General features: G+C 43.3%; 8 protein-coding genes across 17 annotated transcripts in view; 5 read left to right on the forward strand and 3 right to left on the reverse strand.

The window, feature by feature from the left end:
• dnajc13 (dnaJ homolog subfamily C member 13) overlaps positions 1-21,756 on the reverse strand; it is a 33,722-nt gene extending 11,966 nt beyond the window's left edge. For 2 of the 7 annotated variants that reach the window (XM_085763929.1, XM_085763933.1), the window contains exons 1-28: positions 21,546-21,731; positions 18,554-18,634; positions 12,328-12,403; positions 10,326-10,475; positions 9,858-9,899; positions 9,564-9,764; positions 9,219-9,425; positions 8,736-8,831; positions 8,440-8,531; positions 8,039-8,205; positions 7,254-7,333; positions 6,976-7,145; positions 6,840-6,872; positions 5,953-6,052; positions 5,741-5,848; positions 4,958-5,113; positions 4,784-4,840; positions 4,565-4,686; positions 4,286-4,361; positions 3,982-4,077; positions 3,387-3,527; positions 2,293-2,310; positions 1,260-1,342; positions 1,019-1,172; positions 751-854; positions 504-663; positions 330-392; positions 136-237 (exon numbers count right to left, since the gene is read on the reverse strand). In XM_085763929.1, coding sequence (XP_085620055.1) covers positions 136-237; positions 330-392; positions 504-663; positions 751-854; positions 1,019-1,172; positions 1,260-1,342; positions 2,293-2,310; positions 3,387-3,527; positions 3,982-4,077; positions 4,286-4,361; positions 4,565-4,686; positions 4,784-4,840; positions 4,958-5,113; positions 5,741-5,848; positions 5,953-6,052; positions 6,840-6,872; positions 6,976-7,145; positions 7,254-7,333; positions 8,039-8,205; positions 8,440-8,531; positions 8,736-8,831; positions 9,219-9,425; positions 9,564-9,764; positions 9,858-9,899; positions 10,326-10,475; positions 12,328-12,403; positions 18,554-18,621 — 2,922 coding nt within the window. In that variant the 5' untranslated portion in view covers positions 18,622-18,634; positions 21,546-21,731. Of the gene's footprint in view, positions 1-135; positions 238-329; positions 393-503; positions 664-750; positions 855-1,018; positions 1,173-1,259; positions 1,343-2,292; positions 2,311-3,386; positions 3,528-3,981; positions 4,078-4,285; positions 4,362-4,564; positions 4,687-4,783; positions 4,841-4,957; positions 5,114-5,740; positions 5,849-5,952; positions 6,053-6,839; positions 6,873-6,975; positions 7,146-7,253; positions 7,334-8,038; positions 8,206-8,439; positions 8,532-8,735; positions 8,832-9,218; positions 9,426-9,563; positions 9,765-9,857; positions 9,900-10,325; positions 10,476-12,327; positions 12,404-18,553; positions 18,635-21,545 lie in introns of all 7 variants that reach the window. The other 5 variants (XM_085763932.1, XM_085763935.1, XM_085763934.1 and 2 more) reach the window with 3 other exon arrangements.
• Positions 21,757-25,333: 3,577 nt separating this feature from the next.
• On the forward strand, positions 25,334-32,088 carry lztfl1 (leucine zipper transcription factor-like 1). Of its 4 annotated transcripts, none has more exons than XM_085763283.1 (10): positions 25,334-25,647; positions 25,996-26,120; positions 26,234-26,428; positions 29,059-29,116; positions 29,575-29,646; positions 29,754-29,819; positions 29,903-29,980; positions 30,295-30,471; positions 30,811-30,914; positions 31,060-32,088. In XM_085763283.1, the coding sequence occupies exons 1-10, from the start codon at positions 25,645-25,647 to the stop codon at positions 31,076-31,078; spliced, it is 897 nt and encodes a 298-aa protein (XP_085619409.1). In that variant the 5' UTR covers positions 25,334-25,644; the 3' UTR covers positions 31,079-32,088. The 4 variants fall into 4 exon arrangements, with proteins under 4 accessions (XP_085619409.1, XP_085619408.1, XP_085619411.1 ...); XM_085763282.1 differs by having other exon boundaries at positions 25,361-25,647; positions 29,572-29,646; XM_085763285.1 differs by having other exon boundaries at positions 25,361-25,647; positions 30,313-30,471.
• Positions 32,089-39,168: 7,080 nt separating this feature from the next.
• LOC146966871 (C-C chemokine receptor type 9-like) lies at positions 39,169-41,696 on the forward strand. Its single transcript, XM_085763443.1, has 3 exons — positions 39,169-39,261; positions 39,455-39,514; positions 40,341-41,696. The coding sequence occupies exons 2-3, from the start codon at positions 39,461-39,463 to the stop codon at positions 41,391-41,393; spliced, it is 1,107 nt and encodes a 368-aa protein (XP_085619569.1). The 5' UTR covers positions 39,169-39,261; positions 39,455-39,460; the 3' UTR covers positions 41,394-41,696.
• An 11,770-nt stretch (positions 41,697-53,466) lies between these two features.
• Positions 53,467-149,563, forward strand: gli3 (GLI family zinc finger 3). The gene is made up of 15 exons (XM_085763886.1): positions 53,467-53,910; positions 71,086-71,259; positions 88,599-88,844; positions 104,245-104,350; positions 123,012-123,217; positions 126,455-126,616; positions 130,192-130,393; positions 133,692-133,911; positions 134,930-135,043; positions 136,012-136,152; positions 142,051-142,200; positions 142,300-142,464; positions 142,557-142,844; positions 143,937-144,327; positions 145,278-149,563. Exons 2-15 carry the CDS (start codon positions 71,127-71,129, stop codon positions 147,677-147,679), a joined length of 4,926 nt encoding a protein of 1,641 aa, XP_085620012.1. The 5' UTR covers positions 53,467-53,910; positions 71,086-71,126; the 3' UTR covers positions 147,680-149,563.
• A 1,129-nt stretch (positions 149,564-150,692) lies between these two features.
• prpf4bb (pre-mRNA processing factor 4Bb) lies at positions 150,693-160,462 on the reverse strand. The gene is made up of 16 exons (XM_085763846.1): positions 160,397-160,462; positions 158,609-158,687; positions 157,056-158,197; positions 156,398-156,565; positions 155,877-156,035; positions 155,548-155,629; positions 155,218-155,419; positions 153,870-153,943; positions 153,652-153,742; positions 153,312-153,459; positions 153,034-153,171; positions 152,797-152,950; positions 152,597-152,711; positions 152,360-152,511; positions 152,154-152,240; positions 150,693-151,980 (listed from the first exon to the last, which is right to left on the reverse strand). Exons 1-16 carry the CDS (start codon positions 160,453-160,455, stop codon positions 151,777-151,779), a joined length of 3,054 nt encoding a protein of 1,017 aa, XP_085619972.1. The 5' UTR covers positions 160,456-160,462; the 3' UTR covers positions 150,693-151,776.
• A 9,796-nt stretch (positions 160,463-170,258) lies between these two features.
• Positions 170,259-183,915, forward strand: pxdc1b (PX domain containing 1b). Its single transcript, XM_085763085.1, has 5 exons — positions 170,259-170,708; positions 179,141-179,232; positions 179,354-179,471; positions 179,583-179,694; positions 181,104-183,915. Exons 1-5 carry the CDS (start codon positions 170,453-170,455, stop codon positions 181,225-181,227), a joined length of 702 nt encoding a protein of 233 aa, XP_085619211.1. The 5' UTR covers positions 170,259-170,452; the 3' UTR covers positions 181,228-183,915.
• Positions 183,916-184,864: 949 nt separating this feature from the next.
• tmx3b (thioredoxin related transmembrane protein 3b) lies at positions 184,865-227,185 on the forward strand. The gene is made up of 16 exons (XM_085762624.1): positions 184,865-184,971; positions 185,252-185,309; positions 186,855-186,894; positions 188,626-188,749; positions 190,021-190,066; positions 192,609-192,689; positions 193,152-193,251; positions 193,752-193,829; positions 194,206-194,272; positions 201,508-201,606; positions 205,583-205,640; positions 205,880-205,933; positions 215,162-215,218; positions 219,069-219,198; positions 221,470-221,538; positions 226,584-227,185. The coding sequence occupies exons 1-16, from the start codon at positions 184,938-184,940 to the stop codon at positions 226,854-226,856; spliced, it is 1,368 nt and encodes a 455-aa protein (XP_085618750.1). The 5' UTR covers positions 184,865-184,937; the 3' UTR covers positions 226,857-227,185.
• Positions 212,301-213,176, reverse strand: LOC146966876 (uncharacterized). Its single transcript, XM_085762625.1, has one exon. The coding sequence runs from the start codon at positions 213,042-213,044 to the stop codon at positions 212,337-212,339; it is 708 nt and encodes a 235-aa protein (XP_085618751.1). The 5' UTR covers positions 213,045-213,176; the 3' UTR covers positions 212,301-212,336.
• Positions 227,186-288,358: the final 61,173 nt, after the last annotated feature.

The following is a 288,358-nucleotide window of genomic DNA, read 5'->3' on the forward strand; positions in this document are numbered from 1 at the left end:
AGTCGAGGTTGAATTAAATCTCATCTATGCTTCACTGAGAATTACAATACCTAGTGTCTTATATGATTAATCTAATCTAATAGAGACAATGTTTTCATAGAATATAACTCAGAGACTACAGCAGCCATGTTTTACCTGTAGAGGCACAGTAGCTCTGCTGGTGTGCAGATGAGCCAAGGTCAGCAGGTCCACTAAGATACGCACTCCGTTCGAGTCCATCACCTCCTTTACATTTTTCTGTCACACAAAACAAAAATTTATTACACAACACAAACTAAGACGTTGGTCATATGGACATGAAAAGCCAGAAGGAACATTCCCTAGCTCACCTTGTTGAGAATGAGTTTGTTGAGGAAGAGGATGAGTCGATCTCTTTCCAGTTTGTCTGTACACTGTAACCATAGAGACATTTTTTAGATTACAGGATTAATTAAAAAAATAAAAAATAAATCCCACTGCTGTAACTATGAAAACGCCTGCAGTGACAGTTTTCCTGTACTCACTCGGTCCAGCATTCCCACTATGTATTTTGTGTCAGTGAAGGGGCCAATCTCCTCGTAGCATTTGCCGTAGACTATAGCGAGCGCCTGCAGGCACAGGCACTTCATCGTAACTTTGGGTGTTAGCAGAAAGCGATGGTAGAGCTCGTTGAAGAACTCATATCTATGAAAAATGAGAGGGAGACAGAATTTCATTATCAGATCATAATGACATTGTCTGTGCAGCTGATTTGCTTTTTGGTATTCTTACGATCTCTTGATGGCACTGGATTCTTCGTTTTCATCCTCTTCAAGAAGCAGACGCAGATAATAATCCCCGATCTTTATCTCATCTGAAAGGCACTCGTATTTCACCTGCAGATAGCAACACAGGCGAACAAGTTTTTAGTTAGTTTTAGAAATAACCCAGTTCCTCTTTGTGGAATTCACGGAAGTATCGTGATACAGTGGTTAAGTATGACACTCCAGTCTGACAGGACTTCATCAGTGAGTGTAACATACTCTATCTGAGCACAAACCTCAAACTCCTGGTGGTTCCAGGAGATGACGGTGGCACTTCCAAGCTCGCGGTCCACGCTGAAGGCGCGCATTTCCCCCTCCAGAGCGTCCCGCAGCTCTTCCCTTGTCCTCAGGTTCCAGATGAGGTTGGACCGTGCGTGGTCGAGCTGGAATCTTTAGAAGAGAGAAAAAGTATTAACAAACATTATCTAGCATCATGTGGGGCAAGTATAGTTCTCCCTCTACTGGTGAATCTTGTACCTGTAGTAGAAAAGCTCCCAGTTGGATTCGATCTTTATTCTCTGCCGTCTTTTCCTCAGGATGACAGGCTTTTGGTTTGGGTTCTGAAAACAAACAAAAAGACAAAACAGTGAGGATCCAGGTCGGTTTAAAACTGTTCAATATTTGTCCTTTTTCAGCTTATGGCATGAAGAGAGTGGAGGAGTTAAAATGGCAACAACGTGAGCGACATTTCACACGGACAAAAACACCAGAGATAAATGTCACCAGAGTGAAGAAAAATGGAGACGAAAAACTGAACAGAAAACATTTGAGAATGGAGAAAGTCAGATATTAGAACAATGAGACAACAAACCAAAACAACCTTTAAAAAACAATGTTAACATCATACCGACATAAATAAATAAATAAGCTCATGAAACGCAAGAACCAAGATGGGATCCCACAATTGGGTGCATTCTGTAATTCTTCCAGGACGAGACAGGTCTTTAGTTGTGCATTTAAAATTGATTTGATTGATTTCCAATTCAAACCCTCATAAGTTGTTGCTTTTTTATGTAAAGAGCCCATTAGTTAGTAATTATGCCCAAAGTTGCATATGACTTCTTATTACGTGCAGGTTTAAATGTCCTGCCTCATCAAAAATGATGCGCCCAATTTATAATACTGCACCAGACACCAGTACAGGCTGCTTGGCAACGATCCTACTGTTTATGGTAATTATACACGTCTCAAACTAAGTGTGATCATTATTTATTGATACAAAACACAACAGGCACTGAACATGTCCTCCACTGACAACAGGACAAGAGGATGTGTCTTCTTATCTTTGCTCTCATTATCTATTGATAATATATTGCCTTGTTTTGTTTCCCTGCATCTATTTCAAGACATGCATGGAAATTCCTTGCCGATGATAGCTAGTCGTCGCCTGGCTGAATTAAAAAAAACACTCTCAATATGCCACATGAAGATGAAAAAAAAAAAAAAGTTTGGTCAAGACAAAGAGTATGGAAAGAGAACAGCATGGATCCCATTGGTCAGTCCTACTTACCAGGTTATTTCTGTCCTGCTGCATTGTTTGACAGCAGAGAAACCACACAAGACAAGGGGAGGGTAGGGCAGAGACAACACAGAGATTATTGTTCCTCGGATCAAACAGAGATGAATCGCAACAAAAGGGGTCACAGGTCACTAGACTATTGATACAAAGAGACTGATACAAACCTGTTACAAAATCCTGCTGCCTTATTAGCTAACAGGCCGCTAAATTTTAAACATTGTTCCATCCAGACTATCTAATGGATTGCTGACAACATCAAATAAACAGGGAGCGTGTGGTGCAAACACAGATCGATGAATGTGATTCGGTGGAAGCAAGCCAATCAAAAGGCACAGATGATCGGCTTCAGACATTTGGAGAAATTCAACACAAAGGGGTAGAAAAGGAAAAAGGGAGCCTGGTGGCATTCAGATGAAAAATGATTTGAGTTACAGCTCAGTTTGAAAGTCGATGCAGTTTTTGTTGAAAAGCCAGCCAGCAGAGGCCCCTCATTTAATTCAATGGGTTAGCTGACACCATCAACCTCCAGCCGCCCACACACTTTCTATATAAATGACGCACAGGGGTTCAGTCTGAAGTTTCTGTCACTGCCTCACGTCTCTGAAGTGCATGTCATCACATTAGCATCCTAAAGGAGGAATTCTTGAAAAGGGAAGAGGTGACCTTTGAATTTAAATAACATTTGGTCACATTCACCACAACAGACTGGTGCATGAATGAAATAACCTGCAATGGGAAAGTGTTTTCATAGCTGAAAAGAACAAGCCTGTTAAATCTACTGGATGTGAAACGCTGCACATGCAGTTTCAACAGTAACGCAAGACATAGAAAAAAAACTGATGTGATTGTATCTTGACTGGCTCCACAAGGTCAGGCAGCAACCGAGCTGGGAACGCTTTGCATGCAAAAATAACAGCAGCGACCCAAAAGTGTGTTATTGAGTTGGTCTCTCTGGACTCTGCAGTACTGCTCAGCGCCAGCAGGAGGAGCAGCTGTTAGAGACACCAGAGCAGAAGCAGCAACAGCAGCAGCAGCAGCGGTATCAGAGGCTTGTCAGCTCTTTGTAAACGAAAATGAATCCTCACCTCCTTCTGTGCGATGCCCATCTTATCCCTCCAATGCATCAGCACTACATCTGCCTTCTCCTTGGCAAACTTTTCCACCTCTTTGGCTGCTTTGCCCGCTATCCTCTGCCACTCAGGCACTTTGTTTCGGTTTAGCTGGTCCTGTCGGAAACAGATGTAAAACAACGATTATTTTTTTTCAAATGTTCCTTTCTTTTTTTTATTAAGGGATGCCAATACAAGACAAGTGTAAAACAACAGAAACATACTAAAACAAGAAAAACAAAAAACAAGACAAGACAAAAAAACAAAGACAAATGTTATACTGGTGTAGGCAGTGCTGTAGATGTATACCATAGATATGAATTGATGTTGTGGTGGAAGGTGGTCTGTGTGTATGTAAGCATGTGCGTGTCTGTGAGCATGTGTATGTGTGAACTGAACTAAACTGGAATGAGAAAGAGTATAAGCAAAGAAAAATATATGTGAAATGGGAGAAAAAGAAAGAAAAGAAAAACAAACTAACAACAACAACGATCAAATATTAAATCTTTATGAATTGTGCTTTTGCTCCCATCTGCAATAATATCCAATTATGATGCATTTCTCTGCTCACCGAGGCAATTTTCAAGTTGTCACGGATGTGCATCCTGTCCACATCTTTCTCTGGGACTGGGTCGGGGCTGTCCAGGTAAGCCAGCAGGCCTGTTGGCTGAAAACACAGGAGGAGAGGAAGAGAAAGTGAATGTGTAAGGACTTAAACAGGGTGTTTAGGCTGCCAAAAAAAACAACAACCTTTGGCTACATCCTGGAGTACTTTGCCTGCATCACTATCATTCCACTAATAGCCCTGCCGTGAGTACTGAAGAGGCAACAAACATTTGTTTCAAAGTGTCAACTGGGCTGATTTGGAGCCGTACCAGTATCCTCTTCAGGAGGTTCATGGCGACAGGGTTCTCTGCCGTCCAAAGTCCCACCAGGTGACGACTCAGTTGCCTGGTAAAGAGACATCTGATGTAAGCAGCTGATTCATCATGTTATTTATCAGAAAACACTTCTTTCTGTTTATCTACTGTCACAACTGAAGCGCTTCCTATTGTTAAATGCAATGAGTCTTTCTAAGGACAGGAAGAATAGCATTATTGTTTAAGCGGCTGGAAAAGGCAGTGTGGGTGTGTGTGCATGTATTGAGCTCGGACCTGTTGGTGAGCATCCTCTGATCACTGCTGATGGTGAACAACGACGTGTGCAGATGTCTCGGCAGAGCTCCTTCACTCAAGGCCAGATCCTGCATCTTAGTGGCTATTTCCTTGTCTCCCTCCTATAACAAACAGGTTTATCATAATCATGACACATGAAGACCAGAGAGAGAGAGTGTGACTCACAGTGATGAGCACCTCACCCACAGAAAGACTCACCTCAATAATGGCCTTCATCACCAGCCCAGCTCCCTTCACTATGGCCATAGAGGGATGCTTGAGACAAGAACATCACATTTCAGTATACAATTAATTTACAGTACATCAGTGATTTTACTATCAGAATTAGAGCAGGTACAGTAGGTTTATTCAACAGTATGTCCAGTCAGCTACCTGGAAGAGTTTGAATAAGGTGCGTCCATTGGATGCAGCCATCTCCAGCAGCATGTCAAACTGCTGCCCCTCAGTGGTTTCACTGTAGGGGGCGCAGAGGGCAAATGTTAAGAAGTCCAGTAAGGAGCTGATGACCAAAGCTCCTGTTCCATGGTCCTGGAAAAAAAACACAAAGTGAGAAATTAGATTGTGGAGATGGAGAAAAAAAATCTTTAAAGGGATAGTTCAACATTTTGACAAATTGGCCTATTGCCATAATCCCTATAGTCATAGCAGTAGGTTCGTTACCTTTAATTGTCGGTGCAAGCTATTTTTAGTACGGTGGAGCAGAGCCGTGAGCTGCTCAGAGCTACGCTACGGATGTTCATGGGATTTCTTGGTTTCCCTCATCAAACCCATCAAATAGACAATCCAACAACTCCAAAACGCTCTTGTGGATGTGTAAGGTTCCGTTATTATCTCATAGTGTGGTGAATGTGCAGGTCACAACTTGTCCACCAGAGCGTTTTGGAGTTGTTGGATTGTGTATTTGATGAGTTTGATGAGGGAAACCAAGAAATCCCATGAGCCTCCGTAGCGTAGCTCTGAGCAGTTCGCGACTCTGGTCAGCCATTCTAAAAACAGCTTGCACCGACAATTAAAGGTAACAAACCTATTCCTAAAACTATAGGGATTATGGCCATTGGCCAATTTGCCAAAATGTTGAACTATCCCTTTAAAACACATTTTCTAAATTAGCCAGAGCTCAAACCAACTTGCTGTGACAATGAATAGAAAATGTACCACATTCGTGATGAATTTTTCAAGGAGGTTTTCCAGGAACTTCTTGGATGACAGCAGCGACGCCTTGTTCAGCTGCTCCTGCCGCAGGTCGTAGTCATCGTGCATCGGCTGCAGGCGGAGATAAAAGAAGAACAGCAACAGAGACACCGATCAGTAGATCTATATCTCTACACATGTGTGAATGTGACTGATGTCTAGATAGAGATACTTACACACATAAGGGCACAGAGCATGTCTATAGCAGCATGTGTCACACTGTTGTTGTTCCTTTTTAAAGCTTTTACCGTCTTTACTCCCAACTTTTCCCTAAACCTACAACACACAAACATTTACAGACTTAGTAACACAAGCACATTACCGACATTGAAAAAGGTGAAGAAAAAAAAACTAAACCATATAAAAATAAAAATATAAACCATACAAATACTGCATTATTGAAAGAGGTCTGGGGTTGGATACACAAAGAATTCATTGCTTAAGAAGTGGCGGCTTGTTTTGTTTTTTTCTTTTTCACACTTGCCTTCACTTTTTTTTTCTGGACTACTCAGGGTAGCATCATTAAAGAGATTTTCCTTAAAGCAAAAACAAACCATTGATGTATTTATAGTGATCAGAGTCCTGTGGCGGTGTGAGGGAGACACCAAACTACTGCAGCAATGAATTTTTCAGGAAAACCAATTCTGGCTCATTTGCTTCACAGGAATGAGGAATAAACAGTAAATACAGTTCCTCTCATACATCTCAGTGACCCATAAAGATTAGAGGATGTATATGTGCAATATAAAGGAATGTAAAGGATTGAATGACCAGAGCAGATACTGGGAGAGAGATGGAAGCACAGGAAAAAAAAAAGAGGAAGAGATAGCGAGAGTGGGAGGTCAAGACAAATCGAGGCGGACAGCTCAACTGAACAGAGTGAAGTGACATAACCTCCCCTCTGAAGTGCATCTCTAAAAGGCCTGAGATGAAAGCAGAGCAAAGATAAAAGGGGAGAAGGCCGACCAATAGACAGCTCAGACAGACTCTGGAAAAGAACAAGAAGGATAAGAAGTAACAGACAGACAAAAGGGCAGACTGAGATGTATGGATTCATATTTACGTTGCATCTGTGAGTCCAGACCCTTGACCAGACCTTGGAATGACAGAGCATGCCTGTTATCAGCAGCTCAACATAGGTGGATTTTGAAAGAAATAAAAAGCAAGAAGGAGAATCAGGAGTTCTGCTGCTTTCTTACTTAGGGAGCTGGGTGAAAGCCTGGAAGCCGGCCTTGGAGGCCACCAAGCGGCGGATGGCCTGGAAATGGCTCTCCAGCTCGGTATTGAGAGCCGGCAGCTCGGCCTCCTGAGATAACAGAGCCAGGATGGCGTTGTTGATGAGCTTCTCTTTGTTCTCAGAGAAAAGACCCTGAGGAGAAAAGATAGAAAGAGAGAGATGACGATGGGGGGAAATCAGTGTGAGTCCTCCCTGGGCAGATGGGCAGTCATAAGTCACACAGGAGGTGAGCACACTCACGTCTTGGGTTACTGCGTGAAGCACTCCACTGTAGGATATGTTGGCATTGAATCTGAACACTGCATCTGCAAAGTTTCCATCTGAGGAAAGGAAGGTGGGACAGGGAAGAATTTCACAAGTGAATACCTCACCTTAAATTTTAACAACATAAAGAGTCTACGGCGTAACGACACTTTGAGCTGCTGATGTGTTACCATTTTATTCCAGACACAAAAACAGGCGGACATATAACATAACGTATTGCCATATGGAAGGAACACCCAAATCCCCTCACTGTTCTGACCATCTGGATGAAACACATTCAGACCGGTGGTGCTGTTATACAACTGTGTGATACCAGAGTAACAGGCACAAACACAGTGGAGCTTTGTAGTAAATCCTAATATTAGCCTACTAACATGGTCACAATGAGCATGCTAACATGCTGATGTTTGGCAGGGATTATAGTGACTCTATTATTTTAGTGTGTTTGTGTTAACATGCTGTTGTTGCTACTTAGCAGTTCACACAGTGCAGCTGAAGTTGGTAGTGTTTGGTCATAAACCGATTTATTAGACAAACTGATATTGTTCTGGGTGAAACATTGTATTAATCACAAAAGAAACTGAATATTAATTCTCTGGGATTCAAACCGGATGAATCCAATCAATTATTCACAAAGTTGTTGAAATGTTTTGTGACACTGTTTTCAAAACCATTTCAAATTCAAGTAAAAATCTACATGTAAACCAATGTGATGACATCATATCAATCTAACTTCATGCAGATTCAGGCCTTTGACTCACTGGGAGGTGCCGCCAGGAATTTGAGATGCAAACTCTCCACCTCCTCGTCCACGGGCATGCTCAGTAGGCCCCACCTTTGCCCTCGCTGCGTGGGGGCCATCTTGACGCACACGTCCCTGTTGCCTGACGCGCGGACTCCATCCAGTAGGCTGGCTAACAGGGAGTCCCTACAGACACACACAAACAGATTCAGGCAAATGCGTTGCAGCGGTGTGCAGTGGTGATGATGTGTGCTCAATAACAGCAATAGAGTTGAGGCTAAGCAGCAGATACAGGCACAAAGCAAATCACTCATCATGTAAACAAGGCAGACAAAGGGCAGACGAGGTCAGAATGCATCAAAGGAACCCAGAGGGCCTGCAGTGTGACTACGAAGGTGTGTGTGTGCTGTGTTTGTTTACCTTTCTGTGGAGGAGTACTTCCTGATCTGGCCTCTGATGAATTCAACTGTAAAGACCTGAGGGTTATCTACATCACAGATGAGAGCAAATACCTGAGGAGGGAGAGAGACAGAAGACAAGCAATACAAAGAGAGAGGGAGAGCGAGAGAGAATGAGGTCATGATACAGTTCATGTATTATGAAACAAAGACTGGCAGTTCAGTTAATGTCTTCACAGGACGACAACGAGACAGGAGAGAGGTTCTGAATAAATGTTTCAAGCTCAAGTTTTTATGACCTGACGTCTGAGTGCTCACCTCTCCAAAGGGTTTGATGGTGACTATGTTATATGAAGCCGGGTCTCTCTCAACTAGACACGTCTCTGTCAGGGCCAGGATGCGCTTAACAGGTTCCTGGAATAGATGAGCAGAAAGCACAAAGACCTGTGATAAAAATATATAATACAGTATAGAGTGCCTCAAAGTTGTATACAACTGTATGTTTTTTTGAGTATTGAAACTGTGAAAAGATATCAACATCCAACTCATCAAAATATGGGACATCAAAAACCTGTCGTGGCTCAATAACTTTAAATATAACAGTAGATAACGTCCTACCCTCAAAGTCAGACTAACCAGGAAAAATATCTTAAATCTTTTAAAAGACAAATTTCAAGAAATGACTTTCAGACATTGTAAATTAATTTAATATAATGTAATAAAATGACAGGAAGATTAATAAATCTGTGGAAGGAGCAACTTGTAAGGGTAGAGTATAAAGAAGATGAAGAGTGTTCTGACCGGGTGTCGGGATGTGATCTTCTGCACCACGAACTCGGCCAGTGAAGTGATGCTCTCATCTGAGCTGTACTTCCCCAACCTATCTGTCATGAAATCCTCGAAGGTCAGAGCCTCCTTCCTCAGCCGTAGCGTGATGCCAATGAAGTTCCCAGCATGCTCTATGGCGCTGCGGATGATATCATCCCGGTGCTCCGAGGCAAACAGATGCTGAGGGAAACAGGCAAGAGAGGGACGGGGGAATAGGGAGGAAAAGGAAATTTTTTATTTTCTTAAGAAAGCTCATACCCGACACAGACAAAAGCATCAGCACAAAGACACATACACTCGGTGTCTATAAAAGCATACCAGCCTGCTGAAGCCGCCGTAGAGGATGCAGAACCCTCCCTGGTAATCAGAGACCTCGACGAAGCCCTCTACATTCCGATAGTCGTACGAACACACCACCCGGTTGGTGTGAGGGTCGATCTGGTCGATGCCGCCCGGCGTCACCTCTAAACACACGGGCTTTCGCGTGTCACTCCAGTGATGCTTGTAGCAATTGTAACGCTGTTGAGAGACAACAGTTATATGTATATACTCCAGTTGATAGGATGCATTTTCTTTTTCTTTTTTTTTTGTTAAATAGATTTCAGTACTTACCCTGCCAGTTATCTTTCCCTCTGAAAACTCTGTTCTGAACCTCTGTGAATAAGGAAAAAAGAAACAATATTATATGATACTGCCAATTTACGCAGCTTTACTGCAGAATGTACAACTCCATTTAATTGGTTCTGTGGGGAAATACCTATCCTCGTTGACAGTTTGAAAAAACCTGGGTATCATCAGCTTATTTCTTTACATCAGCAACTCTGCTGATTCACATCTGTGATGAACACAGACAGTGAGTCAAAGGGTCTGTGATTTGCAAGCACTGCCTTCCTTAAACAATCTGGTGGACGTTAAGTAATTTTTTTTTTGCATTTCTTTTTAAACAACACAGCAAAAAACTGTGCAGCCGTGACGTGGCGTGAAAGTATGTGAATATGCCACGTCAAACACCACTTCTTCTTGTGAAATACGTGCACTAAGCCTTTTCGGTCACTGATGCAGCCGAGTGCCGTTCCTCACCAGCGCCTCTGTGAGCAGCTCTGTCCGGTGCTCTGTGGAGAACTTGAGTGTCTCCGACTTCTTGCCACTGCCTTTGCGGAATGTGAGGTTGAACTCTGTTCCCTGACCTTTTCCCACTGGGCCGATACCACAGATGTCCCCATAAGGCCACTGTCAAACACAGACAGCAACACAATGGATAAACATTGTTAAAGTCACACAAAGTTCAGACATAAAAAACTTATGGTTCTCCTACTTAGCATTACTTTTACAGTATATACCGTTTTAAGGTAACACTTTATAAATACACACTATTAAAGGACAATTCCAGGCGAATTCAACTCTGGGGTGTATTTTCATATCATTTTAGGTCTAAAAGAATGAATCTGAAGATTTTCAGTTTAATCGCTCCTGTTTTGCGGTAGTTGCGTCTGTCCCCGCATCGTCACGGCAGCAATGAATGGGAGTGGATGTAAGTTCCGCTGTTTAGGCTGTTTCCAGCCCTCAAAACCGCAATTTTTTTCCACAGACAGCATCAGATGGCGACTCAAACATGCACCGAGAAGTTTATTTACTTCAAGCAAGCCGACATGTTTGTAAAACTAGATCTAATTCAAAGTCTCCCGGAGTCTCGCGCGAGACCCAGTTGCTGTGCTCGGTGTGTTCAGGAGCAGTGGGAAAAGCTACCGTTTGTGTCATAAACACAGGAATATCAACTCTTGACTTGCTTCAAGTAAAAAAAACTTCTCGGCGCATCTTTGAGTAGCCATCTGACGCTGTCTGTGGAAAAAAATGTACACTTCAAGCAAGTAAAGAGTTGATATTCCTGTGTTTATGACACAAGCGGTAGCTCCGACTGCGCCTGAATACACCAGCACTGCAACTTCGGGCTCGCGCGAGACTCCGGGAGACTTTGAATTAGATCTAGTTTTACAAACATGTCGGCTTGCTTGAAGTAAATAAACTTGTCGGTGCATGTTTGAGTAGCCATCTGATGCTGTCTGTGGAAAAAAATTGCGGCTTTGAGGGCTGGAAACAGCCTAAACAGCGGAACTTACATCCACTCCCATTCATTGCTGCCGTGACGATGCGGGGACAGACGCAACTACCGCAAAACAGGAGCGATTAAACTGAAAATCTTCAGATTCATTCTTTTAGACCTAAAATGATATGAAAATACACCCCTGAGTTGAATTCGCCTGGAATTGTCCTTTAAGAATTAGTTATGCAATACTGAATTCTTCATTTATAACGCATGAATACTCATTAATAAGTAGTTTATACAGTTAGTGCTCATCAATGATGAGTAAAACATTTTTAACTGTGTTTATAAACTACATACTAATGAGTATTCATGTGTTATAAATGATGAATTCAGTATTTAATAAATGCGTAATAGTGTGTACTTATTATAAAGTGTTACCAGTTTAGTTTTAATACATGTTTTCGAAGTACATATCAAGCAGTTTGAGAGTTGTACACAGATGGAAGTGTTTACTAATCCACTGTAACTCCTCCTGTGGACACCCATAATTAGAGGCTGGTGTATAAACAGACAATGAAAAACCCCATATTATTATATAATCACTTACAATGCTGTAATGAATATGTACAACTACATTATAAAGAGTTGTAAACCATGAGGGGGGCTTACAGTAAAATGTCAACAATGCTATTTTTCTATAGTATTTTGTGTCGTCTTCTTTCTCATCATGCTACTGTGTGTTTAGCCACATTCATGAACAATAAGGTTGATGAATGAGGTTTCATGATTCATGGGTATTTTTTTAATTCTAACATATTCCATGTCCTGAATCAGTGTAGAGACATGCTGATGCACATTCACTGCAGCTCAGCACATTTAAAGGCCAAGCAAAAAAAGGAGCTTTTAGCAAAAGGGCTATTCACCTCAAATGGATTTTCAATAGTCACACGGAGCCAAGAACGGCACATCTCATTGTGAACCTGCCGGGCACGGCAGCTACCGCAAAGTTCTTCTTCGACTGGCTGCGCGCATACTGACCTGATTTGTTACTTCAAGCGTGGTAGGGTTGTACGTGGTGATGCCATGTGTCCCCACTGAGAAGACTCGCTTGTACCTGGAAGACACAAGAGGATGATTCAGGGATGAGTCAGACACAAAAGACGACCGATCGCCACAGAGCGACGCCTACAACGGCACAGCAGGTCGCACCGCATCAGCAGCTAACGTGTGAAACAATACAAGGTGAATGTGTGGCATGTATGATACAGATCCGGTTCGCTCTGATAGCTCTTAACATTGATAGGCTTGTGATCAAGATTTCCACTGTGTGTCATGAATATAAAGCTTTGTTGTGATCTGGCTGCAGTGGGCAGGATGGTGTAAGAGCAGCGCACTGATTTGCAACCGCACTTGTAGCCCTCCCTGAAGGGTGATGATGAGTCAAGGATAGGTGACATCACTGGAGCCCGCTTATCTCATGATGTCATCCCACAATGTTTATCATGCTTGTTTCTAGATATTTAAAGGGATAGTTCAACATTTTGGCAAATTGGTTCATTGTCATAATCCCTATATCTTTAGGATAAGGTTTGTTACCTTTATTTGTCGGTGCAAGCTATTTTTAGAGCAGCGGAGCAGAGCCGCAAGCTGCTCAGAGCTATGCGACAGAGGCTAATGGCCTTACAGAAACCAAGAAATCCCATTAGCCTCCGTAGCGTAGCTCTGAGCAGCTCGCAGCTCTGCTCCGCTGTTCGAAAAATAGCTTGCACCGACAATTAAAGGCATAGTTCACCCAAAATTCAAATTTCACTCATTATCTACTCACCCTCATGTCGACTAAGGGCTGGGATAATTTTTTTCGGAACAATTTCTCATGTCGGGGCTTCAATACAAGAGGGACAGTACAGACGAGCAGTATGGAGGTATTTGGATGTTTTTTGGTGTGTCATTTTGGATGAAGAAAAGTGAGCACCATTCACAACCATTATATGGACAAATACTGCTGCGCGGAACCCCCCCCCGTAACTCCGAGAAGGCACGGAGGACTCTGAAAATTCTCCCAGCCCTTAGTCGACATGAGGGTGAGTAGATAATGAGTGAAATTTGAATTTTGAGTGAACTATCCCTTTAAAGGTAACAAACCTACTGCTATGACTATAGGGATTATGGCAATTGGCCAATTTGCTAAAATGTTGAACTATCCCTTTAATGAGTCAATGGTTGAGATGATGCACAATGTGAACAGATGACTGAAGAAAGGTTTACCAGCTGCAGCAGGTGTCTGGTGAACATGTAGCTTCAAATCTTGCCCTAACTACTCAATGCAATGTACTTCAAGAGTGAAGTGACACAGACACTGAGTACTTCCTCATTAAATACAGTCATTACTACCAGGGAACTTGCCTGTTCTATTGTGTACTTAACACATTAGTTCTCTTGGTTGGGTTAGCAGTTACATAATGAGTCACTCTCTGACACTGAAACGGCCAACACTCATTTGAACTGTCGTGCTTTCTCACATATTAGGAAGGAAGTGTGAAATTCTACTTTGCCAATCTTTCTGCCATGTTGCACTTGCAAAGTGTGCATGTGTGTGTGAGCACATGGGCCGTGGTATGTTTATATCGCTCTGCAATATGGCAACGGCTTTAGTTGACTTTTGTTTTTACACAATTCATACTAATCCGCCCGTTGTTTGATTTGAAAACGGGTCATCGGAAGGTTTTGTTTATGTTATAAATAAAGCTTAGGGAGGTTTGTAGATTTAGGAAAAGTTAAATGTTGAGCGTGGAGTGTTTAAAGTGTTTAGGGCACATGCTAAAGGTTTATTTACATGCCTGTTCACCCTCGTACACCATGTTCTCTTAGCACCTCCACTGCACACACTTAACATGCTGACTCGGCTGCTTTGTGTCTTGCACATCCTCATTAGGGCCTGGACAACATTAAGAGGTCTGGTGATGTTAACATGTAAGCCAGTCCTATCAAAAAAGCCAAGTGAAAGAAGGGCCGAACTGAGATCTTACTTCCACATAATGCATTTCAACTTGTGTATAGCGTGCGTGATTAACACGACCAGACAGGACAGACAGACGCCTGAGGCGAGGCCGGAGTGGAATATTACGTCCAGACACATCCCACAGTCGGTCTCCTTCCCTTTGCCACACAATGTCATGTCTTTTTCAGACACCTTCCCTGTTAGAAACCCTCGTTCTTTTTCCTCTCCGCCGCTCGCTGTGTCGTCTTGGGACACGAGGTGTGAGACCAAAACTCTGTCCCGATCTCTGTACACATTCTGACCTTGGTGCTAAGTGGCTAGCTTGACTTGGGTGTCAGCACAAACCTGGTTAATTATTCATTCTCTGTGGGCCGGCCCAGCTCCCCTCCTACCACCCCCCCCCCCTCCCTTTAATTCTACAGTGGCACACAGGCGATAGCCACAACCCTCCCTGTTGTGTTTGGCTAACAATGCATGATGTGTCATCTTCACTGTACGTCTCTTCCTTTGCGGCAGCGTCAAATACTTGGGGGCAGAGCCAGTCACTGTAGTTTGTTATCATTATGAACAAGTGTGCAGAGTGTATATGAAGGACACTGGGCCAACAACTTCACTGTTGCTTTTGCACACATACTGTATTCCTTTGAAAGACAAGCAGTACAGAGAGAGAGAGGATTAAGAAATTGATTTCCTAACTGAATCATGCTAATTTTAATATATGATATATACTAATATTACATGCCTGTCTAGACAAGTTCATTGTGATAGATAGTAATGCAGTTATAAGCACAGAGGAGCAGAGCAGCAGGATCTTTGTCTAGAAGGCTGAGATACTGCATAAATGAATGAGTTGTGGTTTGAGTGAGACAGTAAATTAGATTATTTATCACGATAGGTAGAGAGGAATTCAAACAACCACTCTGGTGTGTTTGCATACCTTTACCTGTCTACAACAAATCACAAACACTTGACATTTCTGCTGACCGTTTTATAGCTCGTGCCACTGTGGTTCGCGCTTTCATTCGTGCAGCGATATGAAAATCAAATGTGCAGAGAGGGAGCCAACCTTGCGTTGGGCAATCCATCAAAATGAATGCAATTTCTGCTCATATCGCCGAGTCTGACAAGAGCAGACATGTTGGAGTGAATGGAAACCAATAGCTGTCATGATGGCAGACAAATATTCACAACAAAAGAAATGTAAATGACAGTGGTACGTACTCAGCAGTAATAGGATTTGATGCCAGTGGTTAAAGCACCCATGTGCTCATTTTATTGATCAATAAAGAAATATACACACCCAAGGAGAGAGCAGGCTATAAACTGGTTTATAGGTACAGCTGAGATCTTACATATAATTTGTGCTGGGTTTCACATTCATTCAGTCTTATACTGTACAGCAGCACGTCTCCAAAGCTTTTCCTTCCATATCCAACATTTCATAATGAAGCACGTTGTGCAACTTCCTGTATCCGACTGAACCTCAGCACAACTGCATCTGCTGTTTCGACAAAGTAAGCACGATTCCCCACAAAGGAGGCAGATGCGAATGACTAGATACAAACATCCAGGACAATGCCACATAATCCTCTAAACAAGACCCAACAAACACTGGATATACGCCGATCCAGCGAGGGGTCGACGCAGAGCTGGGCGTGAGCAGCATACACACAGGACAATGAAGGGAGAACAAGCGGGAAAAAAAAAACATAGGATACAAAGACGGTGAAAGCACAACCCTATACACAGGTACACAAATCAGATTAGGAATATATAGCCTGTGCATTTGTAGCAGTAAAGTGTCCTCATTGTTCGGGGAGAATCACAGAAGGCATTCAAAGGAGATTCAAAGGAGATCATGATTTGCATGGTCATGCTCTGAAAAAAAAAAAGAGTAAAGGAACGCTGTACTTGGCAAAGCAAAACAAAACAAAAGTAAAGCCCATGAAATGACACGGAAAACAGAGATATCATGTTTAAATATCATGGAAATGTCTTCTATTAGGAGGACACACACTCACACACAGAAAAATCTAATATACTCCCACAAGCTGGAGTCACAAGACTTGAATTAAACATGATCATGAGCGGGGAGAGAGGGGAAAAATGCTGCTGTAACGCTCGGGCTGGACACACATTACGGCCGTTTAGGTCTACTGCAAATTGAACAGCTGCAGAAATGCTTCCTGTGAAAGATCTGAGTGTAAGACAACATCCAGTGATTTTTTTTTACAAATTAGATTAGTCACCATATAATCGGAAAACATGAGGAAACACTGGTTTCAGACGTGTAAAAAGGAAACCAGACAGAATGTATGGGAAATTCAGATTCAACGCAACATTGTCCAGAATTTTTTTTAAAGAAGTTCCCAACAACCCGGTGCAGAGCAGATCACCAGTAATCTCCATGTCTGCTGCAGACAGCTTTTGCAATTTATTTCCATTCCTGCTTTTTAAGGTGTATATTCATTTTTTAATATATATGTACTGTATATGCAAGTGACCCTGTACAGAAGGTAACACATCAAGTGATTTGAGTTTCATGCTACACAGCTGTATTTCACAGGGCAAAAAGCAGCATGCTAATCACAGCTAAGATTCTAATTAAAGTTTGCATTTGGGGACATGTGCTGTATTCACAGCGAGCAGCTGGGCTTTTTATCTGTGGCACAGTAACTGTTTTAGTATGAAACAGGCTTCTCCATCTTCTTCTCGATTAAACTATCAGGCAAAAGATGAATAAACACAGTCTCAAGGGTTTTTCTTCTTTACTGAAGACTGAATTGTCAAGTAGGTTCTTTTTTCTTCTTTTTTTTCATGATCTACCTCCTACTGAAGACAAAACAATAGCACGCTATGTGAGGTGTGTGTGACACAAGCTGAAAGAGGATATCCTGACACAACACCTTCTATTTCTCTTCTTCTTCCTGTACGCTTGAAGCTCGGTGTAACCCAGCAGGTGAGACACAGACACAGCTACTAAACTGCATCCGACCCACTCATGTGAAACTTTAAAGTTTGCTTCTCCTATAAACCACTCAATTATATTACACAAGCTCCAAATAAAGTTTCTTTTTCATTTCTCTATGCATACTCAAGGCCTTTCTCATGGTTGACCACTTACTCATCCTGTTCTGCTCTCTCTCTGTCTGTCTGTCTCTCTCTCTCTTTTGAGAGCCAATTAAATTAAATACTAATAATATCAATAAATTAGGTTTTCAGACCCTTGTTCCATCCCAGGTCAGGAGGATGGCCGTGGAACCGAGTCAGCTGACACATGCTGACTAATTCAGATAAACCGGCACCAATGTGGGTTTACTGTGTCAGTCTGAATGGGGCATCGGTCAGTGTCCACTGTCCAGCGCACATGCTTCAACACTCGTCTCCGCAGGACACATCAGGGAGCATTAGCAGGATGGAGCTCTGATGATGGCTAATGCCCTGCAGCCCTACTTAAGTTACCCAAGTCAATGGAGGGCCGTAATGGCTCAGAGACATGTAGAAAGCAGGTAGTGGTAATGTGATCCCTCAGGCTCACTGCTCAAACTAGAGCTACAACATCATATTAGCCTGAGGGCCATAAGTAACAAACAACATCCCATCATTTCAGTCCATATTAACTCAAGTGAGTAATTCACCAATAATCTATGAAGTGATAGTAAACAGTTATGCTACGCACTGTAAAAGCGCAGATATTGATCAGTAGATGATCACTGATACTTGGGCATTCAGGCTGAAACTGTATTATGGCTTCATTCTACTGTAATATAATGTACCAGTTCACATCTATTTTTACGTTAATATCATGTGTCCTTTTGAAATTATACAAGAACAGCTCCCCTTGACGGAGACGTTATAAATACACACTGAAGCAGAAGTACTTCCTTCCCGTTTTGGGCACATTGAGAAAACTGGTTCACTGATATATGGATGTCATCTTGCTTAAGACTAGTTTTGTGCTGTGTTCACTGTCAATATCTGTTTCTGTGGGTTAGCTCTGGTCTGGATAACTGCTGATGAGTTGTTCAGCAGACCTCCTATCCTTAGCCGAGATAAGGAAGTCAACACAATGGAAGCACTGAGTCAGGACTTCGAGATTTTCCCGAACCTAAACTTAACAAGGAGATGAAGGGAGGAGCTGGGGTTAACGCTGCCTCGTACACAAAGACACAAAGAGGATTTTAAATCGACAATACCATCAGCTCTGAAATCCTATCGGTGAAGCTAAGAGGACAAAAAAAAAGAAAAGCAACTTGTGGGCCTTACTTTCCCCTCCAGGAGTGTTTGGTGGTGTAGAAACAGGCCAGGTCTTTGTTTTCTTTGACGACATTCATCTTTTCAAAGGACCTGCAACACAGAGATCGAAAAATTAAAGCCTTATTGGATATTCAACACAGATCAGCACTTACATCATGAGAACATGGAAGACCTTTATTTCATCACTTGAGGGGAATTGTTTTATTTTTAGTTATATGGCAGACAGGAGGTTGCCATATAAACCTGCAGCCAGACCTTTACAAATAATTACCGCAACAGGTTTATGTAACAGTAACACACACATTCCGCCGCACTGCCACACACTTAACACAGCCATTCAACATTTTGCAGCTCGGAGGGAGAGACGCCCAGCAGACAGACGCTCTCCCTACAGCTACGCCATTAATAGAGTAAACAGCAATTATCCATCATAACCAAGACCGGCTGATTCTTCAGTGCCATTACCTCAGCTGTAAGAAACGGCATCAATTCAGACTCGACTCTCGATTTATCACAACCCCTCTCTCTTTGATATCCCTACTCCCTCCATCACAGTTTTTTTGCAGAGTCAGTTTGTGAGGAAACGACTGGGATGGAGAATAAACACAGAGGAAGTAAAGGTCTCTGATCGCATGTTGCCATCGCAGGCACAAAAACAACACAGTGGATAGCCAGCTGAGCATGTGTCAATAAAGTCTGGTGCAAAGCCTGTGTGGCCTATTGATCCTCTTTAGATACACACAGGCTTGTCTTAGTGTCTCGCCCTAGGGTCTAATTCAGATGAAAAATCTTTGTAATTTTACTTTAAAGCCTCTAAATGCTCTCAAACCTGAGCAACAGATTGATTTTGTTGCCCCTAAATCGAAATTGTGATACTTTGTGACAAACAGACTGTTTCAAATAGGCAACGCAGACATAGCAGTCACCAGACCATAATAGAGAAAAAAAAGAAGGGGTATTACTGCCTCCCTTATCCTTAGTGCAGTAATTTGCCAGCAGCAGCACTGTAACAAGGGGAACCTGTGTCAGCACTCTGCCAGGATCCAGGAAAAATCTGACTCCAGTTTTCCTTCCTCTCCATTTCAGTGTGCACATGAAACAGGCGGCAGAAAAATATGTTCACATGATGGAATCCACTGTTTCAGCCAGGAGACAAGTGTCTGGTGTTCAAAAAGAGCAGGCCATTAATATGCTGGCCTCAAGTGGACAAGAAAGAGCCTGTAAAAACAATAATGTCCAGCATCTTCATAATTCTTCTGTGATGGAGAAACAAAGGTGCAAGGAACGGTCTGGGGCCAAGTTTTGTTTCAACATTTTTTTTTCTTTTCAAACATGCATTCATGGAGCTGCATAATGAATCGATTGCAGAGCGGGAGGGCTGATGGGAGGCACAAAGGGGAGTGTTAGCAGCAAGCAGTGAACAGCATGATCTTTGCTACTATGAAAGAGGGCAGTTCAGTTTTTATTATATTACTGAGATGAGTGTAAAAAAAAAAAGAGAGAGAGAGATGAAGGCAGCTTCCAGGACTGGGTCATGTGATCACACCCCTCCCAGCTCCCTTCCTGCCTTGTATGCAGATCAATAGCAAATTATTCACAGGCTATCCTTGGGGGGGAAACAAAAAAAAGAGAAAAAGTAAATATAACTGGATGGCAGCCCAAAGCAAAACACACAAAATTTACATGCTAACTTGTTCCAGACTGGTCTGTCTACTCCTTAAAGTTGTGATGAGATACAAAGTGATGTGGATGGTTGTGTCCTCTGCTTGTTGCTCTTCGCTAATAGGGAACATCTAAATAGGACCTACCCTGATAACTGCAAACCAAACAGTAATAGACTGCATATTACTGCCTAGGCACCAACCAACAGCCAAATCTGAGGGTAATAGCCTACATCATGGGAGTCAACTGTTGTGTTGATACTGTGCAAACACATGTTTTGCTCTGGCTGTTTGTTTAGATTAAGTTAAATTGTACCCTGTTTCTCAGAGCTGTTGAATAAAACGTTGAATCACCTGTTTTCTTTTACAAAGTATAAAGAAACTGCAGGTACAAGGGTCAAACTATCATGTGACATTACATCATTATATGGTCCTAAGCATTTTTTTTTTTTTTTTACATGTCCAGTTAAGATTTTGTTGGACATAAAACTATTACCATAACTGGACTGCCAGGGCAATAAAAGTTAGATTGAATTAGTAGAGCTGACAGTACAATCAAACATGAATCTGATCAAAGACAAAAGCACAATGAGAGTATTATGCTGGTACTAAGTAGTCTCTGCCTTATAGATTTCCCTTTCTTTTTCTGCACTGAAGACATGTTGCAAAATGCTCTCTCTTCATTTGCCAATTAGATGAAGCAATCGCTCCAGCAAGACAGGAACTCTTCACCCCGCAACTTCACACTACATCTCCTGTGGCTGACATTGAAATGCATGAACGACCTGCTTTCAAAACACAATACACTTGCCCATTTTTTCTCTCTCTCACGTGACTGTAAATATAAACGTTTAAAATGAAAGCGTCAAAATGGCGAAAGGTGATTTGTTAAACCCAGCCGAGGATGTGCGCTGCCTCCCGATCTGTCAACTAAATCCATGACAAGCAGCATTAACGTTACCTGGCTCTCCAGCAGCTTTAGCCAGACTCTGCTCCAGTGCAGCAGGCCTACGCGGTTTACTGTCTGGCTAAAAAGACAAGCACGACAGCACCGTTTGAGTGATGCAGACACTGCTGCTCCACCGTATTACAGCTGCAGACGCCCTCGGACACGTCTGTTGTCAGCGTGTGTGTGCCAAATGCAGGAAAAAGGGGGGCCGCGGCAGGCTAATGTTGGGTTAGCCCAAACGCTAGCCGCTAACTAGCACATCAATCAGGTTTTGTAGGGGGGAGCTAAGCTAAGCTAAGCTAGCCGCATTAGCATTAGCAGCGGGGTTCAATCAAGCAAACATGGAGAAGATGGCTTGGAGAGAGTGGCAGCCGCTGTGGCCTGCGTTTACCTGTAATATCGCAAACGGGTGTTGTTCGTAGCCGTCCCTCAGCCCCCCACCCTCCTCTGAGTGCGGCTGCTGCTGCTCAGTTGTCCCACTCCGATGCTGAAGGTGCTCAGTTACGCCGTTTCCCCCCCAACAGGGCTCAGGACGCTGCCATATTCCTGATACCAGAGGTGTGCTCCTGCGCATGCGCGGGGCCTGCCTGTCATGCGGCTGTCAGCTGATTGGTTTTGTCCAGACGCGGAATTAGCCGGAGAGCTGACCCGAGATCGGTTTTTCCAATCACGTTCTTTGGTGTTTGAATCGATGAAAGGAAGGAAACCGATCTCAGGACAGTTTATTCTGTCTGGGGACGTGTGTAACGGCACGAGCATATTACGTTTCTATTCGGCAAATATGAAAGTTTGAGTGAAAAAATTAGGATCTATAAGGATTAAACATCAGCGGTGGAGTTTATCACAGTACTTAGAAGGACAGTAAATGCTGTAGACTACCTATGTACAAAACTGAGGTAGGCCTACTTCAGTTTTCTCTTTTCATACTACGTTTCAGAGAAAATAACAAGGTTAGTTTTCATGCCACTCCTTTTATTAGTTAATGTACAAATATATTTTATAGGTTTTTTATCTATAAAATACGAAGTGCATATGTCATATTAAACTACACAGTGCTAAACGTAATTGACTATTGATTTAATAATAAAAAAAAAAAGAAAGGTTCCAGCCTCTCAAGGGGGAGTTTGCTGCTATTTCAGCATTTTGATCAGCAGTCAATCGAGTATCATTCAACTCTTCTCAGGAAACAAGAATAATACATTAAGTGAAAATTTTTACTGTAAAGGTGTTCCTTTTTTTTGTAGGACAGTTTAGCATTAGTAGCCTAACTATCTGAATTACACAGATAATGGGGAATAATTATTTTAGTAATTCAAAATATAGAAAGTTATTGATAGTAATCTAATTTAGTCAAAATGATTTGATGCACTAAACCTAATGAGCTAGAGATTAGGTTGCATGTCCAGTTCTTATCTTTTATTTAACCCTCTTCTCTGGTTGTATATTTTTGTTATATCATATGAATCCTCAAAAGGTAATCCAATCTGTTTGTACCTGTGTTAATTTGGACCATTGTGCCCTCTAGGGACAATGCTCCATCAATGCAGCAGTGCCTTAATACCATTATTAATATGTATAAATTGAGACCAGTCAAGACAAAAAAAAACACTGACCACATGCACCTTACCCTACTGTTAGTGTAACTCCTAACTACTCTCACACACAAAGGTTTACCGTCATCCTGTGTCAGGAAATTGCACTGTCTTCCATTCATTGTGCAACCTAACCACAACCCCAAGACCTCAGAACCTCAGAAATTGATTTCATTAGGGCCAGCCTTTGATCCTAAAAGTTCATCTGGTCATGACAGGGTCAGTGTTTATACCGGAAAAAGTTACAAAGAGGTAACAAAGTGTGTGTAAAACAAACAGATTAAAGTGACAAAGCAACAATCAAAGTCATTCACTGTACACGAGCCTTATGCCAGAAGATAATCTGACGTATACACCACATATAGATAGTATACTGTATGAAGAGTGAGTTAAACAGCAGCTGAGACCTTTATTCTCTTTAAATCTGAAACCTAGCAGTAGCAGTTAATATTAATCACTTTAAAGTCTCCTTGTTTTAAACTCTGTCTTATTACCAGAGTTAACATCAAATTACTTTATCGGCTGAATTTGTTTGTATGACTCATAATAGTTGTATTGTGTCTACTGGCTTTATTGTTTAATTGTTTGTTATATGGTATGTTTTTCTCTTCTTATTCCATTCTCTTTGCATTCCTCCACAAACCAATGACCCACATGTTTATATAATTTGATTTCTTTGACAGTTTACTGAAGTAGTTCACAGACCGCCGCAGCTGCTGCTGAACATCAACATCCACAAATTTTGATTTGTCACAAGAACTAAAACACGTGAATAATATAAAGTAACCACTGTGGTCTAGTCACGGTAGAACAGATACGCTTACATGTTGGACTCTCACAAAACTGAACATGGTTTTAAATAAAGTTGTTTCTATAGTCCCTGTTTCAAATTGCAAGTGACTCACCGCGATTGAAGGTAAAGGGGAAACATCTTGGCCTCTGTGACTGACTGATGTTGCACAGTGAACATGAGCGGGACAGCATAGAGTGGTCACGTTATGAGGCATCTGATTAGGTGACCAACCATGCGCTGCCCGTTAGTCTAACTCAATTACAGCTAGAGAGACATGAGGGGGGGGAAAGTTTCCTTCTTTTCTCTTAGGATCCTCCTTAACAAAATGGATAGTGATGTCCTTAAGACTTCAGTGACCGAGGATAAGGAGACGACACAATTTTAGGAAGTTTCTATTTGGCACACATGGAGTCAAATGAGTTAAACTGAAGCAGCCATGTTGAGTTACATATAGTATCAAAAGGATAGCCTACTAATAGAAATAAATGCAGATATGGGGGCCATGTTATCAAAACTGCTTAAGTTAAAGGACAAAAACAGTCACAGAGAACATGATGTTAATATGTCCATATGTCTGAGTCACATGATTTACAGAGCAGCAAAACAAGATGGCAAGATGTGTATGGTAGGCCTACATCAGTGTATTTACAGTAAGAAGGGAGAACACACTGTTTACTGTTCTGCATGGAGTAATAATGCCATACAATAAAGGTAGTTTAGTGCAAGTTAGATTACATATAGAACAGTCTTAATGACTCATGTCAGTAGCCTACCTTGTAAAATGTAAGTCTGAAAGTGTAATGTATGTAATGTAATGTATGTATTCAGCAGCAAAATCTGCAGCAAGCAAAAGTTTTGTTGTTGTTGTTGTTTGTTTGTTTTTGTGTGTGTGTTTTTGTTTTGTTGCTATTTCAGCTTCAATTATTTTCGTAACATAATTTCTATTGTTTCAGAAGCAATGTATTCACAATCACTTCCACTTAACCCTACCCTTATAGGCTACCTACAGAGAGATTGTCAAACAAAGTCAGCATAAAAAAGATGTCATAGTCTAGGCCTGTTCAAGGGTTATCTGTGGTCAGCCCATAGACTGTCAAAAACAGGGTCAGCCCTGTTCAGTCCCACTTGCCAGAAACAAAATGCATGTGATTTTTGCAAGAAAAGGAGGGAATAGGCTACCTTCAGTGTAAGGTGCTGATAAGTGCACAAGTCTGTAACAAAAGCTGAACACGTTTCTCACCTCTAGCTCAATACTGCCATCTAATGTCGAATTACCTTATCTCTCTACCATCTATAAACTGCAACTCAAAAATGTCTCTGTTGTGAAGGAAACAAAAGTCTCATTTTTTGTCATCATATAGGCTACTTTGACTAAAAACAAAAAATAGGCCCCCGTAGAATTAAAAAAAAAAAAAAACCCGGATGTTGTTGATGTTGTTGCCTCATAAAATATTTTGCATTCAACAAGTTATTTTCTTAACAGCTTTTGCTTTAGAAATGTAGCCTAACCTAGGCCTAGGCTACTTTTCTTCTTTCTTTTTTTTCTTTTTTTTTGAATCTACACTTTTTCATCGTGGGGAGTAAAGATTGGCATAATAAGAATCAGAAATACCTCATTAATCCTCCGAGGGATATTTTTAAGTATTGAATATTAAGTTTTTGTCTTGTTTATTGTAGCTATAACCATATTATTAGACCATAATAGCTGTACGATAATTCGACCATTTACCGTTTTGTTTATGTAATGTCTGTTTTGTACGTAGTGCCATTGAACGCACCTCTCGTAACCAAGGTAATGACGCTATTCTCCGTTACCAAGGCATTCTCAAGGCAAACACTAGCTGTGTAGCTAGGCTAGTCGAGCTGCTAGATAATCTTACAGCCATGATATAACCTCCGTTTAACGTCAACCTCTCCAACAAGTTAAACTTTGAAGTTTGCTATAGTTTATTGAACCCTTGACGTCCGTTTATCACCTTTTAGCTTGTAGTCTGCTGCTACGTGGCCTAAATTAGAGGCTGAAACATCCATTTTTCCCCCTGTTCAGCACAGTCTACCAGCTAGCTAACTTCTTCTGTTGCGTTAACGTTAGCTTCACAGCCACCATGGTAAGTAGCTGCTGTCATTTACTGTTGTTTATTGGGAGCCAGGCCACCTGTTTGCTTGTAGTAGTTAGCATGCTAAATATCTAGCGTTAACTCTGCTTTGTGGACCGAGCGCACATCCAGTATTCACTGGCGACTGAAGTGACAGAGATAGCATTTATCCCACGTTATGTGTGCAAGCTCGTGTGGATAACGTTAGGCCTTGTCAGATATTAGCAGGGGGAAATCCCCTTCAAGTTAGCTGATCAGCTAGTTGTGGGTGCTGTGATAATCTCTGCCCGTCTCTGCATACATCTGTTATTATTGATGCTAATTGTTGTCACTATTTCCTTGCTTTTTCTTTATGTTTAGGCTGAATTTGGGTTTAATGAACACCATCAGAATGAAATCATCAATTATATGCGATTTGCACGTTCAAAAAGGGTCCTGAGGCTGAAGACTATTGACTCATGCTTTGAGGAACTCAAAGATAGCAGGTGACTAGTATCATTGTTTGTGTGTGACTGTGATTCATTCAACTTCATATTATTTTTAAGCACAAGTGCTGGTTCTGTAATGTGTGTGTTTGTGTGTGTGTTCATCCCTGAAGGCTAGTGGAGGACACCTTCACAGTGGACGAGGTGAAGGAGATGCTGGATGGGCTGCAGGTGGTGGTGCGTGGGGAGGTGGAGATGGAGCTCATCAACACAGCCCACACCAATGTGCTGCTGCTCAGGCAGCTCTTCGCCCAGGCTGAGAAGTTTTACCTCCGACTGCAGAGTGATATCTCAGAACTGGAAAACAGGTGAGCAACAGGGCCAGAAGCTGACTGACATTTCCTGTTCATTTTTGAGTTCTCAGTCCATCGCCTGTACCGTTCATCTGTGCAGGGTCATGGGAGGGACTGAAGCCAATACCAGCTGACATAGGGGGAGGGCTGGGTTCACCCCAGGCAGGTCGCCAAGGCTGACATATAGAGACAAACAACACTAATGCTCACATTCACACTGATGGGCAATTTAGAGTGACTAATTGACCTCGTGTTTATGTGTTAGGACTGTGGAAGGAAGCCAGGGAACCTTGAGAGAACCTACGCAGGCCCAGGGAGAGCATGCATACTCCACACAGTAAGGCCTCTGGCCTGCCAGTCAAACCCAGAACCTTCTTTCTGTGACAGTGCTAACCACTGTACCACTGTGACACTTTGAGATAATACCCCCAAAATTTCCAGTAAGCATTAGACAGGAGATGACGTGAGCAAGTTAGCTCCAACAATAGCACTAAATATTTTTCTTCTAACTATATATTTTATTTCGGGGTTTTCCTAAAGTCTTTATTTTTGACGGCTCTGGTGCAATAAACAACAACAATTCAGTTTTGTGTAAGAATATATTCAAATTAGAAAGATTTCAATGGATGTTACAGGCGAAACTGTTATACCAATGTAACAACTGCGCTTGGCGTGTGAAGACATACACTTTCATGTTCATGGGAAAAGTTGTGCTTTGTTTCATAGACAACTTCCTCCTCAGTACAGTTTAGATTTTGATCTGTTGCATGTTATGTGCCAAGGCTGAAAGGTCATCATCAAGCCACACATTCACATACACTGTGAATTTAACCCCTTTTTTCCATGACAGTGGTTTCCTTTCCTCGGTGGAGTTAAGTTACTCTGAAAAGCACAACTTCTGCAAACATCTCTTTCACCACTAAAATTACACAATAGCAACCCTTTTCTCATTTATTTAAAGTAGATGATACTAGTTTCTATCCAACCTATTGGTGCTGAACCATGCAGAGATTCACCCCCCAAAAATATCCCTTTATTTAAGGATGATTTACAGACCTTACAACAGATGATAGTTGATAGTGAGTCTTTGTGCTATCTTAAAAAAACATGACATTATTACAGACATCACAGAGCAGAACAGTCAGAGTGTAGTCTAAAAGTAAAACTGTCTTTGTGGCTGGGTACCACTAGGGGTAAATAGAAAAACAAGTGTTATTCATAATTTGGGTCAACTGTATCTCTAAATCTTACTCTTGGCAAAATTAAATTTACAAAAACAAAACAAAATGTATAAGCTGTGATACATTTAAATTGTATTGCTGTTTCATTTTCTTGAAAAAAGTAATAAAGTTGACATTTATTTTATATACAGTACATGCTTATTTTCCATCAGTAATTACAAACAGCTCATGTTGGTGAAGTGACTCTAAATCATGTGACCATATAAAGTGTCATACGTCTGAAGAAATGGCTCAATGTCACTGGTACGTAGCCATCTGCGGTAAAAATTAAGTCTACATCAGCAAAATGTACAAGGCCGATCTTGCTGTAATTTCAGATGCCAGAGAATTTTAGAGGATTCAAGCCTGAACGTAGAGCGATGTGGGCATGTGCACCTGACACCACTGACAATGATAAATCACATTTGAGCTGTTGTCAGATTAAACTTTGCACCCTTGACATTTTGGCCAAGGAAGTACTGTGGCTTGACTGTCAGCGTATAGAGCATAGGGGTGGTTTTATAGACGCACAATAATTCACTGGTGAACGGTGAAGAGGAATCTGATCTCATTTCCCCAAGGGGAAAATAAACTTTCTATCCATCTATCTAAAATTAACATTGACCTGAGCTGTTCAAATGTCAGCTTTGAAAAACAAATTTGCAAGTCAAACTAAACGTGCCATCCTGTTCCCCTTTCAGATCAAACAGATCATTTTTAGCACAAAAGTAAAAATGTATAAACCTCTACGCAGCTGAGTTGTCATAGTGAGGCCAGTTTGAAGCTGCACAGTTCATCTGCACAGGTTTAAATGTAGTTTTTTCTTTTGTCTTCTACGACAGTGAGGTTGACCTCAATGTAACGTTTGACCTGCAGAACCTTTCACCTCATTAGAAAACTCTGTGTTTTGGAAAAGTTGTTTTGTTTGTAATTCACACATGGTGGGTGGATAAAGAAGCCCTAAAGCCCTTTTTAGATGGTGCGTGGCTCAGCCCTACGTGACTGATACGGTGTCTAAAGCCAGGAATACGCCCCATTTCACGGTCTACGTGTGTTCAGCTGCTTTTTAAAAACCACATGTGAGCCTCACAGAGAGAACATCTGTTCACCACAGGCATGTATCTTGTAGTTTAAGTGTTAAACTGCCATCTACAACAAGGGTGTTTATTTCCCTTGCCAAACATTTACAACCGTCAAATAGTAGATAATTCTAATGTCAACAAAAACAATCAACATTGCGGTGACACGCTTACAGTTATAGAAAGTGATGCTAGATATCAGATCAGTTACACTCGTCACAGTCCTATTATTAACTATACAAACTATTTATTTTATAGGCTAACATTTAATTCAAAAACAAAAAGATTAATGTTCTTTCCTTCGTTATTGTGTCATTCAATTCTTTGCTCCTCTCTACCCGTATAGGGAGCTGTTAGAGCAAGTGGCTGAATTTGAGAAGACTGACTTTAAAACCACTGATAAGGTGAGTATAATGCAGCTCTGTTATATGTAGGCCTTAAAACATCACCATCAATCTAGTGGTCATTTATCATTTGTTCAAAGCACATTTGCCCCCACATAGATCAGTGCAACACCAGTGTATTTTCTCTACTATATGTTTGGCCACCCGCCTTTGACATGTAGCCATGTGGTTTGTTAGTTACACATGACTGCGCCTGATGTGTGGGTTCTTGACACATAATAGAGAGAAAAACAAGTCATGGTTGTTAAGCTGTACTTCGCTCTTTAGTGGGTTTGGCTATTCACACCTTTCTCGGAAAGACATCAGACGTCTTTTCATTTCTAAGAGAAGCGGGAAAAAATTTATATCGACATATTGTGTTTTATTTTTAGTGCACAGCAAACATCCGAGTGGTTTGAAAGTACAAACGTAGACACTGTTCTGCCATTGTGTCGGTAAAATCTTTATTTTGTTAGCAGATAAATCAGGAGACAAGCAAACCCAAGTTAGCACCGCTGAATGAGGGTGGAGTGTCTGAACTTCTCAACAAGGTAAAGAAACAAATTGCATGTACAGATAGATTTACTGCAGAAAGTTCAGCTGTCATTATCACATACACTCAAACACTCATTCTGATCTATGTCATATATTTCATAAGGAGATAGCGAGACTACAGGAGGAAAACAATAAACTCAAAGGCAGGCTGCGGACTATAGAATCCCAGGTAAAAACAACTCATTTATATATTTTATATATATTTCAGTCTATTTATTGACATGATTAACCTCACGCTGTGATTTGTTTTAGGCCATGAGTGCACTAGATGAGAAAACCAAGGCAGAGAGAGCTCTGAAAGACCTTCAGAAGGTTCAGGGTGAACAGCAGGTACTGCTCCACGTTTGACGACACAGTCATTCATCATCATTTACATCTTTGTTTGTGACACATTGAGTTTGCTTTCCATTTTCTGCTTCTATTTCCTAAGTTATCATTACGTTGCTTCTGAACTTTGCTGTCGCTGTGTTTTTGTCTGCTAACTTGGATCTGATATGGTATGTATCACGCGGATCAAAGTGTGACTTTTGTTTGTCGCCGTGAATAGGAATAGGTGTCCACTTTCTCATAAAAAACGTGTTATATCAACACATGCCATCCATCCCAACCTGAACTTATATGTTGTCTTGTGTTCTTCCTTGAAGCTCGCTACTCATTCCCAGGAGATCAGCAGTCTGGAGGACACAGTGGCAGCTCTGAAGGAGGACTACGAGAGGTCAGTCTGCACCAATGCTGCCTCCCAGAAGGACCTGCAGGAGAACCTGATCTCTGCCAAACATGAGCTGCTTCGAGTGCAGGAGCAGCTGGCCTTGGCAGAGAAGGTACATTACAGTGGTCTTCACCCACAACTGACATTTTAATGACCCGAAAACCTATTTTCTCAAGTTTTGTTTATAACCGTGGTGGTTTGAAGTGAGCAGGACTCAGTTGTTTGAGGAACTGCAGTTGTGGAGTTGTTAACTTATTTTGCTTGGCCACTGTGTCAGTCCAATTTGATAGTACAACACCAACACCAACAAGACTTCAACTATATAGCCAAAAACCAACCAAAAACCAAATCATTAAATTTGCTATTGGCAAATTAGTTCAGTCTGGGCATGCTTGGCCTCTGTCACATTATTTTTATGTATTTATATGTTTTGTGTGTGTATGATGTGCAGGAGCTGGACAAGAAGTTCCAACAAACTGCAGCCTACCGCAACATGAAGGAGATCCTGACCAAGAAAAATGAGCAGATCAAAGAAATTAGAAAACGACTGCAGAGGTGAGCATTCAGCAATAAAGGATTAAACAATGGTGTTTTTTCTGTTCTGTTCTGTTTCTCGTTTTGTTTTTTCTTTACTCCTAAAATTGACTGAGTTGTAAAGATCTGTATCTGACATCAGATTTGTACTGCGTGTTTGTTCCAGATACGAGCCCAGTGAATGAGTTCCATCCAAGACAGCTGGTTATACAGATGTCCAGAGGGTGAGACAGGACCAATGTTTATGACTGTGGTTTGGACAAAAAAACCACCAGTTCCACTGCTGCAAGACAAGAGAGACAGAAAACAGCACTTCCACAAGGAATTGTTTATTCATGCTTTATCTGGAATCTTCAGTAGTTATTGGCTTCACTAAAGAGCGAGAGCGAGGACAGTCGACAGTGCAGACAAGTGAATGCACAAGTAAAATAGTAACAAATGATAGCCTTCTCCAGCTGTGCTTTTTTTTTCTACGTCTCAATTTGGAGCTCACTTACAGTAGCTAGCAGACTTCCCTCAGTGCTCTATGCAAGTACTATCATGTCCCTGTTTGAAGAGGCCTTGTCCATTTTCTGAACTGGACAGATACATACTGTCTAAAGCTTTGCAGTCTTATCTGTTACATGGGTAGGGGTAATGTTTAGCTTATTAGAACTGGGTTATTGTCAATTGATATTTTGCTAATCAGTCTTAATTTTAGTTGGGTTTTTTTTAAATGTAAAAATCTATTATCAGGAGTTTCACGCAAACCCATCGCTTCAGCCTAATGCTTCCTGACCCTTCTAGGAAACTCTTGCTTTCATTTTTTTTTCACTTTACATTTGATAGCGTTTCCTAAAATCATTTCCGATGATCCGACATTCTGTGAAAGTCTGATCATTCACACCATGCTTAATTTCTTACAATATTGCTATTTTATTTCTGCTTTTGCTAATGGATGTTATGGATAGTGAGCTATAGATTGATTTCCCTACTTCCCTAAACGAAGGGCATAGAATATTTTTGTCTGGAAACTTAAGCTGTGTACTTTTCGTATTGCTGTGGGTGATGGAGTGTAAGAGAAAAAAATGAATATTTACATGATGTTCATGAAGTAATGCTCTTGTAGAGTATGATACATCTACCCTATATTAAAATAGATGTGCATTTGTTTGTATTGTGCAAAGTATGGGGTAATAAAAGCTGGTACCAAATACATGTGTGACCATTGTTGATGAGCATTGTCATATATATCTTTTAATATTTAATATTTTAATATCACTTCATGTATAGGGGATATTTAATCATATCAACATCATAGCATCTTATAATATCAGACAGTGAATGTGACTGAAATTTACCAAGGTGTTGCTTCTGGCCCATTGCATTCTGGGAAAGAAAAAAGGCAATGTAATGAAAGTAAATGAATTACATAAATGTACAGATTCAAGCAATGTTTCTGGACCTCAGTGATTCAACAAGGGGGCGCCACTCCGCAATAATACAATTAAATGATTAGTTCATTAATTGTCTTCTAATCAACTTGAAAAACTCTACACTTAGCCTGTCCTCTTTGAGTGGCTTTTCAAAACAGATTTTTTTTTTTCTAATATGAAACATCCCATATAAGTGTATGTGGGTCCAGTAGAAGACTAAGATGTGTTGCCTAGATGATCATATTATGAGAGTATTTCTTCATCTATTTTTGAAAGACCAGTACATCTGTGAACGTCCTGTCTCATTTTGTCATCTCTGTCTGATTGGCTGGCATAGAGTTAAGAAATAAGTAGCACAAGATGACATCCTGCATACCCTCAATAGGACCGAGGAAGATAATGCAATTAATCATACTAAGTCAGTTGGACACAGCCTGCAGAGAGGTGCAGACCATGAACAGTGAATTCAGAAACATTGGGAGAAATTTGTTGAAAACTAAAGGTAAGATATTTTCCATGCCAGGTTTAAATCTTTATTTTAAGAGGAAATGTAAAAGTTTAATACGTTTGCAAATGTTCTTAATTAGACTGGAGATAGTGCTAGCTCAACAGGACAACTAAGATGATGTTCAATTTAAATTTTCATGTTAAAAAAGGCCTTAGCTATCATGTAAGGCCACATAACATTTTTCCTCCAGTAAGTACAGCTATTATTGTGCAATGTTATATGCTTATTTTAGTTTATTTAGTTGTATTACAATATATAGTTTAACCTATGAGTTTAACCCATCATTGTGTAAAAAAATAAAATAAAAAATATAATTTCAGGAACCCAGAATGGATCAACTGAGAATAAGGTGCATCTTTTGGCTATTTGTTAACTTCAACTGAAAGGGGCATCTTATCATAGATAGTGGCAGATTAACAAAGTGGTCACCAGCCACCAGAGTAAACAACCCCCCTGTTGTTTTGAGTGAAACTCCTCAAACCACAGTCTGTCCTGACTTAAACTTGTTTTGTGGTTCGTGCCATGTGCACAGGTTGTGTGCACGACAAACCTCTCCCCCTATATAGGCGCAGAGGGGAAAAAAAGGGGGCAGGGGGAGAATGACAGTAAGTTTGATGTGCTCTTGAAATGAAAAAGGTGACATGAAAAGCTGCATCAATACTTATGTAATGTTTATACGTTTATTTCTATTTCAAATAAAGGTTAGGACAGTTTGTGTGTTTATGTTTGTGACTTTATACTGTGTGTGTCGGCATCTGTTTCCTAAAAGTTGCAGCTGAAGACATGATAATTTCATATAGGATGCAAATTCTAAGCAGCAAATAAATCACAGCAGGTAGGCTACAGGAAGTGGTGACGATCGAGTCTCAGTTCCAAGCTCATGTAGTGTGACAGTGTACTTTCCCACATGGGGCAAAATCTTAATACTTGTTAGAGTGATGTACCCGTTCACAGCAACTTCCTGTTCCTTTTGACGGAGGCATCAAAGGGGTTTTCTTAGTTTCAATAGCGAGACAAAAGCTTCTGTTGTTCTTGTTCTTCAGAATCATCAAGCAAATGTTTGCATGTGAGAAATTACGCACATTTCCAGAGTACAATATGAGGTTTAAAAAACGATAACGCTGTGATTTTTTACTGGAATATCAGATGATTTATAAAAAAAGAAAATTGAAACCTGACTATAGTCTCACTAGCATCCCTGTGATTTAGGCTGCACAGTGCTAAAGGCACAAATTAAGTTACGTAATGCTGCTCACAATGACAATGCTATCAGTCATATAGGTTTAATCTTTATGTTTATCCCATAGTGGTTAAGATATTTCAATAAAAATCCCAAACGTGTCTATCTAATTAAGTGCAAGAGGAAAGGTCAAAGGTCAAGAAGCTAAAAAAGCTTCATATTGGTAAATGGACTTGCACTTAATAGTTGTCCAAGCAAATTTCCGTCGATAAATATTAATAAATATTAATGTTGTGACAGTTTGTATGAATTAAATTCAACCTTTATTCCCCCACTGTGCAGCCTACCCATGACACGATACACAAGTTTAGTAATTGGGCCATTCAAAAATATTTTTATTCAAGGTTAAATATATCATGAAATTCAACCAACGGAAATTTGCTTTGACGCACTTTAACACTTTTATAGTCTCTATTTCTGTGAAGGGCTTTACATTGTTGCATTCACCCTTTCACACACATTCATACAGCCAATGCACAGATCGGAGGGAAAGTGTGGGTTCCGTGTCTTGCCCTAGCACACTTCAACATGCAGACTAGAGGCACCGGAAATTAAACTACTACCGACCCTCCGGTTAGTGAACGACCTGCTCTACCTCCTGAGCCACAGCTGCTGCATAGCCAAGCAGTAACATCTATTTATACGTGTAAATAGAATAAATGTTTCCAGTTAAGCATCAAATTTCATTCCTTTACTTGTTGCAAAAACCTGTTCAGGGGTGGGAATCAACCTTTTCACTTTTATTTCTATCACTTCTGTAAAAGTTAGCATGGTAATTGGCTAGCCCCATACCAGTTGGCCCAGCTTGTCACTTTCCAGCACCAAGTCTCTGTAGTGTTCAGTCTGTCCTGAAGAAATACGCATTATAACTTATTTAAAACAAGAGGCTAGAATATGGAGAATATACAGATACAGATACCTTTGGAGGCCTTCCTATAATTTTTCCACAGAGACAAGACAAATGAAGACTATGTGATACAGTCAAAAGCTATGGAACAATTAAGAAAGTATATATTTTTTGTTTCAAGTGGTGCTTCCAAGTGAAAAGATGAATCATCTCTCTCTCTTTTTTTTAATTTTTTTTACATGGATCACTTGTTTCTGCATCACATTGTTGGTCCTTCTATAGCTCATATAGGTTCCTCAGCTGTATCTCCTGATCAGTTGCTTTGTGTAGGTCACGTACGTGTGGGTTGCATTGAGTAACAACTGTGCTGCTTGTCAGGGGGAACCTGACTGTGAATTAGCACATCCAGATATCAACTGCACAACATCACTTTATAATCTTGTCACCTAAAACAAAGTGGCACAGAGATCAACAAGTCTTTTCTGAGAATGACAGCTCAGTGTGTGTCAATTTGGTGATATCATTTCCTTGTAATCCAGAATCCTCAGCATATAATCAGATGAGTAATGAAGGTGCTATCTGCATCCGATCAACATAGCTACAATGTAATACACACAAATGTACGCTTGACTAATTGGGCTGCAAGGTTTCCCCTTTTTGACATCATTGTACAGCACCCTATAGTCATCCTGTCTGTATCTTCATACTGATGACTTATTTATTGCTTCTCAAGTGATCATCACCCAAACAGTTAGAGAGCTTCAAAGGTGTACTGAGATATTTAGATTTGTATCTATTATGCATTAGCATCATGGAGGCCTCTGCTAACAACCCAAAACATACAGCCAGAGTCATAAGGAGCAATCTTAGCAGCTATAGCCTTTTAAAGGCACCAATTAACCTAATGTGTGTTTGGACTGTGGGAAGAAGCTGGAGAGCCCAGGGAGACCCACACGGAACATGTAAACTCCACATAAAAAGGCCCCGGGGCCCGCCCTTAATCAGTTCCAGTATACGTATTAGAACTGAGGTTATTTTAGTGGTTTTGAGAGCCATTAAAAAACTGACTTACAGAGCAGCTGTGATGTTGTTGTAAAGTGTGTGTACATGCCCACATTGTTTCCCTGTTTACCCAGATCATAGTGTACCAGTGAGTCAAAGGGCAGACTACTAGTTCCTCTATATGCAACAAACATAACATGTAAAGCATCATGACAAAGCATGAGTATCACTCAAGCAGTATCATTGTCTCAACTTGGGACCTGAATTATTTTCAATATTGTCAACAAATGAAAGAAGTTTCATTATGACTTGTAAACGCAATGCGTCACTTGGTTTTATGCACACACTACGTTTCATATGCTCACAGCTCAGACCAAATCAGTCAGTGAGTTGTATTTTGACAGTTAAGTGTGTGAGTGAAACGTCTGAGTTCACCACTTTCTTCAACAACCTGTTCCCACAGGAAATAATGAAACTCATCATGACACGGCCGTTTCCCCCGTGCCACACTATGATCAAAACTGAGAAACGCAACCAGCCATTGGTAAAAATCTTAAAACCCGGTGGGCCCCATGTTCATCCTTCCTGCGTCAGACGCTCCTAATGAGTGAAGACTGAAAATGTCGCATCAAGCAAGGAAGTGAAACTTTTAGAACGAGGCAACAGGCTGACCTACAGAGACCGAGACCGAGCGCCCACTCGTGAGACTCCCACTCACAAGGAAGAATAATCAGGAATTGATTTGATTTAAACACCCACTCACTAATACACTTTTCAAACTGCGTCATGTTTGGCTTTGTAAGCTCAGACTTATTGACTAGATTAGTGTCACTTCATCAGTGGTTGAATATCGTGATGATTAAATAAAAATAAAAAATCATGTAGTTTTATCACTTAATCTGCTAATATCCTGTTATTAAGATGTATTAACTCCTGTTTCACTATCAGTTTTGTTTGGGCTTGAAGTGACATAGTTGGTATGACAGGGACTTTCTACCTTGCCATGTTTTGACCCTGTGGTCAGCTGAGATGCAAGTGATTTTTCTTCCCTTTGGCAATACCAGTGAACTCTCCACTTCCCCTGCGGTGTTGTTCTTTTTCCAGCACCCGTCACATGAATGTCTTTTTCCTTGACGGCAACTGACAGAGTATTCACTCACCGAGCACTTGATGAGGAGCACCATGTGAATTCTGGGTATACGGCCGGCCGCTCAAGACTGAGTGACCCATATTCTCTTTGTGACACATTATCATACAGGATGTAGACATTAGGGCTATTCGATTTCAAATTCATTTGGGCCAGATTTCCAAACTATGAAATTGTGGTTATGTGGGCCAGACATTTTTAGTGACTGTTAAGCAGGTAATGACAGATTGTATTCATTGTTTACCATTAAAAGTTGGTCACATTTGATACAGGCACATAAAAAAGTGCATAGAAACAATGAAAAAAAGACTTTAACTGGGGGAGTAGCAATACTTGACTCCACTTTTGAAATAAAGAATAAACATTTTGGTCATATCTAAACCCTGGTGCACCTCAAAGTGCATGAAAAACAAAAAAAGTATTCATGGTCTGCCCCAAAGCGTGTTTTTCTCGGGTTTCTCTGTGTTTCTTGCCACACCAAGGGCTGGGCCATTCAAAGGTTGCTTCGGCCTGCATTAGAAGATAGTAAACTGTTGCCAAAAAGTGATGCATATGGTTTGGACTGTTGACATGAGGCAGGTTGGGTCCTGGATTCATGCCCCTATTTGTTTCCTCAGCTGAAAGCCAGATTCATCACACATGCAATGTTTTTCAACTTCAGCTGTCCGGTGTTGGTGAACCTGTGTCCTCTGCAGCCTCTGGTTTCTATTATTGGCTGACAGGACTGAAACCTGACATGCTCCTCTCTGCTGCAACAGCCCGATCCGCCTCAATAATCATTCTGAGATGCTCATTTGCTTACCGCAGTTATACAGAGTGGTTTTTGCATTACCATAGACTCTTACTGTAGCTCCAATTACTCTATAGCACTTCTGCTGTAATCTCTCTCATCTTGAACGTTATTCTTTCTGCAGAACTGCTGCTAAGTGGACGCCTTTTACTTTTCAAACAATTCTGAGTAAACTCCAAAGACGCAAATCCCAGACATGAGAAGTTTCAAAAGAACGCCAGCGCCAAAAATCTTGCCAGTGAAAGTCACTGAGATAACGTCTTTACCCACTCTGATGTTTGATGTTAGCCTGCTGATCCTCCTACTCTGGCTCTGCATGGCACGAATCTGTAGGTGTGGGTTGTTAATACTGTGAACTGCTCAGTGCATAAATGTGTTAATAGTGTAAGAATAAAAATATCAACTGTCTGGTAAACTTACAAAAGCTGAATTTGCAGTCAAGCTGTTTACTTTATGTTTATAAGATAACCACCTGGCCTGCTATTAACCACACACATTGTAGTCATATCAGTCTTTTCATCAGACTCTCTGCAAGAAAGAAAATAAGTGCAATTGACAACATGTGCACTTTTCACTTACATGCGGAACTTTGAAACCAAGATCAACTAGCTGTATGTTTCTGTATTAGCAATTAAGGTTCCTACAAAGTATTAGTTGTTACAGTTTGGTTTGGTATGCTGGCAACATATCTTGGAGACTGTTTTCCTTAGAAATCAGACCCCAAGTCCCTTGAAAAAAAAAACAATACCTCATGTAAAAATGTTCTTTATCATTACCATTGTATGCATTACAGTACAAGCACTTTCATCAGGCCACACAGCCTGGGGTGCTGACAGTGATTAAACAGTCAGAAAGAGCAGCGCTTACAACATCTCAACATCAACCACGTCCCCCCGTTCTGGGCTTCGCTCACACCTCATCGTTCTCAGTTTCATGCATCACTCATCTGCGGTGTTAAGTGCTCCACCTGTGTACACAAAACGTGTGTCAGAGATGGTACTTCGCCTTGAAACTCAATCGGCTGTGGAGGAAAAGGTGGGTGTATTGTTTTGGCTCGAACCTGATGACCATGGTTCAGTGGGTAGCTACAGTCTAAAAAGTCACAGCTCCTGTTCTTGTGTAACAAAAACACACTGTTGTCACCGCTCTCAAAAGATCAAACTTTGAAGCACAGAGCTGGCTCTGAGATTTGATGCTCATTTGGCTGCAGTGTTAGATGGGAATACTGTATAGTGAAATCTGCTGCACAGAGAAGTGTAAAGTTCTTCCCTCACACTGCAGCACGTGATCCTATGTGGTTAAAGGGAAACCATAAAAGCAAGTGAAGATGGGGTTGGTAGTTGGAGTAGGCTGCACTGCCTAGACATAAAAACTGCACTGTGACCAAGAGACTGCTGTCTGCATTCAATCACTGAGAGGGTAGGTGGTCTGTTGCATTTTTTTTTATAGTGTATTTTTCCTGTTTCTCCATAAAGCTTTAATTCTTTATCACATTATGTTTATTTCTAAATGACTGTTACATTTTCAGTGTCCTACAAAGTTTTGTTCATTGCCTTGTTTTGTTAATCTATGTTATATTAATGTCATGTTAATATCCTCTTGTTCTTTATAGATCACAATGGATGACCCTTTAACAACCTTTATGACCACGGTTGCTGATTTTTCTGAAACTGTAAGTAATATTTGACATAATTGTCTGGCATAACACATGAAAAGCAACAATTTAGATTTAGAAATTTAGAATTTAGATGCTGATATATTTATTCCTGTGGATTTGGGAGGTGATGTTATCACAGTTTATGTATGGTGCAGATTTTAAAGAATACAGTTTTAACATGCCAAATCATCATGGTGCTCATGACTTGAATTTCTTATTCCATATATTTTATGTCCTTAATTTGTTAAATGTTCCTGATGAATGTGTAAAGCTGTGCATTTAGTGGTCCAGGTACAGTAAGTTATCTGTGGCTGACATCTATATGATATGCAAATGCCATAGTCAGAGTCAGAAGCCGTGTCAGCATCAAATTTTCCACTGTTTATGAAAACACAAAGCCTCTGCTTTACCTCGCTTTCTATCTCTGCCCTACATCTAAACCTGATGCATCTGGGGTACTGAGTTCTGCTTGCGGGGGCCCCTTTCTGGAGCCCCTCAGGATCGTTTACCCCCCTCAGGCTTGGATAAGAGCAGGAAGTTGTGCAGTAGTGCGGTTTCTCGTGTACAGACATAACACCTGCACCTGACAGGTTTTTTTTCTTTCTTCCACACACTTTGGTTAGGTTGTACGTCACAGACTTGCGTTTGATTTCATGTCACGCTATCCCTACTAGAAGCATGTCACGTGACGAAACCGTGAAAGCAGCTAGGTTAAGTAAAGGCAGAGACAGACAAGATGATACCTAAAGGGAAATGAAAAATGAGGTGTGTATAGGCTATCTGTTGCATGCAACCCTCTTTAATACAGCATGACATATTGTTTTCTATTTTTTAAATGCAGGACACTCCTGACTATGCAGACTATGACTTAGATGCGACCGAAAGCACAGGCCTGTGTGACCGAAAGTGGGTGCGTAGTTTTCGTGGTCAGTATGAGCCACCTCTGTTCTGGATCATCTTCATCCTGGGGGCTTTGGGTAACCTGATGGTGGTTTGGATGTACACCACCATACGCAACCGTCTGAAAACAATGACCGACGTCTACCTTCTGAACCTGGCTGTGGCTGACCTCCTCTTCCTGTGCATGCTGCCGTTCTGGGCCGTCGACGCCGTCAAAGGCTGGAACTTTGGCGTGGTTTTGTGCAAACTGGTGTCCGCCGTCTACAAGATCAACTTCTTCAGTAGCATGTTCCTGCTCACCTGCATTAGCGTGGACCGCTACATCGCTATCGTGCAAGTCACCAAGGCCCACAACCTAAAGGGAAAGAGATTCTTTTACAGCAAATTTGCCTGCCTGGGGGTCTGGATACTCTCCGCTCTCCTGGCCCTCCCTGAGTTTATCTTCGCCCAGGTGAAGCCGAACCAGAGCGGGCAGCACTTCTGCTCTCTGGTCTACTGGGACAACATCAACAACCGGACAAAGATCCTGGTGCTGTCCCTGCAGATCTGCATGGGCTTCTGTCTTCCCCTCCTGATCATGTTCTTCTGTTACTCCGTCATCATTCGCACCCTCCTGCAGGCCAAGAACTTTGAAAAGCACAAGGCCCTACGCGTCATCCTCGTGGTGGTGTTTGTTTTTGTCTTCTCTCAGCTGCCGTACAATAGCCTGCTGGTAATGGAGGCCGCGCAGGCAGCTAATACCACCATCACAGATTGTAACACGGTACTTGGGTTTGATGTAGCTGGACAGGTAGCTAAGAGCCTAGCGTACACCCATGCCTGCCTGAACCCATTCGTCTACGTCTTCATCGGGGTTCGGTTCAGAAAAGACCTCGTGACGATTGTGAGGATGTGTGCAGGTCTGGGCAAAGGAGGGTACAGTAAAACTAATGTGGTTCCCAAACGTCCCTCTGTGTTGTCAGACACCGACACCACCCCTGCCCTTTCCTTATAAACGCACATTTCCCAAAAAACTTAAACCTGATAGCTGAGCCTAGTTCTGACATGTTTTGTTTGTTTTTTTTTCATTTTGTCATCAATGCATTACTTTCTAACACAACAATGATACAATATTCAAATGAGAAAGCCAAATGCCTTTGGAGTTTACATTTATTATTCTGACAGTCAAAAAAAGCACAATATTTCTAGAATCACTGTATAAACTGTATATTAGTGTAAATACTTTTTTTATAAAGTGTTTGTATTTGTACATTTGTTTCATCAGTTTGTCGTGTGCTGTTATAACTGAATTAAAAATGATAAGAAAAACATATGTGTATTTTTGATTTTCTTGATCAAAACAACTAAGAATAAAAATATATTTTTTTAAATGAATAAAAAAAAATAAGAACTCAAGCATGCTGCAACTTTCTCCATTGCTGCTCTGTGCACACAGCACAGAATAGAGGCATAATGCCTGGTTTCAAGCTGTTACCATATATGAAGTAGCAGAAGTCATGATGACATCAGCAATTTAGCTGCTTGTTTACTAGGGGAGATTAATACAGTTTGGTGCTCTCACTACTAGTGCCCTGTGCGGTTGCAAGCATCACTGTGGCTGGTCCGACACTTTCACTGTGACTAGACGACCTCCTGTTGACAGTCTGTGCCAGCACCTCTAAACTGTTTAACCTGGTCTGTTTGCATATGACTTGGCAGTTTCACAGTGGATGTTGTTAACGGGTGCCCGTTCAGAATGGCGCAAAAAGCGCTTTCCCACGCTGTAATCTCACAACGGCTGCAGCTCAGACAGGTGTCAGACAGACAGACAGACAGACAGAGAAGTGGCATTGCCGCAACTTGGCCTCCTCATTGCAGGCATAACGTTTATTTTAACGCGCTACTCTCGGAAAAGCCTGAGCAGCGCAATCGGCATTGGAAATCAAAGCTGAATCAAACAGAGGAGTTCTGTTCACTTCTGTGGTCTGTGTCACCAAAAAAAGACAGTATCAAAGCCATGCCAGCCCAAATGGTGGGCTGCCAGCCTGCTTTCCATTCCTTTGTAATGGGTGAGATGTGGGCGATGAGTTTTGTGTTGCATAGTCACAGTTGCATTACAACACCCCCACGACGTGCTGCCAACCAGACACTAACCTGATATCAAATCCTGTTATGAATCTCAAATCAGGAAATGAGGACAGGTTGTTTTGTTGGGGTTGGTGAAACCAGACAAACACATTATCCCACGTTTACATCTAAAAAGGTCGAGGAGATAATATTTAACCCCTGAACACCCACTGGCCGGTGGGTCATGTTGCTTCTGATGCATACTGGGCCTGCCAGCGAGCCAGTGTTATGAGCTAGTATATTTTTTGGCTTTTTTTACTTTATTTAGTAGCACAGTGAGATAGACAGGAAAGGGGGAATGACATGCAGAAAGGTCTGTCCGACGCAGGACTCGAACCGGGGACGCCTGCGTTGAGGACTGTAGCCTCTACATGGGGCGGCCGCTTTAACCACTGCGCCACGCACCGCCCCGAGCCAGTGGATTTTAAAGGGTTAAAGCAGAAGTAAGCGATCCGGGCATTTTGGCTAACTTCTTGTCAGCCGATGGAGTTAGCAGTCCCCGCCCTCGTCCCTACGTCACCACATTCTCGCGCATCCCTTGGCTGCACACACAGAGAGGACCGCCCCTTTATGCCGTTCTCTCTCCTCATTGGATAAAGGTTGTAGGATACAAGGAAAGTTTTCTCCTGGGCTTACAGCAGAGCAGAGTGACTGACAGACCCGTGTTTCAGACCAAACACTCTATAGAAGTGATTGCTGTCGGAAGATAGAACTATTTAAGACTTATATTACAGTAACACAAACATTTTGCTCACTTCTGCTTTAAGAAAACGTGCTCATTAGATCTGGAGGTTTGTTTTGCAAAATTGACTCTGAGCTGGAATTGAAATCAAAACATGTTGAACACCGCCTCCGTCGTATGTTACTGTACCCACAGTTACAGTTGATTGAGGATGGCAGAGAGCGACATCAGACAGAATTTGTTCGCTTCAGTCTGGCACATCGACAGTAACAAACAAATCCTGAGCTGTTATTGTGGCCTCTGAGGTTTCAGACATCTGCAGATGAGCTACCTGCTGAGTTCAGGTGAGACCACATTTAATCTTTCATTCTCCACCTTTCAACATCTTCCTCTCACGACAGGAAACCATCACTCAAGTCAATAACATGTTCCTGCTTAACAGCAGAACACGGTGCCTCGCTATGGATGTTCCCAAGGACCGGGGCACATGTCTTCAATTTGCCTCAAAGCACTAATGCTAATATCATAATATCACCACTCCTGCACAGCTTCAGTGTATTTAATGTAATGAGCGTGTGTATTGTGGTTTCATACAGATCTTACTTTGATGCTTATTGTCAGTTTTTATCTACAGGCCATCAGGTCGTCTCTTGTGAGAACTTTTTCTCACGTTCTACAAAAAAGGGGAACAGACAAAATTTACTATTGCAAAATCCTGTCTGTGTTCTTGTTTTTATATTAAGACTGTATAAAAAAGATTAGACTTACTGTAAATGTTACAGCTATGTTTGAAACGGTGCATTTTGTTTGATTCTTAAGTACTGAAACATAACAACAGAGCAGTTGCACTTGTGCTATAGGGAGAGAGTTTAGCAATGTTTCCACTCTTACTTCAATGGTTTCTAACCTTGTTTAGATCTGACGTGCCCTCACAGCTTCTGCCAAGAAATCATAGTGTTGGATTATTGCTTCCAACATTTGAAAGTGTTGAGTTTAGATTCTGTGTCTTCGTTTCTTCAGTGGTTGGTCAAGATTGCAAACATGTTTCTATCACTTTAGGTGGCAAGAAAAAGCTGCATCTACTCTCAGGGCTCAACAATCATTACAGTAAAATAAAATTTGCATTCCTCCTTTCCTTTCGTCTTAGTTCCAACCATTGCTTTGTGTCTCAAATAGTTTAGAGAACCACCAGCTGCCTCAAGACAGAGAAGCCCGAGGTAAACATGTCTCTTTCTTTTTTTGATTAAGAAGTTCACTCTTGTTGCATGCAAGCATGAACTTAAAATAGAAAAGAAGAAATGTACCAGTTCCTCAAATTGCATCAAAATAAACTTTTAACCATCACACCTTCTTGTGAACTGATTTGTGCATTCTTTTTTCTTTTTTACTTCACACGAATACATAGGTTGGTAAGTATAATCACATCATCACTTCTGTTTTCCTTTGCACAACATACAGTAGAGAGGGGGTTATCTGGGACTTTATTACAAGCTGCAGGGGATTTCGACCACAAGGTGGTGTAGCTTGCTCAGCAGATTGAGCCCATGCTGTGTGTTTTAGTGAACTAGCTCCATCTAGTGTTGGCCGGTGTGGAAGGACATGTCTTTTTTTGGGTGGGGGGGTTGCACATTATAAGTTTGAAGCTCATGAGGGTTGACTTGTTCTTGCAAAGAGCTGCTAATAGACAGGCAGACTGATTCTATACTTCATCACTGAAATTCGTAGTTATTCATTATCCCACAGCTCTGTAGTAGCATAGAAATCACCACTGGGAAAAACAGTAAAATGTAAAAAAAAAAAAAAAAAAAAGACTGTACAGGTCTGAACTGTGTTGTGAAGAATGTGAAAGACTCACAAGTAGAGCAGCACCTGTGGTTTGGAAACATCCCATCCATCTTTCTGCACAGGGGGAATTGTATGTGTGCGTGTGAGTGTGTGTGTGTGCATGAAGGAGATGTGTGAGAGAGAAGAAGAGGGATAGAGGGAGGATATAGTGGAGTCGGTGAGTAATAGGAGAGACGGAGTAAGCATATGTGACCCATTGACACTGAACGGGCTGCAGTCTGGTTTCAGCTGGCCTATGGTCTGGTTCTGGGGACCACAGAAAGCCTCAGGGACAGTGGCTTATATATCAAGAGTGACCCACTGGCTTTGAGCACCATTTTCTACCATAACAAGTCACAAATAGCTCCTCATGGAAGTTATGGCTCCGGCTCATCTGTAAATATGAGACATACTGTGAAGGGAACGGTAAAACAGTGCATGTAAGAAAGGAAATGGAAAAGCAGAGCTATCCTTTATCCAGACAAACAGGATCTTCATACCACTCCGAGGCGTAAAAAAGAAATGTAATCGAACTTGGACCTCCACAATTCCAGCCCAAACAGGGAGCCTCTTATCACCCGCCATCTCTCCCACAGCTAATATTTCACTTCAGCTCCCGAGCCCACAGAATGAGAGACGTTTCCATTTCATGTCAGTCATTTCCAGGCCTGTGTGTTACCTGTGCGGTGATAAGTGTTTGACTGACTGGGAGCGTCGTTAGTCACTGTCCGGCTCCGAGTGACAGCCACAGATTGACGCCGATGATGAGAGGAGGAGAGGTGTGTTCAGGGACAACAGAAAACCGTGGTTGGTGCGGGGGGAGGAGGGGGGAGAAAACACATTTACACACGTACGATGACAAATACAAAGCCATGCACAAACATACCAAGCACATCAGGGTGGGTTAAAGGAGATTTTATTATGTCTTTTGTAAAGAGACATGTGGGATCATATGCCTTCCTATAAATGAATATGTCTGTATCAGTTACAGCATAGTAAATTGTAGGAAATGTGAGATGCAGAAAATATAATTTTATCACATTTTTCTGGGTGATCCCTATAAAAACCACAAACATACAATTTTCCATGAAAATACGCATTTTGAGCACTATTTCCTTACAAAAGGTAGCTTTTTTGCAGGATTAATTAACATGAATTGATATTTGAGTGACTTGAATGAACATAACAGGCTCTAAAACCTGAGGTATTTGCTTTATGTCAAAACTTTTACATGATTTTTCTCGTAGTGCAACATTTTATGGCCACACATTTGGCCACATCAGCACTTTAACATGTGTTGTAACACGTTGGTTCACCGCTGAACTTTCACTTTGACCTTTTCGCTCATATAGGTTTGCCCTGAGATGCACTGTTTAACCACAGGTAAAGCCAAACTAGCTTCTGTCACTGCTGTAACTCTGTTAGCCTGCACTTACTAATAGGGGGGTGAAAGACTCTCTGTTAAACAGCAAACTCAAACAAGCAGTTCAACACATTTTCATTGTTATCTCAACGCATTTTATTAGATCTGTGAACAAGGAGATATTGGCTGACATCTTATATTGCTCCTTCTGATGCCCTTATTTGGACATCAGAGTTACATTTCTATTTGATCACCTTTTAACTAATGTTACCAGTCATGTCAGCTGTCTGCAGCTGATTTCTAAGTTTCCCTTTTCGCTGCACTAACTAGACTCATCGCTTTCTTGCTTTCAGTAAATTCTTAAAGGTAATCCTCTGTGTTCAACCTTTACTGGAAGTGTGTTTAGCCTGCAGCATAACTGTGTATCTAGATACATGAGGGCAGAGCTCCTAAGGTAATCTGAAAGAACAAACATGTATGCAGCTGCTTGACTCTGTAAGGCTGAATAAACCTATAGGCCATGGTTGAACCTTATTTCCTGACAGGATCCTTAGATGAGCCGAGCAGGAGGCAGCACATATTGGAAAATAGTGCTAAAGTTGATGGTGATGATGCAGATATGAATACAGACTGACACTATTTGAGTCTCTCAAAGACAAATGACAACACCTTCTGCTTGTTTTCACCATTAGGCTCACTATGGGTCGACCTGGGGAAAGAAAAGGGGAAACATAACATAACACTACAAGGCCAAGAAGTTCAATCTCTGGACATCTCTGGAACATGTTTTCACCCTCGCAGTCTCTACTCTTCCTTTTACTTCCTCCTCCGAAAGCGAGGCAGTGAGGCGTGAGATGGATGGGCTGAGCGTTGCAAGGTTTCCAAAAGCGAACAGAGTCTGACTGCTGTTCTACCTGAGGAGCAAAAACAAAAGAGTCCTCTCTACCTATAGGACTGTGGGAGTCGAGGCTTTGATCTGGACCAGAAAGAGAGAGTAGTTTGATGAAATATTGATGCTTTTTTTTTAACTGTGTCCTGTGGGAGCTCAGTCTGCTCTCAGGATGTGTGTGCTGATCCACAATAGTGCGGCGCGCCTCGCTTGGATGAGAATGGACTCGACTACGGAAGGCTCAGGGAGTCTTATTGGTCCTAATGGGTCTGACGATGACCCCCCATTCTGGAGCTCAATCAGTCTGGGATTCTTTTTTTTTTCTTTTTCTTTTCTTGCTGATCAAAAGAAAACGTGCGTTTAATCAGTCAACATCGGTGGGAAAGTACAAACATAACAGCTGTCTGTTTCTGACAACAGCAAAAACCTGGACATGACTGAAATCTTTATTTGGTGTTAGATGGATAATTGTTTTCCCCTTGAAATAAGAGGTGCAGCGGCTACAAATGTAGATGTTGTACACTTAGTAATGCATTTGTAACTGGAGAATACCACCTGGGAAATTAATTGGTGGTTAATTTAGCCCAGAAACTGTAAGAATAATAAAAAAAATTATATGAGTGCAAAATTTCTTGAAAAACAACCATTTGGAAAATGTGCTGCATGTGATTACTGTAAAAAGACAGCAGATTCCTCACGGTGATACGTCTTTTTTTTTTTTGACCCAATATTCAATGCTAAGGCCTTGCTGACTTCAGTATCAGACCATATAATATGATTTCAAGTCGGGTGCTCAGAAAGTTTGATTTGAGTTTGTATGAAAGTGACCCACATTCTTCAAGCAACAATGATCTCTGTGCAAGGAAAAAAAATCTGAATATTGATAACTGCCTAGAGTGCTTTTGTCTGAAAGTTAAGAGGCCAACACTCTCCAATCAGACCCGGAAAGGAGTGTGGAAAATGAAGGCGGCGGCGGCGGTGGGGGGCGAGTTATCACTCTCCCATGCTCACGTTCATACACAGAGATAGACGGCGGGCATAATGACTTCTGTGGAAAAAGCAGAATGATTATTTAAACTTAAAGGAAGAGGAGAAGGAGGCAGAGAAACTGGTCGGGCAAGGGGGGGTTGGGAGGAGGGAGGGAGGGGGTCTTAGGAGGAGCCAGGGGCAGGAGATAGTCTGGGAAAGGTCTCGCGTTAAAGTGGAATTAACATGCCTTTCCATTGGAGTCCATTAGATAATCATATTCATACCACACAAGGCTCCAAACCCTCTCTGTTTCATTATTCCCTTTTAATCCAGCCTGATAAGGGGGTGCAGGCATCGTGGTTTTATTATGTCGTCATTTGGAAGCCACATGAAATCCCCACGGGATGTTATCACAGGGAAATTGCTTAAATAGCCCAAGTGGATATAGTTTGGGGTTTATTATTTCTGACGGATTCAAAATAACTGCAAATACCCTCTCTCTTTTTCTTCTTCCAGATTATTGGGGGCTGAGGGTCTTATCAGTCAGTCACACTAATGGCCTACTCAAGCCACTCGATACCTCCGGCGGGGCGGGTGTGGGGCGTGGGGAGTGCGGGGAGTGCTGGGAAGAAGAAGGGTGGGAGTGCTGTGTTTAGTGTCCTGCATGTACAAGTGAGTACAGGTAGAGCACATGTGAGACAGAGGGGGGGAGACGCAACACGAGGAGGGAGGGAAGGAGACTTTTTCAACTCTGTGTACACAGCTTAAGGATAGACAACACACATACACACTCAAGACAGTGGGGTGTGTGAGCTTTCCTCTCTGGTGTGTTTGTTTGGTCTTAAATCACAGGAGCCCAGCAAACAAGCCCGGTGTCAGGTGGCTGGAGTCGTTTGTTGGTCAACGCGCTCACAGCTCGTAATAGTGAGATTAAGAGCGAGCAAACACTTGAGGGCCTTTATTAAAGAGTGACAGTGAAGACACAGACGGGAAACAAGTAACAGATTCCCTGCTCTCATATTTCTGGTTTCCTGTTTCCTCTCAACTGTGAAAACAGTGTATCTCCAAATTTGGTGATTTTGAATTAAGAATCAAATATTTATTCATGGGTTGAACTATTTCTCAAGCAAAGGAGACATAAAAAAAACAACCAAAAAAGAAAACACTTGGTTAATCCAAAAAATGCATCACCACAAAGCTGCTTTTCTTAGCCCACCATGTTTTGGAAATGTGTGGTTTTCAGGGACAAGTACAGCAGGAAATCCCACATCAAACTGTATTAATGTGAACAGTTACAGTATTTGTTGCATTGTCTTTTTTATTATTTTTTTCATTAACTGAATTCTCAGTTCTTTTGAAATTTAGCCTAAAGGTCGAACCACCTATGGGAAGAAACTTTTCCCACTTGCCCCTAATGCCACGGCACACCACACTTACATGTAAGTAAATGTCCAGCGTTCAAAACGTCAGTATAAAAGAATCATATCATAGTCATAATTATTAGTATATTGATAAAAGAATAAAAAGGTCTGCTGTAAGAGCTAAAATAAATGTCATATAAATGTTATCAGATTGTATTAACTAGTTTATTTCATATACTGCAGGGTAACTCAGTCTACATCAATGTATCATGTTTTTAAAGCTCATTGTAGTTTTGGATATGAAATGCCAACCCACTGTGGAGCAGGAATATAAAACATTTTTTCCTTTAGTACAGTACTTGAGTAAATTAATGTGATTACTTTCCAATATTAGCAGGTATTTTATATTGATATAGAGAGCTGTTGTATTTCTGATATTTCTGCTTTCACTCCTGCACAGTAATAGTTGGATTAGGTTCATTGTGTCTCGATTAGATGATCACTGTATTATATTCTTTTAGACAGACATTAGAATATAATACAGTGAGCTCCAGCACATTTTGATAGTTACAATGAGTAAAATAGAAACATGAGGGCGGTTGCAATTGCACACTGATGTTGATGTCACCAGAATTCCTATCCTCGCTCCTCTGAATAATCCACAGGATACCACTGACACCTCACAAAGAAAGAAAATGCGAGATCGCAAATGTTTATATTTCTCGAAACAAGTCAAATGCTTCATAGACTGAACACATCTCAGAGAAAATACAGTTTGAGAATATATTTTGAGATACTGTAAAATGTCTTGTGCAAAGTAGCATAGCAATACATTTACTCATATACTGCACTTTAGCACTTGTATATAATTATTTACACCTGCTACTTTTCATTGACAGTTTGACAGGACTTTACATGGAAAAAAATGCTACTCACTAAATTATGATTATAGAATTTATTACCAATAGTATATTGATGAAAGTATCTCCACTTTGATTGCATTAACATAATGATCCAACAATGTATGGGGCGGTGTTATGATGAGTATTACATGTGTGAGAGGCCTACTTGAGGTAGATTCTGGCTGCTAATACTTCTGTTCTTCTGCTTAAATAAAACTTTGACTTTCATTTATAATGGACTATTTTTATGTCGCTATTTCCTCAGGACTTTACATTCCTTTATGGTAAAATACACTCTCTCTGCTCTGCTGTGTGAATCACAGGAGCCTGTGTCATTCCTCTGCTCATGCAGCCAGTGCATTTCTAGCAGTCACATCTGTGTGGATATAATATGCTTATTCTGCCGTATCCATTTCACAGTGACATCTGTCCAGCGGCGAAGAATTAAAGGCAAAAATCCAAATGCCTACACAACATTCTGCCAAGTATTGATTTACTGTTACTCGTGTAACATACGTGGACACACTGAGCGCTGCATATCATTTCAGTGAGATCACGGCTGCAACTGGAAACACGCTCTGTCAGTTGGTCATTATTTGAAAAAATAAGCACAAGACACAGATGTTGATCTTCAACACGCAGCGTTTTCTTTCATACTCTTGATTCTTGCTGTGAGAAGTGACAGTATGTGAGTGTGTGTGTGAGTGTGTGTGTGTGATTGCAGTGCCTGTGTGTTTGTGGGGAAGCCAGAGAGAGTATCTACCTTTAGTGAGAGCACCTCCCTGTCTGTAGATCTCAGGGTCTGGAACAAACAGTAGTTCCTTCTTAATTGGGGTGAGATCTGGGGCTTAAAGGGGGCCAAGAAGGGACCCGAACCCCTTTCTTTCTCCTCCAGAATCGCTTTGGCTACAGAGGTGCTTTTGATGTGTGCTTTGGCTCTGCGAGTCCTACTTTGGAATATGTTCTTGGGAGACCGATGGTTACTTGCCTCCAGGCAGAATCTCAATCCCTAGGATCCTGGCCCTCTTTGATGAAATACTTTCGGGAGCCGCTAACCCTACTGATGCCCATGTGCAACCCCCCTCCCTCCTCCTTTACCCTCTTGTTCTCTCCCCCCACCACCTCACCACCCCAAACCCTACCCACCCTCTGTTCCCCCCCACCACCACCTCCACGTTCCACGGATTCTCTTTGAGAGATTCATAACAAGGACTTTATCTCTGTGTAGTCCAGGCCAGATGAGCACCGCCTGACAAACTGACAGGAGAATTAGTCGTGTCTTACAGAGCATCTTTGACTGTCTCCTCTCCCAGCCCGACTTCCTGTCGTCACAGACACAAGCATTTTCATTGCGCTGACACTGATTTATATCGCAGCTCACACTCTGTCATTGTGTATTTGTAGCCTTCCTGTATTTGTTATTGGACCTTATTTATTACGTCTGTGTTTCCATTCAAAATCATCAAATATCAACTCGTGTGCTTTTATTGTGACATTTTACGGGCAGCGAAGAAAAACCATCTGTTTCTGATTTTTCATTGATGAACATTTGAGCTGACTCGAAACTGCGTCTCGTGCCGGAATATTTGGAATAGTTGTCCACAGACTGACTTGAGCAGACTTGTTTAACTTTGACACCCAAAAATCCATCTTCATATCCTGACATAAGTGAAACATTTGGGAGTTTATTGACGACAAAGACGTTGACAGTGGTGACAGAAGATCTAACCTCTGATTGATTAAGGCACTAATTAGTCAGTGTGGAGTTAACTGGCAGAATAAACATCAGGGAAGTCATTATAAATCATCCTTTAAAAGAGTAAAGGAAAACACCCAATCATATGCCACAGTGGCTTGTGTTACATTCAGGGTGAATTCGCTAAATACAACTTGATGGACTTGACCTCTTGGCCACACACACACATTCAAATCCTGGTTAAACGATTAACCCATGATTTTCCTCTCCAAACTCCCACCTCTTCATTGATTGAAACAGCACCTTAAAGACCTCTCTTACCACATCATTTCCCTGTATATTGATTATGTATATTGATTATACCTAACCCTACAGGAGGGCTTTCCCCTGCTTTAACGCAGCATTAGATATCACTCTGAAGGCTGAGCCCAGGAGACTACCTCAGCCCTCATAAATCCACACTTTCCAATATGTGAGTCAAATGTAAATGTGTGTGTGTGCGTGTGTGGGAGAGAGAGAGAGTTTTCTTTTAAGGTGGATTATTGAGGAAGAGGCCTGAGTGAATTATCTGGTTAAAAGCAATTAGAATCACACTTGGCTATTTAAAGATATGCTTTCATAATTTCAAATACACCGACATATATGGCTCTGACTATGATTCTATCAAGCTAGTTCATTCATACTGTAAAGTTGTCATGTGATTAAATATTTCTTTTTCAATCAAATTGTGGTGGTTATTATCATTTTAACAGTCTGACATTTAACTACACGTATGGTTAATTACTGGGATTGAAGTACATTTAAACAGAAGAACTTCTGTGAGGAGTGAGTGGTAGCTCTGTCATGTTGCATCTGATCTGTGCAGGTTTAGTGAAACAGTATATGTCTTTAAAAATAAAATATAAAACAGTCATGGTCAACAGAGTCTATGATAGGGTCCCAGATCGATTCAAACACCCACAACCAGGGAACATGGACAAACAAGGGGAAACAAACAGTAAATCTACATAAGACTTAAAAAACAACAACTTTATTGTCAGAAAAACATACATTTATTGAAAGATTTACTTATAAATCTAACCAGAGTCAGAGTCATGTGTTGAGAAGGCCAACATAAGTTCTAATATCCAGGTTGAAAGTTAAAAAAAAAAAAAATCTGAAAAAGACAGACAGAAAGAAAGAAAGAAAGAAAGAAAGAAAGAAAGAAAGAAAGAAAGAAAAAGAAAGGGGGTACACAAAAATCTGAAAAAGGAGGGAGGCAGTGAGTAAAGGAGGGAGCAATCCGAAGGGAGGAGTCAAGCGAGGGAAGGAGCAGCTGGAGACCCACACTTCGCCCTCTCTCTTCTCCTGGAAAAAGCGCTCTAAATGTAATAACAACTCTCCATGCGCTTCTCTGACGCCTGTGCTCGTTCCACGCACATCTGCGGTCTGCTATCGGCAGATTTTATCGGCAGGCTGATGGTGTTGGTCCGGCGATGGTTGAACACAGCAAACTGTGAGAAGGAGGAGAAAGACAGGCAAGAGGAAAAAGTCTGGCAGCGCCGCTTTGGAGTTGGAGTTGCAGCGTAAGAAGAAGAAGAAGGAGAAGAAAAAGTCCCAGGCAACTCCAGAGGCACATCTGCAACTTAGGAAGAGAAGAAGGCGAAGGAAGACAAGTCGTTTCTTTTCAGAGAAGATTTTACAAAGTGAAGAATTAGAGGGAAAACTACCCAGAAAGAAGTAAGTACTGAAAACCACTGTGGCGGAATAGACTTTGCAGATTATTGCGCGTATTTGTTGTCTGCTAGTAAAAAAAAAAAAAAAAGAAAAAAAAAAAAGTTTGGAAAGGCAGAGCAGCAGAGGTTTCACGTTTCACAACGATGGAGTTTCACACAAGTAAAGATGTAGACGTGAAGTGGATTAAGTGCAGAGTGAGATTTTTTTCTCTTCTCCCTCTCAGTGTGTGTGTGTGTGTGTGTGTGAGTGTGAAACAGCAGCTTCTTTTAAACAGCGATGAAAGCTTTCGAATGTCGGATCCTAAAAAACAGCCGCAAACGCAGCACAGCCACAGCACCGTGGACCCACTCCGGGTCTGGGTGTGACTTTTACTCTGAGAAATGAGGGGAGGCTGTTAGGAGGTGGACGAGGAGCCCACAGACAGATGTGCAGTTTAAAACTTGTACCAAGTTTAGTGTACACGGGAGAACTTGTATGTGTGTGTGTGTGTGTGTGTGTGTTTTGCGTGTGTGTGTGCGTGCGTGCGTGCGTGTGTTTAAGATAAGAAAAAACAAAAACAAAACACGTGTTGGGTTTTTTTTTTTGTGCTTTAACTTCTTGAACTTCTGTGGACGTGAAACTTTACTGGACCTTTGCCTAAAGAAACGCGCGTGGGGGGTGTGGAGCGGTGAGGGTTGAGGGGGTGGGGGGGTGAGAGGGGGGGAGACATGCATATTTATGTGTGTGTGATCATATTTCAGTGTGTGTTATTGGTTTGGTTAGTAAAAGGAGAATACTTAGACACTTAATTTGTATTTAAATACAACCAAGCCTGTGGTTGACCCTTGACCTTTAACATGTAGCCATAATTCATGGCATCAACTCTCCTTTTTACATGACTGCTGTTGTGATGTTTTCTAATATCAAAACTTATAAATACAAATCTACTTATATATATAAATATTAAAATTAGGACATTTGATTTTAGTGAGTAATCTTTGCACTGCAAAAAAATAGGAGTCAGTATAAGGCATTAAGTAAAAATGACTCTGTGCCACTGAGGTGAAATAATTCTTTATGTTTCCTGTTTCTGCAGAAACTGAGTGTCACTTTCTGTAAAGCTGACCTGGGTTAGAGCAGATCAGTCAGCAGCAGGAAATCTCCAATCATAATCCGTCTTGTTTACAGTGTGATTGGCAAGTTTTTTAATGATCTGTTTCACATTTAAAAAAAGAAAGAAAAAATATTTTAGGTTACATCAGTAGATCATAGCGTGTTTAAAGGCATGTGCATGTGCTCAGAGAAATTTAAGCCCATTACAGTGGGGTCTGGAGCCCGGCAGGGGTCCATGTGGGGAGTTTTATGGGGCCCCGAGCAAAATGAGAAATGCAATAAATCCACTATAATTTAGTTTATTATAATGCACTGGGATTGAAATAATTTAAAAAGTAGATAAGAATGACTAATACAATCATAGGTCTGTGCCTTTCATAGCCAGTCATTCATTTAAAAACAAAATCCACACTGAAAAAACAAACTCTCACATGGTCTCGTGCAGAGTGGGGAGGAGGGGGAAAAAAAAGGAAAAATCTCTCAAACTGGAGCCTGTGTGTTCGTTTTGGGGGTGCGGGACATGAAAACGTTGGAGAGCCCCCCGAGCCTCCACATGTGCAGATATTTGTTTGAAACTTTCCCTCCTGTCCTCGCCAGCTGTTCCACATTTTATCTGCTTGTCTGCTCTCGGGTTTCACACAGACGACGAGGGTCCGAGGTGCTCAGCCATGCGGTGCAGCTCAAATCCTCCCTTTTTTTTTTTTTGACACTTGGCAAATTATTAACGGAGGTCTGGCCGCCTTGAAGACGGAGCAGTGGTTGAACACACCAAATAAGATGTTTAACAGCACAAGTTCACACAGATAAAAATCTCCTTCGAGCTCTTTTTATGAGGCACTTCCATCATTCATCTTGGCTGTGGATTTGGCAGTGAGCAGAGTTTTTTCAGGTCCTGGTTCCATTTGTCTATTGAAATAATAAAAAAAAAAGCCACTGTCACATAAATTATTTTTTGATATCTTCACAATTTTATTTATAATAACAAAATAATATTTCATAGGCCTCACAAGTGGAGATGAATTGATATTCAAATATTGACATAGGGAATTATAAATGGATAAATCAGGCCTTTAACAAGTCAACTTTATTATAATAAAATGACAACATATTATAAATAGAATTTTATTTGTTGACATTAAGAGGGCTGTGCATTTCCTCCTGTGTGTTTTGTATTTTGTGGCCTGTGACTTGTTCATAAAGCACTTTAAAAAATATTACTGATCATTTAAAAATACCATACAATTTCCTCTATATCAATATTATTGGAGGCCAAAATTATGACAGCATTTTATTCTCAGTGTGCAAGTGATTACATGATGTGATATTTTCAACGAGTCGAGTGTGATCAAATTTTCAGTGGCTGGTTAATCAGACAGTGACTTATATTTTTGTGTCATTTAATATCCCACAGAACAGTGTTACACATATTTAATTACTTTAATTTCTATGTTAACACAGCAGTGGAAATGTCAGGACATTTTCTAAAATTGTTGTAAATCAACTGTAGTGTAAAAAACCTTTTTACTTTCCAATTATGCATATGTGAGAATATTAGATGCATGTACACTCACTGTTGTTGTTGTTGGCAGTATTAGATTTTTTCCTCAAGGTAATAGCCAAGGGTGACGCTGACGTCAAACAGGTGCACCTTTACCGAGAGAGAAAGACTTGGCCTCATTATGATGCAGCAGCAGTGATGAATGCAGCAGTGTTTCAGATGCTAATCTGCAGGAATGAGATGCACAACTCGGTGCCATTCGCTTACTGTAGCCAGCACAGATGTATCATAGCCGCTCTCTGCTTCTGCAGCTCCATACGTGAGGGGGGGAACAGGCGGATAACGTCCCCCTGTGCAGCAGCCAGCCCGTCAGATAGCAGCAGCAGCAGCAGCAGCAGCAGCAGCAGCAGAGCGGCGGCGTGCTGCTTTATCTCAACTTTAAACACTCCTTTAAGTAAAATTATGCATAGCGACACAGGCCCAGGACACCTGTGACCTGGCAGAATAAGGGGCCTGTCATGTTAATGCAGGGAGATGATATGCTATTAGCTTTTTGAGGTATGACCCTCTCCTCCTCTTTTTTTTTTAATTCTTTTTTTAAAGGCCTTGCATTCACAGCTAAAGGCAGGTTGTGTCCTCAGGCCTTTTACACTCCGCAGGAAGAATACCTGTTATCAGGTTTGTATGGAAGAGGCCTTAATGAGCTGTGTTGTTGTGCTAATGCAGTGACCTGAAGCCCTCAAAAGAGGTGGCACATGTTTTGTTAAAAGCAGGGTAATGTGGAGGAAGCTGCTTTTCCCCAGGATAAGGAGGATTGTGTGTATCTTCAGTGTTACTCTGCTTGTTTTACAGGTTGTTGTGGCTTGTGTGTTTTCCCCATTTTGTGCGCTTTTTTCCCCCTTCTTAAATCTGTTGTTTCATGTGAGCTTAATGCAACTATTACAAGTTTGAAATGCTTGTAGTAAAAAAACCCACAGTAGCCACCTGACCGGCGAGAGTTTGCAGTAATTCCCAGTGTAATATGATTAGCTGTTTCCTCCCTTGCATATAGCTGCTGTAGCTGAATAGAGGGTCTCTCACTTTGATGATGTGCTACTTTGATATGTTGACATCAAATGAAACAGACACAGTGGGGAAAGAAAGAGGACAAGTCAGACAGAGGTAGTGATTGAGGAGGGGAAAGAAAGAAAAAAAAGGCTGTGCATGAGAGCGAGTGGAAATGTATGTGTGCGTGTGCATGTGTGTGCTGTTGTGGAGCGGAGGAGTGCAATGAAAAGTTGGGCTGAGATGGCAAACCTGAGGAGCGTCAGAAACGTCTGGATGCATTTGCGTGCGAGCAGAGACAAGAAGGGGTCTTCGGGTGCGCGAGGGCTTCTCCTTGGCCTCCTAATCCCCAGGCCCAGCCATCCCTTCAGGGCATGCCTCAGATCTGGCTCTCTGGCTCTCCGGGCAGACGACCCAGCTCCGCCAGCAGATTTAATATGCTATGTGTTCCTGCTCCCCCGGCTCCCCTCCACCTCAACCATCATTGTCCCAGAGCGGGACCCCCACTCCCCCCCCGCTTCAAGGAGCCTGCTAAAGGCACCTTTCAAGCCGGGTGATGTCTTTGGATAAGGCGTGCGATATGGGGAAGGGGCGGGGTAGCTGGTGGATGGCGAAGAGAGGGCGGGGGGGGGTGATGAGGAGGGTGTGAGACTCAAGATATCGTACTGTAATTTTAGATATGTATATTACTCACATTCAGGAATCTTAAGCACATTGATACTTCACCGTGCATCCTGCTGCACCACTCTGAGTGAGTGGAGTTTATATTTTGTCTCTTTTTCTTTCTCCTTCTTTTTATGGGAGCAACTTTTTTTTTTTTCTTGAAGAAATAAGAAATGTGAGTGGGGGAAAAAAGTGGGATCTCAAGTTGCCTTAGCAGGGGCTGAGAGAGGGCTGGTTTGTTTTCCATGGCTTTGGCCTGTTGGAAACTCCAACTGGACCTGACAATTAGTCTGGTCAACTCCTCTCCCAGAGCGAGCGAGGCCCTGAAGACGGCAGTTAAAAAAGAAAAAAAAAAGAAGAGAAAAAAAAAGAGAGGGAAAAAACCTGAGGAAAAACAGTTAAATACATTTTGAATCAAGTGATTTGAATTTACGATCACTGAAGTCGTGCTTGACAGCTCAACATAAGCCCTGTTGTAGGTCACGGTGAATTTTATTACGCAGGTTTTTTCGAGTGCGAGAACGCCGAGTGTGTGTGTGTGTGTGTGTGTGTGTGCCAGTTTAAGCGGCTGCGTTTTCTTTTCTCACACACTTGAGGAGAAACAGGACAGGTCGCGCCTGCATGAGGGCGCCGCTCGTCCCCTCCTCTGTTTGCTGAAGCTGCCGTAAAAACGTCTTTAAGTCTGTCGTGTGAAGTATCGCAACAAGAGGTGAAGTGCTTTTTTTTTTAGGTTTGTGGGGCCCATTTGCTTGCTCAATGTGTGTGTGTGTGTAAAGTTGAGCGCCTAAAGACACAGTTTCCCGGGGGCTGCATGGGGCTGTTATTGCAGATGTGGCATTGTGTCAGCTTTGATGGGAGCCGGTAGTGGCATCCGTGAGGGGGTCTGTGCTTTCTGGTCCGGGCTGGTGATTGGGGGACAGATGAACTGGCCGCTTGCTGTGAACAATGATCTGTCACTTACCCCTGCTTCTTGATGTGTGAAGCCATGAGTCAGGCTCTGTCTACTCCAAGACAAGAGCACACACACACACACACACACCCCTACACACACTTTTTTCTCCCTACAAAATTATTTGAACTGAGCAAAAAAAAAAAAAAACCTGATATACTAACTGTGTATTTCTCCAAGCACGACTCCCGTGCTTCCAACAGTAATTAAGTTATGTATTGTCATGCAGTAACGCTCACAATGTGAGCCCCATGTGTTTGCTATCCCATGCTGCTTGTAGTTGTCTTTCACTGGGAGTTATCCCCCCGAGTCTTGTTGCATCCTGGAGTGGTGGTCAAGGACGGGGCCATTGTTTGAATGTCAAATGTAAATCCCAAGGTTAATACCTGAAAGGAGGACAGACCCTAACATTCTCCCCTCTCTCCAAACATGTTTAGATGAGTACCTCTTCCCCCACTCTGCTCCTTCATTTCCCTTCGGCTGCGGACTTTGGGGCAAGTTGTGTGTGAGTGTGTGTGTGTGTGTGTGTGTGTGTGTGGGGGGGAGGAAGGGCGGGCTGGCATCCCTGTATAAACCCTTCTCAGTGTGTTCTTCTCAGCAATGAATGCTAACAGACCCCGGCTCTAATAATGCCTCATCTTAAAAAAACAAAAGGGGAACTCTACTATCTGAGCAAATTGCTGCCCCAACCTGAAAGAGCCCTCCTTTGACAGCGCAGCATTTGAAGACTAATCGTTTTTTCTCATGCAAAGCACGCTGTTTTAAGAGCCTGGGCCGCGGAAAGAGAGGGGGCTGTGTTTTAACAATACTCCGCAGGGAGTGAGGAACAGGGTTTGGGGAGGGGAGGTCGGGTTGTTGAAGAGGAGAAGGGAGGAGGAGGAGGAGGAGGAGAGAGGGGGGGGGTTCCTCTCTCCTTTGCTCCTCAGACAAAGCCCAGTTCCTTTCAGGGTTGCATGGGGGGTAGGGTGCGTGGGGAAGAGGAGGGGAGCATCCCGGAGTTTGAGTTCCTTGAAAGAGAGGGACTCCAGCCGTTTTTAATGACAGTTTGTCATCAGGGGCTCCTCCACCTTCCTTCCTTCCAGGGAAATGTGGGCCTGGCCTTGCAGTGACAGGACCTGGAGAGAAGTGGGCCTGAGAAAATTTATAGAGAAACAGAAATATTAACGTGTACATGGGGCCCTAAAACGGCTTTGGCTATTCCTGCCAGACTGCTGTTTTTATTAAGAGGGGTCGACATGCTTTGGAAATATATCTTATTCATGAAGAAAGCCAGGTTAGACTTCCCAAAGAATTCATTATATTCCCCCAGATGCGGCTTTGCGGGTTGCAGCCGTCCCTCGGAGGACGTGGAGCGTGGAGCGCGACGTTGTAAAGCCTCCCTTAGTGGGCGCAGAAGTGCGAAGGGTTCCATTTGTCAAAGGTGCCGGAGTCTTTTTCCCCTCCTCAACACTTTCCCGGCTCAGCCTCAAACTCATTGTCTGAGCAAAGGCAGGACATTAGTCACCGCAACACCACAGGAGCCTGCAGGGCTAAGGACCAGCACTCTGGAGCCCGGCGCTGCTGGGACAGAAGGGAGGAGAGAGTGTAGGGAGAGGGAGAGGAAGAGAGGGGGGGAAGAATGGAGGGTGGGTGGGACAAGAGGGAGGGGAGGGAGTGACGGAAAAGGTGAGAGAAGGGCAAGAAAGGAGGAGGAAACGTGAGGGTAGATGGAAAAGTGCAGGAGGAGAGAAGATGAGAGAGGCGAGCATGTGTGTGGGAGAGGGAGAAAGACCATGAGGGGGTTAGAGGGAGTGGAGTCTGTAGCTCTACCTCAGGGCTCAGTGTGTAAGCCCCTGTCTACCCCCCAAAGCTGCTTTCACAAAGAGATTTACAAGACAGGTCTCCGGTGTGCTTTGCTGCCCTGCATTATGAGTGAGAGAGTGTGTGATTGTGTAAATGTGTGTGTGTCTACTTGCTGAAATGGACCTTTCTTTTTTTTTTTTAAAGACTTGTTTTGGTTTGGATCTTTTTTCTTTTTTTTTTTTTTTGCATCATCTATGCAAGAAAGATATTCACCCAAATTTACCAATGGAGGCAGGTCAGACTCACAACAGCCCCAGTGGAGCAGTGTGAATAACCTATTCCCCCTGGTGGCAGGGTGTGTGTGTGTGTGTGTGTGTGTGTGTGTGTGTGTGTGTGTGTGTGCATTCATGTGTGAATGTATTTCACAGATTCACACATACAAGGGATCCTGTTAGCTTTTGGAATTATTTATAAAGCCTGGCTTTTGTGTGGCGCTCTAAGTCCCTGTCTCCTCCCATTACTGCCTATGACTCTACCTGGGCTTCCTTCAGCCCCCAAATGCTCCCTCAGCCCCCCCCCCCTCCACCCCCCAGCACAAGGAACTGAGTTTGGTGTTAGAGCTAAACCCTTTACAGCGTCTAGTTTCCACAGAGAAACACTTTTTTCTCACTTTATATAACCTATATAGTATGTGTGTGTGTGTGTGCTGGCTAGAGATATTCTCTCTTTTTTTGTCTTCTCATTCAGAAAGTCATGCTATACGTGCAGACAAACACAATCTACACACATCAGAGAGACACACAAAGTTATACAGACCCATCCCATATGGCCCTGATTACCTCTGTAATCCAGGAAAGTTTTTTCCCCCCTTTTCTTGCACGGACCGAGCGGGGGTGAAGGTTTTAGTGTGTTTGCGATGGTTTATGTTAATGTTGCTTTTATTGAAACAAGCTGGGATGTGATTATAGTCCCTGGTATACTCGGTACATATGAGCAGAGAGAAACTGCTCTAGTTCTCCCCCCCCCCATTCCCCGTCTCCCTCTGGCATGGAGATCAATGCAAACCAGCTAACGCAGGGTAATAAGCCATTAGTACACACATTGTTGGAGAGATTTACATACATCGACCGGAGAACTGATAAACTAGGGTCCGTGTCCTAGAGGTAAGAATGATTGTGTGTGTGAGTGATTAGCTGAATGAACGGCAGGATAGAGACAGAGTAGAGAGAGTGTGTGTGTGTATCTGTGCATGTGTGTGTGAACTATCGCCGGGTGATCTCCTCCCCGTGACTACCAGTCCTGTGTGATAGGTGCCAGATTGCGTAGCTGAGAGCCAGGTTGTCTCTGCTTGTCAGGAGAGCAGGGTGGAGGAGGGGAGATGTGAGGATGATTACAGTACACTGTTCCTCTGATCTGATTCATCACTAACTGTCTCTCCTGCAAAGGGTGAACTTATTATCCCCGTCTCTACTTCCACCGTGGAGCCAGCTGCTCTCCATGCTTCCCAATTAACCCCAGGCACCCGTCAAACGCTCCAATTAAGGCCTCCTCCTCCTCCTCCTCCTACCACCACCTCCTCCTCCTCCTCTTTGCGAATTTATTTGCCTGCGTTAGCCGGGGCCCAGCTCTGGTCGGGATGCTCGAGCACGCGGAGTGAGCGAGTGACTGAGCACTGTGTTTGTTTAGGACCTGTCTTAAGCAATGGCGTTACAGCTCCCTGATTTATTTGAGGCGGGGTTGTGAACAGCTGAAACGAGTAAATAGACCCAGATGTTTGGCTTCCTCGCGATCAAGTCGGCAGGCCTGAGGGGGCTGCTTCTCTAATGACAGTCTTGTTCCTCGCTCTTTATGCCGGGGATTTTCAGGGGGCCATTTTGTGACTGTGCGCTTTGGAGTTTACGGGAATTTTTTTTATTTTTTTTTGGTTGGGGGAGAGCTTTCGGAAGTGCTGTGAGCTTTATGGCATCTCATTCCCAGTGTTGTGTGGTGTGATATTGTCTTGGTATTTGAGTTGCGTGAGTCTTTTTTTCTTTTTTTTTTTAAAAGAGTTTCTTCCCAAACTCCGCCTTTCAAAATCCCAAATATTCAGCTGTGTGTTTTTGATGCACTGGTTTCTGATGAGCAACAGCCTGTGTGTGAGTGTGAGTGTGTGTCTGTGTGTAGGAGTGTTGCTGTAGTAGGTGAGGTACAGGTTTGGCAGCACTGCCAAATCCTCTGAGACTGCTATGTATGTGTGTATGTGTGTGTGTGTGTGTGTGTGTGTGTGTGTGTGTGCTGAGCCTATGAGCCGGCGCAGAGGGATGGGGGGGCTCTGTAGCTGATATGAAAGTGAAGGGAGAGAGTTGTCTCCCGACGCTGCCGTTGGGAGAGCCGTCAGGGAACTAGAAGTCTCCGGGACTCCCTCTGAGCTTCGGCTGTCTTTGATCTCACACCTCCGCTGCAGCACACTCCATATCACTCTAAAGAACACACTCTCAACCTGAAACACAGAGCCACAGGTCACAGCGACGAGACTCCCAACTTGTAGAGGCCTCTCCGCCAGGGCCGGACCACTTTAGCAGGGCTTTCTTGTGATTATTTGTCGTCTGTAAAACCTTGAGAAACAAGTGCAAAGCTCCTGTTAGGACTGTTCCCAAGGTGATGATTGTCTTCACATGTCCTGTTTGATGTCCAAAGCCCAAGGTTATTCACTTTCTAGTTACATAAAAGAGAAAAAGCAGGATATTCTCACTCCCGAGGAGCTGGAACTAGTTTGATAAATGACTGATCGATAAATCAAGTCTGCATTTCATCTCTTGATAATATCCACATTACAACAAGTCTAATTTGAGCGAGCTGATGAAAATAGGCCTATTTTGTCATTGGCTTTTTTTTTTTCTGTGATTCATTGCTCTGTTGTTTGAAGAGCACAGCCACCTCATTAAATGCATGTACTTTCTGTGAGTGTACTTTTTTTTCTTTCTCTGCTCCTGTCCATCACTGACAGGTTGAATTACGTTTGGAGCGCTGATAGAGCGACCTTATTTCGAGGTGTTTATCCTTTTTGCGGCGGCCGATGGGGAGGATAACCACGGACGCCAAAGATACAACATAGAGTCATCCCGTTTTCTGCGTCTGTGGAATGTGTGACCCGGTGTTACCCTCTTGGAAACGTTCCCATCCACACAGGAAGTCTAGCATTAAAGCAATGCCATTTCTTCATTTTCCCTTCCTCTCACCCCCCCCCCCTCCAACCCCCTCCACCCCCATCTCTCTCTCTTTTTCCCTCTCCCTGCATTCCTTTGACTGACTGCGGCGCATTTCATGACAGCTTCATTCAGCATTCCTTTACATCCCGATTTATTTTGCCCACCCCTCTTATGTTTTTTTCAAGTCTCCCTCTGTTTAGGTCCGGCTTTATCACGCGAGAAGCCAAACACCAAGACAACTTCATCTCATCCAATTTTCACCCCTTTAATTCGGTTTAAATGGCATGGCCGCGAGGGCCAGGGCGGGAATTAATAAGAGCCAATAAAGCTTGCCACTGGGGCATCGAGGCCAGTCTTTAAGTAAACATTATGACTTCTTGAGGGGGGATTCAGGGGCAGCACTTGATGAATTGTGGCGGGGCTTGGGAAGGGCTAATTTCTCACTTAGCCGCCCTGATGGGGCTGGCTAATAGGCCTTGCTTTGCCTGGCTGATTGTCTGCTGGCTTTATTATTGTGCATTACATGGCTGTTGTTAGCGCTCAGCCCCGGAGACGCCAGGGCCCGTCATTAATCACGTAGCGGCAACTGACTCACTCTTGCTCCAACACTTATCCCAATGACACGGAGGAATGAAGGGAAGGGGGGAAAAGAGATAGAAAAGGAGGAGGGGAGGGATGAGGCATATAAAAAAAAAAAGAAAGAAGTGAAAGTAAAGCAGGGGGAACTGAGCTGAGGAGGAAAAGGAGGAAGGGAACTTCAAGCCAAAAGTGGGCGGGACAGTTTTCAGTGTGACTCCATAACCTGTAGCTGAGCAGCCTCTCAGCCTCTCAGCCTCTCAGCAGCAGCAGCAGCTCTGTTTCCTTCACATGTTCACGGCTCTTTGTTACACACTTCTGTCTGAGGCGGCGAGGATAAGGGGAGCACATTCTCCAGTCCCCTGGGCTGAGTGTGAAGACCTACTGTCGGAGCCATATACCTGCTGCCACTGCACTCACACAGGACCATCTATCTGCTTGATCCTTCCCTGAGTGCACGGGCGAGGAGGAGGAGGAGGAGGAGGAGGAAGCAGCACCAGCAGCAGCAGCAGCACAGAGATAGAGAAAGAGATGTGTGTGTGTGTGTGTGTGTGAGGCTTTCATCAGTACAGGAATTTCTCTTCTTCCACTCATCTCCTCCCCGGGGTCCCCTCTCTTATTTATGTTCTGCACACAGTGATCGCGCTTGCATACAGAGAGTGTGTGTACGAGCACCTGGTGCATCTATACTCCTGTGCGCATCATCACACGGCGAAGCTCAGACGCTCTTAAACACAGTGGAAACAGCCCCTCTTTCCTCTGTGTCTCTCTCTCTGACTCCTGCTCTCTGTGTTGCTGTGTGTTACATAGGAGCCTCGTTCTCTCTCTCTCTCAAACAAACGCAGCACGCCACGTAACATGCACGAAGGACGGCGTCGTCGCACTCCGGATGTGGAGTCACGCCGTGCACCTTCTAAAGAACGCCTTCACAAACACAGGATTGTTTTATTTATTTTTTTACTATAGATGTGAGGCCAACTGACAGGATACAGACCCCACTCTCCTGCGCCATGTGCAGGGGCCACTCCATTGGAAGACGTAGGCAGCTATAGAGCACGTTAGTGAGTGTGAATCCCGTGCAGAATCTTCAGTAAAGTAGGGAAGAATAATTGTAATCATGCAAAAAAAAAACTTTTGCACAGGAAAAATTGTTCTACTTTTCTTTCCCAGGATCCTTTGTGTATTTCTGCTGCATCTGTTCCTCTGTTCCGAAGTGTCTGATCAAACAAAAGCTCCACCTTTTAGCATGGGAAGAAGACGAATTAACCAATACCGCATAACTGGGCCACCGCAGCAATAAAACAGCCTGCACTATCCATTGTCTCAGTCTTTGCAGCCCCACTCGCCCTGACACAAGTGGCTCACAACAAACGTTAAGTCAAAAATATATAAATAAACAGTCTAATAAGCAGGGGGGGGTTGCTGGGGGAAAAGGCGCAGAGATTTCCCATTGTGGCGCCCGCTTTATTCGGCCCTTATCTACTGGGTAGCGAGCGCAAAAGAGGCATCGTGTAAGCGTTCCGATTACATCGTGTGGGTTTGTTACCCAGGAATGTAAGATGCACTCAGCTCATTCTGCTGTGCAATACACAGGGTCCCTCACCAGCCCTCCAAAGCATCTTAAGTGGAGAGGTCTGAGGGACCAAGACGCACGCGAGGATAATCTTATTAGCTCCGCTGAAAGCTACCGACGAGCTGTGTTTTTTTCACTGTTTGTCCTTGACAAAAAAACAAAACAAAACACAACAAACACTCCTCAGTTGCCCAGGCTTTTCCATTTGCAAAATTTGTGTGCGGTGGAGTCCAGATTGCTTGGCGATGGAATAATATTTTGCTGTTGTGCCTCTGAAGTCAAGATTATAGAGTTATGTCACTTTGTAAAAATTTTAGGGAAGGGAAAAAAAGCACAAAATAAACAAAACATTTTCCAATGCAGTGAAACGAGAAGCCATAATTAACCTGAGCGAATGAAACCGTACAATCAACTTGAAGTTTTACAGTGTAGCTGTACTGTACACACCCCAAAACAAAACAAAAAAAAGCAGGACTCACACATCGGTTGGATAATAAGAAAATGTAAATGACTAATAATCTGTATAGCTTAACCATGGCACAGTACACAAAAGGGTGAGAAGCCCTAGTATTAAACCAGTTTGCATGTGCATATCTGGGATTTGATATGTGTGTGTGTGTGTGTGTGTGTGGCGGGGTGTGACTAATTCCTGCTAAATGGCCCTTACTTGAGGGGCTGGTCCCCATCAGCTGTAGGCCAGACTTAGCCATCTGGGCACAATGTTAAGTTTCAGTGGTGAAAGGAAGCCACAGCCACCAACAAACCCCCCCACACACACACACCCCCCCGACCCTCTTCCCCTTTTGTGCCTTCCAGGGCCAAGGGCGATCCATAAGTGCAGTGTTGAACACAGCATGGAAACCTAAGTATGTGGTTTCCTCAGAGAGCCATTAGGTTTCGGGAACACCTCCTCAGTAGGGATTTTTGAACCAATGACAGGTCCTCGAAAACCACCAGCACCACCACCACCAGCGTGTCCAGTCCACTGTCTCCTTAAGGGGCCTCATCCCCTCGTTGACCTTATCCAATGCAAACACATGCAGCCCGGGCCAGCGCGTTCTGTTTTATTGCTAGATTCAGCTTAATCTCGCTGAAGGGCTCAGACTCCTCCTCCCTCATCGCCCCTCAGTGTTTTAGTTATTCCAGCTGTGCAGGAGCCCTTAATGTTGTTGGCATAGCTGCGAAATGTGCAAAAACACACATTGTACACACAAGAAAACATGTGCAGGCATGCAGGGGCACAGTGAGGTGCAGACACACACACACACACACACATATACACACAGTCTCACGCTCCTCCCTTTCTCCATTCATTTTCTCCCCCTCTTATCCCACTTTTGCTCACAATCTCCCTCAATCGTCTCCATCTCCCATCTCTCCCCTCCCCTCTAACTCGCTGCGCCGCGGTGCGTTTGTGCAGCGTTGATAAGCCTAAGATAGCAGATCTCGGTGGTCGCTGATGTAATGATGATGAATGCTGCGGCATTGCCAGTCTCCCCCCTCAGGGGGCCCTCGACACTGAGCAGTCGCCCTAATGAAATGAACACAAATACAGTACCCCGTCTGTGAGGGGGGGTAACCAAATCTAAGAAGACACTTCAAGAGTTTATATAGAAATGTCCCCCAGTTTCTGAGCGTGTGTGTATAAGTGTGTAAGTGAGAGTGTGTGCCATGCATTTGCAAATGTGTACCCTGTGACAGAAAGCCATGCACCTTAAGCAGTTTCATTAAAGTAAGCCTGTAAAGACATCGCCTGAACATATCAAAAGGCAGTGATTTTTGATACCGTTAGCAGTAGTTTAAGCTTGCATGAAGGAAAAGAGAAAAAAAAGAAAAAAAAAGAACAGAATTTTTTTCTATCAAAGGCAAAAGTTTATTTTAGTGTTACACTTTGATGTGTACAATTTGCAGATGACTTTCAACTCGGTGCCTTTGTCACCAAGGCGTATAATTTATGTTAAATTGATTTGCTTAATGTGCTTATAAAATAAGAATGTTTTTTTTTCTGAGGGAACAGTCTGAATTGTGGTATTTTAAACCTGTTTAATCGCCTCCCTTTCTGTGTGGAAGGATTACAGTCGAGCACAAATAAAGATACACCCTCTTTCTCTCTTCTCTAATTGGGTGTAGGACAGACATTTCATGGGAAAGACATTAATATGAAATTAACGTTTATTTTGGGTGACAACGGCAACCGGTGCCGAGTAGTAATTCTGCGTTTAGTGCCAGGCCTCTCTGCGGTGACACACCGCGGATGAAGTAGTCCCCATGCAGATGTGCTGTGCTGTTCAAGGTGTCGAAAAACTAATTCTGAGGGAACCATGACCTCAACATCTTATTTAAAAAGAAACTTGAGGGAATCTGTTCCACATCACGACGTCGCCACGACTTGACGTAAACACACATGGAAGTGTCTTTTGTGTTTGTGAATTTGTGTGTTTTTTGGGGGGGAAAAGGGGGGTGGGACAGAGGGGTGAAAATGAGCAACACGAAAGGTGAAAGCAAAAGGCAGGAACATCTGCAGGACTGGGTGTGGGCGTCCAGGTCAGAGGGATTATGGGTGAAAAGGTCCTGCTTTTAATTGCTGCTTTGGAACTGTGGCCTGCGTCGTGGAACACAAAAGGCCGGTCAGACACGCCTCAGCGGCTCGGACTTGTGAATATTTGCCCGAACCAGTGGAATGCCCCGCTTTTCTCCTCAACTGCCCCCCCCCACCTCTCCCACTCCACTCCACCACCCCACCCACACCCTACAGACCCGACCCCTTTCCTATTCACCACACAGGCACAGCTCTTTTTTTGCTGTGGTCTGACTCACCTGGGTGAGAGGGAGGGGGAGGGGGAGGGGGGGTGGCAACAAGAAGACACACGCATACATGTTTGCACACTAAACACACAAAAGCCCGCGAGGAACTGTTCACGAACTCTGCCCCCCCCTACACCCCACCCACCACCACCACTACCTCGTGCTGTTTCTCCTCAAGCTCAGTCATTAGCATGATGTAATGACAGTTTCAAAAAAGGGGGGAGACTGAAAACATTTCTCTCATCCTGCTTTTCAATAAAAAGCAAAAGAATGGCACCTGTGATCAGATATCAGCGGAGAAACTGACACATGTGCACACGTAGATGCACATGTGCACCGCACAGATTCCGACAATTAACTTGCTCGTACTGCAAAAAAAAAGAAAAGAAAGAAAAGCCCCCTAGAAAATGAAAGCACCCCCCTCCCCTATCAAATGCATGCAACAGTGATTTGAGATGATATCTGTGCAAGTAGGACAGAAATGTCTTTGGTTGTGGATGACGGCTACACATGTATACATGTGGGAGTGATTAGAGGACAAGCTCTTGTTTAATTCTGTTTTGATTGGTAGGGGAGTAATTGCATTGTGTTTTTGTTTTTTTCCTTTCCTTTCCTTTTTTTTTTTTGTAAGCCAGCAATTGCTTACAGATGTTGTTGTCGGGTCAGAATGGATGACAGACTCTGGTTTTTCAGGGGGTTGGGAAAAAAAAACAAACAAAGCGCACAGTGTTTGTCTGAAGTTTACCCCTCACCACTTCCCCCTCGCCTTCCCTCCTTGGGGAGTTGGTAAAAATTGCCCCCCCCTCCCTCCCTCCCTCCCTCCCTCCCTCCTCGCCTCCTACCCTCACCACCACCACCACCACAACCCCTCTCTTGCAGTTTCAGCAGCACGCCTGTGTTTGCGTTACAGCTTGACTTTACTGCTGGCCTTTGTATCCATGCGTGTTTATAGGGTGGAGGACAATTAAATAGCACAGGTAGGGAATTAGCTGGTCTTTATTGGAAAGAAAATGTTAAGCCAGACTAAATATTTCCAGCAATCATGCATGAATTATGGAGTCCTAAGTAAAGGCTTTGTATTGGACCAAATGAAGCTGTCCTGTACTTTGTGGAAATGAGCGGTTGTGGTGTATCACCATGTTGTCTCCATAATCAGAGACCTCCATGACCTAGATAGAGTGGAGTTTGTAGACGGCCTCTGAGGTGCTGAACCGAGCAGCATGTCTGCTAGACTGTTGGCTGAACCCCTTCTAAACCCACAGACAGTATTAACTTGAACCACCTTTATTCTTTGAAAGAAAAATTGCCCGGCACCATGATATTCCCAAAAGGGCCTTCAAACAACCCTTGTTTTTTCAGGACTGTGAATGTTTCTCTCTCTGTGGTATCCCCTTAAGGTTTCTCCTTTCTCTCTGGAAAGGCTGTTAGAGCAGGATTATCAGTGTATCCACAAGCTGCCTTTACTTCTATTCTGAGACATAAAACCTAGTCAGGATGTCCTGCCTTACTATGTTTATAGAGTTGTTAAGATTTTTTTATTTTTTATTTCTTATTTTACATTTGACAAGAAGTCAGAAGTTTAGTGTAACATAGTTGAAAATCAGGCGAAGTATACTCTGGTTTTGGATATGTAACCACAGTAAGTGGAGAAGGAGATCAGCCTCCCGACGTGCAGATCAGAGCCCAGCAGGTTTGAGTTAAAATAAATCAGGGTGAGCTGGTGGATTGACCCGTGGTCTGCTCTGGGCATCATGAAAAGGGAGGGATTGGATCTGAAGTTTTCCCCTCACAAGATTCCCAGTGTTGAAGTCTTTTACTCGAGGCAGTCTATTGATAAAATGTTTAACGTATGGTAGATCAAGTAAGAGGTAAAATAAACTTAATGCGCAAATCACAGGGAGGATTTATTTTGGTTTTTACAAGTGGAGGCAAAAAAATTAACTTATCTGTCAGATTCACCTGGAGATATCTTACCTATCTTCTTCCTCCTCTTCTTCTTCCTCACCAGTCATCCCGTCTCCATGAGGTGCTGAGGAATGAGCGATCGCCATGGAAAACCAGTCCCAGGCCAGTTCAGCAGCTGAGAAGAAGAAGCGAGTGGAGACCATCGTGGCGACCAAGGGCTCGTCGGCGCGGAATGACATCAGCGAGAAGGCGGTGGCCTCCAGCACCACCTCAAACGGTACGGGTCAGATATAATGTTTGGTGTTTTGGAGCACACCCAGTCGGATGTCTGCAGATGTCATCAAACTGCCAACACCATTAAATTGTAGAGAAATTAAACTTCAAAATGAATCAAAATTTATCCCCAACTCGTGGTGCGATGTCACGTAATCACAAACTCCATCCATTTTCATATTCTGACCGTTGCCACAAAGACCCGAAGCATCTCTTCGTCCAAGCATTTCCTGATGTTTTCCAGACCTCTGAGAACTTAAGACGGAGGTGTGGCCACACTGCACCCCCTATATCTCTTAACATATTTGAACATCTGGGCCTCTGATCTACTGGGGACCGGGGAATGTGTTTTCTTTTTGTACCCATGTTCTTATTGCTTTAAGATGAAACTGACCAGCTCCCAAAAACACGATTTCAAGGACACAGGCTCCTCTCAGATCCTCGCTAATGTCTGTTTATGTTCCCCTATTCTCATGGTTCACAGTGAGTCGCATGCTACGCTCGCTGGTAGCAAAACTTTGGCATGTTTACATAGCAATGTCTTCAACACATGCTATTAAAAGTGGTGTGGAGCTTACAGTTCATTAGGCCTGTCGTCATCCGGCCTTTCATTCTCAATTCAGTCGCTGGGACGAGGAATATTAGATGGCAGTTTTTTCTCCTGCTTCTTTTCGGCTGGAAGCCTCGGAGCATCGAGCTTAAGTCATAACAAAACCAGAGTTGAGATCACCACGGCCTAAGCTGCAGCTGTGCTCATTAGCAGTGAGAGGATTTGGAAGGTTTTGGGTATGGAGGGGTTGGGGGCTATAGTAGCTGGAGCTGGTGGCTTGATAGAGAGTTTTCTGTCACCTCCCCCCTTTCCTCCCTCCCTCCTTGACTCTGCTGATGTCAAGTACGATCATCCCAAGTGCGAACAGCAGACAAACAATCCAGGAAGAGGGTAAATAAGCTGCCGTGGCTCGGTCCCCATATGGGAGTTATCACAGGAAGTGGGTAAGGTAATGCATCCTGAAGCATCTTGGGAACACTCTCACTCTTACTCAATCCCATATGGCCGGCATGATTTTATTAATTAAAGGGGCAGCAGGAGAGAGAAAAAAAAGTTTGTCATGGAAAAAGAATGGATGCAATTTGGTTTCATGATTGTGGATCTCTTTTTTTTTTTTTTTTTCCCAGTAATGTGCTGGTAATTAAAGCGCCGAACAGGACAAGGTTCGTCTTGAAAACCAGCCACGTCAGGAGATCTGCTCCAGCGTTAAGCACCCCCCCCCCCTAAAATACAGTAGTCTTATAATTCACTTGATGAGGGGGAGGGATGATGCTTATCTGCGCAGAAAGGTCCCTTTTAGATCCCAATCTGGCTCTTGGAATCATAAGATAGCTTACACATTCTTTGTGTGGTTATAATTACAGCGCATTCCCCAAGTCGCCCCCAGAACTCATAACCTCTTATCAGGTGTAACCCTACACTCGCCTCAACTTTAACCCCCGTAGCCCTTGCCCCGCTGCCTCCATCCAAACAAAAGGTAATTGTGAGCAGCTGTGGAACCCCAGCGACTGGTTCCTCTTAGGAAAGGCCCCGGCGAAATATTTCCCCTCCCGTCAAGCAGTGGAGCAGCGGCCCCTGATCTCAGCGCAGCAGAAACCCTGTGGCGCGCCCGGCAACAGTGTGCTACGATAAGTTGTGAAAAGTGGGGGAATGAGTAGGAGGGGCAAGGGGGTGGGGGGCGCAGAAGAACATGACGGATGTTTTAGTTTTGGTCTTTCCAAGGCTAAACGTGAAGGCTGTCCTGATGAGCAAAAAAAAAAAAAAAATCTTCACGTCACGTGTGCCACGGAGGGGATAACCGCTCTCCTCCGCCACCAGTCTGTCATCCCCCTCTTCCCCTTCACTCTGTAAAAGTTTTGTCCAAGTTGAGCAGCCTCAGAGTAATTATTGAGTCCTGGTAGAGCGTTCCCACATGGTTGGCTAAATGGTGGCTTCATCCTGTGTGCCATTCATCTCCGTGCCCCCTCCTCTCGCACTGACAGCTCAAAAGGGCCGACTGTGCCACAACAATGCTGTGATTGGTGCTCTTTAGGAGGGGTTCGGAGTGAGGGGGGGGGGTGCTCTCCCCTCCCACCCTCATCATTCGGCAGGCAGGTGGACCACAAAGTCCTCTGATTCTTTTGTTGCGTCCCGAGCTTAAAAAAAAAAAAGAAAAAAAAAAAAAAGATGTCCATGCTACTTGGCTGGAGAAATCCTGTCGTCATGGGATAATTTGCGAATAAAAAAAAAAAACAGGGCGGGGGCTGAGGGGTTGATTATATGAGAGAAAAAGAAAGAGAAAAAGTTTCTGGTTGGCTGCACTTTTATGATACGGGTGCTGCTGATTTGAGGGAGCAGAAAAATGGAGGACACAGTTCAGAAAATTGTCAATTCTGCTTTAACATAACAGCGAAGCAGTGAATGTAAAGCAGTTCGTAAGGAGGCTGAGATGGGAGCTTTATAATGGTCTTGCTTAAAAGGGCAAGAGCAAGGGTCTCAGAGGCAAACAAGTTAAGCTTTAAAGGGCAACAAATGTTGGGCTCTCGTGTAGGTTACCGGAGAAATCCCTAAGCAAAGAGGGAGAGCGTGGCTAAAGTGTTTAAAGAAGAAAAAGAACACTTCACTGCTTTGGGGGAAAAAAAAAAAAAAAAATCCTCTGACGGGGAGAGAAGAAAGGATGATACAGAGCAGAGAGGGGTGAGATAGAGGAAGAGTGAGGGGCCACCTTCTTTTTAGGCAGCCATTTAAATGATCAACAGTAAATAGAGGGGAATGTCATCTGACAGAAATAAAGTTCCCGTTAACAGCGGGGATGGAAAGTAATTTACAGATACGCTGTCCCCGCCATCTTTGTGCCTCCCAGATAAGGTTTCATTTCAGAAACGGATAGGAGACATTTTCACTTACGGGCCCCCATTCTGGGACACCTGTGATAACAGCTTGTGGACCCCTAATTGAAAATGGGTTTCAAAATGGATTTTCACTTTTCTTCCTCCCTTCTCTCACCCCCTCCCTTACTCCATACCCTCCCTTCCCCTCATGACTAACCCCCCACCCACTCACTCCCCCGCCACCTCTCCGTCAACACCCAGCTCCATCCCTTGTTTCCTTGGCGTTCCCTTGTCGTCGGCAGAGGGAGGCAATATTGGTAAGACGGGGAGGGAGGGAGGGAGGGAGGGAGGGAGAGAGCTTGGGGGGAAATGGAGCGTTGGGAGCGGATCATCCCTCAGCCCGTGTCACAGCTATGACAGCCGCGTGATCCGTCTTATTAATGAAATCATTGATCACTTGATGGGACTCATAATCAACTGCTTCTCCAGTGTGTCCTGCCCAGTCTCCTCCTCCTCCTCCCTCCTCATGTTGCCACCTCTGCTTCCACTTTTTATCAATATTTTACCCCCACCCCCTGCAAAAAAAGAGGAAAAGAACCACTCCTGATCATTTAAAAAAAGATTAGTAAATATGTAAAATTTTAGGCAACAAATGCCGACAGATGATTCAGCATCAGGAGGTCAGACAGGGATTGAACGTGGATTGAAAATGTTTTTTAGAAAAAGGGCATAAATGCATCTGCTCTGTTTTCTCAAAGAAGCAGGCTGCCGGTGCTGGTGGTTACTTGAAGTTGTTTTGTGGACCACAACAGCTACAAGGTGATCTCTGTCATCTGTATTTGGGCTGTGTGTATTTCATGGGGACCAGAGGAGGAAGCGGGGGGCCCCTCTGTGTTACCCCGCTCTGGGCTCTGCCTGTGGTGGCTAATGAGAGAGGACTGATGGAGGGATAAGGGACCTCATGGGAGCTCTGGCTGGCCCACGGGTCAAACAGCACAATGGAGGAGGCGTTATAGAGCCTGACACACAACCCCACACAGGAAAACTGGCTTTTAGTGTCAAAAGACCTCTGTACGCTCCATAAATAATACATAGAAAACATCACTTATTCACTAAACAGAATTACTTTTGAAGAAATTAATTTATCTGCTTTTGTGAAGCACATCATGGGGGTTTTAGAGGAGGTAGCCTATAAAATATAAAAGCTACCTGTTAGATCAGGATTTGTTAAATCGCACTGAATCCGTGTGCACACACACAGTGGATGTGTTTTGCTTTCACCGGTGAGCCATAGCCATTTCATGGACCTCTGCACTGAAGGCAATTTCCTGCAGCAGCAGGGGGACAGGCGTTTGGCAGAGCCACCTCACAGGGGCCTGAGGCGCAGGATTAGCTTAGCCTCGCTGCTAATCAGGGCGGAGGGGAACCTCAGCTGCTCGGCCCAGTCCAGCCCAGCCTGGCCTCTCTTCGTCTGGCACACTTCCGCCTGCTCAGATCTGCCTGCTGGAGCTCCGCTGCTCCTTCACTGCTGGAGGATGCATATAAGCTGCCTCCTCTAGACTCCTGCAAAGCTGCAGAGATACCGCCCCGAACACATCTGTAGCGGAACTGCATCTTCTTTTTGTTCAGTGCTCATCCTACATGTTGTAGCAACCTGAAATAAAACTCTGAAATTATCCCTTGAAGCAAAACCCCCCTGTTTATTATAACTTGAAGTTTAGTCCATTGTTTAGTTCCAGCTGTTGGTAATATCATACTTATCATAGCGGTTGCTCAAATCTGGGAACACATTGATCCAATGAAGTCAGTTAGGGCAGGAAAACACGAGCAGCCAGATGATGGGATGGATTGTAAATAAGCAGTTTTAGCCAGGTTATTGAAACCAGTTCATTTGAAGATACAAAACACACAGTCAGTGTATCTGAAATGGGAAATCAGTGGATGCACAAGTACAATTGATTTAGTGAATCACATCTGAACAAAGTTTGGCAAGTGTTTCAGTTTATTAAAAACTTAAATTACTGTGTTCCCTGCATGGACTCCACTAAAGTGCCACATTCAGTTTTAAACTGTTCCACTTTAATGATATACACTGATATAAAGTGCAGTCTCAATTCAACAGCTCGGGCAGAGATTATTAAATCTAATATGTTGTGATAGTTCATGCTGACCGTCACAAAGGCTCTTTAGAGAAACCTGAGGTCATTTTCACTGACATGCTGTGAGCCAGAAAGGCCTGGGGGTCAGAGGTCACCCGGGTCAGGGAAAAGTCTCTGAACCAATGACCGACTCACAAAGACAAGTCGGCCTTCCCCTGTGTGAGAGGATCGGCGGGGTTACGTGGGCCGGCACGGCCTCGGCATCCACGCCAGGCCACGCCGGACCTCCTTCCTCTCTGAGCAGTCGGCGCGGGGGCGGCCCGAGGGCCCCATACTCATAAACCTATAAAGTGGAGAAACAGTAGTTGATTATTCTACCACTCTGTCCATTTGTCGGTAGGCATCAGTGGCCTCCCTCCTGCCAGGAGCAACAAAGCAGGAGTGTCCTGACCCTGCCAGGAGGATTTATTGTAGTGTGTTCTCCGCTGCGTCCTCTCTGTTTTGTTCGCTCACTCTCTCGCCTCCTCGCCACAGTCGGGTTCTTGTTGAACGGGATGAGGTAGCAACTAGTGGCCCCGCCACCAGGGTTGGAGTTAATATGAAAAAATGACACGTGCATGGAGAAGGACAGGAGAATTGATCTGACATGTGAGGTGAGGATAAGTACACAAGGAATTGTTGTATGACTGTAAAGGCATTTTCTTTTCTGCTTTTTCACGTTTTTCATTTCTCACTTCAGGTACAATGACTTAAATAGAACACATGTTGCTTGAGAATTCATTCTTTATGTTGAAATTGCAAAAAAAGGCACAAATGCTGCAAGAAAATGACATGAAAGACAAACTAAAAACTTTTTGTAGAAGTTACACACATAAAACAATCTTAAAACATGATAAATCAGAATGTAACATTGTAAATCCATAAGTTACCTGGATAAAAAAAAAATTGCATTAATTAGTTTGAATATACTGGTGTTTAATTAAGCTGGTGAACTTAGATCGCATGGTTGATGTCTAGGAAAGCAAAACATCCAGTTACACCCCAATGTGTCAGAGTTTCTGTTTTGAACTTACTATTTTTTTTCTGGTCTGGAAGCGGCCTCTCTGTTCCAGGCCACTTCCAGCTCTGTGCTCAGAGCTCACTGGATTAAATCAAGACATGCTTTCAGGTTTGAGAGAGCAAAAAAAAGGCCCCATACCCCATAATCTCTCTCCCCTGACCTCCACACCTCCTGGGCCTTGACTCTCACCCTTCTCCCTGCCCCCCCCTCCCTCCCTCCTCCCTCCCGTCCTCCCCACCCTGCTCTCTCCCTCGCAGTGCGAAAGAGGAGCTAGGATCAAAGGCCATAAACCATGGCAGTGATTTCTGGTGATTGATTAGAAGCAGAGGTTGAGAAGCAGCAGCTCTCTCCCCTCCTCTCTTCCCACCCTCTGGTGCTGCGCACGCATTCTCCCAGGGCTCTCGTAAATAGCTCAGGCTTTAAGTGTGAAAAGAGTAGCCAGCGATTGGCAGACAGAGCCCCAGAAAACACATCCGTGCCGAAGCGGCTTGGCCAGTTTTTCTGCCTTCTTCCTCCTGGATGGCAGGGGGGTGTCAGTTGATAAGAACCATTTGTTGTCTTGCTTGGATCTGGGGAGGGACAGTGTAATCCCCTCGCCCTATGGTCTGTTTCGCAGAGCTGGAGGAAAAGAGCAGAGAAGAGGAGGAGGAATTGATTTTCAGAGAGAGGGCATGCGGAGAATTGAACTCAGATGTGTAGCAGAGACAGGGTTTGAAAGAAACATTCTACTTGCGGGGAAACAAATGTCTGTAGCTTACAGCAGAGGGGCCGTGCAATTTGAACTTGAGCAAGTCCTTCTAATGTTAATCAATTGCATATCTGTCTTTCACCGCTCTCTCTCCCCCGCCTCCTCCTCCTCCCCTTGTCCTGAGCACAACTCAACCCAGAGGCCTCCTGACAAGCAAGTGCTCCTGTAAAGACATTTTAATAGAGCGTGGCCGTTCAGTGGCACCGAGATTAATGCCCCGACTGAATCTCCCACATGCTTTTTTGCACGAAAGACACAAATACAACATGCACCTCCTCTCTCCCTCTCCCTCTGTCTCCTTGTCTCTCCTTCCTTGGCTGCTCTCACCTGGAGCTGTGAGTCTAATGATGTTCGGAGTGTGGGCCTCGCAGCGACAGCTCCAGTCCCGGGGAGATGTGTCTCATGTCAGACTTTGCGCCAGACAGACTCCAATAAGGAGAGGGTGGTGGTGGTGGTGGTGGTGTTGTGGGGTGGGTTGGGTGTTCTTCTTCAACGCAGCTGGAGCGAAGCCAAAACTAAAAAGTGCAATTCTCCGAAGGTTTTGTTTTCCTCTCTGTGGTATTTACAAAGTGATTGAGCGAATTTTTGAGTGTCATGAAGTATCTCATTACGCCCTTAAAAGCTTTTTATCCATCCACATGCTGCAAGATATGCACACACGCATTGCACACTGTAGATACTCAGTCATGCATGCATGCATTGCAGACACATAATCTCTCATTTTCTCGCACTTTCCCTGACGACGGTACACACACACACACACACACACACACACACACACTCGGTGCAGCTGGACGAAGGGGGCAGTCATTATTAACTGTTTGGCGACCTCATGACTTCATCTACGGTGCTGTCAGCGGCCGACCACATTATGTCTCCGCTCGGCTCAATGGGCTCTTTGTTCTGGCTTGGCTCCGAAGCAGCTCAGCGTGGGGCTGCGTGAGTCCAACAGTCCCACTGCGGCTCTGGAGGGAGGGAGAAGGAAAGGATGGAGGGAGGTGGTGGACGGAGAGTGAGTGAGTGAGTGAGTGAGTGAATGTTAGGGGTAAGGGATGAGGGAAGATGCAGGGAGCTTGAGGAGATTTGGGAAAAGACACAGAAAGTGGGAGAAGACTGAGGGATGGGAGCGGGAAACCAGAAGTGAGATTAGCAGGGAGAGAGTGGGAATGAATGAAGGATGGAGAGGGAGACGGGCGCTCCGTGCTACAGGTGAATCCTAAATCAGCCCGGAGCAGGAAAGTCTTTTACTATGATAATTTCAAACACTGCTTCTGCCCCCGTCCCCAACCGACTCATTCCAACGCCGGTTTGTAAAAGACGAGATGTCAGCTGAGCCGCAGCTGCCATCCTTCGTGTGGAATGTGGGATTAATGGCAAAGTAATGCAGAGATTAGAGAAGGAGGCAAAGGAGCGGAGGCGGGAGAGGAGGATTCATCCACTGGCGGGAGTGACAGGAGAGGTCATACATGAGGGGAGCTCATTACTGAAGAGCGGACAGCAGCGGGAGGGGAGAGCATCAGAAGGAGTATGAGAGGATGTAAGGACAGAGAGTGTTGAAGCAGGAAGATATGATGAGGAGGTGAAAAGATCAAGGGAGGGAAATGTAGAAGGCTCCTTTATACGTGGCCAGATAGAGGAATGTGTCCCATGCACGGAACATTAAAGGAGCAGCTTTTCACTTTTGTGTATTTTTATAACTGGTGTCTGCACTCAGATCAAACTCACACCACTTACACTGTGTGCGCCTTACATATCTTCCCTGTTGTAGATTTGCATTTAAAGCTGAAAGCTACTCCTAATGTTCCTCAACACAGAAAAGTAAGGTTCTCTTGGGTAAATGGTGGTTTGATTATAAATATCGAAATGTCTCTGATGCTACCCTGTCTTCTGGAACAGAAAATTGCATTGCGTATTCGCTCAGTGCAATGAGAAATATTTGTCAAAGATATGTTGATATTGAGGATATTGCAAAAAAAAAAATCACAAGTATACTTTTTTCCACAAAAACTACAGTAGAGTATCCTCTGTTCATATATGTAGATGTTTATGCTCATGCAGACCTGGGTTATGAAAAGCTCATGCTCTGGTTTAATAGAGACAAATACACAATTGAACGCAATGTGTTTCATTACTTACATTTAACCCAAAAACTTCACGCAACTTTGGAAACAAACTCTGGCCTCTGAGCCGACAACACTGTGGTTTGTATGTTCTACAACCTCACAAGTTCACATTCGCACCTGTGTGCAATTTAGAGTCGACAATTAACCTAATGTGCAACCCAGAACCTTCTTGCTGTGAGACGACAGTGCTAACCGCTGAACCACCATGCCACCCTCATTCAATCATGTATTCTTTCAAAAATATGTTCCAGGAGACATAGTTGACCCTTGAGACTCCGTTATTGAAACAAGTAACTTCAAACTTTAAAATGTGACCTGTTGAATGTCTTAACATGTTTCTAAATCCCTAACTTCTAGCTCAGGAATGGACGTCCTCCCTGTATCACTCTGCGGTGTGTACATACACTTGCATGAAGGGACTGCTTTTCTTTGCATTACTGAAGTCTTTATCTAATCACATGGTGCCTTTTTTTCTCTGGCCTACTCACCTCCAACCCTCCAGCCCCTCCCCAGCAGACGGTGGTTAAATCTGTTTGGCCAACACGGCAGATCCTCTAATCTGCAGAGCTTTCCCTGCCGGCTGCAGACACTGTAATGAAGGGGTCCAGGTCTCACCTGTATTTTAAAGGGGGGGAGAGGGGTGAATTACACCCTGTTTTTTGTTTTTTTTAAAACGGGTATTCCCATTCACATCCCACGTTAAAAGCCGGCGGGGGTCAGGGCTGAGATTTTGCACCAACTGTCAACAGTAATGATGATAGGATGTTGGAAGGCAAATGATGATTGATAGGTTATAAAGGATTCTTTGTGAGGTGAACGGGGACCTTGTGGATTTTGATGGATAGAAAAAATGTGGAAAATGAACTAATGTTGTTCTAAATAATTAATGTGTCAAGCTGTAAAGGCAAAAAAAAAAAGTTGATTCAATTAGATTTTCTTTTTTAAACAACAGGTGACTTAATGCTTGTGCTGAACGCCCCCCACTCATTTTTTGGGAGCAGAGTGAAGGAGTCAGTTGAGTTGTGTTATTTTTATGGTGTTTGGCTTGTAGTTTGGAATTCCGATTGTCATGCTCTCTGGTAAAAAGGCCTTATGTCCAAATGTGACGGGTTAGAAACAGTAAGCATTACCAGCTGCAGCATCAAAGGCCCAGGCATGCTGTTCATTTAACCCAGATCCGTCACACTCATGTGCAGCCCCTGATTCAACCTGTAATGTAGACATTCAGCAGAGGGCATTAGACTGAGACTAATGTAGAGTTATGGATGCAGATTAACTCCTAGCACCTCTCTACCTGTGAAACGTCATTATCACATAGGCTAATACATTTGGAAGAGGTGATATCGAACATTAATATGGATTGGATACACAATGAATAACATCATTACCAGCAAATGTAGCCTATACACTTTGCTGTATAAATTTGATTTTGTAACACTTTTCAGAAACTTCCAGAGCACATATGTATCTTTAGGGCTAAGCAAGATCTATATGGGAGGAAGGCTGGTAAATGCTAATTGTTACGTGTTCATGTTCTCCTGTTTGGCTTTAATGACCAGAACCAGAGCTGTGAGATGCACAGTTTTGGTTTTTGTCAACTAAAAAGGATGAAGAGTTTGGTCTCTTTCCGGGCTATGGAGGCGTTTCAGTTTGGATTGTGACCTTTTATGAATGAACTGAACATGTTCTGTCCAGGATTCGCACGATTCTCAGACTGAAAAGTTTTCCAAATTGGCCTGCTTCTTCCCTCCTGTTTACTGAGCTGAAATAGCAGGTGTGAGGACAGATCAGGAGCAACAGAGCGGCGGGTGAATTAGACGGACAGATCCGAACATCCACAGGCCTAATCACCACAGAATAGAGAGAGAGAGGGAGGGAGACAGAGGGAGAGTCCACTCTGGACTTAGACGTTCACCAGTCATTGATAAAGTGCTTAGCAGCAGGAAAATTAATGAATCCGGCCTGACTGGGAGAAGGGGGGGTGAGTGGGTTAGGGTTGAAGGGGAGGGAGAGGAAGAAGAAGGGGAGGAGGAGGAGGAGGAAAAGGGCTGTTGGGGGTGTGCGGGGTGGGGTGGGTTGGGGGGTAATCCTGTTCCAGCTAAATGGCTGATCCCTCTCATTCCTTAGATATCAAATGTCAAAAGTTAAATTAGCCTGCTAGCCTCAGATAGGAGTTAACATGCTTTTAAACGGGGCAGGGAGGGGGGGTGGGTGTGTGTGTGGGGGGGTGGGGGGTGTCAGCGATTCCTGCCCCCTTTGGGATGGCGGGCAGGTGCCTTTGAAGTGTCTAATTATCCAGCTCCTAGTAAGTGCTATGGCTAACTATCTTAATAGGGGCCTCTGTGCCCTAATGCAATGTACACTTCTGTGCTCAAACACATGTAGCATGATGTGTGAATGAGCATTTTCACACAAAATTAAAAAAAACAGAACATTGTGTTGTGTTTACACAAGAGTACTCCGAGTGGAAAATGCTACACGGACTTAAAAAAAAAAAGTTAAGATAACATTCATTTCTATAAGGTGGGAAACATCCACAGTGGCAGTTTGGATCACATGTGATGTGCTTGAAATTACTTGTATTATTTTTTCTATTTTATCCCCGAACTCTTGGCTCCGCGTTTCTTTGCTTTGGCTGGGGTATCCACTTCTCTTGGCGAGCAGCTCCTAATCTGAGTGCCACAGACTTGGTCCGGATCACTCTGGTGTCAGAAGTGGGATTCCAATGCTGAGGCCCAGTGGAAAGCTGGCCCACTCTGGTCTGGTGGGCAGCGTGCCCAGATCCACCCAAAAAGACCCACTATCCCAAATGGACGTAATTCTGCCCTGGTCTGCCCTAGCACACAATCACTTTATATTGTTACAGAGGACAGTATAAATAACTAACAGGTTGCGGCTGATCATAGTTGGCTTGTGACTGTCTGAAGCGACACTAACAGGGTCTATAAGCCAATCAGAGCGCTAATGGCTGGAGCTTGTATTGAGGCCTTGATCAAATGCATCTTTGATTCCTGAAAGAATGCAGGCCAAGGTGCCCTTTCAGTGAAAAAACCTTAAAGGCCATAACTATCCATGGTCAAAAACGCATCAGTGTGCATTTTAGAGTCGAGGCTTTCAGCTCTCACCGCGATGCTCATTGCTCCCTCACAATGTGGCCCTGATGAAACGGTAGTGGGGTTTCGGGCCGCTCTATGGTGGGCCTGTGCCCCTAATGGGTGAATAAGGGGTAGCTATAGGGCAGGCGGAGGCTTGGCACGACACAACCCCCGCTGTGAGGCTGATTTGAGGTGAGCGCAGGGGAAAGAAGGACAGAGCCACGCAAGGCTTTGATTTGCCCCTCCCCAGCCCCGGGGCCTGGAGGCTGGAGCTGCGAGATGCTGAGCTCTGGGTGTGCGTCCCAGCAGACCCCCGGCGGCGGAGAAAACAGGCTGGGACCGCGGGGCCCACGGAGCTGGGGGGTTGGTGGGGGGGGTGGTTGGGGGCCCAGGGTTTGCCGAGAGCCAAATTGAGATGTGGGAGTCGTCGAATTTGCCTAGATGAATATTGAAGAGGGCATTTGCGGGCTCTGTGTGGGAAATCAGCAGCTGACAATAGACTGCTAACCAGGAGAGGGAACATCCTGACCTGCCCATGCCTCTCACTGCAATTCGTCCAAACATCAGTCACCGCGCTTATGGTTAAATAATGTACCACCATGGATTCAGTCTGCAGAGACTGAATCAAACATGAGCGCAAAATAAGAGGGAGTGAACTCCAGAGCACTGACAGATATTTTGACTGGGGATTGCTAAGCATCCTGCCCACACGTATCAGGGTAATGACCTGATTCTGCCTTCTGACATTTAGAAGACTTTGTTTGTCAAGGAGTTTCTCGAATGTCACCCCCTTTTTTTTTTTTTAGGCGGATACCAGGAAGCTCCATTAGGACTCGGTAACCTTCGCATAATGCCAAACTGAACTCTGTTGTGAGGAAAAGGCATCAAGCTCCTTGGGGCACGCCAAGAAGTTGATCAGAAAAATACCTCACACAATTGCAGTAATCCCCCGCGCTCTTGTTGTGTTGGGCTTGGTGGAGTTTGAGCGGCCTCTCTCTCCCTTGTCTTTCAGTCTGCACTAATCGTGAATGATTCCCTCTGTCTATAGCGCCAATGCCAGGGCCGGTGAATCAGGTACATAAGCCTAAGCCGCTTGGAGAGGTGCTCTTATTAAACTCTAGCCAGCTGCTGGAATTTTTCTTCCCCCTCTCATTGTTAATTGGGGAGTCTTGAGTCTTTCCCGGGAGTTGATTTGCAAGAGAAAGAAAAAAAAGGAGCAAGAGATTATTGCACAGGAGGAGAGGAGCTTTGAAGAAGTGTTTTGTGATTTCACTGTATATCCTCTACTCCTCTCCTCCTCGTTCGCTCTCCGTGTGCTTCCCCAGCCAAAATCTGTTTGTGCCACTGACAACGGTGCTTTGAGAAGTTCGAAGGTGGAACACAGCACATGTCTGGCTTTTGGCTCAGAGGTACAACAACACCTCCTCTGATGTTTAGGCTTTTAGGAAAGGCGGTAACAGGGAGGGGGCGGATGGGGAGAAGTAGAGTTGCGATGTGCAATGGCCCTTTGTGCACCCGTGAAACATGCATGTCCCGGCTTTAGATACCCGCTGTCTCAATGAGTCCAGGCTGGAGGGCAAATCAGATGCTTGACAGTCAAGGACAGATTGGCATGTGGAGCAACAGAAACCCTTGTTCTTAACCTCTGCCTCTGGAAAATACCTTTAAAAACAACAAGCCAAGGGTTTTGTCTCTTTGAATTGGCCGTGCACCCTTAACTGCAGCCCCCCCCCCCTTGTCCCAGAGCCAAACTCTTAAGAGGAACTGGCCTCGCTCCATATCTCATTATCTCTTTTAAGATTTTGTTTTGTCATTGCATCCACTCTCTCTTTTTATACCGCCATATTAAAGGCCATGCATAGGGTTTTCTCTGAAGGTATTCGAACCAGAGTTTTACAATGGAGACCCCAGACAAGGGGAAAAAAGGGAGAAACCTGGGCTTTAGGATTTAATGAGTGGCTTGCTGGGGGTGAAAGACGGATAGAAAGCAAGTGAGGGAGAGCAAGCGAGAGTGAATTTGTAGAGGGAGAGAGAGAGAGAGAGAGAGAGAGAGAGGGGAGAAAGAGTAGTAAGGGAGGAAGAATGCAGGAATGGAGCACCAGGTACCATTATAGTGAAAGAGAAAGCTCCTGAAATACTAGAGCTGGGGCGTGTGCTCTGATCAGGACGGCAGTGAGCACAATTACCTTCTTTTCAAATCCTTCAGTGACACTGCAGGAGGAAGGAGGACTTTGAAACTTGAAAGGCAGGAGCTCGCTTTCAACCTCAAACGCGAGCAGGAAAGGGCTCTGAAATTTGTTCAGTGCTCCCCATCCACCATTAGCTTGTTTCTTCCTCTCGCCTCCAGGCATTTAAGCGCTTTTTGAAAAGATGTTAAGAAATTCAATCACCATAGAGAGAGAGCAGGATGGTTCTTTTTTCTGTTTTTTTTTTTTTTTTTGAGAGGCATGCTTTCCTCTGGTCCACAGAGGACCGGCCTGCTGCTTTTGTGTTGGGCTGAATAGACCTGCAAACTGGTAGAGGACTGGATGTGGCAACCATGGGAAAAGAGGAAATAAAAGAGGAATGAAAAATGAGGGAGGGAAAAAGGGAAAGGGTCTGTTGGGCGAATGGTCAGAGTTAGAGAAGTGTTGCAGGGTTGAACTTTTCAAAGTTGCATGTGTTTACCTGTGTCTGCTCTGTCTTCATTAGGCAGTTCTTTGACAGATACTTGACGTGTTAGAAGGATATGAAAACCTTCCACCACTGGTAGAAGCAGCACAGAAGAAGAAACCTTCCCCCAGACCTCTGCTGATCCTCAGCCAGTCCGAGGAGTCAATTGATCCTCGTGCTGCTGAGTGTTTGTTTAACCATTTAAAGTGCTATGAACTGAAGTAATGAAGCCCCTAAAGGTGGTATATGGTAGAATGATGAACCCCCTCCCCGTGGGGCTCGCCATGGTGACCGGAGGGGGGATGGTGGGACTGTGACACCGCTGTGATTGAACTGTTAGTCGCTTGACCTCCCTTGGCGGAGAGAATAGCAGTAGGGGCACTGGAGAAGGAGGGAAAAAGAGGAGAAAGATGGGGGGAGGAAGTGAAGAAGACAAAATAAAACAGTGAAATATAAGTAATTCATAGTATATTTCGGAACATGAGAAGCTGAATCTCTTTAGTAGTTTTTCCCAAGTTTGGCAGAAGATGTTTTAGTGCCCATTGGCCTCCTAACTGCTACACCATCTAAAGCCCTAGTGATGAGTCTATTTCTAAAACATCAAATATCAGTATGAAAGTATGAAGAAGAACTCATAAATATGTAGACATTTTTTACTTTCCCAAATGTAATGCTAGATTTTCCGAATGCGAGAGAGCCGAGAGTACACAGTGGAAGCCTGCGCTACACACAAGCTACATGCTCTGCCCTTAGCAGTGCTTGCTCCTAGCATAGTTTACAGTCCCGACTTCTTTCAATCCATGTCAGGAGATGAACCCAATTCCGAAATCCCTTTATGTTAATATTGCGCTTTGCAAGCGCAGACCTATTAATCCAGCTTTAACCGTATAAGTGCCATTATTCCCTTAATAAGATCACTGGCTGTGCAGTATAGGATTAAATACTTATATCATAACTGACACTGTCATTTCCTGCGGATGAGAGCGGCTTGCGTCTTCTGGCTGTCAGTTCCGCGTTAAGAATCCTTGAATCTGCTGCCAGTACTGCACCGAGGCACGGCTGGCCCCGAATGCAGGTAATGGATGTGGGAGAGTGAGGGGAATAAAAGCGGGACCCGTGGGTTGCTCCTCCTGCTCTCTCTCTTCGCCTCTCTCAATCTCATTCTCTCCTTCTGTTTCTCTCTCTTAACCTCCCCCTTTCTGATCGCTTCTCTTCTCCTGTGAAGTGCTGCAGCATTATGCCGGCCCTCTTCGCTGCTCAAGGTGGTGCTCTTTAATCTGGCCCTCTCCTCTGTTCTTAATTGGCAGTTGGATGCTGTTGGGCTGCAAGTGCATAGTGGGGGAAGCCCTGTGTACCGCTAGGCTGCTAATGCTACAGTACCTCTGGCACCAGTACAGTGGCATTACACCAAGTTCTCAGAGAGTGACGTTAATGCAAGAAAGAGCAATGACGACCAACGCCCCTCACTGGTGACATCATTATTGCGTCTAAAATCAAGTTTCATTCATTGATGTAAAACTGGATCATCCAGAACATTATAGTGGGCCAAGATGACACAAAAGAAATATGTATTTCTACTTGACAGATTTTTCTATAAGTGTGTCCCAATTTAGGATCCGAATGGAAATAAGACCGTCTGGCCTACAAAGGATTTTTACTTTGTGCCACAAACCTCTACCCTCATTGTTCCACTTCTGTCAAACTTAAAATGTGCAACCTTTTTTTGAGACCTTTTTTAAAAAAACTGCTTTGCCTCTGAACAGAAGACAGAACACAATATAACGCTGTCAACAAAAATCTCAATCAATTTTTTCAGGCTTAAATGAACAGGGCCTAACTGCAGATTAGCTTAAGTGTTTGCGTAAAATTGAAGATTCCCCGATCTGTTTTGGTGAAATTTGAAACTAAAATTAAATCCTAGAAATGTCACTCAAAGCTTCTGATTTAGTCTGTGTAGCATCGTACTACAGAAAAGACTAATTCCAGGTCGGGAGGTCAACTGACCTTTATACATGTCAGTGCAGAGGTTGGGGCAAAGGTCAGAGGTCACGTCTTTCTGCCGGAGCTCGGCCCTTGAACTCAACTCCACATTTATCCCCCTTACCCAGCATGCCAGGAAGCTTTCTCCAGAGACCCCACTCCTCCTAATTTTGCCCTCAGACAGAAAGAGAAAGATTTAGTTTGAGAACAGAGAGTGAAGGAGGGGTGGGGCTGATACAACCCATGACGCTGGTTAATGGGCAGTTTGGAATGCAGGCAGAAAGCCTGCGTTGCCTCCTCCATGAGAATCCGTTTCTTTATAAAAAGAACAGAGCCGAATTTAAGAATGGACTTTTGGGAAATGCGGCGGCCTCAACTGTGCGAAATGAAGAGATTGTTTTGTTTTTTTCTCTCTCTCTCTGTTCGCTCATACACCATCTGCCTCTGAACTCCCACATTTGGCGCCATGGAAGGCAAACACTGGCAGATTTACACCGATGATGCACAGCAGGTTTCAGGTGTACAAAGCTGATCCTCTGCTCCTCCCTTCACCCCACCCCACCCCCCTTACATGAACAGACTGCCTCTCCATGCATATGGGTGTTCAGAACATTTGTGTGTGTGTGAGTGTGTATGAAATAGAAAATTCTCACACTTTTATTCCAATATCTGCACAGGTTTAACCTCCTCTCCTTCCTCCCTATTTCTTGTCTGTCTGCGCTAACAGAGGACGAGAGTTCGGGGACGCCTTACCACCGCGAGAGGCGCAATGCAATCAGCTCCCAGGCCCCGACGCCCGGCGGCCCCGACAGGAACGTGAGTGAGGAACCCTCCACCTCCACGGAGGAGCGGCCCTCGCTGCTCAAGAAGGAGCTGCACAGTTCCCTACCGCACCTGTCCGACCACACCCTGCCGTACCGAGGCACCCTCTTCGCCATGGACCCCCGCAACGGCTACCTAGACGCACACTATCGTAAGTCCACTAGCTGGAGCACCATCTATGTTTTTTTGTTGCGTAGATTTCCTTTTTTTTTTTTTTAAAGTTAAGAAACTCCACGGCTCAAGGACATGATTGTAGCGCCCCCGGAAAACACTGAGGCCTAGTTTGTCTCTGTACTGTAGGTGAGAGGCAGGACTGCCAGATGCTTGATGAAGTCTGACAGATTAGCCTCTCTCGCACTCCTGCCTCTACACACACACACACACATTTGTGAACACATGCACGCACACTTGTCTTGTTTTGTGCCTGGGAAGTTAGTATGGGGAACGGCCAGCGTAGCTTCTTAATTCCCTCATTAGGGGCCTGTCTGAGCACAGTACTCGGCTTTCTCTCATCAACACACACTTCAAAGCCCCAAAGCAGCGCCGAGTCAAACCTCCCCACTCCCCACTCTGCCTCTCTCTCTCTCTCTCTCTCTCTCTCTGTGGGACTCTGAGACTGTGTGAGAGAAAGCCAAAGAGAGAGAGACTAATGGAGATGAAGCTTGAGAGATTGAGGTGAAGGGAGAGCTGTGGCTTGAGTGAGATACTGATCATTTGAAAAAAAAAAGAAGAAGAAGGTGAGATAGACAGTTGTGGATGAAAGTGTATGTGGAAAGAGGGAACAGGAGATAGATGATTGGGGAGTAAGAGGCTGATTAGGAGGTTAATTCAGCGGCCGCTGTAGCCTGGACTTAGCCTGGATTTGAGGTGATAGCTTGTTTAGTTTGGTTCAATTGGCTTTGAATTGGGGGAGACAGGGTGGGACTGAGTGATTTTAATCCAGTGGCAGTAATGAAAAGTCCAGCGGACCCCGACCGTATACTGTAACTCTATTTATTCAGCCACTTCATTAGCCGCTGCTCCCCTGTGCTTGGGTGCCTGGGAGTCACCAAGGTGCCTCTTTAAGGGAAAGGTTACTTAAAAGCAGGCAGCGGTGCTGTGGACAGGACCCTCGAGGGCAGAACATTACTGCCCATTACATCCTGACCTAACTCAGCAACACTGCCACTTCTCATTTTATGTGTGTGTGTGTGTGTGTGTGTGTGTGTGGGTATGTGTGAAGGAGCTCCGGTGGTTCCAGACCACTGAAGCCTTTTGGGGGGTTAGAAGCTGGGTGGGGAGGGCGGGAGTGGGGAGTCAGCAGGGATGGTGGTGGGGGTCAGTGAGAGGCTTGGGGGTCATGTGGAAAAGTCACGGTCTGAAACGGGAGAGTTCAAAAGCAGCAGGAGAAGTCAAAAGGGCTGTGGAGCTTTAAGAGGCTTTCTTTGTGCATCGGGGACTCAAGAGGCTGGAAGGCTGCAACCTATGAAGCAGAGGAGAGGAGAAGAGAGCACCGCAATGCATGCTGGGAGGCTGTAGGCATGATGGACAGAGATATTCGCACATCAGCTGCTTCTTCTACACCTTTATATAATAGTCTTTTTGTGGCAACACTGACACAGTGAGCAGATAACTAACTGTCTTTCATTCTGATTGATTAATCAAGTGGAAAAATGTTGTCAGACAATAATTGTCTGATGCAGAGATGTGTCAGGTGATGTGTAACGATTACACAACAAAAGTTAAAAACCTATCTGGTTGCCAGTATTATTAAAGGGGCTACAAGGACTTTCGGAAAGCGGAAGTGTCTTCACACTACATTTCCCATGAGCCTCCGCACGCACTGTGAAATTCTTGGACCAGCGCAAGACCAAGACGGACGAAAACAAAAGCATTTCCCAATGTTTTCATTAATCAAGAACGAAAGTCGGAGGTTTGAAGATGATCAGATACCGTTGTAGTTCCGACCATAAACGATGCCGACTAGCGATCCAGCAGCGTTATTCCCATGACCCGCCAGGCAGCGTCCGGGAAATCAGGAAATGCTGGGCGAGCCAACCACTAAATAATAATATCAAAATTACTATAAAGACAAAACGTTAAATGGAAACATTAACAAGTGTGGGTTATGAAGATTCATCCACATTAATATGAGACTTTTTAATAACCAAAAGCAAACGTCTCAGGGTCTCTTTAAGGGAAATGATCCAAAAACAAGAACATTTCTTGACTTAAAAAAACACAAAGTCTGACTCTGAATGGCTCTGAGTGTTTCTCATTGATTTCTCTCTGTCAATTCTCTGATCCGGAATCTGCTCAGGAAGACTTGTGATCTCAGATGAGAGCAGCGCTCTGTAAAACACCTCCTCCTCCCTCCCTGGCCCCAGGTGTTGAGGACATGGGGAGTCCCTGAAGGCGGCGGTCCCATTCTGTCTGATTGAACCCAGCACCAGAGCTCAATCCCCATGAGCTCTAGCGGTCTGAGGGTCAGCAGAACGAACAGGCCTCCCCTAAAACCTCTGCTCTCCCCCCCTCACTCCGCCTCCGCCTCCTCTCCTCAGCTGTTTTGAACCAGATGCCTGCAGCGTCTGTCGCCACTCCTACGGCACAAGGTGTAAAACGCCACTGGCTCCTGTTCTGGTTTCTGGTTCCATACACATGCGAGCACACACGTTGTTGTCCACACACACACACACACAGCCTTTACTCCACCAGCGGTAGTCCCTCTCTATGAGGGCTTTGTCACCTTCTAAATTCATCCCAGGTGTGTGCACGACGTGTGTGTGTGTGTTTGTGATGGAGAGGGGGCCCTAAGCCATTGTGCTGTGCTTGCACGGCGCGCCACGCCACGCGGCAGACAGCCAGGTAAATCCGATTACTCTTAGCGCTGGTGTGTGTCAGTGCTTAATGTGCCTAAATGCGATGGCACCTGCAGCCTCCCCACACCTGGCCGCTGGGTCGTTATAACGGTGGCGAAGCTCTGGGAGGCGTGGGAGTCGGAACAACAGGAGGAGAGCAAGAAAACTGTGGGGGGTGGGGTGGATTTTGGGGGTCTTCGCTCTGGGTAAATCTCCGCTATTCACCCAGACTTGTGATCTCCCACTCCTCTTGCGTCCACGGCCCTAAGACTGTGTTTACTCTGGTTTTTACACCCACTTCAGCCCAGAAAAAAAAGGAGGCACTGAGGAAACATTGCCCCCATTGTTACCATTAGCTAATCGTGGTGATGCCTGAGTCTTAGCCGCTTTTCTTGGGCAAACACTGGATAAGAGTCCATATCCTTCTTACCACAACACTAATACATGGGGCTTTGCTGTGGGATAAGAAGAAAGGATTGAGATGAGGATTAATGAGGCAGAAGTCTTTTTTAAGATCTTAATTGTGTAGAAATGTGAATGGGATGCGCCGCGCCGACATCTGTTTACATTATGCGCCGATTAGCCGGTCAGTGGTCCTGCAAGCAACAGTGAGCCCACTTGCTGGCGAAGCATCTTCGCTTCCTCGGAGGGGATCCTCTTCTTTAAAGTGTCTCTTTCTTAAACACTTGCCCCTCCGTGCCAGACTAAACACATCCGTGGAGGGACTTAAAGCACATCCCTTTTTCAATGGCTTTCTTGCAAATGTTAAGACTGCCCCAGAATGTTTAGTAAAAAAAAAAAAAAAGGAAAGAAAATTTTCCAGGCTTTAGAGACAATGCTCAAGTATTTTGGCGGTAAAGCGACATAAGTTTTGTGGCTCTGCATCAATGATGCTTTCGGTCATTGATAGGAGTAGGAGTGTGTCTCCAGGCTATAATGGCTGCCTATCAGTCCAATAGTCTTTGGGTTAGCTCCTTAAAAAAAAAATCAAGCCCAGATCTGGCTGCCAGGGCATAATCCCCACACTAAAGCTTTGCTGTCCTTGACTGATCTCAGAAACCAAGCTTGCTAAGCTAGAGGCAGTGGAGGTATGGATCTCTTGGCTGAAGGATTCTTTCACATGCATCACAGTAACCCTGCTCTCTGAGCCTGCCCGAAGGTGACTGCTACCTGGATCACACTGGGCCCTGTGTTCTGGGAAACGCTGAGCCGTGGCATAAAACCCGTCCTGGGTCTTTTTTTTTTTTTTTTTACGGCGTGATGGTGGTGGGGGTGGTGGGTGTCCAGTCATACGGGTTAAACTCTAAACTGCTGTGGTGAGCTTGATCTCAGGTCTACTGGGCCGTAGCACGCCAGCCGCTGCCCCGGCGTCAGTCTGTCTGCCTCAATATCAAAATGCAGCTGACCACTGAACTGAATGAGCTAGCTGTCACCAAACCGAACGTGATCTGCACAACAACGGCCCTGGACTCTACTACAGTTAATTACAGTGCTTGGTCATTCAGTTCATATGGGCCTTTCCAGATGTCTAGAAAGAGTAAGAGCAGCAAAAGAGAGCAGTTATAAAGTATGTGTTTAGGAGAGAGAGAGAGAAGGAGTGGGTGGGGGTGGAGAGGGGGGCTGCAAACAGAGCGCTCTTCTGAAACTGCTCTGAAAGAACAAACTTCCCGGCCTCTTGTTGGTTTAAACGTGACACGCACTGGCTAAGATACAGGTTCAAACATCCTTCCAAAAAACCCCCCAACGAAAAAAAAGAAAAGGAGAGAGAGCCTGTGGTGAGAGGACACGTGCCTGTTTCATGGGTAAGTGTTTGTCTTTGTGATTGTTTCAATATTGGCTTTTTGAGCGCGGTGGCACGGTTGCGAGTCCCCCAGCGGCGTGCCGGCACAGAGCAGCCTGGGGCACACTGCAGGCAATGGAGAGGGATCCTCTTCCATCCACCTCCTTTCATCAAGAAAGAACAACACGGGCCTGCGCTCTGCTGTGGCCCCTTGGTCCAGCGCACCAGGGATAATCAGATGATCCCCTTTTATACAGCTTATTAGAGGCATCTCATGCTGTAAGATAGGCCATATTCTCACATGCATGTGCCCCCCTCCCTCTTTTTGTAGAGCTGGATGATTTAAGGGGGTTAAGCTAGAGTTTTTGAAGTGCTACGAGAATGCACTTTCATACCATCTCGAGGTCGTGCGGTGCTCTTAACCGCGAAGCTGAGATGCGAACGTTTCAGAATAACGGCCGCGCTTATTAACAATGACAAGATTAAATGTGAAGGAGCTCAGAAGAATTAAGACGAATTTCCGGAGAACTTAAGATGTTCAAAGAAGAACACTCAGCGTTTTCTTGGTATCGCTGGAGCAACATCTGTCAGTGTGTTTTACATCTTTTCAAATGAGATTGGTTAATCAGTCGAGTCACAGATGCAGAGCAGGAACAATGGTATTTTTTTTGCCGTCGTTGTTGTCGTCGTCGTGGAGGCTTTAAGTGAAGATTTTCGCTGCGTTTTGTCCATCTGGAAGGAGAATGGGCTGCAGCACACACCACTGGCGACAATAACATCAAGCACAATGCAATAAGAAACAAGAAGACTGAATGCTCTGGGGGGCTTCTCCTCGGCTAGCTGGTTAAAACCACAATATATTAAGCTTTTTCTCTCCTACTTAAGTTACCCTGTAGTCTCCAGTAGGATAATCACCTCTGTGTGCTGCGGGAGAGTTATTTCATGCCATTCTACATTTGTTTCCAGTGTCTCCAAATCTCATCACTCCCTTTTTTTATATTTGCATTCCTCTCACATAGTGGCGAAGATAAGAGCTCGTATCCCTTCAGCCAACGGCCCCGTATCTCGTTGCTCTCGTCTCTGGAGGGTCTCAAGTATATATTGTTCTACACGAAGAGGAGGCTGATGAACACAGTGTAATTAAAATGTTTGCAGGCAGCCTGGTGAAATGTTAAGATATCGCCGGAGAAGGGAGAAGAGGATGAGTCTGAGGGTATAAGTGAGACGGAGGGGCAAGAAAAAGAGAGGAGAGCCAGAGAGAGTGGAAGAGAAAGAGGAGGGAGGGGGGGGGGTGTAACAAAGCAGAAAATGAAGAGAGACATAAAAGAATGGGAGCTCAAGGAGGTCAGGCCCATCACAGGCTTTAGTGTTGCCTTCAAAGATGCCTGGGACAGGTGGCAGCTCCAGACAATCTCGCACCACAGAGCAGCATCCTCTCAGGAGGAGATAAGGGATTCCTCCATCCAGGCACCCTCCTCCTCCTCCTCCCCCTCCTCCCACTTCTCCTTCACTCACACTCTCCACCTCCCTTATGCCCACCCCCTCCTCCTCCTCCTCCTCCCTCCCAGTCTCGGGGTTCTCCCAGACAGGCTGCTTTGATGTGGCTCAGTGTGAGCGGGCAGCTGTAGGCCACGGGGCTGCAGCAGCGCTGCTGGGCCACTGGGCTGGTGGACCGCTGGGAGCCGACTCCAGCGCAGCTCAATCAGTGGGGCTCTCCGGTGCCCGGCACTTTCAGGTCTCATTAAAGCGCTCCGGCAGGGTTAATCCTCTTTAAGGTTTACATGGGCCCCAGTTTGTCTCTCTGCCCAGGCTGAGGGAACCCCTGGGCGCCACCTGTGTGACAAAGACTCAAATCACTGTGACACAAGTTCCCTCCGTCTGTTGCCTCACTGGTTTTCTCTCCTTGTACGCTCTCCTCTCTCTCCAGTCTCCCTCCATGGCCCTCTCTTGTGCATTCTGCCCCTTCTTTCCTCCCTTTTCCCTTGACAGTACCTAGGCCTGGTTGTAAGTCTTTTAGGATTATTTGGGTGGAATCTGTTGACAGGGGTGCAGTAAATGGATTACAACTTTGTCCTTGTTTTTGGGATGCTGTGAGGAGGGAAAGGGGAGAGATCAGGAGGATGCGCTTTGAATAATGAGGGAGGCACAGAAAAAGAGATGGGCCGAGAGCGGGATTAATTGAAAGAATTAGGAGGACGATGCAAGAGTGAGGGAGAGGGTGAAAGAGAGGGTAAGGTGACAGCCATGCAAAGAGCACAGAGAGTGGAAAAGAGAGAGAATCAGCGAAATCCAGATGTTGCTGCTCTCATAAGACCTAACTGGTCCAGAAGCGTCAACCTCTGTCTGGCCCTGTGCAGCCCAGCAGCCATTTGTCTGATTGCTGTGACACTGGACTTTGTCTTTGCTCTGTGACACACAGTTTCCTCCATTAGCCCAAATAATGGCCACGTACCTCCAGAGGCCTGCACAGACTTTGTTTAATGTCTGTACTGTACGGTCTGTGGAAAATAGAGGAGCCGGTTTACAACACTGGAGGAAATAGCACTTGATTGTAAACTACATGAAGGACTGCATTTGTGGGTTTTTCAATGTTTAAGTTGCATGCCTGACCACTCTCCAAAGGATACAATAGATTTCTTGATTGATTTCCCACCTTCTATGCAGCCACTGGTTGCCACTAATTCTAACAGCATATGAAAAAATCAGCTTGCAGAGGCACACGACTTCCTTGAGATACATCATCCAGAACATTTTGCTGCCAATTATGAGCTCAACCCTTTGTGTAAAAGATTTTCCAAACACTGAGATTCCAGCGTTGGTTTTAAGAAGAAAAAAAAAAGGAAAAAAAACTGCAACAAGCCTCTGTTTATGTAAGAGACGTAATGCTACACAACTCTGACTCCTCTGAATGTTCCAGGCAAAAATACTGGAGTTCATTAATGAGTTGCTTTTCTGCAGCTCACCTTCAAATCCTGGACGTGCCCTTGAATGCGCCACTTTAAATCGGCCCCTTCTTTTAACCACATTACCATGCGCTAATACATAATTTTGACCAAAAAAATAAATAAATGTGACAAAGTGCTCGCTGTGATGGATTGCCTCTCTGCATCAAGATTAAAGTCTCTGCAAGTTGACATTCACAGCACACAGAACTGAACTGGGAGCAGTGGCTACCAGGGAATCTAACATCGTATATAGAATTACATTAAAAAGACTGAGTTTCTTTGCTCTGTGGCCTCGCAGCGTGCTACAAAATTGAGAAGGCGTCCAGGTTCCCTGAGCGGTGTCCAGCCTGTGTGTTATTATAATGCAGATGCATTAGCCTCACAGTCACTATCACACAGCCACATGCAGTTTCATAGAGGCCCAGGAAGGAGCCGTGACACGGGGGCTATAGGTTACTGATACGGCCGCGGTAATCATGAATACCACTGATACGACCTTGACTTATAGATACATATAAATACTGTATAGTTTTCCATACATTTTCTATGATGCAGGCATTTAAAGGAGGTTTTTAAAAGCAGATTGTGGACATGGCGCATCTTCTTCGTTTCTTCGCTGACCCCAATTCCTAAATAAAGATCTCCAAAAAAGATCAGACCCTAAAGCGGCTTTGTATTTGAGTAGAATAAATCACACGAGGGGAAGTCAAAGCAAAATAAATGTAGCAAAGTCCCGGTGAGTTAACCTGAGGTTTAAATCAACTCCCTTCTCTCTGAGAGGTATCACTGTTTGGAGAAAAGGAGATAGACAGATGTGGGAGATAGAGAGGGAAAGAGAGAGAGGGAGAGAGAGGTGCAGTGTGCAGTGTTTCACTTACTAAACTGCTGTGTAAATCTCTCCTCAGCTGGGTGGGGGAGAGGAGGCCGGAGGGTGGGGTAGGGGAGAGAGAGGGCGCTGAAGTGAGGGGAGAGGGCCAACGCACAACGCTTTGTTCTGCTCCCCAGCTTATCCCAATCTGGAGAAATTCACCAAATGTAGGAGATAGATTGGCGCTCCACAGAGGCCTCGCGAAATAACCCTCACTCCCTGATCCACGCTGGGATACAGGGAGGAAGGGGGGTGGGGGGTTGGGGAGGGAAGAAGGAAGGGGGTCGGCTGGTGTTGGTGGGGGGGGGGGGGCCCTCCTGGAAGAGCTGTGTGCGTGCTTAGCTCCACTCTCCGGCAAAAACTGGGATCCTCGTTGCTGGTGTGTGCAATTTGTTAAGAATGAAATGTCTCACAAATGCTATATGCGCTCCATGGAGATGTTTGTGTGACTTGTGGAGGAGGAGGAAGAGGCCAGCAGACATCTACATCACTCTGATGCCTGACTTCTGGTTGCTAAAAAAAAACTGAAAAAAAAGGGGGAGGGGGTTGCTTTCCAAATATTATTTCAGATAAACGTCTCGCGAATGGAAACATACTTCACATTTGTAAAAACGTGAACTCTCAGATAAAGTTTGGCAGCTGCATTGTTGCGTGTGACGCGCGTGATGTATGAGCGCAGTGAAGCCGGCTTGATAAATGATCGTGTACTTCACTTTGTAAATATTGGCGTACGGAGATAACCTGCTTGAAGTTTTTTAAGTCCCTGTGCAAATATGCAAAGGCTTGTAGAGCCATGAAGAGAAAGGATGGGCATTGACCAACTTGTTCAGTCTAGACAAACAAATTGCTTCTGACAGCGACTGGCGATGGAATGTATTCTTGAACCCGGGAAGCACAGCAGACGTTTCTCTCTCTCTCCGCCGCTCGCTGTCTCGTCTTTGCTCTGTTTTTGTTTTCCACCATGTTAATTACTTTTACCCACAGAAAGAGTTTTTTGTCTTCAAGGGTGTGAGAGCAATTGAGCAAGAGAGACAGTGCAAGCACAAACAGCAGCGGCGAGGAAAAAAAAAATCTATTGATTTACAGAGGAAGGGCAGAGTGTGATCTGCCAGTCTTGCGTATATGATGAATGGCAGAGAGATTGGCAGAGCAACACTTAACATTCCTCTGTTATTTAACCTCTCCGCTTGCTCCCCCCCCCCCCCTTTTTTTTTTTTTTTTTAAAGCGCTGCTCTTTGTTGAATAAAGGCTTGTTTTTTCTATCTTTCTCTGTTCTACTGCCCAAACATCTCATACAGTAAAGAAAAAGCTTTGCACAGCAAGAACATTAGACTAATTTATACAGCGGTAATTAGGCCATTAGACCTGAAACAATCTGGGACCCGTAATTAAGCAAAGCGCTCCAAAAGTCAACAACAACTCCCATTGAGCTTAGCTAAACAGTCTCCCAAAGTGTTATTTACATGTCCAAACAGCTTGAGGTCTCAGTGTAAGCAAACATGATGAGAGACCGGGTGTGAAGGGGGTTGATCAGAGCGGGAATTCTCCTTCACCAGAGAGGCAGCTTCCAACCGCTGCTACGCACTGAGGCTCCATGTCATGACGACAGGAGAACCAACGAGATGTGAGGCCCAGTGTCACATTATATGAAGAACAAACAGGATACAAAGTGTTTAAAGGAGCTACTTGGAGCTTTTTTTTTTTTTTTTTTTGCTATCGCTAATCTTAGCTGTCTGGAAGAGGCCATGTGAGTTCAGCATCAAATAGCATCAGGGTTTTTGCTTTTATTTCTATCACTTCCTTTCTTCAGCTGTGGTTAGCATGCTAACGCCGACTCATTGGGCCTGTCTCACCACTTCCAGCGTACTGATGAAGTAGCTCTTCTCTATCGGCGGGTCATGACCTCTTGTGTTGTTTAAGTATTAGTGGCTGAAGTTCTTAGAGAGGCTGGTGAGTCAACGGCTGATAACGCTAACACTGGCTATGTAGCAATAGCAAAACTTGCAAATAGCTATAATTCTCATACACCAGGCATTACTTATCATAGTTGTCTGCTGGTATTATATTGTTTTCTACACAAATTTTAAGTAACTTTTGGTGACTTTTATTTAATCTTTACTTTTTTTATTGAAAGTCTGATACATACCTCCACAGGCCTATAAAGTTATTCAACTGAGACCATTTTGAGGAAGAAAATACACCTCATTTTAAAGGGTGTGTATTGGAAACTTCTATTCTTAAGTATTTTAACATCTCTCCAGATGACAAAAAAAACCACCAGTAACAAATTGCACCCTGCACTGCATTGCCCTCTTTTTGTACCGCAAACTCCTGTGTGAGAGTGAGAGCGACACAAGCCGCACACACACACTTGCACGTGCAAACATGCAAACAGACAAAGTCTGGAGCATCTTAACAGTTTGCAAAGTGTTGCAGAGGAGTGGTGTAACTGCAGGCCTCGGTGCAGACGAGCATGCCTGAGCAGTGAGATCATGAGCGGGGAGAGAGGTGGCATAATGAAATCTGGCAGTCACAGCCCCGGCACAGGCTTCATATGTTCCACATTAGCAATTCACAAACCTCTGGAGCAGGCCCCAGCAGCCCTTTTCTCACTCCGCCTTAGTCACTTATGACAATCTGTCACTGGCTCTTTGTGCTCTCTCAGCGGCGCGTCGATGAGAAGCGCAGTGTTTATGGAAGAGCGTTTCGTCCTCGGCTGCGGGTGACACTCTGTTAGAGCAGAGTCAGTGAACCCTCACAAGAGCAGAGGAGGAGCTCAGGTTTAGCCGTCAAGACAATAAACTCACAATGCTGAGTTGACAACAAAAGAGAAAGAAGAGAAATTGTTTGTGCATTATCAAAACCCAAATCAGAATCGTGAGTGACAGCTCAAATTCTCCTAAAGTATCTCATCACACATGTTCAAAAGCACAGTGAAGATCCTTTGTGGTAAAACTTCCATTATGAGGGGAGATTAACCAATAAGGATATTGCAAATGATATGCTTTAGGCTTTATCCTCCCCTTGTCCTCCCCCTTCTTTTGAAATTATTCAAGTGTCCAATAAAGGACAAGGCAATTACCATCCTCTCTTAATGAAGGAGAAGCTGGCTTTTGGTCCTGAGTACGGTGTATTTGTACTGAATTAGAATTAATGAGCCTGGTCAAAGTTTGCTTCTAATTGCCCTTTCATTAAGACCCATTTGTAATCATATCTTAATGACTTCCGTCTCTTCTCCTGAAAGAATAAAAAGGGAAAAATGTAAACCTGAAATTAATAATGCGACTCATTAAAATGTTTGAGAAGAGCTCAGATGAATTGGGTAAGAACTCTGAAAATCTTTTATATACATTTCAAAAGAAGCGACTCAAAAAAGTTTGCAAACTCTGTGTTCCTGAATTTCCTGAACTTTGAGCATTTGATTGGCTTACACGGCTTAATCCCTTCCAGTTTGCCAGCGGTGGTTTACCATATGCGACACGGACAAACCGTCGTGATTACATGTCCCATAGGAATGCCGGAGCTGCTGCGGTGTGTGGCTGCAGAGGGAAGGTAAAAAAACTGTGACTCATGTGTTGGCGTCCTATGTGCCTCGCAGCTGTATTCTGCATTTAGAAGACGAGAATACCCCCGAATGTCCAGAAGAGCAGGGGCAATTTAGTCCCGGAGTAAACAGTAAGGAGTCCCTACAGGAAACACTGGAGATGGATTGCAGGATGGAGTCTCTCCCTCCCCTCTCTTTTCTTCTCCTTCGCCCTCTGTTCTTTGCGACTGTATACATTCCCTCCAGTGACACGGGGCTGTTTGCCTTGCTAATGGAGAGCCGCGCTGGCGTAAAAGAGGTGGCAGGCTCTATTTAGATAGGGCCATGGTAAAGTAAACTTCGGAGTTAGATTTAAATAAACCTCGACGGAACGGTTTGCCATGCGGCAAAGTCGTGGGCCACAGCGAGAGGAGGGAGGGAAAGAGTGATGAAGGAGCAAGAGAAGAAAAAAGAAAAGAGTCCAGTCTGAGCGCGGGGCTGTGCTGAGTGAGGAGCTCCGGAGACATAAACATAGGAGGGAGGGGGTGGTGGGGGGGATCTGGGTAATTCAATGAGGAGTGGCGGATGTGGGAATGAAGGTGTGTGTGTGTGTGTGTGTGTGTGTGTTGCAGGGGTGGATGGGGTGGGGGGGAGTCTTTAAAATGATTTCACAGTTTGTAATCTCTCCAGTCATCCCCCATTGCCCAACAGGACAGAGGTTAGTGTGAAGTTTCTGCAGTGTGGGCAGGGATCAGTAAGAACACGAAGCCTTTTACTCCCATCCAGCCAGAACCCAGCACACACAGCCGCGGGTAAACCTGAAGGTTCATTTCCGACTCTGACAGCCGAGGGGCCGACAGCCAGGAGTGGAGCCGCGGAGAGTAAACAAAGCAGATTCTGCCCTTGTCTAACACCGGACCGATCTCTCCGTCCCAGCATCCCCTCATCCCTCCTTCCCTCAGCAGCTCTGGAATCAGCTGAAGTGAGCCGAGCCAAAACTGAGTCATCAGGAGGAAACTGTTAAACAGACAGAGACGGAGTGGTCAGATAGTTGCCAGAGCAGTATGGAGGAGGCTTTTTACTACTAATCTCTGCTATTGTGAGGACAGGATGAAACCACTCACATGCTTTCTAGAATTTTTAGAAGTTTTCTTTTCACATTAAACAAACGCATAATTTGATCTCTGAGTGCTCAGAGTGGCGTTTCAGAGTGGATCACCATCAACAAAAAGTATTAAACACGGACACCTGTTGTTGAACTTCAACTTACAGACTTGTTGTGCATCGTTTCACTTCCTTACCTGAAGGCCCAGCTCCCCCTTGAGAGGTTTTTGTTTCCCCTGAAGACTTGCTATTATCTGGGGCATCAACATAAAACTACTATCTGACGCAGGAATGTCTACCTACCTCTCTGCTCCAGGTGTGTGGGTCAGTGCAGACGACATTAGTGGTGGCTGTCCCTATGGTACCAGTATTTTAGGCTTTAACTCAGTGTTTGTCAACCTTGGGGTCGGGACCCCATGTGGGGTCACCTGGAATTCAAATGGGGTCCCCTGAAATGATATGATAAAAATATTCTTTTATCTAACTATTATTCTTTTTAAAATTATGATTAAAAAAACACCACACACAATCTTAAACAACTGTATTCTATACTTTCAATTTCTCAAATATAAATTGGAATCTTGGTTGACGGCCGCGATCACATGGGGTCGCCAGAAATTTGTTATGTCAAAATGGGGTCACGAGCCAAAAAAAGTTGGGAACCGCTGCTTTAACTCCATGTCAGAGTCAATGTACTAATCAGACTACATCCTGTAAAAAAACAACTGTAATTTTGTTTGTGGTATTGGAAGAGGAAGTTTCCAAAGTCTCCTAAGTTACAGTTACGGGTATCTCAGTTGGAAATGTGAGACTACATCTTTTTTTCTTTTGGTTTGTGTTTTTTTAACAGAAGGCCTGTGATACAAATGTGACAGTTTGCCTCTCCCCAGCTTTTTATGGGCGTGCAATACCAAATCCCTGGAGTAACTCCTTCAGACTTGTTTTCTAATGCTACAGGATTACAAACCACACCAACCTGATCCCCTCTTAATTACCTCCTCCAAGGTTATGTTTTCACCCGCGTCTTTTGGCTTGTTTGTCGGTATGATTACGCAAAAAAAAAAAAACCAACAACCAGTGAGCCAATTTCCACCGAACTTAGTAAAGATGCGGGTTCTGGTGCTCGGAAGAAGTGATTCACATGTGGGGGGGCGGACCCATATCATTTGCTCTCTGAAGTCTGGTGTATGTTGTTGGACGTTGGCCTTGGCAGACGTCTGCTCTCTCACAGTGCCCCCTTCTATTTGCCCCCAAGCTGGCAGTGATCATCCCAATGAAAGAATGAGTGATGAGGTAAACAGACCTGAGTGATGTCGGCGGTGGGAATCAACACCTGCTGTGTTGCCCGGTCAAAATGCAGCTGCGTTTTGGCGTGGGCCGACACATATAGAGCTGTCGGGGGCACCCCCATCGCTTGGCCGTCTGCCCTCTTTGGAGCACGCTTCCAAATGTTTACAAGCAAAAACACATAGCTAGCAGCCTGAGAGACTTGCTGCGTGAAGGTATGCAGATGCTGACACATGCTTTGCCTCAGGGTGCTGATACGCAACTTGGCAGTGGTCTCCGTAACAGGCAATAAAGTGACATGTGTTCTGGCAACGAGATGTGTGTTCATACAGTGTGTGAATGAAGAAGTGATTCATTTGTGTTTGGATGTGGAACCCATGACGTGCGATAGTCATTTGTTCGTTTTCTGTTTTTCTGCAGAAGTTTGAACTCATTGCATTTCACACCCCCCGACCCCGCTGCAAAAAACAAAAAAAAACTCCGGCTCATGGTTCTGCCTGTTGCGACTTGTCCTACAATGGATGGATGCACGGTTGCGACACAAAATTCCAGCTTTGGTTTTTTTTTTTTTCGAAGATTACGTTTGGGAGTGCTGCGAGAAGTTGGGAGGATGAGTTGCGTACGTTGTGTGGATTCAGCCCAGTGGCAGTTTCGATTTCAGGGGGTAAAAATAGAGAAAAGGCTCGGAAGCTCATATTATGCAAATGTTTTAATGTTTTATCTGGAGGGGGAAAAAAGCAGCCTCTTGATTCTCTCTGGCAGTTGTGACAAAACACTGAAACGGAAAAGGATGTTTTTGTTCTCGTTTTGTACGTTTCATTGGTTGTACTTAAACATTATCCTTTGTACAAAACCATATTATGCTTGGTACGGTGAGAAATGTGCCATTTGGCCGCCTTTCTTACGGTTCTTTATCGCTGTTTATTTTGAGTTCTGTCAGCCTTGAGACATTTACAAAGACTTCCTCAGCGAACATTTTTGGAGCCGTGCAGCTTTTAGTTCAGTGCATTTAATGAGGTCTCACTTGGGTGGGTCTGCTGAAAGATAGCCATCAACCACTGCCTTTCATTATAGCTGCTATTTAGATTAGCCGAGGAGGGAGTGAATTCACATGGCAGTGTGTTTCAGAGGAGCCAGTCGCCTAATGAAAAAAAAAATTATGTTTCATCTGTCTTTTCTCTTTTCTTTCCCTGTTTTTCCTCTACAGCCGCTCCACAGTTCTTCCCGACCTTCCATCCTCCTGTTCCCATTGACGACAGACATGCCCAGGGACGCTACATCTACGAACCCTCCCCTGTGCCCCCTCTTCATGTGTAAGTCTCTCACAGACACACACACACACACACATGCACAGCTGAAATACTGCTGATCGAACCCGAGAGAGCATTTGATTTCGGCTGCATCACGCGCATCAGCAACAGCGAGCCTCCCCTACCTATTAACGCCGATACAAATCAAGCCCCCCCCCCTAAACTTACCTTCCTCCTGTGGGCGTGGAGCATCCTCCTCACGGGTGCTGGGCGCCTCTCTTTGCCTTTCAGGATCAAAGGCCGCGGCCCTGTACGCGCGCAACATGATCCGCGTGTCAGAGACACGCAAATGAACATGTGTCAGAGACATGGAAATGAGAGCAGGGCGAGGGGAGCCTGGGAGCGTGCGGTTCTCATAAGAGCAGTGATCAAGCCCTGTCAGGAGAAGGAAGCAATGCCTCCGCTGACATCTCCCCAGCTCTGACAGACACAGATGGGCTCCCGACACATGAACTGTATACAACTAACCACCCCGCCTCACCCAATCACAAGCGTATACACACTATCAAATATGAAATACGGTAAAAATGTAGTGTCATGCCTTGTAAGTATGTATAAGCAGGAAGGGGGGGGGGGTCTCTTATTACAGTAGTCTGCTGTTTTCCCTGGAGTGCTCCTGACTGGCCAGGGCAGCAGAGAACTTCAAAGCGCTTAATTCCCTCACCTCCACACACTCATCCTCACTCTTTCTACTTTTACTCATCCTCTCTCACTCCTTCTGTCTCTTTTCCCTCTTCCCGTCGTTTGTATTCTTTGCGTCTAAACACTAGGTACGGGCCGGGAGATGCTTCATCGTCCTCCTGCTGCTTGTTTCTTACCCGTAGACACCAAGGAAGCGATCAGCGCGCGACGAGGACAAATTGGATGGGGCAGCTACTTGGGCCGCATTATGTTTGATATTCTTCATCATTATCAACTCCCCCCCTTTTCCTTTCCTCAGGAGTCATATCTCTCCCTTGCTGATGTGCCACTAAGCGTAATGAATTTTTTATGTCCCACCACCACCACCTCCGCCTCCCCACCTCCGGCCCACCCCACCTCTCAACCCCTCGTCTTCTACTCAGGGAGAAAAAAAAAAGAAGAAAAAAAGGTTGGATGTGGGGAGGGGGCGGTGGCGGCGTGAGAGGGAGAGAGGCGAGGAAATAAAAAAGGGAGGTGATTGATGCCCCGTGTCACTGCAAACAAAATGGCAAATATAATTTAGCATTTAGCTTATGCGGAGATAATGGGGCGAACACGCTGCGGCAACACAGGCTCGAACAAACAGCCTGGCTTGTTATCCGTCAGGAGCGCTTTGGTACGATCTGGAGCGCAGGTTAGGGAGGGAGGGAGGGAGGGAGGGGAGAGAAATGAGGAGGGGGTGGAGGGACAACATGGAGCTCGGGAATTGAATTAAGGGGGAGAAGTTCCGCAGAGCCGGTGTCTTCAGTCACTCTGTCCGGACAGGAGTTATCTGTACGCTTGGTTTGCTGTCATTGGGAGACATGGTCGTGCTCTGCCATGCTACTTACAGCCTATTTATCCAAGCCATTAAGCATAGAGCTGTTTAATATGACACGTTACGCTGAGGGGAACTATTTGTCATTATTATAAGACAGCTGTTTAGCGGCCGGGGCGTATTTAAATCAAGTCTGTGGACCCGCTGTCACACGTGTTATCTGTAAACTTACGTGGGCTCCATGCAGAAATCCCAACTACTTTTCAAGCAGCAATATTGCTACTTGATTAAAAAGAGGGCGCCGAATTCCTGGTTGGGTAGCAACGCTCATCAGTGGCGCTATTACAGCTGGGTCCAACCACCTGATGGCAAATTGGAGTTAATTGCACTCCCAGGTTTCGGCTTTTGTGCGAGTTTGTGGCTGCGGCTAAACTTTTACGAGCGCCCGGAGCGTAAATCTCGAAGAAGATTTTCAAAGTGACGTGGTTCGACGCTGCTTGTAAAGCCGCGGCCCCGAGGAAATGGAGGCGGCCGACCGACGTATAGGCTAGCTGACTGTCGCCTCGGGTGGGGAAATGGAGGACAGGAGCCGGCTTATGGAGAAATATTGAATTGTTTTAAGACAAGTTTTCCTCGGTGAACAGAATTAATCGTTATTAGCCCTCTCAAAGATATGCCTAAGTACACAGGGACTATTATTGCAGTACTTCCCCATGCAGCCTCTCATTACGGCCTGTAATTACAGTTGGGTTGGCCCTGCGGCAGTTCCATCAATCCAGCCAGCTTCCCCCCCGCCACGCACACAAGCCAGTCACCACTGGGCATCCGTGGCCGAAGCAAAAAAACACACACACACATACACATACACACAGACGCCCCAGCAGCTTGTTTCCTCTCTGCCACAATGACACATCCACCATCCATACGTAGCAAATGAAAAGAATCATATCCTATTACTGTGAAGGGCCTAATTGAAACATGTTTATTTATGGCCTCGGTTTTCAGATGAGGAGCGGGCATTAGCCGCGCAGCTAACAGGCTCCAGCGATATGAGGCGGTGGAATTAAATTAAAAGCTCATAAAATGAAATATGCTCTGTATTAGCTGTTTGACACTTAATTTGCCTTCAAATGAGCAGAGGAAATCACAAATTAACTGTCCTTTGTTTTTTTCCCGCTTTACCTCACCTCCCCTATTAGGCAAGGGAGAGCGCAATTACAGACAGAGGCTAATCGTTTAGTTTATGAATTCTTGTGGGGAAGGTACCAATGTGCCATTCAATATTAAAGCCTCAGGGTCAGGAAGGAGGGGTGGGGGTCCCTTCATGTTGGGCGCTTGATTTACTGAGGAGCTCGTATATATTCACATGTAGGAGCGGCATTGGCTCCAACAGAAGCCTGCAGTGAAACACAAGCTGCTTTAAGTTTCTAAAAAACTTGAAGCAAAGTGTCGACGTCCTTCACTGATCCAGGACCAGAGATCGACAATGAATCCAGTGCTTTTTTTTTCTGCGTGTCTGGTCCGGGAACAGCTGACCTCCAGCCAGCCAGCAGAGGAAAAAGCCTGCTCGTAGAGAAGATGCTTCCTGCTTAAATAAACACATTGATCGGTGAAGAGCAGGCTCTCCATGGGAGCTCTGGTCCCCTTTGCCACTGCCATTGTGCGGGACTGGCTTAATAGGAGTTTGCAAAGGAGGGGGTGGGGGGGGGGGGAGATTGAAGGGGGGTGGGGGGATTCGGGAGGCCAAGAGAAGAGACAGCTCCTTTCATTCCAGCTTTATTGCCTGACCATAGTACACAGCAAAACAAAACAGGCCTCTCATGTGGCCCAGCGCCGGCTCTCGGTCACCCGGAGACCCCTCGGAACAAACAGAGGTATTCGTCACAAGTCAATTATCAGCATCGGAGTTTACTCTGGAGTCCCGGGGCCCTCGTGCTGTGAATGGGGCCACAAAAACAACAAAACAGTCTTATGGGATAAGCAATTGACTCACAAGCTTTTGCGCAGTTGCCGTGTGTGGATTTAGGAAGGAATTAGTCAAATGCCAGAGTCAATATAAGAGTTTATAAAGTTGGGAAACAATGAGAATAGCCTGAGATTGTTCATTTAAGATGAAATCAGAGAGGTTTCTAAAAATATTAGCATTTCAGATGCGAGAAAATGCAAAAAGCGACTATTAAATGCACAGAAATAGATATATTATCACTTTTCTACCACAACGGTTTTCTATTTTCAGAACTGCTTCAGCTGGAATGAAAGAAAACTTCTCAGTGTTTCTCATAAGTGAAGTCAGGGTCTGTGTTTTCTGTCACTGTGGAGGTAGAGTGACGGTGGGGGCTGCGAGGGTGTGTTTCCGTGTTCCCAGCCTGTGTGGTTATTTCATTCAGGAGTGTGTTTGTTCAGCTGTGGGTCTGGCCTGACTGCTGGAAGGTATTCTGAAGGTACCGGGCAGAGAGAGGGAGAGAGAGGGAAAGAGGGAAAGAGGAGGAGAGAGAGAGAGAGAGAGAGTGTGAGCTTTGGTGCGTCCCTTGTCATCCTCAGCTCTGACACGATGAACCAGGAAGGAGTTAATTGACTTAACGTCTGCGTGAGCCCGGCGCCTCGGAAGCGTCACTCTAATCTAAAGAGCCGCCATAATGGAGAGAATCACCTTGTTCCCCTCTGATTTCCTGTTTGTTTTCCGAGACTCTCACCAATTTTCCACTGCTTCTCCACACACGCTTCCCCCTCGCTGTCCTTTCTTTAACAAAAAAAAAACAAATATGTGTTGACTGTTGTTTTGTTATTTACATAAACTGTTGTCAGAGCGCCCAGAACGGGCATAGAGGAGCGGCATGTTGCTGAGCATAAAGACCAGGGTCTTATCTCAACACCTCCTTCCAGATGGGACGAGGCCGAGCATTGCTACACACACACACACACCGACAAATACAAGACACACACTGCAAAACAATGGAAAGACAAAAGCATGTGGTGTAGCTTTTATAGAAGCAGGAGGAATAGTGTTTTATAAGAGCACAGTCTGATCTGTGGCTGTTTACGGCCTGATCTGACTTTGCTGTGTCAAGGCCTGCACATTTAACACTTGATGTTTCGCTCCAAGGCCCAAACCACAGGATTTTTTTTTTTTTTTTTTGCATTTCTTTGCATCTATATGTGTTTTTTTTAACACAAGCAACATTTTTTTTCAGGTTTCCGGGTCATAAACAAAAGACTAAACATAATGTCCTATTAATATTCACATTTGAATATGGTCTAGACCAAAGCAAGGATGTGAAGTGAGGCCATAAATTATGTTAAGAATTAATGATTATTTCATAATCACATCTGATAATCTCTGCCCAGATATGGCTGCTGTCACTGAAAAGCAAGGGGGAGAGAGGCGAGGGCCACTTTTTCATCTTCCTCTCTAACTGTCCAAAACCCATTCTGTGTGACTTGGTAGGTCACCCGCTCTCCGGTGCAGTCACTGGTTTCCCCTCCATCCCCACCTCCCTCCCTCCCTCCCCCCCTCCTTCTTCCCCCTTTAATACTTTCTCTATGGAGTAAGTCGGGGGGACAGGCGGTCACGCAGTAGCTGGCTTCATGATTAATGGTGTTTATTCTTGACAGAAGGCTCCTTTATTTATCTGCATTGCAGTTTCACTGATACTATCAGTCACCTGAATGAAAAATATTCAGTCATACCAATTTTGCAGTATAATTGAGTAGAGTCACTTCCTTTCAGTTTTTTTTCTTCCCCCCTCGCTCTCCTCTCCCACTCTATCTGGCAGCCTTATCATCGCCACAGTAATTTTCGCGCTGCGTTGTTTGATATGGAGAGGCTGGCTTTAGCCGTATTTGACATAAAGCCTCTTCAATTTTCACTGGAGAAAAAAAAAGGGAAAGAAAGAAAGTTGTGCACCACTCTGTGAAAATGTGCGAGAAGGGGGGGAGTTACCCCCCCACCCCACCCTTTCTTTTTTTCTGAGGCAATTTCAGGATTTAGAGAGAAAGGAGATAAATGTCTAAGCAGAAATGTGGGCAGATTGAAGTTACAGTATATCTATTTTTTTGTAATACACCAGTTTCAGAACCTTAAATGGGCAGTGTAGTATTTTTTTCTCTTCAGAGGCAGCACAGGACCATGATATTTTGAAGGCACCTGTGTATTTTGAGAATGATGGATCCAGCAGGTCGACGGGGGGGGGGGGTTAGAGAGAGAAAAAAAAACGACTTTGGCACTGCAGATATTTGACAAGGCCTGTAAAGGTTTTAGGGTTGAGTCATTACCCGTGGAGATCTGTAAAGACATGTTCCAAAACTCTACTTACCAGGCTAGGATTACGCTAAGGCTGCTGCTGCCGCTCTGTGTATATTTATTTTTCTCCCTATTTATTAGATATCACATGTATTTTTTATGTTTTTTTTCCGCCCCTTGCTAAATGGTTTACAACTGATTTTAGTATGTCTTAAAGCCAAATAGTAATCTCAACTAAAGACTTCACAGTATTTCCAATCTCCAAATGATTCCTTACATAACACTTTTATTCATGCAAATCAAATCCTGTCTGATTATTCGTTCAACAAATATTTCCTCTCCTCTGTAATAACCTCGGCGTCAGCCCCTCGGTTGAATTTAATTTTAGGGTCCATTAAAAAATATCTTTTGAAAAAGGTACATTTTTGATAAAAGAGGAATACATTAATCTCTAATACGAGGCCTGTGAATTTGCACATGTAACACATTAGTGGATTTGATTTTCTATACACAAGTCATTTGCCCCCTCTTCATGTTTGAGATCTCAATTTGTAGCTCTCCCATGGAGCACAATGGAAAACCAGGTCTGAGGGGAAGAGATAACAGGCAGGTGCCAACAGCTCCGCGCTCTGTGTGTGACTGGGTGTGTGTGTGTAAATGTATGTGTGTGTGTGTGTGTGTGTGTGTGCAACCACAGATACACACACACATTTTCTCATCAGTCATTTTATTTATTTCACTGCCATTTCTTCTTATTTTTCATTTGCAATTCCTCTTTTATTGTCCTCTCAAATATGAAAATATAAAACAAACAAATTAAACTGAAGCATAAATTCATTTTTCTATCACATGTGCAGGTTACACACTTATACACTGTTCAGGCTGCATTTGTCATCTTATACATGAATTCAAATTCTACTCAAGCATTAAAATGGTTATAATATGCATCCCAAATACACTTGAATTCTCTTTTTATTTTCATGATTCATAGTTTTTCTTCTTGTGTATTTCCACTTCTCTCTTTTTTTTCTTTTTTTAGTCAATTTACAAAAATAAGATGAAGAACTGGCGAGTCTTTGGTATTTAAGACTTTTAATTTGTAGGATGTTTCCACATTCATTCAGGGTTTATAAGTAAAAGTGCATCATCTTTAGTGGTTTCATTTGTAACTTATTTGCTGGGTGTGGTGAACTGTCACTTTTATGAGCCGCTTCTTAATTGGCTTTGTAAAGACACCCCCTCCCCCCTCCCCTCCTCCCCTCCTCCCCTCCCCATCCTCTCATTGGTGTGGAGCTATTAGAGAACAGCAGTGACTGTCAAGATATTACCCGGCGCTGGCAGCAGCAGCAGCAGCAGCAGCAGCAGCAGCACGCCGTCGTCGCCGCCACCACCGCCTCACATCGACTCCACGACCTCAGGCGGCCGCTGTCCTGACATCTGCTTCTCCTCGCAAATAGTAGCAGTAGTTTAAAGGCGCTGTCATTTCAAACGACTTCAACGCAATTAGCGGAAATTGTGATTTAAAAAAAAAAAGGGAAATATTTCGCTCCCTGCCTTATGCACAATAATCATTTTCAGTTTAAGGGATTGAGAGTCAGTTTACAGCTGTTTTTGTTTTTTTTGTTTTTTTTTTCAAACTCAGCCTGTGCCCTGCAGACGTCATGCTGTAGCAGTGTCGAAATGTGGAATTTCCATTACTCTGATCTCTGGGCTCTGGGCCCCAGAGCCTGCGATCCCACTCTGGGGGCCAGTTACAGCAAGTAACGAGACCAGGGGAACAGGGTCATAAATCCTCTCCAACTCTCCTCATTTTCCATCCTCCCTCCGTTCCTCCCTTTCCTCTCCTCCCTCGCTCGCTATCCTCCGCTTCCATCTCTCCTAGTCGAGCCTTCAATAAATGATTTGGGAGAAACCTAAATGCAACAATGTAAAATGTTACCACATGTTGGTTATAAAATTCCTGTAGTCCGGCTAAAGGTTCTGCTAAAGACCACTGACAGTTTTAATGTGGGAGGAAATGAGTTCATTACTTCACTTCTAGCTTCTACACCTTCTCCTCCTCCCTTTCTCTATTTGTTTATCTGCAGAATCACAGCAAATTTCACTCCTTTTACACTCTCCTCACCAATGAAAATTAATTCATATCGCATAAAGCGATTCTTTTCTCTCAGCCCCGTTGTTATCTCCCTTATCAGATGTGGCGTCCATTACATCTGATAGCGTGATAGAGAGTGGTTTCATCTAACAATGATGGCGTTCCGAGTTCGGAATGAGCCAAAAAGAAAAGAAACCCTCTTCTTTTTCTCTCATATGTTTTTTTATTTTTTTTTGATGGGGGGGTGTAACAGCTTGTAAAGTTGTAAAGTTTTTTTTGTGTGTGTGTTTTTCTTCCAATAGTAGCTGCACAAATATGTCATGCACACAGCTGCAGGGTGACCGCACTTGTACAACAAGAATGCGGTAAGGTTTTGGTTACATGCCAATCACTGATTGGACACGTGTGTGAGTGATTTATTGGGAATTAGGAATGACGGTGTTTAAAGGGAGTAAATAAAGACGGTAAACTTCTTTTCTTGTCCTTACAGCCACAGCCACAAAAAAAGAAGTTTCCCAAAGTAGACTTATTAAGAATTCCCTCCCATTCATATCAGTTTAGTTTCACTTGTGTAGCAGGTTTGTGAAACATCCTCCTTTGGGTATATCCAAAATTTCCACAGGTCTCTGATTAAGCCTCCCAAAGCTTCATCAAGCTCGAGCTTGGCACCACCACGCACTCAGCCCCCTTCATGATTAAATATCAAGGAACTCCACTTGACATTTTATTAGTCCAACAAGATGGATGAAATGGCCAGAATAAAGTAGGCTGTGTCTGTTCACTTCCCCACCAGCGCTTGCCTTTCTTCTGTCCGGCTTTTCTTTCCTTCCCCTCCTCTAGAAAGTATGTATTAGGAAAACGTGATGGATTTCATTCTGAAAAGGATATTTTCAGTGTGGAGAAAGGAAACATATATTTATGTGTCTTGTACCTGATGCTCCTGTTCTCCTCCCTCTATGTCTCTGCTCTCCCCTCCCCTCCCTCCTCTTCCTTCCCTTCCCCTATTTTTTTTCCTCCCCTTTCTGTTGTTCTACCTCAGATCTCTGTCTGAAGGATTAACCATCTCCAGCAGTGTGTCTCTGCTGTCTTGTAGCGCTGCGTATTGTTTGTGATTTGCTCAGGCCCATCCGTGCGGCTGCTCATTTCAGCAGCCCAGTGTGACGTGGTGAATTGAGGGGGGATCATGCGGAGCCGTCTCACCGAGCCGCGCCGCTCTCTCGCAGCCCCTGGGCCACACTCATTCTGCTCGCCGCCCCTCACCTGAGAAGGGGTTCGTCGGCGCACGCGGACGTGCACGCTCATTACCCGACTTGTCAGGGGTTGCGGAGGCGATGGGGTGTGGAACCCGAGCCCTGTTTTAGCTGCAGGCAGCAGCTGAGTTTTTCTGTAAAAGCATCAGGGCCATCGAGACACTACTTGAGAGGAAAAGGAAAGCCAGATTTGCTTCCTCCTTGTTTTCAGAAGTTTAACACTCCAACACCCAGGAGTCCCCTCCTATCTCCTCCATAGCCCGGGGCATGCCAGAGGAACTCAAAACACTAACTGAGAGAAGTGCTAATTCCACCTGTGCTTTCTTTGGAATTGGGGGAAAAAAAAAAAAAAGCAGCAATCAAGTGCGTAATTTGCAGCGAGCAGAGATGAAGGTCGGCTGCTCCATGCAAAGTGATTGCTGTGTTTGTAAAAGGGGGCGAAATCAAGCATGGGAAAGAACCAAAAAAAACAACAAGGAAGTGTTTTTTTTTCTTTCTTTTCTTTCTTCTTTTTTTTTTTTTTAGCCTCATGTTCGTTCCCTGATTCCAGCCCCCTTGAAATTACAGGAAAAAAGGGCCCGGCTCATTTTGTGTAATTTCACTTTCATGTTTTCATTTTCTTGCTATATACTGATTCGTTTTGGTAGACAGTCTTATCTCGATGGCTGAAAATTACATTTAATTGCAGTGTGGAAAAAAATGGTTTTGGAAACAGCCTGTGAAAAGAAAAAATAGAAGAAATAAATAAAAATAACCCCCGCTGCGTGGCAAAGCAACAACATAAACTTCTCAAAACAACAACTGGTCGTAATTTGGAAACTGAAATGATGTGATTCTGCAGCTTTTTTGATAAAAATTCCAATCATGTGACTTTGTAGAAGTGTGAGGAACGACAAGGAGCCTTTCTCCTGTGTGACGTACAGTAACTTGACTCGCTGACACCTGGACCCGGTTCTTATGACTCGTCACAGTCACTGCCTCCTGTTGATAAACACGTTATCGCTCCATCGGTGTGGAAGTGATACGTGCTCACGGGGACGTACTGTACGTCTTTATGGCGGGACAAGAGTGCATGTGTGCTCTCTGTGCTGCTTACATGTAGACAATGTGAGTGTGACTGAAACACGCAGGGGGAGGAGATGGAGAAACTGAAAGAGTGTGGTATTCAATTGGGTAGTATGTGTGTGTGTATGTGTGTGAACTGTGCGGTGTATGGGAATGTCTGGCACGCCTCCAGAGGTATCCCACAGAGAGGGAATCCTGCTTGATGGGACCATGAATAGAAAGCCTTCCCCACCCCCTGAACCCACCCAGCCCTTTGATGTCAGGGGGTCACACAGAGCCCGCGCAGCTCCGGGGGGGTGGGGGCATAGTTACCCCGGACGCCTGGCAACCTCGCCGTTGCCCTGCCAGGCCCTCGGTCTGCCCCTGCCCCAGCACAGAAGAAAAGCTCAAAGCAGAGAGGAGGAAATTCAGATTTCATGGACAACAAACTATATCTGTTGACGCTCACAGAAAAAGGCTAAAAAGGGACCGAAGTTCCCGGCCTCCATTTATCACCGAAATGCCCCCTAATTGGGTCGAAGAATTACAAAACGTTCATCTCAATGGTGACAGATTACATCTCTGCAACATCCGCTCTGTTAACGTGACCTTGAGCAGGACTCTGACCCCTGCTGACTTTGTTTTGGTCTGTTCCAAGAGAGAAAGAGAGCCTCCTCAGTGTTTGTTGCTGCTAAGTGTCTTAAAACAATGTGTGAACTTTTTTTTTTGCAGTAGCAGCAGAAAGTTTGCAATAAAATTCTGTAGGACAGTTGGAAAAGGCTGAAAACGTCTGAGTTTTTCTTCTCCAACTTGATTTTTTGCTACACTGCAACAGGGCTGTTGTATAGGGGAGAAAGGTGATGATAATTCTAGGGGCCCAGCAACCAGTACTGCCCACAAAAAACCCCAGTAGTCTAATCTTTGTATGACTGAATTATTCTGCATAAGACCCAGACTAATACTCCATTAGCATTAAAACAAAGTAGGCTAAATAAAAAATGATAATACATACGTAGTCTAAGAAAAAAAGTGGAAAAGTCAGGGGCCCACTTTGGTATTCTTTCAGGGGGCCCAGAATTCCTAGCAACGGCCCTGCACTGCAACAGCAAGGCAAAAGAAACATGTATGTGTGTGACTGACTGACTGAGTGATAGAGTTGAGTGAGCAAGTTACGTCATTGGTCGACCAGTTAAAAGTTGGAGTCACTCTTTTAAAAATGATAGAACACGAAAAAAGCCACAAATGTAACAACTTTCCCAACAAGCCATAGAAAAGCAACAGAGTCACCAGTATTACCCCATGAGCTAGTCCCACCCCTGCCTGCTGATGACCACACGGCAGCTGACATGAAAGAGCTTCTAACTTTCTCTGACTGATCATTTTACAAGTAAATATAGCCCAATCACAGCAGAGCAGTTGTCTTTAACCGACGCGTTTGGTGATTTTGTGAAATGCAGTCACGGTTATAAAATCATTTCAGCAGCAGTAGAGCTTCAAAGTGAGAGCCGGTAACGTAGCGTCTTAATGGGCAACGTCTCGGCCACTATTTCATACTTGTTGCGTTGTCTGGAAACAAACAGAAAAAAACATAAAAGAGAAAAGACTTGTGAGAAAAACTATGGATCCATTTGTAACAGTAAAGATGACTTCACTCCTACACATCAAGCATAACCATTGTAAACTCTCTTCAAAGTAATTTGAGACCATGAACAATTTTGAAATGCATCCCGTTAACATGATCAGCCATAAATCTGACAGTTGAACAAACCCCCAATCTACAAATGAAGACCATACCAATATGCTTGAAAGCTCTACGGACGCAAGTAAGCAGCAAGGCCTTGAGTTGGACGGCCTCGTTTTTAGATTGATTGAGTCCCGACGAAAATGTCCCAGACAGCTGCCGTGTGATCTGCTGTGGAGAAAAACAAACTACACAATCAAAGACCAGGGCTTAAGCTGAAAGAAAGTTGGCTCCTTAACATTCGAGGCGAACGCACATAATGTCAGTCACGGCCCTGAAAGATTCATGACATGACAATCATATGTCAGCATTTTGGAAAATCTTTATTCACCATGTGCATCGCAGCAAATCAAATGAATCCGGTTTTCTGAAACCTCTGTTTTGCGGGCAGGAACCGTTGGCTCAGCGCGGAAAAACTATGTATTTTTAAATGCAGCTGCCGCAAAGTGTAATTAAATATTTGCTGTCCAGAAGCCACTGGTCTGACTTCAAGTGCACTGGACCGGAGAATAAAACTAAGTTGAGTTTAAGGCGCTCTGTAATTGGCATCACTAATATGGAAAGTCATTGGAAGTCATTGGAATGTGCCTCGGTGGCAAAACTTAATGAAGACTTTCCCATTGAATCATTAAGGAGCCCAGAATATATCCACTCTCCTGTGTTTGTGTCTGCCTCTCATTCTCTGTCTGTCTTTCTCCCTCTCCCCTTGTCTCAGCTCTCTTTCCTCTCTCCTTGGGTCTCAGCTGGCTCTGTTCCTGTGGCCCTTTGATCTCAGTGAAAGGGTTTGGAGCTTTAAAGTGCTTCTGTTTCCGCTGTCAGGAGCCCCTCTCTTCCTCCTCTCTGGTTTAGGCTTTCAGAGCGATGGCAGCCCTGGTGCTGTGGCTGGGTGGGTTGGAAGGGCGGAGAGCAGAGCAGAGGAGAGGAGGGGAGGAGGGGAGGAGGGGGAGAGCAGGTTTCTATGAGGTGGTGAGATTGAGGTGAGGTCGGTGGTGGTGGTGGTAGCAGGAGGAAGGGGGGTGGGGGTTATTGCTGTCAGCCTGACACCTGACTGATCCCAGTGGCCTCCAAAACTCTGATTCCCACCTCAGTCGGCCCCTTGTGGCCACAGGCGTAATGCATCAGGAGAGAAATATCTGGAGGAGCAGACCTTTCTACATGCAAACACTATTATTAAAGTGTTGCACATCCTTTACTTCTATTCTCTGCATAAGTCAACCAAATCCATGGACACACATACACCTGGTAGGGAACTTTGTAACATGAACGCTGCACTTCTACTGTTAACCATGATGGCAGATAAAATGATGACACTTTAATTCTTCCTAACAGTGTGATGAAGTATTCTGGCTCATACTTCCTGGATGGTATTTATTGGTAGGCTACTTGAAGTAACACAACACCACCACCAGAACAACCCTGTAACTCGTCCCAGGGTTCATTCTCTCTGCCAGTTTGATTGGGATTAACTCTGCACATCACACGGCTCCTTCTACCACTCATTATATACCACACAGGTAAATAATGAGTATATAATCAGTTTTTTATAACCTCCTGTGCTAGCCTGACTATGTAAATCACCAGCATAAAACACAACACAGAGTGTAAAAGTATCCAAAGCAACATTGAGGCAGTAACAGGACTTCTTAAAGGGTTAGTTCCACATTTTGGCAAATTAGCCCATTGCCATAATCCCTATAGTCATAGCAGTAGGTTTGTTGCCTATAATTGTCGGTGCAAGCTACTTTTAGAATGGCGGAGCAGAGCCGCGAGCTGCTCAGAGCTACGCTACGGAGGCTAATGGGATTTCTTGGTTTCCCTCATCAAACTCATCAAATACACAATCCAACAACTCCAAAATGCTCTTGTGGACAAGTTGTGAACTGCACATTCACCACGCTAGGAGATAATAACGGAACGTTACGAGATGGATTTGTTTTCGAGGTAAAAGCAGAGTGCTTGCCGAAAAACTGGCCCCGCCAAGAACACACATCAGCGGTTTTGCATGAATTTAAATTTAATTTTTTTCTAAAAACGGCTTGCACCGACAATTAAAGGTAACCAAACTTCTCCAAACTGTAGGGATTATGGCAATGGGCCAATTTGCGAAAATGTTGAACCATCCCTTTAATACTCTTCATAAAGTCAAAGATAAAACTCACACAGTATGTAAAGTTAGTGTTGTACAATTTAAAGCCACATTTCACATTTTCTTCCACAACATTTTTGGAAAGCTTTCACTATACTAAATCATCTTCAGTAAAGTTTGAGTTTCTCAAACATCTCCTTATTAATCTGATAATGTTTTATTGAGATGAAATGCTAAAAGGATTGGTTTTAATCTGGTTTCAGTTGGAGCTTTGAGGCCGTGTGATTCAGCCCTGGTGTTTTTTCAGTTTCAACTCCTGTGTTTTTTCGGAGCGGCCCAGCAGCCCCCCACCCCTCACCCCCCCAGATAAAAATACGACGGTCCGTGAAACATTCACAGTTGCTGGATTATTGAATTTCCTGCGCCCTTCAGTGAAGTATACACATCAAGAAGTTTTCATTTTCATTTCATGCGCAACCATTTCATGCTTGAGCTAAAAGTATTTTGCAAAGCACAGTTCCTGTTTGGGCAAACCGCTGTGTCAATAGCAGCAGGTCTAACTGCTGCACCACAATCATACCTTCTGTCCAGAGTGAAGTCATCAGCCCTCACCGCAGCTCTGTGTTTCTACTGCAGCTCTCACCGAGAAAAGAAATTATTAGTGTTGATATAACCTTGTTCCAAACAAAGATTCAAGGCCTGTTTACATGAACACACACCCCTCCGTGAAACCTCAACATCTTATGGGGGCATATTTATGCTTTGGCGAGTGTATATTCATCCGGCGAAATAAGACGACAGTTTAAAATCCACAGACCGCCCCGTGTAAACATTCGATGTCTTAAAGAGGCGCTGGCTGGTTTAAGCGAGGCCACGTGAAAGGAAATGGCTTCCATATGTCAGGCAGCTCAGGCTTTCCTCGTGCCCTGTTTGCAGGATGCCTTCTGTGAGGGTGAGCAGGAATTATAAACCTACAAAGGGGAAGTGAGAGGAGCGAGGGGGGAAAGTTTTTTTTCTCTCTGGTAAGAAGGAGAAGAAGCCTGCGAACCCTGCGGTACGGCTTTGATGTAAATCTCAAATCAGGTGTAACTAAGACGCTACTTCTCTGGCACACACCTCCTCAGACATCAGCACACACACACACACACACACACACACACAGGGTGAACATTCCTGTGCACACACATAGACACACATACACATGCACACTGCACGTTGTCAGATTACTTCCTTTCGTCATGTTGATTAATGCACGCTGGCAGATGCTAAGACGATCACGGCCCTGCAGAGAGCAGCTCCACGCCGAGGATCGGACACTCTCTCCCCGGCTTTTTTGCTCGGAGACGCAAGGCTTGCTCTCTCTCTCCCCCAGACCATCCATCTCTCCGCTGTCCTCCTCAAATCCCCTCACACCTGGCTCTGCACCCCTCGAGACCTCTTTTTCTCCCTCCCCCCTCCCCCTCATCCCTCCTTTTCCAACTCCCCCTCTGCCCTAACTCTTCCCTGTCCGCCCCTTCCCTCCCGATTCATAGCCCATATCTTCGCGCGCTCCCTCCGTCTCCTCCTCCTGACTACTGTTCGCGCTCTCTCTCGTCTCTCACCGTCTTCAAACTTTCTCTCCCCCCCCCCTCCTCCCTCCTTTCACTGCCACCATCTTCCTGCATGCCAGTCAACATGTGTGCCCTTTTTTCTTTTGTTTTCTGACCACTTCCACCTTCCCCCTTTACTTTTTCTTTGGGTACTCCCCAGCCTGCCAGTGGAGCTTTGTTCTTATTCGCTTAGTTAATTGGAAAAACAAGGCAAAGCAGAGGCATTTAGCCAGGGTCAGTGAAGGGAGACGCAGCCAACGCATGACAGGGTTAATCAGTGTCATGGCAGCTGGAGTGGGTGTCTGGCTCTCCTCAAATAAGCACATGAAGAGCCAGATGAGGAAAAAGAAGTTCCTTGACTTCTTATTTCTACAATGTAAATGTCTAAAATGTCACATTCAGCCCTTTTAGGGACATGAATATCCATGCTGCATTGAATGGCCACTGGAAATTTCAGTATTTCAATGAAATCCTGTGTCACACCTTCATTAAACACTCAGGTGGCTATTTTTCCCCTCTGTCTTCCTGTCGCCATGACGAAGCAGGTTCCCCCAGCTCCCCACGTGTGCACGGGTGTGTACGTGCATGGTCAGCGCCATGTGACATCAAAGCGAGCGTCACTCCGCAGCTGTGTTGTGATGTGTGTAAATGAGGCGTGCAACGGCGGTATGCGGGCACCTGACTGGCTTATCGTAAACACGCCTTTTTCGCACGCGCGCGCACACATACACACCTGTTGGGGAAGCGCGCACGGTCGCCCTCAGCGTGGCCTCGCAGGGGTGTGGAGGAAGTAAAAACATATCATGAGTTTTTTGACAGCAGACGTGCAGAAACACACAAATCAAATGGAGGAGGTGAGGAAAAAAAACTGAACACAGTGGTGTGTTGTGTTGCAGTGTGATCCCTACATCTGTCACCTGTAAGGCCAGACACTACAGGCAAAACACTGTTTTTTCATGCACTGAGATTTTGGGCTATTTTTCTTCCTTAACATGTATTCTTTCAGAAAAGTCAAAAGAAATGGTAGAAAATCCACATTAAGGTGGTTATTTTACTTCATTTTGTCTCTTTTGTCAGTAGATTTCTCCTAAATTCACCAAAAGTTAACATGCTACTGTGACATACTGTGCTGTGCCTGTTGTCTGACCCATGTCATGTCAGGTGTCATTGTAAAGCTCTCGCTCTCCCGAACAAGGATGTGGGCTCCAAAAATTGTCATCTCCTCCGTATCAGCAACCAATCGGAAAAGTATGATTTACATTAACAATCAAATGAAAGGCTCTTTATCCATTTTTCAGATTTCAGTTCTGGAAATGTATGCAAATTAAGCATATTTCATCAGATATTGCCTCATTTACATATTTAAACATCAAATTTGACAAAACTTGTAATACAAAAAATATTTGTCTTAATGTAAATGATAAACTTGGGAAGTTTCATGGTGATATCTGTTATTTGACATTTTTACCCTATTCACCTGTAGTGTCTCACCTTAACTGCAGGGGGGTTTACTCTCAGGAGGGGGCATCCTGAGAGTAAAAGCTGTGTCTTTTTCACACACACACACCTGCGTCAGCATCAGCGAGACATGTTGTCACACACTTGAACGCAGTGAAAGCTTTTAAAAGCGTCCCACAGCCCCTTTGGGCTAATTACTAGAGAAGACAAAGTTTGTATGTGTGAATGCCTGTGTGGACACATACGCCTGTCCTCGACAGTGTGTGTATGTGTGTGTGTGTGTGTGTGTTGTTTCCGCTCCTCGGTGCTCATTATTGGCCCTGGCCTGAGCTCTTTCATTAGGGGAGGCTGAGAGACGGAGGGACGAATGGGCCGGTAGGGGATCAGGGGACGGGGTGGAGGTTGTAATTGGGCTGTTCCGCTCCCCTCTCCCTGCTTCAAGGTCACTCTGAGACAAACTCCCGGCCAGGTCTCTCACTCTTTCTTCCCCTCTCTCTTGTCTGTCTTTTTTCTTTTTCACCCTTCTCCACCTCCTTTCCCCCTCCACTTTCTCTCTCTCTGTCCTTTTCCCTCCCTCCCTCCCTCCTCCGCTCATCCTCTCCTTCTCCTGGGGTCTTTTGTCACAGTAGACTGGTCCACTGGGGAGCCACAGAGAAGTGGAGGGGCTAATTCAGTCTAATCTCTTAGCCTGTTAATGTCTGGCTGATATGTGGATTTCTCCACGTCCTCAGGGGAAGGCCTTTGTGGTGAAGGCCATCATTATGAAGTTTCCTAGCCCTCCTAGCCAATTATAAGAAGGGAGACAAATTAGTTCATCTCCAAACTTGGCTCCTAAGAAGTTTCCCTGATTGTTCTCAACTTTATTTCACATCTCATACAATAGAGACAATTCATAGTGAAGTTTTCTTCTCTTTTTTTTTTATTTCGATAAAGAGAGAGAAAGAGCCTGATGTGCAAATGTGAAGAAGATTGTGCATCTTGTGAGAGACTCGCCGACGGATTTCTTTTTTTTTGTACAACGCCGGTATCCGTCATGTGCAATTCTGTACACGGTCTCAAGCTCAAAGCCAAGTTTGAAGCCATCCGAGTAAAGCGGTGTAGCGTTGCTTGTCTGGCGCTGGCCAGCGGTGAGCTCGGTCTAACGTTTCCCTCTGATTAAGACGCAGTGGTGAAAGCTGCCTTTGATCTGAGGAAATGTCTGCGTAGGGAGCAGTTGGAATGCGCCGCTCTCCTCTCTGCCTTGCAGATGGAGGCAGAGAGATAGTGTCACAGTCCATTTGTCTGGCCTCCGCCGCGCTGCCAGTCCACCCACGGTTTGTAAGGGGCCGGCGATGTTCAGAGGCCGTCCCTGTTGGATCTGCGGAGACAACAGAACATATGTATTTTCTTTACGCAGAGTCTGTGACATACAAGCTTAAAAGATGCTGCTGTTCCACATGTGGGGGATGGATCAGTCTGATTGACTTCAGAAAGTTCAGGAGATCCATGATGTGATTTAACTACCTCACATCTTTTGTGATATTTTAAGTGTCCTGGCAGGAAATGTTTAAATTTCTTTCATATCTTTAATCTCCAAATGAGTTTTTTGTGCTTATCAAACAAATATCAGTCCAGTCAGCATCAGTGTTTACAGCAACTCAGGAAATCCATGCACTTGCTTTAAGTTTGTTCTGAAACTTCTATTAAAACTCCTTTTTCCCCCCCTCTCCCTGTGTGTCTGCAGGCCTCCTGGGCTGGCGGGCAGTCCGGCTTTCTCCGACATCTCCCTCATCCGGATCTCGCCCCAGCGGAACCCCTCCGTGGGGGCGGAGTCGCCCTTTCACCCTCCGCATCCCTACATTAACCCATACATGGACTACATCCGCTCGCTCCACAGCAGCCCCTCCATCTCCGTTCTGTCGGCCACCCGGGGCCTCAGCCCTGCAGATGGTGAAGTGAAACACACACCGTCGCACAAAGCATGATGCACATACAGCACACACACACACACACATACACACTCAGCAGAGCAGAAATGAGCGACAAAGCCTCAGTGGGTCCTTAAAAATAATTGTGGGGATTGATTAGTCGGGGGTTTCGATCGCTATTAGGAGGAATCTCAATTCTCTGGATCGGTGTAATTCCTGTTTGAGATCAGAGGAGGTCAGGTGAGAGGCAACCAGATCCATCTCTATTAAGACCCAGGGGTTGGTGAGATGTTATCTGAGTGAGGGAGCAGGGTGCACGGGAGTATTATGAGTGCGCCGCGATCCGTGTGGGTGGGGGCGCAGGTCGGATGGAGGGCTAATCCTTTTGATCTGTGAGTCATGTCAGAGACCTCTGGAGGATGCATCAGTGAGCGGCAGGGTCACGTACAGTTGCATCGCGCGCGCTGAGGGAGGGTCGGATTCAAGTTCAGGGTTGGGTGGCGAGGAGGAGGGGGAGGAGGAGGAGAGGAGGGGGGGTTGTTATGGTGTCCTACAGGGAGCATTTGTTTCCTGAGATCTCAGGATGGATTTTGAACTGGGAAATCAATTAAGGTGAGACGCCAGAGCCGGTTCAATTATAGAAAAGATGCGGATACGAAATATCAATATTAGACATGGAGGGGGACTTCCTTCTTTTTTCCTTTCTTTTTTTTGGCAAGAGAGAAAAAGAACATTTTTTTGTCACAGAAAATATGCTCTTTGGATGAAATACAAAATCATAACATCAGCTTTGTTTTTTTTCTATTTTTTAACATTTAATGAATTAATAATTAATTGGTTAGTTGCTAATAAAATCTGATTGATCAACAATGAAAAATCCCTTTGTTACAGCTTTGTCATGCACAGAAAAGAAATTAAACAACAAAACGCAAGACAAAGTACTGCAAATAATTGTAAAAAAAAAAAAAAAAAAAAGTTGCCAGATCAAAGATCTTATTTGCCAAAAACCTACATTCACCAAAGTTCTTGATACAGTCTGATGACCCATTACGGCCCTCATGTCCTCACCCATCCACCTTTTGGCACTTGAGCAGCAGAGACCCACATCCCCCTCCCCGTCCCCCCACCTCTCCTTGAAGTGTATTTCAGAGACAGACAGATAGCCTCTCCACTTCACCTCATCCAGGTGTGTTAAAAGCGCCGTCTTAAGTGAAGACCAGGAGTCTTTGCTGGCTCACTCAGCCCCTCTGCTGCACTCGCCCTGCACCGCTCCGCGCCAAAAGGAAGTGTACGCTCTCTACCCTCCAATTTCCCATTACCGCAACATAATGTGCACCAGTCTCAGCTTGCCTTAAACCAAAATAGTTTCTACCAACCTACCACATGATCCCCTTTCAGTTCATAATGCTGTGAATTGTGAATGAGGCACCTAATTACTCCTTTAATCAATCCGGTGATTAATTAACCCATCAGCTTTTGTGTTGTTAGTATATCACCACGCTTACAGGGAGCCTCCTTCTTCAATATGCAAAGATTTTTTTTTTCCTAACCAAAAAGTACATTTGAATAATGATGAATTAATTAACAGAATCTAATGGAGATTTAAAGTGGGTGGGATTTAGTGCCACCCTCTTGCTGCCACACATTTGCTTTTTTTTTTTTTTGCCTTTTTTTTTGTTGCTCCTCCCTCACAATATTCAGTCTTTTCTGTGTGAGCCGGGGTTCAGAGGTATCGGCTCGCCCCTGATCCTATTGTTGTGCCTAAGGAAGCACCTGGTGGCTCACCAAGTCCTGAGGCGTGTCTCTGCCTACTCCACGTCGAGTGCCACACTCACAGCCTTCCCCCACTACCACCCCACCACCAACCAACCAACCAACCAACCAACCAACCAACCAACCACTCCCCCCCCTCCTTCTTTTGCCCCCAGGATGGCACTCGGATGCCAGCGTTTCTGATTTAGAAATTCCGCAAAGCCCTTTTTTCTGTGCGTGGATACTGAAAGGGCCACATTATGGTTGAATGCAAAAGCAAAGCTAAGGCGGAACAGAGGAGACAATTAAGAAACTCCCTCCTTCCAGTGAAGACATAATACCCAGATCGAATTAATTTAGAATTTTTTTCTTACATTCATTCAACCAATCATGGATGCATATTGCAGGCATACAGGCCAGCCTTAAGAGGAAATCTCCTCATACACTGTTTCTGTATTTATTTTTCTCTTTATTTCTTCAATTGGGGTTGAAAAAAAGGAGCTGCTGCACTCTGTGGGTCTGAACCGATTCCATATTTGCATCCAAAACCACAGTGTTAGTCTTTTCCCTCTCTCTTTCTTAGAATATTTGCATAAGGAAAGCCCACCGCCAGATGTTTATTTTTAGGCTCCGGTTCAAGGACTTACAGCACTCTATAACTAAGGGAATGACTTTAGAAAAGAGAGAGAGAAAGAGAGAAACCAAGTGGAGGCAGAATGGTTTGCTGTATCTTTACGTATGCAGATATATCTGGGCAGATTTAGGCCTTTTGTTTTTTCCTATAGAGTTTAAAGGAGCAGAGTCGAGGAGCAGGTTGCATATCTGCAGACTGCAGCCCTGATGTGTACAACGCACAAGCACCATCTCTGGCAGAAGATGTGTCGGCCCACGTCCTCTTACCACACACACACACACACACACACATATATTTATATATATAAATATGTATACAGAGACATGTGCTCTCCCTCCAAGTGATCAAGGAACAGTAAGAGGGAGAGAAAGGGCTGTTTAAGAATTGTATTGTAAGACGATCAGTTCTGCTGTGCTCGGCATGAATGCATCAATCAACCACTAATGCACACTCACTGTAATCTCTGAGCAAGCATCCTCGTAATCCCCAGTGAGGCTCTTCCACTTCAGGTGATGCTCCCTGTGCAGCTGTTTTGCTTAACTTGATGGTGTTGCTAATGTGCTCATTACTGTTCTGCTGAGCTGATTATCATCTAATGTAAATGAATACAGGTTTATAATGCAGTGCAGGTGCTCTCCCTGTCAGCTTTTTTCTTAACACCTAATCATTTCTCTCCTCCCCTCCCGTCCTCTCTCCTTCCTGTTCCTTCAAACGCCTCCTCCTCCTCCTCCTCCTCCTCCTCCTCCTCCTCCTCCTCCTCCTCCTCCTCCTCCTCCTCCTCTCCAGCCGCCGTTTCTTTTCCTCTCTCCTGACCTGACCGGTTCACCTCGTTTTCTCTTCCGCTGACCCCCCGAATGTTCTTCTCTCCTCCAGCCCCTCACACCGGCCTGACCACGGCTGAGTACTACCACCAGATGGCTCTGCTCGCGGGCCACCGTAGCCCGTACACCACCGACCTGCTCCCCTCTGTGGCGTCCACAGCCGGCGCCAGCAGCGCCAGCGCCCTGCACATGGAGTACCTACAGGCGATGGAGAGTAAGTCTGCATGGATCACACACACACACACACACACACACACACACACACACACATATGATCATACAATGATGCACAGTCAGATCTCCTTATTCTGTGAGGCATTTCATGGCCATGGGAGTTTTCAGCACTTACCATGAAGATGTAAATGTCAAGTCTTGAAAAACATTCCTGTTTGCATTGAAGTGACAATGTATTTTTTAAATCACTGGTTCTCAAAGTGGGGTCTTTCAGTATACTGTGTCTCTATCTAGACTGTATCTCCTTCCATAAATAAGAAAATGACAGAATACTGGACTATTCTGGTTGTAGGTGTGTAAAAGATCTTAATAATCCAGAGGTACGAGACATTTAAGTTTAATTCATCATTTGACGAATTCAAAATCTGGAAACCTGGAGGTTTTAGTGGACAATTATGACCTATCTGTTCCATTCAGCACCAGCTACATATGGTTGAAGGTGGATTTTCTTTACACACATAGGTTGTTGTCTTAAATGTAGAATTATTGGCGACTGAAATTATGTTTAAGGCGCTGTAGCAGGTGAGAAGACACCTACCACATCTTTGCCCACTGGGACGCCACCTTAAAGTATTATAAGTGCATCCCTCCACATTACATTACAGCATGGGTGGCCCCAGTGGGAATTCAACCCTTAAAAATGCACCTTCACAACACACCTATCTGCTGCTATATATAGATGAAGCTGCAGCTCAACCACGGCGAGGAGGGACCTGCAACTTTACTTTGACATGATTTAAATGAGCTATTGTCTTAATGTGTTGGGCTCAGGACTGTGTGCAGAGGACTTATGCTAATGAGTTATTTTAAAGTGTAAATAGGAAATTAAACGCACACTGAATCTTAGAAAGGTCAGACAGCCTCACCCCGCTCCCTTTGATGAGAATGTATTTAGTCAGGCAGACGCCGCTTTCATGGAAATCCGGGGTGAAGTTCCCCCTATTCCTCCGCACAAACTAATTAAAACTAGCCAAACTTGTGCGGGTATCAGAAAATTAATTGCTATTAAGTGGGAATTGGAATGTCCCACCATTCATCATTGGAGAAATCCTTTCTTCTGTGTCACTTTTTAAGATTAATAGACTGAAACAAAACAATTAGGGACAAATTTAAGTGGAGATGCGCTGCTCCTCACTTAAAAATCGCCTGTGATCATTGCTGGTAATAACTCATCATGTTTCAACAATGTGTGTTCCAACGCCAGAAAAATTAACACTTTAAAGCTTTGTTGGATTTCAGAAAAAGGAAAAAAAAACATACAAAGAGCAGAGTCTATCAAGAGGCTTTCACTGATAATCTGGGCTACCATGTTACTGCGGCTATTTTAGTATTTTTCACATCAGTGTAATTACCTTCAGAGAGAGCTGGGCTAATGAAACAATGGGCCTGTCCTGCCTATTTGTGCTTTAATGGGCTATTGTCTACATTCTCACTGCCTAATTAGTGCCATAGCTCTCACAGATCACCACACTAAAGTCTTTATTAGATAATTTAAATCAGCTTTATATTTTTTCCAACTCATATTAAGTTGTTTTTCTTATTAACAGGTTTACTTTTACTGGAACTGTTTTGTATGACCTGATTAATTGTAGTTATTAATTATATGGCAACACTTTACTTTGAGTTCCTCTACTTAGCATTTATAAGCATCAACATAATAAAAAAGTCAATAATATAAAATATGACTTTATAGGAGAAGTTTTACTTTACATGAATAAACACGTAAAGTTGCATACAGCAACATTAAAGCAACTGTTAAAATATTTTTTTCTTGCTGTATTTTTAGCAAATAATTATAACACATATCGTACATTTGCCAATTCAAGTTTTTTGTTGCTCAAAAGAAAGTTCAGAGTAGTCTTATATTACACTGTACCCCTCCCCTGTGATGGCCTCCCTCTCCGGTGGCCCCCAGGTGTGTCAGCGAGGGTTCAACCCTACTTTTGGGCCCAGCTTTTATTGCCATTGCCGTCAGTCCGGTGTGTCTGAACCCTCCCCGGCCGCCAGAATTAATGACGCGGCGCGTAACCAGCCATTGTGTCCATAAATCAAGAGGAAATTAGAGGGACAGTCCTGCGACGGTCCGGGACGCTCCTCTCTCTCTCTCCCCGGTTGGCCGATTTATCATTTGGGCTGCGCATTAATAAACACCACTCCCATGAGGCTTTGCAGTGGTGGGACGCTGGCCTTGCTCCTCAGCAATAAGCCCCCCTCTCCCCTAATTCCCCACAAGTGGAGCCCGTCTCTCACGCTCATGTGGATTTGGCTTCTGTAAAAGAGAAAAAAAGAAAACGTCAGGTGTGTGAACATAGAAAGTTTGATTTGTGGAAACGGGATAATAAACGTGAAATTTCTGATCTTCGCCGACTGAAATCGGCATCAGACATATCGAGGAACGTCACATGACTAACCACATTGTATTTAGCGATTATGTGAGCTCAGGGATTTGTATGTGTGTATGTGTGCTCAGCCCCCCCCTCTCCCCTCCCCCCTCCCCCTTCTCTAAGACACAAAAAAAGACAGATTTTCTATACAATGACAATGTAAAGGGGGTGTTGCTCTCCATACGGCTCGGTGCTTGTAGTGTTAGAAACTCAGGACTACGTATGCCAGAACACCACCGCTGCCACCGCAGACGCATCCACACACACACACACACACACATCCACACACTCTGATTACCATGTGAATGGAGCGCTCTGTAATCGTTGGATGTGTCAAACGAGAGATGGAGCATTTACGTTTGGGAGATGGATGGATTGTGGGGGACGTAAATATGAAGGGGGGGGTTATCGGGGCTGCGTAAGCTGGTTTTGTTTGCCTTTATAAAATAACTCAAAATGTTTTATTTCCAAGTCTTGAGTCACAAAGTCATTGTGTCAGTTCATGCACAAAGCGCGACATCCCCTCAGCGGTTTTTTTTCTCCCCTCCTTCCATCTCCCTCTGTTTTTCCCTGTCTTGTTTGTGACATCTCCATGTGAAAAGACAACAAAAGTCATGTTTTAATCTCTACCCGTGGCTCATTGTATGTGCAGAGAGAATGGTTGCGCTGTTTTCCGCCTTTTACCTTTTCAAACCCCCTTTTACTATTTCCAGTCAACACTGATTGCATTTGAATAACGAGTCAAATTGGACTTGATTAAATATTACCATACACAGTCAGAGCATTTCTCCAAAATAAAAGGCATGTTTTCTCATGGATGAAATGCAAGCAGTGCATCAAGTGACAGCCGAACACTCAAACAGATGAGTCTTTTGTCTGATGATTGACAAAAATGTCATCTGTTAGGGTTAGATTAGGTTAGAGTTTGGAAAACCATGCAGGAACCAGCGAATGCTCTTTTTGTGATCTGTAACTCATTTGTAGGAATTTAGCCGAGGCACGTCTCCAAAAAAACATGGAATGAGGGAGCAGATAAGGGCTGATGTGCAGTTTTACAGGCAATTCTAACCTCTCACTTCTATAGCAGCCACTTGGCAGTCACTTCTGTTCTCATACCTTACTCTTAAAAAAAAACAAAAAAAACATCTCCTCCTCTCTCCTCATCTTGCAGGCTCTCGTTTCTCGAGCCCGAGGCTGCCATCACGGCCCAGCAGGAAGCGCCCCCTGCCCATCTCGCCCCTCTCCGAGCACAGCTTTGACCTGCAGACCATGATTCGCAACTCGCCCAACTCTCTGGTCACCATGCTGAACAACTCGCGCTCCAGCTCCTCCACCAGCGGCTCCTACGGTCACCTCTCCGCTGGAGCCATCAGGTAGTGCACTGTTTGGAAAATGACCTTGCCCAGAAATACATTTTACACTGTGTCATCGTCCTTGTCCATTTAGACAAACCTGTTTGTTTCCTTCAGTGTATTACAAGCAACTGATTTAGAAACATTTGATAGTTTTCATGCCAATGAATTAGATCAGGGGTGTCAAACGTACGGCCCACGGGCCAAAACCGGCCCACCAGAGGGTCCAATCCGGCCTGCGGGATGAATTAGCCCAGTGTGAAAATTACATAGAAGACAGAGGAGGCATGATATTGTTAAAGTGAAATTCCGGCGTAAGTGTAAACCATGGTCAAACACACCGTAACACCGAGTTAGACCCCCCCTCGAGAGATCAATTTGCCCGACCGCTACATTCACGAGATCCACCAACTTCAGCAAATACCGCAATATCGCCACACACGGCGCTGTCCGGATCCACTGTCTGACCGCAACCAAAACGCCACCATTTGCCCAAAATAATGCTCAGAACTGCACCAAATGTCATCAATAGTACACACAGGGTCCCAGCACGTAGTACGAGTTGTCAAACATCTGCTAGCTTTGCCTGTTTTCTTTAGCAAGGAGATGCAACTCAACTCACCTACTTCTCCTCCGGGAGCCGCTCGTTGGTGAGGAAGCCCTGACGAGTCGATCACCGAGTGCACCGGAGTTCCGCAGCTCAATCAACAATTACCTCATGGAAATACAATCAGAGTTTTTTTTTTTTTATCTTGCATATCACTTTATAACTATTATTATCGAGTGCTGGCCACGATATAGGCGCAAATGAGCATTTTTAAGAGCTGCGGAACTCCGGTGCACTCGGTGATCGACTCGTCAGGGCTTCCTCACCAACGAGCGGCTCCCGGAGGAGAAGTAGGTGAGTTGAGTTGCATCTCCTTGCTAAAGAAAACAGGCAAAGCTAGCAGATGTTTGACAACTCGTACTACGTGCTGGGACCCTGTGTGTACTATTGATGACATTTGGTGCAGTTCTGAGCATTATTTTGGGCAAATGGTGGCGTTTTGGTTGCGGTCAGGCAGTGGATCCGGACAGCGCCGTGTGTGGCGATATTGCGGTATTTGCTGAAGTTGGTGGATCTCGTGAATGTAGCGGTCGGGCAAATTGATCTCTCGAGGGGGGGTCTAACTCGGTGTTACGGTGTGTTTGACCATGGTTTACACTTACGCCGGAATTTCACTTTAAATTACATGTATTTTTCTCCAGAAATTTCAGGTTCATAGTGTTGTGTAAAAGGATAGTCCATTAAATGTAAACATCTTAATAATGTACTTGTGCTTCTTTGCACTATGAAAAATGGAAAAAATTTAGAGTCCTCATTATTTATAGGTTATTATGTTATTATATTAATGATCCGGGCCACTTGAGATCATATTGCTCTGTATTTGCTAACCCTATATGTAAAATGAGTTTGACACCCCTGAATTAGATAGAAATGCATCTTTGCATTCAATCCAAAGCATTAAAAGTGTTTTATACTCTTTTATTTTTATACAAATTCTATAATTTGTTACTTAAGTAGGGCAAAGTCCAGCTGACTTCATCACAGAAAGTACCACCGTTGGGTCTTCTGTGACTCAGGAGTGGGCCGTTCAAAGTCTGTTGATAAAACCCCTGATGATGTCATTGTGATGTCATCTGGGTAATCTTCTCTTGGCCACAGTGTTTAATGATTCAGACTTCAGAAAATCTTGACAACTTGAGGTTGAGAATTAGAAAAAAAAGTGGGTTTAAACAAAGTAGGGGTGTGATGATGAAAGACACGGTCAGGCTGCATTGTGGGAATTGTAGGATCCAGTGTTTCTGGAGCTTGAGCTCTAATAGAAAGTTAATTATACATTTAAATTTGGACTCTCTTCTGTTTGAATCATCTGCCTGGTTTTATAGAGTGATATGAAATCAATGAACTGCTGCTTTAATGTTACAAAACATAACTATTATCCTGTCAGGATGTCTTTTGGGAGCTTTGATTGACTGTGTTGCTCTCAAGGTGGTCGTTGAGGGACTCACATGTGCCAATAAAACATCCAACAGCAGGATTTTCCCGTAGGGAACGATGTTCTAAACGATTTTCTAATATCATTGATCGGTGTTTTTCATAAAGCGGTGGAAACCTACGCGTCTCCCCCGGGACGGCGCCATGATAATTGTAAAATACTGTAGTGTTAGAGAAGAAGGCTAAAGAAGTGTGCAGCGGAGAGAACAAGCGTATGTGTGTGTGTATTGTCCACGTCAAACCCCCGTGTGGGTGACGATCTCCCAGCCAGCGGAGTCAGCCTGCCTCCCCGGCGGCTGGTGTCAGTCATCCCGTGCCCCTCACGGAAAACGTCACATACATCACACCATGGAACCGCGAGAGAGAGAGAGCGAGCGAAGGGAAGTAAAGGAAAGAGGAGAGAGGTGAAATGGAAAAAGATCCATCGCCCCACCCACAGCCATTGATCAGCAATCTGTAAAGAAGAACCTGATCAATCACGCTGCTTGCTCGGCCACTGTCCCGGTGACAGGACCCAAATAGCCCGAGCCAACAGACTGATGAGTGATATGACAAGCGGATGGGCCCCCAAATGTGTCTCGGCCCATTGATTTCCACTCGGCTCGTAATAAGATCAGCAGACATATGGGCCGCGGCCAGAGCGGAGCGTCAGGGCTCAGGATGAATGGAGGCCGCTGCTGTGGAGCCACACAGATCTGTGTTTATCTGGCCGTTCACCTGTGGTTAGACTGACCCGAGAGGAGAGGAGAGGAGAGGAGAGGAGGCTCGGTGGCTGCTGGGACTTTTTCTTTCTTTCTTTTTTCTTTTCTTTTTTCTTCTTAGCATCAACAAAGTTAACTCAGGATGAGGGTAAATAAACAGAGGAAACAACTCTGTTGCTCCAACAGGAACATCATTCTTCTTTATTTACAAGGCTATCGGACACACTCCAGATTGTTTATCATCTGTATCATTTTGCCCAGTGGAAGAATGACATACTGCCTTACACAGACCACATGATAATTCACTGCGTGTTAACAAGCTGAACATTCATTGGCAGGGATTTGCCGACAGCCCCACGGTTCCAGCATTACCACAACATTTCCTGTCAGATTGTCCTCAGGGATGAGGAGCTATCCAGAACAATCCATTTATTCACTGTATTTCCCCCCTTTTGCCTCATTGCCTCTGTAACTGATGTTTTAGTCAAGTTGTACTTGTAGTTTTATGATTATTTTATCCACTCCGATGTAACCGCTTTTGCATTTTCCTCTTTCCTCTTTCCTCTCTCCCCCCGCCCAGCCCGGCGTTAAGCTTCGCCTACCCTCCGACCCCGGTGGCTCTGCACGTGCACCAGCAGCTGATCGGCCGCCAGCCGGGCCTGGTGGGCTCCGCCTTCGGCCACAGCCCGCCTCTCATCCACCCGACGCCGGCCTTCGCCACCCAGAGGCCCGTACCCGGCATCCCCCCCTCCGGCCTCAGCGCCAGCGAGCGCCCAGTCATCTCCAACGACTCCTCACAGGTGAGAGCAGCAGCGTGCGATTCATCATCACAGGTAATAAGATAGCGGCATCGCATCATGCCATAGCCACATCCAGGAGAAAGGCAGCGAAGCCGTCGCAGTATACAGGCAGGACCCCCCCTCCACGTGCACATCTCCAGGGAGTTTCCTCCTACTTGTGTTGTCTCTTGTTTTTCCGCCCCAGAACCTGCCTGCAGCGAACAACAAGGGGCTTGTTAGCATAGAATCCCACCGCTGACTCCATTAATCACTAGAGAGAGAACAGGGATGTAGTGAGGGGATATTGACATGGATGGATGGATCCAAAGGGACTTTTTCACTCTCCTTCCTCAGCCCTTACTGTATGTGCGGGCCCACATTTGAAGTAAATATTCAGTGTTTATTACCCGTCCTCCCTGCTGTTTCCCCCCATTGCGGGGATTTTGCATTATGGTGAATGGGGGCCTCTTTCATTAATGTTCCTTTTCCTTCCTCCTGAATAAACAGTAGTTATTGTTTCGGGGTCACCGCTGAATCGTTTGTCTCTCAGCAAAGATAGATGTGTTACAGGAACACAGAGTGACAAGATCGCTACGGTGTCAAACAGAAAACCAAGAAAAAAAAACTCCCTTTCCACAACTCCATAAGTCTATGTGTTCATTCTTTTATTGTATGGTTGAGCTTGGCGTGTAACAAGAATTCCCCCAGGGGCAAATCAAAACCAAGGCCACGCTCAGGTCATCCATTGGTTCAGCTTCATTGAATTCATTAGTTTATTTTAATTGCAATGATTAGGGCAGCTAATGTTTTGCATAGTTTTTTCATTAGCATAGTTAGTTAAAGCTCTAAAAGCCTGATACAGAATCATTAGAGTTCAACCACAGTTTGTGTTTTCCTGGTTGATTAAGGTGCTGAGCGACTGACATTCGTATTGATATCGCTACATAAAATAAATAAAACAGAAAATTTCAAGAAGTTTAAAAAAAAAAGGGATTGTGTATATGGATGACACTCAAATATTGTATGTGTATCTCCACAGACAAAACCAACGAGTGAATCCGCTGTGAGCAGCACAGGAGACCCCATGCACCACAAGCGCTCCAAAATGAAACCAGAGGAGGAGCTGCCGAGCCCGGGTGCAGTGAGCGTACAGGTGAGGACTGTCTTTCATTTCATTTATCTGCAATATCAACATTAATTTTCCATATCTTTCTGGCAAAACAATCTTTTTTTGTCTGTATCCCCCTACAAACTGGTTTGTAATCCCAGAATTCACCATCTAGGTTTTATTTTTAGATTTTTTCCACTAGGATAAAGAGCCTATATAATAGTTGGTCACCTGCCATCATGGCTACAACAATACACAAGCTTACCAGCCACAGTCTGTATTTATTTACCTGCATTTGCCCATTTTGTTGGTGCTGGTTCCCCACCCTGCTCTTATCACTTTTCAGTTTCCGAAGCGAAACAATCCATTGATCTTTGGGACACTGGAAGGAAATTGTTTTTTGCTTTTCTGTTTTATTTAATTTTATTTTAAGCAGCTGGCAAAATGAAAGAGAAACGTGATAACAGTGGGTGTTTGCATCTGCAGGAAAAAAAAAAAAAACCCTACTAGAGTCGATATTCAGCTGCAGATCGCAGCCCGAGGTGTGTGTGTGTGTGTGTGGTGGAGGCTGCGTTGGCCCACACCAACTCTCTGCTCTGCTCAGCCACCTAACTGTGACAGTGAAATATGTCTGGGCTAATAGAGCAACCTACAGCAGGAAGAGGGGGTTAGATTCCTCAAATACTCGCCGCCGGTCCTGTCGTATAACAAACCTCAAACACAGAGCCGGGCTTTCAGCGCTACATTTCCGCTCTCCACACTTTTCTCCCAGACAGCCAAACAAGGCCAGATTCACAGGAGCACCGAAGCTCAGACCTGTAACCAAATCATTTTTGGCTGTGAACCAGCAGGAGGTTAAAAGAAATGACTTTCCTGACACATTTAGATGGACTGATGAGAGGGGAGGCAGCTCCTTTAGCCTTTAGAGCTTGGGTTTTTTTAATTTTTTAAATCAGATTACTCACATTTTACCTCACATGTTGTGCTGCATGCTTTTTTTTTCACTTTTTCAGGACCATCCCGACGGCATGACCCTGGTGAAGGAGGAGGGAGACAAAGATGAGAGCAAACAGGAGCCGGAGGTGGTTTACGAGACCAACTGCCACTGGGAGAACTGTTGCCGCGAGTTCGACACGCAGGAGCAGCTAGTACAAGTGAGTTACATTTACAAAAAAAAAAAAAAGAAAAGTAACCCCAGTTGTTCTCCAGGTCCAATTTAGTGTACAATGTGTGTTGTAAGCGTTTTCACAGTAGCATCAACAGCAGCAGCAGCAGCAGCAGTGCCCCTCTGGACGATGCCTCCTATCAGGCCCTGTATGTATGTATGTGTGTGTGTGTGTAGCAGCAGCAGCCTGCAGTCGAGTCTGATACTGGCGCTGGATTCCTGATTGGATCCAGGGACGGTGGTAATGGGCTCAAAAAGCTGGAGAGCACATCTCACAGCTGAACTGTGCTAACTGATTTGGTGGGTTAAGCCTCCCAGAGTCAGGATGTTGAGCTTTGTGGCCGACGCCGGACCGGCCGGCCGGCTGGCTGGCCCTCCTCCTGTCCTGTCTGTTATCACAACTCTCACACAGCCCGGGAGATGGATGGCTCTCATCACGCTCGCGCCCGAGGGTTCACTGTTAAGCTAAATATTAATGACATTATGGTCGTATCACCCCCCACACCACCCCCGACCCACACCCCGCCACTACTGGCTACTTACACTGATGCTATTAGCTCTGCTGCTCTGGTGCGGCCTGTGAACCGATCACCCCGTCAGAGGAAGAGAGGCTGAAGTTTTGAGAAATGGTGAAAATCCACCACAATATGATGCGGCGAACAAGGGATACGCACATACACACACACGCACACACACACATCAGCCGCACATCTGATAGAAAGATCCTCAGCTCTCCACAGCTGTCTATTTGCCGTCTTGACATTGCAATCCTCAGCCGCGGTGGTAACCCCTATCTATAATTGATATCCTCAGCGCGGAATGGGCTGCCTCCCGTGTTTGAAGGGCTCGGCTCAAAAGGTTGAGGATCTTGACAACTTCTTGCCCCTGTTTCAGGGGAGCGGGATGAGTTAAAGGCGGCGGGAGAGGATGGCGGCTCGTTAATAGAGCCAAAAGCTCGGCGCGCATCATCCTCTCTCCCTTACAGTAGTCACACCAGGTGGCCACCCCCCCCCCCCAAAAAAAGAAAAAACAAAGCAACGTCCTCTCATTCATTCCTGCACATATTCCATCCAGCCTAACCTTGGCAGGCTGCGCTCATTATCAGATCGCTGTGTAGACACACACACCGACAAAATCCGTATTAGTTAGTTCTTCCATTTTTCCATCTTGGAATTGTTTTTCTTTTTTTTTTTTCGTTTTCCGTCATTTGACTTTCTGATAGTGCGTTTTATTTCTCATTTTCTATGCACATGCAGATATGCAGAGAGATGCCAATAAAAGTCTTCGCCTACAGAATCCCTGCCCTCTAATTCAGCAGAGCGGACGAGAAAATGCTCTTATCTCTGCGCACCCCCACCCCCCTCAGTAATAGGATAAGTACAGTATTTGGACCACAGTGGCTCTCCTCTCACACTGGGAGGGGGTTTGGGGGTGGGGGGTGGGGGGGGGATTTCCATGTAACCAAACAATGGAGCGTCCCTTCCCCCTGTACTTGTCTTCTGAAATGGCTTTGGGGGAAAAAAACATGATGAGGAGGAAAAAAAAAAAGAAGAAAAAAAAACAGCTTCTCTGTTGGTTGGAACCGTTTTCACAACTTGCTTTTGTGCAAAGTTTAAACACGGATTCGTACTCGACTGTGGTCGTCTTTAAACAATTTGTCTGCTGTGTTGACAGTCGTAAAGAGCGGGTAAAAAGGGGAAAAAAAACGCTTTCTGAAGTATTAAAAGTAGCAGCTGCACTGATTCGAATACCCCACTTCCTTTGTGGTTGGCCTAATTTTAGAATTAAGCCTTCACACCACCCTCATCGCTTTCCACCTTGTTCAAAAGCACTCCTGCCGCGCTCTTGATGCATATTTTTACACTCTCAAACATGCTCTCACCATGACATGCCACGGCGCTCCTTTATCATCTGCGTTTAAGCGCTCTCGGTGCAGCCGATAAGATAAACATCAGATCTATGCAATTTAGCTCACTTATCTGGCCTACCCAGTCAGCAAAAGCGAGGCGGGTGTCAATTTTAGTTTTCGCTGTATTTATTTCATTTATTACATTTCAACTCTCATACCTCTCCCCATCTCCCTCTCCACTCAGCTCCACATTCTCGTGCTTCCCCATTTTTTTGGGCCCAAACCTCTCTCCCTCTCTCATTTTCCTCTTTCATTTTCTCTCCCTCCCCTCCTTTCCCCTCGGAGGGAGCACTTTTAAAGATAAGGCCTGGTGGCTTCTTTAATGTCTCTCTTCTGAAGTGGGCTTTTTTCACTCGGGTTTGTCGCCGGAGATGCCAACCCCACACTCCTATAATTCCCTAATATGGCCTTGCTCAACAGTCTTTTTATTATTTTCTCATTGATCCATTACTGATACTTCACCATGGCGAAAACCTGCGAGGCAGCTATGCATTTTCACTGATGTTGCAGCGGTGAAAAAAAAGTGAATGTAAGCCACGCTGTCGTCGCCACGGCAAAGCGTTTTCCTCAGTAGCCCACAATGTGGCTGTAGAGTAGAGTGGTCGCACATGAGATGAAATGGGAAGTAAAAGCATATTAAAAAAATGATTGTTTTTTCATCACAGATGTGTGAGATGAATTTGCATAATTTATTATTTTCCAGCTTTTTTTTGTAATTATCTGTAATTATCACTTTTTCCTTCCCGTGAACTGGAGTGTTCAGTTCTGTCCTGTCATTATAAGTCACTGGCAGGCAGCTGACTATATGTGGGGTGTGTGTGTGTGATAGGGTTGGTGGTCTGCATGTGTGTGTTCTCGCAGCTCATCAGGCCTTCTCTACCCACCACAGTGTACCGCTCGGTTCCAGGTCAGCTAAGTAGGGTGGCGTTGTGATGTCCTTGTTCTTAGGTGGGGAGCCGGCTCTCCCTGGGTGCAGCCTCGCTGAGGCGGCGGCTGTGCGCCTCCCCGGTGTTACGGGGAGATAAACGCGGGCGCAGTCTGAAGGCAGCCCCCCTCTCTGGCTGCTGGCACAGGCCTTTAATTGGTAAAATGCAGATTTTTTTTGATCAGGAGAAGGATTAGGGCCCTTATCTGTCTAGAGTATCTTACTCTAAGATGAAAAGACTGCGCTGAATTACACATGCCAATTCTAGCTCCCTGCCCCCTGCTCGCTCACGCTCTCACTCTCATCCACCCTCCTTCCCTCACTCTCTCAATCTTTCCCCCTTTTTACTTTCTCCTCCCTCCACTCCCCACCCCCCTCCTGCCTCCCTCCCTTCTTTGCCTTTTTCATGCTGTTTTTTCCTCTCTCTTTACACAAAGCACTTCAGCAACTGACATCACAAAAGAGCATATGATTTATTAGGCAGTGTTTGATAAAGCTAAACGGTGTTGCGGGTCCCACAGCTTAGTGAAATTGCCTTGTAAACAGGCCCTCTTTTCATGCACGCTTGCATTCTAATGCATGAGGGCTGTGTCCCAGAGAGAGTTTGATAAGGAGACATGGAGATGGATACTGAAGTGGGCAAAATAGCAAAAACAAACACACAAAAAAAAGATAGGATTCTGTGTATTACAGTAATGCGTGTGGAGATGTGTGGGTTTGAACGTGTAGAGGGAAGAAAATAATTTGAAATCAGAGCCTTTTATTTATTTAGGCCTTTTTTCTTCTTTTTTTTTAAAGCACCAATCCTGAAATAAAATAGTTTTATGCATTTATATTTATGGGTATTTTTGCAGAAATAAAACAGTGTTTGCACCTGTATGTGTGTGTGTGAGTGTGTGTGTGCCTCTCATACGTCACAGGCGGCTTCAGTGTCCCCTGTGTCCGTGTCGCCCGGCGCTCCCTGTCGTGCGACTCCCTCCTAAATCCATCTTGGTGGCGTTTTTACAGTTGTTGGCCGATAAGCTGGCAGGGGGAAGATGAATAACCTGCCGCGCCGCCGCTATCAGCACCTGTTTGTCGATTTAGCCGGCCAACGGGGCCTGTCTGCTCAGCATGGAGATTATTGATTCAATAAGAATTGCCATTAGATCATGCCATTAGGTTTTCTCGGCGGCCCCCCTTCTCTCCTCTCTCCCCCCTTGATGCTGTCCGTCCCCCACTCTCTCTGTCAGCTCCGAGGCTCATGCATCACACCCGTCAACGACCTCCTTCATTTGTACAAACAGGGTGCGAGTGTGTATCCATCTGTGTGTGTTTGTGTGTGTGTGTGTGTGTCGGTGCCAGCCACTGGCGTGATCCAGCACCGCCGCGCTCTCTCCCATCGCTCTCAGCCAGGGGGATATTGAACGCTGCTCACAACAGACCGATCGCTTGCCACAGGGATTCCCTCACAGAGAAGAGAGAAAACGAGAAGACGAGTCAGGTTTTCTGAGGCTCTGACCGAGCAGGGGAGTAGATCAATCTTTGGGGGGCCAGGGGTGGAGGTGGAGGGTGGGTGGGGGGACTTCACTAACGTCTGTGGTCATCCAGTCCCCAATCATTTTCCCCGGAATTAGTCTTGTTTTGTCACTTTAGAATTAAAAAAATGTCAAGTGAGAATAATGGAGGTCCTTTTGCGGATATATTAGTGTCGGTCTCTTTTTGTCGCACCCTGCTGTTAGGGCGCTGACTCATTTGTTGACACCCCTCCTTCACTGGTGAGGGAGGGCAGAGGTTTTGCAGTTAGAAGAGACTCGGGGTCAAAATGTGTTGGAAGAGAAAGAGAGAGAGAAAAAAAAAGATTAACAGTAGGGCGCATTCTGCTGCATGTCATGGTCATAGTTGAATGTGGGGTCACGATCTGGCCAGTGGGCAGGGCAGTAGGAAGGTACAAAGATGCCATTGTCGGAGCTGTGTGATGCCCAGAGGGGGAACTGACCCTGGATACTTTTATTTGCTCTGGTTGTGCTTGTTTTATAGCTCAACAATCATGCGAGCGAGTCCTCAAAGACGGCATATTTTCCCCCAGACATTTAAAGGAGCATTCAGAGTCAAGTCTCTATTTATCTCCTCTTTCTTCTCTCCTGTTGCCATACGGCTCTCTTCTCATTCACCCCCAAGGTAAAAAAGACTCTTCTCTGCTGCTCAGGAATGTAATAATACCGGTTTCTTTTGGTCAGGATATTGTGTCTGTCTCCCTGGGTTTAAATTGCTCTCGGAAAGGCACTTCAGAGGCCACCACACAGTGTTGTCTATGAAAGACAGCCAGATGTTGACTTCATCCCCAGAGGGTCTACGTCTGTGTCTATTTTTTCCCCCCCTCCTTCCCCTGCACCTCCTTCATTCCTCTGTAACATCCACTACTTAGCCCCTTTTACAAGACAGTTAGTGAGAGAGGAAGAAGGATGGGAGGAAAAAGGAGGAGAGAAAAGAGGGCCGGAGCTGGAGAAAGGTGCTGCTGGGAGATATAATGCTCGGCTGAAGGTGTAAAGCCCTCGCGTTTCAGTTCAGATGCCTCGACTGAACTTTTGATTTCTCGCCCTCATCTCCCCTCACCTCCCTCTCACCTCCCCCTCCTTCCCTAAGCCTCAGATTGGAAGTTGCCACGGCAGCACAACTGTCAGCCCTTGTCACAGGAGGGAGCGCGGGGCCGGATGTGATGCCAAGTGACAGGGTTTTTATTTGAAAATCCAGTTCAGATCGGACACCGAGACTCACAAGTCGTCACCCAGTCTTTGTTCAGATTCTAACAGTGACAGAGGGAAGAGGGGGGAAAAGAGATGGCGGCTGAAAAAGGAGGGAAAGTTAAGAGAATTAAAAGAACCACATGCAAAAAATGGAAAATGGGGAAAGATGTCATTATATTTGTCTTTGTGCAGAGCAAAAAAAAAGAACCCTCAAACCAATCAACGAATCAGCTTAAGCCAAAATGACGCAGCATTTACTTCACTGTCAGGAGCTTGGATTAGTGCAGGAGCTGTTTTGAGTTTACGTTCTCTTATCTTCTCTCCTAGCACATCAACAATGACCACATACATGGGGAGAAGAAGGAGTTTGTGTGTCGGTGGGAGGAATGCTCACGAGAGCAGAAGCCCTTCAAGGCACAGTACATGCTGGTGGTCCACATGCGTAGGCATACTGGGGAAAAACCACACAAGTGCACAGTAAGGATGCTTCTATTTGCTCAGTTGATTTCATTGATAATGATGTTTTTTTGTTATTTTTTTAATATCTAACCTATGTCTTATGCTGTGTTCCTGCAGTTTGAGGGCTGCGCCAAGGCCTACTCCCGTCTGGAAAACCTTAAGACCCACCTACGTTCGCACACTGGAGAGAAACCGTATGTGTGTGAGCACGAAGGCTGCAACAAGGCCTTCTCCAACGCCTCGGATCGGGCCAAACATCAGAATCGCACGCACTCAAACGAGGTACTTGAGGAAGAGAATTTCAAACAGCTACACCTCTTTGAGTTGGCGACACACCTCTCACATCTCATCTGTCTTCTTTTTTTTTTTTGCAGAAACCGTATGTGTGTAAAATCCCAGGTTGCACCAAACGCTACACGGACCCCAGCTCCTTACGCAAGCACGTGAAGACGGTGCACGGCCCGGAGGCGCACGTCACCAAGAAACAGCGTGGAGATTACCCACGGCCTCCGCCGCCGCCCCGGGAGGGGGGCAACGGCCAGGGCAGGTCGCCGGGGCAACTGCCTCTGAGTGGGTATACAGACCAAAGGGAGTACAACCATGCTACCTCAAAACAAGATGAATGTCTGCAGGTCAAGTCCATCAAAACAGAGAAGCCCATGGTGAGACTTTATCTGAAGCTTTGTATCATGTTGCTCCGACTCACAACTTTAACACAATGTAGTTTCCTTTACATCCTTAATACTTCTACTACCAATTCCTTTGCTTTTAACATAATGATTTGACTACTACAGTTGTGTGTATTAAACATTTAACCAGGAGCATGGTTGAAGTCTTCTAATGAGCAAATCTTTTCTTCTGTTCAATGCTTCGGCATGTCCCTCTCTTTCTTTCTAAGGACAGTGGGTAATCAGGTGAGATAGGTGTCCCTTCACATTGTATCTGTGAGGTCTGGTCTCATTCTTCGTCCTTTTTTTTCCTGACCATTGTTTCATTATCTGTTTGACTTTTTTCATCCTAACAACACCCGCATGACACTTCCACCCAAAGCGCACCGCATTTGCCGTCATTCTCGATTACTCCCTCTCATTCTCTTGTGATATTCACCGAAGGCAGATGCATTTCTCTGAGCAGTGGCCCACCGTTTGCTTTTGGCAGAAGTGTGAGCTTCTGAAAGTTCGCCTGACACTGTCCAGGGCTCCACTCTTATTGTGCAGCCAAATTCAAAAGAGGGTGAATACCCTCCGAACACTGTTGACACTTGATGCCAAAAAAATTGATTCCATTATTCCTCAGTGCAACATAGCTCCTCTAATTCGGTAAACAACCTAATTAGACAGGAGACGCCAGTCTCATAAGAGGATTTTTTATCCTATTTGCCCAACTGCTGAAAACCTGAAACATGATTTTCTCTTTTAAGGCATTTTTTTGTGTGTGTGTCCTGACTGGATCACATGCACACAATATTATCTATCAAACACCTCCTGTTCCGTCAACCAGCACAAACTGTATAGATAATGCAAAGAGGATTATATAGCAATCTTCTTTTTCATAATCTATTTTTTAAACTTTTTATTTCTAATTATTAATATCAAAAGGGGATGCATCCTTCCAGGCATTACATCATATGTTGGTTGTGACATACTGCACATGATGCTGAATGTGACTTCCCTTGTGTTATGTAAAGGAGACTCTATAACCGTCTGCTCTTTGTCTCTCTCTTCTGTCTCTTGCTCCTGGTCTGTGTCCATCAGACGTCTCAGCCAAGCCCTGGCGGTCAGTCTACATGCAGCAGTGACCAGTCCCCCGTCAGCACCTATCCCAGCAGTGGAGTCCAGCTTGCTGTGAGCGCCGGACGCTCGCCAGGGGAGGGGCTGGAGGAGGACGAAGAGAAAGAGGAAAACGAAGAGGAGGCGGAGGAGTGTGAGGGTGAGCCAGCCCCCATCATGGACTCCACGGTCTCCACGGCGACCGCGGCCATGCTGACCCTGCAGGCGAGGCGAAGTGTCGGCCGCCCCCTGCGCTGGATGGAGCACATCAAGATGGAGCGGCTGAAGCAGGTGAATGGAGCGCTGCCCAGGCTGGGGCCCCTGTCCCCTACACCGCCCCCCAAAGGCTCCACACTACCCAACATCCTGGGGAAGGGTAAGGACAACTTTCAAAACCTTCTCACTTTTTTTTAAAGCCCCAGTATGTAACTTATTTGGCTTTTTATTAGCAAAAATTGAATATTGCTTTCATAAATACGTATTTCACTGAAGTCGAATCACACCCGCATACAAATGAAAGCTTTCTGGTACCTTAGAATGAGTTGTTACAAGTTGTTACAAATACATAAGGGGGGGGCGTCTGACGTCTGCCCAATTTCACGTGAATGCAACATCAAGAATACGTTCCGATATGCAACCGCACCGCTAGATGGGCGTAATTCCTACACATTATATCTTTAAAGTATATTTTTTGGGCCTTTTTGCCTTTATTTGACAGCACAGTTGAGAGAGACAGGAAATTGGGAGGCAGAAAGAGGGGGAGTGGCATGCAGGAAAGGATCGCCTGATGCGGGATTCGAACCCGGGGCGCCTGCTCTACCCACTGCGCTGCAGGACGCCCCTTTCAAAACCCTTACACTTTCCCAAATGCTCCCAACCCCATTGTGTGCATCAAGAGCTTGTGTGGACACTTTACAGTTCAAAAGCACCTGTACACATAATTTACACTTCACCACAAATGTGTGTACAAATCTCATTTTGAGCTATGGATTATCCTGAATTCCATCTTTTGGCTGAAGCATTCAGGCAAAGCAAATGCTTCAAATTTATATTCTGCGGGAAAATGCTATCAGGCCCATATCAAGTTGTGTATCATATCATAGAGAATAGCATGTAACAATGTTTCATGGCCAAATTCTGCCAGTTGTCTTGGGTAACATCTGTTTTCAGGGATCTCTCCGCACTTAACTTGTTTGGCGGTTTTTTTTTTTTTACTCTCATCCTCCTGTAATCTCTCTTTCACCACATAATTTCCTTGTTGTCTCTCTTTCTCTCCGTGTTCAAACGTTCTTCATGCCCCGTTTCTCTGTCTGTGTTTGTCCCCAGGATCCTGTCTGGGCAGGCAGTGGGGGGTGTCTGCTCCTCAGCCACCTGCTCATGCTGAGCTGGGCAGCACGGAGCTAACGGTGCTCAACTTGCTCCGAGACCGGCGCGACAGCAGCGGCAGCGCCACCAGCTCGGCCTATCTGAGCAGCAGCCGCCGCTCCTCGGGCATCTCCCCCTGCTTCTCCAGCCGACGCTCCAGCCAGGCTTCCCAGAGCGAGGGCACCCACCACCACCACCGCCGCCTCCACAACCTCAGCTCCACCGACTCCTACGACCCCATCTCCACTGACGCCTCCCGCCGGTCCAGCGAGGCCAGCCAGTACGGAGGTGGGGGGTCGGGAGGGGGAGGTGGAGGGATATTCTCAGGTGGGGGCTGTGGAGGTGTAGGAGGAACGGGCATGGGAGGAGGAGGAGGAGGGGGCTCACGGGGGATGCTCAATTTAACCCCAGCGCAGCACTACCACCTTAAAGCCAAGTACGCAGCGGCGACCGGCGGCCCCCCTCCCACGCCTCTGCCCAACATGGAGCGCATGAGCTTGAAGACTCGCATGGCCATGATGGACGACGGCGGCAGCAACCACGGTTTGCCGCCTCTGATCAGGCCGCATCGTTGCAGCGAGGGCACCAACGGGTACACCAACGGGTACATGATGGGACACGCAGGTTACAGGAGGAGGGTCCTCTACCCCGGTGAGGGACCACTGAACGGGAACCGGAGGGCCAGCGACCCAGTCCGGACGCAGACTCTCGACGCTTGCGGTTTGCCCCCGGTGCAGCGCTTCAACAGCCTTAACAACCTCCACCCTCTTCCGCCTCTGTCTCATCATTCGACACCCGAAACTCGCAACTTCAGCCTCCAGAACTACACGCGCTCAGAGGGCAACCTGCAGAGAGGCCTGCAGCACTCGCCGTACACCCCCAGCATCGCGGAGCACGCAGCCTTAGAAGCCCTGGCCATGGAGGATGAGGCCGGCCTGTTGCTCGGGGATGAGGATATGCTACCGGACGACCTGGTGCAGTATCTCCACTCCCAGGTTCAAGTGGATGGTGGCTCCTACATGCACATTGAGGACCAAATAGCTTCTAGCCAAAGGGATACCTCCCACCCGTCTAATGAGGAGTTGGAGCAGATGCAGACATCAGGGTTGAATGTGGCCTTCCCGGGGCCTCATAGTCTCCAGCAGCAGATAGCAGAGAGGAAGAGCCCCAGTAAACTTCCCATCCAGTGGAATGAAGTGAGCTCTGGGAGCACGGAAAGGTCTCCTCAGAGAGGACACCACCAGATACAGTGCGGAAGGTGGTCGGGCACAGAGCATGGACCTGTATCTGCACCTTTTGGCAGGTTTGGGAACATGGTGGTTCAGCAGCAAGTGCCCCTTGATTTCCAGAACAGTTGTTCCCAAGCTAATCAGTCTCAAAGTGCTTGCTACGTCAACGGTGGGGTGAAGCTAGAGGCGTCGCCGAACTCCTGCATGGACATGAGAGGTTCTAGTCACAACTCTGCGAACACCTTCGGAAGGCCAAACTTCTCGCAGATGGTGGATGAGCCTCTGGGCCCCCAGGGCTTCAAACAGCAGGCCTCCAATGGACCTCAAAAACAGAGCCACTTCCAGCAGAACCACAACGGTAGCACCTCTTGTCAAGTCGGGAATAGCCTCAACCACAACAGGGGTTCCATGGACAACCTCCCCAGCCTCTCCCAAGGGACGGCGCTCCTTCATCACAATCGGCAGGTCCACCACGTCCCTCGCCCACCAAACAACGGTTACAGGAACTTGGTCAGGACCCAGCAGTACCTCAGCGCCGAGAGTGAGATCCAGGGTAGCCTGAACCAGCAGCAGCAGCAGCAACAACTGCAGAGGAGTGGGGACCATTGTTCCCTGGCACATCAGGTATCTGGGCTGAAACTGGAGGCCTCGGACCACGGATACTTAGAGCAGGGCTTTGGGGACTGCCTCTCGTATGAACCAGCGGATCGGAAGGCCCCTTCGTTCCCCGTCCTGGAGGACCAGTGCTTGCTGGACTCCATGGCCGAGTCGGTGGTGGGACAAGGCGACGGCAGCGGTGGCAACGGGAACTCGGTTGCCCTCCTCTCCCCCGGTGCGGACCAGGTGACCAGCACAGTGGACGGCAATGTGCCCGGTGTATTAGACGAGGGGGTAAGTCTGGACTTTGGTGCCATACTGGAGGATGGCTACGATCAGGGCAGCTTGGTCTCGGGGGTGTTGAGTCCCTCCATCTTCCAGGGTCTATCCAGGACCTCATCACGTCTGACCACCCCTCGCACATCCGCAACCTTCCATAGCGTGGCCCCCGGCCTGAACAACATGGCCATCGGAGACATGAGTTCTCTCCTCAGCACCTTGGCTGAGGAGAGTAAGTTCCTGGCTATCATGCAGTAGCGTCTCTCCCTCTCTCTCTCTGCTTTCTCCTCCCTTAGGAAAAAATGGAAAAAAAGGAAGAGAAAAACTCTGGTGTATGTGAAGATAAAGACAAAAGTGGCAATTATGAAAACTTTATTCTGTACTTAAAGTGTTCTGGAATAGGCAGTTGCCAAACCCATTTATTTTGTAAAAAAAAAAAAAAAAAAAAAGTCATCCCACCCAGAAATGGGATGTGTTAAAATTATGTATAGTTAAATAGTTATATTCCTTTTCTGGAATGAAGGCTATTTTTGGAAGCCCTTCTCTTTGTATTACTATGTGATGGGGAGCTAAAGCTCACGTCTTTGAAAACAGTATTCTGTGTGTTGTCACTGTTTTTGCTGTACACACTGTTGGTAAAAAAAAAAAAAAAACGCATGCAGTTGAGGTTAAACATTGAACACTGTCTATATTAGTACATAGACTAGCCCATGTGCCAAGTATCTACCGTTCTGATCCCACAGGTACAAAATCGCTAAATCCATTTCTTGTTCCAGCAGGTGAGACATGGGTCATGAATTTCATGGGCCCTGACGATAACTTTATATATCATAGGTTTTAATAAGTGGTATATTTACATTTGTTGTCATTTTGTTTGTATGTTACTTTTGTGAATCTGTAAATGTTTCAGTGCTTCTACCAACTTTTACCAAGTGGTGTTTTTGTCAAGATGGTATCGAGTCCAAAAAAAAATAACGGACAACACATCCAAGTCTTCAAGGCACCGTAGATAGTCGTCTACTTGATATCTAAATGGCTTGATTTAGTTAGTCTGGTAAGGTACTCCGTGTATATAACAGTGTTTTTTATATTCCGTTTGTGATAATCTGTTTTTTGATGTTGGATTGCACGGTTGTTTGGAGCTGATGTGAAAATGGACATTTTCTCCTCGATGATCAAAGGTCCCATTTGGTGCTTTATGTTTGCTGACATGATATGATATGAGTACTTTATGGTTTTAATCTGTCTTAATGACCATCAGTGGTCCACAGCACATGGATTTTCCTCTCATAATGATAAGTGCTGTAAAGTGATGTGATTTGTTTTATAGGAAATCATCTGCATTGTTTTCTCCAAAGCTCTTAAATTCAGAATGTGTACTGCCATCGAGTATTGCAGTGACTTTGTCAGCAGTGTTAGTATTGCCTTGCAGTTGTATGTGACTGCGCACAGAATATTAAGTAGTTTACGTTTTATTCAGCATCAAAGCAATGAGGTACAAATTGTTTTACTGTTCTGTACTGTATTGTTTGGTACTACTTTGGTACTTTTTTTTGTAGCTGTGCATTCATGGTGTTTTCTTTTTTTCTTCAAAGAAGTAGAAATCATTTCCTTTTGAGAGAAGGAAATTACATTGAGGTATGTGCCTTATACGTATCTGCCTGTCGGTAAAGAGAAAGATCACTGCCAATCTTCCATTGTGAATTATGAAAAAATACAAATTAAACATGTAAAGTGTCTTGTGAGACCTGAAAAAAAGAAGATAAAATGCTAGAACATTTATATAAGAAAAGTCTGAATATCAGAAAAGTAAAGATTTGCGAAATGCATTCTACTTTTCTTTGATTTTGTTTTTTTGTTTTTTGTTTTTTTAAGTTTTCACATTTATTGTGCTTTTATATATTATATGTAAATACAATACTCTTGCTGTAGGTTTAGCAGAGGAAATGGGGGAGTATCCTGGGGCCAATAAAGAACTGACTTTGAAAGCAGGGATTCCCAGGCCCTGGGTCGAGGCCAGACAGATCTGGCTCAGAGCGGAGCTTCAAGTGCCCAGCGCTGCCCCTCCGCCAGAAGAGCCACTTTGCTCTTTTATAACTGACTACAAATGTTTGTATGGTTTTAATAAAAATGGAAATTATATTTTAAGTCTCTTTTCCTTTTTATTAAGTCTCTTTTCCTTTTTATTATGCTGAACTGACAATATATGAAATGTATTGGTTTGAATTAAGTTTTTTATGGACACACCAGCCAACAATAGAAGATACAATGATTTTTTTTTTAAAAATGTAATTCAACACAGACACTATTAATTAGACTGAATACATTATCAAATCACATGCAGCGGCTTCATTAAGAAAATAATAAATTTGTAGTTATTTAAGGGATGTTGCATAAATCTAAATTCATATAAATATATGTATATATTTCTCCCAATAAAAATAACAAACACCGTTAACAGTTAATGTGCAGAACTTTTAAAAGTCTCTGTACTGGTTTCACACACATGGCATACCTTGTGCTTCTGATGCCCTCTTCTGATTGACACAAGAAACTACAATTATGGTGTAAAGTGGGCACTGTGCAGTGTGTGAATTTCATCCTCATGAATTTGATAGCATGGTTATAAATCACTTGTTTGGTTACATATTCAGATTAAAAGCAGCCGTGCCCCCGTCTCTCTGTGTTAAGATTAAAGCCAGTAGGTGTTAGTGCCCTTGCCCAATTGACACTGTCCTCCTATAGCGGTGCTTATTCCACTTTAGCCCACATGTATTTACAGATGCCTTAAGGCTAACAGCCCATCAGCTCCTATCTGAAGTCCTTTTAGCGAGCTCCATGCAACCACAGAAAGATCTTGCATCATTCCCTAATTTTCCAGACGGAGTAAAATGGGAACCTTTTCTAAGCGAGACTCCCATTATGCTTTTTAGAAGCTCAACACAAGTGCAATCATGCGACGGAAATGAAGGGTACAGTTAGACTTTCCGCTGCTGAGAGGGAGCATGAGAGCCTGTAAATTGTTCCGGCTGGACACGATAGAGAGTTTTTGCTTTTGACAAATACTATTTTTCACCCAGAGAATAAAGCACCTTTCCTACACTCCTTTACCACCGACTGTCCTTCCTGTGACACATGGCTCTCACCCATGGATATGTCAAAAGTTAAGAAATCTCTGCATACGTTCTTGTTAACTGTTTCTTTGCTTGGACAACACATGTCGTCACTTTAACGAAGCCAGCATGTTGGGGATAAAATGAAGAAAGGGGGGTTTGGTATACAATAGGAAACATTTTATTACTAAAAAATCATCTTATATTGAAGGTGCTCTTTCAGCAGCGTTTCCACAACTATTCTTTATTGAAATCACAAGATTGTTTTTTAACCACTTAAATGGAAAAAAAAAAAAAAATCATACATGAAATAACAGTAACTATGGACTATTTACAACAGTGGGAGAGGAAGAGGGTCACAGGTGTGGCTTCAACAGGCCAGCATTGTTTTGGTGTTTTAACACACTAGGCTCATACAGGAGGCACTTGAGTGTGAGAGCCTTAAGAGCCAGGATCTAGACCAGAGTGCTGGAGGAGGGAGGAAGGTAAAAAACATGGAAATGTCCAGCAACAGAAAACAATGACTACCTGCTTTGAAATTTAAAAACAAACAAACAAACAAAAAAAAGAAAATCTTGTTCAGGGGATTCATAATATGCATCTATTCCTTCAGCGCAGGCCTCAAGGCCTGGAAACTTGGTTTGGGGGGGAGGACGGGGTTTGGGGGTGGGGTGCTGTGACATGTGGGACACTGATGCACATACAGAGCATTTACACAGGCCTGCACCACAGAAATCTAGAGCACAAAGGGTGCACATTCAAAAAGCATGCATCGCCCCACGATGAGCAATGTGGTTAAAAAGACTGATGTATTTAGACGTCTGCATCTACGACAAAACTCCAACTGTCTGCTGCTTCAAGATTGTTAATGCAGTAAACATACAGTATTTACAGGAATTATAGTTTATCTTTTACACATCTGTCACTCCAATGCCAGTTAAATTAAAAAAAAAAAAAAAAAAAAGTCCATAACTGCATTGCCGGTATGAGGGGAAGTTTACAATGATGAATCGCAAAAAAAAAAGAATTGATGTTTTCAAGAATGGCTACCATTTCAATGATCTATTTACAATAAAACACAATTATGTATCCGTGAACAAAATAATGTTGAGGAAGAACAAAAGCGGGTGACATTCTGAATAGAAGTCTGTGGGTTGGCTGCCTCTCTGCAGAGTTCCTGTCAGAGCTGGTTTAGTGGTTGGTTCTCCATCTGCTCTGGGAGTGTGTTGGGAGTTCAGAGTGTTAAATCTTCTCCTGGATAAAGGGGTGCTGCAGAGCCTGGTTGATACTGATGCGCTTGGCTGGGTCCAACATCAGGGTGCCATCCAGCAGGTCCTTCAGCTGCATCACCTTCTTCCTCTGGTCCTCAGGCAGTCGCTGGCCTCCGATCATGTCCGTCAGCAGGTCTTTGGTGGAGTTGATGGTGCTCATCACCGTCACCTTCTCCTGATGGTGCACACAGAGAGACGAGGACATTAAAAGAGACGCGAGTCAATGATTAGACCTGCTGAACGTGTTCATTACATGCCAGGTGCGTCGTATCAGCCCTGAACCAGTAACTTTGTAAAATTGTAGGACACGTTCACAAGTGTGAGTGCAGAGGAGTCAGAACAGCTTACCCTTTCTGTTACTTTGTCTACTTCGATGTACAGGAAGTTCAGATTCTGATCGAAGTGCTTGTCTTTGAACAGGCCTTTACGGATCATCTGAGGGAAGAAAACCACACGATTGCATCAGCCGCGACTTCTTGAACACCGCATGGAACGGCAACACATCTCATCAAGCAAGAGGAAACAACTGAAAAAATTAAATGATGCAACCTCACCTTGTTGGGCATCTTGCCCTTGAGGTCCATCGCTAGTTTGATCATGTGATTGTTGGAAGATCCGGGGAACAGGATTTTGCCGGTGTACAGCTCGTGTAAAGTGCAGCCAACAGACCACATGTCGATCCCGTAGTCATACGGCTTCCCTATGACTGAGGGAGAAAGAGATCGTGAGCAAGGTCCGGCTTTGAACGCTACTTCTTAAAGCTTAGAATTTACACAAATAAAGCAACTCACTGATTTCTGGAGCTCTGTAAAACCTGCTGACCAGGTACGGTGTGATGTCGTTGTCCGCGACGTGGGAGGCAGAACCGAAGTCACACAGCTTCAGAATGGTCTTTGACTCATTCACCTTGGATGAACACAGATGAGTCAGTACATTTATTCTTCACTCTACGATCTGGTTGGATTTTACGCGTGAGTATCTGGACCGTTACCAGGATGTTGTCTGGCTTGATGTCAGCGTGGAGGATGTTGCATCGTTTGAGCAGCTTGAGGGCCAAGAAGAGCTGCTGGCTGTAGGAGCGCACGGCCTTGATATGAAGCCCCACGTCTTTACCGTATTTCTTCAGCACCTCGCGTAAATTCATACTACAGGAAACAGAAACGTATTAGCAAGTGAAATACTAACCGACGGCAACACACTCTGAGGAGAAAGAAGGTCGTTCCAGTACCTGAGAGGCTCAAACACCAGACACAGATGCTGCTTGTGGTAGAAGTGTCTGAAGAGGCGAAGGCAGTGGAACTTGTCATCAGGATCGGCGTCATTCAGCTTCTTGAGGAACTCCAGCTCTTTCAAACCCGTCTTCTGCCTGTTCACCAAAAATATATAAACATTTTTCATCCAATCAAACACATGTTGGTGCCGAGAGTATTGTATTTCTAAGTATCTCATGTTTGGATAGGAAAACATTTGTGTGACTTGTGTGAAAAATGTTGCTGGTTCACTCACATGAGCTCGTTGTTTCTGATGATCTTGACTGCCACCTCCTGGCCGGCCCTCGCAGTGTCCCTGGCTCTGATCACGTTGCTGAACACGCCCTGGCCGGTGTAGCCGTACACGTCGTAGCGCTTGTCGAGCGTCTCCCCGATGTTCACTCCTAGAGAACCCGAAAAACAGTACACCCACACGGGCGTGGAGATTTGTCTGATTACAATAGAGAAAAAAATGTGACTCATGGCTGCAACCGCCATATTCACAGGTCTCAGCAAGAGGCCACAGTGTTATGTTGCCATGACATTAAACAAACATCCATGGGTGTTTCCCCTTCAAAATCTAAGGCGCCACTTACGGTAGTAACCCTCAGCATCAGTCCAGTTGTCCCTGAGGTTGGGGTTCTCCTTGAAGTCCTTTCCTACGCCTGCTGCTCTCATCCTGGCGCTCTGCATAAAATAACAATTCAGCGGCTCAGCTGTGTTTCCTATTATTCCTGTTGCTCTTTAAAATGTAGAAAATGGGGAGTAAAATGCAGAAGAGCATCGTAAGAGAACTCATATTGGAAGTACTCACATCAAAGTCTGCAGCAAACATGTCGTCCGACTCCGTGAACATGTCAGGGGCCGAGGGCTTCTTTGGATTGGCTCCTGAAACAAACAACAGTGACACACCGCGTGATGGGTTTCTTGTTGTCCGCTGTGTTGTAAAACAGAAATATCTGGAACATGTGTTTGATTCACATACTCTGCAGAGATCAAAACATGCTGCAGGTGGCAGAGACACCCAGGCTTTGGATTACAAGCCAGCAACTGAATGAACACATGACAAGAAGAAACAAAATTAAAAATCCCTGGATCACACAACTCTGCATTTGTCACTCAAATCATGCCACTTCAGTTTTTTTGTCGTCTGTGCGCTGGGATCTTTTGGCCAAAATCATAAACGATCTACATCGCAATTTCAAAGTGCCAGATTTGTTCCTAAGTGCAGGGAAGCATCAATATTAACGCACAATTATACTTATATATAATAAATTTAAACCCAGTTCTCATCTTTATGAATTCCTTCCTCCACGTCTGCTGAACTCATCATGATCAAACTGGGGGAAAGCGCGCTGTATGAGCACTGAGAAAACCATTCTGCTGCCTATAAAAATCAAAAACTGTTAGAGGACCATCCAAAGTGATCCCTGGTAGAGCTTTCAGCTGCTCACTTTCTGAACTCCTTCATGTTCACAGAGGCCTGTGTTCCTCAGTGATGACGGGAGCAGATGCAGTGACCCACGAGTATTTCCTACAGCCGCGTTTCAAAGGCCTTGGCCGTGGCTGGAGCTGGAAGATGGATAGAGCACGATAGATATTCTGTGGGCACTTGCGTCAAGCCAACGCCATCCTACCACCGGCACCATCTGTTCCTATTCCAGGCTATATTAAGATTTTATACCAATGTTTCACATCAAACAAAACTGCCACATCAGGAAAAAGTTGTGACCTGCACATTCACCACGCTATGAGATAATAACGGAACGTTACAGGAAAGAGTTGTTTTTGAGGTAAATTCATACAAAACCGCTGATGTGTGTTCCCGTCGGGGGCAGTTTTGTTGGATTGTGTATTTGATGAGTTTGATGAGGGAAACCAAGAAATCCCATTAGCCCCCGTGGCGTAGCTCTGAGCAGCTCGCGGCTCTGCTCCGCCGTTCTAAAAATAACTTGCACCAACAATTAAAGGTAACGAACCTACTCCTAAAACTCTAGGGATTATGGCAATGGGCCAATTTGCCAAAATGTTGAACTATCCCTTTAAGGGAGGTGATTGCAGGTGGACGGTGGTGGCCGACTACGGAGCACACACACGTGACGGCGCGGTTCATTCAGTTGGCCTTGTACGCCAACACGTGATGATCCGACCAGGACATTTACCGTCTTTCTCCTGGGCGATGAGGTTGTGCTTGGCTTTGATGCTGGCCTCGAAGGTGTTGAGGTTCTCGCGCTCGTACTCCTTGACGTCGGCGGCTACTCGCTCCAGGATGTCGTCGGGAGAGGGCGAACGGCTGCGTGTGCTGCTCTGGGGGCTGCTGGGCTCTGATATCATGTTGGTGTCTTCATTCCCGACCTTGTATTTCTGTAACAAGGAGAGAGTATATCTCAAACAGGCACAAGAGTATAAATAGACATATTTGTAACAACAGCTGTTCAATCTTCGGCTTCACCGGTTGGATTAAATTCAGTTCGGTGTAAATGTGCACGCACCTGGACGATGGCCAAGCGCTGCTGACGCCGCTGTTCGATAAGAGCTTCTTCATCTACCTCCTCGCCGTCAAAGTCTTCCAACCTACAAACGCAAACAAGGCTTTCAAAAATGTGGCAGCACAACAACTTCCTGTTAATGGGAGCAGCGCATCAACAGGATGTGCTGACACAACTAACATCAAACCATTTGTTATGAACAAGCTTAATCCACTTTTACTGCACCAGATAGCAGCAAGACTATAAAAAGATTGTTTAATTAAAGCAGGTGGGTATTGTAACCCAATAACCACCACATGTTCAACTGATATTGATGATCTACAGACACTCACACTTCTTCCTCTGAGGACTCCTGGTCGACCTTCATGCCCTCTGAGAGGCTTCCCTTGAACTTGTCTTCATCTCTGCTGCGCCGTCTCCTCCTATCCCGATCGCGGGACATTGAGCGCCGGTACTGTCTGAGCCGACCGTACCTGTCCCTCTCCCCAGACCTGTGAGGATGTCAGACAGGGACACTTTATTACATAAAGTTAAGTCATTTTTCTAATTGAAAAAAGCTCAAAAGTGAAAAGCTAACTCTGGTGCAGGGTACTTCAATCAATCAAACTTATTTGTAGAGCACTTTTCATACAGGAAGCAGCTCAAAGTGCTTTACATTATTAAAAAAACCAAACAGAGAGGACATTTACACACATAGACATACACACATGCATTCACACACCCAAATATTAACTGAGGAATTAAAAATACTGAGGAAACGCTATCTTACACCCAACAATTTGTACTTTGCAGTGGGGAAAGACAATGGTTAACTTGGATTACATAAACTACACTGATGTACTAAAAACCTCACCTGTGTCCTAGTGGAGACCTGCTCCGTCTGCGGGGGGAAGAGCGGGAGCGTCGTCGTAGTGATGGGGACCTCCGTCTCAGAGGTGAGCGGCTCATCCGGCGGCGAGAGGCCGATCTGGGACTGGTGTCTCGTGATCTGCCGGGCCCCATATCTGGCCGCAGGCGCTTCCTGTAGGGACATCAGAGGGGTGGACCGATGAGCTCAACTGGACGTTACACATTCACTTGGATGTAGATCAATGGTGATGGTGAAAGCATTCAGATTATGTTTTTGTGTTTTCTACATGGTATATGATAACACGGCTCAAGGTTTGTTTGTTTTTTACTAGTAGCACAGTGGCCCCTAACTTAAAACTTTAAGTAAGAGCGCAAGCAGAAATTTTAGGGGCGCACACACATTGGTCTGTGACAGATTCCAGATTCTTTGAGTCGCCCGTTTGTGTTAAAATACAAAAAAACCCCAGCAAATGTATTGGTTGCACACTCCTCTTAAATTTTAGGGGCAAAACGCCCCCATGGAGTGGAGCCCTGGATACAAATATTCTGACCACCTTTGGCGATTGACAAAAACCACTCAAGGTTTTATGATAAATGACTCTTATCTCAGTCAGCTCGTCTCTAGTAGCAGTCACGAGTCAAACTCAGCTCTGTTCACCAACCTCAGCGGCGAGTCCTGTCTGTCAACGTCCCTCCTCCTGACGATGTCTTGTGAGCGACTGCGTCCTCTCCTGGGGGGGGACCTTGTTCTGGATGGTGAGTGGCTCTGTTTCGACGTCCTGTCTGCGCCGCTGGCCGCGGGGTGGTGGGCGTCTCTGTGGCGAGGGGAAGCGCTGCGTTTCCTGGCGGGGGGGCTGTGAGGGCCGCGTCTGTGAGGGGAGCGGTTCTCTTTCCCGGATGAGGCGTCCTTGGACGGAGACTTGGCCGGCCGCTTGTCCCGGTCCGCTTCGGAGCGCCCGGGCCGCTCTCGTCCGGGGGATCTGGACCGGCGGGTCGCTCTGTCCTGGTTTGGTCTGTCGTCCCGTGGAGGAGAGGGCCGCTTTTCGGTGCGGCCGCCTTTCTGCTCCCCTCGCCAGCCGGAGGGAGAGCTGGACTTCCTTCTCTCCTTGGACCTGTCAGTGCTATCTGAACGCTTTCTGTCCTTTGACCTGCTCCTGGCGCGGCCTCTGTCCTTGACACCTGTGTCCTTGGTGCTTTTGGTCACCTTGTCCTGCTTAGCCTCTTTTGCAGGCTTGTCTGCAGATTTACTGCGACTACGGCGCTTGGAGCCAGCCTTACTGCCCTCTGTTGAGTCCCGTCTCGATTTCCCACTTTTTCCCGCTCTGGGAGATATGGGTTTACCTGAGCTGCCTCTTTGACGCTGTTCTCCGTTTCTTACCCTAGCTTCTCCGTCTTCTTCTGATCCAGAGTTATAACCCTGGAGGATCAAGCCCATGCCGGACTGAACCTTGCCCTCCATCAACTGGCTGTCCAGCTCAGCTTTGATCATGGCCCTCTGTTTCTCCAAATCCTCCAGCAAGGCCCGATCATCCAGACTTGGGTTTCCAGAGGACGGAGAGGATTCAACCTTTTTGTGGCTCGTGGAGCCAAAGAGGGCGGCAGCAGAGGGGGAGGAGCCCTCTTTGCGTTTGTGTTTTCTGTGTTTGTGACGATGTCTGCGTTTGCGGTCCTTGTCCTCATCAAAGGCATGTTTGTGTTTTTTGTGCTTACTGCGGTGCTTGTGTTTTTTCCTCTTGTGTTTACCACTGCTGCTGTGATGTTTGGCCCCCTCCTCTGTCTTCTCACCATTAGTTTCGGCCTCCTCCTAGGATGAGACGACATGTCAACCTTGATTGAGGCATTGGATCAAATCGATACTCAAATAATGACAATGTTGTGATAATAGTCATCTTTTGTCTTCCTCTTTGTTTTAGAGATTAAGTTAGGGTTAGGGCTAGAGTGTTGTTAAAAAAAGACAGACCATGTAATTACAAGAACATAAGTATAATTTGAGTATATTTATGTACATCAGAGATTTGTGATGTCTGATGTGGTTGTGGTCATTTAGAAAAACATAAAAACATTAAGTGAAGACAGTGACACACAGCACCAACACTACAGTTTGAGATCAAATTAATTTGAAGTGCATCAACTAAAGTTAAATGAATGAAATTTAGCTCAGAATCATGACATCATACCACTGAAGATATTTAGGCCAGTTGTTGTCCACCCCTACCTCTTCCTCCTCTTCTTCCTCAGACATGTCTCCACTGTCCTCATTTCCACTTCTTTCATGGCTTTCCAGATCCTGCTTCCTGTTGAACAGAAAACATGATGTCATAAATGTTGAAATAACAATGCTGCATACTGGTACAAAAACCACAAGAGAGAAAGTTTGGGATTTAATAATTAACAGAAAATAAAGTGATATGAATTTGCAGAAGAACAGGCGTCTATCACATTCATACGCACAAAACAAAAACTGTATCTTCATTGTGAAATTGTATCAATGTGTTTCACTGTCCGGTTCATTTATTCCAAAAACACTGCACACAGTTATTTGTTGTTATTACATGTTGAAATTAAAGGTTTTGGTATTGGCAGACCAGTTTGAGGTATCTGTAGTAGGTTTAGGGCTCCAACTAACAATTACTTTCATTAATTAATCTATCAATTATTTTCTCAATCAATCACATTTTGTATAAAATGGTGTGTTTAGTGTATAATTGTAAGGTCTTCAGATGTCTTGTTTTATCCAGCTAGTCATGAAATATCAAACATAATCAATTAATTATGATACAAAACAGAAATAAACACCCAGTCATCACAGTGAATAGACTGAAATCTGTCCATTAGCGTTGAAAAATAGCCAATATAATGAATCAATTATCAAAACGGTTTGAAATTAATTTTATGTTGATCAACTCTGACTCATCACTGCAGCTCAAACCGGGAAAAAAGTTTGACAGCACTGATGCCTGCATTGCAGCCTGAACACACACTGAAGACAGTGAGCTTTCTGTTGTTGTCTCCTCCAACACTAGTAACCAATAGCAACCAGGGCGCCAGTCAGTTTTAGCATCCTCTGAAAAATCCCCTACTTTCTAAGCTCAGTGCAATCCACTGTTACAGTGTTTCAAAAGGGGGTCAATAAATATCTGAGTCTGAACTAGCTATTTATATTTTTATAATTTATGAAAAAACGACAGATAGGGTTCTTGAATTCAAGCTGCAAAGAAACTCAGATATTAGCCAGATATGGTGCATGTTTTGCATGTATGCTGTAGCAGTCTATCGTTTACGCTGTCCTCATTTTAACACGTGTATACAAACGAAAACCAGGATTCAGAAAGCAGCATGCAGATCAGATCTGTATAAGCAGCACAGGAGGGGAGCGCTGAGCAAACCACAGTTACGTAATGCGCTCAATTTAGCTAGAAACTGAAGAAACATAAGCAGTACCGCAAAATACAGTGACTGAAACTTATACAGATGGACCCGCTCTATAGTGCAATAAGGAAACTCATTTCGCACCATGTGTACTTCACTTGTTTGCGCTTCCCCCTAAGCTCGACCGCCAAGACGGTTTCCACTCATTAGCTACGATAGGCTAACCGCTCTTAGCCAACTTAAGAGCTAGCAAGCTACATCCTCAGGTAGCTTCAAGCCATGCTAACTTAAGTTTCAGGGTCGTTGCTTATTATACAACACCACCGATTGAATACATGTAATCGGACATGTATATAATAGAAGAAATGTGCGAAACCCAGTAACTGGGGTATTTGTGTGTGCTGTATTTTAACGAAACTTTAACGCTGGTAAGCTACAGAACGTTAGCAGATGTGCTAAGAACGTTAGCCAGCCGTTGGCATGTAATTTAGGTAGCCCCGGCAACAACGTGAACCTGCTGCTCCGTTTCACCCCCGTACTTCAAACTCACTAAACAGTTCCCCTTTGATTTCGGATACGCAAGTGGCTCAGACCCTCTTACTGCGAACTTATATTCTTAAATTAAATCACTTACACGTGTTCGTTGCCATTATTCATTCTTCTGGACGTGATGTCCATCTCAACGTCGGCCATTTTCCTCAGCTGAGGAGGCCTTTTCTTTTTCGATTATTTGGACCTCAGACGTGCAACATGTATCACAGCACTGACGCGCCCCCTGTCGGGGTGGAGGCGCACCGTAAGTCAGGTTTGTGCACTGACGTTTGTATTTTGTCCGCCAGAGTGCATGCTTGTGTAAGTTTACGTTTTCAGGCGAGAATATTATCAAATTTTGGTTTCTGCATGAACAAGTTTTACTTTTGATGGGCTACTTAAAGCACATTCCCCTGCTTATATAGCCTAGGTTAGGCTACTTGTAAGTAACATTTCCAGCCTATCTTTTAGGGGTAGGAGGCCTAGCCATTTCATTTAAGTAGCCTAAGGAATATGAAAACCCTCTCCACCACTGGCAGGAATTTTTAATAAATAAGCTGACAATTGACATGATTTGACAGAATTATGTCAACAGTAGCCTAGGTACTTACCTTTTGCCAAATTATGCTTTATCCAACCACTTGCAGAAGAAAGCCAACTTCAAGATTTAATCACTTTGAGGAGTTGGCTCAGTGTGTGAAGGGGCATGGTTCCAAAACATGGGGTTAAGTAAAACTCTATTGTTACAGGCATGCAGTAAAATTCTAAAATTAGCCCCTACATGATTAATAAAAGCAAAAAAAAAAAGCCAAACTTATCTATAGCAAGTTTAGGGTTTGAATCTTCAAAAATGATCAGTAGTCCTACAAGAGAATAGCACTATCAAATGTAACTTTTTTTTTTTTACATTGAAAACACTCTCAAACACACTGGTCTGAAAAAGTCACTGTCAGGCCTTTTGAGAAAGATTTTACTTTTTACTTTTATTTTTTATTTTTTCAGAAATAGAAAGTAGGCCTATAACATATAGCCAGTCATGTTTGTGTGGCAGTAGCTACTGCCCAGCAGAACTATTGCACCAGTAGCTACCCCTTGAGTGCAGTCTTTCAGAGAGAGCCAAATGGGCTACAAAAAGAGAATGGAACAGAAAGGGTAGGTTCAAGGAGGTTGCTCCGTTTTGTTATACCACAGGATGTCTTTGGTCAATCATGTGGTTGTTGAGGGCCCCTTGTGAACCACTGGGTGCACGTGGGGGTTGTGAACCTCATTGTGCACTTTTGATATCTTTGACTAAAATGTCAGATGAATCCTTTATTTCAACGCTGTCTTCTCCACCATTATAGGAGACATTTTTTCTGAGAAAAATGTTTTCTAAAATGTATGAAGAGATTATAAATCCGAAGGGTGGTCCCTAGTGTTATAGTGGTTAGTGCTGTCAAAGGGTTCGAATTGTGAATGCCTGTAGCTTCTGTAGAATAGGCCAAATCTTTTCTTTCTCAATGCCTGATTTCTAAGGAGTTTTTTTTGCATCACCAACCATAATCTCTATCTGACTATTTAATCTTGTTTCCAGTCTTTAAAGGTCCTGCCACAGAACATTTTTGAAGCCCAGTGCCATTGTGGGTCGCTCCAGTTTCCTCCACCAGACCAAAGATATGCACATTAAGTTACTGGGGACTCTAAAATGCCTGTATGTGTAAATGTGAGTGAGCTTGTTTGTCTCTATCAGCTCTGTGATGGACTGGAGACCTGTTTCGGTTGTACATAGCCCTCGCCCAATGACCCTGCACAGAGAAGCAGTATAGCCAATGGATGCATGCGTGACAACATTCTTGGCCTTACTTACCACATACTTACTTATCGCACACTTATCACCATGACTACCAAACACGTGCATGCAAAAAAAGTCCACTATCAGAGATATTGATGTTTACATGAGATGACAAAATCAGATTGTTTTCTGAAAAGGGTAAAAACACCAAATAGCTACCACATGGTTTAATGTTTTCCTTCATGCCATGTTCAATACAGACTGAAAAGCAAAAGATGTAAACTGTAAATAGCAGTCACTATCAGAGCTTAACACTTGCATTCAAGGAAGCAAAAGCATTATCCACACATAACAGCTTTATATGACGTATTAAATTGTGTTATTGTGAGGCACCTGTGGTTGCTTATTCACAGCAATATGATGGTGATGGAGCTTTACAGGTAGGCCTACACAGCATTAATACTTACTGATATCCTGGTAGATGGGTCAACTTCTGGCAGATGGCAGTCCTGCTGGCATTACCATTATAATCATGTGTTTCACTGACATCTTGTTTTGAGTAGGCTTGTCAAAAAACTAACTCAAGTAGGTTACTTTGTTATTAATTTACTTACAGTGTTGTTGATCTTCCTGCTGTGGACCCCTCCCTTTTAGCCTACATAAAGCACAATTCCAAGCAAATTCAACCTAGTTTCCCAGATATTTCCTTCAGATTCATTCTTTTAGACCTAAAATATTAATATTTTACATGGCTTTTCAAACATCCCCAATCTATAGCCCCGGGTTGACTTTGCCTGGAATTGTCCTTTAAGTGATTCTCTCAACTAGTAAATTAGCATAATCCATTCTGGACATTATAGGGTGAATAGTGACAAGCAGACAAACATCAGCAAAATCATCAAAGGAATTCAAATATCAACTGCCAGTCAGAGCTTTAACAATAAAATAGGAACAGAAATAGCTATATTCAAAAACATTACCGACATCTTCCAGATCCCCTAACCCTATAAGTGCAGTGGTCCAACAACCCACAACTAAGCCTAAAGTAGGCTAGGCTATACCACAAATAGACTCAGCTCATTACCACCTCTGGCTATCCGGGCCAATATGGATCATTTTGTTAATTTCCTGCCACTTTCTCCATGCCCTTCCCTTAGATGCAAGAGGGAACAGGTAGAAAAATGTCTGCTGAAGCAAACATGCGACTGCAGGGGAAACAAAATCCATGAACTTCAGCTGCAAGTGAAGACATGTTTCATATAAATTCATAGAGCAGTGGGTGAAAGACCAACATCTGCTGTGCACGATGTTCAAATTACTAATGAAGTTTAGTCACAGCATTCAAAGATCATTCATTTGATCAATCAATTTTGAAGAGGAGCCCATAGCCCATAGGCTGCTGGACAACCTCTATCAGTTGGTAGGAGGTAAGGAGGAAGTCAGGTGATAATGTCAAGTTTAAAAGGATTGTTGGTTTATGCAGTAGGAAGTCACTGTTGGAAAAACATTCACAGAACTAACAGATTTTTTTGACAAACGCTGCAGATCTGAGTTAGGCTATGACTTTTATAGCTGGAACTTGGATTTCCATAGTGAGGACATAAAGCAAACAGGCATAAGGTCTGCCTTGGCTCTCACTCCCTCCAATTCTCCAAGCTTCACTGCAGACACAATGAGGATGGGGCCATAAAACATGAGGTCCAACAGATGCTCAGTGAAGACAACCACAGTCCATTATAGAGCCTGTTAAAAACACTCAGGCGGTTCACTAACCCACCATCACCCCCAGCCCTTGCCCTCCTCGCTGGGTTTTGTCTTTTGCTATGGATAAAGACAGAATTATGGCTCAGAACGACTTGGTCCAAGTGAAGCCGTGCCACAGCCCACAATGCTTCTCAATAAAATGAGACCGCCCGCTTCCATCAGCGCAGATGTTCTTTGTTCTTTGACAGGTGCGTACATCTTTACGTTTTTCTTTCTTTGCTGCTCCTTTCTCAACAGATTTGCTTTATGAGCCTCTCATGTTGGGTTGTCTGAGGATATAAGAGCTGGCATAGGATTTACAAGAGTAAAGAAGCGGCCTTGTCGAGGGGGAAATTTATGTGAGCTTTGAGGGAAGGGATGAGGAAACGGGGTTACATTATTCTGGCTTGTGGACAAATGGAGCAGTCTCACTTTGATACTCAAGATGATTTCACTGTCGCTACCACAGGTGATTTAAATGAAGAAATCTACAGCACTTGCTTAGATTCAAGGAAGGCTGGGCCACCACTTGAGCATGATTAGAGACATCTGCATGAACAGCAGTAAAGTAAGGGTGTGTTAGTTTAGAGACTGGTATGGTGAGGGAGTAACAAATTAGAAAACAGGAGCTGTAGAAGGCCCAATTTTCCTCCTCCCTGCATAATTAAATATGGGTGTAGAAGGCAACTTGGGTGATAATCAAGACAAAAAATGTTAGCCTTGAAAGCTGTGCTGTAGGTCCACCTCCTAGGTTTCCAAGTAAACATCATAAACCACTCCAGCTACATGCTGAAGCTCGTACACTGTGAGTTTTTATTTATTTTATATGATTTTTTTAAATTTAATACCAAAACATGCAGTTATTAAAACCATTTGTAGCACACCAATCCAGTTTTAGAGAAAACACTGTTATTACCACCACTCATTGGATAATAAAGAAAAACAATATTGACCAAATCACATCATATAGTTGGCCATTTGTTGCTTTAAAAAAGTTTGAAGTTGTATATAATTTGGTAAAGGGTTATCTCATGGACGGGTAATAGTGAGTAGCAATAGGAACTGTTAAATCAAAACGTAAAAGGTTTCCCTCAAGGCTCAGTCCTTCCTTGGACCTTTACTTTTTACTTGTTATATAAATCTAATTGTCTCTCCAATATTTTTTCATTGCTTTACAGTCTGCTACAGAGTTACTCAAGGTCTGTTTTACCAATTTAGAAGTTGCTCTCAAAAACTTAAGTTCATTTTAAGTGCAGATAAATCTCAATTTATGCTTTCCTTCAGACCAGAACAAATGACTTCCATGTTAGTTTTGTCCACTGGACCATATCGCACAAGAACTAATGACGCACTTGCACTCCATTTACCTCAGGTTCATGCTGAACTGGGAAGCATGCTTTTGGCGTTTTTTGGACATCCCCCTGAACTCAGGTCCCAGACACTTGAAAAAATAATTCAATAATGGTTATTTTAGATTCTTAAAGGGATAGTTCAACATTTTGGCAAATTGGCCCATTGCCATAATCGCTATAGTCATAGCAGTAGGTTCGTTAACTTTATTTGTCGGTGTAAGCTATTTTTAGAACGGAGGAGCGGAGCGTCAGGCTGCTCAGAGCTATGCTATGGACGCTAAGGGAATTTCTTGGTTTCCCTCATCAAACTCATCAAATACAAAATCCCAAAACTCCAAAACGCTGTCATGGACAAGTTGTGACCTGCACATTCACCACGCTATGAGATAATAATGGAACGTTTCGAAACGGAGCCTTTTTCGAGGTAAATACAGGGTAAATACAGAGTCTGCTTGCTGAAAAACTGTCCCTGAACGCAACGCGCATCAGCGGTTTTGTATGAATTTACGTCTAAAACAGCTCCGTCTCGTAACGTTCCGTTATTATCTCATAGCGTGGTGAATGTGCAGCTCACAACTTGTCCACAACAGCGTTTTTGAGTTGTTGGGTTGTGTATTTGATGAGTTTGATGAGGGAAACCAAGAAATTCCCTTAGCGTCCATAGCATAGCCCTGAGCAGCCTGCCGCTTCGCTCCGCCGTTCTAAAAATAGCTTACACCGACAATTAAAGGTAACGAACCTACTGCTATTACTATAGCGATTATGGCAATGGGCCAATTTGCCAAAATGTTGAACTATCCCTTTAATCTCTGACCTTTTAACCTCTGTTTGGACACATTTTAACTGATGCTTGCTACTACATTAGGCCTACCTCTGATTTTCTTTAACTAGCTAACTTTTTATCTACTCAACATCCTCTTAAATGATGACTTTTTACATCCAATAATCATCAGGACATATACTATCTGGTGCCACATAACCTTTTATTTTACAAACAAACTTTTAAAATGTCCTCCTGCTTTTTTTCCAACAGAGTTTCGGCTTTGCCTCTGTTGTAATTGCAGACAAATGTGCTTACAATTCTGCAGGAGAGGGGCTTTAAGGATGAGTGGGCAAAAGTCTATTTTTCCATTTAAAGTTGACTCTTTCAGAGGAATTATACTGGAATGGGGTACTGAGGCAGAATGTGCTGACTGTGTAAATGTGGCCAAACCACAGATTGAAGCCCTGCTCGAAACAGACAGATCCTATTATTACACGAGGGGAGAAGGGGTTTTCTGATAACACTGATGCCGTTTCTCCATGTAATATAATCATCTCTAATCATTCATGCTTACAGTAAAATTAAACGTGCAGCGTACAGCATATACACACGTGAAAAAACTTCACCAAAATTTCCCGGAGAAATGGGGTATTTCACAATAGGGCACACGTCATTGATTTGTTCAGTTTTGTCTGGCTGTCAGTCGGTCAGCCCACCACTGCGGTCCAGACCAAAATAATTCAGAATTGGACATGGTAATTCAAACATTCATGCTCCATGCAGAGGATGAATCCCCCTGACTTTGGTGATCATTTGACTTTATCCATCTCAAACTGTGGTGCAACCATTTGGCTGACATTTTTTAAGCCACATCTATCATGGTAACACAATGATACAGACAGAAAATGAACAGCAACTAAAAAAAAAAAAAGTCTTCCATCAGCATTGCCTGTACATTGTAGAGTGCTAATTAACACATTTTAGCCTGCTAACATGTCAAGATGTTGACGTAGAACATCATCCTATAAAAAACATAACATTCATACATTAACACATATTTGTACATAACAAAATGTTCATGCATGATGATGGCATTCTGACATTTTACATAACACTGCCCACACAGCTAGCCTGCTAGCTTTGTGAGATTCATAGTCCAGTTTTCAATGTTTGCAACTTGAACACTGTCAGTTTTAAAGCAGAAGTAAGCGATCCGGTCGTTTTGGCTAATGCTGCGTTCCAAGCAGGCTTTTGAAACCGTAAGTTACATTTTCAAGTCACGACTTACGACTTTGTAGCGTTCCAGGCAACCCGCAACTCGCGTTTCTGCGACCTGATGCCTGTGAAAGTGCACTATAACGGCCACTCGTAACTTCCGATCTGTGAACTCACACCAGATCGAACTGGTACGAATTCACAGGTCGGAAAAACACGAGTTACGGGCTGCCCTGAACGCACCATAACTTCTTGTCAGCCGACGGAGTTAGCAGCCCCCGCCCTCGTCATGGATCTATTGGTCCTCGTCCCTACGTCACCACATTCACGCGCATCCCTTCATGCTGTTCTCTCTCCTCATTGGATAAAAACTGTAGGATACAAGAAAAGTTTTCTCCTCGGCTCAGAGCAGAGCAGAGTGACTGAGAGACCCGTGTTTCGGTCCAAACACTCTATGTAAGTGATTGCTGTCGGAAGATATAACTATTTAAGACTTATATTAACACAAAAATATCGCTTACTTCTGCTTTAAATGTAACTCTACTTTACATAACTTAATGTGAGTCACGTGAAGGAATGTCAATAAGTTACAATTTGCTATGTAGCTTTAATGGGCATATTCTCCTTCTAGATCGATGTTGACGGAAATTGTGAAATGTTGCCAATTCACGAGGCGTGTCTAAGTAGCATTGCTAAGGTCAGCACTGTGTACAAATGTAGGCCTATCCTATTTATATCAGTAGTTTAGGTGATCTGCTATTATTAAAACTGAGAAGTGGGAACATTCATTGCAGATATCGCGGTAAATAGCAGTGCACTTGCTAAACTAACTAGTTGTTTTGTACTGTGTTCATGCTGACCATGTTGAGCCAATACTGGTCACTGGCCATATGTCTCTCCTATTCAGACAATGACATGAGGTACGCCTCCTCCACCATTCAACCATTCATCACAAGTCAACACACTTCTCCCTTACCGTTTCATTCTCTCTCTGGAATCAGCCTGTAAGAAAATAATGCCTTTTTGACTCCATCCTGTGAGGTCGAAGCATAATCGAACCCAGATGTGTGCACCACTATCAATCCAGTGAAATTATCTTAAAATTGGTGTTTGGATGTCTTTCAGGATGACTCAGCTCTGCTTCTGTTGAAAGCTTGTGTAACACGTCTTATCACACCTCAACCACAACATGACGGTTCAAACATTCAGCGCTGGCCTGAGCAACTTTATTATTACAGTGCATCACATGTAATTTTCTTCCCACTGTGTAATTTATACTGTTGTAATGATATAGTTTAATGTTTGGTACAGTTAATATCTGAAGGAGCTCCTGTGTAATCTGTTTCACCTCATGCTATCAACAACATCTCAGATGAGCAATCCTGTAAAGTTGCATTCATGCAGTGCATCATAACTTCTGTAATTATTCCCTTTAGGATATTTTCCATATGCAGTGCCCCCATCTGCCATGAAATACAATGGGGGGGATCAAATACCACAAAGCTGCATGTGGAAATGTCATTAATTTAACTACTACAAAATTATACTGAAGCCTGATTGAAATGTATGTTTTCTATTAGTATTTTGCTTCAAAGAATACTCTCATTAAGTAAGATTCTGTTTTTCCATTACATCTCATCTCCATTTTGAATACCAGTCACCACCATAAGAAACTGAACATTCAAACATGTCCGCTGCTCTCAGTGGTTTTCCTTTCCAACCAGTACTCCTGAAAAGCAGATGGACTGCAATGTATCGGTAAATAAAAACATTTCCTTTCAGTAATATTTTTTGCTTATCCATACAATAGCAGTATCTTTTCTGTGCAGACAGAAGTCCTGCTGGCAACAAGGAACTTTGAAACAGCTGAGCATAAAGCTGTCAGACAATAAGGAGATCTCTCTGGACAGTTAAAATGTGCAAATTGAAACTTTATATTTTCCTGACTGGCTCTATTTCCTTATTCAGAGTACTTACTTCTGCCATTGTGAGCCAGAAACACTCATCAAGGTGCACTTGCAAGCTCAAAAGGGGCATGAAGGCAGACTTTTGCTCCCACAATCTGCTCTATCTCATAAAATGTAATGTGCCCATTAGAGCTAGATTGCCTTCTCTGATCTCAACTGTACCATTTCCAGTTTTATGCACAGATTTTCAGCATTTGTTCGCTCTATTTGTGCATCCGCATTGAGGAGTGTTCTTTTTTTATTTTTAAATTGCAATTAACATGATATTTCCTGTGCTATGTTGTTATGAATTGCTTTTACCAGAACTGTTTGCAGACAGTCCCTCTCCCACAATGCAGCAGTTAATTACAGCTGAATCGTCATTACTTGACTTGGCCATGGCTTCCTGTAAAGCGCTTTTACTGGTCTCTGGCTCTCCACACTGAAACATTAGTGTGCCGCTCAATCTGACCAATGCAGAACAAATATGCAACTATTTTTCCATCACCCTGACAGGAGACAAATAATAGGTCTCAATGCATCTTTTTGCTGTGGCTACAGTTTGCCTACCACAGTACAGTATTTCTATGTAGCCGTGACTTATACGAGGTCAGAAACTGCAAACCCTGCAAATAAGATGTTGATTTTTTAAAAAAATTTTTGGCCTCTTCTCCATGGTTATTTCCAGACATCTCATTTTAAGATTAAGTGATCTGGAATCAAATAGTTGGGCCCCCCCTCCTGATTATAAATAAGGAGATGGACAGTTTTGTTTTTGCAGCACTTTGCAGGCTTTGCATAACAATACCCCCGCTGTCAAGGAGGGAGGAAGGAAGGAAGGAGGGAGGACGGAGAGGAGAGGGGAGGAAACTGTGCTGAAAGAAAATGCAACTGCTTATCCAGACAGTGTGAAGTGAAAAGCTCTGGATTTAGGGCAACAGAGCAGACAAGGGCAGCAGCAGCTTTGACTTCACAGATGCAACACTTTTATGGATCTGTTTTCACAGCCTATATATAAGGATGATGACGGAACAATAAACTCTTACTTATAAAGGGCGTTATCTTTGACTCCAAAACAGTCTATTTTTTTTTCCTCTCTACATCATGCCACGTTGAGATTACGCCTGTGATGGGCTGAGCAAAACGCAACGATCATCCTCCTCCTGCCTGACTCCACACACCGCTGACAGACCACAGAGAGGAGGACTCGCTGAAAAGTTCGGCTGCACCCAAAAGTTGTCTTCTTTCTTCATTTTTTTTTTTTTTTTTTTTACTCTGTTCATTCCTCCGGTCGTTGACACCCTCAGAGACCCGCCGTCGTCCCCCTCCTCCCCGGCCCGCCCCAGCATGCTGGACTGACGTCTGAGGAATGGCATCGGCTGTGTTTGAAGGGACGTCGCTGGTCAACATGTTCGTCCGGGACTGCTGGGTCAACGGGATCCGGCGACTCATCATCAGCCAGCGGGGAGAGGAAGAGGAGTTTTTCGAGATCAGGACCGAGTGGTCGGACAGGAACATTTTATACTTGCATCGCAGCTATTCCGACCTGGGCCGGCTCTTTAAGAGACTTGTGGAGTCCTTTCCCGAGGACAGAAGAGACCTCTCCAAGTCTCCACTGATAGAAGGTGGGTGAAGGGAAACTACAGAATGTGACACTTGCATGACAGGAAGTGATGGCAGAGTATTTAAACCTACCACAAATGACATGATCCAGGGTTTATGGCTACAAATCATGAGAAGTTATAACATAAATTTGCAACCACATCCCTCTAGTCCTGTTATAGCCTAACCATTGTTTTCATTTCTGATCAACTATTTTTGTAAGAAACATAATTGAAACATCCCCCAAATCTACTGTTGACAGTGACTGCCTGCAGTGAATCATTGATGTTTCATTATATTATTTATTTTAAAAAAAAAAAAGTTAATTATCATAATTTTACACATGAAAAAACATATGGTGATACGTTTCTGTAGTTCTGTAGTTTCAGCTCATTGGCTGCAGTGCATCTCAGTACAGCTGTTGTGTCAGTGCTGTTCACTCTTCAGGGCTTATTTTTGCTTTTTGACTGAGGATTGTCTCCAGTATACTGAGGAGGAGAACTTTGCCTCTGCCCACCACAGGAAAACCCCTGCAAAATTATATTCCTGTTTACATTTTTGCCCCAGATAGCACAACAGCTGCTGTTTTTGTGTGTGTTGTGTGTGTGTTGGCTTCACATTTTTGTGGATTACAGTCAGATCCTGTTTCCAGAACAGCTGTGTGAAGCAAAAAACAATAAAACATCTCTAAATGTGCAGTTTCCCGCCAGATACATTATCTCTGGGTCTTATGCAGATGGAACAACTGGGCATCCCGTCACAACGAATCACTTAAGTATTACAATGATGTGGCTTGTGGTGTTTAAGGAAGCCAAATGAAAGCAGGAAAACATAGTCAATGTAATCAATAAGGTTTGAGGGACAATCAGACCACAACTCTGCTTTAGAGCCTGGATTTACTTGCTTTTGTTTGGACAGCTTAATAATTAACAAAGTCCACTTTCAGATGTCACATTAGCTGCCTATCACATAGCCTGTAGACCACCAGACCAACATGCTGATAGCACCGTGTTTCCAAACCTTGTCAATATTTAGGACCTGCAAGAGTATGTGATCTGTCCGGTCTGCTCATTTGGAAAATACTAAAACTCCCAACACTCATTTCCATGTGGAAATTTGCTCACTGATGCATCAAAATACTTTGTAGTTGTTACCAGACTATTATCTGGAAACATTCATAAAAACACACATGCACAACAGAAACTTGCAGACCTTACACAGAACAGACACATGTCAACACAATGCTATAACAAAAATAGAACTTTTTAATTGGTGATTTTTTTTTTTCGAACTGAAAGTGAAGAATTATATTTTTCCTTCCTGTGCTACGAAAGCTGTAACATATAAACAGTTTAAAAGGCTATCTCCCAAAATCTTTTTAGTTTGAGCAAATAAGATCAACCAGTGATAAAACGTAACATCATTGACAGACTGAAAGGTTTTCATTCATGATGAGGCGCTGCTTCCATCTGGTTTGATTCTGCAGTGGAAGGTGAAGGCGGTATTTTGCAGAGATCGGTGTTTTGTCAGATGTAGGGTGAACTATGGCCCTGACAGTTTGGATCTGACACCGCGGTGCCCTGGCATTGCCACCACAGTCTGGCTGTAATCCCAGCTTGTTCTCTGTGTGTGTGATATCCCCACACGGTCTCCTTGGCACTGCCCTTTTGTCTCTACCCACTGAGCCTATATGAATGTTTTGGAAACATCCCTTTAGTGGCGACTGGAAAAGCTCTGCTTCCTGCTCAGACACTGAAAATAGCTGACGGGTTTGTTGACAGCTCGCTCGCTCTGCCTCTGCCAGTGCAGTGTGCATTGCATTTTGGGAAGAGACATTTCAATGCTGATCATGACTCACTTTTCACTTCTTTTTTTTTTTCTAACTGTCTATCATTTCCTCATTTCCAAAAGCTAAATGGCGCTGTGATATCAGTTCTGATATCCCTGTCTCTATAGTTTAACAATTTCATTGATTGACACAAGCTACAGAGTGATTAACATTCTCCTCGGCCTTTCCTTAATCCCTACACCTCCGCTCAGTATTACATTTGCATCTCTTCTGATTTAGACAGACCATATCTCTGGTCTTTCTCGGTCCACTTTGCTCCAGTTTCTGGCTCTGCTCATGTTTTCCTGTTTCTCCGCTGCACCCAGGCAACAGGGGGGACATGCAGAGCTTCGAGACTTATGTCATGATGACAGAGAGGGAGGGAGAGAAAGAAAGAGAGAGAGAAAGAGGAGGGGTAACTGGGAGGCAAGATGAACTTCCCATATTTAGTCCCTGTGGTCTGTGAAAGCCTCATAACACTTACCTTACATGTGACCTCAGAGTGAACAGACAGGAAGTGATTGCTCACATTCCTTGTGAACCAGATACCACTGGGGAGTGTAGATACAGGCTGTCTGTGAAATCACTCCCACTTTATTCTTATATCCACTGCCCCTTTAATAGGAAACTGTCAACTGCACTCTTGAATCTTGAATCACCACCTTGTGTTCGTCATCACCTAGTAAAGGATCATGTGATTGTTTTGGTTACTCGATGCAGGACAGGGACATGTGACGTTAGTGGGACAGGACTCCGACCTGAAGACATGCATGGAGTCACTGATGCTACAGCAAGATTACAACGTTTTCATCTTAAAACAAAAACAATGTGTGTTTAGGTCTTAGGTCCGTATCAGAAACAATCACCATCCAGATTATCGCACCTGAAAACACATAGGCTACATACCTTAGCCACCACACTGGGCATGTGCAGGCTGGAGTAAAGGGGAAGCAGATTGACGGTTGATTAGTTGCAAAAAGAAAAAGGAAAAAAAGAAGAAGAAAACACCACAGATGAGGAACAGCAAACACAACTGCAGGGTTAAAATGCAAAATGTAATTGCACAACAGCTGCTATAGCAAAAACAACAAGATCAATAACACTTTTTTTGTCATTATCTATGTTGTATTTCCATCCAAACTACAATGCAACCAATGAAGTTTTCAAATAAAAATGTGTCCAGCTGCATTTCTAGGAGTGTCTCAACTCTCGAGTCATGTGAAGGGGAGGCAGAGGCAAAAACTTAGCGAAAGAGATTTTCTTCAAAAATGAAAAAATAGTTGTGTGCCAAAAAGCCTGAGGCCAACATTACAGTGGCTCTGTGGATGTCAGTAAACGCCTCCAGGTTGTAGGATTGACAGCTAATTAAAATGGAGCAGGTGACTCTCATCAAATCAACTTTTTTGTCAGATTCAGTGAACATCTCATCACAGTCCATTAACTGTCTGGTCTGGTGAGTGTGTGTGTGTGTGTGTGTGTGTGTGTGTGTGTGTGTGTGTGTGTGTGTGTGTGTGTGTGTGTGTGTGTGTGTGTGTGTGTGTGTGCTGACAAAAAAAAGAGAAGAAAATCTGCATTTCCCACACAGCTTTGGCTCTGTAAATGGGAAAATGTCTCGGACCAAGTAGCGCAACACAATTCCAGCCAATCAGCAACAAGGGGGCATTTACGCTTGTGCACAGGACAAGGGAAGAAGGGAGATAGGGGAAAGGGTGCAAGGGAAATCTGGCCTCATGCTGATGGAGAGGGCCAAGTTAAGGATTATACCAGAGGAGGGAGAAGAAGCAGTTGACCCTGACCACACCACCGCACCATGTAGAGCGTTCATTCGGATCGACAGGAAGTGCAGACAAGAAACCAGTGGTGACGTTAAGGCGAATACACGAAAGGAACGTCGTCATAATCATGTTTTTTCAGCACAGAATAAACTCAGAATATGTGTATATGTGTGGATATGGAGTCTAAATGCGCCTTTGACAAGAATAATTTTACAAATTAACATTTAGCTGTAAAGGAATTTAAGTTTTAACTGACAGGGATGAGATTGGTATCAATATGATTAGTAGTCTAGAAGTTTAGATGCTTGCTAAGTGCACAGTGCACAAGGTATAGTGGCTTTGGACATGCAGCAGACACAAACAATACTGTTCTTTGTCCTAACAGGATTATTGACTTTTGATGTCCTCTGCCTTGTTGATTGTGGTGTCCAGAAATAACATGGTGGTGCAACAGCGGCGAGCTAGTGGTTAGAAGATAAAGCGTGACGCTGTGCTGTGACATGTGCTTATCAGATCCATGCAGAAGATATAGCTCCTGCGGCGGAGGATGACTTGGACACAGTGCAGTTCCTGTTGTAGACCTGCTTGTGCTGTTTTATTTCAGCTAATACTGAGGTACTAAACTTGTGCTTTAAAGGGATAGTTCAACATTTTGGCAAATTGGCCCATTGCCTTAATCCCTTTATTTTTTAAGGAGTAGGTTTGTTACCTTCAATTGTCAGTGCAAGCTATTTTTAGAACGGCGGAGCAGAGCCGCGAGCTGCTCAGAGCTACACTAGGTAGGCTAATGGGAGTTCTTGGTTTCCCTCATCAAACTCATCAAATACACAATCCAACGACTCCAAAACGCTCTGGTGGACAAGTTGTGACCTGCGCATTCACCACGCTATGAGATAATAATGGAACGATAGAGACAGAGTTGTTTTCGAGGTAAATTCATGCAAAACCGCTGATGCACGTTCTTGTCAGGGGCAGTTTTTCAGCAAGCAGTCTCTGCATTTGCCTCGAAAACAACTCTGTCTCGTAACGTTCCGTTATTATCTCATAGCGTGGTGAATGTGCAGGTCACAACTTGTCCACCAGTGCGTTTTGGAGTTGTTGGATTGTGTATTTGATGAGTTTGATGAGGGAAACCAAGAAATCCCATTAGCCTCCGAAGCGTAGCTCTGAGCAGCTAGCGGCTCTGCTCTGCCGTTCTAAAAATAGCTTGCACCAACAAATAAAGGTAACAAACCTACTCCTAAAACTATAGAGATTTTGGCAATGGGCCAATTTGTCAAAATGTTGAACTATCCCTTTAAGCTGAACGGGACCCACAGCGCAGACCAGGAGAATGAAGTTCAAAGTCCTGGTTTATTTTCAACAGCACAGAAAAAACAGGTGAACTGAGGGATTGGACGAGTCTGGTTCCACGCAGGCAAAGGAGTTGGGGTTCTGGGGAGGGCTGGTGTTGTCTATGAGGAAAAACTCTGGTGATCTAACAGTGCAGGTGAAGGCAAGGCTGGGTGGCAGGGCAAACGGTGAGGCTTGGAACAGGATAAAAAAGGTGTAAGGTGCAAATTCAAAATCACAAGTGAGCCAAGTGTTACCACTAAGGGTCAACAAAGACCTGAGGAGTGAAGTGACAGGCCAGGCTCTGATCCTGCAGACAAAGGAGGAGCTGATGGGTGTGTAGATGTTCCAGGTGAAGATCAGTGGAGCGCTCAGTCCAAAGAGACAGACAACACAGACAACAGAGTGACAGGAAAATACTGCAGATCCTAACAAATATATTAAACGGAGAGGCATTGCCAACATGGCTCGCTGTCAGAGAATGAACAGATGGGTAACTTTGGTATGTAATTGCCAAAAAAGATAAATAAATAAATAAATAAATAAGGCGGGATCATACACTAAAAATCATCTGGTGTGTGTGTAATTACTGTTATTGTTAAATCTAACCATCTTGTTGCATAAGGTGGTTAAATAAAGACAATTAAGCCAATGTTCTCTGAATCTTGGAGAGAAGACAAAGTGTTGATTAATTATTTATCACACAAGGACCACTGTAGCCAGGAAACCAATGCAGGAGATAGTCTCGGTTTCTACGAAGACATTTTCCAGAGAACCACCCTGTAATTGTAACAAACATAGCAAATCAGAGTTTAGACACACACAGATGAACACTTTGTAGTTCTCAGATGAAACCCATCCCATGCAGGGCCTCAGGGGTAATATCCTAGAGCACAAAGTTTTTTTTTCCCTCCTTTTTTTTTAATTGCCTGTGTTGATTTTGTATTTCAGTGATTCACTATGTGCCACCAGGGAAGGGGAGGTGCAGTATAGGAGGAGTATCCCTGGCAATCCAGTGGAGCACTGCAATTTTGGTGTCTGGATTGATTGCATTCTGTGCCGCCCATCTGCTTACACCAACTCAACAGCGCACACTCACACACATGTTCTGTGCTATTTTGAAAACTAATTAGCACGGGGCGACTCTATGTGAAGTTTTTTTAAAGCACCAGGTCGCTGTTTTCATCATCTGTCATGCACAGCAGCTTACATTCCTGAGAGTCCTTCAGCTGATTAGCATCCTCTAGCATCCATGTGATGGCAGCAAGCAGCTACGTGTTGAATCTGTAGCTTCTGATAGGGAGATATGTGCATCGTCTCTAAAACATGTCACATCCACTGTGGTTAACTCGATTTAATCTCTCATGCCATGCTGTTGCAAAAATAACTACACATGCTTCTTTTTCTCATATTAAACAGAGCTCTCAGGGTAAATTTCTATAATTCTCCACAGCCTTCTAGGTGGAAAAGTAATCAGACAGTAGCATGCAGCCATGTAAAAGTTTATTGGTTTCCTCTCCAAATTAAAGGTCCCATTTTGTGCAAAGTGAGATTATAAGATATAAAGCAGTTCTCAGTTCTCTATTAATACTGTAAATTATTAAAGCAGCAGTCCAGGGGAAAAAAGCACTCAGCCTGTATTTGGAAACTAAGCCATGAAATTAGCTGTATGGATATCCTAACTTTGTGATGTCACAAAAGAGCACTCACCACTTTAGGCCATGCCTCAAGCCAGGTCCACCTGCTCTCATCAGGATTGTGTTTTTTTCTCAATGATTAAATGAAATCTGCTTCCTTTTTATTCAATCAATCAAAAAACAACTAATCCCTTCTTAGTGGGCTCCAAACCCAAGCTCCAAATAGAAACCTTAGAGAGGAGATAAAACTACATGGAGATGGTTTTTGGTTACTTTCTATCAATATCATTATTTCCAATAGAATACTGAGCTACTACTAAAATACCACTAATATTAATACAGTACTTATGTTTATTTAGCTTTATTTGCTGTAACTTTGCAATCTATGATCTTTTACCACCAGTTTTGAACACAACACCTGTGAATATGTATGGTAATACATTATCTCTTGTCCCAGTCTGGGTACATTGTGTGCCTATACAGCCAATAAATATTCCACTTGTTTGCACGTGATCCATAGCATAAGCAACCTTCATGGCAGGAAAAGTGGATATATTTTACTCATCTGTTTATAACAAAGAGTGAGAGTGTTTTTCGTCTGGGGAGAAGTTTGAACCCAGGCCTTGAAATAAACAACCAAAGTCGTTACACTGGTGTTATGTGTTGAAGAAGACCTGGAGGCGGTATGAGGCACAGACAGGGTGGGAGCCTCACTGGGCTGCTAGCGATGATATAACTGCCCAATCACTCTTCACACCCCCGTGGGTATGATGTCATCACTGTGGGACATTATAAATGGATGAGCTTGTGACTGTGCATGGTGTTGCTTTAGGCCGTCTTACTCAGTGCTTCCATGTAACTGTAACCGCTGTGTGAGTGTGTTTCATCTGTAGCACTGACCTCAGACAGAGGCTCATCAGTGCGGCTGCAGTCTTCATCATTATTCTCCTCGCCACAGCCGCTTGTCAGCATGGCAGTAAATGATGCTTCGCTGGCTGCTGACTCACATGGGCGGTAGCTTTTTATTACTAAAAGTGCTGATTTCACACTTCATTTCAGTACCTTTTAAATTACATCGGCAGTTTTATAAAGGATTAACATGTTATCACAGACATTGTTGTGCTCTCTGCCCACTACGTTCCTCTGCTATTACACCGTTCTACAAACACCAGCATTTACACTGGCACTTTGACAGTATTACTTTATCGTGTGGACTGCGCAGTCTATTTTTTCCTCCCATGCCACTCAGGGTAAATATCAGGGGGCATTGTTTATAAAAAGGTTACTGTATTTAAAAGGCTGCCACCTTTTTTTCTTACATTAGTAGCAACCTTTTTCAAGACTTTGGATAAATTCAGCCCTGTCTGGCTGTGTGTCTGCTGACCTATGGAGAGATAATAGTGTAAAAGGTCAGAGCAGCTGCCCTTTTTTATCATCCAGGCACAGAAATAGTTATATTCAACATTTTAATAGAGGGACATTCTTTACACATTGAACTATATTTATGTATTTTATAGTTGTTTTTTCAGGATAGAGTTCATGGAGGGTTGTTTTTTTAATTGATTGCAATCAAGAAAAACTATTTTCAGCGTTAATCTTTTGTTATTACCATCATAAGGTTAGGTCTAGCAGCTCTGAGGTACTGATGCCTTGAGCCATGAGCTAACAACAGCTTCCTGACATGCTCACAATGACAGTGTTAACAGGTTATGGTAGTTTTGAAGGTTTTTGAAGATAAACCAAAAATATTGCACAAGCAAAATGAATTTCAAACTACGATGGTGGTAGAGGAAAGTTGACCAACATAACTTGATTAAGTTAGTTAATGGTATCTCAGAAAGTTAAAAAGAAATCACAATACACTGTATTCTTGTCTGTTTCAGGGCTGGTGAAAGTCAAAGAGGCAAATGATATTGAAGAGAAACTGAACGAGGTGGAACGACTTCTGAAGAATGCTATCAACATGCCGTGCAAGGTAACCTTTAAAATTACAACTTGTATTTAGTAGGCTATCTTGTTAGTATATTCAGTTTGCATTATACTGTGGTCAGGACATGTTGGGAAACTTAAATGACTCTAAAACCCTCACTCCACAGTATTCCAGGTCAGAGGTCATGTTGACTTTCTTTGAGCGGTCGCCATTGGACCAGGTGCTGAGGAATGACAAAGTCCACAGAATCCAGCCGTGTTTTCAGAGTCCAATCAAGATCTCAGGTACGTGTGTGTGTCTGTTACTTTTTCTGTTAGAACACAGAGATGGAGACATTAGGGATGTCACAGTGACTCATCAGATGATGATGTAATGTTGCACTCTGCACCTTTCAGAAATCATGCGGTCGAATGGATTCTGTCTGGCCAATACGGAAACCATCGTATTTGATCACAACATCCCAGAAGAGAAGGAGAGACCTTCATCCACTGACTCTGTAGAACATACGTAAGTATTATAATCACTCAAGTGCTTCTCCCTCTTTACAGTTTCACTACACTGCACAATATCAAACTTAACATAAGTTTCACAGTTCCAAAAACATAGATACACGATGCCTTGAGTCTGATTCAGAAGCGTTGCTAGTCATTAAGCTCTACTGGAACCAGGTGATGATAATTCTAGGGGCCCAGCACCCAGTAGGGCCCACAAAAAACCCCCAGTAGTCTAATCTTTGTATGACTGATTTATTCTGCATAAGACCCTGACTAATATTCATAGTAATGCTGCAATAGCATCAAAAAAAAGTAGGCTAAATAAAAAATGATAAAACATATACAACATATACTAAGAAAAAACTAAGGAAAAAAAAACGGAAAAGTTAGGGGGTAGGGGCCCACGTTAGTATTCTTTAAGGGGGCCCAGAATTCCTAGCAACGGCCCTGACTGGGGCACAACTCAGTCTGAGCCATAACATTTATGTTTTCGCCTGGTGGTGTGGGTGGGTTGGGTCTGACTCAACCCCTGACCTGGCTATACAAGCACTGATACAGATAACAGGCCCACACACCAATGAGACTTTTCGCTCCTCAATAATACTGCACAACAGAAAATAGCAATAAAAAACGTATGCTTACCTTTGAACCCCCCCCCCCCCCCCCCCCACAAACCATAGAACTCTGGGCCTCCTAGCGTTTTTGTCCTTTAGTTGTGCCCTTTGATTTCTATTTTTCTTGCTTTCCTCCTTATTTCACAGAATAAAAGTAACTTCAAAGAGCAATAAAACAGAGACAGAGCACAAATACATTTGTTATTACCTGCAGTTTATTTACAGATTTTGATTGACAGAGGATTGCTTATTTAATCATTAAAGTGTACCTCCTATATGACATTTATACTGGGACACAGCTCATTTATACTGGGGCTCGTGCCCCAGTAAAAGGGGTCTTGTGATGCCCGTGGCCTGATTATACCTTGGGTTGTGCCCCAGACTGAGAGACCTTTTTGCAGCATGATGCAAATTCCTTGCTTGTTTTCCACATATGTAAGGATTTCCATGTTTGCTCTTTGAGTGCTTTGTTGAGTGAAGAGGCCCATGTATGAGAACCAACCCTAGGACCCTCCACCCCTCCTTATGCACCACAGGAAGTGTGTCTGTGCACCTCTTCCTTCCCTGGGTGTGTGGAGGAAACAAAAGAGGAACACATTCCTTTTGATTCTTCACACAAAATAAGACTTTACATCACTACATAGCTAAAATTTTTAACCCCATGTAACGCTCTTATTGTAGTGTTTTTCCAGGATGTACAGAATTAACACCGGGCTTTAGATAAAAGGAATCAAACCTTTGATTCCAAGATTAGAGCACATGGGCTCATCCTGTCCTTGGAGTAATGTATCTGTCATTTTGTTGCCAGGTATGAAGATGGACCAGAGTTTCTGCCAATGGAAGCAGACGCGTGTGATGAGGAAACAGAGGCATATGTCACCAACCTTTCCTACTACCATCTGGTCCCGTTTGAAACTGACATCCTGGAATGAAGGATTTACCCAGCGGACACGTTTTTTTTTGTTTTTTTTGCTGAGGACCATGTACTCTAAGTAGATCCAAGCTATGCAAAGCTGCATGTACTGTAGCTGCCCTGAGCTGATGCCGCTGCTTAATGTGGCATCCTCAATGGTTGTTTAAAGTGTTCATGTCGTAGTGGGGCAGGTGTACAGTATGCACCAAAATATTGAAAGAATGCAACAGCAGCAACACTTTTTTTTTTTGCCATTTTATGTGACGTCACCAGTGTGCCTCATCCAGAGCCTTATTTGAGTGCATTAAATAAGACAAATGAGTCTTCAGACTGTATAGAAAGCTGTATCCTGACAAGGAGCAACTTTCTGCGGCAGCCACAATGTGAGGTTCAAAGTCCTCAGAGGGGTTTTGAAATACGCCCTGTGACTATTTTGAAAGAACTGAAACTTAAAGTATCATATGTTTGGAGTTTGACTGCAAGAAAGAGGGAGAGGACTACTCATCGACCCCATTGGACCAGTCACTGTTACTATAACTTTGCTGAATACACCAGCGATCTTTGCTCTTTAACTGTGTGCAGCCAGTTACCAATGGACCTCCCTAGTAGCATCGGTGGAGTCTCCCTCAGTGTTATCCACACTGGTGTTTTGTTTGCTGTTGGAATACAGGAAGCTGTCTTGAGGTTTTGTGTATGAGCTTTGATTATGGTGCAGCTTCCACCAGCAATTAGGATTTTTTTCCTTTTTTTTATTTTTTATAATGCAGCAGAGTGCCCTAAGACCCAGGTGAAACTATGTTCTCATAAGAAAATGTAGCTACCTCTAAACTAAATGAATAGAAATCATATCGGAATTTATCCATCTAAATTTAAGATGAAACAAATTGTGACTCCAAGCTGCTATTGAATTGAGCAGAATTTTTTAATTTATAGTTTAAGCTATAGGTTCATTTTTTATTTTTTAAATACATGTTCTGTTTCACTTGGTTCCTGGACATTGGTCAATTTAAAGAACATAATAAAGAAAATATGAAGTGCCATTATCATTTTGTTACTTACAACACAGTCTTTCCAAAGCAAGAGCTGACTGCTGCCTTTTTGGATGGTGAGATTTTTTTTTTTTAAAGAAATATTGTCTGAGTGATAAATTAGAATGCAATATGTGTAAGTAGTGTCACTTGTGTTGTTGCTTGTTGTCTGTTTGTAAACAGATCATTTCATGTGTCAGAGCATAAAATGAGCGCTGCCATTATGTGGATAACCGAATCATCTCGCCGCCATTGTGGCCGTCTGACGAGTGTTAAAATAGGGCAAAGAAAGCTTTGTTTTGTTTTGTGGGTCAGCTGAGGTCACATCTGACCCATCCCTGTAAGATGACGTGAGCCGGTTCAGTCAGACAGCTGACTACAGTGAACGTGGGAGTCTGCAGCTCGGCCCGCGACGGAGAAGGGAACAAGTCTTCCCTTTTTCTGAAGAAGAAAAACAACATGGCTGTACTTTGTATAAGCTGTGTGAAATAGGCAAAGCCTTGATTAAAATTCATGCCTTTTGTATGTTTTATGGGTCCTCCCACAGCAAAAGGAGGGTGCTTTCACTTCTCTGTCGTAAACTGTGCAGCTCAGTGGAGCATTGCATGGGTTTTGAATGCAGCTGAAATGTAAAGAAAATACATTTTTGTGCGGGTGAACTGTATGGACGTCCTTCTATATGCATTGTTTTGACTCTTCAGTCTATGCAGAGGTTGGATTATGGGCGTACAATGTAGGCTAAGAGCTTGTGTCCAGTTTTTCACCCTCCCCAATACAAAGGAATTCAACCCTCACAAACTTGGCACACAAGACTTCAACAGGACGGTCCTCCGCATGAGTCTATTTAGTAACACAGTCATGATCACTATTCACCCCGTGAGAAAGTACAGCTCTTTCTCAGGGTGCGAAACTATTTCATGCTCCCTTTTTTTTCTTGCTCTTTCTTTTCTGCAAGAATGACGTCTTGAATTGATGGTTATTCTTGGACATAAAGGTTTCTGTTGTAAACAGCCCACATGGAGGCATTGATTAAGATGATTCAACAGCAAGAAACTGGAATTTGTCATTTAGATTTAGACACCAAGGTGAAATTTTCTCCGCAAAGAGCTGCTTGATGTTTCCCGAGTTCATATTTAAAGATCAAAGAATACAACACGCCTCCGTCTGCCTCAAGGCCCACTGCCAGCTTACGCAGTCAGTGCATTATAAACATTCTGCCACAGTTTCCACGAAGTTATAGGACGAAAATGGTACTCAGCTGATTTAGTGAAGTGACAGGAATGAGTAACAAAATGCTGCTACTCTACTCCAGTGAGTTTATTTTGAACATATCACTACGTCCGTCAATGTCAGCCAAGGGGGTGTGTGTGTGTGGATTCAGTGGAGTAGAATGTGACAGATAATATGAAAATAATATTTCACAAAAGGTTTTATTTATTTTGTAAACTTCAGCCACACTCTGTGAAGCTAACCAATCTCTGCCTTGTAATGTTGATGTGCTCATGTGTGAGAGGTTCTGCTGTGTAAAATGTGACCAGCTGAAGATTATCTTCATTTTGAACTTTGAAAATGAAGTGTTTGATAACTTTAAAGCTATTCAGACAGTATTAGATACTATTATTCTCGAAGCTTCTCAAAACAAATAAATATGTTTTCAATAAAATAAATCTTTTTGGTGTTTTTTTTCTAATGAAATGCATGATGGGAACCCATATTACAAACAAAATAGACTTAGATCAAACTATTTAGAGATGTTAAAAGTAGTGGTAGAGGGAGAAAAAAAGGAGCTGCTGAATTATTTACTCTAGGTGTAGTCATTTGGAACAGTTTTTAGTCAATATGCACTATACACATAACATTTAAGTACTATAGCTCTAGTGCTTCCTCCAGTAGTCAACAGCTATGAATTTAGAAGATCTGTCGCCCCTTCTGTGATCTCAGAGAGCCACCTTGTGGTGAGTATTGATACTCATCTTTAGTGTCTCTCCTTTTTAAATCAAACACTGTTTTCCGGTCCTGCACAAAGTCAATAAAAAGAAAAATCAGTGTTCATTACAGAATACATAGGCTAGAAAAAGAGGAAACACAGAGTTGGCAGTATATAACTCCAGAAATGTTGAGCCTAAAGGCATTTTATGTATTTTTTTTTTTTTTTTTTTAGTTTTTAGTGTTGCCTTCTGTTAGTGCTGTATGTTGTACAGTTTGAATTTCCGGGTTCAGTTTTTGCAAACTGCAAACTTCAGAATAAAAGGCAAAAAGGAGAAAGATAGCCTAAATGAAAAGGACATCATACTACTGTATCTGAAAATAGATAAGATCTGAAACAGGAAATGTATCAAACTAAGTGAAAATGATTCATTATTTGACAACGGAGTGGTTGATTTAATTTATGAGATGCAGTGAATGGAATTGAAACGTGTTTTAAGAAAAAAAAAAGGAAGCAAAGAAAAAAAGGTTTACTATTTGTTGTGGATTATGTTGAACGTATTACATCTAAGTAGCCTACCTTTCTATCCATTTTTTTTTCAAGAAAGTGGCCCATAGATTTCTTCCATTTCTTCCTTTTATTTTTCAAAATAAAATCCCCTGACTGTGCAGCTGTTGGCGCGTGAAGCGGAGGAGGCTGCGTAACCCCTCGCGCATGCGCAGCGCCGCCTGATTTAGTCGCTGTATTTCCTGCTTGGTGTTTCAACTCGAAGCGATGGCAGAAGTGAAAGCTTCCCTCATTTCTGCAGGTACGTTGACTTTTTTAATATTCCATGAACATTGAACCCACACCCACGCACGGTATTACGGCCGCTGTTCAAACGGCCATTGAAGCTGCTGTTGTTGTGGAAACGGGGGGGGGCGGGAGAGCAGACAGATGCAGTTAGCCGGGGACGCTTTAGCCCCGGTGATGCTCCAGTCATGAGGTCTGAGGGCTGGAGGGGGAGAAGAATAGACTGTAAAGCTGTTGTTCACATCAAACACCGACATGTCCTCTGTCTCAGTCCACGTCTCGTGTCTCTGTTGCAGTTGTCGCGGCTTTCCTCAGTTCAGCGGTGCTCGCGTTTGTGGAGGATCTGGATGACACGTAAGTGATGAACTCCTCTGCTGCCTCCGAGCTGCAGCTTCCTGCCGCTCACAGACTGTAACATGGTCTTGCAATGCAACTTCCGACTACACAAACACACACACACATAAACGCACACTATATTTCTGTTGATGAAAATCAGGGTTTAGGTCGGTGCCCGACTTCCTTCCTGTTAGGCGCTAAAATACACCAGCCTGCTGGGGTGGAGTGGTGTGTAGGCACCACACATCTAGTCACATGGATACAGGGTTAGAGGAACAGAGGCCTGGATTTAACTTCAAGCTGCTATTTGAATTTGTAAAAATGTTTGATTTCAATCTCAAGTTTGAGTCTTAAATAGTATCAATAACATGACATTTCAAATTATATGAGTGCATAGTGTTGTAAGTTATATTTCTGTTATTCTATGGTGGACTGAATGACTGGAACACCTTTATGTAGACTGATGCAGTCACTTCAACAACCCCACGATCTGCATCCAGCATAAACTGACACATTGGTGCATAATTATTGTATCCTTGAACTATAAATGACTAATGCTTAGACGTAAGCAGCATTTTAATGCACAGGAGCAGCATATTTAACTTGAAACGCTGCAGGCTGGTGAAACCTGTGAAGCATTTTGTTTTGTTTATGTTAAAGTTTAGATTTTAGATGAATGTAGTGCAGTTAAATGTAGTAGTAGTGCAAAGCAGTATCAGATGTATAGTACAAGTACCTCAAAATTGTACTTTAGGAGGAGTGGGGGTGGTCTCTCAGGTTTCCAGCTGCACACTGGCCTGTAATTGGATGTATGTGGTGAGAAGTCTCTGAAGATTTTGTCTCTTGTGTATATTTACTCTTTATAGAAACCTCTAATTATGTCCTTTAGTACTCAGGGAACTCCTCTTGCAATTTTCAACTAATGATGACAAGAACTGCAATTTATCAAATCATCATTTTATTTAGTGCTTTTTTTAGAAGTTGCTTTGCCACTCAGAAATGTTTTTTTTCTTATTGTTACCACACTCTGGAGTGAGTGAGCTTGGTAGAGGCTCTAGGGTAGGAGAAGTAGATTTGAGTTGAAGAACTTTTAATGAGGTTGATTATTCTCATCGGAGCATTTCATAGGCCTTAAATAGTGTACAACACTACAAACAATAGGCTAAATGCTTCCAAAACTTTCAGCTCCAGCTTTTCCAGTGTGATATGTTGACACTTAAACACTCATAAATGAATAGTAAATTAATATGTTTGGGTTTTGAACTGTTTGTTGGGCGAAACAAGACAAACTAAGACATCATCTTCGACAGAGACAGACATTTTTCAGAAATGTGCTGACTTTTTTTTTGACACCATGATAAATCAAGGACATATTAAGCGTATGAATCAATAATTAAACAAATTGAAGCCCTAAGGATAAAATATGTGTTCTATATTGACATAGCTGATACAGTGTTTTTGAAATATTTATGTTTCACAGTTTATAGAATGTTATAGATTAACATTGTGTAGTAAATAATTAAAACTCATTCAATTTTACTTTTTTCCTCCTCTTTCTGGCAGTTTTAAAGACACCAGAGTGAACGACGTCTGGCTGGTTGATGTAAGTCAGACACCACACACACCACACACACCCACACACACACACCCACACACACACCAGTCTGGTTCCATTCAGCTATGCTTTACTTCTCGTCCAGCGCGCCACTGTCCTGATCATCCCCTGCGGAAATGGCAGTGGTCAGGGTGGGGTGTAGGAGGGCGGGGGCCGCAGCGGGTGTGCAGACTGTCCTCTGTGTTTGTGATTAGTGAGGGAGAAGTCATGCATGCCGGGCAAAGCCAGGGGGCTCGGAGGGGGTTTATATCAGATAGGAGTCTGGGTCCATAAAAGCAAATCTATGCTCGAACACTCAAAAGTGCTTCCACTGCGAGTTTGGTAATGAGCTGTGACACGGGGGCGTTTCAGTGTATTGATAAGAGGTTACACAGTCAGACACAGACTATTTCACTAACTCTTTCATATTAGGGTTATTATGACAGAATCGACCCGGGGAGGATTTAAATTCAAACTATTTTTTAAAATGTGAAGGTGTTACTTCACATCTTAAGCTCAACTAATCAATGGTTAAGATATATATATTATTAATAATAATAATAGTCAAAATACATCATGTGGAAGTGATGTGTCATTTCCAGTGATGAACCCTCTGCAGCAGCTTTTTTAACTCCTGGTATTGATTTTACAACACACTGCTCTGAATCTACCATTTAAAGCTCCTAGGTTGGTTTTATGAATGAATTTGCTCATGTTTGTGATGCTAGCGTAGCGATCCGGTGTTCATGCTCACTGTAGGGCTGCCCTAAAGCTGCTGCAGTTACAAAGTCGAATTTTTGTTTCCCCGGCTCCTACATCAGCTCGGTTACAAAAACTCTGTGCGTGCTTACTGCTTACTGCTTACTGCCTACTTTGTGCTTCATTGCTTTTGAGGGAAGGTTAAGATGTCTCTAAATCGTCCCTTCATCTGCTTGTAATTAGCAGCACTGCCTCAACACTGCTGCTTGTTCTTGACAAACATCCCAGTGTGATTGTTCGGTACTTGAAAAAAATCTGTTCCAGAGGTTATGCATGATATCTGTCAGTCCTTAAAGGGATAATTCAACATTTTGGCAAAATGTGGTGGATGTGCCGATCACAACTTGTCCACTAGAGTGTTTTGCAGTTGTTGGATTGTGTATTTGATGAGTTTTGAGGGACGGGGGACCTGTACCGTTCACCTCCATTGTGTTCGCTGAGCAGCTCACATCTCTGTTCCGCTGATCTCAAAACAACATGCACCAATAAAAGGTAATGAACCTACCCCTATGACTATAGGAATTACGGAAATAGGCGAATTTGCCAAAATGTTGAACTATCCCTTTAAGAGCACTTTGGTGAAAACACTACAACTCTTTAAACACTTCAAGGTCAAGGTCATATAATTTCTGAAAAAGCCCAGAGAGGAGATTAAATCTATTTCATTTCAGTAGATGCATGCAACATTGAAGAACATTACCAAATATTTCACAGGGTTCATGATCTCTATGAAAGTGTTCTTGTTAAATACAGTGAAAATGAGCAGGATATTTCTTGGTGTGAAATAAAACAGTCAAACCTGGCACTTACACAAAATTCAGTGTCTTATCAGAAAACTTGTTGAAAACAAATCTGGAGTTTTAGCATTTGTGCTTTTTAATAATAAATATCAAGTTAATGTTATTTTGTGACATTATACATAGTTTTGAAAATATGTTTTACACCATTTAATGATTGTTTTCTACTCCTGGTTGTTTGCAGTTCTATGCACCGTGGTGTGGTTACTGTAAAAAACTAGAGCCAGTATGGATGGATGTGGGAATGGAGCTGAAGAGCTCTGGGTCGCCGGTCCGTGTGGGAAAGATGGATGCCACTGCGTACTCCGGTGAGTGAATGATAAAGCAGTTAAATGTCTTCCCTCGGCGTCTGTTTGTCCCCAGGTGATTATTTCATGTGCTTAAGACAGGTTCAACATAACTGAGTGTGTTGCACAACAACATGATGACATTCTCTCTAGGACTGATTACAGTTGTGCTCATAAGTTTAGATACCCTGGCAGAACTTGTGAAGTATTGGCCATATTTCAGAAAATAAAATTGATCTTGCCAAAAAAAAAAAAAATCAGAGTTAGTGGTTCGGCAGCGCCATTTATTATCACACAATCGTGTTTGCTCTTTTTTAAATCATAATGACAAGTGCAACCACCCAAATGGCCCTCATCAAAAGTTTACATACCCTCAAAGTTTTGCCTGATAATATACACACACATTGACGCAGACAGATTTAAATGGCTGTTGTCCACAACTGTGACTTGTTTGCTTGTAATTTGTGTCTGTGTATAAAAAGTCAGTGAGATTCTGGGTTCCTGACAAACACCTGCACATTTTCATCCATTGCTGTGCTGATTGTGCTGAAAAGAACTGTCAAAGGACCTGAGGGAGAAGGTTGGTCAACTTTATAAAACAGGAAAAGGATATAAAAAGATATCCAAAGATTTGAGAATGCCAATCAGCAGTGTTCAAACTCTCCCATTATTTGAATCCCATTTAAAAATAAGAGAAATGTGTTTTTGTGGGTTTTTTAGAATGGTACACATTTTACAAAATCTAGCAGGGTATGTAAACTTATGAATACAACTGTAAAAGCGGCATTAAATGTTTCAATGACACATTTTTATTTTTTATTATGTCTGTCATGAAATCATCAAGATATTTCAATATAATATTAGTTGCAATAAGTTTGCCACAATCATTTTACAATCTATTGGTTAGTTATACCACACTGAATTTTTCATGGAATAGTCCAACATCTTTGGAAATGTGCCTCTTGTAGATTTAGACACTGCTCTCTCAGCCAGTTAGTTCAATGTCTGAGAGTAACAAGCTAGGCTAACTGTCTCCCACTGTTCTCAGCCTTTATGCTAAGCTAAGCTAGGTAGTTAGCAGCTCCAGCTTCATATTTTCAGTAGTGACATCGAACAGGAAACTTTTCCAAAATGCAGGACTATTCCTTTAATTACAAGCGTTGTGCACATTTTTAGTTGAACCCCCAAAAAGGAACAATCAAATCATTAATTTAAAAAATGCAGCAAACCTTTTAAAGAGAAAAATCTTAGTTTTTTTCTTTTGGATGATACATTTCTTTTCTATGTTGCAGGAATGGCGTCAGAGTTCGGTGTTCGTGGTTACCCCACGATAAAACTGTAAGTGTCACTGTGGTTTTGGACGACAGTTTCCTCTCAATCTACTTTGTTTCATACAAAAAAAAACTTTTTGAAGCCAGAAAGTCAATTAGCTTGTCTGTTGTCCCGCTGCCACTTGATGCCTCCCTTGAATAAAATCTGCTACAACCAGCCAGCTCAACTTTGAACAGGCCTGAAGAAATCCATAACACGATTAAAGGGCTCAGTGAATTCTGTTCAGGCCTACAGGGTCTGGTCACAGTATGATAATCAGTCCAATACAATATTTCGGCAGATAACCCTATCTGGGTGAAGCCTCTGATGTTCAGTCCTAGTTAATTATCCCACAGAGGGTTTGATTGAACTCCGTAGTCACAGCTGAGGCTGTAATTTGTGATTTAGGTGTTTTGTATTGTGGCGCGTGCTGAAGCTATTACTTTGCACCCGCCCCCTTCCATCCCCTCAAGTGTCTTTACTTAACTCTGCATTTTGTTATCATGAGGATCCTTTTCCCCACAGTTGTGTTATTTCCCCCTGAGGTTTGGCCCCCTGAGGTGCCCGTAGATGACTTATTCAGGAGAGATTAAGGTGTTGTTGCTGTTAACTTTAGGCACAACTAAGTGACAAACTGTTTCACACCTCCTGAAGTGAAATTTTATTAGGTTCGTCACATCTGGATACCATTAATGACTTCTTGGGTGATAAAGGTGGTTACGTTTGTCTTCGATGAATTAAATATACATTTGCCTCTTGCTTATATTTGACTTTTCTCAGGTACAACCGAGACTGTCTGCATTTATCATGTCAGCTATGGATCAACAAGTGTAGTCTATGTGATTTTTTCTTTTGCATCTGTCACCTGTTTCAACTCGCCGTCTTCTTGATGTAACTTATTACCGATTGTCTCTCGGGGAGCCGCTGACAGTGTTTTTGTGTAAAATGGATGAATTTAGGTGGATCCCAGCTGCTCGACGGCAAAGCTCACGTTGACTGGAGAAGAAATGATGGTCTTACACGCACAGAGTTTTCCTCCATATATCTGAAAGGGGAGACATTTGTCTTGGCGCTGCCATAATGGGCTCCCCATTTGGTTTCATCAAGCTCATTTGGGAAACTGCCACAGGATCACGGCAGGGTTCATAACATTAAACCATGCAAAGTGATGAAACATCCATCGACGAACACGAGATACCTCCCTCGGTGATGGAGGGAGACTTGATTTAGAGTTCTGTTTCCCCCTGAGTTCATTAAGCCCTGTGGGCTGATGCAACCTTAGCAATCCTTAATGCGTTGTGCTCGTTGCAGGAGCTCCTCTCTGGCAGCTTCCTCGGCTGGAACTCAATTAGGGAAAGTCATTTGTTTTTGTTTATTTATTTATTTTTTCACTGGCGATGCGATGATTTAGATTAAGTTGACCTTTTGCGGTGAAGGAGCTTGTCCTGATGGATCCGTGGTTTCATCACCACACCTTGTAAGGGACTTGTTTTCATTGGCAGAGCACGGACACAGACCAGTGCTGTGGGTTTTAAGTAGGGCTGCAAATGATTATTTACATCGGTGTGGCAAATGTGTTTTTGTCTGTTCATCAGTTGGTAGTTTATAACAGTGATTCTCAAAGTGGGGTCCGGGGACCCCCAGGGGTCCTTGCAAAGGTTCAAGGGGGTCCCCAACTTTTTCTCGAAATCTTACCTCTTTTTTTTTACAGAAATATTAGATTTTTTTTACAGAAATGTCTCTAAATCTTTCCAAAATTTCACACCACTGGCCCTAATTTGAACATACTGTGTACATTGACTAAAAACAGTAACGTTATTCAGTCTCAGAACAAATATTTGTGTATTTCTGGTGTTTGTTTCAAAATTTTGTCCATTGGGACAATTTGTGACAGTTTAGGGGTCCTCGATCTAAAAAAGTTTGAGAACCACTGGAAGATAAAACATGGACATTGCCAGTAACAAGATCTGAGAGCATCTTATTTTGTCTGAAAGAGTCTGTTTACCATTACACACTCGGCGGTCACTTTCTGGGTACAGCTGCTATTGTCCAGCTGTTTATGTGGCAGCAGCACAGTGCATGCAAATGTGGTCGAGAGGAGAGATGTTTCTTATTCTATGTTTTTGGATTCATGCTCTCTCTCTCTCTCTCAACGGCCTCCAGTGACCAGATGTGAATCCAGTTCCAACACCTCTGGGATGTGGTGGAACAGGGAGATTCGCAGCATGAATGTTCAGCCGACAAATTGGCCAGAATCTCCATCCAGCACATTGTGGGAGTGTGTGTGTGCTGTGGAGAATCTGGCCTGATCCGTGTTGGGGGGGTGGGGAGAAGAAAGAGGGGAGCGAGGGGAGCGGGCGGAGGGGGCGGGGGGTACCACTGGAGAAGCTGGAAGCAGCTAATATTTGCCAATTTCCCCTGATTAGATAATTAATCGAATGTGAAAATTCAATCTATGTCAGCAGTCTGCCGCAAATGAAGAGCAGAGAACAATGGATGGCACTGAATGGTTTCATGATGAAATTATCAGCCTTTCACTCTCGTTTTTCTCTCTGTCTCTCTTTCTCAGGTTAAAGGGCGATCTCGCCTACAACTACAAGGGACCGAGGACAAAAGATGATATTGTGGAGTTCGCAAACAGGGTGTCGGGGTAAGTCTCGGCCTGAAGTCACCAGCTCCAAAAAAAAAAGGGAGACGACGTGGAAGGGAACTTGCCTTATTTCACAGCAACACACTCTTATGAGAAACATCCAAGCGAGTTTATTGATGCAGGTCATATTTGTTTCATAGCTCAGTGGGTTTTCTGCCTCTGATGCTCCAGTTTAGCCACTGTATCAACTGAGCCTGACAGATTTTCTCCTCCTTAAGGGAAATCAAGCTAGATCCGTGACAGAGGGCTTGATCAAAAGCTTGGCTCAGATTTCGAGTCCACACCACGGCTGCAAGGTGTAAAAAACCCCACTTGGGGGCGCCGTCGGCTCACAATTCCAGACTCGGTCGACTTCATGCATCTGTTATTTCATCAGTGTGTCATTCCTGTGGTGTTTTGAGTTTTTTTAAGTTGAATATTCATTAGAATAACAGAAACCCTCTGTGGCTTTTCTTCCTCCAGACCGGCCGTCCGAGCTCTTCCCAGCAAGCACATGTTTGAGCACATGATGAAACGGCACGACGTGCTGTTCCTGTACATCGGCGGCGAGTCTCCCCTCAAAGTAAGCGCCGTTCGTGCCACAAAGACATAATCAAATCAAATCGACGTTATTTATATGGCACTTTTCATACTTTGGGGTAACACAAATGCCAACAAAACAAAACATGAACAACAAAGAAACACCATGAAAACCCAAACCTCCCACCCCCACAAATATACACACAGAGATGCACAAATACATACACATTCATGCACATACATAGCCATGCGCACAGACATACACACCCACACACACCTACACGCCCACACACATACACTAGCTGTCGCTGAGGAGACATGAATCAAGATCTCTCATTTGTCCTAAGCACCTGCCCTTCCTCGGAGCAGCCTCGATGCTAAAAATGTGTGCATCGATTGTGTGACAGACAGGCCGCTCCAACATTAAACACAAAGAATAGGTTCTGTGCAACACACTGTTACAACACGCCGTTAAACACTGATTTATTGAAAGCTTTTGTGCAAATGCTGAAAGACCCCGTTTTTGCCTTTTTTTTTTTGCAGGAGAAGTACAACGATGTCGCCTCTGAGCTCATCGTCTACACCTACTTCTTCTCTGCCTCGGAGGAAGTCTTGCCGGAGGTAAGGCTTTGATTATCCATCCTTTTTTGTCTTCTGAACATGTTATGTAATGGATTTTTCTGAAAGATATTGAAATCATGCAGAGTTTCATTTCATATTATTGATCCTCTTAAATATTGCACATCTAGTTTCTATTCATGCAATTTCTTTTCTAGCTTGAAGCAAAGTAAATAATTACATCCTTTTAGCGTAGTTATGCTCCTATAAGTGCACACAGATCCCAGGCCTGCATGCTGCCTTTGCAATATGCAAAGAGCTATAGAAGACTCACAGCCACAGTTTGCTGCAGAGCCAACAGATTCATATTTTACAGGTGCACACACACTCGGAGAGTAAATATGATTTAAGTGAAGTATTTTTGTGTGTTTTTTGACAGTCGGTAACTTTGCCGGAACTTCCTGCAGTCGTGGTCTTCAAGGATGGAGGATTCTTCACCTACGATGGTGAGTCTCGTGTCACCCCGTCTTCATCTGTTGTCGTTTTTTGAGGCGGTTTTCTTCAATTAGCGTGGAATAAAAATTAGTTTCAGGATGCCAGCGTGCCCTCCGTCTATCCCTCGTATAATCCCAGTAAGTGGAGCCGTCCCTCTCGAGTTTTTCCCGTCCCGGCTTCTGTCCTTTCATCATCCTCACCACACTGAGTTATGGCGTGCCTGGCCCATCATAAAGCACCCAGGGCTCTGCCCACTATTGTGTGTGCGGTGAGGCCAGGGATGTTGTGGTGGTTTATCTTTGGGCGGAACACACATAGCAAACCAGGGTGGACGGACTGGACCGCGTGGGTGTGATAGACCGCAGGTTAAGCCAAAGAAACCAATGCAAAGCCGGCGCCGTATATAGCTGTATGTATTGAATCCATGTAGCAGCTGTCAAGCATCAGCAAAAAAAGAAAAAAAAAATCATATTTGACGTTCAAAGTTTAAAGGGATAGTTCACCCAAAATTCAAATTTCACTCATTATCTACTCACCCTCATGTCGACTAAGGGCTGGGAGAATTTTCAGAGTCCTGCGTGGCTTCTCTGAGTTACGGGGGGGTCCGCACAGCAGTATTTGTCCATATAATGGTTGTCAATGGATACCAACTTTCTTCGTCCAAAATGACACACCAAAAAACGTCCAAATACCTCCATACTGCTCGTCTGTAATGTCCCTCTTGTATTGAAGCCCCGACATGAGAAATTTTTCAAATCACGAGAGATTTGCACTGTCACAGGAAGAGCAGTGAACTGAGACACTGGGAGCTTCCGCTACAAACAAGCTTAAAATATAGACTTATTTAATTTTTTTCGGAACAATTTCTCATGTCGGGGCTTCAATACAAGAGGGACATTACAGACGAGCAGTATGGAGGTATTTGGATGTTTTTTGGTGTGTCTTTTTGGACGAAGAAAGTTGGTATCCATTGACAACCATTATATGGACAAATACTGCTGCGCGGACCCCCCCGTAACTCAGAGAAGGAACGGAGGACTCTGAAAATTCTCACAGCTCTTAGTTGACATGAGGGTGAGTAGATAATGAGTGAAATTTTAATTTTGGGTGAACTATCCCTTTAAAGCAGCTGCTTTTACCCCGCTGCCTAATTTGAAGCTCCTCACCGCAGCAGTGTGAGTTCTCCACATTCCTCCATGATTTGTTGTATGACGCCGCCGCTGTGGGCCTGAGGCGGGAGGCGGAAACGGAAGTGAAGAGCGTCGAGGCACAGCGACAACACGAACGGCCCCCAGTAGTGGCTGTTGGGCACGTGGGGCGCACGGTGCAGCACCCGGAGAACAAAATCCACCTCGGCGGCGTCCGGGGACCTGACGTCCGTCTGTTCCACCTGACCGTTCCTGAAGGCGTGCTTCCTGCACCAGAGCCGCAGCAGGAGGGGGTCGCCGCAGCAGACGTTAATGACGAAAACCCCACACACCGCCGAGTCCTCCAGGACCCTGAAACGGAGGATGTGGTGAACGTCTAGCATTGCCATGGTGACGGCGTATTAAGGGCTGTCAAGGACTGGATAGGCGAGCAGTAGGCAAAACTGACACAGCTGCGTCCTTTCTCACATGGAGGATTACTCCTTTCCCTTTAAGTGTCTAGAATCTGGAGAAGGAAAGTGCTTGTTAGCAGATATTATGGGCAAATTGACTGAGCTGTATTTCATTAAGCACTTACCTGCGATGGTGGCAAAAATACATTTTCTCCACTCTGCGTCAGAGAAAGTAGCGTTCCTAATCTTTTTCCCCTTTTTTCACCACCTGTGGTCTCCAGCATCTGGATTCCGTCCAGCTGTGTGCTGCGCCACGTTTCTCTCAGGAGACTGGCCTCCCTGAAAATCCACTGTCGGTCTGCGTGTTGGATTAGGGAATGAATAAGGCTTAAGTTTTCTATTATGCTCACTTTGCATGATGTTCTGTCGGAAAGTTTTTATCGAACGTTATCGGCCTGAAGCTCCTTCACACAATTTGCATGGTAGGGACGCACCATGACGTGTGCGGAGAGTATAACGCACACTTTATATTTTTCATGAGCTGTATTGTTTGTATCTTCCAGCTACAGAAGCTGACAGCAGTTCCTAGAATATACAAGCAACTTGTATCATCTCCCCCCCTGGTGTTTCTTTTTCTTTTTTTTTCTCTTTTCGTATTTTGTGTAGATGCAGATTCCTCAAAATGTAGCACTGTTCTTAATGTGCGATTCTGTCTTGTGGTGTTTGTGTGCGACGATCAAAGCCCCACCGTCCAAACATGGCCTCTCACTTTGTGTAAGATGATATTTGACATACTGTTGTTGAGCTGTGATTGGTTTCAGTGTGCATCACAATACAGAGGCATCCCTTTTGAAGAGCGCTGTTAAAATATAGTACAGCACAGAGGCTCATGCATATTTAATTCCTCAAATCCTCAGCTTCACACTGCTACAAAGGTTCACACTGTTATTGTGCTTCAAGAGCCAGGATTTTTTTTGATCACTGTGTCTGTGGTGAAAGCTACTGGGCCACATGTTAGTGCTGTAAGAGAGGAGAAAAATATAATTAGGCATTACGTATGTTTGTGTACACAGCGCATACACGGCATTGTTGTCTTGAAACGTATTTGAGCGTTAATACACATTAGTTGATACTCAGAGCTCCACATAAGGCGTTGTGTGTCAGTGGTTTATGGTTTTGGCCTTGGCTCTCCTTGTATGGAAAAGTACTCTGCGCAGCGCGGACAGCTGTGAGGCAAAGCTACTTTGCATATGTGTGTTGGGAGAGCGCTTAAATGACGGCAAGTTTAACAGTCCATGAACATGATGACAAGATGCGATTGCACTTAAAAAAAGGGCGATGACACAAAGACGGCATTTTGTGACAGCACACATGGACAGTGTTCACTCCAGTGGTTATTTGAAACTGCAGTGACAATGAGGTGAGTGTGAAGGTTACATGAATGAGAAAGGCAGTAAAAATATTGATCATTATCAAGGTGATTTTAATTTAACACCTTTCATACAACAGGGTTTCTACTCAAGTATGGAAAGTATGGAAAATGGAAGCTATTGTATGGAAATATTTATCTTAATACTATTTTGTATGCGCTATCTCCCGGAAATTATTTGGTGACATAATGGCATACAAATTCAAAATAATGAAAACAAACAATTTATTACATAATTTATGTACATGATACACATCTAATTACTCAAATGTAACAAATTGTTTGAATTTTTTTTTACAGAGAAGCCTGGAAATAAGGGCCTGGGAAAAGTATGGAATTTTGACATTTCCAATGTGTAGTAACCCTGATAGAATAAATGACCTACATGAATTAAAATATGTTCAAAGTAAAAAGCTGAAAAATGAAAAACTTTAAATTAGATTGAATAATAAGATAATAAATTCTCAAAATACAATAATTGATCACATAAAGCATAAAAGTGATGAGACATCTCAATTACTAGATGGCATTTAAAAGAAGCTGAGCGTTGCAGAAAAGTAAAGTTCAACATTTCAGAGCGAGTTAAAGGTGAAGAGCTGAAGTTTTGGTGAAGTTTTGGGCTCATGTTTTTAAAGCTGCTTGGTGAGCTGTTCTCTGATCTGCAGATGGTGTGTGAAAGGCTGCATCTCCAGTTCCCCTACGGCTGTTGCTGGGAACCTTCAGTAGTGAGTGTTGTATAGTCAGGGAGTTAAAAATGTAGCTTGGTCGTTGCCCTGCGAGGCCTTTGTATATGAGGACGACGACCTTGACATTGTTTCTGAATGTAACAGGAAGCCAGAGCAGAGCAGCTAAAACTGGACTGATTGACTAATTGACCTGTGGCTGGTCAGAGGTGTTGATCATATTTCACTTATTGTGTATTATAAGACTGGTTAGAGAGCCACTCAGCCCGACGCCGCTGCTTATTTAATCCTCCAAAGTCAGTTAGTCAGTTATTATAACACTTCTGCATGCAGCTCATTCAATCAGCATAATTATGTAAAACATGTAAGACATGTTGTACGCCAGATAGCAGAGCAAGAACAAAATAAACGCTACAAACCTTAAGTTTATTATGATAAAGTACTTTTCTCTGATCTCCTAGAGTTTTCATAATGAACTGCCTAATGGAGTCTCATTCATTCCTATTAAATTTGCTTAATGTGCTCTTACTCTGAAAAGCTTCTTCTGCCATGTGTCTGCAGCCTTCCTCTTGCATCTGGGTTTCTGGGACCACTGTGACTCTGACACATCGCACTGACTGATCATATGGCTCTCGTACATTTTCCAGTTGTTATAAAACCAAAGGGATCAAATTCTGACAATAAAAAGTAATTTCTTATAGTCTGTGATGATCAGGAAACTGTATTCACCATTATACAGGTGATCCTTCGAAAGAGAAAAAAAAACTTTGCACAAAATTTGCATACAAGAAAAATATACACACCCCAGAGAGCTAATCCCATTGATAAAGGCAGACCAGAAGATATGAAATGAACAAACAACATAATAACAAAACCTTCGGTCAATATAAGGTCAGGGATACCGCCACATGTGATAAGACCCAGACGTTCAACACTTGTATTCAAGAATATTTATAGAATCAAAGTGTAGATGAGAAATTAGATGAATAAACATTTGGATTAAAGTCTGCAGAATCATGTGTATGCATGTCTATTGGATGTATATATCCCAGTGACTGTGTATGGAGCAGACTGTGTCACACGATTGATGGCAAAGTGATGGTTTATTTTCGCTAATAGCACTAAACACAAAGCACAACTGAAGAATCTCGTCAGTTTTTGCAGATACCAAAGAAAAGGATTATAATGTTGTCCACTCCTGACGGTGGTGCTGGAGGAAATCAAAGCCTCGTCAAAGTCTTTCCAGCTCATCCCGAGACACTGGAGTGTCTTTACTAAATCTAACAGCAATCCATCCACAAGTTGATCAAGTCAGGGGATCAATAACACAAACAGGAAGGGGCCGTGCTCTGGGGACCATGATTGTCTTTTTACAAAATCTCATGGTGATGCAACCAATAGAGCCGTCAACAAACACTGACATTGCCATCCCCTGGGGAAACCCCCCCACCACCACCACCAACAACAACAACACTACAGCTGTGAAACCAAAGTACAAATGTCTCCTGTCTGAGATCTTTTTGTCAGTCTGCTTTCTTCTCTATCCAGGGAACCTCACATGATCACCACCCCCCTCTGTAGTGTAGCTTTTTTTGTTGTGTCTCTTTTTTTTTTTTACTTTGGGCAACTAGCCAGAGTGTTTTCATTGTTAATCTTGAAGGTTTTCTTTCTTCGATTTACTTCAAGAAAGTCAGACACGTTCTGTTGTTTCTCCGAGCCTCCTGCTTCTGTTTAATACACAGATCTTGTCACGCGCTGCCACCTCCTGCCGTCTTACCTTGTCGGATTTATCTTTGATGATATCGCGCCGTCCCTCTCTCTCTTTCTTTCTCTGCGTCCTTTTTTTTTCTCTCCCTCTACTCTATTTGCATTGTCTTGGAGGTCTTCTGTGCCATTAACCTTCATCCTTGAAATGTGTCAGAGCCGCCTCCTCCCTCCACTCAGAAACTCTGACACGGGATCATCGGCGCTCCACCCACTGACTGTTTGTATTTCCCCCTTCCTGCCCCTCATCTTTCTCCCTCCCCGCCCCCACCCTGTCTCCCGCTGCGTGAACTCTGGGCTGACAGGCTCACCGTAGGGCCGTATGGAGATAGCAGCTCTAATTTGTTTCAAGGTGAAGCAGGTTCAGTCCACGCAGAGGTTCATCAAACTGTATGATCCCAGTATGGGGGCCCCTTCAGCTCTCGCCTCGCATTCTGAGAGAGAGGAGAGAGTGTCGGGCAGCTGCGTGCTGTCTATAAAGCCAGAACATCTGTGGCAAGAACTCTCTGGAATGTCTACCATATTGACTGACTCAGCAGCCTGTACAACAACACCGCTCTGCTCCGCCTTCACACAGCAGCAGCAGCACTGAGAAATAGATTGCATTGCATTAAGGTACCTTTGATTCCGATACTAGCATTAGCTTCGACCTTGGGCTTTTTAAAAGCCTGCTTCAGGTTTTAGGTTGTCATGTTCGGTATTATGCTCCCCGCCTCCTTTGGGGCCCTGCAGCCTAAGAAGCATGTAAAAGTCATCAGTGCTCTTGTAATTACTGTAATGGTAGCAGAAAGGTCATGATAACTTATTAGCATGTCATAATGAGGTCCCAGCTACATTTGACATCAATTACGAGCATCCTGCAGCCTCTTCTCAGCCGGAGAAAACAGCGGAGTTTAAACAGCCTGGCTGCACCCTACTCCTAACCTCCTGGGACAGTCTCTGCTTCCCGTTTTTGCATGTTGCCTCCAGATGTTGGGGAAAGCAACAACATGTGGCTCACATTCAGGGAACCATCCTTTTTTATTTTACTGCGCTTGATTTATTTTTTATTTATTTGTCGCACTTGATGTTTTTTTGTTTTTTTTGAAAAGCCGATGCATCTGTTAAATTATGCATTCCCTCTCCAAATGTGGGAAAAAAAAATTCAAATCTGCCAAATCTGTGTCCTAGAAATTAATGTATGTATGTGTGGAGAGTCATTTAAAAACCAAATGTGTTTTTTTGTTTTTTTGTTGTTGTTGTTTTTTGAAGACAGAAAGGCATAATGGCTGTGAAAATGAGGTCAGGTGAGCCACAATCCCAGGAAAAAACAGCATCTATTGTGAATGAAAATTACAGTTTTTTTTTCTTTTCTTATGATTTTATGCTTTTGACAACCTGCTATTTGATAAATAGCAAATTAATCCTTTACGACATGATTATTGTAGACAGTCCAGCCTCACAAAATGTTCTTTCATTTACGTCTTGACAACCAAATTGTTACCTTTTGATTGTTTACATCTGGCTTGATTCCCAGTCTGCTCGCTCGCTCTGACTCACAACCCATTGTGCCGTTTCAGACCCAAAATAGCCTCCCCGGCTACTTAACCCAGAGGCAGCCCTCTGTCAGAATAATTTCTGATTGCTGTTTAGCTGACCTCTGTCTGTACACACTCAGCTTGTGTCCCGCTCTTTATTCCCCAGGTAGTAAACACTGTGATCTCCTTACAGCCGAGGCATCAATACACTGTTCTGCTTTGATTTTTAATATACACAGGTTGTGCGCTGAATGTCGATTGGCCGTTTTCTGTGCTTTCCCTCTCTGAAAGATTCTTTCTCTGTGTGTTACAGAGTATGAGGACGGTAGTTTGTCATCGTGGGTGAACAAGGAGCGCTTCCAAGGGTACCTGCAGATCGATGGCTTCACGCTCTATGAGCTCGGAGAAACAGGTGGCGTATGCATAAGATTTGTCCTCCATAAGATCTTGTCTCCCCAACAGCATTTTACTCCTTGAAGAAAACATTTTCTTTTTCTTAAAAGTTAGTTTTTATCTGTTATGTAAGACAGTGTGAAGTACAAAGTATAATTATGCCATTGGGTTTGAAATAATATTCAAATAATATAGACTACTTACACATACTGTAGTGGCAAGGATGTAAGTACAGCTGTATTTGATCATTTTATGGTTGTTTGTCCTTGGGGTTCTGGTGAGGGGCTGGAGCGAATCCCAGCTGACACAGGGCGAGGGTGGGACAGATCGCCAGTAAACCCAATGGACCACCATTCCACACTTTTTTTTTTTTTTTTATATTTTTCGGCTTTTTGCCTTTATTTGATAGTGATGACAGTAGAGATAGACAGGAAATGGGGAGGCAGAGAGAGGGGGAATGACACGCAGGAAAGGTCCGCCCGACGCGGGACTCGAACCGGGGGACCGCAGCCTCTACATGGGGCGGCCGCTCTACCCACTGCGCCACGCACCGCCCCACCATTCCACACTTAACAGTAATTTTCTTTATTAATTTAGCCAATTATTGTAGTTTTAAAATATTTATATAAGTTTCAGAAAATACTAAATGTCCATGTCTGTTGTCTGAACAGTCCTGAACCCACAGTTTTAACAAACAGTCAAAATGCAAAAACAATAGAGTGTTTAATCAGACCGGCTAATTTTTCTTTAGCTGCTTTTAAAATGTTAAAATATAAGACAAAAAAAATGTTGTGAATCATGATCATGTGTCTGCAGCTGCAGCTGAGGCACGTTTTCCATTTTCGCCTGAAAAATGACTTAAGCAATTATCAAAATCGTTGCAGATTCATTTTTCTGCTGAGCGACTAATTGATTAATCAACGAAACATTTCAGCTCTATTTTCTGTGTAAATGACATTGTTTTGTTAACTGCGAGCACAACCAGAGTGACTCATTTGTTTGTGTGTGTGTGTGTGTTGAAGCAAAGTAAATAGACAATTGTTTTTAAATGGCAGAATGAGGGCCAACACATAATTTGCAGTCCATCAGCATTTTGCACACACCTCCTTTTCAGCCCCTTCCCTCCATTTTTTCATGTCATACCACAATTTCTCATATTTAGCCTCCCACCCCCAAATATCCAATCTACCACATGGCGACTTTTATAATTAAAAAATCAAAACATTTTCCAGCTCGTTGTAAAAATCCAAGCTTTAATTGTGCATCAGGGCCGTGATGGAAACGAGTGTCCCTTCCCTCTGGATAGACAACGTTGCTCAGATGTTCATACACTTTTCCACCCACGGGAAGTTTAGCTCAAAACTTGAAATACAAACTCTGTTTTTAAACAGCAGTGAATTGATGCTGTGTGCAGGGAAAACTGGGCCTCTCACACCATTTTCCTCCTTTCCGTGAAATCACCGACACTCGACAGTTGGATGTTGCTCACATTTGTCGCTGCTTAAATTCAGTTTTTAACCCATTTACGCTAAATTTGCTCCTCGCTAATGGGAAGCCCTGCATACAAAACAGTCACTAAAGCATCTTAATTGAGTCTGACTGATTAAAGACGACGCAGGCTGTGGCTTCAGTCTGTTGAATTAACTTAGCAGAGTTTCCATCAAAGTGAATTTGTGAAAACAGTATAAGCCTTGTCTCTGAAGACGTTTCAATCAAGTATCAGATTTCACACACTCGGGGCTTGTTGAGCAACGTCTTAAAGTCACACTGACACCAAACTTGGTATCCATGTCTAAATAACAGTGGAGATGGAGTAAAGGATTTGCAACAAATCGAAAGAAAAAAATCTATTGGAGTGAATCAAAGTAGAGCAATTTAGTTTTCTCGGGTGTACATGCTGTTCTACAGGGACAGAGAGTGGATAGTATGTCCGATGGCAACAATTCAAACAAACCATCCTTAGGGAGGGACAACACTGCATGCCTTTAACAACAACTGAGCCTCAAGAGTTGCTGCAGTGTGCGATGAAAAAATGTAGATTGTAGATAGATGTATGAAGATTTGCTCAAATTTTCTTCCATAAACGTCAACTTGGCCTTATGACATGACTGCTTTCAGAGAATCAGCTGGATAAACAACATAGTCCCAGTGCATCAGTTAAAAAACAAAAAAGGTCTGATGTGGTTTTGTGAATATGGTTTCAGTGAAATATGACGTCTGCAGGTTGGTAGATGGATGTCTTGTAAATTTGATTCCATCACCTCACAAGGGCTAAAAGCTCCTTCTTTAAGCTTTTACCAGAAGAACATGAGCTTTGATCCTCTCCGTCGTAAAAAGCTCAGGAGCACTCACTGACTTGGAAGTGCTCTCTGTGGTCAGAACACGAAGCGAGGTCTTCCCTCTGAACTAGGACGTAAAACGAGTCCCGAACATCTTCACCAGTAAACGACTCGTAGAGCTCAATCAGGTGAAACGGGAACAGTGAAATGATTGCTGTGCTTGAAGCTGTGTCTGAAAAACTGATGATGATGCAGCAGGAAAATATTTGACCTGTTTCGGAATCTCTTTTGAATAAAGCTTTATATGTTAAACATAATAATTTTGATTGATCTAAAGCCTTGAAGATCAGTTATTTGCCCTCTATGAGAAAATCTTGGGGTTGCCAGGTTATTGAAAATCCCATTGATTGATGTTTATCTTCCTCCAGCATGACATTTGATTTGTCTCTAGTTCATCACACTCTGCCAATGCACTGAGGAGATATAGAACATCTGGACAGCTGCAGATCGGTTGTGTTAAGAGCCTTTTATTCATGACTTTTACGCATTTATAAGCGCAAATGCCAAACTAACTTTGTACATGAGAAGGCATTAAAATGTCAATTAGTGACTTTTGACAGTTTGACATCTTATTGGAAAGAAAATGCGTCTGAGTATTTAGTACATTTATAACCTTACTGTTACCATGGAGAGGTTCAACACCCTGGCAAGACAAATGTTGTTCTTAGGAATGGTTTCTCTCTAATCTATAAAAGACATCAGTAAATGGCTGATTTACTGTAATTGAAGTCATTCTTTACATAAACATTTTGTAAGGTTTAGCTTTTTTTTTAAAATCTGAAATTGTTGTTGTTGTTGAATTATGCTAAATGTTCTGCAGCTGCACAGCAGAGCTGCTCAGCCAATGACTGTGGCTCTCCTGTTTATCCAGGACTGTAGTTGTTTCAGATACATCGACAGCGGAATGTGTGCGTTCAGTGTAGTTGGATGAATTGTGCACATTTCTACAGGTTGTATTCCCATGAAGAGGCACTGAAGGGAAAAACCACAAAGTAAACTATAAATAAACAGTTTTCTCTGCATTCCTCTGCCAAGAAAACAACAAAGGTTGCTCTGGGAATGGTATGCTTGGGTGCCTACAGAGGCTATTTACATTCCCCTATACAATAACATTAGAAGAACCTAAGGCAGACTTATATTTTAAAACTGCCTTGTCCTTTTCCACTATTAGAAACTGCATTTTTATGTACCTAAAGTATTATTTGTCCCTTAACCTTCTCATATAACTACCATGAGGGACCACCAGGGGGCAGACTGGCACTCTAATCCAAGCAACACGGGGTCTCTAGCCTCAAATCACACAAGATAACAGACCTTAAACTTGTGTGAGTTTTTTTTTTTTTCCCTAAGCAGACCTATTTGTCATGTCGTGGGTTTGGGTTTTGAATGGCACCGAAATAGCTCCTCTACCAGAGAGTGACCACTTGTTTCCTGTTCAACCAAGCAGAAAGCCGAAGCTAGTCCAATGTTTGAGTGATGAATGAATAAAAAGCTCTTGCCCACCACCCCCAACCCCCAAACCCCAAACCCCACCCCGCTTTGAGAGGTGATGCGTCTCATCCAGAGCCCCTTAATCTGCCTGCCATTGTCTTCTCACCCCCTTTTTGTCTGTGCATGTGTGTGATTGTGATTTGTAATCCCTGTCTATCACCTCAGGCAAATTGGTGGCGATTGCAGTCATCGACGAGAAGGACCCCACAGAGAAGAGTGGCAGGTACAGAGAACACCGAAATTAAAAAGCACGGCTTCACAAAAATGACTCCCATCCACTCCTACACCAACCACAACAGTTGTGCTTAAGTGCACGGCTCTCAAATAAAGATAAGAGTTGCTGTCATTGTTTGGATCTTCCCACAAATTGCAGGCACCATCTAAAAAGCAACAACAACAAAAAAAGAAAAGGTTAGACTCTGACTCATGTGGTATTTCACTCTCTTCTCATTTGCTTTTTAGATTAAAGAGCTTGATTCAGAGGGTGGCGAAGGAGTACAGAGAACATTTTAACAGGTAAGGCACGGATGCGCCATGAGGTCAAAGATGAATATCCAATTTCTACATTTATTCTAGCGCGGCGCTCTCGCTGGGAAACGCTGCCTGTCTGTTCACAAGCAAGTTTCTGCCTTTGTCAGGACACGTCTGTTTTTCGAGAGGTTCAGTAGAAAGGTAATTATGCAAAATGTCAGCTTCCAAATATAGGTGTTCTTTTCAGCTGTCAGTCAAAAACTCAGCACGGCTTGTATTAATGCGTAATTTTCTGTTTTCTCCTGCTCCACTTGGGCAATAACAACTAGAGATGAGATGTTTATGTTGCGTGCTGCCGTGTCTGACCTGTTCTTTTATCGGAGAGGAGCCGAGTCAACAAAGGCACCAAATACAATAAAAGGAAGTACAATTTAAAGGAGACATATGATGCCCCCTTTCCACAAATTAAAATAGTTCCCAGGTGTCTTAAAGACATATCTGTGGCATGCTTTGGTCAAAATACTCCAAGGATCAAACATCACAGATCTCTTTTAAAGGTTATAGCTACAACTTTTTCATCAAAACAATTAATTTTCCATCCACAGAACGTCTAGAGGGGTGTAGAATTTTACTGAAATGTATTATATATATATAGAAATAATTGTTTTATACATTTTGACAGGTCCAAAATATATAAATATTTACATCCTGTTACGTTGGCAACATCAACATGAAATGATCTCTGCGCCAACAGCATAAGTACGTTGATGTCACGTGAGGCGGAGCTCAGGGTGTCAGATTGTGATAGCTCTGTGGAGAAATGGCATCATGCTAACGCTAATGCTAACTAACGGTCAGCCGGTAATGTAACGTTTCCGGTGCAGGCGTGATGCTGCGGGTTTGTCGGGTTCGTCTGCAGGTGAGTTAGTGTGAAATGATTCAGATGTGTTTCCAGTCCGCTGTCAACACCGGAGCTGCTGCTCGATAAATACGGTTAGCATTAGCTTTAGCTACTAGCTGCTCCTTAAAGGTGTACCTGGCAACCAGTACAATTGAAGATTGGAGCGAGAGCGGGTGAGTGCAACACTTACCGGCCGGGAGGAATTGAACTTGTAGCTAACCCCTTTAATACTCTCAAAACATCCCTGTTCAGAATGACTGGTTTCAGTGCCTGTCCCTTTAAATGCAAATGAACCACTGCTTGCCCCGCCCCTTCTACCAGTCCCAGGTAGGGGTGGTATTATGCAAATTCAAATCCTAGTTACATCACTGGAAGACAACTGAGGGAACAGCTCTTAAAACCACGTGGATTTCAACCTAGGGAGCCTGCACATTACAGATTTTTTTTGTCACTTCTTGCATTTTGGGGGCCGGAAGCCAAGACAAACACCCAAATATATGTTAAAGAGCCTTCAAAAAGTGATATTTCCATGATATGTCCCCTTTAAAATGTTTAATTTCTGAGTGGTTTTGGTTGTTTTTAATTTAAAGATAGTGGACGAAGAGATGATACTGAGTGGAGAGAAATGCAGGAAGTGCTGTATGTGTGTAGCAGGATGATTTAGTGGGTGCAGTAGGTGGGCCATGCTTCAGCCAGGGAAGCCAGGTTAAAGCAAACATGTTCTCTGCCGAGGTGGCTTGAATTCAGATGAGCCGCGAGGTCGCTGTTCTGTAGCCGACCCTTATCTTCCATCACCACCCCCACCGCCCCGGTGAGGCGGCAGGCGACAAGAGGGGTTTCCTCTCAAAGATTAATTCTAAAACGTATCACATTTTCATTGTCATGTTGTGCTTAAGTTTCCTCTCTGTGACCCATCAATGACCACATTGCTTCATCAGATAGATTTCTGTATCTCAAACCACCATGATCAAAGTGTTTCTTCCTCTCCAGGCATTCCCATTAGGACTGATTGAATTACACAGATTCCTATCTTCAATTAGACCGGTATCCGCCGCACTCTGTGGTCGTGTTTCTTTTTTTGAAGACTTTTGAGTTCCAGATCCCCACTGAGATCAGAGCCGCGCCACAGAGCTCTCACACACCTAAATGGTACTTACAATCACAAGTCACAGGCTTGATTGTCGCCCCCGGTGGTGGGTGGACGCAATGTATTCAACAGATCATTGGTGGTGAGTGACATTTGAATGAGCTGACGCTGTTTGATGCAGTAATAAATGTCGAGGTATTCAGCTCACCCACCATTTGTAGCATTTTGACAGAACAGCGAATGCAAAGTCTCACATCTGAGTGGCAACCAGCGTGTGCGTGTGTGTCTACATGTGTGTCGGGGGAGAACATTCTGCTTGTAGGAAAGTTAGATTTTTGTCAGTCAGTGGGTGTGAATTGGGTTGAAATTCTGCACTGCGACAAAACTACACATGCATGTTTATCATGGATTTGGCAAAAACTGGAACCTCTGACCCGTGACTTCCAGTCCATGAATAATACTGGACTCAAGAAAAGTGCGAGTAGAAGCAACATTTTCAACTGCAGATATCACTATGTGTGATGCAAAAGGTGTTGGTCATATTGATGAACCCAAAAAGAATTACCACCAACCAGTCTACAGTTGTTTTCAGCGCTGCAGTGTTTTAGTGTTGGCCCATTGTTTTGATTTTATGACACACAACTTCACTGGTGTGGTTCACTCTCACCACTGTCATCTGATAAACACACTCTGCTCAGTAGAAAGATAGAAAATAGCTTGTGAACAATACATAGGCTAGGATGCCAGAGATGCATTTTCAAATAATAATAACTTCATATTTATAAAGCGCCTTTCAAGAAACCCAAGGTTGCTTAACAGGGGGAAATAAATAAGTAAAACAAAAATAAATAAATAAGAATATATGAATAAAGGAGAGAGCTAAGTGACTAATTTGGAATGGCTATGGAGAAAAGGTGAGAACGCTAATGTTTCTCTGTGTAGGTGGGAAACTGTTTACTAACATGATGGCCAGTGTTGCAATACAGTTTGACTCCAAGTCACACTAGATTTTATATTCAATAAAAATCTACTATTGCCACATCAAATTTCACGGTACAGCACGGTAGGGGTTGACAGTATAGATGGCATAGGAAGGACATGCGTGTGAAATCTTGCTACATACTGTATATCAACCATAGACTGTAAAAAGAATGGACGTAGCGTCCGTGACGTCACCCATTGGTTTTGGGGAGTCGTTTTTGTGACTCAAATATGGCGGCCTGAACAGCGCCATGTTGGATTGGCCGGCCGAGAACCCGCCCACTGGCCTCGAAGCAGCTGTCCACGGAGCTGCTCGGACCTGTCACTCAACGTTTCCGCGCCCTAATTGGTCAGAGTTTTAACCTAATAACAGTAAAACGGTAGAGTTAAAAAAAAATTCACCCCCCTCAGAGTGTGTGCGGGGGTAGAAACTATCGATTGAGACAAAAAAACGTTCTGACACCAGGCTTTTAACATGTTTACTGAGGATGTAAAGTCGGCGATTTTAACATGGGGGTCTATGGGGGTCTTCTGACACCAGCCCCCAGAGGAATCCGAGGGGATTGCAGTTTTTTGAACGCTTCGCTTCTCAGACCGACAACTGCCCCCTTGATATCAACTTGTACTGTGATATAAATTTTAGAGCATGTCGTCCAGCCCTACAGCGCACACTGCTGCTCTAATTAACTACAGGTGATTAGTGTTAAGGTGACCGTAATTTGGAATCTACCGAGCAATTATTTTAAATGAAAATTAGCTGATAATGATCAATGGGGAATCAATTGGGGCAACCATATCCTCAAACACTACTGTGGTGCCGTTGATCGTTTTTTATTATTTAGCCTTATTTTAGTGCTATTAAGCTTTATTGTTTGGCTATCAGGTCTATTGTTGCTTTTTTAAATGACAAAAAAACAAACACAGTTGTAAATTTAATACTACTAGTTGCACTGTTGTTTTACAGTAGTGTCATGCTGAAAAACAAACTGTCCAGGCAGACACGGCAGAGCATCACATCACACACAACTTTCAGATTGCCATCTTTACAGATGGTTTACTCTCTGATGAATGCTTTTATTCTGTACTAGACTTCTAAATGCTTTGAGCAAAGCAGAGACCTCTCCAATCATGTTTGTAAATTGTCAGTGTGCCATTTTGTGACTCTCATTGGCTTAGTTCTTTTATGCAGGTAAACACAGCTTATGAGTTTTAGAAATGAACAAGGATGTGGATGTTCTTTTTTTTTCCAAATCCAATATATATAGCGTGACTTTTTATGAAGACTTGCATAACCCCTGGAAGGATTCTAATAGCATACTACAATTTATTGGAAATGTAAAAAAAAGATTGCATTGCGGGACAATATTAATTTGTTTTCCTCTGAGGTGGAAAACATTTAATACACATGCATTGACGTGCATTGAAAACAAGAACATCATAACCTCAAAAAAATAAAGAAAAACCATGACCTTAACATATTGGTGGTAGTTGCTTGCCATTCCTTGCAGTTTTTATTGCATGGCATGTTGTGTATTGCAGCCGCCCTAACCAACACCAGCCAGACAGTTTAATTTCTGTATCCTGTTTGAGACTGTTTCTTCATATGTTTCATTCTGCAGCAATCCTATTAACCGCTTAGAGATAATATACACACTGTCAAATGATGAAACAAAATAAGAGCCACTTAAAGTATCAGTTTGCAGACCGGTTAGTACACACACAGGTCTCACACACACAGGAAGTATTCCTCCAGCTTTAAAAACCACGTCTCAGATCTCTACTAGCAATTCAGCGATTTGATTTGGTTTCATAACCAGTTCAAACAGAATATTCATGCTGTGGTCATTTTTCTCACCAAACTTTCAGGTACAACGTTTGGATTGTCTCCTTAAGCTGCCCTCAAGTCTAAAACTTCTGTTTCAAGACCTTGTTAATGGACTGGATGAAATCGGGGCAGAGCTTCCACATGTCTCTGACATAGTAATCATTGATGAAGGATCCATCTTTCAGTACGCAGACTGAAACAAATCAAAAGGATTCACAGACCATTTAGTGAAATGTTGATTCTCACAGTTGAAGCTTTCTATCAGCTGCCACCTGTCAGACAGGCTGGACCTCTATGCGTCCATGAACCGACCTCTGGTGCAGCCGTTTTCAGATGATTACACTGACTGAAATTATCCGTCAAAAAGATGATGTCCCTTTTGCGGAGATGCTGAACCGAATCTCTGTCAAAGAAAAGTCTGATTGTCTGAGGAAGACGGGGCTTTGCTCTCACAAGCCACCACTGCACTGCCACACTATCTAAAAGGCATACTGTTAGTGTTATTAATAAGGAGGGTGATTTCATCAGCTCTGGATAGTTAGCTTTGTTTTACTCGGACAAGGCCAAGGTTGTCCCGTTGTCTCTGATCTTGTGTCCAGTATGGCAGCCTCAGAATTGCATCTTTCATGTAGTTGTCCTCATCAGAACGCGGCCCCTACCTCACCGCACTCGGGGATTTACATGGCCTGAACAGACCATATGGCAGCGGAGCACACTTGCTGTCATCACACATGAAATTAGCGGCAGATTGAGAAATAGCAACTTCCTGTTCCATGTTCCCTATGGTGCCAAGGTCCGGCTGCTCAACCAAAAGCCACAGTTTAATGTTCAGGCACCACTAAAGTCTTTGCATATTCTGACTAATTTTGAGGTAGGTGAGGAGGCTGCTAGGAGTACACAAGTATATAAACACTGTTTACTGTTGTCACAAGGGTGTGCTGCGATTGAAACTGAATGCTGATGACATTTAGATGTCTTAAGGTTACAGCAACTTCCTTCATGATGAATCGGTGAAACTTGTCGTGTGGACATGGACAGGTCCTCAATGAAAGCTCTAAAGCTTTGTCCTTAATGAGTACAGTTAAAATCTTAAAGGGATAGTTCAACATTTTGGCAATTTGGCCCATTGCCATAATCCCTCTAGTTTTAGGAGTAGGTGTGTTACCTTTAATTGACGGTGCAAGCTAATTTTAGAATGGCGGAGCAGAGCCGTGAGCTGCTCGGAGGACTCGTGGCTCGAGGACAAGTTGTGACCTGCACATTCACCACGCTATGAGATAATAACGGAACGTTACGAGACAGAGTTGTTTTCGAGGCAAATGCAGAGACTGCTTGCTGAAAAACTGCCTTCAATGGGAACGTGCATCAGCGGTTTTGCATGAATTTACCTCGAAAACAACTCTGTCTCGTAATGTTCTGTTATTATCTCATAGCGTGGTGAATGTGCAGGTTTTGGAGTTGTTGGATTGTGTCCCATTTTAACAGGCAGACACTTTACTAATTTAATTTAATTCAGCAACAATTAATTACAACTTTAAAAGACGATTAAAAAATATATGAATATGAAATTTCAGTAAGGACAAAATAATGACTCTTGTTAATCCGTTTTCCGCATACATATGGTTGATATTTATTTATTTGTTTGTATTGTATCTTAATTGTCTTTAGAAGTCATATTTGAATCCATGTGGTAAGAACCACAAATGAAGAAGAGTAGGATTCTTCTCCACATTGAAAGGACAGCCATCATATCACCTGCTTCCTCCTCCAGACCTGAGCTGTCTAGTTTCTGGGAGATGGACTTTTCTTCTTGGAGAACATTTTCTTTGTCCTTGTAGTTCTGGCTGGTCTGGCACGTTTTCTCCAGCATCACTGTTTTTTCCATCAGGTGTTGGATCTTAACCTGCAGATCCATATTTGCCTTGATCTCACGCTCCAGCAGTGCAGTCACCTCCTTGTGGTTTTGTTGAAGGTCCTCGAAGTCGTTCCGTAGATGTTGCAGCATCTTCTTCATATCGGATAACTCCATCTGGAGCCAAGCCGAATAATTCTTCTCTTGTCTCAAAGACAGGCTGAGTGTCTGATTTTCTTCCTCCAGGTCACGTAGCTTTACGCTCGTCCTCTCGTTCGTCTTATCTTTCTCTATGACCGATGTATCGTATGCGATCAACATCTCTTTCATTTTGAGCATTTCCGCGCTGCGTGCCTCCGCAGTTTCCCTCGACCTCAGACTCTCTTCGGCCCACATGGCACGCTCGCTCTGTAGAACATTTCTCAGGAGCTTTATTTCCTTCAGCAAACTTTTCTCTCCTGTCTTGTTCTGAGTCTGGTCCTCGAACTTGAAACAAATCTGGTGTGCCATGATATTTTTAAGTGTTTCTTTAAATGAATTAAGTAATTAATTAATCAGTAATCAGTAATCTCGCTGTGCCAAGCTGCCACGATTCTTAATTTCCAGAATTCTGATTGTGGAACACTGACATCAAAGGCTGAGTGTTGTCGGAATGCCTGCTTTGTTTGGTTTAGTGTAAACAAGCAGATGTGTCATAATGAGTGGACTTAACAGCGATAAAGCAGCAGCTCTGTATAGTCAATATGGTCACCTCCAATAATCAATACCTCAACTCTTCTCCTGCTCAGTTCAGTTTCACAATGGACCTGCAGGTTGTCAAGATTAATTAGATGAGTTTCATGAATATAGCGTTGAGGCGTTTTGTAGCTGTCAATAAATACTGCAGGATTTCTGGCTCGGGGCCCAATAACAGCTGACCACAGATCTGAGCTGCATCTATGACCTGCAGTTATAACTGTAATAACTGATAAATGATAAAATAAACTTATTGAAATTCAATGAAGAGATTGGAAGTGGATTAATGGCCAACATGAATTTTATACATGTTTTAGCCATTGTGGAGTTAAAAATGGTTGACTTTCGTCCCCCTCAGTGGTAGAATGAGAAAAGACACATGTCCATGCACATTGTTCAACAGGCTAAAAGCACAAACATACAGTACAGCATGTACTGCACCATTGCTCAATGGGATGCTATAAACACATATTTCAACATATTGTGGCTTCTACATTTGGTTTTTAATATTTAATGTACCAACCATTGATATAAATCCTGTCTAGAGTGCGTTAATGGGTGATATTTCAATTTGTCAAGTAATACATCAAGTGCCAACATTGCTTTTGGTCATTATTAAATTATTACCCACAAAAAATGCCTTGTATTTTTCTAGCATGTGTGAAAGTCTGCTGGGGAAAAGCATCATTTGAGTTGTGCTATGGAGGATCAAAATATTTAAACGCCCACTTTCTCTGGAAGATTAATTCTGTTGGAATGTTGCTTTAAAAAAGCAACCAAACGTTTTCTCCATGAGAAACATAAACAGGACCAATAAGGTCAAATATTTTGTTGAACGGATGAATACTCATACTCATTTCCACAGAGAACGCTTCAGTACATAGCAGAAAACTCCCCTGGTTGCAAAATCTACTGCATTTGCCAGAAAATCTGTTGCATGTTGTTGCCTTCAGTTCGGTCCAAACCTCTTGCATATACAAGTTTCTCGGTTTATTATCCACCCTTTTTTTTTTTGGCTGGCCTGCTCAGTGAAAGGGCCAACAAGTATCTCCGGGAGTGGGATGATGGACGTACATGGGAAACAAATCTGTAAATATTTATGTTGATCGTCTCCATGTATTACTGATCCATAACTCGCAGCCTTCAGAGCAAAAGTTACAAACTGACTTTTTGATGAGCTTTTATTCCCAGTCTGACCCGCTGTTGTCAGCCAGATGATCACGAGCATAGAATGATTTTTATATTGCTTCCGCTGGATTTATTATATGCTGTAGTTCAGACTCTTCATAATCGTGTCATTGGTGGAAGCGCAGCCAGTATTGTTTAGCACCCATGGGAGAGATGTGCTAGATGTAGCTATGATTCAATACGGATATAATATATATGTAGAGGCCTCTATAATCAGTCATTCAGTGGAAGTCACCGGCTTCCCTGGACTTCTGCACCCCACCACCACCCCACTCTGGTCTACCCACAATACACCCTGCTCAGACATAGTGCCGTACAATGAGATACAAATTGAATTCCTCCACCTGCCTTATCGTTTAGATGAATCACCTGAGTCTTTTCTATGCGGGAAAAGATTAGGAGAAGCTGGAAACGGCATATGACGGAGCTCAGGGGACACCACCTCCCCCAATAACCCCCCCTCCCCCCCATCCTGCGGTGACAAAAGTGATCCTGGGTTTCCACAGCGAGAGCATGCAATTCTGTTCAATGTGATTTCATGTTTGTGTCCCAGTTTGTTCGAGGAAATACACTCCACAGAGACAGAGCGGGTGTGGGCGGGTGGGGGGGGGGGGGGCTCTCTGTACTGTGTGTTGTGTTTGATGCATTTTCTGTTTCGCTGTCTCACGCCACTGATTATTTTCTATGTTGTCTTGTGTCTCCAGAGACTTCCAGTTCGGCCACATGGATGGGAATGACTACATCAACAGCCTCATTATGGGGTGAGTATCTCATACCCCCCCACTCTTTTTATCCTCTCATGTCACCCTCCTCTTTCTCTTTACCTCATGTTACCCAGGTCCGTGCTGACTCGTGATGCCAGCCTCTGCCATTTAAAGGGATAGTTCAACATTTTGGCAAATTGGCCCATTGCCATAATCCCTATAGTTTTAGCAGTTTGTTACCTTTAATTGTCGGTGCAAGCTATTTTTAGAACAGTGGAGCAGAGGCATGAGCTGCTCAGAGCTACACTACGTTTGTGTGTAGCTCTGAGCAGCTCATGCACATTCACCACGCTATGAGATAATAACGGAACGTTATGAGACGGAGGCGGATCAGTCAGCATTTGCCTCGAGAACAACTCTCATAGCGTTCCATTATTATCTCATAGCGTGGTGAATGTGCAGGTCACAACTTGTCCATGAGAGCGTTTTGGAGTCTGAGTAGTCACAACAGTCAGTCACACCTGGATTAATCAGTTTGTCCAATAATGTGAGACAGGAAATAAAGGAGCTGCCTTAAGTTCAGGAAGTAGTGGAGCTGTGCATAGAGCCCATTACACAGTCGGGATTGTCGTCCCTCTTTAAAAGCTCTCTGCAATTTTAACCCCCCCCTCCTATCCTGTCATCACATGGATACACATATGTGCATATCAATGCAGACACACAAAGATGCACAAGCTCTTGCAAATCTGAATGTGCGAACTGAAGGATATAGAGGAATTTACAGATAAACAGGGATTAAATCTATAGCCGGTGTGTGTTTTAACAGCTCGCTCAAAGAGCAGCGTTAATGATACAGAGAGAGCCGTGCTGCAGCCGAGCCCAGGCTGAGGCCCACAGACTGTTTAGGGTGTCATGCTTGGAGAGGCCGCGCCACTGACACCCTCCACTTTTAATTAGACAGAACCCCCGGCTAGTGTTAGGGCTGCAGCGGTGGCGGGGGGCATGTCTCGTTTCTACGTCTGCCAACGCACAGCGTCTAATTATGTGTGTCTTTTTTTGTTGTTGTATGTGTATATGTTTGTGTTGAGAATCTGCGAGCACTGCAGGATGTTATTTTTAATTTGAGCGTGTTATTGTTTGCACGAGAGAGATTATAGCAGACATGGTCTCCCAAGTTGTGCGTAATTAAAAGTGTGTCAGTGAGCACACTAGAAGTCGTGTCTCCAGTCCACATTGGACCAGCACGCCCCGGCTGCACGGCTGAAATTAGACGGGTGGTGTTTATGTTAAAGGATAAAAGAGGTGATTAGCCTTCCTAATTTTGCGCGAGTACATACAATATGTATTTCGTCCGGGTTTTACAGAACTGTATTTGGCTGCTGTAGCGCAGGATTAATTGCCCTCCTTTGAGGAATGAAATCCTGGCCTGTCAATGTCCACTAATCCTCTCCCTTAGGAGGGCCATGGAAATAAATCTGATGGCTTTTTATCCGTCTTTCTGTCATCACAGCGATTACTGTGTCCTGGCAGCGGTCTGTCTGGCGTAAGGCTGCCCCTGCCTTCACCAGAGGCACGCACAGTACACACACTCTCATTAATACACATAGATATACTCGCACACAAACAACATGAGCACCAACCCTAAGTCCAAGGCTGCCTCTGCCTCTTGTTTAAACGTAGGATTATTGCTAACCCCTCATATGGAATGCATTGTGGGTTGAGAGGGAGTGGAAACGATGTGAGGTGACTGAAAAGTCGGAAGACTTGGAATCAAAGAGGTGACGGTCATCATTACCATGCAGGTCGTTGGCTTTGCACTGTATAGTAAAGATTGATTTTTTTGGAATCTTCAATATATTTGTTGTAATATTCAGTAGCCAACACCATGAATGCCAATTTTTGGTGAAAAAGAAAAAAATAATACGAAACAAAGTTAAGGATAAAAAAAAAAATCAACTGTCCAGATTTTCTGTCTCCCAAATGAATTTCCTGGACACACTGTGCTAATCAGCATCACAGTTTACAGTCCAGTTTCTAACGATGTCCTTTTTGCAATAATTAAAGGCTCCCGCTAATGGGAAGTGAAAGAAAACTCTTGGAAAAAAGAACTAATGGACTGCTGATAATGAGCTAGAGTCCCACTAATTAGTTAAAAAAAAACACAAAAAAAAACACAGCTATACCCCAGCTAGTGATGGAGCACATCTTGCCATGGCGACACAAGGTGAAAACAACACCAGCCACTGTGCAGCTGCAGCAGACAGCACCAAAGTGATGAATTACGGATTGCTTGAATTTTTAAAAAACACGATTTGCATAGCAGTGTTCACCTGGACTCTTTTTTTTTTTTAAATATTCATTTATTTATTTATTAAACGTCCTTGAAAGGTTTCTAACTTTTTGTCTTGTTGTGTGGAGTTTGGAGTTGGATGGAGATTTCTGCTGCCGGCACATACTGCAGCCGATACCACACACAGTTAGCTTGGAATAGCACGTGTGCACTGTGACATTGTATTGCGACTGCCCATAAAACCGCATTGTTTTTCCATCTGAGACCACAAATTTCCTGTGTGAGAAAACAAGGAGACAGTTTTACAGTCGCTCTCAGATGTATGTGATGATTTCAAGAGGCGTCATTATTCTCCTTCGTGTCTAACTTCATCAAAAAAAGAGACGTGAACGTGAAATTTTAGTCTAACGCTGAAGGACACATGGATACAGTTTCCACATGCTTTAAAATAAAAATAAAAATATTAGCCCTAATTACATGGCAGCTGTTTCCAGCAGCAGAAAGGGAATAAAATGTGTGCCGTCTGCCAGTTGTAATTCTATAGAGTACAGTATATAGCCCTTCATTATGGGCAGCAAAACCCCCAGCAGCCCCCGCTCTCAGAGGTGAATAGGCTAATCCATATTTATTTTAAATGGGTGCCATCTGTTGGAAAAGGCTGGATGTCAGATGGAAATACACATTCATAGCGTGCGAGCCCGTGTGTGTGTGTGTGTGTGTGTGTGTGTGTAATTGCAAATCTCAGCTGGAGGGAGTAGTGAGGTGTTGTGTGTGTTTGCACTCCTGAACGCAGCTGGGTGGTGGACTGGGACAGTGATGGATACGCGTGCATGTGTGTGCAATTTGTTGCCGGGCGGAGTCACACAGCGGGGAAGTGAGGTGGCAACACTGTGATGGACTGCTTGTGCACCTCTGTCTCTGTGTGTGTGTGTGTGTGGGGGTATCCAAGCGCTAGGATACCTTATCTAAGCCACGCTTTGGTGTTGCGCGGTACATGTGAAAGAGGGATTGCTTGTTTATGTGACCTTGCTTGTTATCTCACAGAGTTTTGTAATTCCTCAGCTGATTTGTCGAAATAAGTGGGCTGGAGAGCGAAACACTGTGCTGCCTCCGTCTCTGTATTTTCTGTTCAAATGATCACTGGACCGCTGGGCTTCTTTGTGTGTGTGTGTGTGTGTGTTTGTATGTGTCTCAGCATGGTTTGCAGACTTGCTTTCCACTGGACTCCCTGTGTTTCACTTGTCAGCTACAATTTGTAAAGGTCTCTTTAAATGCGACCGGCTCAGACCCATAAAGCCCCTGAGTTGCACACTCTTTGCATAAAAGATAGAAGAAACGCCGCTCTGAAATAGGCCAGGCTGCGTTGCCTTTTTCCTCTTTTGAAAAAGAGAGGGAAAAAAAGGGAAAAATCCTCTCTTTGAAAGTAAGCCCATGGGAAAAGTTAGGTTGCTCTGAGCACAGAGGGTTTGTTTATCTCCGTATTGTGTTACCATTTGTTCCTTAAGAAACCACAATTTGTTCCCATCTAATGATGCACTTTGATAACAGCAGCCTAAGCCGCTGCCGAGGTCGAGAAGATTAAAAGCTGTTTTTTTTTTCTTTTTCCCTGTTTCTCAGCGAGGTGACGGTGCCCTCTGTCATCATCCTCAACACATCCAACGAGCAGTACTTCCTGCCCGGCGAGCCGATCGAGACCATGGAGCAGCTGGTCCAATTCATCAGCAGCGTTTTGAACGGCTCCGCACAGGTCCAGGATCTTCTTCTCCTCCTCTCCTCCTCCATCCCTCCTTCTTGTCCCTCTCTTGCTTCCTGTTTAGGCATTCAGCTAGGTTTACCCCCCACCCGCCACTACCTCCCTCATCCCCTGGGGTTGTACCATTGTAATCACACCAGTAGTCCTCATTAATCAAGCATGTTGCCTTGCATTTTAAGTCCCCTGTGGAAAATATTTTCCCCAGATGAGGTATTTTTCCAATCTCCTTTTACATGTTTAGATTTCATATTCCTGTCCCCTCTGCACAGATTATCCACAATAACTCTCTCTTCTAAGTCAAACACCGAGATTACTACATGACCTGGTGTTGTAGCGCTCACACACTAATCTGGAAAAATAATGTCATTCATTGCAGCCTTCCCTGCACTACACTAACGTCACCAGATGTATGAAACCATAAGCCAAACAGCCAGAGGTCCTGTCCTTTTTTTTTTTTTCTTTCCTAGGACAGGTCTTGGCTATTTTTTACTTGGCAAAACAAACCAACTGCCACCAAATAAACAGCAACAGAAACCTCCATGTTTTCTGCAGTCCAGCTCCAGCCAAAAACCTGGACACTTTGATCGTCTTCACGTCATGTGGCCACTGTCTGCCAAGAGCTGCCTTAAAGGCTGGTTTGCTCTCCACATAGAAACACACAGAGCAATGTGGGACACATGACTTAACTTAAAAGGATAGTTCAACATTTTGGAAAATCCGCCTATTACCATAATCCCTATACTCATAGCAGTAGGTTCATTACCTTTAATTATCGGTGCATGTTCCTTTTGAGATCTGCGGGGCAGAGACGTGAGCTGCTTGGCAAACACAATGGAGGTGAATGGTACAGGTCTCCTGTCCCTCAAAACTCATCAAATACACAATCGAACAACTCCAAAACGCTCTCGTGCAGAAGTTGTGACCTGCACATTCACCACGCTATGAAATAATCATGTAACATTACCAGACAGAGTTGTTTTCGAGGCAAATGCAGCCGGAACTACATTCCAGACACGGCTGCTGGGCGGAGTGATTTCAAAAGTGCAATTAGTTCCAAGTATTTGCTGCATGTGTCGTAATGTTACATAATTGTGCAGGTCACAACTTGTCCATGAGTGCATTTTGGAGTTGTTGGATTGTGTATTTGATGAGTTTGATGACGGACAGTGGACCTGTACCATTCACCTCCATTGTGTTCACTGAGCAGCTCATGTCTCTGCCCCGCAGATCTCAAAACAACATGCACCGATAATTAAAGGTAATGAACCTACTCCTATAACTATAGGGATTATGGTAATATGTGAATTTGCCAAAATGTTGAACTGTCCCTTTAAATTAATAATCATAAGATAATGAAGGTGTAAAACAAAAATTAATAATAGTTCTTTTTCTCTGTTGCTCTTTATTTGTGCAATATGGAGAGCTGAATTTCCCTCACACTTGACTTCAGTTGTAGAAGTTTGGAGTGTTTTTCATAACTAAGGTACAGACGACGTGTTTATCCACGCATGAAGCATGAACCAGCCAGAGGAGGAGGACAGAGTTGACAGGCTTTGGCGTCTCTCTAGCAAATTTAAATCCCTACTCTCTGGTCTTACGGCGCACAGTTCAACTGCAGCTCTGAAGTCCTCTCCCAGTAGTTCCCGTGTCATTACAAAAGAACCACAACATGCATTGAAAAACGTTTCTAAAAAGTTCTCTGTCTGCTCCTGCAGTCCGCGCACGGTTGCAAATCTGTGCAACAGCTGCTTCCACGAAAAATCATCTCGTACTCACCTTCAGCTCCTCCGCACAGGTCCTGCCTAGTCAGAGCTCACTAATTGGCCATCCTGATGAATTAGCATCAGGACAGATCACTCATTGACTGCCCAGGTGCTTTAGCCAACAAATGAGCTCAGACGGAGCAGAACTACCAGACAGTGAACAAACCGGAGTGGAGCACATCAGCTAATTTTGTGCAGGGAGGCGGTTAATGGAACAATATTTTAAATGTCTGGGCTGTACCGGGGGGATACAGCTGGATACCGGCGACCTAGCCTGGGTCCTGTGTGAGCAGTCGGAGAAGTTTTTATTGACATATTGATGACAATTACGTGTTGTTTGTTAGGGTATTGTTCGTATTAGTCATTGCATCACATTTGCAGATGCCAAACTTAGAATGGATGAAACTCTGCCTATGTGCTACATTTGGTGGAGAATATAAAATAAGGATAACCTAGAAATGGCAGCTGCTCTGTCTTCATTAAATGATCTGTCTCCCTGCAGGCGTATGGAGGCGATGGCATCATTCAGAGGATCAAACGTGTGGCCTTTGATGCCAAATCCACTATCATGGTAAGTTGCTGAGGGTTCCTTCTAGGCTGCTTCATGACTACAGCGTTTTTTTCCTTTGGGTGATGTAGCTCCAGGTTCTATATGCTCAAAGTCCTGGGGCTTGAGAATAGATCTAAATCAATACATTTAAACTATTAATTTTTTTTTTAAAGTCAGTCTGTGGGATTTTCCATCATAACTGTCAGCCTCATGTTTTACATAGTGTATATTCAAAGACATAAAAAAAATCTGATGTATGTAGATATGGTACTGTATCTTTAGTTAATCAAGCTATTTGAGCTGTTGCTACCCAGCCAACGTAGCATTAAACCACAGCTGTTCACCTATTAGTTTTGCTTAAAGGGACAACGAGGAGTTTTGGAAAGCGAAATGTTTTCAGACTACATTCCCCATGAGCCTCCGCACGCACGGTGGAATTCTTGGACCGGCGCAAAGACGGACAAAAGCGAAAACATTTTCCAAGAATGTTTTCATTCAGCAAGAATGAAAGTCTGAGGTTGGAAGACGATCAGATACCGTTGTAGTTCCGACCATAAACGGCGATTCGGCGGCGGTATTCCCATGACCCACCGGGCAGCGTCCAGGAAACCGAAACTAGGAAATGCTGGACGAGCCGACCACTAAATAATAATATCAAAATAACTATAAAGACAAAACCATATATTTATCGAAAATGGACCCATTAACAAGTGGGTAACGTAGATTCATCCACATTAATATGAGACTTTTTTATAACAAAAAAAACAAACTCCTCATTGTCTGTTTAAGTAGGACTTCAGCCAATGATTGATCAATCAATCAGTCAATCATCAAATCACTTTATTCATCCCCAAGGGGCAATTAAAAAGACACACAGGGTAGCACACATAACCTCACACATGCACACACACATACCACAACAGTAAACAAATAATGAATAAGAAAGATGAAGTGCATCAGTCGCTGTGTTACAATACAAGAGGTAGTATTGCTAATGATAATTATAATGATTATGATAACGATAATGATACGCCTCTGAGCAGACCAGACTCTTCAGACAAGACGGGATGCTGTGGGGATGGTTTGGGAACTAGAGAGTAATTTAGGAATGAATTTCGATGTTGTGTTTGCTACATGCAGCGTTGGTTCTTGACTGGCGTGGAAACAACTTTTAAATGTAAATGTTGGCTGGCAATAGCAGACCTGACACATGGCTCCTCGTGCAAGTTGCTTCTCTGGTCACCTGATAAACTTTTAGTTCTGCTGAGGGAAGTATCTGGTTATCTGGCTGCTAAATGCTGCAACGTGTTCTCCAGCTAGTTGCTAAAGTTGTCTGTCTGTTGTTCGATGGTAAACAAGTTCATTTTCAGTGTGTTTAGCTAGAAAACACTGTCAATAAGAGCAGTGAGAAAGAACCAGATAAGTAAAACACATTGAACAACAGCAAAATTTGTAGAGGTGAGAGAAAAAGCAAAGGTAATTCTCTATGGGTTTGTCACCACTGATCTACTGCCAAGCTGGGATACCTTTAGTAGTCTCTTTACCTCTGTAATTAAACCATTCATTATTACACACCTCACCTTGAATGCAATTGCCGTTAAGGGTAAATATCATATATGCAGTGTTTGCAACCTGTCCCAAGTTCTGTAACAATGTAGAACAAATGTCTGAATGCCCTGCACATCCCCGCTGGGAGAGAAACAGCATTCCTAGGGCTAGAGAGAGGCATACAAGTGAGAATATGCAACGCACGCAGAAAACTCAGTATGTGGGGACAGTAGGAGAAGGTGGGTCAGGAGGCTGAACTTGCTTTCCTTCCCGTTTTTACTCTAAAGTAGTTCTTTTGGGAGAACTGCTGTTTATTTTAGCAAGGGCGTGATAGGAATGTAAATACAGCTGTGTTGTAACGCTCCTCAGTTGACACAGTTGTACTGTAACCATGGGTAAGGCTTGTCCTCAACAGTGTCCTCAAAGAGAACTCCTAAAAGAGAACTGAGGAATAATCTGACACAGAAGGTAAAGTGGCTCAGAGCACAAAAAGGCTATTTTTTTAAAAATAGTTTTGATATTTGAATTTCCTGTCAGTTCTTAAAAAACGATTAAATAGACAGTTTTTTGTAATTAACATCTTTCTCGCAATTCCCCTCCCCACAAAAAAGTAGCTATGCATGAGTGAAGGGCTTTTCTTTCATGTGTAAGAGACAGAAAATGCTATTCCCTTCTCGGGTTCCTAAATTTAGTGAGCTTCACGCATCCCGTTGGCTGGTCTTGCTCACAGTGACATGATATGATACGGAGCAGATAGGCAGCAACCATCACCTTGCCCCCGGAGAGCCAATCTAAATGCACGTCTTGACAGGAGCATGAGAAAGCAGTCACATTAGGCCCAATGACTCACAGCCAGCTGTGTTAGCATAGCATCCCCATCTCTACCTCATCTAGCACCGGCAATTACCATCCCTCTTCCCGTGGCAATGACTTGAGGGAACCAGAATATTTCCCGTCTCCTCAGCTCAACAGACGGCTGACAGACATTGTGACCGAACACTCCCTTCTAGGCACATTGTCTCTGATGTATCCTGCTATATTAAGGCCAGATGACTCCTCTGTCACCAAGCTCATTTAAGAAAGAACTTATAAAGTTATTCCTCAGTGCTGTTGTGCCCACAGGAAATGAGGGATTGTGGGTTTTGCAGCACTGCAGTGGGACATGTCTTAAAAATGTTCATTTTTATATAGAGGTTCAGAACATGGATGTGAATGAGAGGGGACTCTATCGCGGCCAGGAAGCAGGTCAACTTGTTGGCTACTGTATTTCACATATTGACACCTCCATTCACTATGTGCAGACCTCTAAAGGGATAGTTCAACATTTTGGCAAATTTGCCTATTACCATTGGGGTAGGTTAATTGCCTTTAATTATCGGTGCATGTTGTTTCGATATCCACGGGGCAGTGACACGAGTTGCTGAGTGAACATTGATGAGGGACCTGTACCATTCACCTCCACTAAGTCATCAAATACACAATCCAACAACTCCAAAATGCTCTCGTGGACATGTTGTGATCTGCACATTCACCACGCTATGAAATCATAATGTAACATTACGAGACAGAGTTGTTTTCGAGGCAAATGCATAGCCAGAACTACATGCCAGACATTTGAAATCACTCCGCCCAGCAGCCATGTCTGAAATGTAGTTCCGGCTATGCATTTTCCTCAAAACAACTCTGTCTTGTAATGTTACATGATTATTTTGCGTTAGCTCGCATTTTTGCCCCGTGGATCTCAAAACAACATAATTAAAGGTAATGGACCTACCCATATGACTATAGGGATTGTGGCAATAGCTGAATTTGCCAAGATGTTGAACTATCCCTTTAATGTTTCTAAAGGCCCGACTCCAAAAGCAAGTTAAATTCAAAGATGGGTGGTGAGGCCTGAAAGACAGATGCAGAAAATATCTTCAGACAGACTAGTGTATAAAGGTGGACCTCCACTTGTGTTTGAAGTTTGAGATCTTTATTTATTTCAGTTCAAACTCTACAATGTAAAAGTACAAGAGACCCAGAGGATTTCACATGAAAGAGTGAGACTCTCCAATATGGTCAGGAGCCTAAAACAAAAGGGAAAAACAAACATGACAGCACAGTACAAGAGGGAGCACAAGCAGTATAACTTAATATGTGCTTTCTAAAATTACACGACATAGATTTAATTAATGCTACGATATTACAGCGTGCCCATGTTTCTGCAAATGATTTGTGGCCTGCCTTCTAAACATACTCGCCGAGCGTAATGGCATAATGCAAATGAATGCATAAATGAATGACTAAAAATGCAGTATCTCCGCTAAAAACATAAAAGCCTGTCTGCATTTTTCTCCACAAATATTTTTTGATCTTCCCTCTAACAGGATTTTCAATTCAGTCTACATAATGTGAGGCTCTTTACTTTCGCAAATATTGGCTGGTGAGAGAGATGTAACACATTAGTAAATACTCATTTCAGGGCTTCTCCATTATACCCAACAGACTAAGAGGAACAGAATAATTTTTTTTAAATAGAATCATTGGTGCATTTTTTTTTTTATTAATGTGTGAATTTAATAAGGTTGGGGTTGGATTGACTCATTAGAGCTTTGGGCCACTATCTGTCACTGTCTCCTTCCTGTTTCCTCTAAGTACTCATCATTTACAGTGCACGTGGCAGCTTCATTATATTTTGCCCAGAGTGCCAGAGACTTACCAGTGCACATATAATCTCCTGAATTACATTATTTCCCTACCCTTCTATTGTCTTCATATAATATGATTGTTGGTTTTGTTTTTAGATATTAGTGTGGAGTTTGAACATTAAATTCTCATACACATGTTTGTGCGCAAACTATTTATCTTCTGTTTAACGGTTTATGTCCCAACAGCAGTGCAGCTAATAAACTACAATGACTAAATCCATTTTGGATACTCAGTGCACAGTCACAGGTCAAAGTTCACTTAAGTTTGCTTTGTTTAATTCCACCTCCTTCAGCAGATACACTGACTGCTGCAATTATGGGAATTTCTTTCACTAAATGTTGCTGTATGCTTAATACTAATGTATCTGGCCCTTTAACGGGCCTGACAAAGCTCTTACTGGTCAGATGTTTCATTGACCAAGTAAAACAATGACCAAATGTTAGCTTTGTTATTCATAAGAAACTGGAGATGTAGATACTTAGCGATGAGCGAAAATGAAAAAGACAAGAGTTCCAGTGATCTAAATGGAGATGCTTTTAATTGTATATTTATATTAACATAAAAAACACAGTGAGAAAAGAAGAGAGGATGGTTTCATAGTGGTAAGGGTAAACACAATTTCTTCTGCAAAATACTAAATTGTGAAAGAAAGCTGATGTGTTGTTCTCTGTTCCTTCTATTTTCTCTCTCATTTCCCATTATTTCTATATTTTCCCCCTTCTTTGTCAAACTTTTGTCACCATACTCTTCCTTCCTCGCTTGTCCCCCTCCCCCCCCCCCTTTTTTTGTCTTCCTTTCATCTCTTGTTGTCTCCCTTCCAACATCAGTCAGTGTTTCGCAGCTCTCCACTGCTGGGCTGCTTCCTGTTCGGCCTACCGCTGGGTGTAATTAGCCTGATGTGCTATGGCATCTGCACAGCTGAGTCAGATGACGGTTCGGATGACATGGATGCGCTCAAGAGGGAGGGCCTGACCGACGAAGAGGAGGAAGAGGAGGAGGAGGAGAGGCAACACGCCGCTGAGCTGGAGGGCCCCGAGGAGGGAGAGAACGAGGAGGAGGACGCCGGGGAGAAGGATCCTGGAGAGAAGAAAACAGATTAACACAGGGGGCTCCGCATAGAGGATGATAGGCCTAGTCAAATGCAGTGAAATGAAACTCAAAGACATATCAATGTATTACTGTTCTGCTTTGGTTTTCATCTCACTTCTCATCAAAGCCCCTCTAGCAAGACTCTTCTCCTATCTTTGAGTTGAGTGTAAGTTCAGCTGCTCAGTGAAGCCATCGAGCCATGTTTGAAACTAACAGCCTTTTTAATGATGGGGTGTGAACACGTGATAATAACTTTATTCGTGTCGCACTTTCAAAAAACAAAACAAAGTTACAACAAAAATAAGTTACAAAGTGCTTCACAGAGCAGTGGAAATACCGACAGATCATAGTACATAAAACCTAGGGTAGAAACATTAAGGTACAATACATGAGTACAAAAGTAAAATCAACACAAGACACAGCAGATGCTGAAAGCAGGAAGTACATAAACATCAACATGTTTGATAATCGAGAGAGCTTGACAACCTCTCATCACTAACCTTGATTCTGGTGAGAGAAGAAGGGATGGCTGTGAACCAAACATACCACTAATTTATTCTGACCAACCAACCAACCAACCAGTGGTCTCTTCTGTGTGATGTGTGACCCTTTCTCTGACACTGTTACGTCGTTGTTTTGAAACCACTTCTATGCCCTTATTCTACCTTCTTTTTTACTGTCATATCCCAATCTTCTCTGTTGTTTTTCTAATTGATTTCCTGTTACATCTTACAGTTGTAGAAACGGATCATTTTTGCCTTCGAATTGAATAGAACATAAACGCGCTGCGAGATTTTGTATACCTCTTTCCCCCGCAACCCAAAATGTAGGCTTATCATGTAATACAGTGGTTCCTGTGTGTAGAAAGCATAGAAAGTGCCCAAGAAGGAAAATTTGCCATAAATGAATTCCGCTTTTTTTCTATTGTCTGTTATTGCCAGAAAATACTTCCTCGTTTTCTAGGGGTGCAAAGTGCCGAGACAGTCATGCATTTCGACTTATTTCTCATGCCAGCCACCTGTTAGTGTCCATTTACGTAGACAGCTGATGAAAAAAGCAGGAATGGTAATTGGTATCAGTCTGTCTGATACCAGAAAATGGCAAATGCACTTTTTTTTTAAAAACCCATTTCAACCTAAGAAGACCAACCTGCTAAAAAATTCTTATTACAGATGGGGTGTACCTATATAGCAGACTCCTATAACATGCATCAGTGGCTCCTGCTGCTCTTAACAACTCATATTCCTCAGATAGACTGGCTCTGTCTGTTTCCATATTTCAATCTGTCCTCCATCACTGGTTTGGATATTGAATTCAGCTGGCAGGCTGAAGTTTACATCCTGATGCACTGAGACATATACTAAGCACACAAAATATTAGGACTGTCTCCCTACTCCTGAGTTCTGCCCCTTTCTTTTGTTACAATCCACCACTATTGTCAGTCAGCCACAGGCTTAGAAATCCTTCCCTATCCTATTTTTCATACCCTGACTTAAGTGTATGTAACAGCTAGAATCAAGTGAGGATTATTACTTTCTCCTCAATTTACCTGGCCGCTTATTTAATAAAAAATAAAATAAAAAAGTGTTCCTAATGTCTGCTACAGCAAGCTTGATACCATTTTTATGAAAAATGCACATTTGGATTTTGGGTCCTGTGGCAGTTGAGCAGCAACTTAAAGCGCCTGAAAACATGTTTTTATTATCTTTATCTACCATATGAAATGAAACACTTGTGACTTAAAAAGGAAAATGTAAGGTACTGTAACACATCACTCAAAAACTCTGTGTAATTGTCAGATTTGACTTACCTTGGTATTTCTGTGGCAACAAAAATCAATTTCCCAATAAAATAATGTTAGATTTTACTCTTAATTGGTGCATGAAAAATATCTGATACCCCCCCAAAACGTAAACCAGCGAGACAAGCACTGTCAAAATACAGATGGTATAAAACAAAACATCTCATGTTGAATAACCACTTTGTCTTGTTTAGCCAATGTAATTATGCTGGATCCTGTAGCTCAAAGTGAGACGTTGATTTAATTTAAAGCATTGGTTCCACATTAAAATAAACTGTTTTCTTGCTGAGAATTAGATGATACACTTAACACCACTCTCCTGTTTGAATAACAATTAAGAAGCTAACCTCGCCAGATTTAAGTAGCTATTTGTATGTTTTGCTTGCACTAAATTTAGCCCTGACATTCACAGCTGTTTACTTTCCAGTGAAGAGAAAAACACTTAAAGTTCAGTGTCAGATTTAATTCCATTACTCCTAATGGTGGGAAACAATGTCAATGTTCATTTTTGTTTAGCTTCTATTTTTTATCACTTCTTCTGAACTTACTGTACCACATTAGCATGCTCACTAGCTGGCTATGGCCAACCCAGACCATCTTTTCACTTTTCCAATACTGAGTCACTGTAGCCTGAACAAGCATTGCTGCTCAGAGGGCGTATTATTCTTGTACTGTATGCACAATGATTGCTGAAGTGCTTGACAAATTGCCACCCACTGCTAACAAGATACCAAATCCAGCAGCAGAGAGAACTCTCAAGGAGCTTTAACCCTGAAAATAAAATGTCTCATGTTAAATAATGAGGGTTAAAGGTAATAGCAGGTATAGGTTGTTTTTTTTTACCTTTGGAGAGTCAGGCTGGCTATTTCCAGTGTAAATGCTCAGTTAAGCTAATCAGCTGCAGGCTCTGGTTTCATAACAGCAGTACAGACAGGAGAGTGGTTTTCAGAAAGAAAGTGAAAAAGAACTTCCATAGAAAGCTCCGAGGATGAATCTGAAAAGAGTGAAAGAGTATATGTCTCTTGAGAACTATCGATACATGGTGATTAATGAGTGTCAGAGTTCATTCTTGACCTTGGCAACAGTTAACGGAGTAATCTTAACTCAAGAGGAAATATTTCCTTTCAACCATGTTCAGCAGCGACGGCTGAGCAAATGATTAAGTGGGCCTTGAATTAAGATATTTCTAAATGGTAATGAATGTTCTGAGCTGTTTATTGTGTTACTGAGTAAATTAAATGACCCCTGTTCTATAACCTTTTTACAAAGTGTGGCTGAGTAATAAGACGGCTTCAGGTTTTGTTTTTCATTGTTACTCATTTCATTGTGCTTTTGCAGCTCAGTATATCTTGTAACTTGACTTAGGCACCTAAGTGTAAGCACACCAGTTTTTCTTTTCTTTTCTTCTTTTTTTTTTTTTTTTTACATACAGAGGTTATCTGTATTATTACTGTGAAACTGCACTAAAGGAAACCATACCCCCGTCTTGCCTTCCGGTCTTTGTAGTTGCCTATCATTTTCTGCCAAACTTCCTCTTCGGGTTTGAATTGAGAGTCTCACACTTTATTACAGGTTTGGAAGATTGAAATAAAGATTGTCCTCTTTTTTTCTTGTTGACTGGTATCTTTTGTCACGTCTGACTTTTTTTTTCTACCTGTGTTCTATTTTGACATCTATTTCTCTTTCTATCTCCAGTGATCACACATATAAATGTGTGTTGTTCTTGTTTTTGTCCACCCTTACAAGTCTGACTTTAGGGAGAGTCGTCTACTCAATTATGATGGAGATAATCACATTTTTGGAGATCTGGATTTAACTGCCTCTGATTGTATTACTTGATGTGAAACCCATTATTTTTTTTCTCTTTAGGGAATGACAGGGCTTTGAAGTCAAACTCAGAAACGTGACTTTACATAATGGACAAAGCACAATGTCACATTTTACTTTCTAGGGCCTGGCCCTCACACTGTTGGAGAGAAAACTGTTGCTGTTGGGAATTTTGATTGGTTGCTTTCAGGTTTGATAAAGGCGGAGAATGTTCGTTTTCCGTTGGATGTCATTTCAGGGATAAATTGCCACAAAGGGGGAGATAATATATTACTACATCAGAATCAGTGTCATTGAGTGGTGCTGATGCAAAAAGTAATTCATCGCTCAATTACCTCGCCATATATTTTGAGAATGAGTTTCATCGTGTGGCAAATGAAGGAGGCCTGCTGTCTCTTTTCTTTCAGAGAACCAACAATCTTGTGCACTAGACAAGGTCAATTACACTTCGCCGCTCATTCTGACGTCTGTCTTATGTTGAAATGGCAAATTAAGGCAAGATAGTAATCATCTCATCTCTGACTCACATGGGAGGTATTTAATGGTTGAGGGTGGCGTGAAGGGTCAAGGTAAGATGGTTATTTTCACTTAATGCTCTTGGATTGCATTTCAAGATAGTTCTGAGCGCCGTTTGCGCCACTCAAACTGAGAAATGGCTGATTAGCTTTGAGTTTTTGCAGATCCTGCTAGAAATGCCCTATTGTTTTTCATTATGACTGAAAAATGGCTGCAGCTGCTTAATTCCATCTGTTTTCTGCCATTAAAAAAAAAACTTCAACCATACAAATTGTTGGTGCATTTGCCCTTTTGAGATATCACATCCCATCTGTAAACTGCTCCTTCGTGTGTGCATGTGTGTGTGTGTGTTCTTCTTTCCATCATCAGCAGTTAGATAATTTCTCATAGCTCTGTCACAGTATTTCTGGTGCTGCAATTTCACGTCAACAGTTCAACCGGGTTTAATGGCTGCTTGTTAACTTGTCAGTCGATAGATGGAGCTTGTTGCTGTTGTTTTCCTGTGAATGGCCTGACATTTTGGAAAACTTTTCTTTAGGGCTGTTGTGAAAATGACTTCATTCGAAGATTTCTGCTGCCCATGAAAGCTGTTACAAATTCCACTGGGGAAAAAATCTTTAAAAGCACAACAGCATAGCCTATAGCAGAGAATGTCAGAGGAAAGACCATAAGGACACATTTAGAGCCAAATTCACACTGTTTCTAATAAATAACAGATTCTCATTGGTAGACAAGGTTTACAGTAAAGTAGGCTATTAAAACTTAATTACCTTAACTTTATGCACTTCTAATTCTATGCTTGATACAGTGCTGTTTTGTGGCCTTGAACTCTGATCAGTGTTCCTTTATGATTATTGGGTCAAATGAAAGTGAATGGTATAGGCCTATATACGTGTGTGTGTGTGTGTGTGAGAATTTATAATTGGTGCTGGCAAATAACTTCTCAGGCAAAAATAAACACAAACATTTTATCTGTTCAGCTAGCTGACATGTTAAATATTGTCCCGCCCCCAGTTCCCCTGCTAAGTGGACTGCATAGCAGCACAGGGTGTTCAGGCATGTTAAGTAGCCTACATCTTAATTCTGAAGTAAGCAGAATATTAAAGAGCATAATTGCTTCTAAGTAGCCTATCTTCCAAACAGGGAGCAAAAGGCGCACAGGGAATAGGTGAACTGAGCAGGGAAGACGTCATGTCAATCATGTCAGTTCGCACAATGGGTTTACAAGAAGACAGTAAATGTCTAAAATGTGGCAATATTGATGGAACTTTGTTTCATTTACTTTGGGATTGCCATACAATAAAATAAATTTGGTTTGGTACAACAAAACACGCTATGAACTAGCTATATTAACATAACTATTCCAATAACACCAGAATCATGTAGGCTATATTAGGAGATTTACATAATTTTACCAAGGTTCCACAAAAGGACAAGAAAGTGTTCCTCTCTTTATGCATGATCACAAAAAAGGTGATCATGAACAACTGGATCTGTTCCAAAACCCCATCGGAGAGGGAGTGGGTCACCGAGGCGATGGAGGCAGTGAATTTGGAGAAAGTCGCCTTTGGTCTGGAAAATAATGATGTGGGTTATGTTGAAATGTGGGCTCCAATGGAAAATTATTTGATGTCGTGTTTTTGTCCTCTTGATATTTCGTTTGAGGTCACTTATGAAGTGTGTAGTTATAGCGCCTGAGACCATTTAAGAGGTGGAGGGGTGGGGGTTTGGAAGGGACTGGAAGTGTGCTCTTTGTTTGTCCCCTTGTGTTTTGATTTCATTTTGGTTCTGTTGTGTGTTGTTTTTGTTTTGTTTTATTTTTTTGTTTTTGTTTTCTTATTTGTTTGTCTTTTCTCTTAAAGTACTATAATTATTGTTTGGAATATGTTTGTGTGTTAAAAAAAAAAAAAATCATGTGAAAGTTGACAAGAATTGCAGTCATGGCCTCACTTGTAGGCCTAAATCTATTTTATTTGCATGTAAGAGATTTCAATATAATAGAATTCAATAGAGGTTCTGTCATGAGATCAGTTTTCGTGTCAGTAGCCTATATTCAATATTTTATTTCAGTCAAATTCCGCAGTAGCGACACCAAGGTGTTTTAAGTTGCCACAGTAACGCACGGAAGTACTAGGTGCCAGGTGTTCCGAATTAATAATTAGTGGACGGACTCTGAGCAGGGAGCAACGTTACTGTAGCTACACTGTGGATCAGGACAGGGGGCCAGGGACCGTCAACATGGCATCAGGACACCATGGAGGAGAAATCTCTTCAGGTGAATGCACTTTCTAGAATTCCTACTAAGGAGGAAAACACGTTTTTATCTACAAAGGTTTCTGGCAAAGACAGAGTCAAGACCAAGAAAGACAATTAGCTATATGGTATACTTCCGGTTACCTGGTCTGTCTTTTGTCCACCAGCAATTCCCGCGTACCGGTCTGGAGTTGACTTTCTTGTGGAAGTGGAGCAAACGCACATCCAGCTTTACTGCAACAGAGAGTCCTGGGAATTACTGCGGATATCCAGCTTGACACGGAACTGGCTTTTCCTCTCCTCCTAGACCTGTAAGTAACTTTATATTGTGTCTGTTTTAGGGCATTGTGGCGTTAGCTAACCTGTTGTGTTTGGCAAACTGATGTTGGCTAGCTGGCTGCTCGCATACCCGTGGGTAGGCTACATCCCGGGAATCCAAGACTGGCTAATGATTGTGGAGTGTTTTTGTTTGCTGTTGTGTAGGCAGGTAACTTCGTTCAGCTGTGCTGGTTGTTGCGTGTTTCATGGTCCCTCTCTGTGGGCCTAGTCGGTCAGACCTTGCTGAAGCAGACCCTGCAGAGAGGGTGTGGAGGCCCCGGCCTAGCGCTTGTTTTGGTCTTGGACTGTGGTGGTGTAACATGGATTGCCAAATCACTATCATTGAGCATTCACCTTGACAGGAAAATAGACCGTGATTGATTCAAGTCAATTCCAACTGACACAGAAAATCTATGACTGTTACACAAGATAACACAAAAACTGTAAAACCATAAAAACCACAAACTGGGGTTAAAAAACAATATAAAGCTGTTTTAAGAAGTAAAGTGCATCACATAAGTGCGGATTTAGCTGCAGTGTGAATTGATTGCACTTGGGATGAAGGAGCATTTGTACCTTTTTGTTCTGGCCCTAGGGACCCCGTATCTCTGTCCTGATGGTAGAGGAATAAACTTGTTTTTTAAAGGATGATCAGGACTGGACAAGACTGCCTTAGCCTTCTGCAGAACCTGCTCACTGAAATGTTTTTGGACTGAAAATATCCTATCTACCTACCTAACTATCTGTGCAACGTCATCGCATATGTGCGCGCACAGCCAGGAGGCAGAAAGCGGGACATTTCTCATTGTTTACAAGCGGAGTCAAGCAGCAAACGAAAAGGACAAGGAGTTGTTGTGCTGTTAACTGCACAAACCAGCAAAAGGATGGATGGAAATTGTAGCCTATAATAATCTGAGGGGATCTCATCTGTTTGCCAAAAAAAGAAGATGATTATGGCTCCTATCCAAGTAGTGAAATTCGGATACCGCCCAAGCCGAGCGAGTACTCGAGTACTTGGATATCGGCTCCAGCCCTACAAACAATAGGCATCTACATTGATATCAGTTCGCTCCGAAAGCAGTCTTTTGCCCCCTGCTTACGCGTGCACCTAGTATTGTTTGTACACAAGAAACCTGTCTATACTTTTTAACGCATATCAAAACTTTTGAAAAGATAAAAGTCACCACCCTGCAAACTCTTATTCACAGGCTCGAAGTAGAACCACATGTGGAGAAGACCTCACGGAGACTTGGTGCTCAGAGAAGAGGTGTAGCAAATGGTCAATTATAAATCATTAAAGTCAGTACGACTGCAGCTCAGTGCCTCGCCCACAGTCCATATCTTGGTTTGTGAAAAATCTTTATTTATAGCTGTAGCGCACAAATGATGCAGAGCTCTGTTGAGAATAACAAGTGCACGGCCCATATTATCCCTGTCACCTCTAAGTGTGCTGTAAGCATTTCCCCGTGGAGTGTTTCTGCTTATCACTCTGCCAAGGAGCCGTCGCCACACACACACACACACACACACACACACACACAGCAGCTGCCTAATGATGTTGCTTGGGTCGTGATCATTTACTGAAGGGACCTGTCCCCCCGGGGTGGTCAGGGTGACTTACAGTACCTGGGACGGAACAGTTTCTGGAGGAGGTGACATGTATCCGAGCGCAGCTGCCAATGCCGTCACTCTCGCCGTCGCCACGGGCGATTTCCATCCTCCAACCTGATTATTCAAAGAGCATAAAATCGGCGTTCACACACAGTCGGGGATCACAACAGGTTCATCAACACGTGGACGAGTGTTTGCAGTTTGCGTATCTGCATGTGTCGCCGCCTTCATGGCTTGTGTTTAATCTGATCATTACGTGACTCGCCTGCTGGGTCCAGAGCTTACTTCCAAGCCCCCTTATAGTGACTTCAGCCAGCTGGGTTTTAATGATGGTACATACTGGTACGCGTAAATGTACACTCACACCGTTGATGTGAGCACTTTTTCCTGCTTGGGCAACAAATTGTAGAATTGGGAGGGCTTGTGGGAACTGTCTCTGAATCCCTCTAACCCCTAAAACTGGATATCTCAGGAAGTACTACTGGGGCATGAGCTAAGTGCTATATTCTGTGAAGAAAGTGGGATTTATTTAAGTTAAGAGCTTTTGCACTATAATCCTTTCAGGGGCCTGTCTAGAGCATTTTGAATGGGTGCGGCCACAAGCTCAGAGGAGAACTGTCTGTTTATAGAGCATACTATACATCATATTCACATATATATCTGTATTCAAAATAGCTTCAACGTTTTCAATATTCAGCTCTGCAAATAAACCCTTAGATGTTGTACTTAACTATAAATGAGCTATGAAACTGGATCAATATATTTTCTTACAGTGATCTTATATTCATTGAGAAGTAGTAGTGATGGTTAAAATACCTGTAGTTGAAACTGTGTACTTGACTTATGTGATAGGTTTAATTAGGGTTTGGACCCACACTGCTGTGTTAAATTATTTACTGCTCTTTTGATGTGAGATACTAACCTTTAATGTTTTATAGCAACTGCAGTGTTTTATATGTCAGCGTTGGTTTTTCTTCTCTTGTTAGTGCATGATGTGATGTGATTTGATTCTGTGCTAAAATGTAACATTGACCACATACTGTATGCACAGAACAAGTGAGAAAATGCATAAAAGCAGAAACGTAGATTAATTCAACCGTGAGATATAATCGTAACATGAAGTATATTGTCTTAAATGACTTTGTTAACTCATGGCAGTACTCCAAAAGAGAGTCAGCCATTAAAGAATTAGATGATTAATGACAATTTTGTTATGTTTGTCCATGGAATATGAAGCTACAGTACAGCCAACAGATGGTTGGTTTAACTTTAAGACAGAAGGTAGGGGCACAGTTAACTTCTAGCTATGTGCCGGACCAATCATTGCCCATGTGTTGTATTACCTGAAGTGAATCAAACTTTATGTCTTTACAATTTAGAGGTACTGGTAAACGGATTTTATGACCTTCGGAAAAGAACGGGAGAGCCTTTTGTTTTCAGCCATTCTGCTAAAATAAACCATCTCCTGACTCTATAGTTTCAAATTACACCAGAAGATAAATATTGTTTGGTGCAGTAGGTTGTGAGGTTTGGTGACCAAAATTTGATGTCAGGACAATGTCAGGTCTCTAAGATGTGTTGTTAAGTAACTTTACAATGAACCACAAAGAACATAGCAGTTACTTCAACTTGAGAAAGAGCAGGGAGAAGATGTTTTGACAAGAACATGAAAGACGTTATTTTGAGCAGGCTTAATTGTGGGGTGACATATTTGTAACAGGGGCAATCCCATCTGCGCCCTCACCCCCTCCCTGCACTCACCCATGCAACCCCACTAGAGAAACGTAATGCATTCAAAATTCCCCAGAGAGAGACAGAGTGTGAACAATGACAAGTCAAATAGAGATGACGGTTCCTGATGTGCTCTTCTTTGGAGCAGCAGAGCAAAGTGCTGTTAGTGGTCATTACAGAGCCCACTTTAGCATCCAACACCACGGAGGAATAACAACACAACGCCTGCAGAGAGTAATAACATCTTAGTGCTCCTGTGGCCACATTTGGCTCAGGCCAGTGGTTAACTTTGCAGTCTAATAGGAAATGTTTTCTTTTCGAGTCCCTCTGATAGCTTTTTAATTGCTTTCAGTGACACTGTCACCTCTCTCCCCCAGCAGCCCGGAGACCATGTTGTGTTTTCTATGACAAGGGAGCTCTGTAATGTAATCATGAAATAATCATAATTAGGAAAACATAATTGTGAGCAGTTATTTGGTATAAAATGACCCAGAGGTGCAAACTAATCTCTTAAAATATATTCTTGTTGATAGTAGATGGCATAGGAACACATTTAAAAACAAGTAGTAATCAGGCTTGAGGGCTATTACTGTTTATAAGGACCACAACAACCAAGTGTACAGACCCCCCTGGGCTCTCTGTTAATACTTCTGATAGAAAACTTCTGGGCTGTAATAATACACAGGGCTGTATTCTGGCTGCTGCAGTGAAATATTGTAATTGCATTGGCTGAAAGTTGTCTTCACTAGTCTCAACCAGGGGTGGATTGGCCATAGGGAGTACCGGGAGTTTTCCCGGTGGGCCGGTCACTAATGGGCCGATAGGCGGCCGTTTTTAATTTATCTATTTATTTAATTTAACTTTTTTTTTCGCCACGCCTCGCCTCTCCCGGCCAGGGGAGAGAGACATGCATCGGCTCGGCCCACAGTGCTCATCTGCAGACTCAGCAGAGAGGTGACGATTGGCCCAGTGGCTTGTCTACCTGGCCCAATGGCCCTATGAGAGGCTACAGAGGCCCAGGAGTCCCACCCACGCATGTTCTAGACCCCCCCTCGTCCAATCACTTTTAATGATGAGGAGTCATGATGAGAGCGAGAGCGAGAGCGAGAGAGAGAAAAAAACAACACACCAGCGCACGAAAACGGAAAAGAAAAGTAAAAAAAAAACGCAAAGGCAGCGCAGAAAAATGGAGGAAAGTAACAGAAAAAGAAAAGCTCTAGCAGCACAGACTGCTGAAAGTACAACAATTACGCAGATCAGGGGCCGCCTGGCCTGGCCGGGGCTAGAAGCACCGATGCTGCAGCTTCAGCAGCAGGTCCTTCACGTGAGTCTGAAGGGAGTGAGGCTTTATGGTGCAGGAGGAGGCTGAATAAATAAGTGTTGAGGAAGACTCTCCACCATGTGAAGGAGGTAGTGATAACCGTGTTAAGCAGGTATGTGCTTTCCAGAATGGTGTGGATAAACATTCATTAAAATACTGTGGTCCAGAACGGTTGCTATGAACTTTACTTGACATAATAAATAGCTATAGCTAATAACTCTGATGGTGTGGTGGGTTACAGCTAAATCTAGTTATCTAAAGTATTGGAAAACAATAACTATATTCATATAGTATCCTGATTAATTGATTAGTTGCTTTTATTAAAGTGCCCTCACTCAAATTTGGTCATGAAGGACATTGAGCTAACAACTTAACAAATGCTTTCCATGTTTTTTTCAGTCAGTGTTTATGGTTTATTGTCCTTTCAACAGTTTAACATTATACAGTTAAAATTAATAAAACACTAATTAACTACTGTTACAGTAAAACATCATTCTGCATACATAATACTCATGATGCAGTACACTAATTACAAGTATTTCTGGTCATGCTTCATTGTCTATACATTATGTTGAGCTGTACTGTCTTTCTAAGATAAAATTAGTGTTTGTCCATTTTTCAGATAATTGTACTATTGTTTTCCATACTTTAGCCAACTAGCCAAAGTTCTGATTGCATGCAGACCCATTAGGCTATGTGCATGTTATCTTGTCCAAACTTAACTTATTCCACACTATTCCTCTACTTTGTTGTATATTGTATATCGTTTAGTAGTGGTGTTATTAAGAGCTTGTGTGTTTGTATGTACATCAACGGTGCTAGTTGGCAAAATATCCGCGCGCAGATAGTGGGCCGGTCTGGACCAAAAAGTCCAGGGCCAAATTTTTGTCTCAGTCCACCCCTGGTCTCAACTGTAAGATGTGGAAAAACACAAATCTAATGCTCACATTTAACATGAGAAGGCCTGGTGAAAGGGTTCCTGGAGTAACAGCATCCTTCATTGTCTATTTACTGATTCCTTTGACAATGAAAATGCTACTGAATGGCTCTCGTTGCTAGCATGCCTTCAACTTCCTTGAAAAAACAGACAACACTGATATTCACAGACTGTTGTTTTCCTGTTTTCAGCATCTGCTGTCTGCTGCCCATGCAGGCATAGGATCAGGCTACAGTTAACACAAAGATTTGGTCTGATGTGTTCAAACTACGCCGGTTGTCCTTTTGTGTTGTGAGTCAGACCTAACAGATTTTCTGCACTTTGTAATGTGGATTATTCACTGGTCAGCTAATTGGTTGGCTTTTCATCCTACTCTTTTACCTTTTATCTAGAGTGGTGTCGCCCAGAGGTGAATTTGCTACAGACACAGTGATACTAATGAGTCTTTTTTTTTTTTGTAACTGTAAAAATAGCACAGATCTGAGTGAGATAGCCACTTTTAATATCATTTTGAAGGAAAACCTTAGATGGTGACAAAGAGAGCTCGAAATCAAACTGATGGATCTTATTCCGTATTTTGATGCAAAAAGGAGAGTGAGGCAACATTCAACCCATCGTACCGCATATCCACCCAGGTTGGGAAACAAAATGATCAAATTAAAACAAGAAAAAAATAGATCAAACTTTGACCTTAACATTTTAGCATTTGTTATCAAATATTTCAGGTTGTGTATGTTTTTGTCATTATCAGGCTGAGTCGGGTCAGCCAGGCTTTTAACATGTGATGCAGCAGCCACGCAGATCCAAATCAACACAGTGACTTGCTAAGTTTCAACAGGAAAATCTACAACTTGGGGTCCGGGGGGGGGGTCTAAGCTCAAATTGTATTTTCTTAAAACTACTTCAAAATAACGTGAATACCTGATAAAGACAACCCCACAATGTCATTGTCAACCAGCAATGCTTTTAAGGCAGTGACATGTCCTCTCTATGGGGACACAAGCAGCCTGGGTGAGTGGTGCAGAAGTTGTCAACCATCCAGATAAATCTTCTCAGAGCTCCACGCTGCTTCGACCACCCAGGAGGATCTAGCCTGGAGGTTCGTCAAGGACAGCCAGAGGCAGATTTGGAACTGGCCCTCAGCCCTGTTTTTTTTTTTTTCTTTTCCCAAAACTGGGTTGTCTTCTGTGGCTCCTGTTCTATGCGTCTGTGTGTGTATGATGTGACTGCCCGTGTGGTGTAGCTGCATATAGAGCAGAGATTGCCTGTTATGCGTTTCTGCATATCTGAACTTGGAGAGCGTAAAGTGAATGTGCCGCTCGGCGTCGGCTGTGCTGAACAGCTCTGGCCCAGGATGACAGAGGGGGGAAAAAATGGGATGGCGCACCTGGAGTTAATGAAAAAAATTTAACGCCCATACGCAACATGAAGGGTCCTGCAGGATCACAGCCTGCCACAGCCACTTACAGGCTATATTTGTCAGGAGCAAAGAACTGGGAGCACGCGGGCAGCATTGCCTGTTACACAGTCCTCCGCTGCACCAGTTTGTATCAATCAGCTGCTCCTGACAGCAGCAGGGAGACAGAAAGAGAAACGGCTGCCAAATGTCTTTACCTGAAAGGGATGCACATGTGATCTCTGCAGCCATCACAGACAGGGGCAGTTTTCAGTCTACTTCTTATTTTGATACCAAATATATTTTAGAATCTGTCTGAAAAACATAATTATTTGTTTCTTCAATGTCATACATTTATTCAATTCGCAGTAGTAACCACATTTTCTTTTACAGCAGTAATCATATTGTCAGAGACGGCCACAGCTTTTGCAAATGCTACATGCAATAACTCATATAAAATGTGTGGTATTTTAACTGCACGGTAGAGCATCATTTTTACATCTGTAACGACTTGAGTGTTCTTGGAATCTGCACTTTACACTGATATTTTATTCATTCAGCAGAGAAAGACATAAAACAAAATGCAGGGCCTAGTGCTGCTGAGCTGCACATCTGTGTTATGTGGAAAAGAGCATAATACAATTAAGAGGACAATCTTCAAAATGATGAATGCTGTTGCTCTCGCTCCATTGCTTTATCCATTTATCTTTCTTTGTAAATGACACATTTTTTGTTCTGAGATTCTCACCCCTCTCCATCAAATGGAAGTGGAGGACACAAGGGCTATTTGTTCTGTTTGGTTTTGTTTTTTCTACATCCTATCTACATTCATTTTTATTTGAGCTTTAAACCACATGGCTACTGATGGAAATCAGCTGGTGAGATTCAGAGCAATGCATCATATTAATTTATGACAACATGCATATTATTATTGTCCTTTGAAAAACATTCAGTGAACAACAACTGACTTGCAAGTAAAGACTTCATCTCTGAGAACTACACTTAGAGAGGAAGAACAAAGTTTTCAAAGTTTAGACTCAAAACTCACAAATAATCACATTTGGTTTAGTAAGCACCTATGCTCTTAGTTACTGTTTCTAGGCCTTTCATTTCACTGCAGCCACAGAGTTCAGGTTACCAAGACAACAGTGCCAGGTTTACTACTTTTTTTTTTTTAAAGTTGTTGGAATTTCCAAAACAATAGGTTTTTCATTTCACACAAAAGTAAACAAATGGAGAAAGTTGCTTTAGCTTATCATGAAGAGTTAGCAACAGTTTAACAGAATAAACTGTGAGATTACTTTTTAGTACAGTCTTGGAAGTGTTAAGTTCAATCATTTACCCAAAGTTTATTTGGATGGAGATGAAATGCCTAAAATACCGTAAATTTAAATGCATCATGGACCAGAGCTTACTCCATAAGTATTGAAATTAACCATGCACCCCTCAAAATGCAGGAAAAGATCTACTGTGGGTTTGACTATTCACAGAGGCTGTGACTGTGGTTGGTAAAAGGAAGGCTACAGAGTGAAATTTTATGTCATGTACCAAACCTACAACCAATAAATGCAATTTATTATTTCCTAAAATGAATGTGGCACAAACAAAATTGTCCATTTTCATGGCCTGTGCAGGTATCAGGAAACACCTTAACTTGTTTATTCTCATGGGTACAACTGAGACTACTTTTTGGTTTATGGAAGATGACATGTCCACTTTACTTCTGCAGAAACACCCAATTTTTTAAAACATAATATCCCCCATGACTGACACAAACACACACAGATGCACACACACATTTCTGCTGCCCATGCTGAAACAACCGTGTCTCCTTTAACTTTGAAAATGCTTATCATAAATTGCAGTAACTCACTCATGATGCACGCGCAGACAGGTACATGTGCATGTATGCATAAACCTGCTCTTTCCTGCTCATAATTTATTCCTCCCTCTCACTTTTGCTCCTGTCAACACTGTCTGATATCAAGGGGTGAATCTGAAAAGTCGTTATTCTTCTCCTATTAGCATGCAGGAGTGAAACCACCCTTTTGCATGTGAATAAACAGTTATTAAAATTTCAGTCTGAATCTCAAGAGGATCAAAGATTAAACGGTTACACTGACTGACACTTTCTGATCCCGTTTTAGGAGTGGAACACACATTTAGGTAACCTGGTGTTTATTCTAACCCCCGGCAGCTTGGTGACTTAATGTAGTGATAACCTTCAACTGGATGACAAAAATGGTGCACAACAACAGTCTGAGCAGTGTTGTGCAGAGCCAGCCTTTTCCATCCTTTGATTAAGCTAGAATTGAATCATTTCTGCAAATCAGTTTAGTGAGAGTAAAATGAGTATTTCCTTATTTGTGAATCTGCAAAAGTGTTATATGCTATAAATTTTAACCTGATATTCCTAAGTACAATACTGAATATATACTGAGGTGGATGCAGCCTTGTTGCTAGCTAGGCAAACTGGGTGCACACAATTCTTTTCTGCTTTATACTGTACACAGAATTGTGATGCATCAGTTGACATTAATGAATGTATTTACACAAACTACTCTGTAAAGAAACCACAATACTGGAGGCTAACAGTTACAGCTTAAAAGGATGCAACGAGCAACTGAAGCTGACTGAGCTGTAGGAACAGTGTAAATTCAGTTTTTTTTTCTGAAACAGGCTGTGAAAAAACACTGACATAATCATGTTGTTAAGCTGATACGCAAATTTGTCAGCAAACCTTTTGTTATTCAAGCCTCATGCAGATATAGAGCCACGCTGATACTCGTTTGGAGTCATATTATTGTCCATCTGATGGATGCGAGTCCCGTTTTCACTCTCTTTTTAGTATTGTTTCGCTCTCCATTAACACTCAGAGGGAAATATCTTGTTTTTCGCTCCTCAGTGCTCCACCATGATAATTGCTAACTTTGTAGCTGTTTGTTGCTGAGCTGGGAATGTAGAGCGGATTGTTTTTGTGCCCGCTGTGGCTATAAATGATACTATAATGGCAGTGTGACTGAACCGAAATGGTAAAGTTGGGAACCAGAAAACCAAAGCATTGAGCAGAAAGATGCTCCAGAATGCTGACTGATAGGGAAGTGCACATTCAGGTGATAATTTTGTAACCTTTTCTCTTTCTGTCAGAGTTGTGTATTTCATATACCCATTAGTTACACCCGCTAGAGCGTGAAGCTTTACATGAAAATTGTTGTCCCGAACATACGTCGAACTGAAGCTTAGTGCCGCTGACTTTCAGAAATACAGTGATCTAGATGTTTTTAAAGTGTCTTTGCTCAGCTCCACTGGCTGAGAAACTGCTGCTCATAACTCAGCTGTCAAAGAGATAGTGCTACTAAAACCTTTGTCTGGTTTTAGATGGTGTCCTGTCAAAAACTGAGGGAATGTTGATGATGGAATGACTCGAAGTAGCAGCCTTGGTAAGCTGCCCAGTTTGTAGTCAAACACAAAATGGAGACATCTCCCTCCCGATGCGTCTGCTGCTCTGAATTCAGAAAATCATACATCGGTATGCCTGTGAGAGATAAACACGATGATGACTGCTCCCTCAGTGTCAAACACTGGAGTGTCTGGGCTGTGGTCTCAGTCAGTGATAATGAGGTGTTGTTGTCTTGGCTAACAAGTGCTCTCTAACCACCAGCGCTGTGGTACGCCCTGCTCTCCCACTGCAGTCCTTAACGGCACATAATCACATGGCCTCCGTGTTAGCTTGTTATGTGAATAATGTCTCATTGGCAACAAAATGGCACGATATGTCTCGCTCCCTCCATCTTGTTTTATTTTGTCTCACGTACACACACACACACTCTCTCTCTCTCTCTCTTTCACGAGGTATTACCATAGTGTTACTTTGTCTGCTCCACAAATGTCGGATTGTGCGCCTCAGCATGAATTTTATTGGCACTGCTGCACATACTGTGGCATTATTCACTGGACCAAATGAATCTATGAGCTGTGAAATCATTCAAGGGGTGTAATGATGAGCTATCACAGATCTGCTCTAGCTTTTGTAGCAATAAAACACACTGATAGAGTTAGGCCTGTGAATATGCTGACACTTTGGAATATGAAAAGCTGCAATAGCAGAGTTTGGATGCACTGTGTCCTCCTTTTTTCCCCCTTCTCATTCGTCTTAAAGCTTATTTCCTCAGAGCTAGTGGACATTTTTATTAAAACCCAAGAGCACCAAAAGGATGTCTACATTCAGTCCATAATGAATAACTTACATGTTTAATTTTACATTTATTTATGGCCCCGACAACTTTCTCTATTTATTTTGAAATTGAGTGTCTTGTAAGCAGAGAGGAGATAGAAGAGACTAGAGTCCACAAAACAAATCGTGTATTCTGATCATTTTCATTCACTTCATCAGCAACTCACTGCGCATATAATTTGGATGCCATAGGAGTTGAATGAGTGCTCAAAGTTTACCAAAATACATTCACTAAAGCATTAAAGACCTGCAAGTTTATTTGTCTCAGAAAATAGGATTTCTCAATCATTTGAATTGATTTCAAAAGAAATACTGAACCTTTACCCTTGGGTTTTTCAAAAACCTCCATTATTATTGTTTTGTTGGATTTGTGTACATTGTAAATTGAAACAGAAACAGAGGAAACCTGCAGTTTCATTACAAGGCCTGAAATTCAATATGCACCAAGCTGCAACCTCCAGGGCTGCCAGTAGTTCCTCAAATGGCCACTTGAGGCTGACTCCAAAAGAAAGTTAATCCCCATATACTCCTATGTAAAACAATTTTTCTGCAGAAATTGTGTTGCGTAATGGCGCGTTTCCATCCTTGTCTTCATATTCATGCTTGCACAGCTCACACCCCCATCCTCAAAAGGTCTTAATTGATAATGCATGGGATGTGCTCTTCACTTGCAACAGCATCAGTTAGAAGAGGATTGTGCCCATGTTTCATGTGAATTCCCTGGTTCACCAGATGATGCAAAATGATGTGCTTTCTTACGTATGAGCAGGGACTGATAGACGACGCTAAGGAAGTTAAATATAGAAATGGGAGATGAGTTAACTCACAGTCAAAACTTGGCTGTGATAAAGTATCCATTCCTCGGATAACCTCACCACCTCTGGTTTTTGAGCAGTATAATCCCCAACAGAAGCCTTTCGCTGTTACAGTTGGCAACTAATCAGGCTGACCTGATGTTTAATCATCAAAAGATGGTTAAATGGGGTCAAACTTGCAACTGGCACCAATTTGGAGTTCTCATGTTCTGATATGCCTCTCCTCTGCCAGGGTCTCATCCACAGCTTTCGTCTGTCTGACTTATGTGACTGATACCCCTGGGTGAATCATAAGCCTGTTGCCTAGCACTGTATCGCCTACCCATCATTCTCTCCTCATGCCCCTCCCTCTTCTCCTTCCCCGCTCCTTTATGGGTGGCTCATCGCTGTCACCACACGCTGTCTGTCACGGAAAGTCACTGCCACACAGGTCTCTGGTATCTCAGCGCCCATCTGTCATCACTGGTCAGTCCGATTCCACCGTGTCCAGGGAACATCAGGCGTGGGCTGGAAGTCCCACCGGGTGGCTTGATGACTTCAGCGTCCGCTCACAGTTACAGAGCTGCCCACAGATTGGATTTGTGTCAAGTCAGGCAGTAGGCTTTAGCAGATATCAGCTGTAATCTATGTGTGTTCGTGAGGGGCACTGCTGATGGTTTTCACAGGCTCAGCAGTTAGCACGTGTTGCATGATGGGATGTGACTGAAGTCCTCCATTCGCATGACATAACTAAATGTGATGGCAGCATGGCAGGATGGTTGCTGTGTATTATGTGTGTAGTAGTTTTTTTTCAAGGAAATACACTGACCAAGTGTCCTTTTATCAGCATCATAAAAAATTTAAAGTCTCATAAAATTGAGATTTATTTTGAAAAGACAGCTGGAGGTTATTGTTGACAGTTGCTCCTATTTTTATGGAGCAGGGGAAGGTAACTTGCATTTTCAACTCATACGTGGTTACAACATCAATTTTTATAGATTTAACCATGGAACAGTATGGAAGTAGGTAAAATTGCCTCTATGCAAACAGCTTTGACACTGAAATGTTGCAGATACAGACCTGCCAATCTTTACACATTATGTGCTGTGATTTGCGAGGAAAAAGCTGGCACTGCCTGTTGTGAGTTTGACAAACTCTATGCAGGGCTGAAGTTGAAGCCGACATTCATTAGCCTATGGTGTATGCTTCATTAGTTGCTCCCTCTGCTCCCTCCAGCTGGTCTTTGAACACCTTTGCAAAGGAAAACAGACTTGTGAGGATGTGGAAGTTTGAGACTGTGAGATTATGTTAGCTTAAAGGTAGCCTACCATCCCAGGTGACTCATTTTTGGCAAATTATAAAAATCTGAGTATATCTGGTAAGTATAGACAGTAATCGATGACATAAGTGATTTGACATGACCAAATCTGGTCATGTCAAGATTTGTCCAAGATTTGTCCTACCAATCAAATTAGTCTCAGTCAAACAGCCAAATCATGCAGCGTCATCTTGAGGACCTACCAGGGACCACGGCACAGCTCCGATCATAGACTGTATGGGCTACGATGAAGGATATCTCAGTCTTTATTTCTCCATAACAACAGACTAACTTTACATTATCCCGCTAATTACACAGCTTATGAGTGAGAAGACGTAATGTTGATCAAAATACGACTTTTATCGATTTTATAAATTGCATCATTCAACGAATCTGCAAGTCCGGTCACTTCTCCGCTGTTTTGCTAACCCTCCTCAGTTGTGTGCGTTTGTTTTCAATGAAGCCTTTGATAATCAATCAGTGGATCGATGGATTGCCATACATGTTACGATGTGTGTATTTGTGTCGTCATATCTGTCATAAACAAGAGATTATGGTTTATGGGACACGTTTGTGTCGTGGAGTCGCGGTGCCACAGAGACGAGAGCTGTGACATCGAGTCCGAGGCTCTGATCGCAGGTTTGGTTTCCAGCAGCGGTGTGGACGGCAGAGAGCCTCCACTCTCCCTGTAACAAGTTAGAAGTCATTTATCAACATCACAATTATCCAAGCTGTTTAATGATGGTAAAAATGAAATATAAGATGAATATCCTATATTTCTTCTGCTCTGTGCTACTCAAATCGTAAAGCCGCCTTGGATGGTAACTTTAATGTTACATTATGCATTGTCAAGCTAACTAATTTAAGTTGGGAAGTAAGGTTTTATTCTTGTGTACCCAGATCATACTTTTTTACCTACTTATATTCTTCCTTTGATATTTTCTGATATGTCTCTCTTGACTTCCTTGAATGTCATTACTTTAAAATCCATCTGCAGTGCATGGTGAACAGTGTAGTCAAAGTGTTTTTGTCTCCCAGCCCAGATCTGGTATCTTAGCTCACCACTCCCCAAGATGGTGAATGGCTAATTTATGATTTATGGGTTTTTTTGTGTGTGTCTTTTTAAAACTCAAATCTCATTCATGTCACTACCTCTGTGACTGCCACCATCACTGCTGTCATCTCCATTTTGACTCGCTCTCCTCTCGTCTCTTTTGCTTTATGTCTCCTACTTTAAAGTTCACGCCAGTGATGTGTAACCGTAAAGCTTGGTGGGTTACGCTAATACATGCTGAAAGTTTTGGGAAAGCCCTATGTGCTCTTATGATGGATTGGAAGCTGGATCAATGTGACGTGAACGCTCATTCAGCGCTGACGCTCGTCAATCCCAGCATGGTGTTCATGGTGGGATGGAGGTGAACATGAACTCAAGTACACACACGCACACATTTGCACAGGATAGTGTCAAACTGACTCAATGCATGAGCCAAAGCATTGCAAATGCAAGTTATTGCTTATTCTATCTTTCATAGAGCATGTGCCCGATGAATAAAACATTTATGAATAAACACATATATTGATTTAAATATAACTCTATGAATATACTATAGATTGCTCTTGAGATTTTCTCCTTCCGTTCTCTTTACCCACCATTCCATAATCACTGACGTTAGCATATTTCTCCATCCGCCTTTTCCATTTCACCCCCCCTTTTCTATCTGTGAAAAATGAATTGGACTATTATCATCATGCATTCAGGAAACGCAGCCTGAGGATATAAATTGGCCAAATGCAAACAAGTGGGATCCGCTGATCCTAAATGTGAGTCACTAAGTCGAGAATTTTGGGCCTTGAAATGTCTGACAGCTTAAATCACTGTCACTCTGAGCAACGATGCAGAGAGAAACAGGAAAAGGAGGGAGATAGAAGGAGAAGGACAGACACAGAGGAGGAAATAATGACTTTTCCCAATGCAGTCTGTCTGAAAGACCACAAAGGCCCAGTAAATATGAACAGCATTCAAATTTAAGCTTGTCATCTGTGGCTCTGTGCCAGATGACCACAGTTTGGCTTCATGCCTTTTTCATGAACGCCTGTTGATAAAAATTCATAATCCTGATCTGCATTCTCTGATCAAAAGCCCCCCCCCTTGAAATGTGCAAACAGATTGTCACCTCTTCTGAAACAGAGATGGTTCACAGTGAAGAGTCCGGGTAAAAACACTGCGGGACACAGGCACTCTTTCGGTATGAAAATGATACTTGAAAGGCGAGATAAAATATTCACCAGAGAGGAAATATGGGGAGATAACGCATCGCCTTGAGCGAGCAGGGCTCCTGCTGCGAGGTGCAGGAAGGGAGAAAGAGATAGAGGAGGAGAACAAGAGAGAGGAAGCTGGGGAGAAATTGGGGAAAAACTGAAAGTGGGAAGGATCATGAAACTAAATAGAAGATAAAGAAATAAATTGGCGAATAATAATCATTAGGCAATTAACACCCCAAAACTGCTAATCTGACCCGGTGCCACCACTCTTTCTAGAAGGGATAGGCGTGTTTACAAAGTTAATAGTCGAAGCAAATTCATCCCCAAAGCTGTTACATAGAATTCCTCACCAATGTGGGTTCATATGGAAAACAACGAGCAATTTAGCTCCATGATACAGCACGAGTACAACCAGAAATGACACTTATTCTCCACCTGACATTTTGTCTCTGCTCTTAAGAGTGTCAGAGACAGACACATCCTGGAGATCATTGGATCATGGGAGAAAAGCATGATGTATCGATTCAGGACAGAAAATTCTAGGTCAGCATTGATTAGCAGTAACAGGCTTTTTGCCTTCCTCTCTGTCGTCGCCAGGCCCTGGCTTTATTTTTAGGCGCGGGGCTGATCAATAGGAGGTGGCTTTGTGCGAGTCTCGGTGGCATTGTGCCTCCCCACGGAGCCGGCATAGGTCAGACCAAAGCCTTCCGAAAGGTTGAACCGATGATGGGAATCAATGGTTGGGAAATGTCAACTAACATGGCTGTTTACCACACTGAAGGACACATTTTAGATACATATTGTTGCACGTGAACTGAGCTTCACAGCCTTTAAACTTCTGCCAGATCCAAATCTAGAACAGCCGGCTAAAGAACAAAACACATGGTTATGGCATTTTCAACCTATGCAGATAACAGTGGGATTATTTGTCAGCTGGCTCACATCCTCATATTGCCGTAATATTAGTAGCCTCTTTGCTATTCCTGTTCTGGTTCTAGTAGCTATGTGCTAATTATCTTTCAGCTTTAATTACTCAGAACTTTTCCGTGAATTCAATAAATAATTGCGCTGTTAATTTCTGAGATGCAGTAACTGATATAGATTATCCTGGTGGTGATAATGAAGTTGTTGTGTGATGCGTATAAATACATTTGCCTGTCACACATGAGCCTACAAGAGAAAACAAATGATTATAAACCAGATACCACAGTGCACAGACTTTCAAATAATACCATCCCATGAAATCTACAAACAAAAACGGACCACTGCAACCTTAATAACCCCACTTTCAGACTCATCTTATTACTCATAAATGACCAATAACAGATAAGCTATTATCAATACAGTTTTGATTCATAGTATTTGTTTCAGCCATTTGATAATGATTTCTATGTGCTTAAAGTTCTACTTGTGCATGCAACCTGCAAGTTCATAGTTTTTGTTTTGTATTTTGCAACTGGGGCTAGTAAACAGCTGCCTGCCTGCACATCTGGCAGACAAAGCAATGTTTGCATTTGTCTGAGCCACAGTTGTGGAGAATGAACTCTCTTTATAGCTCTGATTTCATCTCCACCTACTCCTGAAGGAAATCCCTGGCTCTCAGCTGCTAAATGCTTCACTAATGTTCAACAGGGAGTCAGTAAGTGTCTGATTTGGTTCTGCATGGGCACAAAGGTCACATTGGGTTCATCAGAACTTTTATTTGTGTGTTTATTTTTCTGACCGACCAGACAACATTACATCTAATGAAAAACAATGAGCTCAGTTTTAAAGGGGAACGAGGTATTTTGATAAGATGTGGGCTCCCTTCTTGAATCGCCTGCCAGGCTGTAGAGCAGACAGGTCACTGCAATGTTGATTGGTGCCCCTCTTGCACCTCTGTACCTCCCTAATGCTCTTTTCTGGGTACTGGTGTTTCATTGATCTGGCTGCACGGTCCCTGATCCTTGTATAACGTTTAAACTGTAAACTTTCTTAAAACTACAATATGTAAGGTCCATTATAACACTTTTATTTTGTTTTTCGTTTTCTTTTTTTTATGCCATTCTGTTCATGTGATATTTTTATACCCACCATTGCTGTCATGTATGTTCACTGTTCTGTGAACGCAAGACAGACTCATGTTTTCATTCATCAAGAATTAAAGTCAGAGGTTCGAAGACGATCACATACCGTCGTGGTTCCAACCATAAACAGCGATTCAGCGGCATTATTTTCATGAGCGTCCGCGAAACCGAAAGTAAAGAAACGCTGGTCGGCTCGCCCAGCATTTCCACTAATAATAACAAAATAACCATAGAGACAAAACCATATATTTATCTAAAATGGAGCCATTAACAAGTGTGGGTAACGTGGATTCATCCACATTAACGTGAGACTTTTTTATAACCAAAATATTAATAATATAATATAATATTAATAGAAACTCCTCGTTGTCCCTTTAAAAAAATAAAAAGAATCAACATTAAGCAACTAATCTAATTTTGGGGTGAATAAAGGTTATATGTAACCTGTATACGTTAATTGTTTTGTTTTTTGCATTTAAGATATAATAATATAATGAATATTTCTGTTATAAATATAGTTGATATGTGGCTAGAAACTATTTTGGCTCTTTCAAGCTCATTAGATTTCAGTGCATCCAGATCTGTTATCCAGTCTGGTAATTTGCTTAATGAACTTTGTGCTGCGATGAGTCAGGAAATGTTAAGGCACAACATATCACACAATTAAACAAATGTTTTTGAACAAAGGTGACCCGACAGCCAGAGCTTCCCTCTCTTCTTCTCCCTCATTTCCATGCGAGAGTCCATTCAGGCAGCGCACATCCACCCACTTGTGTGAGCTGCTTGAACTGCTCGATGACTCAGCAGCGATACACAGTGAAATCACAATCTGTTTTTGAGAGGCACTTAAAGATCCTTAATCCGTTCTGAAATTGGCCCTGCTGCAAGTGGCTTTTTTTTTTACACTGTGCCGTGACAAATTGTTTGTTTATGGTTTTGGTTCAAAGTCACTTGTTTGTTTTTGTGCAAAATAGTCGGGACAGCAGGTGATGCAAGTATGAGGAAAACTGTATCAACTGTAGCTGTTCCAAGGTTACAGTTTTTTACCTTCAGGTGAAGGGTTTGGCTTCTATGTCGGAGATGACGGTAGAAATGAACTGGAGATGGTTTTTTGTTTAATGCATTATGAACTTTTGAAGACATTGCTTGCAAACAGGTCAGCATGGTGGTGCAATACTGAGCGCTGTCACCTCTCAGCAGTTGTTTCTATACTTCGGCCCTGTGATAGACAGAAAGTTACCCAGCCTTCACCCAATCTCAGCCACTGCCAGTACAGCTGTACAGCGTTAGGTGATGGATGCTTGCAGACAACTATAAGACAAGAACGTTAAGATAACATAAACAAACATGCTGTTATTGCAGCTTTGAAAAGTAGCTTTCATAAACCTGAGAAGGATATATGACAAAACATATTTCAGCTGTAGGAATATTTACCTCTGTATAATATTTTTCTTTGCTTTATTCTTGAGATCCAAAGTCAGGACAGTGTGGAGCGATGCTAACAACTCAAAGCCTGTGGATGGATGCTGGGGTGGAGATGAGGCTTTTGAAATGCTCTATGAGCATCAGCAGCGGTGGTGACATTCGGGTGAGCAACGTGACAGCAGACAAGGCATCAAAAGAAGTGAACAGATCACTGAAGTATACAGAGATAAGAAAAGGGGGCAGTTCCCTGGATGCACAGTGGATATAAAAAGTCCACACGCCCCTGTTTAAATGCCACTGTTTATGGTGTAAAAAAACAAAAAACCTTTTCTACCTTTTAATGGGACCTAGTAACCTGGCTGCACAATACAAAAATAATTCAGTTAGAAAAGCAAACCTGCCAGTGGTTAAAGTGACTCTAATGTTAATTAGAGTCACTTTAACAGATACATCAAGTTCAGCTGTTGTACGAGGATTTTCCCAGCAAAGAGATCTCCTTGTTGAAAGGTATTCATCAGGAGAAGTGTACACCATGGGACGCAGTGAAGTGGCAGTCATCAGGGTGAGAGAATGTGTGACAATGACATTACTAAGAACTTGATATCTGTTGAAAATTGATGAAAAGACAAGAGGAAAATTGGCAGTGGAGGCTGACAGGAGGCTGACAGCAACATTCAAGGAGGTGGTGGAAGTTCTAGCAAATACTGGTTTTGTATTACATGTGATACAATCTCCATATGTCTGGCCTCTGGGGTGGCATGGGTGTAGACTTTTCTCCCTAATAAAAACATCCAAATCTGCCTGAATCTGCAAAATGTACTGTACAGTCTCCCAACAGGATGTGGGGGAAATAAGTCATGGTCTGATTAAACCAAGGCTGAACTTTTATGGCCATAATTCCAAAACGTTTGGCATAAAAATAACACTGCACATCACCAGAGAACACCATACCCGGGGTGAAAAATGGTGGTGGCAGCATGGCGCTTTGAGGCTGTTTTTCTTCAGCTGGAACTGGGCTTGGAAGGTGGAGTGAATTTTGAACAGTCCAAATAAAGGTCAATTTTAGCAAAACCTTAAGGCATCTGTTAGCAAACTAAAGAAGAAGAGGTATTTCAACGTTCAGCACATCAACCCAAAGCATACAATTCAAATCAATGGCTCCACCAAAAGAAGATTACATTTTGGAAGGGCCCACCCGAGGTTCAGGCCCAATGAATCCAATTGAAAAATCTGTGGGGTGACCTGTAGAGGGCTGTGCACTGGAGATTAGGTTAAGGGTGGAGCTGCCTTATCAAGCCCTCACCTAAATAAAGGTTTTTGTTTTTCAGCTGAATTGTACAGGTTACAGGTCTGAGGTATAGGTTATAGTTATAGTTATAGGTAATTATTCCCAACCTCACTTTTATATCACAAAACCCTGGCATTTGAACAGGGTCGACTGTGTCAGCTTTTTCTGCCCAGTGGATCTTATTGCGAGGACAGAGTTTGCCAAGTGAGTCAGAGTCAGACTGGAGTTGACTACAGGCTTGCTGGCTCTGATTTTTTTTAAATGAACAAATCAAGATAGAATCATTATTGACAGTAAAATCCATTAGACTGTTAGTTTATGAGCTCTTCCTTGCGGGGGAAAAAAAAGTGAATTATGCAGACAATATTTTCAAGAGAAATAAACATGACTTTATTCATCTGACAGTTTTCAAGTCAAGGTGAAGCACTTTACCTATTTAAACTGTTCCTTTTTAGACGTGGCAGCGCTTAAGATTGCAGTGTCGTATTGTGAATTCATCATGCTCTCTGAGCGCTGGCCTCTAAATCAAGGGCAATTTGAAGATTAAGCCGGCTTTATACTCCATATGAACTGCTTGTCGGGGATGGTCGGATAGCTTCGGAGCACCCACCTCTTACTCCTCATCTTCCTCCCACTGAACCTCCCCTTGTAGCTCTCTCTTCATTTGTGTAATTGAAAAACCATACAGTATAGGGCCCTATAAAATCTGTTTTGTTTTTTCCCAAATTCAATTTTTTCCGTTTTAATTTTTGGAAATTCTGTTTTTTATTTTACCTTTAACTCTTATTTTCCTACCAAAAAGAGTGTGTTTTTTAATGTTTATGACTAAAATGTACACAAAAAAAAAGAAATTATACTTTAAATTTATTAGAGTTAACAAACAAACAACACTTTTCCTCAACATAATGCAATGCAACATAACACTGCACTATAAGGACTTCGAACAAAATATTAATGCTTGAGCTGTAAATTGTTTCCAGTAAAATAAATATATTAGTTTAAAAATAATTTCCTTGTTTTTCACATGACTTTTGGACAATAGGTGGTCATTGCATGTATTTTAACATTTCCAGTCAACAGAATGTTGGCAGAATTTGCAAAACAACAGTTCAGCTGACGCTAGTTTTTTCACCGACGCAGACGAGCCATGGGCAACCGCGAAAAGCTGCATCGCTCACACTGTTTACAATGGGCCGCACCGTGAAGGCGATTGCTGCGATAACTGACGGCACGACCCAGTGTTCGCCGTGTATAGCGGGCTTCACCTGTACAATTTTTTAGAAGGGGGAGGTGGCATGTTTGCTTCCCTCTATGCAAGTTTCTCTTCACCCGAAAACAGCATTTCAGTCAAATCATGTCAAATTCCATGATATTCCGTGTTAAAAACAGATTTGGTGTTAATTGGCCAATTCCCCGTTTCTGTCCGCGATTCTGTGATCGTAGAAATCATAGGGCCCTAGATGAATCTCTTCCTGGGATGACTGAAACAGTATCACGTCTAGCTCCCTCCATGATTGTCCATTTCTGTCTTTGTCTTTGAGTGTGGCCTTTTAGATCAGATATGAACAAATCTGATGTCCAGTGTTGGTCAGTCCAACGAACTAGCCAGGCTTCTTAGGGTGTATTCATACCTGTTTAGTGCGCACCAAATGTTAAAATGATACATTGCTTCATTTTTCAGTTAGTGCGGTTGCGTTCACACCTGCTTTTTTTCACTCGGGACCAGTGTCATGTCAACATGACTATCAATCAATCAATCAATCAATTTGTTTATTTCGGGCATGTCAATTTAAATCATCATCATCACACTTCATCATCAAATAATACAATACATGGCCGAAAGGGAAAAGCGGGAGAAGCAAAAGCTTATCTAGTCCCGCCTCCATTACCCACAGAATAAGAATATTTGTCATACATACATATCTTTTTGCTTTTTTCTTCTTTTCTTATTATTATATATATATATATATATATATATATATATATATATATATATATATATATATATATATATATATATATATATATATATATATATATATATATATATACATACATATACATAGACTACCGGTTGAAATCTGGAAGCGCTGATTGATAAAACTTTCATGATGGAGACTCAAGTAGGGCCGGTTGTTAGTAGCTCTGGTCATTTATTTCTATGTTTGCGTATAACTCTGTTTGGTACTTCCGGCTGGTTTCCGGTTGCGTTCACCCAGCTCGGTCCCGTTAGTTCCCGGTTAAACGTTAAACACGGCGGACCTCTGCTGCTTGGTAACCACGGTAACCAGCTGCTCCGCGGACCCGAGGGACGGACCCGCCGACCGACCTGTCCGGTGTCTGAGCGGACTCAGCGGACACGCCCCGACCGGCTGCCCCGCTGCTGCTGCTGTTGCTGCCGCTGTTGCTGCTGCTGCTGCTGCTGCTGCTGCTGCTGCTGCTGTTGCTGCTGCTGCTGCTGCTGCTGCTGCTGCTGCTGCTGCTGCCCCGCTGCTGCTGCTGCCCCGCTGCTGCTGCTTCGTTTGTGGGGACAGAGCTCCGTAGGACCGGAGCACCGGGCGGTCTCCCCGCTGCGTTAACCTGTTGTCAACGACTACGGGAGCCCTTTTAGCTCAAACTTGTTCAGTTCACCTGGTAGCTAGTTGGCTCGCACCAGAGTGCGGTTGCTTTCACACATCAACTAGTGCGCACCAGAGTTCGGCTGGAGCCGAACCGAGACCACCTCCTCAGGCCGCACTAGTTTTGGTGCATTAGAGTGCAATGTGCTTTCACACTGACCCAAACGGGACCAAATTTAGTGCGACCTAAATTTAGTGCGCACTAACACTGCAGGTGTGAAAACACCCTTAGTCTCCTCACTGATAACTAACAGTAGAGAGGGTTTGCCTCTAAGTTTTAGTTTGACAACTAATTAGTTCTTCAGCCTGAATCATGGTGCTGTGTACTCTCGTCGTGGAGCTTGACAACTAATGTGAACAAAAGATCACTCATCGTCTCTAGAACACAATGTTAAACAACTATAACAATGCAGCAACACATAAAGTGAGAGCTATGTCAAAGGGCTGGGATGTTTCCCTATGTCCCTATCTCAAGGGACAATGCTGTGAACTCTCCTGGAATAGATAAATAACCTGAGACTGTTGGAATTCCAGTGAACAACAACATTGTTATGTTGCCTGCATGCATCAGTAGCAAACCTGCAGAAAGACTCTCTGAGCTAATGACGCCAGAGCCGCCTGAGCCAACAGGAAAGTTTGTGTATGAAATCCGCTGCAGCGCTCGTACGGCGCCACAACAGTATCAGCGGCTCAGGTGCTGGTGCCAGAGAGATAACAGGTGATTATAGAAGCAGCTTCACCCGTAGGCCCCCGTGTCACCTGGAAAGCCTCAGCACCGCCGGTGTCAGCGGGGTCGCGGCGCACGCAGGGCGGGCCGGCGGTCAGGCCGGGGCGGCCGGCTCCTCTGACTCACGGCTCGGAACATTGATCCCCGCTACCGGGCTTCCTCGCGCTCATTAGCAGCATTACTCGGAGCACTGTAGAGAGATCCCGCTACCAATCGAACAGCAGAGCTAGTCAGCGGCCTGAGTAGAAATGATAACATACCCAGTTTTCAGGCCAAGGAGCACACACAAGGGGCAGGCGGATTAGAGTGAAGAACAGTCTTGTTTGGCCAAAAAAAAGGGAAAAAAAGTGAGTTTAACAATCCTGCGGCCAGATGGTCAACTGTACTGTGTATCAGGAGCTGCACTGTGGATTCAGTGCCTTAGGACATGATGACAGCAGCATTCAGGCAGCAATGAAAATAATACCATGCAAGTTTTGAAGTGTGCTGGAAAAGAATAGCTTTTTTTCTTTTACAGATATTTCTTTCCATGCTTTGGCAAGTATTTACCTTCACGTGCTTATTGCAGTGTGTCACATTCACACACAGCAACACAGCACTTGAAATGTCAGTTTTTTTTCCAACCTTGCACATACTGTGAGAGGCATCCTCCTTTTTTTCCCCCACCATGTGTTCATATGCTGATAGACCTACAGTGTATTTAATACACCCACCTTCAGGCAGATGAAATGATATCTCTGGATGTGGTGTTTGCATGTACATATACATATATTTTTGCATGCATTTACATACTTTCCAGAAGGATAAATATGCTATCTGCAGAGAGTGCATCTGACTGTGTGCAGGTGCATGAGCTTATGTATGAGAGAGTTTTTTTTCCTTCTTCTCTCTGAAAACGCCCACGTATGTCTCTCAGTGTCCCAGCACTGAACATTCACCGGTAATTTGAACAAATGTCTGTCTCGTCCTTTGATCTGTGATGATCGGTGATTAAAGAGAAGACCACAGTAACACAGGAGAAGTCACACATCCCTATCCTCAGTCTGTAGTCGATGGTGTGTAAACAAGCTTGTCGCTACCAAACCTTACATCATGTAACAAAGTTTACAGCTGACATTGCTGCTAATTACCTTTGGGACCAATTAAAAGATCTTAACCACGACAACTTAAGTGTGATACCTGCTCACTGACCACACTACAGCTGAGACAGTCACTTGTAAAGAAAAAGAGCAGCACTGCTGTGGCAGACTTTTAAATTATGCATCTATTCCAAGCCAGCCGACACAGCTCAGACTTTAGTGTTTTGTTTGGGGAGAAACACTTGAAGTGACTTCCTCATGATGAAAATATATTTGCGGCAAAAAAGTTGGCAAGAATGTAGAGCGCTCTCATGTCTTTTGAATCTCAGATGTGTGTGATCACAAAGTGTCACTAATACGCCGTTCACGATCCAGGTTAAAAGGGGCTTTACTCGTTCCCCACTGCGGTGATCCCTCAGTACCGGCACAAAAATACTGCAGCAACAGAGCACTGATGTTCCTCTGCTCTCCCCGTAAACAAACGTCTGGAATTTGCCGCCTCGCACGTTGAACACTGCACCTTGTACTTCTGTCAAAGAGTACCTTTGACTCGCACAAGTAATTCTCGTTTGAGGGCACCTGAATGGATGATGTGACGGAGGAGGCTGCCAAAAATAGGCTGCTTATTTATATCATATGTTCAAAGCTGCAGAATGATATTGCTTGCTTTATCTAAATATATATATATATTTCTCCTGAGCAGTTTGCTTGAAACAAGATGTGGCGTTGTCTTGGGTAATAACGGGGAATTGTAAGAATATGTGACTGTCAATCTGGCGCATGTAGCATTGTGACATCGGTAAGGATAAATGTCTTGATAGGCAAAGTTGTATTATACTTAAAACATGAAAGCAGTGGAGTCATTCGAGCTGAATATATCATGTCTGATCAACAACACTGCTCCTCCCCACAGGAAAGGTTGAGTTAAGGGGTCAGCTACAGAGCAGGAAGTATCTTCTGCCAAAAAACAAGTCCATTTGCTCTATTTATAAATTATTTTTATCACATAAATATAAAATATTAAAATTGGTATTAAAAGAGTTTTTCTTTGAAATGGAAACACACATGATTATAATTAGAAATATAATAATTGTTGTTATAAATGAGCTATTGCCATTTAAAGGGCTGCTCACACATGAAAATCATTGTACCCATCCTTACTGTACATAAAAACAGTAATGTCTTCTATGAATGTGTCTCTTTTGCCTTGTTTACACTTGGCGTCCACATCATTGTGCAGTTTTTCAGCACCTAAAATGGAAACTTTGAAAAACTGCTGACACTGTTTGTTTTGTTTTGAAAACTCTGAGGTTGTGTTGTTTTGTGGACATGGAGATGACGACGGAGACGCCCACGGCTGCTCCCTGATAGGGTCTTACAGTACCAGTTTCCACTAATGCACATGAATCACAAATTCTGAGCATTACTGCCCTTGTTGACCTGGGCTAGCAGCCGTTGTACAGTTAAATTGTGCATTTCAATGCCACAACTTCTCTCTGCGTTCCTCATTTCTAGTATTTTCTGCATCTAACCAACTGCAGAGTAGACAATCTGCCTGTTGTGCTCACTTATTACAGTGGAAACCGCTTATTTATTTCGGGCATGTCAGTTAGATCAGTCATCATCACACATCATCTTTGTTTAAGTAATACAAGCAACATGGCCGAAAGGGAAAGTGGGAGAAGCAAAAGCTTATCTAGTCCCGCCCCCGAAACGGCGGGGTCGTCATATCACGGCGGCTACGGCTACATCGTCTCACTCTCTTATTTCGATCCTCTCGTCAGCTCCAAACACACCAGTCTGCACCTCGATTACAGACCACAGCGTGGTTTTCAAATATGAACACTATAAGCAGATTTTATTTTTTTATTACTATAAACAAATTATTTAAACAGCAAATTATTCTGTCCCAACTAAGCCTTTTGATCCATATAAGCGGTTGATTATTATATCCGTGATCACTATAAGCGGTTTCCACTGTAAATGTGTATGATCATGTGATTTGTGTTTTCAGGTGTTTGTTATGAAGGTGATTGTTTCTGCTACGGAGCTAAAAAAAAACCCAAAACAAACAGTATAGTAACAAAGTAGCATGGACACAGCATGTACCTCCCTCTGATGAATCATTCCTTTTAATTCTTTCTCCTGAAACTTGAAGGAAGCCTGATCATAAATTATTGGTGTCCATCTTTTCTGAACATCATAGTGTTACTAGTGTAACTCCCTGCAAGAAAAGGCCAGTCAATAACACTGGTACCCGTCTTGAAACTTGAGTGTTGATGGTAGCCTGCTCTGAAAGCCTGTGCCTTTAATCACCAGGTCACTCTGCCATCCTGTTTGACACAGGCACATTTCCAGCCCTCTCACCACTCTACACATCCTCAGGGAGCAGAACATTACAATGCGGCTGCGGGCGAAGAACACGTCATCTGTGCCGCGCGCTGTAAGATTGAAGGCTCCGGTTTGGTTACGTCTCTCCGCTTTGACGACACTCTGACATGATTTCATCCAGCTGTTCCTCAACCAGAGAGGCTTGGCCCGGCCTCGCTACTTAGCGTGTCTGAAATAGCATCCAACTGCACTTCCTGCAGTCGGCTTCAATTAGACATGCCACAGGAGCTGGCAGCGGGAGGAGAGAGGCAGGATGCACCTCAGTCTTGATGAAATGATTGGGATGATTAAAGCGCTCAGAATCCCACGTTTCATCCCTAAGTTTCAGTCACTCAATGACAACTGCTTTTACTGCTCTCGCACTGGTGCATTGTCCCAAACCTGCCACGCAGTGCCCAAATTAGCAGTCCTACATCATCCTGCCTGTTTATACATTCAACCACACAGGCCGGGCTGTAAGAGTACATCATGTCGGAGAAGAGGCAGACTTTTACCATAAATGTGACAGTGCGAGTCTTTGCATCTCCACTTCCTTGCTTTGGAGAGAGTGTCTGTGAGATGGTGGCAATTTCCTAGATATTTCATGTCAGCTCTGAAACCTGCGCTCTCCCACCCCCTCCCACCCTCCTTTTATCCTCTGCTAGCAGCTATCCGCTCTCGGCCCATTGTGCGTTTTCAGAGGGAGAATATGAAGTTGGCAGGTACTGAGCGAGCCTGATTGGTGTCTTGAATCATTAAGAATGGACCACAGCACTGGTGTCTGCGTGTCTGACATTTCACAGCGACATGCAGCCAGGCCCGTCACACTGATAACGTCCCTTGGGGTTAGGTTGCGAGCGGAAACACCAACTTTATTTATTTATTTCTCATTAATCCCACGCAGTCAAGGTGGCAGCTGCGCACGGAGATTGTCACGTTTGCGGTATCTTTGTTGGCTTCTCTTCCCCTATCACAATGTTACACCTTGTATCAAAAGTGCAGCGGTTTGTCTGCGAATCATTTGTATTCTCGTGCTAGCTTCCAACTTTTGATGTAAGAATGCTGCGGTAATGTATGCAAGTGCAGAAGTGTAAAGCCTCATGGAGTGAAATCTCCTTTGCCGTTTGCCAGCTGGGAGCACGGGGCGCGGGGTTGAACATAATTGAGGAGAAACAGGACTGCTGGCCAGTCGGTGGTGGACCCCAGAGTAATAGCTCATGCTATGTCTCTGCTGAAAAGTAGCGCACTCCTTGTTTATGGTTGTGGAGCTTGCAGTTTTAAAATTCCAATGAGGCTCCATCCAGCGTCGTCTTTATCGGGCAGAATGATTCAAGTGCACCCAGGGAGCAGGAGACAGCCATCGCTGCTTCCTTCATGGGGCCGGCGCACTGTGCAGCAGGGGGGGCAGTATCAAGCGCGCTTGATCTTCAAGCCTCTTCACTGGCCTTTGTGAGAGTGTAGTCCCTGAAGACGGGGGTCATACTGACATCATTCATTCAAAGCTTTGATCCATAATGTCATTTATGAATGTGTCATCATAACTGGATTTTTCAAGGACACTTTATTGTAATTACTTTTCTGAATTAGTTGTAGCTTTCTTTCTCAACTCATTTCTTCATATCAGTTTGGGGATGTAAAGTGTGTATGAATACTAAATCAAATGCTTTGCAGTCAGTGTATTTTTGAATTAAAGTTACCATTCCAGGCTGCTGCACTTAGGTTTTTTTTTTTTTCCGAATTGTACAACCCACCTCCTCTGTCCAATCAGTAATCACCAAAAACAGACCATTGCTTCGAAAACAGACCGTTGCTATAGGGACGCCGCTCTGATTGGAGTAGCACAGAGCAGAAGAACTATGCAGGATATTTACCTTATGTTTCATTTTTACCGTCGTTAAACAGTTTGGGACTAATTGTGATGTTGATAAATGACAAGTAACTTGTTACAGGGAGAGTAGAGGCTCTCTGCCTTCCACACTGCTGCTGGAAACCAAACCTGTGATCAGAGCCTCGGACCCAGTGTGACCCACAGCTCTCGTCTCTGTGTGCGAGTGACACCCCCCCCCCCCCCCCCCCCCGCAATGTGAATAACTTAAAGGGATAGTTCAACATTTTGTTAAACTGGCCCATTGCCATAATCCCTATAGTCATAGCAATAGGTTCGTTAACTTTATTTGTCGGTGTAAGCTATTTTTAGAACGGCGGAGCTGAGCAGCAGGCTGCTCAGAGCTACGCTATGGAGGCTAAAGGAATTTCTTGGTTTCCCTCATCAAACTCATCAAATACAAAATCCCCAAACTCCAAAACGCTTTCGTGGACAAGTTGTGACCTGCACAATCACCATGCAATGAGATAATAATGGAACGTTACGAAACAGAGCAGTTTTCGAGGTAAATACAGGGTAAATACAGAGTCTGCTTGCTGAAAAACTGTCCCTGAACGCAACGCGCATCAGCGGTTTTGCAATGAATTTACCTCTAAAACAACTCTGTCTCGTAACGTTCCGTTAATATCTCATAGCGTGGTGATTGTGCAGCTCACAACTTGTCCACGACAGCCTTTTGGAGTTGTCGGGTTGTGTATTTGATGAGTTTGATGAGGGAAACCAAGAAATTCCCTTAGCCTCCATAGCATAGCCCTGAGCAGCCTGCCGCTCCGCTCCGCCGTTCTAAAAATAGCTTACACCGACAATTAAAGGTAACGAACCCACTGCTATGACTATAGCGATTATGGCAATGGGCCAATTTGCCAAAATGTTGAACTATCCCTTTAACTGATCATTCATTTTACTCATCTGTTTGACACTTTTTAGAACGGCACTATATTTACCTGTGACTTCATCTTGATTACATATTACGCAAAAAAAACCCCACCAGACCTGAAGTGAAGTGAGGGGGGCACTGCCCATTGAGGAACATTGTAAAACGTTTGTCTTTGTTTGTTTGACGCTGGAATTACCGAATGCCGTACTCGTCATGCCTCCATGCTGGAAACAGCCACAGCTAAAAGAATGAGTCTGTAACTATAACTGCAGTGTACCAGTTGACAGTGTGACCGTTTCCCTATAATTTGTACCATATTATAAACATTTAACAAGTAAAATGCCACTGACACAGAAATGCATCAGCATAACAATATCATGACTCTTCATTCTGTATTGAGTCCAGTGACTCAGACTTGGAGTTTATTTTGCTGACAGAGCTTCTTTTATCACCTTGGAGTGGTTTCATTTGATATTTCTACTTTAACATTTGCTTCTGAATACATCACCTCCCACTCCCCCTGAGTATTCTTGAGGCTAAGTAGAGCTAAGCAGAGCACTATGTTGACCTCTCTGGTCCATGTTCAGTGCAGTGCTCATAGAGCCTCACATCCCTGACGGAACAGGATGCATCTACAGATGTTCAGTACGACGACGACGGCTGCAGAGCTCCACTGCTGCTGGATTTATTTTAAATTGAACTTTTGCGTTCACAGATTCAACATTTATGAGCATTCCTTGTTTTCTGAGCATATGGTGCTCCGCTAGGTCCTCCTCATCCCATATGCTGTAGCGCCCAGGAATACATGCAGTTAAGCAGATAACATCGCTGGGCCTGTGTAGGTGATGGAATAGCTCTCCATCACACAAAAACTCAATGTGGAAGGGCATGCAAAGTTAAAATGGTTATTTATGTATTCATTAATTTATCAATTTATTTATCTGAAAGAAAGATCAATAGTCCAGGTCAGGATCCACATCCTTTGTCTGAGGTGTTGTACAGTCTGATGACAGTGGAGACAAAGGCTCTTCTTAACCTCTGCTCAGTGAGATGAAACGTTGGCTTCTGCTGTTGCTGCTTCTCTGACCTGCCACCGTGTTGTGAAGAGGGTGGCTGGTGTTGTCTAGGATGACATGCATCTTACCTTGCATGTATTTCTCAACAATAGTCCTAAACAAGTCCAGACCCACGTCAATACAGTCCTAGCCTTGTCCAGTCTCGTTGCATTCAGGCCAGACAGGCTGCTGTCCCAGCACACTGCACTGGCCACCTCGGTGTGATAAAACATGCAGCATTTCACTACACAGTACATAGATGGCTCCTCTGTTAAGAGTCCAGTCCAGTTTACTGTTCAGGTGAGCACAACTAAGAATGTATAAATGTGCATCTCCTTGGTTGGAGGCAGTTGTTGTCACTCCATTTACTGAACACCATCAGATCCTCGTCCTTCCTGCTCATCTCTGATACACGCTACAATAGCCTTGTCATCCCAGCATTTCTGGATGTGGCAGGAGTTGTATTTAAAGTCGGCTGCATACAGAGTGAACAGGACTGGAGCCAGAGCAGCCCCCTGTGGAGCCCCAGTGCTGCTGATTGCAGGTACACAGCCTGATGTACTGTACGGGCATCTTATCTGGTCATCAACAATCCAGGATGTGAAGCAGGGATCCACCCTCATCCCTTTGAGTTGTCTTAACTTGAAAAATCAAAGAACATAATAACCACATCCAAGTAAGGATGGGCCTGCTGGAGTGTATATATAGGACGGCATGATCCAGGCAAACTGTAGGGGGTCTAGTGCATAGTGTAGTCTCAGAAGTATCCACTCCAGGGTCTTCTTGATGTGAGATGCAAGAGCCACTGGTCTATACTCATACATCTCAGGCGAGCAACCTATTTAGGTACCAGAACAAGACATGATGTTTTCCGAAGCACTGGGACTTTCCCTGTTGGGAGCCGGCAGCTGAACATCCTCTGTAGAGGCTCAGCCAGCTGGGCTGTTCATTTACTTTAGAGTAAAACACAGCCTCTCTGGATTCTGTGCTGTGATGTTTAAGTGAAACAGAAAATGTAGGCTGGGTTTCTTAATGGTGATTTAAAAATCCTCACATGATTAGTTTGCACAAAAGTAATGGAGTTTAGTCAGTGCAGTCCAATACAGAGCTATACACTTTATGTAGCCCTACATGACCTGCTGCTGGTTGGAGTGTGATTGAGTAATGACTTCAGCTAATTGCTAGCTAACAGACATGACCAACTCATCTAAGTCCCACAACCATCATAGGGTCAAGTGAAGTTAAAACATGGAGAGTGCCCTGCTGACACCATAGGTGAATAGAGTGTATCTGACATTGTTCCTTTGCTCACCAGTCTTTATACAACAAACACCCAGAAGCTGTAGTGAGCAATAAATGGAGACTTGAGACACGTTGCATTGCTCTGACAGATTGTTAGGAGAAAGTAGCAGACATGTCATCAACTCTGTGTTTCTTCTATCTAGTAAATCTATTCACACACTCAAAATTTGGATGGGAGGTGTTATGTACTATACACAGAGTTGTCACAACTCTAATAATCAGTGATCCGGCCTTGTGATAGAGCAGTTCTGTTGTGTAGCTTCTTTGAACCACCTAATATTATTGTTTAGCAAATGTTTACCAGTAGTGTAAGGCCCAATCCCATTTCTCTTTTTTACCCCTACCCCTTCCCCTACCCCTTGCCCCTCGCCCCTTGAAACGGAGCTACAAGGGGTAGGGGTAGAAAGTCAACCCCTCCGAATTGGGACACCCCTTCAACAGTCACATACGTCATCACGTAGTGTCACTGGCTTTTACGTAAGCTGATGCGGCGAGCTTTTGCCAGAAATCAAATAGCGTGTACCATATAACTTAATAAAATAAGATAAAACTTAATGCAGACTGATCGGTTCATTGTAAAACATTTATTTACTGATGTAAATGCGGTGATTTCTGTACACAGAGCCCAGAGGCAGCGCTGCCTGCTCCTCTGTCTGATACACACATGAAGCTTCACTTTTCATTCAAATAAACTAATGCTACTGCCACAATTGTCAGATTTCATCAATGAGATCAACATTTAAATGCTAAAAAGAATGTAACATGCTGGTGGTAAACCTCTAAAAACCCGCGGATAAGTTAATTAACGACCGCCTTCTCTCCCGGCGGGACCGGGACGAGGACGTAATTTGGCCGGCGGAGCAGCGCTGCAGACCGGCTGCTGTCTCTGTGAGGAGCCGCTCCTCCTGGAGCTTCACTTCTCCGAAAAATCGCCGGAGCAAACTTCTAACCAGCCGTCATTTGGATAAACTAACCACACATTTGGGACCTAAACAGTTACTTTCTCGCAAGAAAAAATATTAAAACTTAATAAAGTGACGTAATAACAGCGCTACAGCAAGAAATAAAACAACTTTTCGTTTTACAGCCACCGCTGCCGGCTGCCGCAAGATGCATTCTGGGAAACTTTTCATACCCCTCCGTTTGGAGTGTGCCTCTGAAAAATCTCCGTTTGGAGGGGTATGTAGCCCTACCACTTCCCCCTACCCCTCTGTCCTTACGGAATTGGGACACCCCTACCCCTACACGTGAACGCGCAAAACGGAGGGGTAGGGGTAAGTGGTAGGGCCAAGGGGTGAAATGGGATTGGGCCTAAGTGTGTGTAGACAGTGCGCAGGAGCAGATATGAGCGTATTCACTTAGACCAATGGGAGACATCTTAAGCTTTTGTTGAGTTACACAAGCTAACTGGAGCATTAGCTTGCCCACATGTGATGTCATGACTTCTGTTCTCTATAAGACTGCTCTCACCCTCACACCATAGCTACATCTCTCAGCAGCATTGTAAGAACAGCAGGAGGAGGAGGAGGATAAGGGTTTAATGAATAAATGAGGCCTTTGTCACGTTCTTTAGAAATGTAAATAAAGCTTGTACCAGTTGATATCGCAACAAACACCCCCTACTGTACCGCTCTATAGCTGCCCACACAAGCTAACGGCTAAGCTCGGTTTTATAATGATAGCCAGCAGTGTTTGAACAAGTTCATGCAGCCACCTCTGACTTGGTGATGGGTCATCAAAATAACCTTTAAAGGAGAAGAGATGAAGAGATGTATGATTATCATATTGAAAAAAATACATGATACATATTTTTCATGTATCAATATATAAATGAGCAGCTAACATCGTCACACTAGCACATCAACAGAGGCACATGGGAACATGAGAAATGTCCCTGTGTCTATAGTTTGAAACGGGTGTATGTTTTACCGACGCCAGATTCAGACCCACTACATATGGTTATTGTTAATATTTAAAAAAAAATGTTACTGAGGAAGTTGATCATGCATTAATAACTCCTGAAACAATATGATTACAATCTGAAGAATGGCAACAAAACTCAACAATTAAATGCCGTGTCTAATAATGCATGTGATGACCTCCACAATATTTATGGTTATGCATATATTTGTTTGTCAGGTGGTGTTTATTATGATCCCACTCTTAAGATCCTGTAATTAGATACAGGTAGCTGATTTGCTATAATTGGGCTAAAATTAGATTATCTGTGATAGGCTACAGTGAGATGTCACAGACTGTGGGGGTTGATGAAAAACAGATCATAAACATATGGTATATTTAATCCTGTTATTTTCATTACTTGCTTTGATTTTTACTTTGATATTGTTAATGTGTATCATAAAACTATAATTCAGTTTGTAACAGGAGGACTGACTTGCACACAGTTGTTAATGTTTGAAGTAAGGAGTGGGAGTTCTGAGTTTGTAATGACTAATACAGGAGCATATAGGCTATATAATGAGAAGATACACAGGTGATTAATGGATTTTTAAATTCTCTTCCATATACACTTCCTCTCTGTCTGTATCTTTCAATCATGCCGCACGGAGTGAGTGAGCACATTTATCATTAGAATTTAATTCCCCGTTTCATTGTGGTCTCTGCAGCTCGGCTGTGTCACTGACGAGGTCTATCTGTCACTCCAAAATAACCGAATTACCGACATAGCAAAGAGGAGACTATGGATCCTACCATTATTGCCATGGCAACATGAGCTGGGAGCTCTACCAGTTTGATATTGCACTCTAAGCTCCGGCTCACTCTTGCTAAGAGAATGGGAGTTCAGGCCATTGTGTTCTTTTGAAAATGGGTGTGTGGAGGGGGTAAAAACATTGCCTCTTTTTGTGTGTGTGAGCCTGCAGGAGATATCATCTGAGCTATGAGATGTGGCAAGGTTTTACAAATAAGCTGTTTCCAACATCGAAGCAGGGGTTTTTAATGGTAGTAAGGGCTATAGTGCAGGATTTCAGCCTTGACGTATGTTATCTGCGCTTTGAGAGAATTCACCTTGCAATAGAATACACATTAGTGATGTTCCCTGCTAGGAAAGAGAGATTTGTTTCTGATACTTAGATGTAATGAAACTAAAATCCAAAAGGTAAGATGATAAAAAAGCCCTGGAAGGAGACTTCGACATCGCCCAAAAGGAGGACTGAAGTACAAAGGAACCACACTCAACCCCTCCAGATATCTCACAACTTGTTCACCTGGTTCACATTTCCCCAATCAGTGGAACTTCCCCACCTACACACCTGCCCAACATCATTTCCATCTTTTCCCCCCTGCATTTATACCAGCCCTGTCATAGCTCCATCTGTGCTGTTCATACAGTGGAAGCTTGTTCCTGCTACTGTATTTTTTTTTTGTGTTTTGAAAATTGAATCGAAAAGATTCTCAACAAAGCTCAGACAAATGTGCAAACAGATTCAATAAACATGTGCATTTGATGTCTATTACTGTTCCAGCTGAAGCTGTGGACTCTGAGTGTCAACTCATTGATTGCAGCAGTGTGGGGTTGTTAGAAATTGACATCTTGTCATGCTGCATTCAGAGAGTTTCTGAGACTAATCTTAGGGCAGCCCTAAAAGCTTAACAAACTCCAGCTGAAGAAAACACATACAAAAACACAAACGCACTGCAAAATCATCAGAAAACATCACCGATGTGCTCTGCAAATGTACGTATAATAGCAGAGTTGTTTCCAGGAGACACTAAGTGATGGACCTGGTAGCCTACTGATTATTATTTTTAATAAGAAAATGAGCAAAATTAAGAATCAATAGCAACACCAGATGTGGTGATTACACACTGGATTGTGTACAGTGGAGTGTAATAGAAGCGGAGTAGCCTACTTCACACAACCAGAGGTTAATGTAGAGAAAACGTAGCTCATCAATCAACCATGTAACAAACAAACAAAAAACCCATCACACTGTGCAACCATGCCAAATCAGAACTTAGCTACTCTCACTACAGCAGTTGTGTGGAGCTAGCTAGCCTCAAAGTGACTGAGTGATTAATGTGGATGACAAGAGATTGAAGAGATACTAAGCTAACAAGTGACCACACTGCATTAAAGGGTTTAATAAATAAGCAACTGGGCTGGCCCTGAATGCACTGCCAGTATGACAGAACTCAACCCTGCACTGTGAGGCTTGACCAGGAGCTTGTTAAAGTAACTTTGTGTTACGTATCTTCCCTCTGAATAAAACTCACCCAACTAAACATGAGTTTACTTTGTTTCATTCACCCTCTTAACATTAGTGAAACTCTACTGTGGCCACAAACAGCCATGACACCAAACTGTCACTTCAACACAGTGACTTGTGTGGAGTAGCAGCCAGTGTGAGCAGTTACTCTTTTCTTGCCGTCAGGGCAAAGCTCACTCCATCTCTGAGTCTGCTCTGGAAAACCTCGTTGTTGCTTTGCTTCTTTCCGATGTGTTATCGTTACATCAAGGTTCTGATCTTACGTTTTTCTTCTCACTTTTCTTCTCACTTGACCAAAACAAACGGTGGGATTGATATAATATTCTTTAATCCATAGTTTTTAGAAATCGTTGTCTTGTTCTGATACATTCAGGCTATTTCAGGGGCTTATCTGCTCTAGTTCTGAAAGCTCTTCAATAAGTATAATATAAACAAGTGATTTTTTTTTTTCTAATGTACGGCACTTTGAATTTCTTTGGTGGTGAAGAGTGCTATTTGTATAAACTGTCTTGCTTTAGACGACAAGCAAAAAGTAGATAGGCACTCGAAGATTAGCTTTTCAAGGTGTTTAATGGTGAGCATTACCAAAGAAACATTCAGTGCAAGTTCATAAAAAAAAAAAGTTTTGACAAGACAAAACTGAGAAAGAGCAAAGATACATACAAGATAAAAATAGCTGAGAAAGATTGACAGCTGTTTCCCAAAATATCTGTGGTTAGCAAAGATATGCTAACTGGCTAGCTGGGGCTCTTAAAGGGATATTTCAACATTTTGGCAAATTGCTATTGCTATAATCCCTATAGTGTTAGAAGTGGGTTCATTGCCTTTAATTGTCGGTGCAAGCTGTTTTGAGATCTTTGTGTGGAGACACAAGCTGCTCAGCTAACCCAACGGAGGCTCATGGATTGTGTATTCAGTTTGATGAGGGAAAATGTAGAAATACCAACAACTCCAAAACACTCTCGTGGACAAATTGTGACCTGCTGATTCACCACGCTATGAGATAATATCGTATAATTATGTAACATTATGACACATGAAGCAAATACTACTTTCACTTTTGAAGTCACTCTGCCAAGCAGCCGTGTCTGGAATGTAGTGTCACGTATTTACCTTGAAAACAACTCCATATCGTAACGTTCCGTTATTATCTCATAGCGTGGTGAATGTGCAGGTCCCGACTTGTTTATGAGAGCGTTTTGGAGTTGTTGGATTGTGTATTAATTTGATAAGTTTGATGAAGGAAAGCCCGGAAATACTGCGCACTCTGCAGAGCTCACGTCTGCCTCACTAATCTCAAAACAACTTGCACCGACAATTAAAGGTAATGAACCAACCCCTATGGATTATGGCAATAGGCAAATTTGCCAAAATGTTGAAATATCCCTTTAAGTTAAAAACGTGGCTGGGGTGGGCAAAAGTAGCTGGACTCACACGGGTGTCTTTTATCTAACTATTACTTAAACTGCAAGTTTTTTGCAATTATAACCTTAATTATAATTCTAAAAAATTAATAATGTTTAAATAAATGAGAGTTCACTGATTCAGATATAATATGACACCGTACCATCACAGGCAACTCATTTTCATTATCTCAGGCTAGATTGTCCCAGGGGGTCTTAAACCAATTTCCCTCGTAACCAAAAAAGAAAACTGCAGACAGTGATTTCATTTGAACAGCACAATGTGGCTCTTCGAGTTGTCTTCCATTGATGTTGCTGAAACTCACTAGTGATGATGATGATGATGATGGGGTGGGGGCTGCGAGAGATATTCATCTAACAGCCGCTGGAAGCTGTGTGGCTACATCGATTGAGCTGCACAGGAGGATCCATTGTACAAATGATGCATGAATTGCAACACAAAGAGGGGGATACTTAAAGTGAGATTTGAACAATTTGATTTGATTGAACTGAGTCACAGACGGCCCTAAACAGCTATTTAAAGAGGTGTATTGCATTTGCTGAAATCGGATTAGTTCGGGGGCCACGCTGGAAACAAGAGACACCTTTCACCGCATGAAATACACTGACATTAAGATTGATGTCTTCACTGACACAAATGCTGCACAGATCTTTTCCACCAGTAGCCCATTCCTTGTATAATGAATTAAAATCCAATTACAAGTACTTATTATCGTAAACAAACACCACATTAGCATCAAATATGCAAATGAGGAAGTATCATATAACTCTGGGTGATGAATCACTGTGCACTATACGAGAGGGACATGGTGATGTGGCGGTAACGACACTTCTTTTGTTCAGTCTCAATGTGTGGGGGGCGGCCACCGAGCACAGTTGTTTGCAGCAAATAGTGTGTCTGAGGACAGTTATTAAAGATTCATTAGTAAACCAATGTACCAAACACATTCTTTTCACCCTACTTGGTTCACTGGAAATACCAGCTCACACATAAAAATGACTCGGAAATATGTGGTGGTTTGCTTCTGGTTCTTGCAATTACTGTAAGTCTGAACTGGCATGTGCTGTAAACCGGGGAGAAGTGCCACTTCAAAGGGAGAGCTGTCAAACAGGAGCTGACAGAACTGTCAGGAGAAGCTGTTATTCAAAGTTATATAGGGGAGTAATGCCCCATATGTTGTGTAGGTAACACTTTGGTTTGGTTTTCCAACTGGGAAAATGTAAATACTTGCTCAACTAGTGCTAAACGCTTGGTAAACTTGGTAAACTTGGTGCCATATGCTAAGGAGAAACCCAGTCCCATATGACATATCTGCTCCTCAGTTACTCAAATAGGGACATCTATGTTTGTAAGGTATAACAGTTTTGTTTCCCACAAGTCAACTGCTTTAGTTATTACGAATAATAAAATTGAACCAGAATGACTAAAGTGGAAACTATTGGCTCAGTTTCATTGCATCCTTTCCCTGCTTTTGCCTGTAGATCTTTACAGTTACACAAAACCAAAATGGAGAGAAGGGAGGCACCTTTTCCTTTTATGTCAGTGTCAAAGTGCATCGACTGAAACACATTATCCTCCATCAAAGTGTATTTGCTAGACAATGGCTGAACCGAAAGGGCCCCCATTCCGCCAGCAGAGCCTGTCAGGGCTATTGGCCAAGAAAGTGGCATTTTTCTAAGGTGCACAGAGGGAATTTCTCACATGTGCCAGTTCGATTTCCAATGGATCAAGAACAGTGTTGTCATGTTACTTTCAAAAAGTAATCAGTTATAGTTACTAGTTACTTTCCCCAAAAAGTAACTGAGTTAGTAACGAAGTTACTACATGATAAAATGAATTAATTAGCAGGAAAAGTAACTATTGCGTTACTTTTGTGCTCAAATAATGTCAAATTACTTAGACCTTTCTCCCTAACCCCCGTTTATCTGGAATTAACCAAGTTGTATCACTCTGCCTATATCAGCTGTTTGGATCAGCAGTGTGTGAAGAGGTGGAGTGATAAACGCCTTTTTTCCAACCAGTTGATGAGCTGAAAACAATGTGTATATAACGTACACTTAAACAGGAACTAAGTAGGATTTTTCCTGTGGCTATATGCTACATTTTTACCTTAATTAAAAAGCTCCGGGGTAATTGTGATAGTTAACTACATGACTTGTGACTTGTGAGGAGTGAGAACGGAGGCTCTCTGCCTTCCACCTGGCGTCTTTTGGCTGAAAACCAACGTTGCAACATCAGTGTAGTACTTGGCCGCCGGTAGGCAGAGGGTTAGCAACACAGAGGAAAAGCGACCAGACTTGCATAGTTCCTCTCTAAACGGGTGTATTATGGGGCGGTGTTTAGCTCAGTTGGTAGAGCACCCGCCCCATGTGTTGAGGCTGTAGTCCTCGCTGTGACACATGCAGGATTCCCCTCGCTGCTGCGTTCAAGACTGTGTGTTGCAGAAGTGGCGTTTCTATTTCTCTCTCAGCTAATGTTCTTCCCCAGCAGTACTTTTTGATGCTCGAAAGATATATGAGCTTACTGTGGCCGGCCATGTTTTCCGAGGTTGCGCAATGAAAGGCATTTACCTCGGAAGTCGGACTTTCCGACCGGGATCTTTCCGAGTTCCGAGTGCAATCGAACGCAGCAATAGTTCCTCTCTAAACGGGTGTATTATTTTGGTACTTCTTCAGTCAAGTAATGCTGATAACGGTGCATCTTATTGCCAGGAACAGTAACAGCGTTGTAACGGGGGAAACAGTAACGTTTGATTAGTCCGTTACTGAAAAAAGTAGCGCCGTTAGTAATGCCGTTTATTTTAACACCGTTATTCCCATCACTGATCAAGAACTAGTTTGACATTTTTACAGATTCAGTAGGTTCAGGTTTGTCTCATGATATAGAGCAATATGTGTTGTTATTATTACTACTACTAAAATTACTTAAAGATTCTGATCTAATGTGAAAACCAGTTCTATTCCACACGGGTTAAGTAGTAAAACTTTGCAATGTAGCAGACTACATTTACAGCAGCCCAACACTGTCCAATAGCTAATTTACTCTGCTAAATGTGGTTCATAATAGGGCCTCTGTAATACCCCTGTCAACACCAGTGTTTTGGTAAATACATATGGTTGCAATATTACAAACATTAAGGCCTGTGTTTGCTGTACAGTCATTACAATAATGTTTCAGTGCTGTGCCCCACATAACAGGTTTGTGTTCTCGGAGCCAATCTGTCATGTTTGCATACACTGGTTCTTTAAACACACAGGGAGAAGATTTACACAGCCTAATACAACTGTATTCTGCTGCCATTTGTTGCAACAAAGCAGTGTCATCATGAATTGGGAGCACAATTATTTTTTCCCCCCACTAATGACAGCGTATTGCAAAATAGTGCTTTGCTTTGTAACGAGCATTGTAGAACTGTCACATTATTCCATGTTGCTTTTGAAATGTATTTAATAGGTTTTTACTGAATATTGTTATTTCATAAATATTAATATGTATATGTGGGTGTGAACTGTTGGCTTTCAGCTGTCGAGTGCAGGAGAATAGAGGCAAGTAAAAAAGCAAAAGTATATGCAAAATAGACATACAACAGAAATACTAATGGACTGCCTCCTCTTCACGGCCATTTACAGTATCTGTATAGTATACGAGTATGATATTTATCTTGATGATGTGAAAGGATATGGTGTCATGAGGATTGAGAATAACAATGTCCACCTATCGTATAGTAGGTTTGCAGATGACGGTGTCAGAGTGTATGGTTTCTCTGGTGAGGGGTTGGTGGCTGGTTGACCGGTGGAACATGAGAGCTAAATGTAACAGGATATACTACATCGGCTTTCACGCTCATCCTTCATCATTATGGATTACTTCAGGTGCTGTATGTTTGGCTGTGGAGACTCTGCATCTCTTGTTGTGCAGGGATGGGATGATTACTTTCGTTTCTGCTTTTCTAGCAGAACCATGTTGTTCTTATACATTAAGATGTGTAATTAAAGTCATGGTGCAGAGCACATTGTTTACATGGCAAAGTCGAAGAGGTGATTTGATTGGTTGTGCTTTATTGTAATACCCCATGTGACATCATTTTATGGTGACACTGAAGAACAGTGGTTAGCACTGTAGGAATTCATATTAGTTTTGGGTTGTTGGTCGGTCTGTTCCGTTTCATTCTCAAATGTCTTCATGGAAGTTTTGGTTTGTTGTACACATTAGATCATTGTGCTCAATGAAAGAACAGTTGTTGCCTTGTGGATGCTGTATCCTATGTGACAGCTTTGATGGGACTTTGTTACAGTAGATTAGATAAAACATCCTCCAGGTCTCATCTGATTATGAGATTATTGGGGCTAAAGGTTAAAGGTACCATAACAATTTTTAGCCATTACTCAAAAGTTCACATAATCATGACAATTTCCCACAACTAGATAATATTTTACATCTCTCATAGACAATGATGTTATCTGCAGCCAACTAGTCATCATCGAGGAAGCATCAAACTGCTATGTGGTAGCCTAATTCTAGTTGATCGGTTTTCCTGCTTATTCTTTTGGTTTGCGCAAACCAGTGTTTGAAATTGAGGGGTCGGGGAACACATGTTAATGTCCAGCAAATCAAAGAAGCCCAGATTCTTTGTTGCCTGCAATTGGATGCCCATATTGCTCTGGTGCCTTTTCAAGGGCTGGCTCATGATTTGTAGAAAAGGTCAAAATTGTTTATATAATGATTGTCCAAATACATCAAATGTGTTTGCCTATCCTAGAAGTGAGCCTGTCCAATCCTGATAGCATCTAAAGTCTCTGCTAAATTCTTGTTATTGTACAGCCGAGCAGAGTGCACACACAGTAAAAGCCTAAACTGACTCCAGTAGTCACATCATGTTTATTTCTGATATAACTCAACAGACAGTGATATTGTGACAGATTGAACTTTTGACCGTGACTGAAGTAAGTCCAAACATGTGGGTCTCTGACTGCTCAGATGACTGCAGCTGGTCGTGGTGATCATTTTGAGCAAATGGAAAATATTTAGAGTTTCCTGCATTGTTAATGAACACATGCTGTACTGTATGTGGTTACCATTCGCTGCTGAAAGGTTTAGTCATCCAGAGCTATAATCCCGCCACTGCAAATGAGTGCTTTCTGTAAGCAAAAGCTTTCATTTTTCAGCGGATGAATTTGATATCAGTGGCAGTGAGTTCCTCGATATGGAACATTTTAATGAACGTAAACACTGCAGGCAACACGGCTTTTGTTGTGGCTGATAACAATTTGATAGGTTTTAGTCTATCCCAATTGTTTACATTAGGGATGTGCTGAGGTTGTTTTTTTTAGATTATGTTTATCCATAATGTCATTAAGCGAGTGTCCTTTCAGTGGAAGAGGCTGCATAACAACATCCAGCAGGAAGTAGCTTGTTGATAATGTCAAATAGCAGGTGCAGAGAGAGAAATGATGATCTCAAGAGAGAGCTGCTGCAATTTCCATTTGAATGGACCGGAGTGTCTTTTGTTAAATGTGGCAGGATTTACTGATCAGGATTTGAGAATGTTGAATAACTTCCTCTGTAATAATCTACATATAGGCTATATTTAGTCATGTTGTCTCTTTATCTGAAGCACAGCCATGTGGAAACACATTTAACCTTCACTTGCTTCCCATTTACCTCATGTGGAGATGATGCCATCGTAATTATAACCCTCCACAGGGTTCCAAAACCTAAATAATTTTAAGTCTTAATATCCAACACAATCGTTGACAGGACCAAGCTTCAGGCTAACAGTAATGGAGGGTCTAGCAGAGCAATCAGGTGTAGTGCTTTTTGATAAATGGCCAGCTATGTTGTCCTTCTGAATTTACTGCCCTCTTTTTTTACTGTACACAGTAAATTATCCCCTGTGTTTGAGCCTCTTCTCTAAATTTGAAAACACATACTCAGAAAAGCCTGAGGATTTTTTTTTTACCCCAGTTGTTCACCACCTGAGATTTCAAAGAATTGACTAGGACAGAAAATCGCCTCTGGCAGGCCGGCATCTGCTAGAAACTGGGTGTCCCAGTGAGCCGCAGGTGAAGATGCTTCTTCCTGCTACTGCCTTGACTTCCATTATGAAAGAAGGAGGAAGGATTGCAGACTTTGATGTCAGCTCTTTGTAAAGTTGGGACAGTGGCCCTAGCAACAGGTGCCGCTCGCTGTGGCTTCACTGGTGCAATTTGGATATGGAGTAGATGCCTACAGTGATGGATGCATTGTGTCTACTGTGTTCCATAACACTGTCCTGGAGACCTAATTTGCCTCAGGCAGCAAGCCTCAGAGGGAGAGGAGTAATTCCAGCCGCAGGCAGCCAGACTGATAACAAAAACCTAATGTTCCTTTCAGCTTTAGACTGCAGGTAATTCTATATTTCTAGATTTTCTTTCTTTCAGTTTTTTATTAAAAAAAAAAAAAAACTTTTTGTTCTAATGTGAGCCTAGCTTAACTCCACAACAACACACCTAGGTGACAATTCTTACATAATTGCCTGATCGCAATGATTTGAGCTGGCAGCAATTTTTTTGCATAATAGTTCAAATAATTTCCATTCATCTGTATAAAAACAGATGGATGAAACTAACAGAAATGTCATATTTCCATCACTATTTCCTTATCGTTTTCCACTGTTTGGATTAGGTTTGAATGTTGCTCTTAGCTCTTTTAATGACATCATCACGTTGCACCCCCTTCTTCTTTGCGTATGAGTGGAGCACCACAAACTGTTGATTTGGGATGGGAGAAAAAAGCATCAATATGAATATAACTGCTTTTTTTTCTCATCCAAAATCATTTTTTCCCTCCAAAATCCATGTTTTCCTCGTGTTTTTCTTTGTTGATATGGAAACAGTCCTGAGCTCGACAGTCGACTAGTAAGGTCTACCCAGGAAGCTATACAGAGGTACGTGATAAAAACACACGTTACACTGCTCTCTCATATAAACAGAGTTATATACACTCAGTGTTGTGTGGTAAAGAACTAGTGGATGTTGCAAAGCATTTGTTGTGATATTTTGCAAAGCATTTGTTGTGATATTTTGCACATTACTGTATATAGAGGCCAAAGTCACGGTTAGAAGAACTGCCCCCATTACTTTGCTGTTTAACCCCAGTGTAGCGCAGCTAGCAGGAGGAGAGCTAGGTCCGGTCTGCACAGATTCTTCTCTGATTTTTTCCTATGGTCACACTTGGGGACCTAAAGCTGTAGAGTGTTACTTAGAAAATGACCGGAATTCTCCTTTAAGTCCATTGTATTGTCCCTGCTCTGTTTGAGGGGTAAAGAAATATGCAAATGGTGGGGGTGGAGGGGTTGGGTTGGGCCGGTGCGGTCAGAATTTTCCCGGTGGATTTTGGTGCCCCACTCAGCCATGGAAATTGTATTGATATTTGCAGGGGCGATGTCTGCTTTTATTTTTGCTTTCGTGCTTGCATTAGTCTATTCAGTAAGGCACAAACAAAGTCCCGTATTGTATTCATGACAGGAGCAAGGTGATGGTTTTTTTTTACAGACAGACAAATGCTTGTTCCATTTCAGAAACATATTTATTATAACGTTAGCATGATGACAGAATGACATATAATGTGCAGTGAGTAGCTGCGACAAATACAAAAAGGTTTCTATTTCATTTCATGTTCATGGACAAACAATTTATTTGTCATTTCATTTGGAGGATTTCTACTGTTTACTTCCAAAGGGATGGCTTGAGTTTCAAAATAAACCTTCTTGATGGTCTTGGTGTGCTAAAAGAAAAAAATATGCAATTAATTATTTTTGAATTAGTGAGACTCAGTGGCCTTGGCTCATTTTCTGTGACGAACATGTAAAAGAAGTTCAGAGTGTTCAGCACAGCCTCTGCAGCCCCGACACATTTCTATTACATAGGTGGTGTTCAGGCTCAGGGTGTGAGGGGTTCTGGGTGAAAACAAGTAAACATGGTGAGATGGAAAGGAGAAAGGTTTCCTGTGCACTTTCAGTCTGCCTGTGTGTGTGTCTCTCTGTATGTGTGTTTGTGCATGAGACCTTCTGCACCATTTTAAAGTGATTGTTACCAAATGTTCCAAGTTTTGTCCCATCATTTCTCATCTCTCTCCTAGCTTCTCTGTCAACAAAATACAAACACGCACGCACACACGCACACACACAGACACAGCAACCCCAGTCCAGCCTAAACCCAGTCCTCACCTGCAAACCAAGCCAGCTCACAAACTGCACTCTAACTCTAACTGCAGTTGAAGTCCTCACCAACATTATGAAAAGAAGAATGTCTTGCTATTGTTTTGTCTTGTTTAATTCAGACCGCGCCTCAGGGAGGAGGAAGCTTGCTGTGGGCATATTGGACCAACTTAACTATCTCAAACTGGTTCACAGTCAGTGCATTAAAAAGTGAATTAACCTTTCCTCTCACAGGGGTTGTAGTCAATAAACAACACACAACCAAACCCTGATGCAGGGTCTGTTGCATTTATTACTTTGCCCCTGTCTGTCGTGTGTCCATCCAAAGCACTACGTCAGGTTCATGTGACAGGCTTATTAGTGAGTGGTGATTATCTATATTTATGCCAATCAGGAGTGTTCAGGAGATAAAGGCAGGGGTGTGTTTCATCTGACCTTGAACTAACGGATTGCCTGAACTTTGATATAATGGGGTCACATAGGCTACAGTATATTTTAAATTTAGGATTGAAGACAAACAAACTCAATGCAAAAACCTTCCTTTCCTCTGGCTTGCCTAACAATACACTTGGAAGAGCTAAAACAGCTCTCAAAAGGCTTTTCTGCAGTATCCAATGCTATGTTGCCAATGGCAACCATCTGCATTTCAAAACATCAGACATTTCTTTATAGAAATTGTGATCTATTTTTGTTTATTATTTGGTGTGGTGCGCAGACTAGAGTTATTAAATGTAGATGTCATGCTTCATAAAACGCTCCCTCCAATGAATCCTGCATCAGGAAAACACATCAAAGCTGTTCCCAATAAGTTAAGGAACCTGTTATTCAAAACACACTGTCAACACAGCAGCCATGTGCTGTCCATCCCACAATATTTAATCTGTATTACAAAGGTTGTCAAACTATATGATCTTAAATCCTTATTTATGTTAGAGATGCACAAAAGAGTTGCAACTGTTGTCTGATTATATTCTCTTTGGTTGTAGTGGAGAGGGAGGCCTTGCCACAATAAAACACACATACACAGCCACACACATGAGCCCAGGACCATGCAACAATAAAACACACATACACAGCCACACACATGAGCCCAGGACCATAACTACACTCAGTCTAATAACTCTGGAGCTGCTGTTGCTCCTCAGATTATTGCTGTCACCCTCATTCATGGTCGCCAGGGGATTGACCCCCGCTGACACTTCTCCATCTCCTCCATGAAGTTGTGGTTGTGGTTTTGCTCAGACATTTTCGGTTTCCAGATAATGAATCACTCTGACAGCGTTGACACAGTAGTCCTGCACAAATACAATATGAGACAAATGTCCCATGTGTGATGACACTGTTCACTATGGCGATGACGATATGACTTGCGATAAATAAGCAAATATTCAGGTGTACATATTAAAGCAGATAACAGCGGCACGGCCGTTTCGGCTAATGCTGTGTTCAAGGCAGGCTTTTGAAACCGTAAGTTACAGCTTCAAGTCACAACTACGACTTGGTAGCGTTCCAGGTAACCCGTAGCTCGTGTTTTTACCGTCCTGTTGTCTGTGAAAGTTCCCTATAACGGCCACTCGTAACTTCCGACCCGTGAACTCGTACCAGATCGAACTGGTATGACTTCACAGGAAGGAAAAACACAAAGTACGAGTTTCCTTGAACGCACCATGAGTTAGCAGCCCCCGCCCTTGTCAGGCATCAATTGGTCCTCGTGCTACGTCACCACATTCACGCGCATCCCTTGGCTGCACACACAGCCCTTCATGCCGTTCTCTCCCCTCATTGGATAACACTTGTATCCCACAAGGAAAATTTTCTCCTCGGGTTACAGCAGAGCAGAGTGACGGAGAGACTCGTGTTTAGGCTGAAATACTTCATGTAAGTGATTGCTGACGGAAAATAGGACTATTTAGGACTTATATTAACAAAAACATTCCACTGATATCTGCTTTAACCATACACTTCCTTTGTCTTTCTGAAAACAACTCAGCAGTGTGTGAGTGTGATGGCATGGTGCCTGTAGATAAAACATAGTTCTTGCATTCAGGCAACCTTTGCAATGTGTTTATCGAACATGTTGACACGATGAAAAATAAGATTAATCAGTCAGTCCTAGTTGAATGCAATGAAACACTCGTGACTTCCTGTTGACACTCATTTATTTTACTTCATTAAACCCTTGCGTTCCTGCTGCCCCTCAAACTATTTGTTTTTGTTTTTTAATGCCCCCCCCAATCATGTCCTCTAGTGTCACAGTGATATTGTTTGGTTGCACTCGACAATTCTTAACCACAGTCTGGATTTGGTGACTGTTTTATGGCAGAAATATTTTAAAGAGACCCAGAGAAGTTTGTATTTGGTTATAAAAGAGTCTCATATTAATGTGGATGAATCTACATTACCACTTGTTAATGGGTCCATTTTTGATAAATATATCGTTTTGTCTTCATTGTTATTTTGATATTATTATTTAGTGGTCGACTCGCCCAGCATTTCCTGGTTTCCCAGACGCTGGCCGGCGGGTCATGGGAATGACGCTGCCGGATCGCTAGTTGGCATCGTTTATGGTCTGAACCACGACGGTATCTGATCGTCTTCGTGTGCGCGGAGGCTCATGGGAAATGTAGTGCGAAAACATTTCATTTTCAGAAACTCCTCGTAGTCCCTTTAATTATTGTTAACGGTATGATGTGAAAAGTTGACAAGTATTGTCATTTTATTCCATAGCTCAACCTGTGTTATATAAATAACCAGTTGATGAAAGCTAATGGATATGTTTGGCGACAAACATTGACAGTTGAAAGTGAAAACAACCTCAACACAATGAAACATAATCAATAAAAATGTAATTAAGTATGATCATCTTTTCTCTCATTCTCTCTTCATGCCTGTGTGGGTTTCCTCTGGCTTCCTCTCACAGTCCAGGCCATGCTACGGGCTCTAAACTGCCTGTAGGTTTGTATGTGAGTGTGAATGTTTGTTTGTCTCTGCCTGGACCACCTGCAGGGTGTACCTGCCTTTGCTGAATGACAGCTGGTATTTTCTGCAGATCCCCCATGACCCTAAAAGGACAAGCGGTATGGCCCATGATTGAGTGAACTTTCCAATCCCTCCTGCCTGAATTATTCCAAATATTTACTTTGCTTTCCCTCCACAGGAGCCAGTGCCTCTAAAGCTCAACGATTAGATTCATCTCCCCATTACGTCTCTCCTGAGTCTGTATAAAAGGCAGACTTTCAAGTCAATACTGCCACATCCATTTTGACTTTTTCTGTCTGCAAAATTAAAGGTTTCAATCAAGTTAACTATTCCACCCTCCACAGAGCTCCTGTAGCGATGGATGGGCATGAGGGACACAGGCTTCTCTCATCTGTCATTTCATGGCTGCCAGGGTGTGCCCCAAACATTGTGGTCAGCTTCCAGCCCCTCCCCCCCTCCTTCTGGCCTACTCCAGAATGTAAAGAGACCAAACTGCCTGAGCTGCCAACTGCATGAGTAGAGTCAGAAAAAAAAACATCCATGTGTAAAAAATTTAAGATCACATGCCAGTCGAGTATATAAGTAACATTCCACTGGATGAGCCAAAATGGCCTTGGCAGAAAATGATCCCATATGACAGATTGAGAGGTTGGTGGTTTATGTTTTCTTTGACAGGGTTTTAAAAGGCAGACTCAAGTGGTTACAAATTCTACAGGAGTTTGTCCACACCACAATTAATGGCTGGTAAATTATATCCTGTATGTTATAATCAGCCCCGGCTTCTCTTTCATTGCAGACAAAGCAGGAAAACCTTACATTTCACACCAAACTCCCCTCAGTGGGGCATCAAGTCTAGACTGCCAAAGCAGGCGGTCAAGGTTGGCTTTGTTTGATCATCGCCGAGAAGATTTGAAGTCTGTCAATCAGCGGCAGAATCAGCGTGAGGAATCCTCGGGCGGTAGTGATTGATTTGGAGGTCTATCTCATCTAAGACCTCTGAGTGTTTTCTCCTCCCGGAGCCATGGGTTATAAACCGTCGCGAATCCCTTAAAATTGTTTTTCTCTGCAACATCAGATAGAGAGAGACTGGGGTTTTGTTTGCCATTACATTTTAATAAAACAGATGAGAGAGAGAGAGGGGAGAGTGTTTTCGAGAGGAAAATAAATAATCAGAGACCTGGCTGACTCTGGGCCATATTGCGAATGAATCAATGGACTATTAGAGCCTGAAGCCAGGCATGAAAATGCATCTATCTTGAGCTAAGAGATATAGAGGTCAGAGATGACACTGGAAAGATGTGTGGTCCCATCAGATCTGTGGCGATACTGTTGTCATGTCTCTTCTGGCAGAGTGGAGCTTTTGTTCTTAATGGCGCCATACGTCAACATGGACATAACTGTCAACCACCCACCACGGCCACGACTGGCGATGTTTCATCACTATTGCATCAGAGGGAAAACACACTCACAAGCATTTTGTCTTGCATATATGAATACGATGTGGCATTAACTCCATTCTCTCTGCAGCGAGGGCAGAATTTCAAATTTACATCATTCTCCTTTCTGTGCTGAGAATAAATAGGAAAATAAAAAGAATCTCCAGGGACACCAGGGTTGTAAAAACCTTGTCTCCGGGAGAGTACATTTATATACTCTTAATTAGTTTCACCACATGCATTATTATGGGAACTTCAGCACTGCTTTTCAAAGGCACACAGAAGGCTACCTTTTTAGATTGAGTAGCAAGGGAGGGGGTTTGTGTGAATGGGAGTTGTAGATGCTCTGAAGTACTGCTCCTGTTTAGGTTTCAGCAACAAGAACAATTTGGGGGAAAGTTTTAGTTCGGGTTCTTATTAATCAGACAATAAATTAATATTTTCTGGCCACTTGGGGGCAGCAAAAAAAGCTGCCAACACAACACAGGCTTTTTATTGCTATTTTTGTTTATGTCTCCGTGAAAGAAAAACAGAAAAGCTGCAGGGCATTAAAAGCAAAACAATAACAAGATGCAAGATGCTGTCAGATTCGCTGCAGGATCATACGAGCACAACATTTAATATTACACAGAGTCATCTGATCTGTTCTCATGATAAAAATATCAACTATAGCTGCTTTAATTAAGTGAACATAGTGTAGACTGTCACTGCTGCCACTTTAAATGGATTTTTTTTTTTTTTTCTGACTTTGCAGAAACGATCATTTTGTAATTATAAATGTGACATTATTTCAGACATAATGTTTGCATAAAGGACATTTGCACACAATCAATGTTTGGCGGTCAGATGACAGCAAAGAGACGGCGCGAGAAAGGTTAGAGCAGATATTCTAAATGTATTTGACAGATGCCACACATTAGTATCATTCATTACCATTAATCATCAGCGTGTCACCAGTAATTACGCCATTTAATCCAACCAGCCTTGGTCCACCCACTAATGAAGGTTAATGCGCTTGTCCGCCATCATTCTTCTGCCTGCATTATACCAACAACAATCACAATCCCCATCAACAACACAATGCAATCTCAGGCTTTTCTTTCTGTAGCAATGCCATTACTGTGTCACCTCTGCCTCTCATCTCATGCAACAAAGAACAGCAGACAATGCTGCGGCCACCTTTCCCATAATGACATGCTACAGCATTGCTTAGTGACCAACAGACAAAGCAGCATGCCTGTCTGAAATGTAAAAGCTGCAGAGGAGAGTTCTGCAGGAATAGAAAAGACATTAGGCTATTTACATTTCACTCCTATCGCATCTTGGTAACTGACCACAGGCTTCGAAGGTGATTTGAAATCACCTATTTTTTCTATATATATATATATTTTTTTTAGTAGTTTGGCTGGTCATGCGACCTATATTTCGAAGCGACTTATATATCAAAAATATACACCATGTCATCTATGACCACAAGAACGCACCGTCCATAACCGTGACAACAGAACGCTGCTACTGCACCACCGCAGAAATTACACGACTAAACCATAAAGACAGAAAACACAGATAAAATGCCACCCAAAAGAAAAAGTGCTGCAGAATTTAAAGCTACATTTTGGTAAGTTGACAAAAGTGAAAGTAAAGTCTGCGACTTGGTCGGAAATTTCAAGACGATACACCGTCAGGTCCCTCTATGAACCTCTTCCAAGCACCCCCCTACTCCCCCTCCACACACACACACAGACGAAGTAGCCATAGCACGCGCAGAAGGCACGTACTGTATCCATAACAACCGGAGACTCCAAAACGATCTCATGTCTCTCTCAGCATGAAACACACATGCAGAGTACAATAGTCTTCTTCTTACTTGTTTTCACCGTGTAAACGGTCGTTGTCCACGGTGACACCAGCAGTTTTACATTTTTTGGCTGCTCTGCCATTTCCACAAGCTGATAGCGCAATTGATTGGCGGAATTGTTTCAGACTATTGTGTAGACTAACTGAATAGTCTTTCCAGATTAAATGCTTGTTTTTGGATTCTTATGAAATAAATGTTGCAAAAATAAATGCGACTTATAGACTTGCGCGACTTACGCAACTTATATATGTTTTTTTTCCTCTTCACAACATATTTTTTGACAGATGCGACTAATACTCCAGTGCAACATATAAGAAAAAATACACCAGCAGCTCGGCTTCACCGCATGTTTTGAAATCACCACAACCACTTTCTTTGGATTGCGTCGGCTAATGTCTCTGTAATTTCAGAGTTTCTTCAGCTGCAGTTATCACAGGGGAAAGATGGAGCCGATCCTGTAGAGGCTATTTTCACATACAGCCTTCTTACATAGTTACACTTGAGAGGAGTAAAGATTATGTTTGCATCTTGGAGAGATGGATGCTTTTACACTTTTTCCCTTCCTCAACATCTGATTGAATGTGTCTCGGATTGCAATCTGTCTGGAATGTAGCTTTTTTTGATATCGAATAACCAACCTGAGACCAGCGAAGATGAATTCAGCAGGAAAGTGTAAATGGGCTTTACCAAATGCGGTGTGTTTACATGCACTTAAGCAACCAGATAAATTGGGTTATGCAGGTAATTGGCAAACGTGTTTAAGTGCCATCTGAGATGCAGCAGATCAGTAGCCATTCCCATTATTTTGACACTGCATGAAGTGTCTGAACTGAGCTAATACTTGAATGTTCAGAGGTGGGAAGTGACTTGCACAGACCTCTACAAGCTACAAGCAAAGACATGATGATCTTCGCTTTCACCGTTTGCAGTCTTTTGTCATGCAGACTTCTTAAAAAAAAAAAAAAAAAAAGTAAATTAGAAACCTAGTTACCTATATACATGGCAAAGAAATTGTCCTTAGCGAGGAGAAATATACCGTTGGGATCTGGGGTTCTCTAATCCCCTACCCCAATTACAGAAATCAGGTTTCTCATTTATGTGACAATTAAGTGATCAGCAAACAGGAGAATAACAGAGTGGTAACCAGGTTACGAGTCATGGTGGAAAGCAAATGAAACCCACACCCACAGTTAAACTACTGTGGAGAAACAATGAAATTGATAGTGCCATTAATAAGGAGGGATCATGTGGTGTGTATGTCTGCTGAAGATGAGGTTTTTGACATTTGATGTAACCTTGAACTAACCTAATCATGTAGGTAAGGATTAATCTCATTTTCAATTAATTTGTCAGTTTATTTTTTGTCTTTTAATTAATTATTAATGAAGTGTTTCATCTTCAAAATGTCTGAAACATTTAAAAAAAAAAAAAACCTTCCATCAAAATATTCACGTAGGCCAATATGAGTTAGCTAGCTTTATCAGACCAACAGCTCAAAACCCAAATGTGATCCAGTTACACTGATATAAAACAGAGTGTAGCAGTAAATCATCACATCTGAGAAGATCTAGGAAATGCTTATCAAAACGGTGACATTTGTTACTTCCGAACAAGAAATTGATCACATGATCACAAAGTTAGTGACACAATTGGGGAAAAGATGAAAAAAAAGAAATTGCTTGGTTCCATGGCGGCTGGATCTCACTATCATCACACCGTGAAGTTTTCAAACATTTATATGGCTCGCCCACTGGCCATTTCCTGTTTACATGTTCCTGTTATCTGCAGCAAGTCGACAGACAGAGCCCATCGCCGCGTCTGGGTGGCTGAGGGGGAAGATAAAGAGGCGTCGAGGCAGGCTGTGCCCTCCTGACAGAAAGCAAGAATAGAGGAAAGGAAGCATCCTGTTTGATCTGCGAGGAGGAGGGAGGATGCTTCCCACTGTTGGCTGTAGTTATGCATACAGAGGCAGATAAGAGGATAGTGTGTGTGTATGTGTGTGTGTGTGTGTGTCCAAGTTATACACAGTGGAGTGGTGTACCATTGACTGAATTCAAACATTCAACTTCGACCTTTATGGGCTTCTGAAGGTAAAAACAAGCAGCAGCATGTTGAGACTGAAAATGCCAGTGTCTACACTGCAACACTCTATTTTCTCCCCTTAAAGTTTTTATTCTTCGCAGACAGGAAAGGCCTCTCAAACAACATTTAGACCATAACAGACAGTAAAACGCTCCATTAATTCTTTTGGATATTGAACGTGTCTTGGATGGCTTGGTAGCTGCTCTTTCAGATACAGATGGGTTATGGCTGTGGATTTAAACAAAGGTTTAATTTCCAATATATGACAAAAGAATTACATGAGTGAACAAGAAGGA

The sequence above is a fragment of the Trachurus japonicus genome, chromosome 20 (genome assembly GCF_045865225.1).
Source record: "Trachurus japonicus isolate A0001 chromosome 20, Traja_1.0".
Lineage (NCBI taxonomy): Eukaryota > Metazoa > Chordata > Actinopteri > Carangiformes > Carangidae > Trachurus > Trachurus japonicus.

Coding starts and splice junctions, on each gene's coding strand:
- LOC146966876 (XM_085762625.1), bottom strand. CDS start 213,044: ATGGCACACCAGATTTGTTTCAAGTTCGAGGACCAGACTCAGAACAAG.
- lztfl1 (XM_085763282.1), top strand. Junction 29,981..30,294: donor AGGTTCAGGGTGAACAGCAG/GTACTGCTCCAC, acceptor TCTTCCTTGAAG/CTCGCTACTCATTCCCAGGA. Junction 30,472..30,810: donor AGCTGGCCTTGGCAGAGAAG/GTACATTACAGT, acceptor TATGATGTGCAG/GAGCTGGACAAGAAGTTCCA.
- prpf4bb (XM_085763846.1), bottom strand. CDS start 160,455: ATGGCCGACGTTGAGATGGACATCACGTCCAGAAGAATGAATAATGGC. Junction 156,566..157,055: donor AGACAGGACTCGCCGCTGAG/GTTGGTGAACAG, acceptor ATGTCCCTACAG/GAAGCGCCTGCGGCCAGATA. Junction 151,981..152,153: donor TAGACAAAGTAACAGAAAGG/GTAAGCTGTTCT, acceptor GTGCACCATCAG/GAGAAGGTGACGGTGATGAG.
- pxdc1b (XM_085763085.1), top strand. CDS start 170,453: ATGGCATCGGCTGTGTTTGAAGGGACGTCGCTGGTCAACATGTTCGTC. Junction 179,233..179,353: donor CTATCAACATGCCGTGCAAG/GTAACCTTTAAA, acceptor CTCACTCCACAG/TATTCCAGGTCAGAGGTCAT. Junction 179,695..181,103: donor ACTGACTCTGTAGAACATAC/GTAAGTATTATA, acceptor TTTTGTTGCCAG/GTATGAAGATGGACCAGAGT.
- tmx3b (XM_085762624.1), top strand. CDS start 184,938: ATGGCAGAAGTGAAAGCTTCCCTCATTTCTGCAG. Junction 184,972..185,251: donor AGCTTCCCTCATTTCTGCAG/GTACGTTGACTT, acceptor TCTCTGTTGCAG/TTGTCGCGGCTTTCCTCAGT. Junction 190,067..192,608: donor GGTTACCCCACGATAAAACT/GTAAGTGTCACT, acceptor TCTCTTTCTCAG/GTTAAAGGGCGATCTCGCCT.
- gli3 (XM_085763886.1), top strand. CDS start 71,127: ATGGAAAACCAGTCCCAGGCCAGTTCAGCAGCTGAGAAGAAGAAGCGA. Junction 123,218..126,454: donor GGGCCTCAGCCCTGCAGATG/GTGAAGTGAAAC, acceptor TCTCTCCTCCAG/CCCCTCACACCGGCCTGACC. Junction 144,328..145,277: donor ACCCAACATCCTGGGGAAGG/GTAAGGACAACT, acceptor GTTTGTCCCCAG/GATCCTGTCTGGGCAGGCAG.
- LOC146966871 (XM_085763443.1), top strand. CDS start 39,461: ATGGATGACCCTTTAACAACCTTTATGACCACGGTTGCTGATTTTTCT. Junction 39,515..40,340: donor TTGCTGATTTTTCTGAAACT/GTAAGTAATATT, acceptor TTTTAAATGCAG/GACACTCCTGACTATGCAGA.